The 275,285-nt window shown below is 40.8% G+C and overlaps 6 protein-coding genes and 2 long non-coding RNA genes across 12 annotated transcripts; 4 read left to right on the top strand and 4 right to left on the bottom strand.

The window, feature by feature from the left end:
• Positions 1–14,948: 14,948 nt before the first annotated feature.
• On the top strand, positions 14,949–21,968 carry ARMC5 (armadillo repeat containing 5). Its single transcript, XM_058569532.1, has 6 exons — positions 14,949–15,497; positions 16,946–17,053; positions 17,153–17,939; positions 19,472–19,986; positions 20,649–20,781; positions 20,884–21,968. Exons 1-6 carry the CDS (start codon positions 15,020–15,022, stop codon positions 21,692–21,694), a joined length of 2,832 nt encoding a protein of 943 aa, XP_058425515.1. The 5' UTR covers positions 14,949–15,019; the 3' UTR covers positions 21,695–21,968.
• A 1,762-nt stretch (positions 21,969–23,730) lies between these two features.
• On the top strand, positions 23,731–29,128 carry TGFB1I1 (transforming growth factor beta 1 induced transcript 1). Its single transcript, XM_058569528.1, has 11 exons — positions 23,731–23,799; positions 25,041–25,156; positions 25,281–25,333; positions 25,432–25,574; positions 25,743–25,830; positions 25,949–26,054; positions 26,148–26,342; positions 27,232–27,405; positions 27,674–27,755; positions 28,061–28,209; positions 28,454–29,128. Exons 1-11 carry the CDS (start codon positions 23,787–23,789, stop codon positions 28,718–28,720), a joined length of 1,386 nt encoding a protein of 461 aa, XP_058425511.1. The 5' UTR covers positions 23,731–23,786; the 3' UTR covers positions 28,721–29,128.
• Positions 25,977–28,133, bottom strand: LOC131422366 (uncharacterized). The gene is made up of 3 exons (XR_009224077.1): positions 27,955–28,133; positions 27,600–27,741; positions 25,977–27,383 (listed from the first exon to the last, which is right to left on the bottom strand). It is a non-coding gene; the product is annotated as an uncharacterized LOC131422366 (long non-coding RNA).
• Positions 29,129–32,885: 3,757 nt separating the features above from the next.
• SLC5A2 (solute carrier family 5 member 2) lies at positions 32,886–39,428 on the top strand. The gene is made up of 14 exons (XM_058569526.1): positions 32,886–33,050; positions 33,611–33,682; positions 33,759–33,863; positions 34,756–34,920; positions 35,231–35,336; positions 36,046–36,126; positions 36,278–36,507; positions 36,820–36,955; positions 37,201–37,308; positions 37,453–37,603; positions 37,727–37,895; positions 37,971–38,186; positions 38,982–39,111; positions 39,197–39,428. Exons 1-14 carry the CDS (start codon positions 32,925–32,927, stop codon positions 39,421–39,423), a joined length of 2,022 nt encoding a protein of 673 aa, XP_058425509.1. The 5' UTR covers positions 32,886–32,924; the 3' UTR covers positions 39,424–39,428.
• Positions 39,429–39,726: 298 nt separating this feature from the next.
• On the bottom strand, positions 39,727–54,107 carry RUSF1 (RUS family member 1). Its single transcript, XM_058569527.1, has 13 exons — positions 53,640–54,107; positions 53,314–53,428; positions 48,783–48,828; positions 47,102–47,134; positions 46,907–47,012; positions 44,581–44,682; positions 42,502–42,572; positions 42,238–42,422; positions 42,099–42,156; positions 41,600–41,670; positions 40,535–40,678; positions 40,348–40,425; positions 39,727–39,839 (listed from the first exon to the last, which is right to left on the bottom strand). Exons 1-13 carry the CDS (start codon positions 54,105–54,107, stop codon positions 39,742–39,744), a joined length of 1,575 nt encoding a protein of 524 aa, XP_058425510.1. The 3' UTR covers positions 39,727–39,741.
• Positions 53,194–58,005, top strand: AHSP (alpha hemoglobin stabilizing protein). Of its 3 annotated transcripts, none has more exons than XM_058569531.1 (3): positions 53,194–53,288; positions 57,330–57,408; positions 57,636–58,005. In XM_058569531.1, exons 2-3 carry the CDS (start codon positions 57,334–57,336, stop codon positions 57,837–57,839), a joined length of 279 nt encoding a protein of 92 aa, XP_058425514.1. In that variant the 5' UTR covers positions 53,194–53,288; positions 57,330–57,333; the 3' UTR covers positions 57,840–58,005. The 3 variants fall into 3 exon arrangements, with proteins under 3 accessions (XP_058425514.1, XP_058425512.1, XP_058425513.1); XM_058569529.1 differs by lacking the exon at positions 53,194–53,288 and adding an exon at positions 54,110–54,198; XM_058569530.1 differs by lacking the exon at positions 53,194–53,288 and adding an exon at positions 57,019–57,157.
• Positions 58,006–116,408: 58,403 nt separating this feature from the next.
• Positions 116,409–121,933, bottom strand: LOC131422361 (uncharacterized). Of its 2 annotated transcripts, XR_009224076.1 has the most exons (4): positions 121,894–121,933; positions 121,418–121,495; positions 120,310–120,382; positions 116,409–116,478 (listed from the first exon to the last, which is right to left on the bottom strand). It is a non-coding gene; the product is annotated as an uncharacterized LOC131422361 (long non-coding RNA). The 2 variants fall into 2 exon arrangements; XR_009224075.1 differs by having other exon boundaries at positions 121,418–121,923.
• A 15,254-nt stretch (positions 121,934–137,187) lies between these two features.
• On the bottom strand, positions 137,188–234,132 carry LOC131422358 (septin-14-like). 2 transcript variants are annotated; one of them, XM_058569521.1, is made up of 9 exons: positions 234,069–234,132; positions 209,891–210,011; positions 209,331–209,526; positions 188,033–188,219; positions 185,424–185,585; positions 146,241–146,337; positions 144,702–144,870; positions 143,688–143,820; positions 137,188–137,367 (listed from the first exon to the last, which is right to left on the bottom strand). In XM_058569521.1, exons 1-9 carry the CDS (start codon positions 234,120–234,122, stop codon positions 137,188–137,190), a joined length of 1,299 nt encoding a protein of 432 aa, XP_058425504.1. In that variant the 5' UTR covers positions 234,123–234,132. The 2 variants fall into 2 exon arrangements, with proteins under 2 accessions (XP_058425504.1, XP_058425505.1); XM_058569522.1 differs by lacking the exons at positions 209,331–209,526; positions 209,891–210,011.
• Positions 234,133–275,285: the final 41,153 nt, after the last annotated feature.

The raw sequence follows: 275,285 nt of genomic DNA, 5'->3' as shown, positions 1-275,285 counted from the left end.
CGAAATAAGTCAGAGGGAGAAGGTCAAATACCTTATGATCTCACTCTTAAGTAGAAGATAAAAACAACGACAAACATAGAGACAGAGATCAGATTGGTGGTTACCAGAGAGGAAGAGTGGAGGGAGGAGGGCAAAAGGGATGATTAGGCACATGTGTGTGGTGATGGATTGTAATTAGTCTTTGGGTGGTGAACATGATGTAATCTATGCAGAAATAGAAGTATAATGATGTACACCTGAAATTTATACAATGTTATAAACCAATGTTACCGCAATAAAATAATAATAATAAAAAAAAGAAACAACAGAAGCAATAAAAAAAAAAAAGAAAGCTGAGGCAGCTATATTTATTTTAGACAAAGCTGACTTCAGAGCAAGGACAACTACCAGGGGAAAAAAAGGTGCTTTGCATAATGATTAAGGGGTCAATTCTCCAAGAAGACTATGGTCATTAATGTGTGCGCGCCTAATAACAGAGCATCAAAATACATGAGGCAAAACTCATAAAACTGCAAGAAGAAATAGATGAATCCATTATTACAATTGGAAACTTCAACACTCCTCTCTCAGTAACTGACAAATCTAGCAGGCAGAAAATCAGTAAGGACATAGTTGAACTGAGCAGTACCATCAATCAACTGGATCTAATTGACGTTTATAGAATATTTCATCTAACAACTACATTCTTCTCAAGCTCACAGAACATTCACCAAGATTGACCACATTCAGGGGCCGGCCCAGTGGCGTAGCGGTTAAGTGCACGGGCTCCTGTTCAGTGGCCCGGGGTTCGCAGGTTCGGTTCCTGAGCGCGTACTGACGCACCACTTGTCAAGCCATGCTGTGGCGCGTCCCATGTAAAGTAGGGGGAGATGGGCACAGATGTTAGCCCAGGGCCAATCTTCCTTAGCAAAAAGAGGAAGATTGGCAACAGATGTTAGCTCAGGGCTACTCTTCCTCAAAAAAGAAAAAAAATAAATGAAATAAAATCCTGTGATACTGAGACATCTGCTTCTCCAGGGAGGGGGAGACTCGGCCAGTTGAGCAAGTGCCTGGCAAAGTTTCTTTGCTTTTGGCAGGAGTTACATCAAGTCAGTGGGGTGACAGTGGTTACCTCAGGTTAAATCACACTTATTGGGTTTGTGCAGGGGAAAGTATGGCTTCTATTTGGCTTTTTGAAATGTCCCTCATCACTACCTACACAATCTCCCCCTTCCTGAAAAGAATGGATGTCAGACTTGCTGGAAGGTGGTGCTTGTATCTCATTCCTTCTTCTGCCTCTTCACCCTCCAGGAAGGGGATCCAGTGTATGGCTGAGGGGCGTGATAGTGAAGTCAGGAGAACCAAGGAGTTCCTAGCTTAGCAGGAATTTCAGCGCTCTGGGAGGTATATTAGTTTCCTAGGGCTGCATATATTACCATGTATTGGGTAATTACCATATAATGGGTGACTAAAACAACTGAAATTTGTTCTCGCACAGTTCTGGAGGCCAGAAGTCTGAAATGAAGGTGTCGGCAGGGCTGCACTCCCTCTGGAGGCTCTAGGTGAGTATCCTTCCTTGCCTCTTCCAGGTTCTGGTGGCTGTGACAGTCCTTGGCTTCCTTGTCTTGTGGCCACATCACTCCCATCTCTGCCTCCGTCTTCACATCTCCTCCTCCTCTGTGTGTGTGTCTTCTTCCTTTTATAAGGACAATTACCATTAGATTTAGGACCCACTGGGAAATCCAGGATGATTTCATCTCAAGATTCTTAATTTAGTTATATCTACAAAGACTCTTGTTCTAAATAAAGCAACATTCACACGTTCCAGGAATTAGGACATGGATATATCTTTTGGGGGGGCCACCGTTCAATCCACTACTAGAGGCAAATGGGCCTGGTTCAAATTCCAGCTCTAACATTTTCTTTTTATTTATTTATTTTTTTGTGAGGAAGATCAGCCCTGAGCTAACATCCACGCTAATCCTCCTCTTTTTGCTGAGGAAGACCGGCTCTGAGCTAACATCTATTGCCAATCCTCCTTTTTTTCCCCAAAGCACCAGTAGATAGTTGTATGTCATAGTTGCACATCTTTCTAGTTGCTGTATGTGGGACGCAGCCTCAGCATGGCTGGAGAAGCGGTGCGTCCGTGCGCGCCCGGGATCCGAACCGGGACTGCCAATAGCAGAGCGCACGCACTTAACCGCTAAGCCACGGGGCCGGCCCTCTAACATTTTCTAGGTGGGTAACCCTGAGCAAGTCATTCTCTTCCTCACCTGTAAAAGGGGGACAACTGTACCTAATGTGTGGGGAGGTTGTAAGGAATGCCTTAAACATAGAAAGGACTCAACAAGGGTGGCCATTGGGATAGTTCCCTCTTCTAAATTCCTCTAGAACCCTGGCATTCTGTCCCACTTATTTGTCCCTCATCATTCATTGCCCTGCTTATCGCTTCATGCCAAAGTCTTATCTTTCCAATGAGTTTTCACTTCTAGAGGGCAGGGCCAGTTTGTATTTCATGTTTTACCTCTTTATAGTCGCTAGCATTATATTAATGGTGAGAGATGTCATCACTGAGGCCCTGTATGTACTGGGTACTTTATATACATTATCTCATTATTCACAGTGGGCATTATCTTACCTATTGTGTGGGCTAGTTCACTGAAGTTTTATTTGTTTTTTGTTTTTTTGTTTTGGTGAGGAAGATCAGCCCTGAGCTAACATCCGTGCCAATCCTCCCCTTTTTGCTGAGGAAGACTGGCCCTGAGCTAACATCCGTGCCTATCTTCCTCCACTTTATGTGGGATGCCGCCACAGCATGGCCTGACAAGTGATGCATCAGTGTGTGCCCAGGATCCAAACTGGGGCCGCCAGCAGCAGAGTGTGCACACTTAACCGCTACGCCATGGGGCCAGCCTTTCACTGAAGTTTAAATAAGTTAGCATACCCCATGAGTGACAGTGTCAGGGCAGGAAACCAAAACTACTTTATGTATTTTAAGCTGCGAATTAGTTGATTACAAAACTATTGGCTAGGCTAGACCTATAAGGATGGCTCTGTTAACACTACCAAATTGACTCACTAGAGGAGCCTCTGCTGCAATCATGCAAGTGAGGAATCAAGAGGCTGCCCTTGGAACTACTAAGTTGAAAAACCACACAACTGTAACCAAGGCCACTTGTGTATAGTTGTGCAGGTTGTACACCACACAAAGGTTCCTTGATGAAGAATAAATGGAGGTTGAAGTCAAGCCCACGCTCTACTCACCAAGCCATATACCCTGATGTGGGACTGCCTCCTGGTGGTGCTACCTTTGCTTTGCACAAATGCATTTTTGACTCCCAAAGTGACACACTGACAGGGCTATGTCTTCCCAGAAGGGGCATCTTTTTCTTCATGTGGTATTATATAAGCTGGAGGAGACTTGGATCATAGCTGCAAACTAGGGATTAGTTCATTGCCTCTAACCTGCCTCTTGACACCCACAGCGCTGGAAATGAGACACTGGAACACTGCGACAGAAAACCCCCATGTCTTCTCTACCTTACTGGGATCATCAGAATACAGCAAATAGCAGCAAGAAAATGGCCCCTGTTTCATTTCCACCTTCTAAATCTCATGCAAAGGCATCTAAATGGAAGAACCTAGGGGCCGGCCCCATGGCGTAGTGGTTAAGTGCGCACACTCCACTGCTGGCGGCTTGGGTTCAGGTCCCGGGCATGCACCAACGCACCACTTGTCAAGCCACGCTGTGGCGGCGTCCCATATAAAGTGGAGGAAGATGGGCACAGATGTTAGCTCAGGGCCAGTCTTCCTCAGCAAAAAGAGGAGGATTGGCATGGATGTTAGCTCAGGGCTGATCTTCCCCACAAAAGAAAAAAGAAAGAAAGAAAGAAAAAAAAATAAACAGAAGAACCTAATATGCAAGGGAATCTAGGAAATGTAGTATTTAATTTTCCAACATCTATAGTTCAGAGATGCTTATTAGAAGAAGGTAAGAATAGATTCTGGGTGTCAAATGACATCCCAAACTGTGGGAAAACCAAGTTTTAATGCAGGTATAAACCTGTGCTTGCAATCATGCACCCTACACATATTAGAATCATAAACTCATTGAGGGGTAGCTCTGGAAGGGGCCTTGAAGACAATCTCATCCAATCTGCTCATTTTACAGATGAAGAAACTGAGGCCCAGAGAGAGGAAATGTTTAGGGGGTGGGTAAAGAGTGGCATAAAGAGGCTGTGATGGATGGGCTGGAAAAAAATCTGCAGGAAACATCCAAAGTGTTTCTGACTTTACAAAGATTGAATGTGTTGAACCCAATTCAGCTTCAAGAGGATGCTGGCCCTTAAGAGATGCGAGCATTTTGATCTGGGAGAGTGTAAGAAGAGAAACAGCCAGGTGATCTAATTCTAAGCTTCAGGATTTTTTTGCTCTTTTAATTTTGAGGGGAAAACGTTGAAGCAATAGAAAAATTACCTGTAGGAAAATAAATACAGTGATGTTCTTACTTTAAAAAAAAACCTGTCCAGGGTGCTGACAAAGCTCAAACTCTCCAGGTTGCAAACAGTTTCACATCTGCTTATGTGTGAGAATTTAGTGACTTGTACCCAACTGCTTGGAAAACATGAGCAACTGCTGACACAGAGCAGCCAATAGGTGTGTGCCAATAGGTGTGAGGATGAAACTTCTGGAAGCAGGCCTCTGTGCTCTGCCCTTGTCTCTCTCTGACTTCTTCCACACCCCCACCTCCTCACTCTTGCCAAGGCTTTCCTTGCAACTCATTTTGATACCGGCTCAAGAGAAGGCTGACATAAGAGAAGCCATATTGTAGAAAAGAAACCCTATTTTAACTTTGAATGACCTCTGACTAACTAACCCAGCTGGATATGCACCCTGCAGGAGATCTAACTGCTCTGCAGATTTTACAACCCCTGTTTGTGCATGTACCTCCCAGCTGCAATAAGATGACAACTTTGTTTTTTTGAGTTCCTTAGGAATGTGATGACCCCTAAATAGAGAGTCTATACTGATAGCCATCATCAATGAAAACTGAAAGATCTGGTGTGGTGACTCCCAGTCCGTAACACCTGAGGGTCAACATTCCTAACCCCTGGCCTATATAACTGCTGTGAGACTTTATGCCCCCTTAAGATGGTTCTTTGAGACTTTAGTTGGCCATCTTCCCCCTTGCTAGCAAGCTGCAATAAACTGGCTTTTCTTTTCCACCATCTTTCCTCTTGACGATTGGCTTTTGTCTCGCAGCGAGCCGATCGTGGCGTTGGTGTGGTAACAATTTGGGGTTTTTAGCCCCCAGAAAAATGCTACCACTACCCTAAGCTAAACATTCCTGAACTACCATACTCTGAGTGTTTAGATTTATTTTTCTAAACTTCCTTTTGAAACAGAAAACTTACAAATCCAGTACAAGGAACTTTTCCCCCCTGAACTATTTGAGAATAAATTGATGTCTTGATGCATAATCACCTCTGAATACTTTAGTGTGTATTTCTATCTACAAGGCCATTCTCCTATATAACCACAAAACAACCATCGAAAGCAGGAAATTGCCATTGTGAGGGATAAGAATTGGCCACCCCAAGATGTGTCTATTTGGCATGAGGATTATTTTTGGCTGGTTATGAAGCCAGGTACCTGAGGGTTACTGTAGATATTAAACCAATTTTCTATTTCCTGTGTGACTTGAAGAGTGACTCAGGACTCTCAAGGAGTTGTGAGAGGGCCGGCCCGGTAGCTTAGCGGTTAAGTGCGCGCGCTCCGCTACCGACGGCCTGGGTTGGATGCCGGGCACGCACCAATATACCACTTCTCCGGCCATGCTGAGGCCGCGTCCCACATACAGCAACTAGAAGGATGTGCAGCTATGACATACAACTATCTACTGGGGCTTTGGGGAAAAAAAATGAGGAAGATTGGCAATAGATGTTAACTCAGAGCTGGTCTTCCTCAGCAAAAAGAGGAGGATTAGCATGGATGTTAGCTCAGGACTAATCTTCCTCACAAAAAAACAAAAAAATGGAGTTGTGAGCTTGTTTTGTCTTCCAGAGGGTTTATGAGCTTCTTTTGCAGAAGAAAGAGTATGGCTTTGGGGAGGCTGCGATCACTGCATGGCAGCCCTCAGCAGCTGTTGAAGCCCAGATGTCAGATTGCCTTATTGGGAGTGACCCCTTTGTTTCCCTGAAGCTCCTCCTGCCAAGCTCCTTAGCTCCATAAAAACCCCCCTACTTTCTGCTCTTGGGAAGGTGGATTTGAGTGAACCCAGGCTCCCACCTACTCATTTTGGCCAGTTTGACCAATGTCTCAGTGTTTGGCTTGCTGGGCATCGGGCACACGAACTTGAGATTAAGAGGTTCAGTATCAGATATATATTTTTTTTTCTGAGGAAGATCAGCCCTGAGCTAACATCCATGCCAATCCTCCTCTTTTTTTGCTGAGGAAGACTGGCCCTGGGCTAACATCTGTGCCCATCTTCCTCCACTTTATATGGGACGCCGCCACAGCATGGCCTGACAAGTGGTGCATCGGTGCACGCCTGGGACTGGAACCCTGGCCGCCAGCAGCGGAGCGCCCGCACTTAACCCCTACGCCACGGGGCGGCCCCTCAGATATTTTTTTAAAAACTGCAGACATAGGAAAAGCTCTGAAAACCAAGTAGAAGTTACTCTTGTAAAAGATATTTATATTTGTAAGGGAAATCTCCATTTGTAAAGATATCTCCCTCTCTGTACCAGGAAGAGGGGGATGACCTTATCTCTAGAAACTCTTATCAATGAGGAAGACAAGGACTTAAATCTGCACAATAACCTTACTCTTGTTTACTGTGCTTTTCTGCTAATCTCCCGTAACTGACTCCCCCCACTCCCAACCTCCTCCTTTGTCTTTAGCTGAAGATGCTATTTAAGGTGGCAACCTCAGCCATTCTGGCGAGTTGCTCAGTTTCCCTGGGTTTCTCCTATGTATACATGTTATGAAGCTTTGCTTGATTTTCTCCTGTTATTCTGTCTCCTGTCAATTTAATTCATAGCCCAGCCAGAAGGACCTAGAGGGTAGAGGAATTCTCTTCCTCCCCTACACCATCAAAACCTCAGACACTGCTCAAGTTTTGTCTATTAACCCAAAATGTCCTTTACAGCAGAAGGATCCATTTCAGAAGCACACATTGCACTCAGTTGTCATGTCTCTTTAGTCTTCATTATTCTAGAACAGGACCTCAGCCTTTTCTTGATGTTATTGTAAAACTTTTTGTTACTGGGATGGCACTGCTCCAAGGCCCTTCATAGCTAGGGAATATATGGACATATACACACATATACATTTACATCTATATTTATTTCTGTATCTATCTATACATTTATTGAAAATCATAAATCCACTCTGATACCTCCAATTCCAACCCAGCACCATAGGGGCTGCCTGAGTTTTCTCCCTTTCCCTATTGGTGTCTTCCTTCTCTGACACTGAGAAACCTGAGTCTCATTATCCTTTTTTTTTTTTTTTAACTTTATTTATTTATTTTTCCCCCCAAAGCCCCAGTAGATAGTTGTATGTTCTAGTTGCACGTCCTTCCAGTTGCTGTACGTGGGACTCGGCCTCAGCATGGCCAGAGAAGCGGTGCGTTGGTGCGCGCCTAGGATTTGAACCCCGGGCCGCCAGCAGCAGAGCACACACATTCAACCGCTAAGCCACGGGGCCGGCCCTGTCATTATCCTTAAATATGTAATTAGTTGATCAATACTTGGTGTAACCAGTCTCCTATCTCTCCTGCTATCTCCTTCCCTTCCACAACGCCCTCCTAACCCTGTCAGGCTCTGACACCTGTGCTAGACCACAATCTCTGGGCACCTCCTCACCCCACCAGGGCTCTGCTACCCAAACTGGCCCACTGTCTTGCCCCCACCCCCAGCAGAAGCCTATCTTGCTCTGTCCACCCCTAAAGGCTTTAGAATCTAATTGCTCAGGAAGGGGAGGGGGTGTCGAAGGGGAAAGAGCAGATCTCCTTTGAAGAATTTTTCTTTTTCTTTTCTCTTTTCTTTCTTGCTTGACCCTTTAGTCTGCCTAATTCTAATACTCTTTCCTTCTTCTAATTTGCTATTTTTAAAGCCATTGGCTTAGAAACCAGATTGCCTAACTCATTCATTTACTCTTTCATGATACAAAGTCTTTTATTACTGAGTAAACTGAGAGGCCCTGGGTTCTGAGTGAGGCCTTTCCTAGGAGTTGAGTGCATGAGCTTGGGTGCGTGGACTTGGAGACATCTATTTTGAACTTTCAGAGGTCCCCTTTACTTCACTCCTGGAGCTCACCTGGATTCTGGATGGGGGTGGGCGGGGGGGGAGGGTGGTCGGCAAGCCTGGGAGAGCTTGCATGGCAAGCAGGATGCTAGTCCCTCTCTTTATCACTGAGGGAACCCCTAGGATCTGTCTCAGAGGGTATGGTTAGCTCAGAGAGCTGACACTGATGGAGAGAAGTAGATGAGTTGTGTGGGTGGGACTCCTGGGGTCCAGGAGAGGAGGAGACTGGGATTTTCTGGTGTTGGGTGTTCTGAGCTATGGATGCTGGAATTCCAATCCTGGCTTCTTCCAGCCAATCCTAGGGAGAAACAGTGAGCCTCTGGGTCAGAACTTTTGCTCAGAGATGATGACTGGACTGGGGGTTACTTCTCCTTCATGATTAATGAAACTTCTCCATCCCCAAGTTCTTCACAGTCATGGCCCCAGATGAAGCCTCTGTCTCTCCATCCTCCTTTCCAACTCTGAACAGCTGCAGCACAAGGGCTGAAGCAGTTCTGGGGTCAAGGGAAGTGAGAAGCAGCATGTCCATGACGTGGAACAGCCATGAGCCTCTAAGCCAGGACCTATCTCAGACATTCCCAGAGATCTTCATGCCACTGGGATCAAAATCAGCCAGGAGGTAAGGTGGAGAGGGGAGTGTCCTACTATGCTAGAGGCGGTTGTCGTGTTCCTGGACTTCTTGCCCCTTCTCCCCGTCCCACCCTCCATGGGTAGCTGGGGTCAGGGAATCCCCGAGCCTTGCTTTTGCAGGTCTTGGATTTTGCCAGCCATTCCTCCCCTCCCTCCCCCACGCCCACCAACCTGCTCCCAAATGGTCCCTTAGTCTCTGCTGCTGCCCAGGGGTTTACCCATCCCCACACCCTGAAGTTAATAGCCCTATAGCTAAACTGGGGTAGGAAGTGGGCAGTTCTGCCCTGAGCTGGCTCACCCTCCTCAGCCCTTCCTGGAGTAGTCTCCCCTCTTTTCTTCCACAGCCTTGGAAAGTGGACCGGGATCCCAGGGAAGAGAAGCTGCGACTCACCCAGGCAGTGATCAGATCTTCCTCAAGGCTCTCTGTGCCTGCCCTATGTGGGATGCTGGGGACTTACCAGGGACAATGCAGGTTCCCTGTCCTCCTGGAGTATGTCTAGGGAAGGGAGGAAGGGAGTTTGGCTTGGGGGGTGCTGTTCCAGCATCCCCAGTGCCCCTCCCAAAGCACCTGCCACACCATGATTGAGCTTGGAGGTGAGCAGGACTCCAGCTGCCAGATCATGGCCACATTCCACAGCACCAGCCTCTGTGTGGCCCACCAGGCTGAGGGGGAACCTGGGTCCCAGGACTGGGTGAGACCAGAGACAGAACTGGATTGCACAGGAATCAATCTCATGTCCAGAACTAGGCAGAAGCACAGGCAGCTCAGGGGAGAAATGTTACTGACTCCCACCCTCTCCACAGTCCACCCAGGCTTTAGTATTTACAGAGAGCTTCCACACTTGTTTGCTTGTCTGCTTCCCACAATAGCCCTTTAGGAAAGTCTGCCAGGGACTATCTCCTCAAGGCTCATAGGGCCAGGGCCCAATACGCTGAGCTCTGACCAAGGCCCACAGGGTGTGTCTTGCCTAGCTGGTCTGTATGCTCTTCCCCTGCTCTCTTTCAGAAAGGGAAAGGAGCTTCAAAATTAGAGGGTGGGATCTGGGGTGGGAGGAAGACAGAAAGCTCAGGCAAGGAGGGCAGGTCTGTCACTAGTAGGGGGGAGGGGATGACAAGGTGGGGACCAAGAAGGGGTGAGGGAAAAGAGAAACTGGCTCCACTGCATGGAAGGGTCTTTCTCACCCATACTGTAGGATGGGGATTGTAACCCCCAAACACTGTTCTGTAGAGGTTAAGCAAGGAGCACAAATGAAACATGCTGAGTCAGGGATACGAGTGCTGGGGGCTGTCCATGTCTAGGGCAGCCGCTACTCAGCCCTGGTCAACACGCTGTTGCTGTAAAGATCCAGCATTGCTGACTTTTCTGATCCTCTCTCTCCCCTCTCCTCCAAAAAACACCAAACTAGAAATCTAGATTGTGATGTGAAATCTCCTGATTTAAATGTCTATCATTTACACACACACACACACTGTGAAGGCCAAAACAGATATGTCTCCCATCTCTGGCCTAAGCACTAGTCGTGTGCTTGGGCAATGAGGCTGCTTCTCCTCCCAGCTCAGGGCACAGTGAATGCCGGATAAACACCTGTTGGATTAAGCCCATCCCTCCTGCTTCCAAGGTCTGGCCTGCCTCTCTGCTCTGGGCAGGACATGTTTCTGCAATTTGAGAGGAGATGGGGCCCAGGGAATACCATTCTTAATGTGAGAAATTAGTTTCCAGTTCTCTGAAAGGGATTTTGCAAACAAATCCTTCTCCCATGCCCACCTCCACCATGTACTTGACATCCGTATGCAGTCACAGACTTTGCAGAGTACACAACACAGCTCTGAGCAAGCTGAGGCCCAACACTGGCAGGCAGTATAAACAGGACCTGATCAAGCAATGATTTATTGAGTGCCTACTATAATATGCTGGGCTCACGCCTCTAACAGAGACTCTGGCTTGTGCTCTCTGAAGTGCTGTTGATGGGGAACCTGGCAAGAACCCTGCCCAGGGGCATTTTTTGTTCCCAGCTTGAGGAATCAAGTGCTGTTCATTAGATGTCACCTCAGTGAAGCCTCTGAGGCTTGCTCCAGGCGAGGCCCTCTCTCCACTGTTAGCATTGTGCATTCTATGTTGTTACCTGCCCCGAGTCCATCTCCTTCACAACGCCAGGCTACCCCAGGACTGGGGCTGTCTCCCTCACCTCCGGAACCTTAGGGAGGAGCTAGCACGTGAGCTGGCATGGTGCTTGTTGACTGACACCACCAGTGAAAGGGCTCTAGACTTGAGGAAGAGAGGGGAACTGAAGTTGACAGCGTCACTCCCTTGGCCCAGGTGTGGCATGTAAGGGATCCCATGGGTACCTCATCACACTCTTGTGAGTGAGCCATCGCCATCCCTGTTTTACAGATGAGGAAACTGAAGTTTGGAAGCGGTAGACCTGTCCAAGATGACACAGCGGGGAAGAGACAAGCCTGGACACTCTGTGACAGAGGCTGAGAGAAGGGTTACTTCACATTCCTTCCCTTTAGGCCCTATTCTATGTGGATACGGTTCTAGATGCAGCAAGCCTGATAAAAGGCAAAATTCGGGGGCAGGGTGCCAGATCCATGGGGCTTATGGTGGAAGGACAGTCCCACAGGGGTGGCCACTAGGCCTCCCCAACCTCAAAAAGGCTACAGTTTGTGCCTCACCCCAGAACACAGACAGCTATGGGGAGGAAAATGATGGGCCTCACAGCTTGGACTCTGCTCTGAGCACAGATTACGTAGTGCTCCAGGAAGCCTCCCTCTGGCTCCTATACACTCTAAGTTTTCCCAGTAGGAATACATTTGTTTGGGCAGCCTTCCCCAATGCTCAGGCAAAAGGGCCATGTTCAGTCCCCAATGTCTGGGAACAAGTGAATCTTCATCGTTTTTTCCTCTGTTGGGGGATCAGAGAATGCGCCTGGGGAACCTCTGAGGGAAGGGGCTAAAGAAGGAAGGAGCAAATGACAAACCTTGGGCCTTTTGCCCCTGCCTAGGAATGCCACAAAGCACCCTCTGAACTCAACAGACAGATCTCCTGGTCCTTTGCTTTGGCACTGGGCCCCACTAGCCCTAGCTTCACCCTGTAAAGACATTCTCTTTCAAAGGGGTCATACATCCTGGAGCTCACATAACGGTCCCAAGTCCAAACTCTCTGGTCCTTCTACCAGAACACAGCCTTCCTTATGGTCTCCTCTGGAGGCTAGGACCCCACCCACCCACTCACCCCACTGCGTTCAACAAAGGGGCGTGCCTCGTGTGTAGTCCCACTCCTCTTGGGCGAGGTAGTTGTTGTTCTTAGTGTGATTAACCCCATCACTCCCTAGGCCTGTGAAAGGATCTGGTCAGCAGCTGCCAAAGGTGTCCTACATCTGGAAGCAGCTGGACCAGTGCTAGACAGCTCCTGCCATCCAAAAACTCTTTCTCCAGCCCGAGTTCTGTCTCTACAGCCTCACAGAACAGGCCTAAGCCCTCTTTTATGGGAGGGCTCTTTGAAGGCAGTGATCCCAGCTCTACTGTTCTGACTCCTCCAGCCTGGTGTTCCCTGATTCAGCCCAGAAATCAGCAGCCCTAGGGGAGCAGAAAAAAGGTTTGCTTAGAGATGCTGGGCCCCTCAGGATCCTTGAGGACTGGACCGAAGTTAGAGCTGAAAGCCAGGGATACCAGCAGGGGCTGCCACCCTGGTGTGTCCGCTGGTGCTGGCCCAGGTTGGAGTTGTGGGCAAAGGCCTTGCCACACTGCAAGCAGACATAGGGCTTCTCACCGCTGTGAGCCACCTGGTGGATGAGCAGGTGGGAGCTCTGGCTGAAGTTCTTGCCACACTCGCTGCAAGCATAAGGCTTCTGGCCCGTGTGAGTGCGTTGGTGCCACAACAGATCTGAACCGTCTACAAAACTCTTGCTGCAGCTGGGGCATTTAAAGGGCTTCTCACCCGTGTGCAAGCGTTGTTGTTCAAGGAGCTTGGAGCTGTGGTAGGAGATTTTGCCACATTCTGGACAGGCATAGGGTCGTTCACCAAAGTGGATGTGCTGGTGCTCAGTGAACTGGGTGCGCTTGCTAATGTCATGGCCACATTCAGGACGCTTGAAGGGCCGCTCTCCATTGTGGGTGCGCTGGTGCTGTAGGCAGTCCGAGCTGTTGGTAAAGTTCTTGCCACACTCACAGCAATTGTAGGGCTTCTTCCTGGTGTGTGAACGCTGGTGCTTGAGCAGATAAGAGCTGCGCCCAAAACTGTCACCGCACCAGGCACAATGGTAGGGCTTCTCACCCGTGTGCAAACGCTGGTACTGGATCAGGTTGGAGCTAACGCTAAAAGTCTTACCACATTCAGCACAAGTGGAGGGTTTCTCACCCATGTGCACCCGTTGGTGTTTAATCAGGTCCGAGCTGCGGCCAAAAGCCTCCCCGCACTCCAGGCACTTGTGGTGCTGGAGGCTCGAGTGGGAACAAAGGTGTTGGATGAGGTTGGAGCTGAGGCTGAAGCAACAGTTACACTCAGGGCAGGGGTATGGTTTCTCACCAGTGTGTTCCTGGTGATGCTTAACCAGATCTGAGCCACGTCGGAAGCTTTTGCCACACTCCAGACAGTGATATTGAACCTGCAGTGAGTTCACTCACCTGTTGCGCAGCAAGCCAATCTCTGACACTGGGTGTAGTGAACAAAGTAGGAATTTTATTGCAAAACGCTGAACAAGAACGGGCAGCTAATCCCGAACTCCTCAAAAAGCTACAAGCAAGGGTTTTTATTTGGGGTTTTAGGTAGGGGAGGGGGAGCATGTGGCTAAAGTTTACAATTGGTCATTCCAGCTTCTCTGTGCTCCTGGAGATGCTTAGTCAGGCTGGGGCTATCAGCGAGCTCCTTTCTAATCAGAGGTCCTCCTGCTGTTCTGCGAGGCATGCTCAGAAACTTTGGTTACTTTGTTTCCAAGTAAACCTTGTGGGTACAAGATACGGTTTCATCCTAACCCAGGGAAATTTTAACTCCTTCACCCTCAATTTCAGCAGCAGTAGGGCTTGTCACCCGCGTGGCTACTTTGCTGGTGAATGAGGTCACGGAGGTAGGCTGCGGTCAGTGCACACTGCCGGCACTCGAAGGCTTTGGGGACTGCAGGACACTTGGTTCTGGCAGGGGATTCTTCCTCTCTAGGGCCAGAGCCTGAGCTACATAGGTATTGCAGGCCCAGCAACATTCCCCGGTCGCCCAGCTGCTCGGCCACACCAGGAAGGGCCGCTCAGGTGGAACAACTCCACAATGGAGGGCGGACCTCCGGGATCCTGACGTCTGGTTCCCCCACCGCTCTGCCCGGTCTGAGTTCTCTCTCGCCACTTCTGGCGCCGCCGACTCGACTCCATCCCGTGAAGAGCAGCTGTTTTCCTAAATATCAGCCACTCAGCTCACAAGCACAGCCAGAGCGGGAGACCCTCGGGACCCAGGGTCCAGCACCGGAAACGCAATGTCCATTAGCCCGAGTCGCTCTAGGAAGTGGCAGCGAACAGTCTCGGTAGGTTTAACCCTCTCATTCACCTGGCCGAACAAGAGCTCCCGATCTGCGGCCGCTGTCGGGAACTTGACACTTTCGGTCTGGCTCGCGGTTCTGAGTCCGTCAGTGCGGACTTCGGTGACCTGGCCACGGCTAGGGGACGGCGAAGCGAGCCTGAAGGAAAAGGCGGTCGCTGCCGAAGACACGCTGAGGGCAGAGTAGCCAAGCCACCTGGAGCAGCACGATACTGAGACTTCATGGGCGGATGTCTAGGTTCTCCAGAGGCACCGGCCCATTCCGAATCCCCTGGGAGTTTCCCATCTGTCCTAAACTAGGCGTGTTAAGCTTGGCACGGACTACATATCCCAGCATGCTTCGCATGCGCCTTTTGGGCTCGCACAGCGATTAGATTACTACTCTCGACGTGCTTTCTGCAATTGTGCAGGACAGAGTAGCGAGACCGAGAACTACAACTTCCGACTTGCCTAATAACTGCGGCGGCGCTATTTAAAATGCGTCAGAGAGGCGGTGCCTGGCCACGCCCCTCTCTTCCAGTTCCGCTCCCTTGGATGAGCGGCGAGGAGGGGGGCGGAGCCTTAGGCCTGAGCCAAGATGGCGGCTGCGAAACCAACCCCTACGGACTCGCTCTCGTTCTGCCTCGCGCAGCTCACGGCGGCCGCCGGGGAGGGCCTAGGTGGGGGAAAGGACACAGCTACCAACGAGACACCCTTGGGCCGTGCGCTCTTAGCCCTCCGCACGCGCCACGTCAAGGCAGCAGGGGGAATCGAGCGCTTCCGGGCACGCGGCGGGCTCCGCCCCCTTCTCGCGCTGCTACGGCGAGCGGCTGCAGCGGGTCCCGCCCCGTCCCAGGCTGGCCCCGGCTCCGCCCCCTCGTCGGTCGAGTCAGCGGCTTCTGCTGGCCCCGCCCCCTCGTCGGGCCCCGCCCCGTCCGCTGTGTCGCCGTCGACGCCCTCGCCACCAGCGCGCCTGCGCAAGACCCTGGACTTGGCGCTCAGCATCCTAGCCAACTGCTGCACAGAGGGGGCGTGCCGCGCCGAAGTGCGCAGACTCGGAGGCATTGTCCCTTTGGGTAAGTGCTCCGCCCTCATTTCCTAGAAGGATTTGAGGCGCAACTAGCTTCTTGTCTGGGCCTGGGCGGAGTCTTGAGTTCTTTGTGTCTTAGACTGAAAGAACGTGTGCTTTATGACGGCGCAGCGCCCCCACCTCTCGAGCCGTCACGACCTGTGACGTTACTGTTCTCTTTATAGAGAACTGTTCTCTTTATATTCCAGTATAGAGATACTGTTCTCTTTATATTCCCGGGCTTCCCAGATCAGATAATTACAGTCATTTCTTGGGTATTGTTTGTAGGGCACCTCCCTCACATCTGGGCTGGTGGAGGCCAAAGGGTTATTTGGTGACTTTTAGATGATCCTTACCATTCATTTATGATGTTCGTTGGAGACACTCAATGCATACTGAGTGTCCGGTCCTGTGCAGGGCTCCCATTTGATGAGCTGGAGGTCAGAAGGTGTAGTGATTCATAAAGTGGGCTAGGATCCTCCGAGGCTAGGATTCTTTGTAAAATGGGATAATAATAGCTACCTCGCAAAATTGGAGTAGGGAGAAAATGAAATACAAATATAGGACGCAGAAAATCTAAGCATGGACTGGGTACTTCGAATTATTAAAAACTAGCACAGTAAGAACAAATCACAACAAAAGATAGCAAGCTTTTCTGTTTACCAGCTAAATTGGCGCCTCCTAGTGGTGATGTTGTTAACACAGTTTATACATCACTGCCTGCCAGATATGAAGTTATGCCAGTTTTGAGGAAATCTTAATTTTTTGGATAAAATGAAACATTAATATATTTTAAATTTGCATAAAATGCATCTGGACCATAATGTGTTTGATGAAAGGCCTGGCACATTAATAAGTCCTCGGTCAATTATAGGTTTTCTTATTAGTGTATAAACCCCATGGTTCAGTCACTATTCATTTTAAATAACTCCTGAATCCATCCGCTTCTATCCCTTCTTCCATCATGTGCCCAGAGACTGGTGCCCAGGTGCTGGGCTGTGCTGGTAGCTCACTTGGTTCAAGCCCTTGTCCTTTCTCACCTGGACTATTGCAAGAGCCTCCTTGCTGCTTCCCCTGCCTTATTCTTTTCCCCTATAATCTCCCCATAGCTCCAGATTGTATCATGTCACTCCCATTCTTAAAACCCTGTGTGGCTCCCAGTATTTTCACATTCAAGTCCTGACCCCTTGGCCTGGCATTCGAGGCCCTTCATGAGGTCATAGCACAGACACTGGGTCTCACCTCTGGGCCTTCGCAAAGGCTGCTTCCAAACCTGAAATGCCCTGTAATACCCCCATCCACCATCCTTCTAGCAAATACCCACCTATTTAACCTTCCAGACGCAGCAAGCCTCTTCTGGAGGTCTTGCCTGACCCTCTCAGGCCACATTCTTGGGGTGATTAATGAGAGGGACAAGAAGGGGTAGAACCCTCCAGAGGCCAAACTCTCTTGCAGTGACTATTCTTCAGTGCGTGAAGACAGACAGCATCCAGAACCGAACAGCTCGTGCTCTGGGGAACTTAGCCATGGAACCTGAGAGCTGTGGGGACATCCATTCCGCTGGTGAGAAGGCTGTGAGGGTGGAGTTAGCTAGGGCTTGGGGTGGGAGAAGGGCTGGGTGTCTGTCCTTGCTCACCCTCTGTCCTCCCCTTCCCTCTCCAGGCGCTGTTCCCCTGCTCGTTGAGAGCCTGACAGCCTGTCAGGACTCACAGTGCCTGCAGAGTGTGGTTCGCGCCCTCCGTAACCTGGCAGACTCACCCCAGCACCGCCTGGCCCTGGCACAGCAGGGAGCAGTGCGCCCGCTGGCTGAGCTTCTGGCTGCTGCCCCAGACCCTGCGCTGACCTTGGCCCTAGTCCGTGCCCTCCTGGAGCTGAGTCGAGGCTGCTCCCGGGCCTGTGCTGAGCAGCTAAGTCTGGGTGGGGGACTAGGCCCACTGGTCAGCCTGGCCTCCCACCCCAAAAGGGCGGTACGCGAGGCAACTATCCTGATCCTTGCCAACCTGTGTGCCCAGGGCCTGGTACGGCCTGCACTGGGCAATGCTGGTGGTGTGGAGGTGCTACTGGGTGAGCTCCGGCGGCGCCGGGGCTCCAGTGGGGCTAGCCCAGCATCTCAGCAGCCCTTGGTGCGGGCTGTGTGCCTGCTGTGCCGGGAGGCCATCAACCGGGCCCGGCTGCGGGATGCTGGTGGTTTGGAGCTGCTGATGGGCCTGCTGCGGGACCCCCGTGCCAATGCCTGGCACCCTCGTGTCGTGGCTGCCCTCGTGGGCTTCCTCTATGATACTGGCGCCCTGGGTCGGCTACAGGCTCTGGGACTTGTACCCCTCTTGGCTGGGCAGCTCTGTGGTGAGGCTGGTGATGAGGAAGAAGAGGGAAGAGAAGCTGCTTCCTGGGACTTTCCTGAGGAGCGGACCCCTGAGCGGGCAGAGGCTGGAAGCTTCCGAAGCCTCAGGTGAGTCCCCACCTGATGCTGTGGGTTGGGGGTTTGTGTCTCCTCCAGCCCTCTTCACTACCTCATCCTCATTCTGTCTCAGTAAGACTTTTATTGACTCTGACTCCTGATTCCTTGTTCTCCCCAGACCTGACCCCTTTCCAGTCCCCGTTAAACACATCTCCTGTCCTCTGGGTCCACCTTTGGCCTTCGCTGCACCCCAACACCTCTGAACTTTGGGGCCCAGACAGGGGCACTGGAAAGTAGTATGTGTACTAGTTGGTATGCTCTGGTATGTTCTTATTCTGATACCACCACTTACAAGCTGAGTCATCATGGGAAAGTTAATTAACTTCTCTGAGCCTCGGATTCCTTGTGTATAAAATGGAGGATAATAATACGTACCTACCCCATAGAGTTGTAAAGATTAAATGAGGGCACTTTACGCCTTACCTGGCACTAAGCAGCGCTCAATAAATGTCAGCCTTCCTGTGAACTCTCTGACTTCATCTCCTACCACTCTCCCTGGTGCCCACTACACTCTTGCAGACGGGCCTCCTAGCTTGTTTTTGAACGTGACAGGTAAGTACCGTCTCAGGGCTTCTTGGGTTGCTGTTCCCTCTGCCTGGAGCATTCTTCCTCCTGTGTGCCTTGATTAGATCTTACCTTCTTGGTGGGGGCCACCGTCATCACCCTATTTAAAATGTCAAATCTGGGGTCGGCCCGGTAGCGTATCGGTTAAGTCTGCGTGCTCTGCTGTGGTGGCTGGGAGTTTGGATCCCGGGCGCGCACTGACGCACTACTTGTTAAGCCATACGGAGGCGGCGTCCTATATAAAGTGGAGGAAAATGGGCACGGATGTTAGCCCAGGGCCAATCTTCCTCAGCAAAAAGAGGAGGATTGGCAACAGATGTTAGCTCAGGACTGATCTTCCTCACAAAAGAAAAAAGAAAAGGTCAAATCTTCCCTCCCCCAGCTCTTTTCTATTCCCTTTTACTTTTCTCATATGCATCACTTCACACCTCACTGACTCCACACTGGCATACCTTATGATTTCCTTATTTTTATTTTTTGGTGGGGAAGATTGGCTCTGAGCTAGCATCTGTGCCCATCTTTCTCCATTTTGTACGTGGAAGGCTGCCACAGCATGGCTTGCTGAGCACTGTGATGATCTGCGCCTGGGATTCAAACCTGCAAACCCTGGGCCACCCACAGCATAGTGCACGAACTTAACCACTACGCCACCGGGCCAGCCCTGGTTTCATTATTGACTTTGTCTGTTTCCCCTCACTAGAATATAAACCATAGGAGGACAGGAATTTTCCTTTTCTGCTTTGCTTCTCCCCAGCTCCTCAAAGGGGGTTTGGCACATAGCAAGTTCAGTACTTGCTGAATGAGTTGGGTTTTTACCCCACCTCTCTTTCCCCCCCTATCTCCCCTGGGACCCACCTCCTCTCTCTGCCTTCAGTCACTTCCTTCTGCATGACCACTCTTTTTGCCCTGCTCCCTCGACTTGGCTCTGGGTTCAGTCTCCTCTTTCTCCCCTCCCACAGGTCATGGCTGATCTCCGAGGGCTACGCCGCAGGCCCAGGAGACATCTCTCCTGACTGGTCCCCTGAGCGATGTCCGCAGCCACCGCCACCGCCGGAACCGGCTGAGCCAGCCAGCCCGGCCCCAGGCCCGACCTTGCTGCGGACACCTCGCACAGTGCGCACGGTGCGCACGCCGGGCCGCAGCCCTGGCGCTGCTGAGGAACCTTGGGGCCACGAGGGGCCAGCGCTGCTACTGCTGTCGCGCTTCTCCCAGGCTCCCGACCCCAGCGGGGCGCTGGTGACTGGCCCGGCCCTGTGCGGCTTGCTGGCCTACGTGACGGGTGCGCCGGGCCCACCGAGCCCGCGTGCACTGCGCATCCTGGCGCGCCTCACATGCAACCCTGCCTGTCTTGAGGCCTTTGTGCGCAGCTATGGCGCAGCGCTCCTGCGGGCCTGGCTCGTCCTCGGCGTCGCCCCGGACGACTGGCCCTCGCTGAGTACCCGGCCTGATCGCAGCAGCCAGCACCGCGAGCTGGGTGTGTCCCCGTGCCTCTCCGCCTGCATGCGAGGCCCCATCCCCCTCTGATGCCTCCCGTGGGCCCAGAATGTGGGCACACAGCTTACTGCCACCTGCTCTCTCACTGCCCTCCCCCGCCCACCATCCAGGCAACCTCAGCCACCAGGTGGGAGGAGAGGAGGGACTCCCTTCTGCTCCACCATCCGAGCGTGCAGAGTTCTCCTCCATCCCTTGCCCGAGCCTTGGGGCCCAGATACCCCCGACACCAGGCCCCAACAACTTAGAATTGTGCCTGTCTGCATTTCCTTACCCAATCGATTCTTGGTTCTGCATTGTCCTACTTCCCCGCTGGGCACACTGACTTGTGAACCCACGCTCAGGTACCATGTCCTCCAGGGCCTTACCACCACTTCCAACACTGCTGGGGGCTACCCTGTTTTCTGTGCCCCGTTTCAGTCCTTGAAGGCCCAGATTCACTCACCATCCCACTTCCTGTTCTTGCCCTTGCCCTCCAGTTCCTAGCATCTGGACCCCATCTCTCCAGGGCCCGCAGTCAGCCCCCTCTTCCATGCCCTGAGGTTTTACCCTCCTTCCTTTCAGGGTCCCAGAGGCCTGTCTTGCCCGTCTCACCCCAGTCTTGGATACTAGCTCCCAACCTGACCTGTCTGCCCATCCCTGCAGGTGAGATGCTGCTGCAGAACCTGACCGTGCAGGCCGAATCGCCCTTTGGAGTGGGTGCCCTCACTCACTTGTTGCTCTCTGGGAGCCCTGAGGACCGTGTGGCCTGTGCACTGACCCTGCCCTTCATCTGTCGGTGAGCGGGATGTGGGTGTCTTGCAGGGGTCAAGGGAGCAAGGTTGCTGGTTCCCAGTCCCACCCTTTTCCACCTTCTGAAAGATTCTCTTTCTCCCCAAAGGAAGCCCTCTCTGTGGCGCCGGCTGCTTCTGGACCAGGGTGGTCTCCGTCTCCTCCTCTCAGCACTAACTCGGCCAGCTCCGCATCCACTCTTCCTCTTCTTTGCCGCAGACTCCCTTTCCTGCCTCCAAGGCCTGGTGTCTCCCACTGTGAGCCCAGCCCTCCCGCCTGCAGGCCCCTTGGACCTAGACCCACCCTCCCCTTGCCTCTATGAACCTTTGCTGGGCCCAGCCCCCATCCCAGCTCCTGACCTGCACTTCCTACTGGACTCAGGCCTACGGCTCCCTGCCCAGCGAGCAGCCTCGGCTACTGCCTCCCCTTTCTTCCGGGCCCTGCTGGCTGGCAGCTTTGCCGAGGCCCAGATGGACCTCGTCCCACTTCGAGGCCTGTCACCCAGCGCAGCCTGGCCTATCCTGCATCACTTGCATGGCTGCCGGGGCTGTGGAGCTGCCCTGGGGCCCGTTCCCCCGCCAGGCCAGCCCCTGCTGGGCTCAGAGGCTGAGGAGGCACTGGAGGCTGCTGGCCGTTTCCTATTGCCTGGGCTGGAGGAGGAGCTGGAAGAGGCTGTGGGCAGTATCCACCTAGGACCCCAGGGTGGCCCAGAGTCAGTGGGTGAGGTGTTTCGCCTGGGCCGGCCCCGGCTGGCTGCCCACTGTGCCCGCTGGACACTGGGGCCAGGACAGTGCCCTCGGAAGAGGGCCCTGGCCCTAGTGGGGCTTGTGGAGGCAGCAGGTGAGGAGGCAGGGCCCCTGACTGAGGCTTTACTGGCTGTGGTGATGGGGGTTGAACTGGGGGCAAGGGTCCCAGCCTAGGCTGTTGATGTTCACTGGGAGGGAACCCAAGGATGAGCTGGCTATGAAGGAGGCCTCCCTCAGAACAGCATGGGAGAAGGCTGAACAGAAGGAGTCACCATCGAGGACTGATGAGAGGATGGAATTAGACTCCAGGATGATGGTCTGAAGACTCAGGATGATGTGAGAAGCCAAAGCCAGAGTCTGGGCCCACGAGATGGAGAATAGCCCAGGGCTCCAGGCACCTGGCCTGGCCCAGCCTTCTGGAGTTGGAATTAAAAACTTTGGAGTTGGATATCCCTATTGTGTGGTGTCTGCTTACTCTCCTGTGGAAGTCCCCCCACCCCTTCACACATCAAGCAGGTCTTGTCCAGGTCTATGTGTCTCAATACAGGCCACTCTTGGCATGTAGGAGTTTAATAAGTAATTATGTAGTGGTTCCTGGAGCCCTAGGATAGAGTGGAGTTCTCAGGCTTCTCCCTAGGATGTGGTTTTGGGCCCCAGGGGAAGCCTGCTTCCTGCTCGCACGACTTCATTGCTCACCCAGCCACCCAGCTGGACACATAAACGTTGGTCAGGGCTGAGTGAGTGTCCTGAGGGAATGCCGTGAGTGTGGAGATGTATGTCCAGGGCCTTGGCATTACTGTTTTATGAGTGCCCTTCACCCATCTTGGGCCTTCAGTCTCTGGGTCTGTTTTCATCTCTTGGGCCAAGTGTCCTCCTGCTGTTTTCCTGAGGGAAGACCTGCTGTGTTCCTGGAGTCCCTGAGGCCCGTCTTAGTCATGCCCAGAGAGAGCCAAAGCCCTGGGCTGGCATTCAGGTGAGGGGAGGGTTCATGTTGCTTTGGTCTCCAAGGCAGGGTCTCCATCACCTGGCTCCCGGATCACTGACCACTCAGGTGGCAGGCTGAGGAGAGTGTCTGGACTGGGCCTGCCAGTTAGCTTCTGGGGAGCTAAGTTTGACACTTGTCTCTGTGCCTTTGTGAGTGTTTGTCCAGCTCTCTGTTCTTAGGTTGTGCATTAGAACCACCCAGAGAGCTTTTAAGAACAAAACTGTTTCCTGGGCCCTTTCTGATTGAATTGGACTGAGGGGGGGTGGTGCCCTGCATCAGTATTTTTAAAAAGCTCTCCAGATTGTTCTGATTTGCTGCTGGGTTGAGACCCCCATTCCAGTACTCAGGTCTGGGTTGAGACCCACAGTCCAGGGGCTGCAGCATTATTGTGTCTGTCCATACCCATCTCTAGAGTGTCTCAGTCCAGGGAAGGCCTCTTGTTCCTGTGTGTCTGGAGTCTGTGTCTTGCTTCTTTGTGTTCATCAGTATCTTGAGAAAGGGCTCTTTTGGAATGGGTCTGGGTTGCCTTAGTGTTGGGGGAAGGGCTTTGTCTTGAAGGCTGGTTGGGATCTGGCTGCCTGGGAGTGTTTTCCCTGAGTCTGCATAGGGTTTCAGTTTACCTGTGTCTGTTTCCAAGTCTTGGAGAGAAGCTCCTGGCTTAGAGTTTGTGAGAGGGTTCATTGTGTCTATCTCAGTCTCAGAGATTTCTTTATGTCTAGTATGTGTGTTTTTTGTGATCCCTGTTCATGTCTGTCAGGGTCTCTAAGGGAAGGTCTCTGAACCTGGGATCTGACCCTTAGAACATCACTCCTGCCTCCAACCCAAAAATTCCGCCTGCAGCAAGTCTCTCAGGACCGGCCTGGGTGGGAGGAGGGCTCTGTTTAGGACTCAGGGTGCTAGATTTGGGAGGTGTCTGCTTGGGGGCCTGAGAGGTGTCTAAGAGTCTCACTGGACAGAGGATCCCGGGCTTGGTCTGGAAGAGCCACTTCTCTGACTCTGGCTCTGGCTGCCTGGGGCTCCTTACAGCTGAGGCCAAGGCTGGGGTGTGGCCGCCTCCGCGGCAGGCAGGCAGGCTGGGCCGTGGCCTTCCCTCCTTACACGCCCCCACCCCGGGTTCTCCCGTTCATTCCCCCCTGGCCCCCCCAGCCCCATCCCAGCGGGTCCCGGCTTCCTTACATGGTCACGGCCGGGCCTCCAGCTCCCGGACGTCCCCCCGCCCCCCGCCCCCACCGGACACGGCCCCCGCCCTGCTCGCCCCGCGCGGTCCGCCCGCGCCCTGCCATGGAGGACCTGGGTGAGTGGGTCCCGGGTCCCCTAGTCCCCAGACCCCCACTACCGCCTGGACCCGCTTCCCCATCCTGGAGCCCGCTCGCACTCTCCGCATCTCCCCATCCCTGCCTCCTGTCTCCTCGCTTCTGGTCTCTGCCCGTGCCTCCTTTCCGACTCCACGTCCCCCTTCCTGCCTCTCCCTTCCTGCCTTTCCCGGGCCGGCCGCTCCCTCCCTTCTTCCCTCACTCCGCTCCTCCATCACTGGCTGCAGACGGATGGGCAGGGAGGTGCAGCGCCTGTGGGCCCCTGGGCTCACGGGCTCTGGGAAGGGAGGGGTTAAAGAGGCCTTGGGTCCGAGCCTGGGAAAGTAGACGGGACGGGGAGAATGTGACACCAAGTTCTGGAGGAGAAAACGAGCCTGCCCCAGGGTTTTGGGAAGGAGTTCAAGGCCCCTAAGTATGGTAGGGGTCAGGTCTTTGGGGCAGAAAGGGAATAATAGGTGAGGAGTGTCAAGATGCCGGGGAGAGGTTAAGGGTTCCACTGTGGTGCTGAGAGATGAAGAGTAAAGCGGCAGGGACTTCCAGGTTCTGGAAGGCACAGGGTTCAAAGGATCCAGATCTGGGGATGGGGCGGCTGTCTTTGGGCCGGAAGGAGGACCCAGGCATCACATCCTCCCTGTGCATTGCAATTGGGGCCGGAAGGCTGTGCCCTCCATGGGACAGAAGGGGTTCCAGCACCCTGCAGTAGGGGGTGCTGCTCAGTAGGGGTAATCGGCACTGGTGCTGTGAAGAATAAGCCAATCAAAAAGCAGGTCCCAGCAGACTCACCAACGGGGTGCAGAGGGTGGAACCCAGTGTGGCCTGGAGGTGGGCCAGGACTGGGCAGGGCCTATTTAGGTTGGGTGCCAGGCATACAGCCAACTGAGCAGTTTGGGGTGCAGCCAAAATTGGCTCTAGTAAAGAGCCAATTTTGACTGCATTAGGGAAGATTCGGATAATAAAAGAAACATGAGGCTGAGTTTGTGCGTGACTCCCAGGATGAGCCATGTGGGATGTTCTGTTCATAAATATTGGTTGCTGCCCTTCCACTTCTCTGTCTTGGTCTGGCCTTGTGTTTCCTTCTGATTCTTGACCTCTGCTTTTAATTCTGGCTTTGGTCCTCCTCAAATACACCCACTTGGAACCCTTATCCTGCGATCTCTTAAGGCCCTGTCTCTGCCCTAACCTTGACCTCTCAGCCTTTCACCCTGACGGCCTCTCCCTGCAGATGCCCTGCTCTCTGACCTGGAGACCACCACCTCACACATGCCAAGGTCAGGGGCTACAAAAGAGAGGCCCTCAGAGCCCCTCACATCTTCCCTGCCCTATGGCCACCAGCCACAGGTGAGATCAGATGCTGAGGGTGGGGGCAACCATGAGGGCCAGGCTTGGCCAGGGCTAGGGGGATGTGGGCCTGAGTGGGGCAAAGTACAGGCCTATCATCCCACACGTGTCCTTCTCTCTGTAGACGGGGTCTGGAGAGTCTTCAGGAGCCTCTGGGGACAAGGACCATCTGTACAGGTGAGGGGCCTGGGAATTGGGAATGGGGAAGCCAACTGAAACTCAGAGGAGACTTGGATTCCCCACCCCTGAACCCAGGCTCCCACCCTGTTTCCCAGTACGGTATGCAAGCCTCGGTCCCCGAAGCCTGCAGCCCCTGCGGCCCCTCCATTCTCCTCTTCCAGCGGTGTCTTGGGCACAGGGCTCTGTGAGCTAGACCGGTTGCTTCAGGAACTTAATGCTACTCAGTTCAACATCACAGGTACCAGGGTTACTGAGACATGCCTTGATGGGGTGGGGGCAGGGCAAGGCAGGGTGGAGACTAAGGGGTATAGACTTCCCAGAGTAGCAGCTAAAGGGACACAAAACTTAACTGGGAAGGTGGGTAGAGCATGGACCCGCGTCCAGTGCCCTTCTCTCCTCTCTGCAGATGAAATAATGTCTCAGTTCCCATCTAGCAAGGAGACTGCAGAGGAGCAGAAGGAGGACCAATCTGATGACAAGAAAAGGCCCAGCCTGTGAGTTTGGTATAGTTGGCAGGGCTGGGAGAGAGGGGATCCATCTTGGATGCCAGAGTTACTGGAGGGAGCATTACTCTAGGAGGCTCTGAGCTGACACAAGTTGTCTTCTTCACAGCCCTCCCAGCCCATCCCCAGTTCTCCCAAAGCCTTCGGCCACCTCGGCCACCCTGGAGCTGGATAGACTGATGGCCTCACTCTCTGACTTCCGCGTCCAGAACCACGTGAGTCAGGCAGCAGGGTGGGCCTGTGTGGATTTTAGACCCTTCCACATCTGCTGCCTTGCTGATTCAACTCTCATGTCCTCCCTGCTGCAGCTTCCAGCCTCTGGGCCAGCCCAGCCAACAGTGCCGAGCTCCATGAATGAGGGCTCCCCGTCCCCACCAGGGCCAACTAGCAAGGGCAGCCTAGACACCATGCTGGGGCTGCTGCAGTCCGACCTCAGCCGCCGTGGTGTTCCCACCCAGGCCAAGGGCCTGTGTGGCTCCTGCAATAAACCCATTGCTGGGCAAGTAAGTGGAGCCCTGCGAGTAGAGAGGTAGAGACTCATGGACCCATCTTTACTGAGAGGTAGTCTTTGTGCTGTTCCCTTTTAAAAATAACTCTGGGAAGAAGTTATTACTGTTATTTATATTTTATGGATGAGGAAACTGAAGCTCTGAGTTACACAGCAGGTAAGTGGCAGCGTGAGAATTCCAACCCAGTTCCCATTTATTGTGGTCCTACTGTGTGCAGGCAGTGTGCCAGCTCCTTTACAAACCCCCATCTCATTTAATCTTCACAGAAGCCTCACTGGCACACCTACCATCTCTCAGGCACCCCCAAAGACCGTTTCTCCCCCACCAGGGTCTGATCTGGGAGCTCTGGTTCTTGGCTTATTGACTGAGCAGATGTTATTGACAACTGTGCCCAGTGGTTGACCTAGATCCTCCTGCTAGATCCAGTGCCCTGCTCCCATCCCAGAATTTCCAACCTCATCAGAGCAGGGTGGCATTATGACTTTTGTAGGCTCTAGGCACTTTTGCCTTCGTGGATCCCTTTCTCCATTAGAAAAAAAATACTAAAAATTGTGTATTATGACTGGGTGGGTGTAAGGATGAATATATTATTATGTATTAAGTCATTTTCTTCTAGCTCATTTTTTTCTTCTGATTTTAAAAGAAATTACATTTTCTTGGGCTCCTAAAAGTATTGTGGGCCCTGGGCACTTACAGACTGACTTAAATATTAGATTCTTCATCCTGATGTCTCAGAGATAAGACTTGGGTAGGGAGGTGGGAGAAATGGATGAAAGGAGTCAAAAGGTAAAAAGAACAACAACAACAAAAGACTTGAAATGCACCACCTAAACATGGCAGCTCGAGGGCCACTCTGACCTGGGGCCTCAACCCCAACTCGCAGGTAGTGACAGCGCTGGGCCGTGCTTGGCACCCTGAGCACTTCGTTTGCGGTGGCTGTTCCATGGCCCTGGGAGGCAGCAGCTTCTTCGAGAAGGATGGAGGCCCCTTCTGCCCCGAGTGCTACTTTGAGCGCTTCTCCCCACGATGTGGTCTCTGCAATCAACCCATCCGACATGTGAGCCCCGGCCGGCCCACAAGCCCCACCTCTGTCTCACTGCGGGATGGCCCTCATCTACTCACAGCCCCCCATCGCTCCCCAGCCCTGCCCCTTGGCCTCTCCGTGGCCTTTTGGACTCCGCCCTCTCTCTTTGACTCCCAAGTTCCTTGTTAGGTCTCCGGCGCCTTAAACTCATACTTCAACCCACTCACCTAGGTTCAGGGCGGGAGAGGGAGGGAAGAAGCGATGGAGGGCCACCCTGAGTGTCCCCTTTCATTCCCCGCAGAAGATGGTTACTGCCTTGGGCACCCACTGGCACCCGGAGCATTTCTGCTGCGTCAGTTGCGGGGAGCCCTTCGGAGACGAGGGTGAGAGCTTGAAAGCCGCCAGTCCACTCCACATCCCGCCCCGCCCACTTTGGCCCAGCCCGCTACGACCTCCAAGTCCTCGGGGCCGGGAATTTTCTCCTGCTTTTTCTGGCCCCACCCTCTCCCACCCGTGGGTTCCCATCCCATCCTATCCCCTCCCGCTCTGCCCCTGCTCCAGACCCTGTCCCCCACTACCTACTGCTCGCTCTGACTGCCGCTCCTCTGGCCCCACAGACTCAGATCTTGTAGGTCCCCGGTAGGGCCTCGCACCCTTTTCTTTCTGCCCACTCGGTTCCCGCCCCTAGGTTTTCACGAGCGTGAGGGCCGCCCCTACTGCCGCCGGGACTTCCTGCAGCTGTTCGCCCCGCGCTGCCAGGGCTGCCAAGGCCCCATTCTGGATAACTACATCTCGGCGCTCAGCGCGCTCTGGCACCCAGACTGTTTCGTCTGCAGGGTGCGCTGCGGTGGGGGCGGAGCCTGGGAGGGATGCGTCAACGGGGGGCGGGACTAGGAGCCTGGGGCGGGGCGATTATTCTGGGCGGGGCGATTATTCAGGGCAGGGTGCTCCTGGAGGCGAGGCTTCGCGTCTGGGTGGGGCTGCGGGGGTCGCAGTGGGTTATTCAGCTCGTACAGCGAGTTATCTGGTCCGGTCCGGGCTTTGGCCACTGACCCGTCCTTTCGCGGCCGACCTTCCCCAGGAATGCTTTGCGCCCTTCTCGGGAGGCAGCTTTTTCGAACACGAAGGCCGCCCGCTGTGCGAGAACCATTTCCACGCGCGGCGCGGTTCGCTGTGCGCCACGTGTGGCCTCCCGGTGACCGGCCGTTGCGTGTCGGCCCTGGGCCGCCGCTTCCACCCGGACCACTTCACCTGCACCTTTTGCCTGCGCCCGCTCACCAAGGGCTCCTTCCAGGAGCGCGCCGGCAAGCCCTACTGCCAGCCCTGCTTCCTCAAGCTCTTCGGCTGACCACGCTCCTCCGGGAGACCACGGCCCTAAAGACCCCGCCCTTCCCGAAAAGACCCTGTTCTCCAGACCCCTAGGCCTTGCTCTTTGAGCTTGGGGCTCTCCCCAGCCCCGCTGTGTGAGGCCCCACCCACTGGAGAGACCCGCCCCTAAGGTACTGTACGTTCTCCGTGGGCAAGTTCAGAAAAGGCCTGGCCAATCCCAAGGCCACGTGCCCCCAAAGTGGGTCGTACACTGACGAGCGACCCCGTGGGAGCTCTTCACTTTATTCCCACTCTTGAGGGAGCCCCCTGACTGGAGGTGGACCCTTGCAATTCCGACCAGTCAGAGGCCAGGCCAGGACGTCCCTCTCCCCACTCCCTCACTGTTCTGTGCACTTTTTTCTACCTACATAAACGACATTCCACGTCACACTGGTGCCGTGTCTCTGACTGCGCGGGAGAGCCTTGAGTCGGGACGCCGTGCCCCTTGTGCTGCCTCTGGCCTCAGTGGGATCTGGGCCACCTCTGTGTGGTCAGAGCCAGACCTGCAGCCTCAGCCCTTGCGGGATGTCCTTCATATCAGATGAGCCTGAGGCTGGAAAGGGTGGCGACCAGCGCCAGACTGTACAGATAGTGGCGAGCCAGGAGCTCAAGCTGGGCACCATCGAAGCTTCTTGCCTCGTCCCCCACCCTTTGGATCTGGGCACTAAGGCACAGCTTCCTTCTTACTAGTATTGACTCATAACATCTCCCCTAGGCAGAGGATGACACTTCAGGTGGTTAGGGCAGTGAGTGAGGGAAACACTGGTGCTGTAGGAGCCAGAAGGAGGCTTCTAACTCAGACTGGGAGGCTTTCTGGAGGAGGTGACACCTGAGCTAAGCCCTAGCAGAGAAGGGTGGGGCCAGGGGTTTTTAGGGTGTGGAGAAGTTCAGGCTCCATCTGAGTCCCCAAGCCCCAGGGGCCTTTCTGAGCCCCAGAACCTTCACCTCAGACCATGCAGTTCCCTAGGGAGGGGACCTGGATTCCTGGGTCCAAAATATATGAGCCTTTGAGGCTGGAAATGATGGAACCTCAGAGGACCTTCCAGCTCATGGAGGAGCTAGCAGCCAAGGAGAGCATACGTGGGTAAGAGACAAAGGTGAGGTGTTCTCTGGGGGCCAGCACCGTGGCTTAGCAGTTAAGTGCGCGTGCTCCACTACCGGCGGCCCAGGTTCGGATCCCGGGCGCGCACCAACGTACCGCTTCTCCGGCCATGCTGAGGCGGCGTCCCACATACAGCAACTAGAAGGATGTGCAACTATGACAAACAACTATCTACTGGGGCTTTGGGGAAAAAAAGGAGGAGGATTGGCAATAGATGTTAGCTCAGAGCCAGTCTTCCTCAGCAAAAAGAGGAGGATTGGCATGGATGTTAGCTCAGAGCTGATCTTCCTCACACACACACAAAAAAGGTGAGGTGTTCTCTGCCCTTGCCTCAGGCTGACTCCCAGAGCCTTTCCTCTCTGAGGCTCCTCCCCCTGGGTCTTCCCAGGCCTCCTGCTCTTCCCCTTCCTCGTATTCTCCCTGGGCAATGCTGTCCATCCCCTTGCTTGTAACCACCTCCCTGTCTTGAGGATGCCCAAATTGGCCATCTCCAATCTTGATTCATTCATTCACCAAGTGTTTCTTGAGCACATACTGTGCCAGGCTCCATGCCGGGTGCTGGGGAGACCATAGGGAACCAAGCAGACATGCTCCTTGCCCTCATGGAGCTGAAGTCTAGTAGGGGGGACAGATGACAAACAAGTACACAAGTGACAAGTGTGATGAAGTAATGGGGACTTCCCTGACGGCCCAGGGAAAGTTGTTCTTCCCCCTTGTTTCCACTCACAGTACCTCCCCTGTGTCTTTATAGCACTTGTCAGTATTGCAAACAGGGGTTTATTTGTTGCTTGTTTATGTCTGTTTCTGAACATGTTTGTTTTGCTGACCGATGTCTCTCCAGTGTCTAGAATGGTGTCTAGCAGGTGGCAGGTGCTTAATAACTGTTTGTTAATGAAGGAAGGAATGAGGAAGAAAGGAAAGGAGGGAAGGCGAGAAGGAAAAAAATAGAGTTAATAAGTTAGAGAAGGTGGGGAAGGAGTTACTTTAACGAGATAGTCAGAGAAGGCCTCTGGGAGAATGTAATATCTAAGCTGAGACTTGAAGGTAGAGAAAGAGCCAGCCAGGCAAAGAACCTGAGGAGAGCATTCCAGGCAGAGGGAACAGCAAATGCAAAGGCTAGGAAGTAGGAAAGAGCTTGGCATATTGGAAGAAAGGAAAGAAGGCCAGTGTGGCTGGATTAGAGCAAGCAAGAGGGAGAGTAGCAGGAGATGAGGTTGAAGAGGAAACAGATGCCACATCTTGAAGGGCTTTGCAGGCCACAGTGGGGGCCTATAGATTTTATTATAAGTGCCTATAACCCTAATGTGTCCTCTGGTCCTTGCCCCTGGATTTCTCTCAGGCACTTCAAGTTATCGCCCCCTGAAGCAGATGCTGTGTATGCCCTGCCCATATCTGCTTAGGCCACCTGGGAAATCATATGTAGACAGTTCCCAGACACCTAGTCTCCCCAGCTGCTTCCTGAGTTTCTGAGGGGAAGGAGGTCTCTGGAGGAAGGAGTATGCTCCTGTACCCAGCAGGCCTGAAGTGGGTGGGAGAGGTTCTGTAACCTCCAACCAGTTAGAGACAGCAATTGGTGAATAAATACCCCAGCTTCCTCGCCCCTTGGAGGTCAATTCTTCTTTTTTTTTTTTTTGTGAGGAAGATTAGCCCTGAGCTAACATCCAATGCCAATCCTCCTCTTTTTGCTGAGGAAGATTGGCCCTGGGCTAATATCCATGCCCATCCTCCTCTACTTTATATGGGACGCCACCACAGCATGGCTTGACAAGTGATGTGTTGGTCTGCGGCTGGGATCTGAACCCGTGAACTCCGGGCCACTGAAGCAGAGCGCATGTACTTAACCACTACGCCACTGGGCTTGCCCCTGGAGGTCAATTCTGAGGTATGTTCTCCACAGTGTTTCAGAGGGTCCTCATTGGGATTGGGTTCCAATTGTTCACGGTGGTAACCTGTTAATCAACACACCATTTATTGGCTTTTCTCCTTTCTTTATCTCACTTCCCCACTCCTTTATGGCCATTACTGGGATCACTTCCCCCAGTAAAGCCCTTGCACCCCAATTCTCATCTTAGGGTCTGCTTTTGAAGGAACCCAAACTAAGGCATTCCTTAAACATAACTCATCATATTCCTCTAAAATATTGTTCTCTGTCCCCCATCTCAGGCATGAACCCAACTTCCATAACCAGAGATCCAAGTCTGGTCAATTCTTTTGGAAAAGCAGAGGTACAGATCCTCATCAACCTCCTCCCTTCTTATATCCAGCCCTGTGCTGAGCAATGCAACTCCAGGGATGAATCAGATCATTCCCTGCTCTTGAGGAGTCTTTAGGTAGTTGGGGAGATGACCTGTATGCAGGCAAGGACCACACAATGTGCTCAGAACTGTATCAGAAAAGTCAGAGAAGTCTTCCTGAAGAGATGACATGGGCTGGGTATTGAAGGCCGAGTAGCAGTTGGCCATTTGGGAGGCAGGGAGGCACTCTAAGCAGAAGGCACAGCCTATGCAAAAGTTTGGAGGTATGAAAATATATGGGCTGGGCAGGCCAAGGGCATGGGAAGGAAATGTGACGCCACTCTAGATTTGGTACGGAGCAGCAAGGGGAAGAGCGGGTAGGAGTCGGGGCGAGGCGGGCTTGAACATCAGACTGAGGATCTTCTACTTCCTCCTGAGTGTGATGGGGAGCTATGGAGGGTTTCTGAGCAGGGGAGTGACACTGTCAGATTTGGGGTTGAAAATGATCCCTCTGGATTAGTCAGAACCAGGGGGCTGGCTCAGCCAGGCTCCCTAGGTCAAAGCTGAAGGTTAGGCATTTTAACGGGGTGAAAGAAGTGATTTTTGAGCCTGGGGGACTGGGGAAGGGATGGGGGCTAAGGCCAAAAAAGGAGTGCTCCTTAACTCGAAAGGGTCTAGTTGCCCAGGACCAGCCTTCGGCCTTGATGAGAACTGATTCAGCGAAACAAAGCCGGGGAGGGGCAACAAGACCTGGGGGACTTGTCGGCTCACTGCCCCTGAGGTAACCATTAATCCTTCCCCTGGGGAAATCCAGGGGCTCATCCCTTGAGGGGCAGATCCTGGGCAGAATGGAGGAACACACAGAGGCAGGCTCAGCACCAGGGCTAGGGGACCAGAGGGTCCTAATCGACAATCCTGCTGATATTCTGGTCATTGCTGTTTATTTCCTGCTGGTCATTGGTGTCGGCTTATGGGTAAGAAGTCGAGGGGGTACTACTAGGGACCAGGCTTCTGGAGCCTGGGGGAAATGTCTCAGGGAGACTCAGGTAGTGGTAGGGGCAGGATGTCTGCATCTTTGAGCGAGAAACCCGGGGCAGGGGGACAAGAAAGTCTTTTGATAGCCTCAGGGAGGCCGAGCCAACACTCATTCCTTGTCTTCCCAACTTTGGATCAGGCTAGTTGACGGGGTCAGAGGATTTTCATCAGAGACAACATTCTAAATGAGGTCTCTGTTCCTCTTTCTACATTATGGCTGACCAGAAGAAGCCCATAGGCCTGATCCAAGGCCCCCACAAAAGTCAAGCTGAATCCAGCCACACTCTGGCTTGGGTAGTTGGACACTAGGTTAGGGACTGGGTCGCTATGGGTGCTTGGGAAGAGGTTGGGGGTGGGGTGGGGTGGGGTGTGAACCATTAGAGGAGCCGAGCACTGGTTAATCTTCAGCCTGAAACAAGGCTGAGGAATGTGTTGAGGAGGCTAATGAGGTCCAAAGATGTGCCCCAAACCCAGGTCTCCCTCCATTCCTGTCCCCCAGTCCATGTGGAGAACCAACAGAGGCACTGTCGGAGGCTACTTCCTGGCGGGACGAAGCATGGTGTGGTGGCCGGTGAGACACGCTGGGCTATGGAGTGGGAGGAGGCCTAGAGAAGCAGCCTGGCTCACCCCCATCTCTGGCCACCCAGGTTGGGGCCTCTCTCTTTGCCAGCAACATCGGCAGCGGCCACTTCGTGGGCCTGGCAGGGAGTGGTGCAGCAGGCGGCTTGGCTGTGGCTGGATTTGAGTGGAATGTGAGGCCCACTTTTGCCAACAACCTCCACCCCCACTGGGAACCCCTGGAAGAGTCAGACCTGGGGAGGCTCCAGGCAGGGGGAATATGAACCTGGAGGTGGGACTTCCTAATTGGGTGGGGCTGGGCTTCGAGTGACGGTCACACCCCCAGCTTGGGGGCAAGGGGATGTAGCAGATGACCACTTTCAGGGCAGGGGTAGGGCCTGCTCCTGACTTGCTGTGTGAGCCTGGACCAGCTACTACCCTCTGTGGCCTTGATTTTCTCCTCTGAAGTGGGGTGAACAGCCTCAAAGATAGTAAAGTGTGTGTTCTGATGGTCTCTGAAGTTGTGGCCTGTGAAGATCTCTGGGCCAAATTAAAGGACCTTGCAGAAGTGGGAAGGAGACAAAGCTCTGGGACTGAGGCTTGCTTTGGAGGGTTGGAGAGACCAGGGCTTTGAGCTCAGAGCTTCCTGGAGGAGGAGGCCTCTGAGCTGAGCCTTGAGGGACAGAAGGTTTGGGTGGATGGAGAGGAGAGGGGAGGCAGCCCTACTTGGAAGAGGCTGGGCTCAGGCTGAGGGCTCCGTGCTTCGGTTCATGTGCTACAGGGGGCAGGGGGCATGGAGGAGAAGAGGCAGATAGGGAACATCTTGGGAGGTACAGGCCAGGGCTCACGGTCTGGGAGGGCAAGGTGGACTCCAGTTTAAAGGCCCAAGAAGGTGTCAAGACCCCATCCCTTAATGCCCAGGGACATCGTCTCCAGTTGTGTCCTCTGGGCCCCAGGTGCGACCTTTTCTAGGAGTAGCACATTCAAGAAGAGAAGCAAATTTCTCAGACTCTTCAGGGGCGAAGGCCCGCTTATGGCAGGATCTCAGACGGGGATTCACCCAGAGCTGTCGCGCTGGGCCCGCAGGCGCTGTTCGTGGTGCTGCTGCTCGGCTGGCTCTTCGCGCCGGTGTACCTGACCGCGGGCGTCATTACGATGCCTCAGTACCTGCGCAAACGCTTCGGGGGCCATCGTATCCGCCTCTACCTGTCGGTGCTCTCGCTTTTTCTGTACATCTTTACCAAGATTTCGGTGCGCATGCGCGGCGGGCGGGGCGGGACCCTGGAAGGGCGGGACCGCGGAGTAGAGGTCTCCAGAAAGCCTTGGAGGGGGCGGGATCAAAGAGAAATCGCTGTAAGAATCGTGACAGAGACAGGCCCTGGAAGGAGTAGGTTTCTGGGGCCACGGCCACAGTGGGTGGGAGTTGGGAAGGGCGGGCCATTGAAAAAGGAGGGAACCTTTGAGGCGTGGCCATGTAGGACTGTGGTCTGAGCAGGAGGTGGACCTGGGTCTCTGCCCTGACCCCTGGGTCCTGACCTGCGTGCTCGCTCCTTACCCCAAGGTGGACATGTTCTCCGGGGCGGTATTCATTCAGCAGGCTCTGGGCTGGAACATCTATGCCTCTGTCATCGCGCTCCTGGGCATCACCATGATCTACACTGTGACAGGTGGCCGTGGCAGGGGCTTAGGGAACGGAGCCGGCTCGGGAGCCGCGCTAGGAGTGTGGATGTGAGGGCGGGTTGAGGGGAGTCACCATAGCAAAGCGGGGTGGGGAGGTTCTGAAGTGTGATGTGGTCCCAGAAGGAGAAGGACCTAAATCTTTGGAAAGCGAAGTCCTTCTCTTTCCCCACTGTTCCTTGGATTTGGACTGGAAGTTCAGAGCGCTGGGCCTGTGCTGGGCCCGGGAAAAAGGAAGATTTTATTTAGCAGCTCTTACTCTTCTTGAACGCCTGGGAGGGGAGAGGGGACTTGGCCAGTCTCCAGGATTGCTCACCAAACCCCGTGCAGTTCAGAGGGTCCCGGGGTGGGGCCCGAGGCCCGACACTGGACCAGAGTGGATGGGGCCTGGTCTCCGGGATGGGATGGAACTGAGAATCGGACTTTAGAGAATCACCCCTTCCTATTACACAGACGAGCAAACTGAGGCCTAGAAGGGGAACTTTAGTGAGGGTCTTGCACGTGGGCGCCTGGCCAAGGGGACATCAGTGGAGCCTAAAACCCAGCCACCCTCCTGACGCCTGAGCGCAGGAGGCTGGGGAATGGGCCATCGTTTTGAAATTTGTTCTCCAGGAAGGGGCACCTTTTTCAAATTCGCACGGACACCGCATGTAGGGGCAGCCTGTCTGGGTTGTCCCCACTGACCCAGGCCTGTTGCAGGAGGGCTGGCAGCGCTGATGTATACGGATACCGTGCAGACCTTCGTCATTCTCATGGGGGCCTTCATCCTCATGGGTTACGGTACGGGGATCACCCAGCGGGGAGGGGCGCGGAGGTCGCGGGTCGCAGAGCTCTCAACCTGGGGACACGGACTTTGCGCATTTTCGGCTTGTGGGTCCTAGGGAGGGCCTTGGCGCGGACGCCAGGTCCCCTGACGGCCTTGCTCTTACAGCTTTCCACGAGGTGGGCGGGTATTCAGGGCTTTTTGACAAATACTTGGGGGCAATGACGTCGCTGACGGTTTCCGAGGATCCGGCCGTGGGCAACATCTCCAGCTCCTGCTATCGACCCCGCCCCGACTCCTACCATCTGCTCCGGGACCCTGTGGCGGGGGACCTGCCGTGGCCCGCGCTGCTCGTGGGGCTTACCATCGTCTCAGGCTGGTACTGGTGCAGCGACCAGGTGCGGATAGCGCTTGGGCGGGGAGCAAGGCTGGTGCGGAACCAGAACCGCTGTGGGCGGAGCTGAGATGGGCGGAGCCTGAACCCATCAGGGGAGCTAGGTCGAAGGCCTGGCCTGAGGGGGCGGGAACCGGACCAGGGTGGAGCTAAACCAAACGGAGCCGGATCCAAGAGGCAGGGTCTGCATGTGGAACGAATTGCTGGCACCTCTGAGCCAGAGGCGAGGCCTGAATTAAAGCGGCGAGCTGAGGCAAGGCCCGAGGGAGGGGGTATCCAGGACTGGATGCAGGTAGTTGAATGCCCCTCGTCGCAGGTCATAGTGCAGCGCTGCCTGGCCGGGAAAAACCTGACCCACATCAAGGGGGGCTGCATCCTGTGCGGCTACTTGAAGCTGATGCCCATGTTCCTCATGGTCATGCCCGGCATGATCAGCCGTATTCTTTACCCGGGTAACGTCTTCATCCCCGCCCCGACCAAGAGTCCTGTGTCCCATCCAGCCCCTTTGTTGTGCAAGGATCCAGGTGCCTGTCTCCCATTTCCGTTACCATGTTAAGATTTGGGAATCTGGTCACCCAGTCCCATCTCCCACCGGTGGTCCCATCTCTCCTCCACTAGGATTCTCCGTCCCTGCTTTAGGGATCTGAGTTCCCAGACTAGGTCCCGTCCTAGCCGTGTTGTGCCCTGTTTCCCGCAGACGAGGTGGCGTGCGTGGTGCCCGAGGTGTGTAAGCGCGTGTGCGGCACTGAAGTGGGCTGCTCCAACATCGCCTACCCGCGGCTCGTCGTGAAGCTCATGCCCAGTGGTGAGGGCGAACACCCGGGTATTCCCCTGCTCACACGGACAGTCACGCTGCAGACTGCCGCTGGGACGAGTTACCCCTCGCCAAGCCCACACCCTCCCAGGACACCCTGGTGGCCCTAGACTCATGGCTCCCATTGGCCCGCAGGTCTGCGCGGACTCATGCTGGCGGTCATGCTGGCCGCGCTCATGTCCTCGCTGGCCTCCATCTTTAACAGCAGCAGCACGCTTTTCACCATGGACATCTACACGCGGCTACGACCCGGCGCAGGCGACCGCGAGCTGCTGCTAGTAGGACGGTGCGGCCTGGGTTTACCTCCATCTCCTGATCTACTAACCAGCCTGGCGTCGGGGCAGGGAGCACCGGTAGAGTTGAGGGGAGACGGGGGTCCTGGGTGACATCTCATGGCCACCCACCACAGGCTCTGGGTGGTGTTCATCGTGGCCGTGTCGGTGGCCTGGCTACCTGTGGTGCAGGCAGCGCAGGGCGGGCAGCTGTTTGATTATATCCAGGCAGTCTCCAGCTACCTAGCGCCACCTGTGTCCGCTGTCTTCGTGCTGGCGCTCTTTGTGCCCCGCGTCAACGAGAAGGTGAGTGTGTGTATGTTGTGAGCCTGGGGCAGGACTAGGACATCCCCAGGAGGCTGATGCTCTCTCCCCCCACAGGGTGCCTTCTGGGGACTGATTGGGGGCCTGCTGATGGGTCTGGCGCGCCTTATTCCGGAGGTCTCCTTTGGCTCTGGCAGCTGCACGCGACCCTCGGCATGCCCAGCTCTCCTCTGCGGCGTGCACTACCTCTACTTTGCCATCGTGCTCTTCATCTGCTCTGGCCTCCTCACCCTTGTAGTCTCACTGTGCACAGCACCCATCCCGCACAAGCATGTAAGTGCCGGCCACTGGAGGGGCACCAAACATGCACCACGTGGGCTAGTGCAGCCCTCTCCACCCGCAGTCTGCCAGTCCCCTTCCAGGAATGCCCGCTGGGGAGGACCAATTTCTACAGAGGGCTGGTGAGGGCAGGCTACGAGTGCATTCTGAAGTTGCATTTGCAAATCAGGCACACTGTTTTATTTAAATGACATTTATTTGAGGTGGTTTGGGAGGACATGACTTGAATATTGTGGGGGAAGTGATTAAAGCCCCCGAAAACCCTTGGCATGGCCTTTGGCACTCAAAACACAGAACCTGACGGGTGGCTGAGCAGGACAGAGTACTATAGTGAAAACCCACAAAAGGGTTTGGTCTTGTGCTGCTGCAGGGCAGGTGCTCCAGGGCGGGACTGACTGGAGGGCAGGACAAGAGAGCTGGGCCAGGAAGGATGGGCAGGATTCATCAGTGGAGAAGGGGGGAAGGCAGCAGGAGGAAACTATGTGAGCAAATACCCACAGGAAGGACCACTGTAAGGACTGTAAGACTAGAGTCTAAAGTACGGTACTGCAATTTTGAGTGTAGACAGGGGACTTGGGGTGATGAAGCAGGGGGGTGAGCAGGACCAAGAGGAGCTCGGGTTTAGTTGGAGGCAGCCATGGAAGGTTGGCTTTGAGTGAGCTGAGCCTGGGCTGGGTGTGCAGGCTGGACAGAGAGGAGGTTAGGGAGTACCAGTGTGGACAAGAGGCCTCAAGATCTGGGGTGAGGGAACAGAACTGCCACTTGGTCCCTGTTCCCACCCTTCCCCAGCTCCACCGCCTGGTTTTCAGTCTCCGGCACAGCAAGGAGAAGCGGGAGGACCTGGACGCTGATGAGCTGGAAGGTCCAACCTCACCCCCTGTACAGAATGGGTGCCCCGAGCATGCAGTGGAAATGGAGGGTAAGGCACTGCCCCAGGAGGTGGGGTAGGGAGCTGGGGGAGCCAAGTTCCTTCACACTAAGTGTAGGGCCTCAATTCTTCCCAGAGCTCCAGTCCCCAGCACCAGGCCCATTCCGCCGGTGCCTGCTCTGGTTCTGTGGAATGAGCAAGGGTGGGGCAGGCAGTCCGCCAGCTCCTACCCAGGAGGAGGTGGCTGCAGCAGCCAGGCGGCTGGAAGACATCAGTGAGGATCCAAGCTGGGCCCGTGTGGTGAACATCAATGCCCTGCTCATGATGGCTGTGGCCATGTTCCTCTGGGGCTTTTATGCCTGAGGCCAACTGTGTTGGACACCATAAGCCACAGCCAGGGCACGGCTCAGCCTCACAATGAGTGGGGGTGAGGAGCCTGCAGTGGTGAGAAGGGAGTGGGGCAGGAGGGGGAGGGGGAAGGCCCTGGTTCCCCTTCTCTCCACCTTGTCTCTGCCTGGGGTGCAGTCCATCTGACTGGCAGTCACTTCCTCTGAGGCCCTGGCCAACCTGCCACGCAGTTCCCCTAAGCAAAAATAAAGCTGCCTTTCCCATGTTCTGCTGTGGCCAAAGTGTCCTTGCTCCAGGCTCCTGTCCTGGGACCTGGACCTCTGTCTGGGCTGCTCATGAGAACTTCTTTTCTGGAGACAGGAGCCATGTGGCCCTCCACTCATCCACCTCTAGCTGGTGCTTCTCAGTCTTCCAGCCCGCATCCTGCAATCCTGGGGAGAGGTCATGGGGGTGCTGCTGGGACTGCTGGGGAGGAGACTCTGGGCTGCCCCTGGGGAGGGGGGTGAGGAGCGGCACAGGCCGGGCGCAGCTTTGTGCACTGCTTAGGCTCCCCTTGCTTCTCCTGGGTAATCTCTGGTGTAAAATAAGGTTAAAACCTCATTTGGTTGCAGCAAGAATTCATTGAGCTAGCACACGGAAAAGGGGTACAATAGAGTAGGTGCCAAATAAAAGACCATCATCAGTAATCTGGGAGCCTCCCCTTGCCACCAGTTCTTCAATGCCAACTGGGATTACACAAACCGTCAACACTGACACAGCCCTCAGGGACCATCCTAACCTCCCTATCCTGCAGACAGGGAAACTGAGGCCCAGACTTAAGCTCACAGAGAGAACCGTAGTCCTCCACCTCCCAGGTGGAGGGGTGGGGATGGGGAGGCAGGGTTCCTGGGCAGAAGGCCTCAGAGGCCAAGAAGCCATAGGGCTGAAGGATGTTGTTACCTTTCAAGAACTTTGGGAATAGCTTGTCCAACACTCGGTGCATCTCCCTGACGATGACCCAGCTCTCTTTCTCAGGACCTGGTGGGGGGAGGTGACCCAGAAGCTCTCAGATCTCCAAGCTGAACAGGGAGTCCTTCCTTTTTCCACCCCACTTCTAGTCATCTGGTTTAGATTGGGAGGTGCTTACCTGCCTGTACTCGGTTCCTCAGTTCCTCCAGCTCTCCCGGGAGGGGCCCATCTCCCCGCAGAGCTCCAAGCACCAGCCCGTGTGTGGCGGCCCTCAGGACGGTCTCAGGGCCTGCCATCTGGCTCAGAACTACCTGTACATGGTCTGGAGAGACCCAGGGACAGACTGGTACCAGGGAAGGGCCACCTCCCTAAACACTCTCAACCCTGCCACCCTGCTTCATCCCTGTCTGCCCCCAGAGGCCTTGGCCTGGCATGGAAGGCCATCTCTCACCCTTTCCTTTCCAACTTCATCTCATGTTGCTCCCCAATGCTCTGGACACAATGAAATGCCCAACTTCCAAATACAACATCACAGCAGCTCACTGAGGTTGGTTCATTTTGCATGTCTTTAATGGCTAGTGAGAATAAGCACCTTTTTTTTTTTTCTTTTGGTGAGGAAGATCAGCCCTGAGCTAACATCCGCAAATCCTCCTCTTTTTGCTGAGGAAGACTGGCCCTGGGCTAACATCCGCACCCATCTTCCTCCACTTTACATGGGACGCCGCCACAGCATGGCCTGACAAACGATGCGTCGGTGTGTGCCTGGGATCTGAACCCCGGGCCACTGCAGCAGAGCGCGTGCACTTACCCGCTATGCCACCAGGCCAGCCCAAGAATAAGCACCTTTTAACAGACAACTAGCAGACCAGGAAACTCGAGTACTTGTTTCCTCAAGTGGTGACCCCAGATGGAGAGAAAAGTGGCTCCTCAGGGATAACCCAAGGTCATACTCTATGAGTAAGTGTGTTGCAATGTACAAAGTGCTTGTACATACCTTTTTTGATTCTCATAAAAACACTGCAGGTATTAAGGCAGGTATTGTTAGTTCCATTTTACAGAGAGATAAAGTGAATTTCATTGGGGCATGCAGCTATGATTTGAATGTGTCAAGTCTTGTCCAGAGCTCACTCCAGGACACCAGGCAGCCTCCAAACTGTCCAGGGCTTGGGGCCCTGAAGCTGGAGGAATGAGAAGCTGAACCCAGGAGGGCGAGTCTAAGGCTGGGAGAATGTGGCACACTTACTTTTTGACTGGTCCCAGTGAAGGAGGTAGGGTTCTTGGTGCCCCTCAACCAGCTGTTGCAGCTCAAAGACACTGAAGGAAAGAGAGTGCAGTGGAGGAGGAGAAAGCAAAAGTAGGAGCAACCACCCAGTCAACTGAACAGCTACCTGTTAACCATAACTGACCATCCTTCATCTGTCCTTCACCCACTTCCCAGCTCTCCCTCAGTCATGACCCAGGCACCCCACATCCATCCTTCCTTTCTTCCTGCATCCAGTCCTCCATTTTCCTTATCCACCCTTTCCTCCTTCATCCAACAAATACATCCATTATATCTACTCTGTGTCATACAATCTGCTGCCCTCAAGCACCCATACTGACCCCCAAGTCTGTTCAGTAGAGATAAAGAACCTAGAGCAGAGAGGTGGGGCCTGGTTAGGAGAGGCCAGTGTGTAACTGGAATAATGAGCATGTGTGGGGAGTGGGAGTAGTGAGTAGGTGGGAGACACTGGGCCACTCACCTGGAGATCAAGCAGTGTAGGGGGACCCCCAAAGATAGAGACACAGATGGCCAGAAACCTGTGGGAAGCTGGAGTCAGGATGTCCAGGCAGGGGGAGACACTGGGAGACACAGAACTTGAGACCAAGGGATTGGGTCACCTGTCCACAGTGGTTCCATCTGATTGGCTGAAGTGGGGCCAAGAACCTCTCCCCTCTGAAGGAAGTGCTTCAGGACCAGCCAGAGCCGGCCCTCGTTCAAGGTCTCTATGACAAGGGCTCGGACTGCCCGGTAGTTGGCGTAGATGTGGAGGGCAGTGAGGAGGAAGAAACAACCAAGGCTGAAGCTGGGGTGACAGAGTGAGGTGGTCAGTGGGGGCAGAGGCCTAGCTGGGCACCTCCTCCCCGCCCTTAATCCCAGCTTACCCAGGGGAATCTGACACCAGAGGAAGCATCAAGAGGCTGACCAGGAGTCCTGCCAGGTTTACCAGCGTCTCCTGGAAAATGGCAGAGGGGTTGGGAATTGGAAGGCTCCCCTCCAGGCTAGACTAAATATCCTTGAGTGCCTTTCACCACAATCCTCCCTCCTCTGGAACCTCCCCAGGCTCCCTACACTGATGAGGGTGCCTAATAAATTTTTAATATTTTTGTTGAGTGAGCTGTCATTTAAGATACCAGCTGCTTTTCTGCCCAGGTAGATGCAATGCTGTTGGAATGTCTTCATTTTGCAAGTCACCTGAGTAGCCCTACACTCAGGCAAGTGAATGTCCATAGAGCGTGGAACTACTTTTATTTGGTGGTTTAAAAAGGCTGATCACCACCAGCCCATTGGTATGCAATAACTGGCAGGCACTTTTGCAAAGGGGTCAAGGAACCACCCAGGAAGAAAGGTATAAGATCTAAACCTCTTCCCTTGAGAATCAGTGTTATTAGATCCCTCTGATGGCCCAAGATGGCCTGACTGAGCTCACCCTAGGGGAAAAGACCCCAGGCCACCTGCTCCCGACTCATCATGAGGGAGGAGTCTGGATCGGTGCCCCTGACTATGGGGTCCTCAGGAGAGTTGGTCCTGGCAGAGTGGGCCTGAGAATGGAGGGCTCTTCTTACTCAGCCATCCTGGCAAGGGGGTGGGCCATGGAAATAAAGGCTGTGGGTGTGACAGTAAACTGGGGATCAGGGGCCTCGGGAGCTCAGGAGCAGAGGAACCTCCTCTCCCCTAGGTGGGAACAGTCATTTCTGGCAGCCACATTAAGTGGCAACAAAGCAACATCAGCAGAAAGCAGGGGCCTGCTGCAGGACTGAGCACACGTCCTGGGTTGCTCCTGTGATATGTTACCGTCTCTGTGGACTGAGGAAGCCCTGGGGCCTTGGAAAATACAGCTTGAGGGTGGGGGGATGGCTGGGAGTTAGAGCAGGTGAGAGACAACAGGCATGAAGCTGGGAGATCCTACAGACTATGGCCTGGATTGTACTTATTTCTCCCTCCCTAACCACCTATGGAGGAGATAACGGGGAAGAATTAGTCCAACCACTTCCTGAGAGAAGGGACGTGCCCAAAAGTACCCAGGGAGACCAAAGCTCTCTATGCCTTATTTCCTCATCTGTAGAATAGCAACAATGAATACCTCCTGCACAAGACCATTGTAAGGATTTAATGAGTTCACAGAAATGAAATACTTGGCACATGGTTAATACTTAATAAATATTAGCTTGTGTTAATATTATTGAAAGGAGTGAATCTTAATTTTTTTTCAAATGAAGTTCTATTTAGAAACTGAACAAAACAATATAAGAGAAGGCCAGAAAGTAGGACTGGACAGAACAGAGATTTCTAAATTGCTTCAGTGTCAAAGAAAACCATGTCACACTTCTGACCTCCCTGGGCCTCACTTCCCCCATCTGTAAAACAGGGATAACAACAGTATCTACCTCATAGGGTTGGTGTGAGAGTTAAATGATGCAGTGCACATAAACACTTAGCATGGGGGCTTAGGAGGGGATCTAATACCTGTAAGATTCAGCCTTAGGGGTGTCCCCACCCCTACTGCAGGCTCCCTTGGTCAGCTGAGGGGCTGCCAGAGAGCCTGCTAAACTGCTGAGTGGAGGCCTTTGCCCAGTGACCCCAGCAACCTCACATGCTGAGCACTTTTTGACTTGCCAAGTGCTTTAACATGTGCGCCTCATGTGATCAGAACACCCACCTCCCAGGGTGTGGCTCTAGCCTACAGTGGGCGAGGGCCAGGGCAAGGGCTCACTCTCAGGCACATGGGCAGCAGGCAGGCGCTAAGATGATCAGCTTAGACTTGCCACCAAAGCCCGTGTCCTCACATCGGACTACCTATCCTGAGAGTCAGAGCTTGGGGCAGCACCGACGTTTCTTCCTGCGTGTCTCCTACTCCTACCCCCAGAAGCACTCAGGTGCTTCTCTCCATAATCCCAAATTGTGGCCTGGCCTGATGTCCCCCCATTCTCCCCCACACTATCCTTCTAATACCGGCTGCTCACCTGACTGCTATCCTTGGCTGACACATCGGCCATGTTGTTTCTCCGGGCCTGGTGCATGGTCAGTGCAGCCCGGGTGGCCCCGCCAGCCACGCTTACAATGCACTGGTGGGGAAAGGGAAGAGTGAGGGTCAGAGCAGCCATGAGCTGTGGCAACACAGTTGCCAAGCAAATGGCTCACACTAGCTTGAGAAAACCAAGCATTAGGCCACCACAGAGCAAAACCCTGAATGCCGTCCTTGGTGTCGTGTTCTCACCCTGCACGTCCACTAGGCCCACCTCCTGTCTTGTTCCAGGAGAAAACTAAACTAAAGTTTTGCCTGCCATACCACCCTGTGGACCAGGCCCCAAGGAAACTCAATTTCTTTCCCCAAGGTGGAGGCCCAAAGACCATTCTGAGCCCACAACTTCCCCAGCCTCCAATTTCTACTTTGGCTGTACCCTCCCTGTTGCTGAGCTCCCAGGCCCAATCTGGTTTCTAACTTTATGCTTAACTTTTGCCTGCCTGTGACTAACTCCACTCTCTTCCTGCCCTAGTTGAGGCCTGTCCAAGCCTTCCAGGCCAGTTCAAAACCCACACCATTGGCCCCGACCTCCCAGGCACCTGGATCTCCCCCTCTGAGATCTAGGATGGTAAAGCTCATTGATGAGGATTACTGATCACCTTCACTCATCTCATATTTACCACATCTCTTAGATGCCAGCCACAGATTTAGGTGCTGTGATATAATTCAGACACAACCCCTGCCCTCATGAAGCTTAAAAATCAACAGATGATAAACTAGTTATTATATAGGCAGAGTTTGTTCAAAGGTAAGAGGAATGTGGTGCAAAACGAGGCTGGAGTGACTGGCTCGGACCTGATCACATGGAATCTTGCAAGCCGTGTTAAAGTCTTGATACTAAGAGCAATGAGGGCAGGAAAGTGACCTGATTTGATTTCCACTCTTAAAAGGATTATTAGGCTGCCCTGAGGACTGAGCAGGGGTGAGACTGGAAATAGGGGGACTACCTAGGAAGTAACTGTGCTTTTGCAGCAGTCAGGAGTGACCAGGTGACATGGAGGTGAAGAAGTGAACAGATTGGAGAGATTTAGGAGGGAAATAACAGAACTGAATGGAGGTTTATTTAAGGGTGATAGGTGAGGGGGGAGGAGAAGGCATGGATGACAGCCAGGCTTCTGGTTGGTGTACCTGTGGGACAGAGGTGCTCGTCATGGAGACTAGAACTCCAGAGAGGGTTGGGGGTGAAGGGGAGAAGGAAGATTATAGCCCTGTTCTCTTTCCTTATTTGACAGATGAAGAGACTGAGGCCTCAAAGGTGGAGTTTAGTGCAGAATTTAGGCAGAGGTCACAATCCCTGGTCCACAGCTATAGTAGTGGTTTTCTCTGGGGTTTCCTGCCCCGGGGGGGTAGGGTTGCTCATGGCATTTAGTGCCTGAGCCAGGGAAGCTAAATGTCCTCCACCACAAAGAACTGTTGCATCTAAAACGTCAGTAGTGCCCTGTCGAGAAACACCGCTCTAAAGTGATTCTGAACAGGCAGACGGGCCTTTGAGATGGATCTTACCTGTCTTCTGAAGAGTTTTTACTCTATGCCAGGTACTTAACCCTGTGGTGAAGACAGGCTAAGCTCTTTACTGAACCTTGCTAGACCTCAGCATCCCCACTGGATGAGGCCAACCTGAAGAAACTATGAGGGTGAGGGCCTGGCAGAGAAGAGCTCGCATTTACCCCACTTGCCCCGCCAGCCTCACTGTCCAGTCTGTGCTCTGTCTGGCCACCGGACCTTGACCTACGCTGTTCTTTTTGCTCAGAACACCCACCCTGCACCTTATTCTTCAAGACCCAGCCCCAGGAGAGGCCTTCCCGCCTCCTGTGACTAGCCAGATTCGCTGCTGAACCTTCTTGCAGCCCCCTCCACTTCTCATCTGGAATACCTGTAGCTGTAATTCTATAAATATTTGTTTATGTGTGGCCTTCTTTCAAAGACAAGAGGGCCCATACTCTGTGCCAAACTTGCAGTAGGCACCCAATAAATATTTTAGGGAAAGGATGAAAGATAGCTAGAGGATTGGTCTCAAGATGTTGACACTGGGCCACCACTTCTCTCTCAGCTCAGATCTCCCTCACCAGAACTGCGGCTCCAGACACTGCCCTCGCCTGACTACCTGAGGCAGTGGAGGCTCTTGGGCTGGAGGAAGATCATATAATTGGGTCCAAGTAGACACACCTGAACTTTTTTACTCTTCTAGAAGCGCCTTGAACACAAGGTCCAGGCAGGGCTCAAGGCAGATATCTAGGGTATAGGGGTGCCCCAGAGGTAGGTACCTTGGCCAGGTTGCTGGTGCAGACGATCATGGTGAAACAGATGGGGTATACGGGAGCCATAATCTCAAGAAACATGGCTACATCATTGAGGATGTCAGCAAAAAGCCTGGCGGAGGGGATCAGAGGTTAGAGGTCAGAGGTAAGAGACCCTTATAATAGAAGACTCTCCTCCCCTCTGTCCCAGCCCCTCCTCACCTCCACTGCTTGGCATTACAGTCCAGTTTGCTCCTGTTGGGGAGGAGACGTTGGTTTACAATTTGGATTTAAGGAGAAAACACATCCTGTGGGCAGTGCAGGCCATCCTTAAGCTGAGGTAAGGTCCAAAGGTCTCAGGAAAACCCATACCCAAGCCAGATCTGTCCCAACACTGTCACTGCTGCCTGAAATGCCGTCATTAGCTGGGAGGACTTTCAGTGGTCACTTAGTGTTTCCCCCTTACTAACCCATAATGCACCAAGGAAAAAAACTGATTGTCTTGTGGCTGCTCCCCACCTTTGCCCCTTTTCTGAGAGAGGGTCTCCCTGGGTTCCTCTGCCATCTCCCCTCTACTTCCTCCTGCTCATGAAGGGTACCCAGCAAGAAGTGCATGTATTTTGGACTGGTAACCAATACATTTAGTGTAAGCCCTGCATCTTACAGATAACTAGCCCAGAGAGGGCATATGACTTCCCTCAGATTACATGGAGAGTGGGGGGAAAAGGCCAAGAGAAGGAGCCAGGCTCTGACATCCAAGCCTAGGATATTTCTATTACACAAGACGACGGCTGCCTCTTCTGCCAGGCAGAGTGACTCCCTGGCCCATGCACAAATACCAGGGACCACTTCTCCACGACTCCAGTGGCAGATGTTGCCGCCCCCAGCCCAGCTGAGAATTTGCAGCATTAGCCCTAACTCTTAATTTGCAATCTCCCGGAGGGAAACAGAGCATTCCTTGGTGAGGTCTGGGACACACATGGGGAGCTCTGGAGGAAATATATGGCAAGGGCAGGACTAGAACACATGGGTCTGGTCTAGGGCTCTACCCAATAAAGCAGCCTGATACTACAGAAAAAGTACAGGCTTTAAGCTTAAATCCCATCTCACTAGTTACAAGCTATGTGATTTGGGTGAGTAACTTCTCTCTTTTAGGTTTGCTTCCCATCTGTAAAATGTACACATTTAATCCTACTCTACAAAGTTGTTCTAAGGCTGATACATACAGACAGCTTGTGAGGCATAGAGCTGTTACTAGCACCTAGTGTTTACTTATTATGTGCCATGTAATGTGCTAAGCACTTTGCATAAACTATGTCACTGAACTTCACAATGACAATGGCAGATACTAAGTCACTCTTGAGGTTGCCCAGTACTGACTCGAGGAAGCAGGCAGCACAAGATCCTTAATCCCTTCTAGATAAATAATGACAGTGATTCCATGTGGAACAAGGATCCTGATGACCTGCCCAAGCCCACTCCCTACTCAGCTCAGCAAAGTCCAACCAAGCGTCTGAGCCACCAAAGTAGCCTCTGGAGTAAAGTTATCCCTTTTGGATTAAGCACTGTCCCTTTCAGGCTTCTTTTTCAACATGCAAACTTAGAGCCTTGTGGCTCTCTGTGTTTTTCCGTGATGGGCATCAGAGTGGCAAATCGGTGCTCTTGAAGGCAGATCTGATCACAGCAAAGGCTCTGGCTCCACGGGTAGGTGACTCTGGGCAAGCCACCGGGATTGGGCACTCACTAAAGACTCCTTAGCTCTGAAAATATTAATTGCTAAATCTCCCCTCCCCTGGAGACTTGTAGGAGAGAGGGGGAGCTGAAAATACAGCCAGGACTGAAACAGACATGACCTGTCTGGGGAGAGTAGCTGGAAGTCTGCTGACTGGGAAGACAAACTCACCCCTTCCACCAGGCAAAGACGATGCGGCCCAGCATGCCAGTTGAATCTGGGGGAGAGAGGCACTGGTGAGAACAAGGAAGAGCTTTGGGGGCTGTGGGGCCTAGCAGACCCTGGCATTGAAATGGCTGATTCACCTTGGGTCACTGCTCTTGGGAGCTCAGTCTAGTAAGGTAAGTTCTGGATAGACACAGCTGTACAATGGGGTCAGAAGTACCTAGACTTAGCAGTTCCTCAGTATGTACCCAAGAGAACTATGTACCCATGCACACCAAGAGACATGAACCAGAAACATTCTTTGCAGCATTGTTCATAATAGCAAAAAACTGGGAATAATGCAAATGCTCATCAACAGGAGAATGCATAAATAAATTCTGGTACATTCACTCAGCAGCATATTAGACAGCAGCGAAAATCCAGTGGACTATAACTACTCACATCAAAATGGGTGAATCCTAGTGTTATAATCTTGCATGAAAAAGTAAGCCATGACAACTCACACAGCACAATGTACTTTTCATAAAGCTCTAAAACAACTAAAACTAAACAATACGGTGTTTAGGTAAATATATATCTAAATGGTAAAACTATTAAAAAAAGCAGGAAATCTTGTGTGGAAAGTTCAGAGGTTACTGTTGATATTCTAGCTCTTAGGTTGGGTAGTGAGTTCACAGGTGGTCATCAGACTATAAATAAAAGATTTGAACTGCAGGTTGGAGACAGAGAGCTGGGGATGCAAGGCAGAGGGAGAGGCCTCCTTAGGCTAGGGAGAGTCAGTGAAGTCTCCAGAATCAGCTAGACCTTCATTTGTACAACAAATGCTTACTGGCTACCTACTCTGTGCCAGGCACTACAGGAGGCATGGGGGATACAACAGTGACCCAGAAAGTCATGGTTCTAGGCTCAAAATCCAGTGCAAAAGCAGACAGCAATCAGTATGAAAAACACTGATTTAGACTAAGGATCAGTTAACTGTGGTCTGTGGGCTTGCACTCTCTGTTTCTATAGATAAAGTTTTATTGGAATCCAGCTGTGCCCATTCATTTACAGACTGTCTATGGCTGTTTTCATGACACAATGGCAGAATCAAGTTGCTGTGACTGAAACCATACATCCTGCAAAGTGTAAAATATTTACCATCTGGTCCTTTACAGAAAGTTTCCCAACTCTTGATTTAGACTATACCTCATACTGAGAGCAGCACGCGTTAAGTTCAACGGGGATCACAAAGAACTGTTTTAGAACCAAACAACTGGGAAGGCCTCATACAGGAAAGGACAGATACAGTGGGCAAAGGACTCCCAATGTGTTTGAGCCTGAGGGCATGGACTTGTAAGTGGGGGATACAAAGAGATGGGAAACTAGCTTGTAGGAAGGAGGGCTGGGAGCTTCCCACAACATATGCAGGTGGACACAGGCCAGCCTTCCCCATTCTCCACTGCAAACAGATGTACTCATCCCTTGCCACAACCTCCATCCTTGGGCATTGAGGCCTTCTAAGTAGACATCTTTACCCAACCCTGGACTTGAGGGAGACCACTAAGCACTCTGATGGACACCTGAAATACCTATGCCTTTCAATCTTCGCAACAATCCTATGAGCTTGAGAGGGTTCATTCCTTTTCACAGACGAAGCAACTGAAGTTCAGAGAAGACAGGTGAACAAAAATGGGACTTTTTACAAGAAAATCTGGATTTGCAGCTTTTCTGGAAGAACCTGAAGACATGGCAACACCGGGCCTGCCTTCCCTTACCGCCACAATTGGCTGAGGCTGAGCAGCAGCTCCTTTGTTCAGAGGCGGCATGTGTACGACACATCTCCCCTCTGGCCTGCTCTGCTCCTCCATTTCTGTCCCTCCTATATCCCTGGAAGCAATACCCACTGAGGTGGCTTTACAGGCCTCCTCCCTCTATCACTCACCTTATATACTCTTCTCTTCAAGTACATTTTATTCTATACAAAATTTTTTTTGTTCCGTTTAAGATTTTTGTATTGGATCAACTTAGTGACCGAACATGGCAAGATGACTTTTACTGATTGAGAGAGAGCTCACTGGGCCAGACTCTATTTTTCTTCCCTTTGACTGCACTCATATCCAATCAGGTGTACGTCCTACACACAAGGGCCACTTGGCAGAAAGCGGGCCTGTTGTTTTATGAGAGGCAGGCTGCAGGGCCCTTGTCAGAATACGGAGGTTGGCCCTAGGATGCAGTAATGACACAGACCCTCCCTATTATCTGGCAGTCAGCACTGTCCACTAGACTAGTAAACTTAATTCCCACCTGCTCTTCTCTGCCTCACTTACAATTAGCTGAGCTGTAAGATCTAGAAGCTTCTGAGTCCTACCAAGGATCCATGTATCTACAAATTGTACTTGGCTCCACTCTAAAACCCCACCTGGCAGAAGAGTGTGGTGGTTGCGAGTGGCACCCAGGAGTCAGTCAGCTTGGGTCCAAATCCCGGCCCTGTGCTGCCTTAGGCAAGTTACTAAATCTCTTTGTGCTTCAGCTTTCCCCCCTGAAAAACGTACTAATAATGGCATCTACCTAATACGGCTGCTGCAGAGATTAACTTACATTTTACTTATAAGTGTGCAAAATGCCTGGCATACAGGAGGCTGTCAAAATATTAGCTGCTGGTAGTATTACTATTTTTTTTTTTTAATTTTTTTTGTGAGGAAGACTGGCTCTGAGCTAACATCTATTGCCAGTCCTCCTCCCCCTTTTTTTCCCCCAAAGCCCCAGCAGATAGCTGTATGTCATAGTTGCACATCCTTCTAGTTGCTGTATGTGGGACGCGGTCTCAGCATGGCCGGAGCAGCAGTGCGTCGGTGCACACCCAGGATCTGAACCCGGGCCGCCAGTAGCGGAGTGCGCGCACTTAACCGCTAAGCCACAGGGGCCGGCCCCACTATTGTTAATTATGAGAACTGACATCATGTTCCACTAAGAGATCTGCAGATGAAAACGACCATATCAAAAAATTCTAAGGGAGTTTCTTGTATAAAGCTCTGCATACAAATTTCCCATGTTTGATGGAAATGAGTTTGTAAAATCCTTTCTAATTAAGAGGGCTTCTTTTAATATCAACAACAGGCTCTAAAGTAAGTGGATATTTTCAAATGTTAGAGTGCTCTTATTTTTTTGTTAATAACCTGAGTTGGACATATATAGGCAACATCTTGGTGGTAAGGCTTAGAAATGACATGATAACATCAGCTACTGACCCTAACTCCTACTGCATTCCAAACACTTAGCCAATAGGAGAGCAACAGAAAAGATCCAAATAAAGCACAGTGTGGTGGTATGAAAATGTGTACTCTGGAACTAAACGTTCTGGGTTCAAATCCATTCCCTACCACTTACTGGCTGTGACCCTGGGCAAGTTACTTTTCTGTGCCTCAGTTTCCTTGTCTATAAAATGGGGATAATGACAATACTACCCATCTCAGAGCTATTGTGAAGACTGAACAAGTACATTTAAAGACTGGCATATAATAAGCACTGCTTGCGTGAACTATTATTATTAAGAGACAACTAGGACAACAAGCCACAGATCACTACCACTTCTCCACTGACATGTACCATCAGAGAAAGAGCTTCTTTCCAGAGGTGACTCATATTTGGTCAGTCTCCTCAGTCTTAACGGTAAAGGTGTGAGCAGGAACCTCTCGATTCTCTGAGAGATCCAGGGAGGCTCAACAGAGGTGTGGCCAGGCTGATGCTAGGAGCAGAATGAGCCTTACCTTGGGTCTGATTTAAATCCGCACTGGGAACAGTAATGAAAAACAAAGAACAGCGGAGAGAGCCATGTGCTCTTCCGATGTGGAAGTTTCCCTTTTCTTCTCTACTTCACTCTCTAGATGGCACAGTACCAAATTCTAATTTTTTTTTTAGTGGTTTTTCAGAAAGCTGTACATTCAACAGACGATTACTATAATTACTATTTATAGCATCAGAGGATCTAAAATGCCTTTCATCCTTCCCAGAACCTCCTCTCTCCTACTCAGGACCAACTACAAGATTGTGTTTTCTAGAACTAATCAATTTCCTGCACCCCAGGCAGCTGGCAGTTTTATCCAATAACACTCTTAGGCAGTCCTCCACAAAGAGACTAGGAGTAAAGGGGAGGGAACAGTTAACTTAGGGATCTGGGCTCCAGATGATTTAGGGCCTCTGAACAGTATGTATAGGGAACAGAGTGCCGCTACAAGGCTGGCTCTCAGGATGAGGGTATTCCAGCGGTGGGTGCCTAATTAATAGCTGAATAAAGCCGATAAGATCTTTAAAATTTACTCAGTAGAATTCTGTTTTTTAACAGGGTACCAGGCACTGTTCTAGGCACTGGGGAGACTTGGCTCCTAGATACAATCAGGCACAAGTCCACAAAGATACACATCGCAGCCTAAAGCTAGAGGCCAGCACGCTAGCAGGGGCAAAGGAGGGGCTGGGCTCTGCAGTCGGAGGAAGAAGGGGCCAGGGAGATGGCAGAGCTGACATCAGCAACAGGTGAGGCTCCAGGACCCAAGCTCACCTTTCACGAGCCAGGTGGCCGTGGCAGCTGAAACAGAAGCTTTTGCGTTCCCTACCCCTATGCCTAGCAAGACTGCGTGGGTGGCCAGGGAGCCGGAGAGGCTGGAAGCAAAAGCCTGCAGAAGAAAAGAAGTGGGGTGAGGAGTGGGCGCAGGAGTATGGGGGCCTAAATTCTATTATCAGCTCTTCTTGGTGTGTGACGTGGAACACGTTACAGCTCCGCTCTGGGCCTCCTTCTCCAGTCTATAAATAGAAAGGGAGAGGTGGCCCGCAGTTTCCCTTACCCCCGGCTAGATGCCGCCCCCTACCCGAGTCGGCCGGGCTGACCTGCACAGAATCCCATAGCTGGTAGGGCAGATAGTCCGGGCTGACGCTATCGGGGAAGCCCTGTGGCAGGAACACGGCCAGGAGCCGGGAGAGAAGCGGTGAGGCGGTCCCGGGAGCCCCCTCTCCACCCCCATCTCGTCCTTCGGGTTTTACTGTGACAGGCCCAGAGAACCCCCACCAGCGCCACCCCCAGGCCTCCCACTGCAGGCCCCCGTCGGCGGCGGCGCAGCAGCTCCGGGCCGCCCCGGAGCCGAACTGCTCGGAGCACAGCGGCGCCTCAAGACTCGCGTCGTCAGCCATGCCGGATCTCTTCCTTCGGCCCCACTTGAGAAACGTGGCAAGACTACGTTTCCGCTCGGCTACGGCGGCTGCAGAGGGGCAATCTTCCTTCGCGAAAGGAAAGCCGCTCACGAGTCTTCGTTTGTCCAGCCCAGGAGCTAGACTCTTCCTCTCTGACCTCTCGGACATCTCAGGGCTGATCCTGGCCTTTGTTCTTTGTAGCATTTTGTAGCTGGGCCGCGGGAGTAATGGGGGCCCTTTGACCCGCCTAGTCCTGGAGGTACCTGCATTCCTGTGACCTACAACTTCCAGCTATGGGGAGAAGGAAAAAGGGCGTACCTAGGGAACCATTGTGTTGTGTGCCCCGGGGCGGCCACAGAATTTTTAACTGGGTGACTTTGGGCAAGTCAATGTCCTTCTCTGGGCCTTAGGTACCTTCTTTGTTGTGAGACCAGGGACTATATTTTACTCCTTATTTTATCCTCGGTACATAACACATAGTAGGTGCTTAAAAGATATTTATGAATGAATGAATGAATGCGTGATGAGAAGAAGTTGGACCAGATGATCCCTGAGGCTCTGTTAAGCTTCCCTTTTTTTTGTTTTTCCTCCCGGCCTCTCTGGCCTTCTGATAGGGATTCTCTGCCCTTCAGCCTTCTCCAAGACTGAAAGAGGATTATTTCTGAAAGGATCCTAAGGACATCTGAGGAATGAGAAAATTAAGGGATTGCAGTTAATAGTGTCAGAAAACAAGAGAAATAGGCAAGAAGTTCCTGTGTGTTTATTGGGGAAGAGGGTCCATGAAGTTGGAGGGAGAGTCTAAAGACAGTGTTTCTCTCCCTCCCAACTCACCTCTTTTCTTTTCCCTCTCTCCCTTTCTCCTTCTTATCTAGTGCAATGTACTGACTCCAAAGTAGAAATTTGCGAAAAGTGCCCTCTCTTTATCAGAAAATAAAACACCCTGGTTCCTCAGCCTGGAACACCCTTCTACTCCACATTATCTTATCTGAGACCTATAGAGTCTCTCTGAGGCTGAGATAGACCCTGAGCACTTTTTTTTTTCCTTCTTTGTTTTACGTTTTGAGTTTCCTGTTAGAGTGAAAAATTGAAGGGTAACAAACATGTAATATTTTAAATGTTAGCTTCTGTGAGTGTATTGAGCTTGGAGGCCGACCTCTGAATGAATTCCATCAGAGGGCCTTAGTTCTGTCACTTAGTATCTGTGAGATCTTGGGCAAGTTTCTTGTCTCTCTGTCCTTCAGTTTCTTCATCTGTAAAATGGGAATAATACTAATTCCTACCACATAGGGTTGGGATGAGGATTAAATGAGTCGTATGTGTAAAGCTCTTAAACTATGTTTGGCACATAGTACATGCTATTTAAGTGTTGACCATTATTTCGAATTAATGTCAGGTATTCAAATGTGAGGCCCTTTGCTCCATATGAGGCAGGTCAAATGGCCCTCATGACTAGCATCACCATATAATTTATTGTCCAAATCAAGATTTTTGAGAGTGTCATTAAAGGAAGCGCTATTAATAATTACACTGGGATAACAGGTGGAGCTGTCCTGGGTGGATTGAGAGAGATGGTCATACTATTTATTTCTCATAGTGGTAACAAATATTTTATACTCTAGATAAAGGAAAACATGTTCACACAAAAATCTGTACACAGGGGCGTAGTGGTTAAGTGTGCGCGCTCCGCTTTGGCGGCCCGAGGCTTCGCAGGTTCAGATCCTGGGCACACACTGATGTACCGCTTGTCAAGCCACGCTGTGGCAGCGTCCCACATAAAGTAGAGGAAGACGGGCACAGATGTTAGCCCACGGCCAATCTTCCTTGGCAAAAAGAGGAGGATTGGCATCAGATGTTAGCTCAGGGCTGATCTTCCTCACCAAAAAAAAAAAAAAAAAATTTGTACACAAATATTTATAGCAGCTCTATTCATGCTTGTCAAAAGCTGCAAAAAATCCAGATGCCCTTCAGTGGGTGAACGAATAAACAAGCTGTAGTGCATCCCTGTGATGCACACTCAACAAATAGAAGGAACAACTTACTGTTACTTGCCACAACTTGGATGAACCCTAAGGGCATTATTCTGAGTGAAAGAAGCTAGTCTCAAAGGAATATACGATTTCATTAGAGGACACCTTCAGAAACACTGAACTGTAGTGATGGAGAACAGATAAATGGTTGGTAGGGTTTAGGCATGGGAGTGGGGGTGACTATAAAGGGATAGCACGAAGGAGTTTTTTGGGGTGATGGAAATGTTCTGTATCCTGATTGTGGTGGTAGTTATGTGAATCTATGTATTACAATTCATAGATTGTACACCAAAAGGAAGTCAATTTTGCTGTATGTTAATTAAGAAAATGCTGTAAACAAAAAAGCAAATCAGCAAACCTCTATGAGTGTATAGGTAGGTGCCTATGAATATTGGTTTTTGAATGGAGAAAGATGTGACAGGAAATTCACACATCTTTAATGCTTGTTACTTTGTGAGGAGAGGAAGCAAAAAGGATCAACTTTTTCAGTGTACATTTTTCTCGTTTCATTTATTTTAGCTAGTATACAGTGATTTTGAAATTTGAAAAACATCCACCAAAAAGAGAAAACATTAGGAAAATATTTAAAAAGAAGAAAAAGAGTATTTCTGCTTTGTTGAGTACCTGACGATATGGTAGAGAACAAGACAGATGTGTCTCTGTTCTTGTGGAGAGCAGCCTGGTAGGGTCCAGTCCCCACATCTTACAGATGGCTCATCTGCAAAATGTGGCTATCATCAGCACCTGTCTAATAGGATTTTTTAATAAGGATAAATACCTATTAAGGTATTTGATGCTTGAAACAGTGCCTGGCACAAATGATAAATGTAATGTAAGCTGCTATTAATATATCATCTATGATGATGTGATATATCATATATCATCATATAGTTAATGTCAGTTTTGTTAGCATCTGGAGCCTGGATACTGGGATGTGGGGCAGAAGGCAGGGTTTTCTGGGTCTCCCCACTTATCTGTTTTTCTTGGCCTTGCTATCTTTCTAACTTCAGGGAAGCCTCTCCCTCCTTCCCCTCCCCTGGTTGACCTATCACCCTCCCTCAGGTCCTAGACGCAGGGCGTTTCCCTCTTAGGACTATACTTGACACTTTGTCTACATCTAGCTTGGCACAGAGGGGCAGACATATCCTGAAAAGTGTGGGTGAGACGTACATAGCACTCTTGGACCTGAAGGTGAGCCAACCTGGGAGAAACACGATCTCTCAGCATGGCAGGATTTGAAAGGTGTTGGAGGGGAGGTGGCCCCGCAGGGCACCAGGGATCTTTAAGGGGAGTGAGGGAATTGGGGGAAATACCCAGGGATGAGGGAAAAGGATACTTAAATTCTATTTCTTTCTCTAACCAGGCAGATGGCCCTTCTTCAGGCTAATAAGGATCTCATTGCCACAGGAATTAAGGAATTTAATGTTCTGCTGAATCAGCAGGTAAGCCCAGGTCCTCTGTTTCAAAGGACAGGCCTGGAGTGTTGGTGATGGGTGAGAGCAGAGAAGAGAGAAGAATTTGGAGCTGGGAGAGTAATGGTGGAGTTGATGGAAACAATTAGAAACAGGGAAAACAAATCAGAGAAAAGAGGATTTCAGAGTTTGTGGATTATTCCCGAATCGCATTGCTGACCACATTCACCCCGCGCAAATCTCCCCCCACCCCCCAGGTCTTCTCTGATCCTCCTATCTCTGAAGAAGCCATGGTGACTGTGCTGGATGACTGGGTGAACTTCTACATCAACTATTACAAGGAGCAGATGGTGGGGGAGCAGCAGGAGCAGGACAGGGCTCTGCAGGAACTTCGGCAAGAGCTGAATACTCTGTCTGCCCCTTTCCTGGCCAAATATAAGGCATTCCTGAAGTCCTTGTGAGCACCCTAACCACCCACTGCCTTTCTCCTAGCCCAGAGACAGGCCTGCATCTCCAGGAAACCCTTAAATCCTGCCTCTGTATTCCTCAAGTCCTCATGCTCTTCCTCTTTCATAGTGTTATTCTACCTTGAAACCTCAATAAAGACGGATACTGGTTTTTCCGGTCTTCTCTGCTCTTGGGCTCTGTTTTGGTTGTTGGTCCCTGACTTGTGGAGGCAGTTGGTCCCTTTTCTTTCAGCCCTGCTTCCTAGACGTGATCTTGGATATTTAATTCCTTACAGCAGAGGTTAGCAGCCTTAAGTAACCAATGGGCAGTACTGAAATAGGCTTAAGGAGGGGCCAAGCAGGCAGAGACTACAGAGAAAGTGCTGGGGGGAGGGATGGTAGAAAAAAAGAGGGAGATAGAGGCTCTCTAGAAACTGTGGTCCTGTGACATACTTGTCTATAGAGAGTTGATGGAAGTCTCCCGGTCTTCATCCTACACTAGGTGAAATCAAGAGTCCAACCGCCTCAATTTTCCAATCCCCTGCCCTTAATCCCAGCTTGAAGAAAGTAGTAGGATCTTCTGACTCTAAAGACTACCACAGAATACCTCCCCGGAGTATCGCTGTGATTTAGAGTTGGAAGGGATCTTTGGAACCACTCAGCACATCCCTTATTTTTCAGACGGGAAAACCTTTGGCTCCCTTATCCCTCATCCCCAGATCCCAAGATTGGGAAGCAGCGATTCCTGCCCACCTTCCCTGCTGCCCTAACCTACTCCAGTCACTCTCCGGAGGAGACCTCCTTTCCCTTCGACCCCCACATCCTAAGCCTTCTTATTTTAGGGCTCTAGGGTGGAACCAGGGCCAGGCCAGGCTCACGAAGTTTTAAAAAACGAAAGGACGATTAGGGAGAACGAGGAGAGGCCCTCCAACTGTGCTATCTCCACGGAACGCCTCGGCGCAGAGGCAGAGCGCGCGCGGGGCAGAAGGGGCGGGTCTAGGAGGCGGGGCGCGCCAATCAGACGCTGTGCGTGGCGCGCGCCCCGGGAGGTGGCGGGGTGCTCTCCTGGTCGTTGTCTGTGATATGTCTTCAGCCGGAAAGGTTTGGGGCTGAGAGGGATTGTTTTCTCATTCCAGCCTCCAGCAAGCCTTCATTTTGGATCTGTGCACTCCCATCTCCGACGTTTGGTTTTTGGGCCTCTGTAGTCTGGTTCAAGGTCCAAAGGGAACGAACTCAGTGCCCCTAACCGTCCTTCCAAACCTGGGGAGGCCCCAGACCAGCAAGAGCGGCAGCCTCCCAGGGAACCAGCCAGCGAGGTCCTCTGAGGTGTGGTTGGTGGTCCAGGCGGAAGCCAGGGCCTCCTCGGGAAGTCTTAGCTCGTTAATGGGGACACAGGGCTTGCTTAGGTGGGACAGTAGTAAATAGCCTTACATTTGCAAAAAGACCCAGACTACTGTGCACGGGTGGAGGAGAGAGACCACCGAGGAATCATATGAAAACAGTATGAGATTTACTCTGTTGCTGTGTGAAATATAGCTGAAAAGACTGGTCAGAAGCCACTTTGGCTCAAATAGCAAAGATAAGCTTTTCATAAATTGGGAACTATCCAGCCTTGGAGCTTCGAGCTAACCATTTCTCAAATGCTCAAAGGAAGATGACCAATTATCAGGTATGTTGTAGTGGAATGAGAACCTCAACATCTAAATTCTGTTCTACTCCTTCCATAAGCTGTATGAAATTGAGAAGTTGCAAAACTTTTTTTTAGGACAGAAACCTGTTACACTGCACTGCATGTTCCTATGACCCAAGCATCTGGTCGTAAATCTACAAAGAAGTAAACTTTGGAATATTTTGATTTTTCAGAGATGGTGGTATGAACCATCAGGATCTGATGGTCCAAATAATAAAATTAAAATTACTGGGACAGTGAGTACTCCAAATCCATTACTGTTCCTGCAGAAAAATTAACCAGAATTAGCAGGAAGGGTAATGCTTCTTTTGCTTTGACAACAGTATCTGAATTAATACTAGAAATAAGATTGTAAAAAAAAGGTGAGGGCCGGCCCCGTGGCTTAGCAGTTAAGTGCGTGCGCTCTGCTGCTGGTGCCCCGGGTTCGGATCCTGGGCGCACACCGACACACCGCTTCTCTGGCCATGCTGAGGCCGCGTCCCACATACAGCAACTAGAAGAATGTGCAGCTATGACATACAACTATCTACTGGGGCTTCGGGGGGAAAAATAAATAAATAAAATCTTTAAAAAAAAAAAGAGGTGAAATATTACAGCCATAACCCTGCCCTTATCCTTGCCCTGACAATGACCCTGACCCTAGGGCTGACTCTGAACTTGAACCTCACTTTTAACCTCATTCTGACCCTGACACCTACCCAGTCCCACTTGACCTTGATCCTGTCCATGATAGACACTCTTACCGTCCCAAGAACCCTGACTTTCACACTGACATTGTCTCTTATTCTCACCCTCACACTGATCTGGATGCTGAACCAAACCCTGAACCTTACGTGACCCTAACATTCACCCTGACACTGACCCTGACCCTCAACCTGAATCTTGTTTTGACCCTTACCCTGAAATTGACCCTCACTATGACCCTACCCTGACCATGACATTGACTCTCAGCATGTCCCTGACCCTGACTGTGACCATGACATTTACCCTCACCTTCATACTGACCCTGACCAAGACCCTCACTAAGGCCCTGGCATTCACACCGACTCTGATCCTGAATCCAACACTTAACCTGACCCTCACCTTGACCTGGATTATCAATCTGACACTGACCAACACCCTGACTTTGACCCTGAAGCTGATCCTGACACTACTACCACTGGGACCCTGATCCTGACCTTAACTCTCAAGCTTTCCTGACGATGACCCTCACCCTGACATTGACCCTGTCCTTCAACCTGATCCTTACCATTACCCTGGACCTGCTTCTCACCAAGACACTGACTGTGAAATTGAAACAGACTCTGAACCCCACTCTATCCCCCATTCCAACTCTAATCCTGACCGTGACACTCATTCTCAACCTGACCCTGACTCTTACCAAGAATCTGACATTTATAAACTGACCCTTACCCATACCCTGACCTCAACCCTGAAGCTTACCTGTCTCAGACCCTCACCTTCAACTTCACTGTACACCCGACCCATACCCTGACCCTTATATGACCTTCAACCTGAGTCTAACCCAATACTGATATTTGATTTTACTCTGACCGAGACCTTCACACTCACGCTAATCCTGACCCTCACCCTCATCCTAAATTTGACTTAGTTACCCTCATGCTGAACCTTACCCTAGGATGACTTTTGACCCTGACCCTCACCCTGACACCAAACATGATACAGACCTAATTTTGTCCCTGACACTGAGCATGACTCTTACCCTGAAGCTCACCTTAACTCTGACACTGATGCAACCTAGTCACCAATTTTGATTGTCACCATCACCCTAACTTAGAAGCTGTCCCTCACACTGACCTTGATCATTACCCTGATGCTGACACTCAACCTGACCCTGATATCAATCATGACCTCACCTTGACCTACAACCTTGCTGATGGAAATCCTCACTCTGACCCTTGCCCTCACCATGATGCTAACCTTCACACTGATATTTAACCTGACTCTTACCTCACCCAAACCCTGACCCTGGCCATGATCTCACCCCAACATTCCCCTGAACCATGACCCTGACCCTGAACCTCACTTTCATACTTATCTTGACCCTAACTCTCACCTTGACCCTGACCCTGATACTGTGACTGTTGCTGAATCTCATCCTCATTTTGACCTTTACTTGATGCTCATTGTGACCCTGATCCTCACATTCAATTTACCATGATCCTGACCCTGATCTTCCACCTTAATCTAACTCTGATCATCACCCGGACTCTGACCTTACCTCACCCTGTCCCTGTGAGTCTCACCTTAACTCCCATCCTGACTCTGACCTTCAAGGTGACCTTGACTCTTACACAGAATATGACCTTGAACCTTACCCTAACACTGAACGTGACTGTGATTCTGATGTTCAGCTTGCCCCTGACCCTGATGCTCACATAAACACTGACTCTGATTCTCACCCTCAACATGACCCTGAACTGGTCCCACACACTGTCCTTTACCCTGGCTGTGACCATCACACTGACCATGACCCTTAATATGATGCTGACAACAACCACCCTGACTATGATCCTCACTCTACAGTGAATCTCATCTTTATCTTGACCTTTACTTAATACTTACTCTGACCCTGACACTCACATTCACGCTAACTTTGACTATGACCCTTACTCTGATCTCTATCTTAACACTACCCAGACCCTGATCCTCATCAAGACCCTGACACTTGCCCCAGCCATCCCCTGAACCTGACTTGAACCTCATGTTCGCACTCCTCTTGAACCCGATCATCACCACAATCCTGAAAGAGCCACTGAAACTCATTCTCACCCTGACCCTTACTTGATACTAACTCTGACTCTGACCCTGACCCTCACACTCACTATGATACTGACTGTGACCCTTAACTTGACTATGATTCTGATCCTCACTGTGACACTTACTTTTACCCAAATGATTTACTGAACATTGAACCCATACAAATCCTGAACCTGATCTGCAACCTTGACCAGACTTTCATGTAAACTTGAACCTGACACGGAGCCTCATCCTCACCCTGACCCTTAATTGATGCTCAATCTAAATCTGACCCTCATTCTCACTTTTACCATGACCCCGACCTTAACCCTCAACCTGACTCTCACACTTGTCATCTACTTGACTTTATTTTATTTATTTATTTATTTATTTATTATTTGTGAGGAGGATCAGCCCTGAGCTAACATCCATGCTAATCCTCCTCTTTTTGTTGAGGAAGACCAGCTCTGAGCTAACATCTATTGCCAATCCTCCTCCTTTTTTTTTTTTTTTTCCCCAAAGCCCCACTAGATAGTTGTATGCCACAGTTGCACATCCTTCTAGTTGCTGTATGTGGAACTCAGCCTCAGCATGGCCGGAGAAGCGGTGCGTCGGTGAGCGCCCGGGGTCCGAACCCAGGCCGCCAGTAGCGGAGCTGGCGCACTTAACCGCTAAGCCACGGGGCCGGCCCTACTTGACTTTGACCCTGAAATGTATACTCCCCCTCACCTTGACTCTGATTTTCACCCTTTCACTGACACTGACCCCTAACCTGTCTCTGACCCTCACCGTGACTCTCAGCCTGACTCTGACCATGATGCTCATTCTGACATTGACCCTGATCCTCACTTAGACACACTAATTCTCATGTTCGCTCTGACCTTGACTATCACGTGGAACCTGTGCTTGACCATGACCTTCACTCTCATACTTATCTTCAACGTCACTATCGCCCTCATCTAGATTCTAATGTTGAAGCTGACCCTGGCAGTGACATCAAATTGACCCCTCACACTGACCCTGAATCTCAACTATAATGTGATCCTCACCTGACCTTGATCCTGACCCTCACTCTCATATTTACTGACTTGACCATTACCCTAAACCTTACCTTCCCCTGACCCTCACCTTATGATGACCCTTGCAACCCTTGCAAGAGAGAATTTGTGGAAGTCTAGCCTGCCTGAGAGGCGATTCTAGCCCATCATCGGAGCAGGATAAGGATGAATTTGGATGCAGATGCAGATGCTAAGGAGGCCTCTCTCCCCAGCGAGACACTGCAAGAGGCTGAGCTTTTGACAGCAGTAGCAGCAGCGACCTCTCTGGCAGAGGAGGTGAAGCAGTGACCTCTCCCATGGAGTGGGTGGAAAGCGAAAGTGGTAACTGCCCAGCTATCCCAGTTGTGCAAGTTACGGCTGGAGAAACCCATTTCTCTCCAGCAGCACCTGGATTTCTGAGGAGGGACTTCCATGACTGAGGGAAGGGAGGAAAAAGGGAAAGAAGCAGATGAGACTATTAAAGGGCATTAAAGGAGCATTTCCTGCTGTCTGCTTCACGACTTCAGCAAGAAGTCTGCCCACAAACCTCTTGACGTACCCCACTTGAGGATCCTCCCACTGGCTGTGGGCATCCCAAATGCCCCAAGCGCTAAATCTAACCTCCCTCCACTCTGCTGCCAGCTCCTTGTGTGCTCCCAAGAGCATCTTCCAGAGCGCGCCCTAGTAGACACAGTGGGTGCTAGGATAATAGGCCAAGGTTGGTGGGCAAGGAAGAAACCACAAACTTGAGCTATAGCGCCACCTTTTGGAATACAAAAGAAAGTTTTCTAATAGCCAGCCTGTTGAATTGTAAGAACCAAAGAAGACATAAAAGCTTAGTTAGGGAATTGTCTGCTACTTCAAATGTGAAAGCAAAAGAGCATATCTACAAACACTATGAAAAATAAAGGAAATATACTATCACACACACAAAAATATAATTCTCTAGCAGCCGAACCCCAAAGCATGGAATATTGCAATCCAACATAAAGAATTCAAAATAGCTGTTATGAAGAAATTCAATGAGTTACGAGAAAACTCAGAAAGACAACTCAATGAACATAGAAATAAAATTAATGAACAAAAGGAGTTCTTTACCAAAGGGATTGAAATTATAAAAAGAATCAAATAAAAATTCTGGAGCTGAAGAATTCAATGAATGAAATGAAGAATGCAATAGAGAACATTGGTAACAGGACGGACCAGATGGAAAAAAATAAATGATTTAAAGGATAGGGATATAGCAGTAATTCAGTCAGCAGAGGAGAGAGAACTAAGATTTTAAAAAGTAAAGAAACTCTATGAGAGCTGATTCAATCAGAAAGTCAAATATAAGAATAATTGGTGTACCAGAAGGAGAAGAGAGGGAGAAGGAGGCAGAGAATTTACTTATAAAAATAAAGCTGAGGGGCTGGCCCGGTGGCTTGGCGGTTAAGTGCATGCAATCCGCTACTGGCGGCTCGGGTTCGGATCCCGGGCGCGCACCGACGCACCACTTCTCCGGCCATGCTGAGACCACGTCCCACATACAGCAACTAGAAGGATGTGCAACTATGACATACAACTATCTACTGGGGCTTTGGGGGAAAAAAAAAAGGAGGAGGATTGGCAATAGATGTTAGCTCAGAGCTGGTCTTCCTCAGCAAAAAGAGGAGGATTAGCACAGATGTTAGCTCAGGGCTGATCTTCCTCACAAAAATAAAATAAAATAAAATAAAGCTGAGAACTTCCCAAACCTGGGGAAGGACTTGGACATACAGAAGCCAATAGAACAATTTATTATCTCAGTGCAAAAAGACCTTCTCCAAGACACACTAAAATGAAACTGTCAAAAATCAACGATAAAGAAAGAACCTTAAAAGCAGCCAGGTTAAAAAAGAAAGTAACCTACAAAAAATACCCTCCCCCTCCTCCAATTAGGCTATCAGCAGATTTCACAGCAGAAACTCTACAGGCCAGGAGAGAGAGGAATGACATATTCAAAACATTGAAAGATAAATATTGCCAGCTAAGAATACATTATCTAGCAAAGTTATCCTTCATCTATAAGGAGAAACAAAGGTGTTCCCATAAAAACAAAAGCTGAGGGAGTTCACAACCACTAGATATGCCTTGAGAGATGCTAAAAAGACTTCTTCAAGCTGAAATGAAAAGGTGCTAATCAGAGACATAAAAACATATGAAAGTACACAACACTCTGGTAAGTGTGAAAAATAGACAGCCAGAAATAGAAAGCTGTAACTCTATGTTAGAAGGGTGTGTTAACTTCTTAACTATAGTAAAAAGGTTAAAGGAAAAACGTATCAAAAATAAGTATATCCCTGGGGCCGGCCCAGTGGTGCGAGCGGTTAAGTGTGCGCGCTCTGCTGCGGCGGCCCAGGGTTCGTCTGTTCGCATCTCGGGCGTGCACCGACGCACTGCTTGGCAAGCCATGCTGTGGCGGCGTCCCATATAAAGTGGAGGAAGATGGGCAAGGATGATAGCCCAGGGCCAGTCTTCCTCAGCAAAAAGAGAAGTATTGGCAGATGTTAGCTCAGGGCTGATCTTACACACACACACACACACACACACACACACACACACACACACACAAAGCATGTCCCAGAAATAAACCCACACATATATGGTCAATTAATTTACCACAAAGGAGCCAAGAATATACAATGGGAAAGGACAGTCTCTCTAATAAATGGTATTGAAAAAACTGGACAGCAACATGCAAAAGAATGAAACTGGACCACTATCTTACACCATACACAAAAATCAACCCAAAATGGATTAAAGACTTGAACATAAGACCCAAAACCATAAAACTCCTGGACATCAGTCTTGGCAATGATTTTTTGGATTTGACACCAAAAGCAAAGGCAGCAAAAGCAAAAATAAACAAGTGGGACTACGTCAAACTAAAAAGCTTCTGGATAGCAAATGAAACTATCAACATAATGAAAAGGCAATCTACTAAGTGGAGAAAATATTTGCAAATCACATCTAAGAGATTAATATTCAAAATATATAAAGAACTCATACAACTCAATAGCAAAAAAACAAACAATCCAACTAAAAAATAGGCAGAAGATCTGAATAGACATTTTTCCAAAGAACATATACAGATGGCCAACAAGTACGTGAAAAGAAGCTCGGCGTCACTAATCATTAGGGAAATGCAAATCAAAACCACAATGAGATATCACCTCACACCTGTTAGAAGAGCTATTATCAAAAAGACAAGAAATAACAAGTGTTGGAGAGGATGTGGAGAAAAGGGAACACTTGTGCACCACTCGTGGGAATGTAAATTGGTGCAGCCACTATGGAAAATAGTATGGAGATTCTTCAAAAAATTAAAAATAGAACTACCATATGATCTAGCAATTCCACTTTTGGGTATTTATCTGAAGAAAACAAAAACACTATATTGAAAAGATACATGCACCCCATGTTCACTGCAGCATTATTTACAATAGCCGAGATATGGAAACAACCTAAGTATCCAATACTGTCATCAATGGGTAGATTAGTCAGACAGAAAATTAACAAGAAAATGTTGAAATTGAACCATACTTTAGACCAAATGGACTTAAACACATATAGAACTTTCCATCAAAGGCAGCAGAATACACATTCTTCTCAAGTGCACATGGAACATTCTCCAGGATAAGTCTTATGATAGAACACAAAACAAGTCTTAGCAAATTTAAAAAGATTGAAACCATAGTGGTTTCATAGTGGTCTTTTCTGACCATAGTGGTATGAAACCAGAAATCCACAAGAGGCAAGCTGAAAAACCTACAAATATGTGGAAACTAAACAACAATTCTGAAAAACCAATGAGTCAAAGAAGAAATCAAAAGGGAAATAAAAAATTATCTCAAAACAAATGAAAATGGAAACACAACATATCAAATTATATGAGATACTGCAAAAGCAGTCCTGAGAAGAAAGTTTATAGTGATAAATGCATACACTAAGAAATTCGAAAGATCTCAAATAAGCAACCTAATTTCACACCTCAAGGAACTAGAACAAGAAGAACAAATTAAGCCCAAAGTTAGCAGAAGGAAGGAAATAATAAAGATTAGAGCAGAAATAAATGAAATAGAGGCCAGAAAAAAACAATAGAAAGGATCAACCAAACTAAGAGGTGGTTTTTCAAAAAAACAAACAAAATTGACAAACCATTAACTAGACTAACCAAGAAAAAAGAAGAAAATAATCAAATAAAGTTAGACATTAAAAAGGAGACATTGTAACTCATACTACAGCAATACATAGGCTCCTCAGAGACTACTATGACCAATGGTGCCAACAAATTAGGTAACCTATAAAAAATAGATAAATTCCTAGAAATACATAAGCTATGAAGACTGAATCAGAAGAAATAGAAAATTAGAACAGACGAATAATGAGTAAAAAGATTGAATCAGTAATCAAAAACCTCCCAACACAGAAAACCCCAGGACCAGGTGGCTTCACTGGTGAATTCTACCAAACATTTTTTTTCTTTATTGTGAAATTTTTGTTGCACATTATTGTTTGTCAGTCACCATATAAATGCATCCCTTCAATCCTCGTGCTCACCCCCCCACCTCTCTTCCCCCTGGTAACCACCAAATAGTTCTCTCTGTCCATGTGCTGGTTTATATTCCACATATGAGTGAAATCATGCAGTGTTTGTCTTTTTCTTTCTGGCTTATTTCGCTTAACATAATACCCTCCAAGTCCATCCATGTTGTTGCAAATGGGACGATTTTGTCTTTTTTATGGCTGAGTAGTATTCCATTGTATATATACACCACATCTTCTTTATCTGCTCATCAGTCGTGGGACGCCTGGGTTGCTTCCGTGTCTTGGCTACAGTGAATAATGCTGCGATGAATATATGGGTGCATAAGCCTCTTTGGATTGTTGATCTCAGGTTCGTTGGGTAGATAGCAGTAGTGGGATAGCTGGATCATAAGGTATTTCTACTTTTAATTTTTTGAGGAATCTCCATACTGTTTTCCATAGAGGCTGGTGGGTTGCCTATTCATTTTGATCCTGGTTTCATTTGCCTTGTAGAAGCTCTTTAATCTGACGGAGTCCCACTTGTTTATTTTTTCTTTTGTTTCCCATGTCTGATTAGACATGGAATTTGAAAAGATCCCTTTGTGGCTGTTGACGAATAGTGTACTGCCTATATTTTCTCCAGGAGTTTTATATTTTCAGGTCTCACCTTTGGGTCTTTGATCCATTTTGAGTTAATTTTTGTGTATGGTGAAAGAAGATGGTCTACTTTCATTCTTTTGCATGTGGCTGTCCAGTTTTCCCAACACCGTTTATTGAAGAGAATTTCCTTTCTCCATTGTATGTTCTTCGCTCCTTTGTCAAAGATTAGCTGCCCATAGATGTGAGGTTTTATTTCTGGGTTTTCAATTCTGTCCCATCGATCTGTCTGTTTTTGTACCAGTACCATGCTGTCTTGATTACTATCGCTTTGTAGTATGTTTTGAAGTCAGGGATTGTGATGCCTCTAGCTTTGTTCCTTTTTCTCAAGATTGCTTTAGCTATTGGGGGTCTTTTGTTGCCCTATATGAGTTTTAGTATTCTTAGCTCTATTTCCGTGAAGAATGTCATTGGGATTCTGATTGGGATTGTATTGAATCTGTAGATTGCTTTAGGTAGTATGGACATTTTAGCTATGTTTATTCTTCCAATCCAAGTGCATGGAATTTTTTTCCATTTCTTTATGTCATTGTTGATTTCACTCAATAATGTCTTATATTTTTCATTGTATAATTCTTCCATTTCCTTGATTAAATTTATTCCTAGATATTTTATTCTTTTTGTTGTAACTGTAAATGGGATTGTCTTCTTGAGCTCTCTTTCTGTTATTTCATTGTTGGTATATAGAAATGCAACTGATTTCTGTAAGTCGATTTTTTACCCTGAAACTTTGCTGTAGTTGTTGATTATTTCTAATAGTTCTCCAATGGATTCTTTAGGGTTTTCTATACATAAGATCATGTCATCTGAAAACAGTGAGAGTTGCACTTCTTCGTTGCCTATTTAGATTCCTTTTTCTTGCCTAATTGCTGTGGCCAGAACCTCCAGTACTGTGTTGAATAAGAGTGGTGAGAGTGGGCACCCTTGTCTTGTTCCTGTTTTCAGAGGGATGGCTTTCAGTTTTTCCCCGTTGAGTATGATGTTGGCTGTGGGTTTGTCATGTATGGCCTTTATTATGTTAAGGTACTTTCCTTCTATACCCATTTTTTTTAAGAGTTTGTAACATAAATGGATGTTGGATCTTGTGAAATGCCTTCTCTGCATCTATTGCGATGATCATATGGTTTTTCTTCCTCGTTTTGTTAATGTGGTGTATCACATTGATTGATTTGCAGATGTTGAACCATCCCTGTGTCCCTGGTATAAATCCAACTTGATCATGGTGTATGATCTTTTTAATGTATTGCTGTATTTGGTTTGCCAATATTTTGTTGAGGATTTTTGCATCTATGTTCATCAGGGATATTGGTCTGTAGTTTTCCTTCTTAGTGTTGTCTTTGTCTGGCTTTGGCATCAGGGTGATGTTGGCCTCATAGAATGTGTTGGGAAGTGTTCCATCTTCCTCTATTTTTTGGAATAGTTTGAGAAGGACAGATTTTAAATATTCTTTGAATATTTGGTAAAATTCTCCAGAGAAGCCATCTAATTCTGGACTTTTATTTTTTGGGAGGTTTTTGATTACTGTTTCTATCTTTTTACTTGTGATTGGTCTATTCAGAGTCTCTATTTCTTCTTGATTCAGTTTTGGGAGGTTGTATGAGTCGAAGAATTTATCCACTTCTTCTAGGTTGTCCAATTAGTTGGTATATAGTTTTTCATAGTATTCTCTTATAATGTTTTGTATTTCTGTGGTATCTGTTGTAATTTCTCCTTTTTAATTTCTAATTTTGTTTATTTGAGGCTTTCGTCTTTTTTTCTTGGTGAGTCTGGCTAAGAGTTTGTCAATTTTGTTTATCTTCTCAAAGAACCAGCTTTGTTTCATTGATCCTTTCTATTGTTTTTTTGATTTCAATTTCATTTATTTCTGTTCTGATTTTATTTCCCTCCTTCTGCTGACTTTAGGCTATGTTTCTTTTTCTTTTTCTAACTCTGTTAGGCATAGTTTGAGGTTGCTTATTTGGGCTTTTTCTTGTTTGTTAAGTTGGGCCTGTATTGCTATGAGTTTCCCTCTCAGGACCACTTTTGCTGCATCCCATATGAGTTGGTATGGTGTATTTTCATTTTCATTTGTCTCCAGGTATGATTTGATTTCTCCTTTAATTTCATCAATGATCCACTGGTTGTTTAGTAGCATGTTGTTGACTCTCCACAGCTTTGTCACTTTCCTGGTTTTTTCTTGTAGTTGATTTCTAGCTTCATGGCATGTTATGATTTGAATCTTCTTAAATTTATAGAAGCATGTCTTGTTTCCCAACATATGGTCTATTCTTGAGAATGTTCCATGCACACTTGAGAAGAATGTGTAATCTGCTGTGTTTGGATGGAGTGCTCTCTATTTATCTATTAAGTCCATCTCATCAAGTTTTGGTTTAAGGCCATTATTTCCTTATTGACTTTCTGTCTGGATGATCTATCCATTGATGAAAGTGGGGTGCTTAGGTCCCCTACTATTATTGCAAAACCTTTTAGGTTTGTTAACAGTTGCTTTATGTATTTTGGTGCTCCTGTGTTGGGTGCATATATATTTATAAGTGATATGTCTTCTTGGTGGAATGTCCCTTTTATCATTATATATTGCCCCTCTTTGTTTCTCATTATCTTTTTTATCTCGAAGTCTACTTTGTCTGATATAAGTATAGCAATGCCTGCTTTCTTTTGCTTGCCATTAGCTTGGAGTATCATCTTCCATCGTTTCACTCTAAGCCTGTGTTTGTCTTTAGAGCTGAGATGTGTTTCCTGGAGGCAGCAAATTGTTGGGTCTTGTTTTTTTAATCCATACAACCACTCCATGTCTTTTGATTGGAGAATTCAATCCATTTACATTTAGAGTGATTATTGACATATGGGGGCTCAATGCTGCCATTTTATCGCTTGTTTTTCAGTTGTTATGTATTTCTCTTGTTTCTTGTTCCATGTGTTTTGGACTGCTAATTCAGTTTGTGCCTCTCTATGATGGTTTTCTCTTTATTTATCGTTTGTGTCTTTGTTCTGATTTTTTGTTTAGTGGTTACCATGTAGTTTGTATAAAAGATCTCATAGATGAGATAGTCCATTCCCTGATAGTCTCTTGTTCCCTTAGTCTAAGCAGATTTTATCCCTTTGCTCTTCCCCTTCTAAGGTGTTATCACAACTTATTCCATTATGTGTTGTGAATTTGTGGTTAAAATGAAATGATAGTATTTATTTTTGGTGTTTTCCTTCCCTTTACCTTTAGAGTTAAAATTAAGTGTTTCCTAATCTGTTCTGATAGAGAGTTGCAATTTTCTGATTTTGTCTAACTATTTATCCCCTTGCTCAAGGCTTTGTAAACTCTTTCTTTCTCTTTTTTTTGGGTGTGAGGGCCTTCTTGATCAAATATTGTAGGGGGGGTTCTTGTGGCAATGAACTCCCTCAGCTTTTGTTTATCTGGGAAAGTTTTTTTTTTTTTTTAAACATATCTTGTATCCTATTTATTTCCTAGTATTTTTTTTTTAAGATTTTATTTATTTATTTATTTTCCCCCCAAAGCCCCAGTAGACAGGTGTATGTCATAGCCGCACATCCTTCCAGTCGCTGCATGCGGGACGCGGCCTCAGCACGGCCGGAGAAGCGGTGCGTCGGCGCGCTCCCGGGATCCGAACCCCAGGCCGCCAGCAGTGGAGCGCACGCACCCAACCGCTAAGCCACGGGGCCGGCCCTATCTGGGAAAGTTTTTATTTCTCCATCACATTTGAAGGATATCTTCACTGGATATAGTATTCTTGGCTGAAAGTTTTTGTCTTTCAAGATTTTATCATTCCACTGTCTCCTAGCCTGTAAGGTTTCTGCTGAAAAATCTGCTGAAAGCCTGATAGGGCTTCCTTTGTAAGTTATTCTCTTCTGCCTTGCTGCCCTTAATATGTTTTCTTTGTCATTGACTTTTGCCAGCTTTACTAATATATGCCTTGGAGAAGGTCTTTTTACATCGATGTAATTAGGAGTTCTGTTGGCTTCTGTTACATGTAATTCCAGATCCTTCTCCAGGTGTGGGAAGTTCTCAGTTATTATTTCTTTGAACAAGCTCTCTGCTCCTTTTTCCTCTCTTCTTCCTCTAGAATACCTATAATCCTTATTTTGCATTCCCTAATTGAGTCGGATATTTCTTGGAGAATTTCTTCATTTCTTTTTAGTCTAAGCTCTCTCCTCCTCCATCTGAAGCATTTCTGTCTTCCTATCCTCCAGATTGCTAATTCTATCCTCCATATTGTCAGCTCTGTTGTTTAAGGATTCTAGATTTTTCTTTATCTCATCCATTGTGTTTTTCATCTCCAACAATTCTGTTTGGTTTTTCTTTATAGTTTCAATCTCCTTTGTGAAGAATTCCCTCTGTTCAGTAATTTGGTTCCTGATTTCATTGAACTATCTTTCAGAATTCTCTTGTAGATCATTGAGTTTTCTTATGATGGCTGTCTTGAATTCTTTGTCATTTAGACTGTAGATTTGTGTGCCTTCAGGATTGATATCTGGGTGTTTGTCTTTTTCCTTCTGGTCTGGTGTATTAATATATTTCTTTATACCATTTGATGGAGTGGATTTGTGCTGGTACATAGTGATAGTTTCTGGACGCAGGTTCCACCTGTCTCCACTTGGGGAGGGGCAGGAGCTGTGTAATCTGAGCCCACTGCCGTGATCTCTGTCAGCTGTGTCTGTCTGAGACTGGGTCGCTCCTTGGGATTGCAGTGGCCCTGTGGGGGTCTCCCACTGAATGGGAAAGTAGTCCTGTGAGGGGCTCAAGGCTGCTGTCATCTGCTTCCACAGTGCCTTTTGAGTTGTGCTTCCCTCTTTGGGGCTCCAGTGGTACTATGGGCTTTCAGAGCAGCTGGGGGCTTGTTTGGTTTCTGCTTCCCTCTGCTCCTAGATCGCACCAGCTGTTGTGCTTGGTGGGTGGGACCTCTCCTCTGGTACTGAACCAAAACCATTCCCTAAGACCCTGGTGTGATTGTGAATCCTCTCACTGGATGAGAGAGTGATCACATGGGAGCTCAGGTCTACTGCTGCCTGCTCCCACAGACCCACAGAGTTGTGCTCCCTGCTTCAGGGCCACAGCAGTACTATGGGCGTTCATGGCAGCTGGGAGATGTCAACACGGACTGGGATCTCAGCTGCCCTCTGCTCCTAGGTCGCACCAGTGTTTGTCCTTGGTAGGCTGGACTTCCCCTCTGGGACCGAGCCAAAGCCACTCCCTAGGACTGGGTGGGATTGTGGATTCTCCCACCAGATGAGATAGTGATCACAGGGGTCTCAGGGCTACTGCTGCCTGCTCCCAAAGTCCTGCCAAGACACACTTCCTCTCTTTGGGGCTGCAGCAGTACTATGGGCATTCGTGGCAGCTGGGAGCTTGTTTGACCAGGCAGTAGCTCAGCCACCCACTGCTCCTAGGTTGCACCAGCCTTTGTGCTTGGTGGGTGGACTTCCCCACTGGGTCCAAGCCTGCACTGCTCTCTGTGGGCAGCATGGCCCTGAGGGCTCTCCCACTAGATGGGGAAGCAATCACACAGGGGGCTCAGGGCTGCTGTCACCTGTTTCCACAGTCATGCTGAGGCGTGCTCCCACCCTGGGGCTGCAGCGGTGCTATGGTTGCTTCAGCCGGGAAAGTAGCCACACACGTGATCTAGGCTGTCTTGGGTCCAGAGGGTGCTCACCCACCTCCCCCACCTCCTCGGGAGGTAGTCCATCCACCTTCAGATGTATCGCTGCTCGGGTCTCTCAGGCATCCTGATGTGCTGTGTGGGTATCCTCTGATCATCAGTGAACGTCCTTTTAGTTGTAGTTTGAAGGGGGACAGACACAGGGAACAGCTCACTCTGCCATGTTGCTGACGTCACTCGCAGACCACAAGCTCCAGAGGCTGCCTGGAGATTTAGCAAATTTCTTTCTCCACCTCCCCAGCAGCCCCACGAGGCCTATTATTTCTAGTGTTCTTAAACGCTTCACCATGAGTATTACAGAATGAGGATCACTTCCATTCACTGATGTAACACTGTACTGAACACAACATGCAAGCAGTGTTCTAAGAAAATGTTTATTAGAAGTGATTTTCATCACTTCACTACATTCATTACAGATTGGGTGTCACTTTCAGTCTCTGATATAACACTGGTTTGCACATAGCTTGGAAGTAGAAGTCCTAGAAACAACTTTATTACAAGTGTTCTAAACACTTCAATACATACAATACAGGTGGAGGATCATTGCCATTCACTCATATAACATGGGAAATCCAACTTGCAAGTAGCAGTCTTTTTTTGTGTGTGTGAGGAAGATCGGCCCTGAGCTAACATCTGCCAGTCCTCCTCTTTTTATTTTTTGCTGAGGAAGACTGGCCCTGGGCTAACATCTATGCCCATCTTCCCCTACTTTATATGGGACCCGCCACAGCATGGCTTGACAAGTGGTGCCTCGGTGCGTGCCCGGGATCCGAACCAGCGAACCCCGGGCTGCTGCAGCGGAGCGCGCACACACCTAACTGCCTGTGCCACTGGGCCGGCTCCAGCAGTCTTATTAACATCTTTATTACAAGTGTTCTTTAACATTCATTAAGTGCATTAAAGAATGTGGATCAGTTACATTTAGTGATATAACACTGGTCTTAACTGAGATTGCATATAGTGTTATGAGAAATATATTTATTAAAAATGTTCTTCATCAGCTCACTACATTCATTACAGAATCCACGTCACTTCATTCACTGATATAACATTTGTTTGAATGCCACTTACAAGTAATGTTCTTAGAAACAATTTCACTACAAGTGATCTAAACACTTCAATATATATTTTTCAGAATAAGAGGCACTCCTATTTAATGAAATAACACAGTTTTCAAAGCAGTTTGTAAGTAGCCTTCTTAGAAGCATCTTTATTATAATGTTCTTAAACACTTCACTATCTGTGTTAAGTGTTGCAGATCACATCCATTCACCGATATAACACTGGTCTCAACACAACTTACAGCTGCATTCTTAGCAACATCTATTACAGGCCATCTTAACACCTCACTACCTTCATTACAGAGTGGATGTCGCTATAAGTCAATTATATAACACTGATTTGAACGCAGCTTGATAGTTGGATTCTTATTAAAAAACTTTATTACAAGTGTTCTAAACACATCCATCCATACATTATAGAACGAGTATCACTTACATTCACTGATATAGATAGCACTGCAGCTTGCAAGTAGCATTTTTTATAAACATTTTTATTACAGCTGTTCTTAAAAACTTCACTACAGGTATTAAAGAATGGGTATCAATTCCGTTCACTGAAATAACACTGGTCTGAACGAAGCTTGCAAGTAGGGTTCTCCAGAAAGAACATTACTGCAAGTGTTCTTAAAGACTTCACTACATGGATAAAGAAGCTGTGGTCTATATACACAATGGAATACTACTCAGCCATAAGAAACGATGCAATCCAGCCATTTGTGACAACATGGATGGACATTGAGGATATTATGCAAAGTGAAATAAGTCAGAGGGAGAAGGTCAAATACCGTATGATTTCCTTCATTAAGTAGTAGATAATAACAACAATAAACAAACACATAGAGACAGAGATTGGATTTGTGGTTACCAGAGGGGAAGAGGGGAGGGAGGAGGGCGAAAGGGATAATTCAGCGCATGTGTGTGGTGATGGGTTGTAATTAGTATTTGGGTGGTGAACATGATGTAATCTGTGCAGAAATAGAAGTATAATGATGTACACCTGAAATTTATACAATGTTATAAACCAATGTTACTGCAATAAACAAACAAACAAACAAAAAGACTTCACTACATGCATTATAGATTTGGGATCTCTTCCATTCACAATTATATCACTGGTCTAAATGAAACTTGCAAATAGTGTTCTTAGAAACATCTTTATTACAAATGTTCTTAAACACTTCACTACATGTATTACACGATTAGTATCAATTCCATTCACTAATATAACACTGGTCTTGTAGGCAGCTTGCAAGTAGCATTTTTAGAAACATCTTTATTAAAAGTTTTCTTAAAGACTATACTACATGCATTACAGAATTTGGATCACTTATTTTCACTGTTATAACACTGGTCTGATTGCAACTCGCGAGGAGTGTTCTATGAAACATCGTTATTACAACTGTTAGTAAACAATTCACTACATGCATTACAGACTGGGGATCACTTGAATTCACTGATAAAATATGAAAACAATGCAGCTTGCATGTAGCATTCTTAGATGTATTTTTATTACAAGTGTTCTTAAACACTTCACTACGTGCATTACTGAATGAGTAAGACTTTTATTCTCTCTTATAAAGAGGGAACAATGCAGCTTACAAGTAGCATTTAGAAACAGCTGGATCGGGCCGGCCCCGTGGCTTAGCGGTTGGGTGCTCGAGCTCCGCTGCTGGCGGCCTGGGTTCGGATACCAGGTGCGCACCCACGCACCGCTTCTCCGGCCATGCTGAGGCCGTGTCCCACATACAGCAACTAGAAGGATGTGCAGCTATGACATACAACTATCTACTGGGGCTTTGGGGGAAAAAATAAATAAATAAAATTATAAGAAAAAAAGAAACAGCTGGATTATAAGTGTTTTTAACACTTTACTACATACATTAGAGAATGTGTGTCACTTCCATTCAATTATATAATACTATTCTCAATGCACATTGCAGTAGCATATTGGAAACATCTTTATTACAGGTGTTCTTAAACACTTCATACATGCATTAGAGAATGAGGATCACTTTTATTCACTGACATAACAATGGTCTAAACAAAGCTTGCAAATAATGTTTTTAGAAACATCTTTATTAAAAGTGATCTTGACTTCACTACATGAATTACACTATTAAGAACACTTCCATTCACTGTTATAACACTGGTCTATATGTATCTGGAAGGTAGAGCTCTTGGAAACATCTTTATTGCAAGCGTCCTTATACACTTCTTACATGCATTACAGAAAGGATGTAACTTTATTTCTCCCATACAACAGTTGTCTGAAGTTAGCTTGTAAGTGGCGTTCTCAGAAATACCTTATTGAAAGTGGTCTTAAACATTTCAATACTTGCTTAACAGAATGGGACCACTTCTATTGATTTATATAACACTGGTCTGAATGCAGCTTGCAAGTAGCTTTCTTGGAAAAAACTAACACAATTGTTGAGGGGAGTGATGTCATCATCATGGCAGAGTGAGTTGTTCCCTTTGTCTCTCTTCTCTAAGTTACAACTAAATGGACATCCATTAACCAACAGAAGATACCCTACATGGCATAACAGGATACCTGAAAGATCTATGCAGCTATACATCTAAAGGTGGGTGGACCGACCCCCCAGGAAGCAGTGCAAATAGGGGAGTGGCCCCCTCCCCCTCCATGGTGGCAGCAATCCAGGATGTGGCTCCTCACACAGCAGCCAGCACGACTGTGAGTGGAGGTGGGGACAGCCTGGCCTGTGCACGAATGCTTGTGGAGTGGCAGTAGCCTGACACATGGGAGTGCCCACCAAGCTGCAGCAGTCCCACCCATGTGAACACTCCCTGCCGAGTGGCTGCGGTCAAGCCCACATGAACACAGAGCAGCTGATCAGCACAACTATCAGCAGATGGGGTGGGAACATAAAATCAGCACCTGCCCCTCCCAATGGTGACAGGGGGAATCTGTGAACTGAAGCAACAGGAACCACAGCAGAACTGGTGACCCCAGCTCCCAGTGGCTGGCACCCTTGATACCAGCTACACCAGCAGGAGGAGCTCTATACAAGTCCCTGGGTCACCAGGCCTCTGCCTTTGACAGTGACACCCATGAACCCAGCACTCCTGGCAGTGGTGCAACTAGCACCCCAAGACAACCCAGGAGCAGCAGCACAGGTGGTTTATGGGACAGCGGCATCCAAGCCCATGGAGAGCCAGTGGAGGAACATGAGACCCAGGTTACCAGAAAGAAAGTAACCAAAGTGGTACCCAAATAAGAAAAGGTGGTTACTACCACAAATGCACCAGCAGAGGCTCAATTCAGCAAACACAATGAAGAACTACAGCAACACAGCAGAACATGAGGAAAATGACAGCTATCCAGAAACTAAACCTGAAGTCACAGAGAACTACAGTCTAACTGAAGAGAACTCAAAATAGCTACCATAAAGAAACTCAATGAGTTACAAGAAAACTCCAAAAGACAGTTCAATGCACTCAGGAATAAAATTAATAAACAGAAGGAATATTTCACCAAAGAGATTGAAGCTCTAAAAACAAAATCAAACAAATTCTGGATATGGTGAACACCATTAATGAGATAAAAAAATGTAGACAGCATAAAAAATAGAGTAAACCTTATGGAGCACAGAATTAGTGACCTCAAAGATAGAAACCTAGAAATGCCTCAGGTGGTGGAGGTGAGAGAACTAAGATTTAAAAAAAATGAAGAAATTCTTTGAGAAATATCAAACTCAATTAGGAAAAGTACATAAGGATTATACGTATCCCAGAGGGAGAAAAGAGGAGGAGAGGAGCAGAGAGCTTGTTCAAAGAAATAATAGCTGAGGAGTCCCCAAACCTGGGGAGGGAAATGGACACACAAATACATGAAGCTTCTAATTACATGAATGCAAAAAGACCTTCTCCAAAGCATATAATACTAAAACTGCCAATAGTTAATGACAGAGCCAGCCCTGAGGGCCTAGTGGTTAAAGTTTGGTGCTCACCACTTCAGTGGCCCAGAATCACTTCCTGGTTGCAGAACTACACCCCTCATTTGTTGGTTGCCAAGTGGTGGTGGAGGCTCACATAGAAGAACTAGAATGACTTACAACTAAGATATACAACCACGTACGGGGGCTTTGGGGAGTGAAAAAAAGAGGAAGTTTGGCAACAGATGTTAGCTCAGGGCGAATCTTTCCCCCCAACAACAACAACAAGAAAAAGTCAATGACAAAGAAAAAATATTCAGGAGAGCAAGAAAGAAGAAAATAACCTACAACAGAACCCCCACTAGGCTTTCAGTGGATTTCTCAGCAGAAACATTATAGGCTAGGAGAGAATGGAACAAAATATTCAAAATACTGAAAGACGAAAACTACCAGCCCAGAATGTCCAGCTAAATTATCCTTCAGATATCACAGAGAAATAAAAACTTTACCAGATAAACAAAAGCTGAAGGAGTTCATTGTCACTAGACCTACCTTACAAGAAATGATGAAGGGAGCCCTCTTACCTGAAACAAAAAGGCAAAAGTTTACAAAGCTATGAAGAAGGAGATAAATAGACAGACAAAATCAGAAAATTGCAGCTCCCTATCAGAATAGAAACAACTATAACATAAAAAAAGGGAAATCATAAAAAATAACTATAAACACTTCAATTTAATCACAAGCTCACAACACAAAAAAGAATAATTTGTGACAACAAAAACATACGAGGGGAAGAGGATAGGGATGGAATTCGCTTAGGCTAATGGGTATAACAGGGTATCAGAAAATGGACTATCTCATCTGTGAGATCTTTTATACAAACCTCATGGTAACCACAAAACAAAAAATCAGAGCAAAGTCACAAATCATAAATAAAGAGAAAACTGAGAAAAATATCATATAAAACCACCAAACTGAAATGGCGTTCAGAAATATAAGGAAAAAGAAACAAAGTAAATATAGAGCAACTGGAAAACAAGAGATAAAATGCCAGTATTAAGCCCTCATATATCAATATTCACTCTAAATGTAAATGGACTGAATTCACCAAACTAAAGACACAGAGTGGTTGAATGGATCAAAAAACAAGACCCAACAATGTGCTGCCTCCAGGAAACACATCTCAGCTCTAAATTCAAACATAGGCTCAGAGTGATAGGATGGAATATGATCTTCCAAGCAAATGGCAAGCAAAAGAAAATGAGTATAGTCATACTTATATCAGACAAAGCAGACTTCAAGATAAAAAAGATAACAAGAGACAAAGATGGCCATTATATAATGATAAAAGGAACATCCCACCAAGAAGACATAACACTTATTAATATATATGTGCCTAACATTGGACCACCAAAGTATATAAAGCAACTTTTAACAGACCTAAAGGGAGAAACTGGCAGCAATACTATAATAGTAGGGACCTCAACACCCCACTTACGTCAATGGATAGACCACCCAGAAGGAAAGTCAACAAGGAAACAGTGGCCTTAAATGAAACACCAGGCCAGATGGACTTAATAGATATATATAGAACATTGCATCCCAAAACAGCAGAATATGCATTCTTCTCAAGCACACATGGAACATTCTCAAAGATAGATCATACGTTGGGAAACAATGCAAGCCTTAATAAATTTAATAAGATTGAAATCATATCAAGCATCTTTTCTGACCACAATGCTATGAAACTAGAAACCAACTACAAGAAAAAAGCTGAGAGAGTCACAAATATGTGGAGACTAAGCAACATGCTACTGAACAACCATTGGATCAATGAGGAAATCAAAGGATAAGTCAAAAAACACCTGGAGACAAATGAAAATGAAAACACAACAAACTCTTATGGGAGGCAGCAAAAGCAGTACTAAGAGGGAAATTTCTAGCAATACAGGCCAACTCCAAGAAACAAGAAAAATCTCAAATAAGTAATCTTAAACGATACCTAAAAGAACTAGAAAAAGAAGAATAGACAAAGCCCAAAGTCAGCAGAAGGAGGGAAATAATAAAAATTAAAACAGAAAGAAATGAAATAGAGACTAAAAAAAAGTAGAGAGGATCAGTGAAACTAAGAGCTGGTTCTTTGAGAAGATGAACAAAATTGACAAAGCCTTAGCCAGAATCACTAAGGAAAAAAAAAAAAAGCAGGATCAAATAAAGAAAATTAGATATGAAAAAGGAGAAATTACAATGGATACCACAGAAATGCAAAGGATTATAAGTGAATACTATGTGAAGCTATATGCCAACAAACTGGATAATATAGAAGAAAAGGATAAATTCTTAGACACGTACAACTTTCCAAAACTGAAACAGGAAGAAACACAGAATCTGAATGGGCCAATCATAAGCAAAGAGATTGAAACAGTAATCAAAAACCTCCCGGAAAACAAAAGTCCAGGACCAGATGTCTTCTCTGGTGAATTCTACCAAACATTCAAAGAAGATTTAATACCTATCTTTCTCAAGCTATTCTAAAATATTGAAGAAGGTGGGACACTACCTAACTCATTCTATGCGGCCAACATTACTCTGATATCAAAATCAGAGAAAGATAACACAAAAAAGGAAAATTACAGGCTAAATATTGACGATGAACATAGATGCAAAAATACTCAACAAAATATTAGCAAATTGAATACAACAATACTTTAAAAAGATCATACACCATGAGCAAGTGGGATTTATTCCAGGGATGCATGGATGGTTCAAAGTCCACAAATCAATCAATGCGGTACACCACATTAACAAAATGAAGACTAAAAATCACATGATCATCTCAATAGACGCAGAGAAAGCATTTGGCAAGATCCAACATTCATTTATGATAAAAACTCTCAATAAAATGGGTATGGAAGGAAAGCACTTCAACATAACAAAGGCCATGTATGACAAACCCACAGCCAACATCATACTTAGTGGTGAAAAACTGCAAGTCACTCCTCTGAGAACAGGAACAACACAAAGGTGCCCACTTTTGCCACTTATTCAACAGAGTACTGGAAGTTCTGACCAGAGCAATAACCCAAGAAAAAGAAATAAAAATGATCCAAATCGGAAAGGAAGAAGTAAAACTCTCACTATTTGTGGGTGACATGATTCTATATAGAGAAAATCCTAAAGAATCCACCAGAAAACTATTAGAAATAATCAACAACTACAGCAAAGTTGCAGGGTACAAAATCAATATACAAAAATCAGTTGCATTTCTATACACTAATAATGCGCTAGCAGAAAGAGAAGTCAAGAATATAATCCCATTTACAATCACAACAAAAAGAATAAAATACCTAGGAATAAATTTAATCAAGGAAGTGAAAGATCTATACAGTGAAAACTATAAGACATTATTGAAAGAAATTGAAGAATATGTAAAGAAAGGGAAAGACATTCCTTGCTCATGGATTGGAAGAATAAAAATAGTTAAAATGTCCATATTATCTAAAGCAATCTACAGAGTGCGTGCAATCGCAATCAGAATCCCAATGACATTCTTCATGGAAATAGAACAAAGAATTCTAAAATTTATATGGAACAACAGAAGATCTCAAATAGCCAAAGCAATCCTGAGAAAAAAGAACAAAGCTGAAGGTATCACAATCCCTGACTTCAAAATACACTACAAAATTATAGTAATCAAAACGGCATGGTCCTGGTACAAAAACAGACACACAGATCAATGGAACAAAATTGAAAGCCCAGAAATAAAACCACACATCTATGGGCATCTAATCTTTGACAAAGGAGCCAAGAATGGAGAAAGGAAATTCTCTTCAATAGATGCTATTGGGAAAACTGGACAGCCACATGCAAAAGAATGAAAGTAGAGGGGCCAGCCTGGTGGAATAGCAGTTAAGTGCATCCCTCTGCTGTGGCGGCCCGGGGTTCAGATAATGGGCACGCACCAACACACTGCTTGTCAAGCTATGCTGTGGTGGCGTCCCATGTAAAGTGGAGGAAGATGGGCACAGATGTTAGCCCAGGGGCAGTCTTCCTCAGCAAAAAGAGGAGGATTGGTGACAGATGTTAGCTCAGGGCTGATCTTCCTCACACACACACAAAAAGAATGAAAGGAGACCGTTATCTTACACCATACACAAAAATTATCTCAAAATGGATTAAAGACTTGAATGAAAGACCTGAAACTATAAAACTGCTAGAAGAAAATATAGATAGTATACTCACATCCATCTTACCAGCATCTTTTCAAATACCACATCTACTCAGGCAAGAGAAACAAAAGAAAAATAGACAAAGGGGACTACCTCAGACTAAAAGCTTCTGCACAGCAAAGGAAACCATCAATAAAATGAAAGGACAACCCACCAACTGGGAGAAAATATTTGCAAATCATATATCTGACAAGGGGTTAATTTCCAAAATATATAAAGAACTCATACAACTGAACAACCAAAAGACGGACAACTTGATCAAAAAATGGGCAGAAGATAGGAACAGACATTTTTCCAAAGAAGATATACAGATGGCCAACAGGCATATGAAAAGATATTCAACATCACTAATTATTAGGGAGATGCAAATCAAAACTACAATTAGATTTCACCTTATACCCATTAGAATGGTTATAATTAACAAGGCAAGAAATAACAAATGTTGGAGAGGATGTGGTGAAAAGGGAACCCTCATATACTGCTGGTGGGAATGCAAACTGGTGCAGCCACTATGGAAAACAGTGTGGAGATTTCTCAAAAAATTAAAAATAGAAATACCATATGATCCGTGTATTCTACTACTGGGTATTGTAGGGGAAGAGGGAGAATTCCCCTCTGCCCTTTCCCTTAAGGTTCTTATGGATGGCCAAATAATTAACAAGACAGGTTAGCAGGAGAAAATAATACCAAGTTTAATAACATGTATACGTGAGAGAAAGCAGGGACACTGCGTTTCTCTCAACACAATAGCAGAAATTCTTGTCTTAAATACCATCTTCGGCTAAAGACAAAGGAGGATGTTGGGGGTGGGGGGAATCAGTTACAGGAGATTACCACTAAAGCACAGTAAAACAAGAGTAAGGTTATTATGCAGATTTAAGGCCTCACCTTCCACATTGATAAGTTTCTAGAAATGAGGTCATCCCCCCTCTTCCCAATACAGAGAGGGAGATACCTTTACAAATGGAGATTTCTCTTATAAATGTAAATGTTTGTCTGGCAACTCATTGCAGGGCTATCTAGAGAATGTGGCCAGAGAGACAGAATTTTTGATAAGATGGGCTTGTTAGTGCCTTTCCTATTGTAACATCTGTTTTACATTATATTACAGCCATCAGATAGAAGATCTGTTCCAGGTAGGAGTTACTATGTCAAATTCTTTAGGCAGTTAGTGGGGCAGGTCAAATGTCCATCAGAGAAAACAATCAAGGTAAACAGATATATTTCAGGGTGGCCAAATCTTGATCTCCCACAGTATTTATCCAAAGAACATGAAATGAAAAATTCATAGAGGTTTATGCACCATTATTCACAATAGCCAAGATGTGGAAGCAACCCAAGTGCCCATCAATGGATGAATGGATAAAGAAGATATGGTATATATACACAATGGAATACTACTCAGCCATAAAAAAGACAAAATCGCCCCATTTGCAACAAAATGTAGCTTTGTAGTGTATTTTGAAGGATGCACCTTGAGGGTATTATGCTAAGCAAAATAAGCCAGACAGAGAAAGACAAACACCGTATTTCACTCATATGTGGAAGACAAACAATCACACGGATAAAGAGAACAGATTAGTGGTTACCAGAGGGGAAAGGGTTAGGGTGAGGGCGAAAGGGGTAAAGGGGCACATATATATGCTGATTGATAAAAGCTAGACTACTGGTGGTGAACACAATGCAGTCTATACAGAAAATGATATATAATAACATAAACCTGAAACCTACACAATGTTCTAAGCCAATATGACCTCAATAAAGTAATTTAAAAAAACTAATACAATAGTTTTTAAACATACACTACATGAATTACAAAATGAGGATCACTCAAATTCACAGATATGACACTGGTCTAAACTTAGCTTGCAAGTATTGTTCTTAAAATATCTTTAAAAATAGTGTTCTTAAACACTTCAGTACATGATTTACAGAATTGGTTTGACTTCCATTCCCTGATATAACACTGTTCACAATGCAGCTTGCTATCATCATGATACAAGATCTTTTTTACATGTGTTGTTATATAATTCACTACATGCATTAAAAAATGTGGAACACTTCCATTCATTGACATAACACTGGTTTTAAAACAATTAGCGTTCTTAGAAACATCTTTATTACAAGTGTTTGTATATACTTCACTACATGCCCTACAGAATGGGGATCAATCCATTCACTGACACAATCCTGGAACAACACATCTTGTAAGTAGCATTCTTAGGAACAACTTTATTACAATTGTTCTAACACTGAAATACAAACATTGAATCAAATATAACATCAATTCACTGATATAACGTCGGTAACAATATAGCTTGCTTGAGGCATTCTTAGAAACTTCTTATTTAAAAGTGTTCTTAAACACTTCACTACGAGTATTACAGAATGGGGATAAATTTTATTCACCGATATAACAGTAGTCTGAATGCAGCTTGCAGGTAGTGTTCTATAAAAACATCTTTATTACAAGTGCTCTTAACCACGTTATACATGCATTACAAAATTAAGATAACTTGCATTCACTGTTACAACACCGGTTTAAGTGCACCTCGCAAGTAGATTTCTTAGAATCACCTTTATTACAATTGTTCTTAAACACTTCACTGTATATATTACAGAATGGGTATCATTTCCATTCACTGATAAACACAGGAACAACGTAGCTTGCAAGTAGTGCTTCTTGAAATATCTTTATTACAAGTCTTCTTAAACACATCGATACATGCATTAGCACATGAGGATCACCTCCATTCACTGATATAACACTGGTCTGAACTCATTTTGCAAGTAGCATTCTAAGAAACATCTTTACTTCCAGTGTCCTTAAACTCTTTGATGCATGCATTACAGAATGGGATCACTTCCAATCACTGACAAAACACTGGTCACAACGCAGCTGCAAGCAGCATTCTTAGAAACATCTTTATTGCAAGTGTTCTTAAACACTTTACCACATGAGGTAAATAATGTAGATCACTTCAATTCGTGATATAACACTGGACTGACCACAGCTTTCAACTACCATTTTTAGACACTTCTTTGTTACAATTGATTTCAAACGCTTTACTACATTCCTTATAGAGTGGATGTCACATACATGCACTGTGATATAACGTTATTCTCAACAGAACTTCTAAGTTGTGTACTAAGAAACTTTTTCATGACAAGTGTTCTTAAACACCTTACTACATGCATTACAGATTTGGGATCATTTTCATTCACTGATACAACACTGGTCTAAATGCAGGTTGTAAGTAGCATTCTTAGAGTTATCTTTATTTCAAGAGATCTTAATCACATCACTACATTAATTACAGAAGGGGTGTCACTGATATTACACTGTTTTCAATGCAATTTGCAAGTGGCATTCTTTTAAATACCATTATTATATGTTTTATAAAACATTTCATTACCTGTATTACAGAATGGGTTTCACTTACATTCTGTGTATAACACAGGTCTGAAAAAAACTTGCAAGTAGCTTTCTTAGAAACATTTTTATTGGAAGCAATGTTAATCATTTTACTACATTCATTACAGTTGGGGTGTTACTTCCTTTTACTAGTGTAACAGTGGTATGAACTCAGCTTCCAAATACCAGTCTCAGAAATGTCTTTATTACAAGTATTTTAATATTCTTCGTTACATTCATTACATTATGGATGTTACTTCCATTCACTATTATAACACCGGTCTGAATGAAGCTTGCAAGTAGCAGTCTCAAAACATCTTTATTAGAAGTGATGTTGAGATTTCAGGGAAGATGGTGGTGTAAAAGGACTCTGAACTCACCTTCCAGGGACGCAACACATTTACAACTACCTGTGGAAAAATTACCTCTGAGAGAGAACTGGAAACTGGATTTAAAAAAACTCCACAATAAGGGACAACACTGACAGGGGTGGAAGAGGCAGAAATATCTTTCTGCTGAGGAAAAAACACATTCTAGCTGTGGCACTTCACAGCTGGGACCAATCTTATGGAATGAGGCTTTTCCTGGAGGAGCAGGGGATCTGAGTGGGATATCTATGCCACAATAAGCATCCCAGCCTTTGAATTCAGCACAACCAAGATGAGTTTCATAATACCTGGCTTTGCTGGCTATTAAAACCAATGGGGAATACCCCCAGAAAAACTACTGAACATAAGAGAAAGAAAAGCCTGCTCTTAAAGGCCCCATACACAGATTCATCCATTCCAGAAACCAACAAAAAATCACCAGAAAGAAAGGTGCATAGTCTTTTGGTGAAAAGAGACTCACTTGCTAAGCTGTGAGCACATCACAGAGAGGCAGGAGGTGGCTGGGCTCACCTCCCCAGGGACTGAGACACTGGCAGCAGCCATTATTTTGATGTAGTGCAGGCAGGCTGACACAGATGCTGGCAGATGCCATTGGATTTCTTCCTCTGGCCTGTTGGTGCAGCGGTTTGACTCATCCACTAGAACACTGATTTAATCCAGCTCAGTCAGGGCAAGCAGCCCGCCCTAGGACTGGCCCCACCCACCAGCAAACCTGCAGGGAACTTATGGGCTTGCATATGCAGGGTGTGTGGGACCTCTGGAGTGGGGCTAGTGGGTCCACCTTGGTGACGCAGGGCATGCACATGGAGCAGGACTGTGTTGGCAGGGTGTGTGGGCCCAGGGGCAGTGGGACTTGTCAGCTGCAGCAGACTTGTCACTAGCCTTCCCGAACAGCCATATAGGGGGTCTGTCCCACCTTCCAACACATGAAACGATTGTGTGTTGCCATGCCTGGGGCCAGCCCCAACCAGCTGTACTCCTGAGAAAGTGGACAACAGCCTCACAGGCCAGAGGCCTACAGCAATTGTGAACCCCTAAGCCTAGCAACCAGTCATGCTGAGGACCTTAATCACGTAACAGCAAAACATCAACAGGTGTGTGCTATTAGACCTTGCATCCAGCTGCACTGGTGCTTCCCCTACCCAATAAAGTGTCTAAAGTGATTGTAGCAGTTGTGAACCTTACGACTAGTCATCCCAGGGGCCAGCCTAGCCTACTGTGCACCTGCAGCAAGAGCAACCCTGCCACAACAGAAGGGCACATGTAGCTCACACAGGGGACACTCCTGGAACATTTGGAACTAGTGACAAAAGGGAAGCACACTGCTGGGCCCCATAATATATCTCTTACCTAAGGTCACATCTCCAAGATTGGGAGACATAGCTGATCTACTTAATACATAGATATAAGCACAGAGAAGTAGGCAAAATGAGGAGACAAAGGAATATGTTCCAAATAAGAGAACAGGACAAATCCTCAGAAAAAGAACTAAGTGAAACAGAGATAAACAGTCTACCTGATAAAGAGTAAAAACTAATAGTCACAATGATTCTCACTGATCTTGGGAGAAGGATAGATGAACACAGTGAGAACTTCAACAAAGAATTGGAAAATATAAAAAAGAACCAATCAGAGATGAAGGATACAATAATGGAAATAAAAAATTCACTAGAAGGAATCCACAGCAGAAGAGATGATACAGAACGGATCAGTGAGCTGGATGAAAGAGTAGAGGAAATCACCCAGGATGAACAGAAAAAAGAAAAAAGAATGCAGAAAGTCTAAGGCATCTCTGGGACAACATCAAGCATCCTAACATCCATTTAATATGTGTCCGAGAAGGAGAAGAGAGAGACAGGGTCAAGGAACCTATTTGAAGAAATAATAACTGAAAATTTTCCTAACCTAAGGAAGGAAACAGACATCTAGGTACAGGAAGAACAGAGAGTACTAAACAAGATAAACTCAAAGAGGCCCACACCAAGACATATTATAATTAAAATGTCGAGAATTAAAGATAAAGAGAGAATCCTAAAAGCTCCAAGAGAAAGGCAACAAGTTACATACAAAAGAAACCTCATAAGTCTATCAGCTGACTTCTCTAACCTCACAAGCCAGAAGGGAGTGGCATGACATATTCAAAGTGCTGAAAGGGAAAAAACTACAGCCAAGAACACTCTACTCGGCAAGGTTATCATTCAGAGTGGAAGGAGAGAAAAAGAGTTTTCCAGACAAGTAGACAAGTAAAAACTAGAGAAGCTTATCACCAATAAATTGGCCTTTCAAGAAATGTTAAAGGGTCTTATTTAAGTACAAAAGAAAAGAGCACAAATAGGAATAATAAACTTATCAAAGAAAAAAATCACTGGTAAATGCAAATATACAGTAAAAGTAGCACATCAACCACCTATAAAGCTAATATGAAGGTCAAAAGACAAAAGTACTAAAAATATCTATTTCCATGATAAGAGGTTAAGGGACACACACACACACAAACACACACACACGAAAGAGCTTAAATATGATATCAAAAACAAAAAATGTGGGCTGAGGACAGTAAAAGTGTAGGGCATTTAGTAAGAGGTCAAATTTAAGAGACCATTAACTTAACATAGATTGCTATTTACATAGATTATTATACATGAACCTAATGCTAATCATAAACCAGAAATTTACAATAAATACACAAAAAATTAAGAGAAAGGAACCCAAACATAATACTAAAGAAAGCCATCAAATCACAAGGGAAGAGAGCAAGAGAAGAAGAAGGGAACAGAGAAGAACTACTAAAACATCCCGAAGAAAAGTAACAAAATGGCAATAAGTATATACTTATTGCCAAGTATATACTTATCAATAGTATATTGTTATACTTATCAATAGTTACTTTAAATGTCAATGGATTAAATGCTCCAATCAAAAGACATAGGGTGGTTGAATGGATGAAAAAACAAGACCCATATATATTCTGCATACAAGAGACACACTTCAGACCTAAAGACACTCACAAACTGAAAGTGAAAGGATGGAAAAAGATACTCCAAGCAAATGGAAATGAAAAGAAAGCTGGGGTAGCAATACCTATATCAGACGAAATAGACTTTAAGACAAAAACTGTAACAAGAGAAAAGGAGGGCACTACATAATGATAAAGGGAACAATCCAACAATATGATATAACACTTGTAAATATCTATGCACCCAACATAGGATCACCTAATATATAAAACAATTACTAACAGACATAAAAGGAGAAATAGTAACAGAATAATAGTGAGGGACTTTAACACTCCACTTACATCAATGGATAGATCATCCAGACAGAAAATCAGTAAAGAAACATTGGCCTTAAATGACACATTAGACACATTAGAAGATACATACAGAACATTCTGTCCAAAAGCTGCAGAATACATATTCTTTTTGAATGCACATGGAACATTCTCCAGGATAGATTACATATTAGGCCACAAAACAAGTTTCAATAAATTTAAGAATATTGAAATAATACAAATTATCTTTTCTGACCACAACAGTATGAAACTAGAAATCAGCTACAAGAAGAAAATTTGAAAAGCCACAAATACGTTGAGATTAAACAAAATTCTACTGAACAATTGTTGGGTCAATGAAGAAATCAAAGGAGAAATCAAAAAATACCTGGAGACAAATGAAAATGAAAATATGACATGCCAAAATTTATGGGATACAGCAAAAGCAGTACTGAGGGGAAGTTTGTAGCAATACAAGCCTACTGGAACAAACAAGAAAAGTCTCAAATAAACAATCTAACAGTGTACCTAAAAGAACTAGAAAAAGAAGAACAAACAAAGTCCATAATCAGTACAAGGAAAGAAATAACAAAAATCAGGGCAGAAACAAATGAAATAGAGACCCCCACCCCACCCAAAAAACAACAGTAGAAAGGATCAATGAAACTAGGAACTAGTTCTTTGAAAAGATAAACAAAATTGACCAACTTTTAGCTAGACTCACCAAGAACAAAAGAGACAAGGCTCAAATAAATAAAATCAGACACAAAAGAGGAGACATTACAATGAACACCTCAGAAATACAAAGAATTATAAGAGAATACTATGAAAAGCTATATGCCAACAAACTGGATAATCTAGAAGAAATGAATAAATTCTTAGGATCATACTGCCTTACAAAACTGAATCAAGAAGAAATAGAGAACTCGAATAGGCCAATCACTAGTAAGGAGATCAAATGAGTAATCAAAACCCTCCCAAAACACAAAAGTCCAGGACCACATGGCTTCCCTGGTGAATTCTACGAAACAATCAAAGAATACTTAATACCTATCCTTCTCAAAGGTTTCTAAAAAATTGAAGAGGAAGGGAAGCTTTCTAACTCATTCTATGAGGCCAACATTACCCTGATACCAAAACCAGACAAAGACAACACAAAAAAAGAGAATTACAGGCCAATATCACTGATGAACATAGATGCAAAATCCTCAACAAAATACTAGCAAATTGAATACAACAATTCCTTAAAAAGATCATACACCCAACTTGAGCCCCAGATCAGGTACAGCTCCCAGGCCAGTACCACAGCCAGAGTTGGTGGGTTCTGCAGCATCAGCCACAGCAATGGCTTCAGCGCTAGAGCAGCTCCAGCACCACCCTCGTCACCAGCAACTAAGGCCCAGCTGGCTCCAGCTCTGCCCCAGAGCTGTCCTTCACCTTGCCTGTGAGGGCACTATTTTTTTCTCTTTTATATGTTTTATGATTTTTTATATTTAATGTGTTAAAACTTAGATTCAATAAAATTTAATGTTTTCATCACTTTCAGGGCCATTAACTACCTTCTGTATGCTGTGCACCATCACCACTATCTAGTTCCAGATCATTTTCATCATCCCAACAGAACCCCTCCACCCATCAAGCAGCCACGCCCCAATTCCTACTCCCTTACCCCCTGACAACCACCAATCTGCTTCCTGTCTCTGTGCATTTCCCTCTCCCTGGTGTGGCTGTCCTGAGCACAGCTGACCATCCCTCGGCTCCTCCTCCACCAAGCTGAAGACCCCTGACGATGCCAATGTGTTCAGTGCTGTGAACTCTGTACCTAGTATGACTTTGTCCTGAAGAAGCCCACCTTCACCAAGGGAATGAGATCAGGCATGGAGCCAGCTCAACCCTCCTTCACTTGAAGAGAAGGGACTTGATATTGCCAAGGGCATCTTCTCATCAGTCCCTAGTGCTGCTCAGCCACAAGGTCACCCTCCTGAGGGTCTGGATAGCTGGGTAGCTAAGCACTTACTGACTAGAATGACAAAAACCAGGTGAGTATCTTCTCCCCAACCTGCTGGCCCAGGCCACCCAGTAGCAGTTTCACCCTGAACCTCTCCTGCTGCAGGCATGATGCCTGCCAGTCACCAGGCTGTCCTGGCCTCCCATGGAGCACACGTGCCTTCTGCTCTCCGGGATCCAAAGGACTAGCTGATTTTTGCCAAGGAGTCCTGCCCACGGGCATAAAGCCCTGCCCATGGTGGGGAGGGGGAGACACGAAACCAGCCATGTCAGGAGCCTCTTGTGTTATAAGTGCATCCTAGGGGGCTGGGTCACCCACATGTGCTATCCACAGGCCCCTCTGTGCACCTGGCCATGGACAGCAGGCCTGGCTGCCCGGTGGCAGAGAGGCCTGTGAATCCAAGTGCATCCCTGCCATACCCACGTGGGCAGAGAGCCTGTGCTGTGTCCATGCTGAGCTGGGCTGATGCAGTTCCATGTCCAGCCCTCATGGGAGAGTTGGGAAACTGGTCAGGAGAAGCAGGGATTAGGCTGGGGCCCATGAGGTAGGCAGAGTCGAAAGGAGAATAGAGAGTTCTGGGCTCCTAGGCCAGCTCAACCCACCCATGGGGTTTGCTTTCGGAATGAGAGCCCCTAAGATCTTAGGGGACCTCCATCCAACCCCTGCCATGTGGATCCCTTTCCTCCAGGCATTCCCCCCTCCACACACATACTCTAACTGTCCAGCTGGGGTCAGAAGGGGAGTGCACACTGGCGAGGTGAAGGGGGAAAGAAGAAAGAGGTTGGAGGCAGCTCTGCCATGGGGAAGAGACATCTAGTCCCCCAGCAACATGCCCAGGCCCATACCATGGGGAGGGGGAGAGATGCCAGACTGATGGGCAGGGCATCCCCAAGGTGCCAGGGGGATTCCTGGGTCAGGGCCATACCTAGAGCAGCCTGCAGAGACATGGTCTGGGGTCCTCGTCTACCACTCTGGGCACCTGGAAGTAGGATACGACTCCCTAGTGTGGAGGGACTATAGGAGAGAAGGCCTCAGCTTACTCATCTGTAAATTGGGGTCCATAGATGTGGTGACTCCAAGGGTCCCACAAGCTTGTAGAAGAGTATATTGACCTTAGCTCTCCATCCATGACCCACTGTCCTCCCAGTCTTTGGAAAATGCATTTCACTCCCTCGAGGTCTTTCTGAGCAGAGAGCAGCCTGAGGGTTTGGAGGACTGGGGACTTGGGTAGTGCTGAACATGGCAGAGCACCAGACTACTGTTCTAGGGGCCAGAGACAAGACCTTCATTGTTGGAGCCTCAGGGTCCTTATTTGGAAGTGGGGTGGAGTCATTGCCCTGGCTGGGGTGAGGATGCCTTGTGAATGAACTGGACACACCAGGGCCAGTGGAGGGAAAGAGGGGAGCAAGAGAGGCTTCTGAGGTCCCTCACGTCACTCCTGGAGCCTGCAGGTCCTGCTCCTTTGTCCCCTTGGCCCTGGCAGAACCACTGCCTTGAGGACCACAAAGGTGGTTTTGTTTTCTGGTTTCCTGCCTGGGGCTGCAGTGCCAGGGCTGACCACCAGGGGTGAGTTGTGCCCCCTTGTGCTCAGTGAAGCAACTGGAGGAGGGAAGGAACACCCAAGGGTCATTCTGGGCAGCCCCCTGGCTCTGATCCAACAGATACCATTTACTGTTGGCATCCAAGTCCACAATGTGAGCTGCTCAGAGGTGGGAGGGGGCTCTGAGATCCTCTCATTATTCTTTCAGGTACTGTAGCCCTAGCACTCACCCTGAACAGAGGCTGCTTTAGGCCTGGGGCCAGTGCTGAAAGCACCCACATGGTCCCTGCCCTTCAGGAGCTCACAGCCTGGAGCCGGAAGGGACAAAAGCACAAAAACAAATCCATTTGAAAGAGAAGAGCAAGTGCTACAGGGAAATGAAGCAGGGTGCTGGGGGAGGTCCAGGAGCCCCTCAGTGGCATCTAAAAGGCATCCATGGTGAATCTTTTGCTGTGACCAGGACAAGAGGAGCTACCCCTGCACACGTCTGCAAGCAGTGTGACAGAGGGGAACTCACAAGTGCAGAGACTCAGAGGCAGAAGAGAATTTGGCCAGAGAGGAGGTGTGAAAGGAGCCAGTGTGGCTGGAGACAGCTGGGGAGGAGAGGAGGGAGAGAGGGGGAGGGTAGGGCCACACCCCAGTATGGAAGGATTACTAGTTGTCTATGCTGTGTGACAGCACTACCCTAACTTAGAGCTTACAAGAACAAACATTGAGCATCTCACAGTTTCTGTACCAGGATCCAAGCTCAGCTCAGCTGGGAACCTCTACCTCAAGGTCTCTCAGAAGGCTGGGGCTGTGGTCTAAACAGAGGCTTGACTGGGCGGGATCTGTCTGTGAGATTATTCACGGAGTGTTGGCAGGATTCAGTTTGGATGGGGGGGGCTCTCATTTCTTTTCTGTCTGTGGGCTGGTACCCTCTGTCAGTCCTTTGCATTGGGGCATCATAGAGCAGCAGATCTTGCTTCTCCAAAACAATGGTTTGGAGATACAGAGGGAGAGGTGGAGAGACAGACAGAAACAGAGAGACAGAGAGTAGAGACAGAGAGATAGAGAAAGAAACAGAGAGATACAGAGAGACAGAGAATGAACATAGAAGAGAGTGAACCAGGCAGAAGTCACAGACTTTTCATTAATTACGGAAGTGACATTCCATCACTTTGCCCTATTCTATGGTTAGAACCTAGTCACAAATTCCATTCCTTTTGAGGAGAGAGAATTACATAAGATGTGTGACCAGGAGGTGGGTATGCTGGGAACCACTGTGGGTGCTGCCCACCAAATAGGCAAAGACAAGGCCCTTGGACCTGAGCCCAAACATAATAGGAGGACCTGGAATGTTGCATGCCAGAGGGAGATGATGTCTGAATATAATTTTCATTTCAACCCTCCCTGGGAGGGACTGGGAAAAGGCAGCAGGCGAAGTGACTTTCCCCAGATCCCAGAGCAGACCCATGTCTGTTTGGGTCTGCTATGCTCAGCCCTTTCTGTAATCTATCCATTGCTGAGTCTGTGCATGAGCTACATGTGATAGCAACCCATGGGTTTTACAGGAACTATTTATAGGTCCATACTCCTGTTGATGCAAATAATCAATAATAATTCTATAAGAATTTTATTAGAGCCAAACTGAGGACTATAGCTCAGGAGACCAGGCTTCGTAAGGAAAGAAAGGGCTCCAAAAAACAGTGGTTTTCAGCACAGTTATATATTATTTCCAAACATAGAGACATATATCAAGCATGACAGGGTTATATTCTTTCAAGGATTCAAGGAGATATTTTGTTACACATCAGCATGTACACAGTGAGTCAACACGGCCTTGGCACTGTGGGAAAGGAGGCACTCAGTCTTTAAAGAGTGCTGGCATCAAAGGAAGGGAGGCATGAATATTTTTTATCTTCAAAGAGTACATTCTTTACTTTAGGGTAAGGATTAAAGCAGATGTACAATGTATGTTTGACAGGCCATAAGTCAGTCTTCTTTAGTTTAAATAAAATTCAGGCCAAATCAGGTTCAAACCAGAATGGTTTCCCCATATACTTGAAAATATAAAATTTCTTATATCATTTTCCCTTTTTGATCAATAAATTTTGATAGAAAGCATTGAAGATCAAAATATTGTCCCTCCATGCCAGGGTGGTTGCTCCCTGCCCTGGGTCCATCATGTCCCTCAGAGCTGGGCTTTATTTTAATTTGCCCAGTTATCCACGTTGGAGGGAAATAACCAAAAATAACTGACAATCATAGAAGTACACACTGGCACGGGATGCATTTTTATAGGTTACACATATTTTCAATTAAATCAAATTGTTGCACAAATATTGTATGTGTGATTTTGTGTGACCATTTGTGATCACACTGTTTATAACACTTGTAGAACAGGTACAGTAACAATAATAAGAAATCAATCAATAATATTTGAAGTGGCCATATTTGAGCAATGAGAAGGTAGTCAGGAAATGAGTTCCATTAAGCATAGTCCTTGTCTGGAAAAAAAGTTTATTTGGAGTTGTAAGATTGGTCAATCATCTCAAGTTGTTGAGCAATCATCACTCTAGCCTGAATACTGGTTTTACAACATTGAGTAAAGAAAACAGTGATTAGTTTAAATATGGTCAATACAAGGGTTCCAAGGAGTAACAGAATTAGGAACTATAATCAGAACGACAGAAACGTGTTAATACCTGTAGGAAGCCAACTAAATAAATCTTTCAAGCCACATGTAGGATTGCTTTTACTTGCTTTTTCATGTGATTTAGCAAAGATGACACATTGGAAGATTCATCAGGTATAAAAACACAACATTTAGTTTGAAAAATTGCACACATACCACCTTGTGATGCAATTATAATATCTAGGGCCATTCTATTCTGAAGGACAGCCTTTCTCATTAAAGACATTTCAGTATGTAATAATATTTCAGTTTGACTATCATTAAGGCCTTGTTGAGTAAACCTATCAGGGCTTCTATATGCGATATGACATCTTCTAATCCTATGGAAGGGACAATATAGCAGACAGGCAGTCCTACCAGTGAAAAACTGCACGAGTCCACCTGGGATATTGGCAATGGTTGTTAACTTGGGGCAAGCCATTACTTGCATCCAAGGAAATCCCAGGGCACAACACCCTAACCACCCAGGAGGAAGCCAGGGCCAAAGGTTTGTTCCACACAACCATTGAGTTCCATTAAGAGCCACTCAGTAAATGCCTGGGCATTGAGACCAGTCCATCCCAAACTAGTCACTTTCTTTAAGTATAATGATATTTTGGCATGACTCAGGGGATATCCACATGTTTTGAGAGTAGTTAGGTTGATCTTATCTGGAATGATTTTTGTTCTAAGCATAAAAGGTGCTGGTATGTGTAAAGGTCCATAGCTTGGAGTGAGCCAAATAAACCTATTGCAGATTTGTGTGAAATCTCCCATGATTCTCATTGTAGTATCCACTTTTGTTGCTTTAATTGCAAATTGTTGAGAAAATTGAGCAACAGAAAAAGAGTATTAATGCCCTGTATCATTAATAGTATGGGCGATTGGCCAGGTATAAGGGTCAAAATTAGTAATGTCAGATGTGCTGTGAACACTTGAAACAGATCTTTCCATCATAATAAATTGTCTTAAAGCTTTCCAGTCTGTGCCTTGAAGGGGAGAATATAGACTGGTTATTGTGTGCAGCAAAGGAATGGGCCCATTGTAAAAATAACGTTATCAGTTGCCCATTCAAACGTGGATTGGATAAACACACACACAGTATCAGAAAAATCTTAAATGACATTTGAACAATATGACAATAGTAATATCAAAGTGGTTGTAGAAGTGGATATACAGTCTTGGTTCAGGCTCTTGGGATTTGCTGTCTACATAGATGGCATCTTTTCTCCTCCTGGTTTGTTTTAGTCAGTCAGAGCTTGGTATCAGAAACAGGAGTTAAGGTCCACTCAGGTGCAGAGGCCTTTTTAAAATGAGAAATGTGAATCCATGAGCTTACTTCTTTTAGTTTTGTGGTGCATGGATTAATCATTAATACCCGATAAGGTCCTTTCCAACAGGGTTGCAGAGAATCCTTTATTTGATATCATCCAATAAACAAAGTCCCCAGGTCATAGTTCGTGATTCTTGAGATCTTCATGTCCTGGGAGTTCACTGTGAAAGGAACTAGTTACTAACTTTTCATTTTCTTTAAGTGCCTAAATAAGACCCTGACAATAGTGTAATATATCCCCCTTGAGTAAAGTTGGTTCATACATTCCTTCATCTAATTGCATAGGTCATCCTGTTATTATTTCAAAAGGAGACAGCCAATGTTTACCCAAAGGTGTAGACCTAAGAATGAGAAGTACTAGTAGAAGAGCTTTAGGCCATGAGAGATTAAAACTGTCTAGAAATTTTGCCAATTCAATTTTGAATTTGCTATTAATTCTCTCCACCAATCCTGAGGACTGGGGATGATAAGCACAGTGAAAATGTTGCATTATTGGTCAAATGTTACAAATAAATTTAATTATTTTTCTGGTAAAATGAGTCTCCCAGTAACTATGTAATTTGGAAGGGACACCCGAGACAGGAATTATCCTCTCCAATATCAATTTACCTACTGTCAGAGCCATTGCTCTTCTGTAAGGAAAGGCTTCAACTCAATGTAAAAACATATAAACCATTACCAAGGTATATTTATATCTTTGAGATGGTGGCATTTGAACAAAGACCAATTGCCATACCTCAAAGGGCCCCTTAGGAAGAGGAAAGTGGCTTATTACCCATGGAGTGGTTTCCTGGGATTATCATCTTGGTTCACAAAGGTATATTTTAACAAACTGTTGATATGATAAGAGAAAAGATTTCTTTAAATCCAGTTCAGTTTTATGATCTGAAAGTTCATCAGAAACCTGTTTCTACAGTAAGTGTCAGAGGCCTTGCCATGAATCTCTCTGAAGATGAAACATTTGTAAAAGCATTAGAGTAAAATAATAACTATCTATAGATGACAAAAGACTTGACAGGATAACGCAATTGACAAGGAAATTTGGCTATTCTTATAACACACATTTTAAGATAATCACTAGAATTAGACCAAGACATATCAGATTTTTAGGAATTTTATATAATTTTTAGAATACTTATGTTAATAACATATACCCACACAAAATAACCTAAGAAGGTTTATCATCACTTATTTGACAATGCTTCCCATGCAATTTAACACACCAAATAAACCTACTTAGTTTAGTATCTCCCTCTTTATAAGAAGAGGGAACAAATTCTTTGAGAAGTCCCAGGGGCCTGCAGGACATTCCAAAAGTTACATCTAAGTCAAAAGAAAGACTTTATTTAGGATTTAAATTTGGGGGAAGTTTGTCAAAAATATCAAAAGGTTTTAAAACACTTGCTCAAAAGGATCATAGGTCATTGTGAAACAGTGTTTAGTTATCCATTTAACCAAAGCGACAACAGATGATGTTAAAGACAAACACAGAGAGTTAAACAGTTAAAAAACCTTACCTCTTTTAATAGAGATCTCAGCTTTTTGAAAATAGGAAATTATTTTCACAAAACATAAAATCGTTGCCTTTTTGGTAGACTTACTCAAAGGTGAAGAAAAACCTTTTACAATCTCTTTATCAAGATCAGACTAAAAGTCCAAGAAAATTATCCTTTTAATAGAAAGAAAAGCATATACTAACTTTTGCTCCAGCTTACTTTTGATATTGAAACTCATTTACTTAATTAAATCTATTTCAATCTTAGCCAACTTGACCACGCACAAAAATCTTTCCTCAGGGTTTTTCTTCCACAAACCTTCTATAAGTTTTTTGTTTTACATTCAGAATTTTTCCCATGTCTTTCCTCCTTCCTAGCATTTTATGACAAATTTAACTTTCTTAACAAAAACACAAAATATCTCCATTCCTTACACCTCCTTATGCCTTTCAGCATGGCACAAAACATGTTGTTAATAAACCCAAGTATGTTCCTAGTTTCTCTGAAATAAGAAGCCAGAAGTAGATAAATCTGTTTAGTAATTAATTCTAATATTTTATCTTATGTGGAAATGACCTAGACACTCAATAAATTTCTATTATTTAAATTAATTTAGCAAAATTCTAAGGTTTTAAGTTATCCAAAGGGTTTTGAAATTATTTTTAAGTACATATACCATAACACATAATTATTGTTAAAAAGTTCACCCCCAAACTTTTATCTTTTACATCTATTTAGTTTACTTGTTTCCAATAATTATGTTTAGATTGCCTAGAAAAATTTCATGAGACATTAGACAAAATCAGTTATCATTCTAAGTTATTATTTTTGCTGACAAGTTTTGTAACAGAGATAACATATATACATCATATACAATGCTGATAACTCTGAAAACTTGCTTATTTTAATCAAGCCAACGAACTTAAATAAGCTTTCATTTACCAAAGATTATTTTATATTATGTTAACTTGAAAAACATTTGGGTTCATTTCTATTACACTTGGAAATAATTTATATAGGTGCTTACTTTAAGCCAATTAAATAGAGCTCTTTTAGAAGTTATACCATCCAGAGGTAGAAAAATATCACATATATATAATATATATATATAGACATACATAGATACATAGACATGAGCAGAGATCTTAAATAGTTTTTGTTAAATTTTTGCTATGAATCAGGTACATCACAAAACCCACTAATTTATAAAAGAATAGTTGGATCCAAACTGTGTTTCTAGCACTATTAAACAACTCCTTCAATTTTTTTTCCTCTTGACTGTTTAAGAGAAAAATAGCCATCTCCCAGAAAATCTCTCAGAGTCTCATTGACACTGGGAGGGGCTCATTCTGTACCCTCCTTTAAAGGTAGATTATGGGGGTGTCTGTAAAGCCATAACCTCATAGACTTTTCTTTGAGGTACTCTTATAACTTAATTTTTCATTAGTGTTTTGCAACAAAACTTTCAGTAATGCTATTTTGGAATTTTTGAGCCTTTGCTTTTAAGTGCACTTCTTCCACGATCTTATCTAACTGGAACATTCCATCTGATGACCAAAGTAACACTCCTGAGGCTGGTGGCATTTTGGTAGGACCTAGATGCAAATGAAGTTCAATCCACATTTCTGTCCGACCATACCTGATCACAAACAGGATGCAACCCACATTTCTCTCTGATCATATTTTAGGGCACCCAACCTGATGGTTACCAAGCCAAACTCTCAGGACACAAAACAAAATTAGAAAGATTTTCCTGTTCTTTGTAAATATTTACAGCTTCTGGAACCTTTAGTTTTTGAGCAGGTGTGCTGGAAGGTGACCTGCTTCACTCTTTAGAGATTAAAGGTTGCATTTAATCTGTCTGTTCCCCAGTTCTCAAATCTAGTGTACAAAAAGACAAGTTTTGGAAACTCAAAGAAGCCCCAAAGTGGCCACTGTAATTTTAAATTAACCCAGGTTATCTTGATCCAAAGATCCAGCCATTTACAGCTATCTCCATTTTGTTAAGTACTTGCAAGTAAAGGCTTCATACGTATTGTACATAAAGCCAGCCAGAGTTTCAGTCGGTGGCTGCCTGTCTGGGAGCTTGTTAGCTTTAGAAGCATGGTTTCCCATTTTCTTTTAGTTTCATTTTAATATAAAGTCTGAACAATTCCTAAGGACAGTGTAGTGGGTCAAGAGTGTGCTGCTTGTGACTGTCACTTCCTAAAAGGCTGTGAACACTCTCTTATGTGTCTTAGTTTCTTCCACAGGAGGTCTAAAACTACCCTGGGGGCACAGAGCACTGGATGACCAATCCTTGTGTGTGCGTCTCCAGATGAGCCATTAATTATTTAAAATGAATGACCACGACTGAGTTTTCTCTTGAACCACTGCACCTCACGGAGATTTTCCTCAGACACTTCCACTAGGTTCTCGGTCACCTGAGAACACCTTGTATCTGGAAGGAGCAAGTGTCCCTTTTCTTCAGAGCTGAACAAATTCAGTCTCTCATTTTCCTGTCAAAAAGTTTGTCAGACTTTATAAACATGTATATTTTTCAGTTGAAAGCCAAATTAAAGAGGTCAGCCAAACCAGTTCACAACAAATTTCCCCCTAGCTTCCCCTTACCTAGGAATTTTTCCCTCCAGGTTCCTCTTACCTAGGAAATATTCCCCAAAGGTTCCTTTTACCTAGGAAAAGTACTGGTATACTCTTAAAAAATTGAAGCCTTAAGACCTGAAACAGTTCAAATAAGTCATGACTGTCAGCTTAAATAAGGAGGTCCAGACTTCAGGAGAACTCACCAAAGCACCTGAAGAGTGCCAGGAAATTGGGGGCAGGAGGGGGTGGGGAGCACAATAGGCCTGTGCTGGTACCAAGTGCTGGTTCAAAGTAGGCTCCAGGTAGTCTCAGGCGGGTTTCTCCGAAGTACCTTTGTTGTCGCCAAGAAATGTCAATGCAAATAATCAACAATCATTCTACAGTATAGAGTTTTATTTGAGCCACATTGAAGACTATAGCCCAGGAGTGCAGCCTTCACAAGGGAAGAAAGCACCCTGAAGAATAGTGGTTTTCAGCACAGTTATATACCATTTCCAAACAAAGAGACATACATCAAGCATGACAGGTGCACATTCTTTCAAGGATTAAGGATTCAAGGACATATTTTGTTACAGATCAGTACGTACACAGCAAGTCAACATGGCCTTGGTACTGTGGGAAAGGAGGCATTAACTCTTATCTTTAAAGAGTGCTGGCATCAAAGAAAGGGAAGCAAGATTTTTTTTTTATCTTCAAAGAGTACATCCTTTGCTTTACAATAACGATTAAAGTATATGTACAATGTCTGTTCGACAAGCTGTTAACTCAGGCTTCTTTGGTTTAAATAAAATTCAGGCCAAATCAGGTTCAAACCAGAATGATTTCCCTATACACTTGAAAATATAAAATTTATTATATCACACCTGATGGTATCCCGAGGAATTAGATGCTAGAATGACCCCCTGTGCAGACAGGTAGACTGGGGAGGTTCTGAGAGGCACATGGCTTGTCCAGGGTGACATCACTTGTAAGAAGGAGGAGCCACATATGAACCCTATACTATGTCCTCAAAGCTGGGGCCCTGGCTGCACCCAGACCTCCCCTGTGGCTGTGGGGTGGCCTGTGATGACATAACTGTATATAGACATGGTGTATGGGTGGAGTATGAGCAGTCAGCAGCCCAGGGGGCTCTTGAGGAGGTCTTGTGTTAGGAAAAAGCATAGGTAGGGGGACCCCAGGCAGTGACCTTGCAGAGCCCAAGAGAACTTGGAACTCTGGTAACTAGGCACCCACATCCTAGAGACGGCCCCCAACACAGCTCACTTGGCTAGAGAAGCTCAAATGAGCAGCATGTTTTCTTGTTGCAACCCCAGGTATCAAGGCTGAAGGCTTCAGGAAAACCCAAGTGAAAGCTTTTTCCCACACTGTAGATGGTGGTTCAGATCTCACCCAAGACGCCTCTGGCCACTTGCCCAGAGGGATAGAAAGGTAACACAGGGAGGTACAGGGCAGGCCAATATAGGCCAGGCCACCACTCTGATAACACCTAGGAAGCCCTACATCCCCTCCCCATGTATGCGTGCGTGGAAGCGAGGGTCATGAGGGTGGGGCCACCCCAAGAAGGAGCAGGCTGATGAGGGGAAACAAGCCTGGTGGGCCAGTCAGGTTCACAGCAAAGGTCAAGGCTGGTTGCATGGGACGTGGAGTGCTTGGGCAGTGCCCTTCTGCCGAAGTTTACCCCAAGCACTTGAGGTATATCTTTTTCATCTAGGGTAGAATTCTGTGCAGACACAGGTCTGTGCCTGATCTGGGAGAATTAGGTCGAGTGGACAGAAGAAGCAGAGATGACAGCCAGGCAGGGATCTGAAACTGCTGGGCTGGCTGCTGGTCACTGTCTTTGCAGAGATCCACACAAGAGATCAGCGAGGAACTGGTGAATGGAGACATCCACTTCATCTTCCAAAGTGAGGGGCAGGTGCACCACACCACTGCATCAGAACATCTTGTGAGAGGACCAACATGAGAAGCAACTCCAAAATAAGTCCTGGAGTAAACTCAGGACCTGCCACTACTGGAGGAAGAATCATCACCTGCACCTGAAGCTGCTCCTGCAGGAGACCTGGAGCCAGCTCAGAACCGGCCATCTATGGAGGGAGATTCATGACCTGCAGCTGCACCTGATTCTGGAGGGGACCTGGAGACAGCTCAGTACCTGACAACCCTGCCAGGAGAGATATTACCTGCACCTGCACCTGTTTCTGCAGGAAAACTTGAGCCAGCTCAGGAAACACCAACCCTACAGGGAGAACCATCACCTGCACCAGCTCCTGCAGGAGATCCAGAACCATCTCCTCCAACTGCACCTGCCTCTGCTGGAAACTTGGAGCCAGCTCAGGACCCAAAATTGCTGCAAGGAGAACCATTACATGCACGAGACCCTGACAGACACAGAGCCAGTTCAGGACTTCAGACCCCTGGGGGGAGAATCATCACATGCACCTCTACCTGCATTTGTAGGGGACCTGGAGCCAGATCAGAACCGGCCACCACAGGAGGGAGATTCATGACCTGCACCTGCACAGGCTGCTGAAGGAGACATGGAGCCAGGTCAGGACCTGCCATCCCTGGAGGAAGAATCATCATGGGCACTAGCATCTGCTCCTGCTGGAGACCTGGAGACAGCTCAAGACCTGCCACACTTACAGGGAGATCCATCACCTGCACCTGCACCTGCTCCTGCAGGAGACCTGGAGCCAACTCAAGACCCACAAGAGCTGCAAGGAGAACCATCACCTGCATGAATCACAGAAGGAGACACAGCCAGTTCAGGGCCTGAAAACCCTGTGGAGGGAGCCATTACCTGCACCTGCACCTGTTCCTGCAGGAAACCTCGAGCCACCTCAGGAACCACCACCCATGCAGGGAGAACCATCACCTGCACCAACTCCTGCAGGAGATCCAGAACCATCACCTCGACATGTACCTGCTTCTGCAGGAAACTTGGAGACAGCTTAGGACCCACAATTCCTGCAAGGAGAACCACTACATGTATGAGTCTCTGAAGGAGATACAGAGCCAACTCAGCACCTGCCATCCCTGGAGGAAGAATCATCACTTCTACCTGCACCTGCTTCTGCAGGAGACCTGGAGCCAGCTCAGCACCTGCCACCCCAGGAAGGAGATTCATCACCTGCACTTGCACTTGCTCCTTCAGAGGACCTGGAGCCAGCTCAGGACCTATAATAGTTGCAAGGAGAACCATCACTTGCATGAGTCCCTGAAGGAGAGACAGCCAGTTAAGGACCTGGCACTGCTGTGGGGAGAGCCATTACCTGCACTGGCACCTGTTCCTGCAGGAAACCTCGAGCCAGCTCATAATTGACCATCTCTGCAGGGAGAACCATCACTTGCACCAGCTCCTGCAGGAGATCCAGAATCATCACCTCCACCTGCACCAGCACTGCAGGAAACCTGGAGCCAGCTCAGGACCCACTATCCCTGCGAGGGGATCTATGACCTTCATGAGTCCCAGAAGAGACAGAAAGCCAACGCAGGACCTGTCACCCCTGGAAAAAATCATCACTTGCATCTTCACTTGCTCCTGCAGGGGAACTGGATCCAGCTCATAACCTCCCACCCATGGAGGGAGATTCATCACCTGCACGTGCAGCTGCACGTGCTCCTGCAGGAGACCTGGACCCAGCTCATCACGTGCCATATCTTGAGGGAGATTCATCCCCTGTGCCCTCACCTGCTCCTGCAAGAGAGCTGAAGCCAGCTCAGTACCCACAATCCTTGCAACAGGAACCATCACCTGCACAAGTCTGTGAAGGAGACACAGAGCCAGTTTAGAATCTGCCACCTCTGGAGAGAGATTCATCACTGGCGCCTGCACCTGCTTCTGCAGGAGACCTGGACCCAACCCTGGACCTACAATCCCTGCAAGAACCATCACCTACACAAGTTACTGAAGGAGACATAGAGCCAGCTCAGGACCTCACACCCCTGGAGGAAGAATCATCACTTCCACTTGCATCTGCTTCTGCAGGACACCTGGAGCAAGCCTAGCACCTGCCACCCCTGGAGGGAGATTCATCACCTGCACCTGAACCTGCTCCTGCAAGGGACCTGGCAGCAGCTCAGAACCTGCCACGATGGAGGGAGATTCATCACCCTCAGGAGCACCTGCACCTACTCCTGCAGGATCCCTGGACCCAGCTCATCACCTGAAACATCTGGAGGGAGATTCACCACCTGTGCCTTCACCTGCTCCTGCAGGAGACCTGGAGCCAGCTCAGTACCCACAATCCTTGTAATGGGAACCATCACCTGCACAAGTCCCTGAAGGAGACACAGAGCCAGTTCAGAACCTGCCACCCCTGGAGAGAGATTCCCCACTGGCGCCTGCACCTGATCCTGCAGGAGGCCTGGAGACAATCCTGGACCCACATCTATGCAAGAACCATCACCTGCACAAGGTACTGAAGGAGACACACAGCCAGTTCAGAACCTCACAATCCTAGAGGAAGAATCATCACTTGTCCTTGCACCTGCTCCTGCTGGGGACCTGGAGGCCAGCGCAGAACCTGCCACCACAGAAGGGAGATTCATGACCTGCACCTGCACTGCCTACTGAATGAGACCTGGAGCCAGCACAAGACTTGTCAACTCGGGAGGAAAAATTATCATCTGCACTAGCACCTGCTCCTGCCAGAGAACTGGAGCCAGCTCCAGACCTGCCACCCCTACAGGGAGATTCATCACCTACACCTGTACCTGCTCCTGCAGGAGACCTGCAGCCACCTCAGGAACCACCATCCCTGCAGGGAGAACCATCACCTGCACAAGCTCCTCCAGGAGATCCCAAACCATCTTCTCCACCTGCACCTGCTTCTGCAGGAAACTTGGAGCCAGCCCAGGATCCAAAATCTCTGCAAGGAGAACCATTACCTGCACGAGACCCTGACAGAGACACAGAGCCACTTCAGGACTTCAGACCCCTGGAGGAAGAATCATCACCTGCACCTGTACCAGCTCCTGCAGGGGACCTGGAACCAGGTCAGAACTGGCCACAGTTCTGGCCACAGGAGGGAGACTCATGACTTGTACCTGCGCTGGCTCCTGCAGGAGACATGGAGCCAGCTAGGACCTGTCACATCTGGAGAGAGATTCATCACCTGTGCTTTTACCTGCTCCTGCAGGAGACCTGGAGCCAGCTCAGAACCCACAGTCCTTTCAACGGGAACCATCAGCTGCACAAGTCCCTGAAGGAGACACAGAGCCAGTTCATAACCTGCCACCCTGGGAGAGAGTGTCATCACTTGAGCCTGCACCTGCTCCTACAGGAGACCTGGACCCAGCTCAGGACTCACAATAGCTGCAAGGAGAACCATCACCTGCATGAGTCACAGAAGGAGACACAGCCAGTTCAGGGCCTGGCATCCCTATGGGGAGAGCCATCACCTGCATCTGCAACAGTGGCTGCAGGAAACCTCGAGCCAGCTCAGGACCCACCATCTCTGCAGGGAGAACTATCAGCTGCACCAACTCCTGCAGGAGATACAGAACCATCACCCCCACCTGTACCTGCTTCTGCAGGAAATGTGGAGGCAGTTTAGGACCCACAAACCCTGCAAGAAGAACCATTACCTGCACGAGTGTCTGAAGGAGACAGAGCTAACTCAGGACCTGCCACCCCGGGAGAAAGAACCGTCACTTCCACCTGCACCGCCTTCTGCAGGAGACCTGGAGCCAGCTCAGGACCTGTCACTTCTGGAGGGAGATTCTTCACCTATACCTGCTCCTGCAGGGGACCTGGAGCTAGCTCAGGACCCACAATCCACGCAAGGAGAACCATCACCTGCATGAGTCCCTGGAGGAGAGACCATGACAGTTCAGGATTTTCCACCGCTGCAAGAAGAATCATGAGATGCACCTGCAACTGCTCCTGCAGGAGACCTGGAGCCAGCTCAGAACCTGCCAGCCCAGGAGGAAGATTCATGACCAGGGGCATTTGCACTTGCTCCTGCAGGAGTCCTAGAGCCAACTCAGGACCTGACACCCCTGTCGAGACAGCCATTACCTGCACCGAACCAGTTCTTGCAGGAAACCTTGAGCCAGCTCAGGACCCACCATCTCTGCAGGGAGAACGATCACCTGCACCAGCTCCTGCAGGAGATCCAGAATCATCACCTCCACCTGTACCTGCTTCTGCAGGAAACTTGGAGACAGCTTAGGACCCACAATCCCTGCAAGCAGAACCATTACCTGCACGAGTCTCTGAAGGAGACACACAGCTAACTCAGGACTTGCCACTCTTGTAGGAACAATCATCATCTGCACCAGCACCTGCTCCTGCTGGAGACCTGGAGCCAGCTCAGCACCTGCCACCCCTAAGGGAGATTTATCACCTGCACCTGCCCCTGCTCCTGCAGGAGACCTGGAGGCAGCCCAGGACCAAGAATGGCTGCAGGAGAAACCATCACTTGCATGAGTCCCTGAAGGGGACACAGCCAGTTCTGGACCTGACACTGCTGTTGGTAGAGCCATTACTTGCACTGGCACTTTTTCCTGCAGGAAACCTCAAGGCAGCTCATAATTGACCATCCCTGCAGGTAGAACCATCAACTGCACCAGTTCCTGCAGGAGATCCAGAATCATCACCTCCACCTGCATCTGCTGCTGCAGGAATCCTGGAGCCAGCTCAGGACCCATAATCCCAGCAAGGAGATCTATCACCTACAAGAGTCTCAGAAGAGATAGAGAGCCAACTAGGACCTGCCACCCCTGGAGGATAAATCCTCACTTGCATCTGCACTCACTCCTGCAGGAGACCTGGAGCCAGCTCAGAACCTGCCACATCTGGAAGGAGCTTCAGTACCTGTGCTTTCACCTGCTACTGGAGGAGATCTGGAGCCAGCTCATCACCTCCCACATCTGGAGGGAGATTCATCACCAGTGCCTTCACCTGCTCCTGCAGAAGACCTGGAGCCAGCTCAGTAACCAAAGTCCTTGCAATGGGAACCATCACCTGCAAAAGTCCCTGAAGGAGACACAGAGCCAGTTCAGAATCTGCCACCTCTGGAGAGAGATTAATTACCTTCACCTGCACCTGCTCCTACAGGAGACCTGGGGCCAACCCTGGAGCCACAATCCCTGAAAGAACCATCACCTGCAAGAGTTACTGAAGGAGACAGAGAGCCAGTTCAGGACCTCACACCCCTGGAGGAAGAATCATCTCTTGTCCCTGCACCTGCTCCTGCTGGGGACTTGGAGCCAGCTCATAATCTGCCACCACAGGAGGGAGGTTCATGAACTGCACCTGCACTGGCTACTGAAGGAGACCTGGAGCCAGCTCAGGACCTGCCAACCCTGGAGGAAGAATCATCGTCTGCACCTTCACCTGCTCCTGCAGGAGACTTAGAGCCAGCTCAGAACCCACAATCCTTGCAATGGGAACCATCACCTGCACAAGTCCCTGAAGCAGACACAGAGCCAGTTCAGAATCTGCCACCCCTGGAGAGAGATTCCCCACTGGCGCCTGTACCTGGTCCTGCAGGGACCTGGAGCCAGCTCAGGACCCATGATAGCTGCAAGGAGAACCATCACATACATGAGTCGCAGAAGGAGACACAGCTAGTTCAGGGTCTGATACCCTGTGGGGAGAGCCATTACAGCAGGAAACCTCGAGCCACCTCAGGACCCATCATCTCTGCAGGGAGAAGCATCACCTGCACCAACTCCTGCAGGAGATCCAGAACCATCATCTCCATCTATACCTGCTTCTGCAGGAATCTTGGAGACAGTTTAGGACCCACAATCCCTGCAAGAAGAACCATTACCTGCACGAGTCTCTGAAGGAGACAGAGTCAACTCAGCACCTGCCACCCATGGAGGAAGAACCATCACTTCCACCTGCACTCGCTCCTGCAGGGGACCTGGAGCCAGCTCAGGACCTGTTACCCCTGGAGGGAGATTCTTCACCTGTACCTGTACCTGCTCCTGCAGGGAATCTGGAGCCAGCTCAGCACCTGCCACCCTTGGAGGGAGATTCATCACCTGTACCTGCACCTGCTCCTTCAGGGGACCTGGATCCAGCACAGGACCCACAATCCCTGCAAGGAGAACCATCAAACAGTCCCTGCATGAGTCCCTGGAGGAGACACAGTGCCAGTTCAGGACTTGCCACCCATGAAGGAAGAATCACCACCTGCACCTGCACCTGCTCCTGCAGGAAACCTGGAGCCAGCTCAGAACCTGCCACACCTGCAGGGAGACTCATTAACTGCACCTGCACCTCCTCCTGCAGTGGAACTGGAGCCAGCGCAGGACCCACAGTCCCTACAATGAGAATCAGCATGTGCATGACTCCCTGGAGGACACACAGGGTCAATTCTGGACATGGCACCCTTGGAGGAAGAATCATCATCCGCACCTCCATCTGATCCTGCAGGGGAATGAGGCCAGATCAGCACCTGCCTCCCCTTGAGGGACATTCATCACCTGCATCAGCACCTGCTCCTGCAGAAGACCTGGATTCAGCTCAGTACCCAAAACCACTGCAATGAGAACCCTCACCTGCACAAGTCCCTGAATGTGACAGAGCCAGTTCAGGACCTCACACTCCAGGAGGAAGAATCTTTTCCTGCACCTGCATCTGCTCCTGCAGTGGACCTGGAGCCAGCGCAGAACCTGCCACCTCTGGAGGGAGATACATCCTCTGCACCTGCACCTGCTCATGCAGAAGTCCTGCAGCCAGCTCAGGACCCAACATCTCTGCAAGGAGAACTATCATCTGCACCAACTCCTGCAGGAGATCCAGAACCATCACCTCCACCTGTACCTGCTTCTGCAGGAAACTTGGAGCCAGTTTAGGACCCACAATCCGTGCAAGCAGAACCATTACCTGCATGAGTCTCTGAAGGAGACACAGAGCCAACTCAGGACCTGCCATCCCTGGAGGAAGAACCATCACTTCCACTTGCTCCTGCTTCTGCAGGAGACCTGAATCCAGCTCAGCACCTGCCACCCATGGAGGGAGACGCATGACCTGCACCTGCACCTGCTCCTGCAAGAGACCTCGAGCCAACTCAGGACCCACTATCTCTGCAGGGAGAACCATCACCTGCACCAACTCCTGCAGCAGATCCAGAACCACCAGGTCCAGCTTCACCCACTTCTGCATGAAACATGCAGCCAGTTTAGGACCCACATTTCCTGCAAGCAGAACTGTCAACTGCACAAGTCCCTGCAGGAGACAGAGAGCCATCTCAGGACCTGCCGCCCCTGGAGGAAGAATCATCACCTGTACCTGCACCTGCTCCTACAGGCGACCTGGAACCAGCTCAGGACCCACCATCTCTGCAGTGAGAACCATCATCTGCCCAGCTCCTGTAGAAGACCCAGAACCATCACATTCACCTGCACCTGATTTTGCAGGAAACTTGTAGCCAGCTCAGGATGCACCATCCCTGCAGGGAGAGCCTGCTTTGGAACCTCCCTTATCACCAGCTTCCTAACCACACCTTCAACCCGCTCCCCCACCACTGTTTTTGTTTACTTTATCGATATTGTTTTTTGTATTGTATTTAAGTTTAATACCTTTAACGTAAATTAAAAAAAAATTATCTTAGCATTTTAAATTGATTTATGAGCGTTAAGTAAATTCATAACACTGTGCAATCGTCACTACTGCCTGGTTGCAGAATATTTCATTCTCTGAGAGGAAACCTTGTTCCAAAAGCACTCACTCCCCATTCCTCCCTCCCTCAGACTCTGGCAATCTTTAATCTGTTTTCTGTCTCTGTTTTTTTTTTTTTTACCTATTCTGTATGTTTCCTATTAATGGAATCCTGCAATAGGTGCTTTTTGTGTCTGCCCGTACATTTTCAGAGGGACTGATAGATTTTTCTTTTTTGTTTTTATATGAAATAGCATTTTTGTTATTTGATAGGAAAATCTCAGATGGATTAAGGACATATAAAATGACTCCCTTTCAGTAAATGTGTGCAAAATCTTGGGGTACAGACCGCTGTTCTAAGTGTGACACCAGAACCAGAAGCCAGACATTAAATGCATGGCTCTCCCTGTGGCCAAAACAAGAAAAATGTCGAAATCTGGAAAGACAAACCACAAACTGAAAAGCATTCCTCCTAATGCAAGGCCAGGGAAAGGTTTAACATCCTTGTGGTCCAAAAATCTCTCAAAAGTCAATGTTTTAAAAAGAGACAAAGACCAAACACTTTCAATTCCAATGAGAGGCGAAACACAGGGGCAGTAGGTGTCAGAGATGCTCGACCTCCCCGATGAGGACATGCACAAATGTCAACACTGTGGAGAGAGCACTGGTCCCCATCAGACTGACAGGTTTCCAGTCTGGTGACAACCAGCCCTGGTGACAATGTAAGGAGAGGCCCCAGCAGACCCTTAGAGAAAAGTGTGAAAAGACACTCCTCTCTAGAGAACAGCGTGCAGGACCCATCACAGTTCCCCAGGTGCACACCTGTGCTGGCAGCGCTGATCCCAGGAGTTTATCCCACAGAAATACTTATACAGTGTGTGCACATGTGTGTCTCCAGCTGTGGGTGTCGGGCAGGGAGGACTCTGGGGTGTGTGCTCTTCCAGAGCCTGATTTGTCCAGGGGTGGACACTGCCACTGCCAGTCCTCTTCCTTCTTTGTATTTTCTGTGTCCCAGCATCAGAAATTATGAAGACCCGTGCTTGGAACATGGGCCATTTCCAGTTTTTAGCTCTCTGAATCATGCTGAAGGGAACATCTGCATCCACAAGTCTCTATTTATTTAGGACATAATCCATGAAGTTGATTTTATGGGTCAAAATATATACAGTTTTTAAGGTCTTGGCCATAGTTTTCAACATCAGATGTCTCTTTGTCAACTTTGACCCTTGTTGGGGAAAGCGCGTGTGTGGAGACCCTGGGGCTTAGACCTCAGTGATGGAAGGAGGAGGAGGAGCTTGGAGTGGAGGTGCTCAAGGTACCTGGGAATTTCCTGCCTGGCACAAAATGTCCTCCCCCTCGGCCCCAAACCTGGCCCCATCCATAATGGTGATGTCATGGGCTAGTTCTCTAGCTGGTGCTAGACCTGGTGCTAGAGCTGACTTTAGTTCAAAAGATGGCTCTGATCCTAGAACTGGCACTGGAGCTGAAGCTGGAGCTGGGTTAATTTATGGAGCTGATGCAAGAGCCAGTGGTGGAGTTGGCTCTAGCTCTATAGCTGGCACTAGCTCTAGCTCTGGGGAAGGTGCTACAGCTGGATCTACCGCCAGAGATAGTCTAGACCTTATTCTGCAGTTTGATATAGCTCTTGAGCCTGCTCTAACTCTGGCAATGATAGAGCTATTGCTGTAGGTGGCTTTGGTTCTGGAGCTGGCACTGGCTCTAGTTCTGAAGCTGACACTGAAGCTGGCTCTGACTCCTGAGTGGGTGCCGGAGTGGCTTTACCTTGTGCTAGAGTTAGTGATGCATCTAGCTGTGGAACTGGTGCAGGAGCTGTCCCTGGTGTGAGATCTGGTGCTGGAGCTGGCTCTGGCTTTAGAGTTCACTCTAACTCTGGTTATGGTGCTAGACATGGTTCTTGTGACCCTAGCTGTATAGCCAGTCCTAGCTCTAGCTCTGTAACTGGTACCAAAGCTGGTGGTGGAGACATCTGCAGCTCCTGCGCTGGCTCCACCTCTGGAATTGGTGTCAGGGAAGATTCCAGCACTAGAGCAGGCACAGTGTCTGGCAGAGGCATTGGTGACAGAGCTGTCTCTATCTTGGAAATTGGTGGTAGAGCTGGTAACTCAGCATGATCTAGCTCTGATGTTGGTGCTAGAGCCATTGCTGGAGCTGGTTCTTTCTCTTCAGCCAGCTTTGGCTCTAAGTCTGCTACTGGTACCCAAGCAAGCTCTTGCTCTGGAGCTGGTGCAGGAGCTGGCACTTGTGGAGGCTCTAGCTCTGAAGCTGGTACTAGAGCTGTCGCTGGAACAGGCTCTAGCTCTGAACTTGGTGCTGACTCTAGCTCAGGACCTGGTGCCAGAAATGGCTCTAACTCTGGAACCAATGCTAGAGCTGGTGCTGGAGCTGGCTCTTCCTCGGAACCTGGCACTGGCTTTAAACTGGCTTCAAGCTGGTTCTCACTCTAGAAGTATCACTGGGGCTTGTTCAGGAGTTGGTGATAGATGTGCCCATGTCTCTGGAATTGGTGCTACAGATAGTGTTCAAGCCAGCTCTAGCTGATGGAAGAACACAAACCCTGACCCTGGAACTAGCACTGGAGCTGAAGCTGGAGCTGGCTATATCTCAGGAGTTGACGTGGGTGTTGGAGCTGGGGTCGGCTCTAGCTGTGGAGTTGGCTTGAACTCTGGTGCTAGAGTTGTTGGTAGAGCTGATGTTGGAGCTGGCTCTGGTTATAGAGCCAATGCTGGCTCTAGTTCTGTAGCTGATAATAGAACTGGCTCCAGCAGTGGATCGGGTGCTGAAGCTGGTGCTGAAATTGGCTCTGACTCTGGAGCTGGCTTCAGAGATCATTCAAGCTCTTGAGGTGGTGCTGAAGCTGATGATGGAGATAGCCTTAGCATTTGACCTTTGCTGGAGTTGGCTTTAGATCTTGAGCTGGCACTGGAGATTTCTCTAGCTTTGGAGCTGGTGCTCCAGGTAGTTCTGGCACTGACACTATCTCCACAGATGGCTCTAACTGTAGAGTTGCATGTAGGTTTATTGTGTTGCCAGAGCTGGTGCTGGAGCAGGCTTTAGTTCAGTTCCTATCATTATCTGTTACTCTGGAATTTGTGTTGTGTCTGATTCAAACTCTAGAGCTGGTGCTAGAGCTGGTGCTGGAGCTGCCAAATAAGTTGATGACAGAGCTGCCTCTGTCTCTGCAGTTGGCGATAGAGCTGGTGTTGAAGCTGGTTCTAGCCCTGAAGCTGGTGCTAGAGCTAGTTCTGGAGCTGGTGTAGTTCTAGGGCTGATGTCGGAACTAGTTCTAGCTCTAGAGTTGATACTAGATCTAGTGATAGAGCTGGCTCTAATTCTGCAACTGGCACTGGCTCTAAATCTGGAAGTGGCACTGGAGCTGCCAGCTCTGGAACTGTTGCAAGATCTGGAACTGAAGTTAGCCCTAGCTCTTGGCTGGTACTACATCTAGCTGTTGGGCTTGTGTCAGATATGCATCTCATTCCAGATTTGGTATAGACTGGTGCGAGGTCTGGCACTGCAGGTGGTGTTAGCTTGGAGTTGGAGGTCGACCTGGCACTGGAGCTGGCACTAGCTCTGGAGCTGGCACTGGTGCTGCAAGAGGCAAAAGTTCACCAACATGACTGCCTTTCCATGTGCCTTTCCAAAGATAGAAAACACTCCACTCCCTTGCAGAGAAGCCTCAACCCAAGAACCCCACTGCAGGAAGTCTTCCAAGACTGCAGACTGTGTATGTATATCGAACAAATTTCTTTTCTTCTCTTTCTTATCTTCTTGTCATATAACATAACATATAAAATAAGATGTGTCAATAATAGTTAACTTCACATTGTACTATTTAAATTACAGTATGTATATCAAGGAAAAGAGTGAACATCACCCAAGAACTTTGCATCCTCCTTGGGAGAGTATTCGTATGTTCTGAGTTGTACACAGGATAGCTGTACCATGTTAGGAAGAATAATGACTTTCTTCTGTCTTTATTTGGAGATTAAATACAGCTAAAGGAGATGTGAGTGGGCACCAAGTTGAGGGAGCATGGGCTGTGATGGTTAGTCTTACATGTGAACCTGACCAGGCCATAGTATGCAGTTATTTAATCAAACTGGATATTTAATCACATGTTGCTGTGAAGGTATTTTGTAAATGTGGTTAACACAATTAGTTGACTTTAAGTAAAGGAGATTACTGTCAACCATGTAGGTGGGCCTCATGAGTTGAAGGCCTTAAGAGCAAAAACTGAGGTTTCCCAAAGAAGAAAATCCGCCTCAAGACTACAGCATCTAGACACCTGCCTGAGTTTCTAGTCTGCAAGCCTGGCCTACAGATTTGGAACTTGCCAGCCCACAAGATCATACGAGCAATATATTAAAATCAACCTTTCTCTGCACATACAAATACACACAACTGTGTGTGTGTATGTGCATGCGCACGCACGCGCAGGCGTATGTATCCTATTGGTTGTTTTCTGGAGAATCCCGATGAACACAATGCTAATACCTTTGTTCTTTCCATTTTCACTTTAGAATCACTGTTATTTAAGGGCCTTAGGAACTCAGTGCCATAGATAGTTTGCAGACGAAGTGTCCGTCCAATCTAGACCTCATACTGCATGTTGGGCTCTGCTGGCACTGCCCAGGAATTCTGAGAAAAGCCTAGCTGACACTTTCCTGGCTGCAGACACACAAATGACCCCAAAGGCCTCTTACCTGTAACAGCCCGAGATGTGGAACAGAATGCTCACCCTCGTGAGGCCGGCTGACAACATGGTCAGCACCCAGACTCCTGGAAGAGAAAAGCGATACACGAGGCCTCAGAAAATTAACCAGAAACAGTATTTCCAGAATGTGGACTTCCACACCAGGAAGGTCTGTACAGAATATGTCATATTTCCTTTAACACTTTTCTTGGGTAAGTCAAATTTTTGCCTATTTATTGTTACCTTTTAGCACACACACTTGATATATGCTCTTTCCTGCACAATCCTCTCCCTTAATGCTAAATGTTTTCACTCTACAGTCAGTAAAGGGAAGGGAATATGATGGCATGTGCATGTCAGAGGGAGCCACCACCCTTGGAAATCATCATTAATATGTGAATTTCTGTTATTACTTGTTTGGAGTGGGGCCCACCCCCAGTTACACAGCAGCCAGGGCAAGGGTAACTGGGATCAAGAGGTCTAGACTATTCATTCAACGATCTTTCAGCAAGTATTTAATATCTGGATTCTATTTGCTTGCAGAGAGGTCCTGTGTGTTTGTGTGAGGGAGAAAGACAGAGGAAGAGGGAAAGGAAGATGATTCTACGGTTTAAAAGCAGCTGTAAAAGCTGATTCCCACTAAGTGCAGAAAAATCATTTGGCAAAATCTAACACCATTTCATGAAACTCAAGAAACTAGAACCAGAAGAGAACTCCCTGAGCCTGGTAAAGGGCATTTGTGAACAATCCACAGCTCACATATGTCATACTTAACGGAGAAATACTGGAAGCTCTGCAATGGCCACTCTTGCCAATTCTATTCTACATTTTACTGGAGATTTTAGCCATGTCACTTAGGCAAGAAAATGAAATAAAAGGCATCTAGATTAGAGGATATGAAGTAAAACTATCTCTATTTGCAAATGACACGACCATGTATACAGGAAATCACAGAGAATACATGGAAAAGCTATTGGAATTAAGAAACAAGATTAGCAAGGTTGCAGGATACAAGATAAATAAAACAAAAATCAGTTGCATGGGAATATAAATTGGTGCAGCCACTATGGAAAGAAGTATGGAGGTTCCTCAAAAAATTAAAAATAGAACCAGCATATGATCCACCAACTCGACTTCTGAGTATTTACCCAAATGGAAACAAAAACACTAACACAAAAAGATACCTGCACCTCCCTGTTCATTGCAGCATTATTGACAACAGCAAAGACGTGGAAGCAACCTAAGTGTCCATTGATGGATGGATGGGTAAAGAAGATTTGGTATACATATATAAAATGGAATATTATTCAGCCATAAAAAGAAGGAAATCCTGCCATTTGCAACAACATAGATGGACCTTGAGGACACTATGCTAAGTGAAATAAGTCAGACAGAAAAAGACAAAGATCATATGATCTCATTTAAATATGGAATCTAAAATTTAAAAAAATCTGAGCTCACAGATATAGAGAACAAATTGATGGTTGGGGAGGTGGAGGTTGGGCAAATGAATGAAGGGGGTCAAAAGGTACAAACTTCCAGTTATAAAATAAATAAGTCCCAAGAATGTAATGTACAGCATGCTGACTACAGTTAGCAATACCATATTGTATATTTGAGAGTTGCTAAGAGAGTAGATTTTAAAGGTTCTTACGCAAGAAAAAAATTTTGTAACTATGTGAGGTGATGGATGTTAACTAGACTTATTGTGGTGATCTTTGGCAAGATATACATATATAGAATCATTATGTTATACACCTTAAACTAATATAATATTATACACCAATTTAAAAATCAATTTTATTTCTATATACTAGCAATGAAAAATCTGACAATGAAAAATAAGTTAATTCACAATAGCATCCAAAACAATAAAATAATTAGGAATAAAGTTAGCATAAGAAGTACAAGATTTGTACATGAAAGCTACAAAACATTATTGAAAGCAATTAATGAAGATCAAAATAAATGGAAAGACATCCCATATTCAGGGATCAGAAGACATTATACTATTAAGATGGCAATACTCCACAAATAGAACTACAGATTCAATGCAATCCCAAGCAAAATCCCAGCTGCCTTTTTTTGCAGAAACTGACAAGCCAATGCTAAAATTCATATGGAAATGCAAGGGAGCCAGAAGAGCCAAAACAATCTGAATTCAAAACTAAATTTCAAAACTTATTACTGATTATTACTTACTACCTGATTTCAAAACTTATTACAAAGCTACAATAATGAAGACAGTGTGGTACTGTTACAAAAAATAGACATACAGATCAATGGAATAGAATTGAGAGTCCAGAAACAAACCTACACATTTACAGTCAATTGATTTTTGATGAGCGACAAGACAATTCAATGGGGAAAGAATAGTGTTGTCAACAAATGGTATTGAGATGACTGGATATTCACATGCAAAGAAAGAAGTTGGACTCCTTCCTCACAGCACTTACAAAAATGAACTCAAAATAGATCCAACAGCTAAATATGAGATAAAACTATTAAACTCTTAAAATAAAATATATAGGAATGAAACTTTTGACTTTGAGTTGGGCAATGGTTTCTTAGATAGGACACCAAAAGCACAAGTATAAAAACAAATAAATTGGACTTCATCTTCATCAACATTAAAAATATGTGCGTATCAAAAAACAGTACCAAGAAAGTGAGAAGAACATCTGCTGAACGGGACAAAATACCAGCTCTTCATATATATAATAAGAGACTTGCACGTAGAATGAATATTGAATGTTTACAACTCACTAATAAGGAAACTAATAACCCACTTCAAAAAATTGGACATTTTTTAATGAGCAGACATTTCTCCAAATAAGATATACAAGTGGCCAATAAACACATGAAAAATGCTCAACATCATTATTTAGGAAGAAAATGCAATCAAAACCACAATCAATGAGATATCACTTCCCATCCACTAGGATAATTGTAATTAAAAGGATAGATATTAAGATGTGTTGGCAAGGATACGTAGAAATTAGCATCCTCATACATTGCTGGCAGAAATAAAAAACGGAAAATAGTCGGGCAATTCTTCAAAACTTAGACATAGAGTTTTCATAGGATCTAGCAATTCCACTCCAGGTGTGTACCCAATAGACATGAAAACATGAAAGCTTGTACATGAATGATCATAGCATCATTATTCATAATACCCAAAGGTGGAAACAACTCAAATATCCTTCAACTGATGAATGGATAAATAAAATATGGTATTTCTATACAATAGAAAATTATTTGGCATAAAACGGAATGAATTACTGATACACTACAAACAAGGATGAACCTTGAAAACATGATATATTAAAGGAGTTGTCACAAAAGAACACATATTGTATTATTCTGTGTATATGAAAGGTCCAAAATAGGCAAATAGAGAGAGATAAAAAGTAGATGAGTGGTTGTTTAGGGCTGTGGAGATAGGGCGAGTGGCGAGTGACTGCTAATGGGTCCACGGTTTCATTCTGAGGCGATGAAAATGTTCTACTATTGTGGTGATGGTTGCACAACTCTGTGAATATACTACAAACCATTGAACTGTATACTTTAAATGGGTGGATTACATGGCATGAGAGCCATATCACAATAAATCTGTTTTAAAAAATAAAAAGGACGGCAATTTGTTTCCTTTCAACTTTGAGATGTGTCTTTGTCCCAGGAGAAGCAGGACTAGGCACTTGCTATAGCCCCAAGCCCCAACCAACCCGAAGGATATAGGTCACAACCCCACAAATCGCACCCCAACAAAACCCACCCCCAGCGAAATGGGGGAAGACGACCTCGGAAGGAAAGGATGGGGGATGCCAGCCACAGGAAGAGGGGGTGCAGAGTTGCTCCAGCCAGCAGCATGGGCGTGAGCAACCCTAACCTTAATCTTCACACTGATGAAATTTTACCTTGAATTTACGCCTTGATCTTCCCAAGGTGAAGCACGTGCAGCTTAGAGTGTCTCTCTTGGCAGGAGGGTAGCTGGCAGAGGACAGAGTGGAAGGTTTATCTTTTGATTTTCAAAGCAGCTATTCCATGTGGGAAATACATCAAAGGGGAGAAAACATGAGTGTACACGGGGATATCTTCACCACAATTCAATCGGACCAAGACACTGGGATTTGCTTAGAAAACTTGCCCAGAACAGGGCAGGATTTTAAAAAACAGGACTTGGAATTAGTGAGCATTATTGAGAGTGACTCATTGGGTACGATATTCAGGGACTCATCAGGTTGAACACAAATCCTCCTGAAAGACCAATGAAAAGTGTTCAAGGTCAACGATGAACTCTGGTGATACAGAAGGAGCAGGACCCGCGCAGGGAGCACGGAAAGGGGAACTTTTCATGACACACAGGTGTGAAAGAGTTTCACTCAAATCATTCATCTTAGAGTTGGGTCCCTCTAGTTTTTATATTTACTAGCTTATGACTCTTCAGGGAAAAAACTATTTGCATCACCTGTTTCATGGCTTCAGGAACATTTTTAAGTTAAAGCCATCAGCTGTCAGAACTGCAAGAATTTCTGGAGACCATTTAGGTCCACCATCCTAGCCCCATTTTACAGATGAAGTAACTGAGGCCCAGACAGGGAGCCTGACTGGTCCAAGCACACACTGGAAGTTTCTCTGACATCTGGTCCAGGGCTCTTTCTCATCGGGGAACCGTGAAAAACTCTCCTCCCTATACCAAAAATGGGCTGATCATTAGAATAAGACACTTTCAAAGAAAGCTGCCTTTTATACTATGCAGTGACCCTCAAACAAAATTTGAAGGATATCAATAACTTTTTATATCACTTTAAAGAAAAGCCAAGGTTTGCTGTTTTCTTTTTCCCAAAGGGTAAAATATAGGATAATTTTAGTTCTTTCCCCATCACAGAAACAAAATAGGCTACCAGACATGAGAAAACTCTAGGGCAAGTTGCCATTTTCAGGTCATTCCCACATAGATTTGAACAAAATGATTTAAGTCCTGACCCCTTCATCCTTATAGTCAGAATAAATGCATCAACTCACCCTACATGAGGCATAAATGAGCCAAAACACTTCTGTCTCCTTGGCCAGGCAGCATCAACCTTCACTACAGCTGTGCTCCTGTGAAGACAGTGGGCGGGCACAGTGGTGCTGAGATGGTGCTGCCTTTGGAGACAGGGATGGGCTCCCTCACCTGCAGGCTGACTGGGGTCAGGGTTCCGCCTCTTTCACGGAAGGAGCTCGTCCCTCCATACAAGAACAAGAACAAGCAGACCTCCGCAACAAAGGACTGGGACGCAGAGCAAAGGGTTCTCCTTCCCCTGAGTCCAGCCCAGAGGGAGAACGAAAGGCGCGTCTCTCTCGGGCTCATAGGCCAGTCTCTCCTGGCTCTGGAACCTCTTCTGAAACTGCCTCTGGGCACTGGCTGCACCGAGATGCAGGGGCTGGGAGTTCCGGGGAGACGGGAATCTCTCACACTCTGTTTTCCACCCCACAGCGCCCACCACCAGGCCGCACACCTCAGGATACAGGGATTCTTCCAACGCCTAGCCAACGTCGGGGTCACGGAGCAGTTGGCGAGGACAGGACCCTTGCGACCAGCCCAGCCGTAGCTGTTGGGGTTGCGCATGCGCGCGGCGGGGCGGATCACGTGCACGCGCTGTCCGCGGTCCTGGTGTGCGTAACCGGCCGCGGACCCAAGGCCCGGCCGCCCCGCGCCTCCACCTGCGTACGCCGGTTGGAGGGAGACTCGTGCACCCCCGAGAGCGTCCTTGCCAGACTCACGTGTGGGGGAGAGCCCAGGCCTCATCCTGGCTGAGCTAGGATCATGCAGTTCCAGACCAGCCTCTCAGGGGACAGGTGGCAAACTGAAGCCGGGAGAGACAGGAACCTGCCCCGGGGCCCACAACGTGGGCAGAGTCCAGAGAAGAAATAAAGGCTCTTCCTGTTTGGATCCCGGCTTAAGTGTTTTCATTCACTCATTCATTCACCCACTCATTCATTCATTCCTCCATTCACTCATTCCTTCACTCATTCAATTTTTCACTCACTCATTAATTCACTCATTTGCTCATACCTTCACTCACTCACCTATTCAATCACTTACTCATTCCTTCACTCACTCATTCACTGATTCACTCATTCCTTCCCTCATTCCTTCCCTCATTCACTCACTCATTAATTCATCACTCTTTCATTCACTTACTAGTTTATTCAACGTTCAGACAATATCCTCTGGTCCCTGCTCTGTGCCCAACGCTGTGACTTCACTAGTGAGCACTGCAGGACATGGTCGCTGCCCACGTGGGGCTCACGTCCATTGTGTGGTGTGAAAGAGGGTGGTCCCTGGGGTTAGCAGGGGCAACGAGCACCAGGAATCCACTTTTGAAAATAGAGACCAGTCATGCAAAGAAAATAATGGAGAAAACCCATGCTTGGTACTTCATCTGGAAAAATAAAATAATTAAAAGGTATGAAAAATAAATATATCCTATATTTAACAAAATGTGGGTTATAATTATAAGTAAGGGCTGATTCCTAGAACCAACAAGGTATAAATCCAGAGTGGACTGGGTATTTGTGACACAATTTTTCTGACCAATAATAGCACTTCAGCAAACACCTTGCAGGGCCTCACAATTTTCCTAAGGCCTCTTTGATCCTCCAACACTTGAATCTTTCTCCTTGCAAGCCTCTCTCCTGTCCCCCTTATTGTCTAATTTCTCTTCTTTGACTGTTCAGGGACGACCTGCGCCAGGGCCACACTCGTCAGTGACTTTCCATGTTGTTTGGACAGGCTGCCTGCATTCCTCCCTCAGCCCTGTGAGCTCCTGTTTCTTTGGCAAGGTTGGCATTTTCACTTGGCAATCGATTGGCATCTTTCTCTGCAGTGGTTTGCATCTTCACATACTGTGTCTCCTCTGATGACTCCATGAGGCCAAACTTTTGTCCCCATCTTACCGGTGAGTAAGCTCAAGTCCAGAAGATTGGATGACCTGCTTAAAGTCACAGCCAGTATGGAGCCTCAGCAGAGTTTGCGTCCCCAGAGCAGACGAGGACTTTGGGACAAGTCTAACAGTAAGAGTCTGCGGTGTTTTTGCCCAGGGCAGCTCAGTGAGATGCCTGTATGAAGGGGGAGCAAGTCTAAAGGGGGTGGCTTCACTGTCAGAGGCTTCCCACTTGACTTCTGCACAAGTGGGAAAACTCCAGCCCCCAAGCATTTCTGAAAACAGTAGCCATCTTGGTGGCAAGCTGACGTGGAAGGTCAACTACGCAGCTGCCTGAGATGGATCAAGCAACAGAGCAGCGAACTAGCCAGAAACATGAGAGGAAGCCCCATGTAAGGAGACAAACATAGCGCTCTTGATGGGCTCCCACAAATCTCTGGGAGACTAGAAGGTTGTGTGCATGTGCAGGCCTGTGCCCACTCAGGAAAGACTAGGCAGGGTGGGGATTGCAGGGAGGCTTAGAGACCTGCCACCAGCCCACGCCCTGTCCCCAGGGGTTGCTGCCTCCCAGGAGGTCCCAGCTGAATGAGGGGGCAATGCCCAGCGCTGTGTGAGGTCTATGTCCACTCTCGGGCTCCCAAAGAGTGAGGCCTTCCCACCTGGAAACTTCTCTTCAGGTCTTCTACAGAGGGTTAACTGGGGTGCTCTCAGAGCAGAGAAGACGGTGAGCAGTGAGGAGAGGCTCCTGAGGACTTGGCCCTCCTGGGGAAGGAAGAGAATGAACTGGAAGAGTAGAGTGGGACCCTGCTTGCTCTGGACTCAGTCCATTTCGGTGTACTTCTCTCCCCTGGATAAGAAAGGAACCCAAGAAACCCGAAAGGGCACACCTGGGCCCCGATGAGCAACACTCCCAGGGAGGAGGATCTGAGCTCAACCCAGGTAGGAAGTGAGCCTTTCACGCCCAGGACACTCGAGTCAAGGTCAGCGTGCCCCTGCAGGGATGATCTCACTGCCTGTTCTACACGTCCCTGTGGACCACTAAGTGCTTAGGGACTGGCTTCTGACCAGCAGACCCAGCACAAGTGCCAGGACATCCCTTCCCAGATTCCATCACTGAGGCTGTCGGTCCCTCTTACCCGCTCTCTTGTGTTCCCTCCCCTTCTCTCTCCCCTTGTTTCTCTCTCTCTCAGTCTATCTTACCCCTGGACCTGTGGACCACGCATGGATATCCTGAGCTCCCCCACGTAGAGGCCCACACAAGACAGAACCGAGGGAGTGCCCTGATCAACAGATAGAAAGGAGCTCTGCTCTCAGGCAAGCTGATCCTGACCACACCCACTGGAGTGACCTTGACAGCACATCTCACCCGGGTGCAGCCTCAGTCGAGACCATAGCCCCAACCCGGAAGATGCCATGAGCAGAGGCTCCAGCTCAGTCGTGCAGGATTCCTGGTCCACAGAGACGGTGAGATATCAAATATTTGTAGTTTAAAGGTGCAGGGCCGGGAGAAATGCTGTCAGAGAGGAGCAGATACCTCACACTATCTCCAGGCCCTGTGTCTAGCCTTCCCCCTCCCTCCTCTCTCCTCCAGGCTCTCTGCAGCCACAGTGCCCACCTTTCTAACCTCCTCTGGCCCAACTCACTTCTGCCTGCGTGTCTCCGCACCAGCAGTGCCCTCTCCCTGGTGCGCTGACTACAGAGCTGGCTCCTCCTGTCATTCTCATCACAGCAAATATCACCTCAGTGAGGCCTTTCAGACCCTCCTGCCCAGTGAGACCCCAGCCCCCCCTGCAGGACACTCTTTATTTTCATTCCAGTTCATGCTCTTCTCTTTCACGTCTCTGATTTTGTGCTTTTGTCCATTTCCCTCCAGACTGAGCTTCTGGTGGGCAGGGGCCATTGGGTAGATATCAGCACCACCCTTGGGCCCCTAGGGCTCCTGGCCCTGGGTGAGGGCTTGGCACACAGCTGCTGAATGAATAAATAGGGGGATCTTTGATCCCTCTTTCTCGATTTTGACCTGCTCAGATGGTGGAGATCAACACTAGTAATAGGAGGTGCAAGTGGATTCTGAGGCAGTGGGATGGTCAGCATGACTTCCACACGACTCCTCCTTTCTCCAGTTGCTCCAGCAAAGCTCAGCGGGCACCACTGACACAGGAGGCTGCCACCTGATGGCCAGCACAGGAACTGCTGGCCATACCAGCCGCAACACCAGACAGGCATATATTGTCTCTGGAGAAATGCCTATCCAAATGCATTGCCCATTTTTAATTGGGCTATTGGTATTTTTATTGTTGAGAGGTAAGAGTATATGATATATTCTCAATAGTAGACCCTTATCAGATATGTAAAGATTTGCAAATATATTCTCCCCTTTTGTGAGTTGTCTTTTCACTTTCTTGATAGCGTCTTTCGATGCAGTCAAGTTTTACTTTTGATGAAGTTTAATTGATCTATTTTCTCTTTGGTTTCTTATACTTTGGGTGCCATATGTAAGAAACCATTGCCTAATCCAAGGCCGTGTTTTCTTCTAAGAGTTTTATAGTTTTAGGTCTTACATTTACATCTTTGATTGAAAGAAGACATAACATTTTTGCATATGGTGTGAGGTAGGGGTTCACCTTTACTCCTTCACATGTGGATATCCAGTTGTCCCAGAACTGTTTCTTGAAAAGATTATTCTCTCCTCATTGTCTTGGCATCATAACTAATTCTAGAATCTGTGGTTGCTGGGGGTGGTTTGACTTACAATTCCTTGGAATTTTTATTTATATGCAAGCTGTGTTTTCTGGCCTTGTGGACTTTCACCCACTGTATATGTAGACTGGTCATTAGTGAAACAATCATTTCACATATTTTAACTAGTTTTTTCTTTGTTTGTGGTGGGTATATAAGTCCACACCCTGTTACACCCTCGTGGCTGGGTAGACCACATTGCACCATTGTTCTGGCCTGGGTTATTGCAATATCCTTCTTTTTTTTTTCCTCTGCCTCTATATTTGTCCCCCTCCCCCCCCCCACCGCAATGTGTCCTCAATGCAACAATTGGAGTGACCCTTTAAAACCAGAAGTCATACCCTGACATTGTAAAATCTCTCCAGGGGCTCTCCATTTCTCTCAGGGTGAAAGTGGAAGTCCTTATGATGGACTATAAGCCCAACACAGCTGGTCCCAGCCTCTCTCTGACATCATCTTTGCCGAGTCTTCCCCTGTATCATTTGCTCCAGTCCCTCTGGCCTCCATTATCCTCCTGGGACATGCCAGGCACTCAGCCATCTGAAGACTTGTGCTGTATGTTCCTTCCACTTGGAATCCTCTTCCACCTGATGATTTCATGCCTCATTTTCTTCACTATCTTTAATTCTGTGTTCAAATGTCATCTTGGTGATGCTGTATCGACCACGTCATTTAAAATACAAATTGTCCCCTTGTCCTGACACTCCCTATCCAACTTGTTCCACTTTGATTTTTCCCCTTAGCACTTACCACCTTATAAAATAATATATAATCATGTGAATCGGTGTTCAATCAGGACACAGAAATGAATCAATAGATTGAGTAGGGATAGTTTATATAATGAACAATTAACTATAAATGTTTAAAGAGAACTATAGAGAATAGCCTAGAATTACAGTAGAGTAGCTAGGAAAGAAATAAATTTGGGAGAGGACCCCCTTGCCAAGGCTGCCTTCAGGCCTTGTTGGAGAAGGAATGATTGCAGCTCAGGGATGATGGAGAAGACTGTCATGTTTCCCAGGGCCAGTACAGGTCCCTGGTCAGGGCAGAGGTCAGCAGGTAGGGAACGGCACGCTGAGACTGGCAAACAAGAAAGCCCTGTCTTCTCCCAGAGGCTGGTGGGTTGAGGCTGGGATGCCTACTGGATTCACTGGGATTCCACATGTAGGGGTGACACTGAATGTCCCTACTAAGCCATCCAAGGGGACCCACTGAATCCACTGTGGATTACCCACTGTGGGTGAGTCCCTATGGACATCCTTGAATTGTGCCACTACTGCTTGTACTGCAGGAAATAGAAAAAGAAAAAACTGGAAGCACCCTGAAGTTAGGAAGGAAGGCCCTTTGTCCTAAACTTTCTCTAAGTAAGCTTAACCCCTGCCAGGTGCAAAAGAGAAATGCCTACTGAGTCCAGCTCCATTATTGCAGAACAGAAAATGAAAAGCTACACACTGATGCTGTTATACAGAGGCAATCCATTGATAACTGGCACCATAATTCACTTATTATTTTGTTTACTTTATGTTTTCCATGCTTTTACTTCCAACTTGCCTCTATTGTTGTATTTGAAGTAAGATTTTGAAGGTAGCATATGGTTGTATCAAGGTTTCTAATCTACTCTGCCAATTCCTGTCTTCTACGTTGTATAGTCAATTTGTATTTGATATAATTATTAATATGTTAGGGCTTGTGTGCATTCCTAGGGCTGCTGTAACAAAGTGCCACAAACAAGGTGACTAAAACACAGACATTCATTCTCCCACAGTTCTAGAAGCAGAAGACTGAGATCAAGTGAGATGGGGAAGGCAGAATACCCAATAAAGCATATGTTAATGAGAAGGTCACCATCAGGGCAACTGAGACTCAGTCTTCCTGAAGACCATCCATTAAATAGAGTGGAACCATCTCAGAGTGTCCCGTGGAGAACAAAGAGCCTAGGACATTTATCCCATCAGTTACCATCTCTACTAACTTGATATGTAAATTCATCTGCACATCTGGTTTCACCACGTATGTCAGGGGAAGCAGAGAAGAACAGAGGCTGCAGGCACTGAGGTAGGATGCTGTGAACCTGTCAGTGTGCAGGAACTGCAGCTGCAGTTTGGCTGAGGGGGTGGGTCATCAGCTCTGTCAACCACAGCCCACCCCTTGCATTGCATTGATGCATTCATATTCCAAATCAAAGTCGTTCTGGCAAATTCTGGAACTGAGGCTTCAGGGTGGTAGCTGACCACAATCTCTAGCATAATGAAAATAAACAGTTAGTGGAACAAGCTACAGCCCCCACTTTCCAGCCGGGCTTGGGGCCTTAATTGATATTCATCTTGCCTCCTCTCCTACGCCTTCTACATGCCCCTCAGTCCCAGCCAGCATGCCTTCTGGTCCTGGTGTTTGTTTGGTGGTGCCATCAAGACCATCTTGTCCCCAAATGCCAAGGAAAGCCCAGACTTTGTCCCCTTTAGTGAGGCACTTGGGAAGTAGCAGCATTGAAAGCCAAATACTGTATGATTTCACACATATGTGGAAGATAAATAACACCACCAAACAAAGCTGTAGATATAGAGAATAGATGGGTGGTTACCAGAGAAGTGGGGTGTGGGAGGAGGATAAAAGGGGTAAAAGGGCACATTTGTACAGTGACGGGGGTGAATCTTTGGATGGTGAACATGATGTAGTTTATAAAGTAGTCAAAATATAATGATGTACACCGGAAATTTATATAATGAATAAAGAAAAAAAAAGATTCTCCACATCATATGTCATCAGGATAATGCAAATCAAAACATCAATGAGATACCACTACACACTTATTACAATAGCCAAAATCTGGAACACAGAACGTCAAATGCTGGCGAGGATGTGAATCGACAGGAGCTCTCATGCATTGCAGGTGGGAATGCAAAATGGTACAGCCATTTTGGAAGACACCTTGGTGGTTTCTTACAAAAGTGAAAACTCATATGTATGATCCAGCAATTGTGTTCCTTGGTATTTATCCAAAGGAGTTGACAACTTACGTTAACACAAAAACCTGCACACGGATGTTTATAGAAGCTTTATTCATAATTGCCAACACTCAGAAGCAACCAAGATGTCATTCAGGAGGTCAATGGATTAAAAAAACTATGGAATATACAGACAATGGGAATATTTTGCAGCACTAAACTGTGGTATATACAGACAATAGAGTATTTTTCAGCACTAAAAAGAAATGAGCCATAAAGCATGGAGGAATCTCAAATGCATATTACTAAGTGAAAGAAGCTTATCTGAAAAGGCTGCATACCACATGTTTCCAATTCTATGACATTCTGGAAAAGGCAAAACTATGGAGACAGTAAAAAGATTAGTGGTTGCCAAGGCCTTAGAGGGGCAGGAAGAGGGATGAATATGTGTAGTACAAGATTTTTAGGGCATTAAAAATACTGTGTATGATACCTCAATGATGGTTACATCTCATACCTTTGTGGAAACTCTTGGAAAGAATAACCCGAAGAGAGAACTCTAAGGTAAACTATGGACTTGGGGTGATTATGATGTGTTAATATAGGTTTATCAATAATGACAAATTTACCACTCTGGTGGGAAATGTTGAAAATGGGAAGAGGGGCTATGCACATGTCGGGGAGGGAACATATGAGTAATTTTTATACTTTCCTCTCAATTTTGCTATGAACTTCAAACCGCTCTAAACAAAGTCTTAATTTTTTAAAAGTGTACAATTCAGTAGTTTTTAATATGTTCACAAGGTTGTGCAATCATCAACACTATCTTATTTCAGAATTGTTTCACTATCCTGAACAGGTTCCTCACACTCGTTAGCAGTCATTCCTCATAACTCCCTCCCCCAGTCCCTGGCATTCATTAATCTCCTTTCTGTTTCTGTGGATTTGCCTATAATGGACATTTTCTATAAATAGAATCATACAATATGTGGTATTTTGTGTCTGGCTTCTTTCACTTTGCATAATGTTTTCAACGTTCATCCATGTTGTAGCATGTATTAATACTTCATACCATTTTATGGCTGAACAATATTCCATTGTATGGATATACCACTTTTGTGGACTCATTCATCAATAAACTGCCAAACTATTTTCCTGAGCAACTGCACCCTTTCACATTCCCAACAGCAAGCAGTGAATAAGTGAGGGTTCCAATTTCTCTATACCCTTACCAAAACTTGGTACTGTCTGACTTTTTCATTATAGTCATGCTGGTGTGTGTGAAGCGATATCTCATTGGGTTTTGATTTGCCTTACCCTAATGACTGATGATCTGAAGCATATTTTCATGTACTTATAGGACATTTGTGTATCTCCTTTGGATAAATGCCTATCCAAATGTATTGCCCAATTTAATTGGGCTATTTGTATTTTTATAGTTGAGTTGTAAGAGTATTTTATACATTCTCAATAGTAGACCCTTATCAGATATGTAAAGATTTGCAAATATGTTCTCCCCTTCTGTGGGTTGTATTTTCACTTCCTTGATCATGAACAAAAGTTTTACTTTTGATGAAGTTTAATTGATCTATTTCCTCTTTGGTTGCTTGTACTTTGGGTGTCATATGTAAGAAACTATTGCCTAATCCAAAGTCATGTAGATCTAGTCCTGTTTTCTCCTAAGAGGTTGATAGTTTCAGGCCTTACATTTACTTCTTTGATCCATTTGACTTAATTTTTGTATATGGTGTGAGGTGGAGATTTAACTTCATTCTTCCACAGGTAGATATCCAGTTGTCCCAGTACTACTTGTTGAAAAGACTATTCCTTCACCATTGCCTTGGCATCTCAACTAATTCTAGAATCTGTGTTTGTTGGGTGTGGTTTGACTTAGAGTTCCTTGGAATTGTTCTTCATCCCAAGAGTGTTTTTTTCTGGGCTTGTGGACTTTCATCCACTGCATATGTAGACTGATCATTAGTGAAACAATCATTTCACAAATTTTGAACAGTTTTCTCTTTGTTTGCTCTGAGTATGTAAGTCTGTACCTTGTTACTCTCCAATGGCTAGATAAATGTCATTGCACTATCATTCTGCCTGGATTATTGCAGTATTTTTCTAACTTGTTTCTCTGCCTCTATATTTGCCCCCCAAAATCTATCCTCAACACTGGATATGACCCTTTAAAACCATAAGTCACACCCTGACTTTGTAAAATCTCTCCAGGGGATCTCCATTTCTCTCAGAGTAAAAGTTAAAGTCCTCATGATGGCCTATAAGCTGAAAACAATCGATCCCACCCTCTATCTGACCTCCTCTTTGGCCAGTCTTCCCCTGTATCATTTGCTCCAGTCCCTCTGCCCTCCATTATGTTCCTGGTACATGCCAGACATTCTCCCACCTGAAGACTTTCAATGTATGTTCCTTCCACCTGGAATCCTTTTCTGCCTGATGATTTCATGGCTAATTTCTTTATTATCTTTAATTCTGTTCCCAAAGTCATCTTGGTGAGGCTGTCTTAACCATGCCATTTATAATAGAAACTATTCCATTATCCCAACACTCCCTATCCAACTTGTTTCAATTTGATTTTTCTCCTTAGCACTTATCATCTTTTAAAAAATATATGATTATTTGAATCAGTGTTCAACGAGGACACAGAAACCATACAATAGATTGAGCAGGAATAGTTTATATAATGAACAATTAACTATAAAAGTGTAAAGGGAACTATAAAGAATAGCCAAAAATTAGATTAGAATAGCTAAGGAAGAAACAAATTTGGGAGGGGACCCCTTCACAAGGGTAGGTTCAGACCTTGTTGGAGTAGGTGTGGTTGCAGCCCAGGGATGGTGGAGAAGTTTCCCAGGTTGCTCAGGGCCAGAGCTGGTCCCCGATCAGGGCAGAAGTCAGCAAGTAGGGAAAAGCAGGCTGAGACTGGCAAGTAGGAAAGCTCTGTTCCCTCTCAGTGGCAGGTGGGCTGAGGCTGGGACAACTACAGGATTCACTGGGATTCTACTTGTGGAGGTGCCACTGAGTCTCCCTAGGAAGCCACCCAGGAGGATCCACTGAGTCTACTGTGGGTCATTGCCTATAGACATTCCCAACATATGCCACTGCTAGTTGTACAGCAGGAGACAGAAAAAGAAAAAAATGGAAGCACCCTGGAACCAGGAAGGAAGCCCCTTTGTCCTAAACCTTCTCTAACAAAGCTTAACTCATGCCAGGTGCAAAAGAGAAATGCCTACTGGGTGCAGTTCCATTATTGCAGAACGATGAAGGGCAATACGTTGATGTTGTGTTACAGAAGCAATCCATTGATAACTGGCACCATAATTCACTTATTTATTTTGTTTATTTTATGTTTTCCATGGTTTTACTTCCAGCTTGCCTCTATTGTTGTATTTGAAGTAAGATTTTGAAGACAGCATATTGTTGTATCATGGTTTCTAATCCACTCTGCCAATCTGTTTCTAATTTGTATATTTAATCCATTTAAGTCTGATATAATTATTAGAAAACCCTAAAGAATCCACCAAAAAACTTTTAGAGATAATAAATGAATACAGCAGAGTTGCAGGATACAAAATCAACATACAAAAATCAGTTGTGTTTCTATACACTAACAAGGAAGTAGCAGAAAGAGAAATTAAGAATACAATCCCATTTACAATTGCAACAAAAAGAATAAAATACCTGGGAATAAACCTAACCAAAGAGGTGAAAGATCTTTACACTGAAAACTATAAAACATTGTTGAAAGAAGTTGAAGAAGACAAAAAGAAATGGAAAGATATTCCATACACTTGGATTGGAAGAATTAACATAGTTAAAATGTCCATAATTCCTAAAGCAGTCTATAGATTCATTGCAATCCCTATCAAAGTCCCAAGAACATTTTTCACAGAAATAGAACAAATAATCCTAAAATTCATATGGAATAACAAAAGACCCGGAATAGCCAAAGGAATCTTGAGAAAAAAGAATGAAGTTGGAGGTATCACACTCCCTGATTTCAAAATATACTACAAAGCTATAGTAACCAAAACAGCATGGTCCAGGCACAAAAACAGACACACAGATCAACGCAACAGAATCGATAGCCCAGAAATAAACCCACACATCTAAGGACAGCTAATTTTTGACAAGGAAGCCAAGAACATACAATGGAGGAAGGAAAGTCTCTTCAACAAATGGTGTTGGGAAAACTGGACAGCTACTTGCAAAAGAATGAAAGTAGACCATTATCTTACCCCATACACAAAAATTAACTCAAAATGGATTAAAGACTTGAAGGTAAGACCTGAAACCATGAAACTTCTAGAAGAAAACATAGGCAGTGCGCTCTTCGACATCAGTCTCAGCAATATATTTTCAGCACCACATCTGACCAGGCAAGGGAAACAATAGAAAAAATAAGCAAATGGGACTACATCAAACTAAAAAGCTTCTGCACAGCAAAGGAAGCCATCAACAAAATGAAAAGATAACCTAACTATTGGGAGAAGATATTTGCAAACCATATATCTGATAAGGAGTTAATCTCCAAAATATATAAAGAACTCATACATCTCAACCTCAAAAAAACTAATAACCCAGTTAAAAAATGGGCAAAAGATCTGAACAGGCATTTCTCCAAGGAAGATATACAGATGGCCAACAGGCACATGAAAAGATGTTCAATATCATTAACTGTCAGGGAAATGCAAATCAAAACTACAATGAGATATCACCTCTTGCCCATCAGAATGGCTATAATTAACAAGACAGGAAACAACAATTGTTGGAGAGGATGCGGAGATAAGGGAACTCTCATACACTGCTGGTGGGAGTGCAAACTGGTGCAGCCACTATGGAAAACAGTATGAAGATTCCTCAAAAAATTAAGGATAGAACTACCATACGATCCAGCTATTCCACTGCTGGGTATTTATCCAAAGAACGTGAAAACACCAATGTGTAAAGATACATGCACCCCTGTGTTCATTGCAGCGTTATTCACAATAGCCAAGACTTGGAAGCAACTTAAGTGCCCATCAAGGGATGAATGGATAAAGAAGATGTGGTATATATACGCAATGGAATACTACTCAGCCATAAGAAACAATGAAATCCATCCATTTGTGACAACGTGGATGGACATTGAGGGTATTATACAAAGTGAAATAAGTCAGCGGAAGAAGGTCAAATACCGTATGATCTCACTCATTAAGTAGTAGATAATAACAACAACAAACAAACACATAGAGACAGAGATTGGATTGGTGGTCACCAGAGGGGAAGGGGGGAGGGATGAGGGCGAAAGGGATAATTCAGCACATGTGTGTGGTGATGGATTGTAATTAGTATTTGGGTGGTGAACATGATGCAATCCATGCAGAGATAGAAGTATAATGATGTACACCTGAAATTTATACAATGTTATAAATCAATGTTACCGCAATAAACAAAAAATAAAAAAATAAAAAATAAAAAAAAACCCTAAATAAACGATGTAATGGAAAAACAAAAAAAAAAAGGAAATGGTAATTATGTGACAGGAAGAAAGTTTGGTAGCTAATGCTATGTTGATAATCATTTTGCAGTATATATATGTATCATATCAACACAGTGTACACTTTCAACTTACATAATTATGTCAATTATATCTCAATAAATCTGGAAAAAAAGATAGAATAAATTGTATCTGTTTCCTCCTAAAATTGAGAACAAAGTTGTGATGCCCCTTTCATCACTTCTACTCAACATTGTACTAGAAATCCTAGTCAATTAAAGAATGCAGTGAAATAAAATAAAATACGTAAAATTTGGAAAAGAAGTAAACTGTTTTGATCCAGAGATTATATGATCACATACCTAGGAAATCCAAATAAATCTACAAAAAAGCTATTACAACTTATTAGTGAATTTAACAAGTTTTGGAAAGGTTACACAATACAAGATCAATGTACAAAAATTATTGTGATGTGTATTACTAGCAATGATCAAGTGGAAACTGAAATTTTTAAAAATATAATTTACATTATATCAAATAAATAAATAATACAGCAAATAAAAAGACCAAGGAAAACCAAAGTATACTTATAAGTCCTTAGTAGCTCTGACTTATTAAAACTTTCTGTGCTACATAAATCTGGAAACTCTGTTTTACATAAAAATGGATCTGAAAGAGAAAGAACAATTTTATTTTTATAGTTAAAAGCTACATGGGAAACAAACACTATTTTATAAAACAATTATGTAAAGAGCAAATGTATATCTTGTACTACTATATCATAACTTGTTCTTTACCTTTGCAAAAGGAATTTAAAAAAACCACCCATTTAGGGTGAATTCTTCTGATCTCTAAAAGAAACTATGGACTGTCACATTATTACCTAAAAATTCTGTTCTCAAATGCCACAGAGTGATAATTTTTACAATATTAATGTTATTGTTTTTTATATATATAACAACATTGGTGACTCCAACTTTAATAACATAGGATTATGGTGTAAGAATGAGAAGATCAATTTTCTTAGCAGTAAAATTCACCAGCATATTTAAAATAAGTAATAAGTTACATTGTTTATCTTCTGAAGTCAATGATCTAGATTAAACTATCCATGCATGTAATATAGCTAATATACTATTATTGTGTTCATTTATTCAATGAACAATTGTCACTATGGGGTAGGCACTGTTCTAGGCCTAGGAATGGATACACAAGTGAACAAATCAAAGATCCTGGTCCTTTTAGAGTTTTCATCAAAAGTTCATATTGTAAACGTCTTTCTTCCCCCAAATAATAAAATCTGTAAGGTGATTTAATAATATATATAAAAATTATTGTGAATGTACCTCCCTTTCCCCATATTTTTCAAATAAACGTTTTCAAAAAGTAAAGGTATTATGAGCAGAGATTGTATTTTCACCAATATTTTGACGCTAAATTATAATATCCTGGTATCCTGAAAAAATGCTGCCTTTGAAATGAATGCAGTGATAAAATTACAACAGAAGAAAACATTTTTTTAAGGAGCATGAGAAAAACTCGATGCACTATGCCACATGTAGTTGGACTAAACATATAAAGATCCTCAAATGTAGCATTTGTGTGTGTGTGTGTGAGGCAGATTAGCCCTGAGCTAACATCTGTTGCCAATCCTCCTCTTTTTTGCTGAGGAAGATTGGCCCTGGGATAACATCAGTGCCCATCTTCCTCTACTTTATATGTGGGACACCTGCCACAGCATGGCTTGATAAGCAGTGCGTAGGTCTAGGCCCGGGATCCTAACCTGTGAACTCTGGGCCGCCGAAGCAGAGTGCGTGAACTTAACCACTAGGCCACCAGGCCGGCCCCCAAATGTAGCATTTTAATAGAGTGAGTCATGGTGAAGGTCAGCCACACAAATAGGTGAACTGACATTAGAAACACAGAAAATTCAGGATATATAGTCAGAAGGAAATTTTTGAAATGACAAAAAAATCCACCTTATTTTCTAAGACTTTCATAACTTTAGTTTTAACATATACCCAAAATAGGCATAATATTATCATCCAAATGTTCCTCATGGTTTCCCACTGTTCTCTGGTTCTCTCTAACTTCTGAAGGTTTTATTCTAATATTAGTTTTACAAAGTCTAACATCAAAGCACAGGAGTTCTAATTAAAAAATCAGTCTTTTATTGTAATAAAAACTATCAAGGATCATTATCAGTAGAATTTGGAAAGGAAAACGAGCCTAAGAATTAGGTTTTTATAACATAACATTTTACTCCTACGAGTCCCCCAAAAATCTACTTCTATTTAGACACGAAAAAAAATCGTACTTGTGCACTGGAGCCATAGGCAGGGCTATGATAGAAGAATTCCCACAGATAACCAACACTTTTTACACTGTGCTACATATTTTTTTACTTTTTTTCATTTTAGTAAATATTTATTGATTGCCAAATCTGTGCTAGTCTTTGTTCTAAATACTGAAGATACAGCACCCAACAACATGGTCAAGGTACCTACTCTCAAGGAGCTCACACTATAGTTGGGGAAAAAATACAATAAGCAAACAAATTTTAAAAATTAGTAAAACTTCAATCAGAGTTAAGTTCTGTGAAGACAACCTCACAGGAAGATAGGATCGAGAGTGATAGGGCACTACAACATAGTAAGTTGTATATTACCATATAATGGTAAGAGAGGACTATTTCTTACGATCTTTGTCTTTCTTTATATTGGTGCACGCCTGAGTCTGCAATGTTTCAGAGGCAGCTTTCATTTTATAAAAATCTATTATTTCCTCTTCCAATTGTCTTCTCTCCTCCTCAAGTTTCATTGTCTCCTCTTGTTGGACTCTTTTAAGATGCTCAAACTTGTCCTGTAGCTGTGAAACAAATGTGAAGTTGTGACTCAAAGCACACTATGGTGGCACATCCCCAGGATCACGCTTGTCTTTTTTTCTGATTATCAAACATATCCTAATTATCAGAGTAGAGCTTGACCTTAATAACAGTCTCAAAAAATTGTTTTTAAATTAAAAATTCAGATATGAAACTTCTTTCTTGATTTTAATTTTAAATATGTCCTCACTGAAATAAATATAATAAAACCTACAGCTATGAATAACACTTAATTTTTACTTTTTTTAATGAGGTGTATTTTCTCACTCTACATTTCCCCACACAAATCTCTTCAAATAAAATTTGATAGATCCATGCTCACTGAAAATGCATACATTAAAATATAGCAGGGATTATGAAACATTTGTTGAGATTTTAATTGATAAAGACTTTTTGAAAGAAAGGCTGATAATTTCCTTGTTAAGTGAAATTAGCATAATGATAGAAAGAAATGAAAAACTTTAAGGACCTCATTCAGTTACATTTTATTTACTTGTGGGGTTTTATTTAATCTGCTTGACTTAAACCAGGTTAGCCATATGAAGGAATGATATGACCTTGGATTCCATTAGAGATAGGCCTGAATCTTTGATGTGAATTTATTCAACAACATAAAGATTGCTTGTATGCATCAGAGGAGGTATGATTTTTAAAGCTATGGCTTGTATGGCATAAAACTATGAAGGACAGGCTTATTTGCAGTTTAACTTTTTGAAGGGGCTTCTACTGCCACCATATTAATCATCTGGCTTATATGCCTGTGAAGAACACAAGCACAGTGTTAATACCAGTGGTTCTCAACCCTAGATGTCCATTAGAATTATTCAGTGAGCTTGTAAATCTCCAAGTGCTCAGGCTGCACACAGATCAATTACATCACACTAACACTGAAACCCAGGCATCAGTGCTTTTAAAAATTCCCCAGGTGATTTCAGTGTGCAGCAAATGTTGAGATCCATGATTGTAAATAAAGATGACTTTTCCCTCTGCTGGAGTCAGATATCTCTTGGAATTACATTTTCTGCCCTGAGAAGCAAATGAGCATCTAGATACAACGGCAAGAAGAATGATTGTAAAGGCTGGGGTTGTGAGAGTGTGGTGTCTATAAATGACAGCAAAAATCAATGAGAAAATGTTTTACTTAAAGATGGGAGGGTGACGGTAGAAATCAGAGAAAGATAAACTTCATCTTAACATGTAAACATTTCAAAAATTAACCATTTTGGTGAGAAACGAATTTTTTCCCACAACAGGTACAAGGCAAGGATGTCCCCTCTTACCACTCCTTTTCAACATTGTACTAGAAGTCTGCTAATTTAATAAGGCAAGAGAAGGAAATAAAAGGTATACAGATTGGGAAGGAAGACATAAAACTATGTTTATTCACAGATAACATGATCATCTATATAGAAAACCCAAAAGAATTGACAAAAAACTACTAGAATTAACTAGAGATTATAACAAGTTTGCAGGATACAAGTTTAATATACAAAAGCTAATTGCTTTCCTATATACCAGAAATGAACAAGTGGAACCTGAGAAGAATAACACAATGCCAACTACATTAGCACCCCCAGAAACGAAATACTTAGGTATAAATCTAACAAAATATATACAAGATCCATACGAGAAAAACTACAAAACCCTAATGAAAAAAATTGGAGAAGAACTAAACAAAATGAGAGATATTACATGATCATGGATAGAAAGACTCAACATTGTCAAGATGTCAATTCTTCCTGACCTTATCTAGAGATTCAGTGCCATCCCAATCAAAATGCCAGCAAGTTATTTTATAGATATCAAAAAATTTATTCTAAAGTTTATATGGCAAAACAGAAGACTCAGAAGAGTGAACACAATATTGAAGGAGAAAAACAAAGTTGGAGGACTGATGCTATCCAACTTTAAGATTGACTATAGTAATCTGACTAAAGCTACAGTAATCAAAACAGTGTGATATTGGTGAAAGAATAGAAAAATATATGAATGCAACAAAATAGAGAGCCTAGAAATAGATGAACATATAGTCCATTGATCTTTGGCAAAGGATCAAAGGCAACATAATGGAGGGAAGATAGTCTTTTCAAAAAGTGGTGCTGGAACAACTGCACATCCATGTGCAAAAAAATGAATCTAGACATAGACCTTACACTCTTCACAAAAATTAGCTAAATTGGATCATAGACTGAAAAGTAAAATAAAAAACTATAAAACTCCTAGAAGATAATGTAGGAGAAAACCTAGATGACCTTGGGTATGGTGACATCTTTTTTATGGTGATGTCTTTAGATATAACACTGAAGACATAATTCATGGAGGAAATAATTGATAAGCTGGGCTTTATTAAAATTAAAAACTTTTGCTCTGCTAAAGAAAAAGTCAAGAAAATTAGAAGACGAGTCACAACTGGGAGAAAATATTTACAGATCTGACATTGGAATGTTATCCAAAATATGCAAAGAACTCTTAAAATTTGGTAATAAGAAAAAAAAAAACCAACCTGAGTAAAAAATGGACCAAATACCTTAACAGACACCTCACCAAAGAAGATATACAGATGGCAAATAAGTATATAAAACTCTGCTCCATGTCATATGTCATCAGGGAAATGCAAATTAAAACAACAATGAGATGCCACTACACATCTTTTGGAATGGCCAAAATCCAGAACACTGACAATACCAAATGCTGGTGAGGATGCAGAGCAACAGGAAGTCACATACATTGCTGGTAGGAATGCAATATAGTACAGACACTTTGGTGTTTTCTTACAAAACTAAAAATGCTCCTGCCATGTGATCTAGCAATTGTGCTCCTTGGTAATTACCCAGAGGAGTTGGAACTTATGTCCACACAAAAATCTGCACATGGATGTCACTTTCATTGCCGAAACTTGGAAGCAGCCAAGCATCCTTCAGTAGATGAATGGATAAATAAATTGTAGTACATTCAGAGAATGGAATAATATTCAGTGTTAAAAAGAAATGAACTATCAAGCCATGAAAAGACATGGAGGGATCTTAAATACATGTTACTAAGTGAAAGAAGTCAATCTGAAAAGGCTACATACTGTATGGCTGTAACTATGACATTCCAGAAAAGGCAAAACTTTGGAAATAATAAAAAGATCTGTGGTTGCCAGGAATTGGGAAGAAGGGGTAAATAGGCAGAGTACAGAGAATTATTAGGCCAGCGAAACGTTCAATATGATATACTAATGGATATATGTCACTACACATTTGTTCAAACCTATAGAATGTACACCAAGAGTGTACACCAAGGTAAACTATGGACTTTGGGTGATTATGATGTGTCAATATAGGTTCATTCTTGGTAAAAAAAAATGTGCCATTCTGGTGAGTCTTATAGATAATGACATAAGCTATGCATGCATAAGAGCAGGAAGTATACGGGAAATCTCGGTACCTTCCTCTCAATTTTGTTAGGAAGACAAAATTGTTCTAACTATATAATTTTTAAATTTGTTAAATTGTATATTTTAAATATGTGCAGTTATTTCAATTAGCTTTCAATAATGCTGTTTTTAAAAAAGATTAAATTGAGACTTTCTCATAAGTAAGAGGATTCAGCAGTATGTTATTAATGTGATTTATGATATTTACACATTAAAAGAGAAAATCATCATCTTAGTAGATATAAAATGTCGGTTTATACTGAGAATAGGATAAAAAATATCTTAATATGGGAAAAACATCCACCAGACTACATCATACTTTATGGTGAAATATTAAAAATATTTCTAATAAGTCAGCAAAAAACCCCAGCCTGGGGTCTATTCTCCTTGAAGTCACAACCTATGCAATAGAATAAGAAAAATAAATAAGCAATATAAATGTTGGTTACAAAAACATAGAAGTGTCACTAACTTGTAAATACTATGATTATGTAAATAAATAACAAAATAATTGAAAACTGTTAGGACTAATAAAAATAAAAACTTTCCTGCTCTCTTGAAATAATCAATTTCAATATAAAAAAGAAAAGGCTGTTCCGTTTGTAATAGCAAGGATAACTTTAAAGATGCTAAGAATAACCTTAACAAAATATGAGAAAGACCTATATACATTCTAAATAATTTTTCTGAGGAACATGAAAGTGTATCCTAAATAAATAGAGATGAATATAGTATCCCTGTGGTAAGTCACAATATTGGTAAAGATGTTATTCTATGGAAATTAGCCTATCAAGTCAGTGCAATCTCAATCAAAATCCAACAGGATCTTTTAAGGAACTTGATAATAGATCTAAAATCTGAAAAACATAATATGCAAGGATAGCCAAGAAAATTTGGCAACACTGGAAGATGAGAGGAGAGACTTGCCTTAATAGGTAGCAAAACAAACTTGTAAAGCTGTGATAATTAAAATTCAGTTGCACTAAAACAGAATAAAAAATATATATCCATGAAACAGAAAAGAGGGTCCAGAAATAAACCACCTATAGAAATTTAATGCTATACTATGATATGTAGCATTTCAAATCCACTAGAGAGGATGGACTACTCAAACGATACTTGTATGATTGGCTACCAATCTGTAAGAAAAAATACAAAACTAAATCCCAAATGTAAAAAACAAATCTATAAAAATATTAGAAGAAAACATAAGAATATACATTTTTACCCTTCAAGTAAGTAAAGCCTTCTTAGGCAATAGAAAAAATACAAAGGTTATAAATGACAAGACTAGTACATTTTGACCATATCGAGGTATAAAATTTCTATTGAACAAAGGACATTGTAAATAAAGCTGAAAGACAGGAGACATTAAGAGAAATATTGCAAATATTTATAAAACGAGCACTCTCTACAATATATAAAGAATTATAGATTAATAGGAGAAAGGCTAATGGAAACACTATAAACAGACTGGCGATTCTCTGAAAAAATACAAGCAATAGATTAAAATATAAAAAGATACCAAACTCTCTAACAGTGTGGGATACGTACAAACTTAACAGTTTTTAAGTATTTGAAAATTTTAAAGATGTAAGTTTGAATTTTGGCTAATCCATCTGCTAGGTGTGATTAGAAAGTTTACTTTAACCTCTGTGATCCTCCACTTTCCTTGTCAGTTAATCAGAATTGTTGTTTACTTATCACATTTTAAATAATTAAGTTGTTCCTTTTCAGAACACGCCAGATGGCCTGTTTCCCTGTCACTTTGTTCTGTATCGATGCCTTTAGAATCTTGGTTGTTTTATTTCTACCAGAAATCCATTCACTTCTTTTCACAGGCATTATTAAACCCTGTTAAGAAACTCTGCTACTCCTAACTTTGCACAAGCAATTTTAGGCTGTGGTTGGTTCTCCCTGAGAGGACATATGATTGAGGAATGGGAGAAAAACTGATCTCCAGAGAGCAAAATTAAAGCAGACGTACAGAAATAAGTATCATAACTAAGGGGAATGAGGTAGGGGAGAAATGGAAAATTTAAATGGTTGATTTGGTTTCTGGTTACTTCCTACTCTGGGTTGAAGTCCTCAAGAGATCCAGCTATGTTTCCTAATCTTGGATGCCATGAGATACCCTTGAATACTTCCAAAATACCTTCCTTTATACCTAAGCTAAAGAAATTTCTATTACTTATTGTTCAATTGTCCCTGACTGAGACATCTGGTTCACAGCACCTAGTCATTATATTTTTTCTATGGAAAAGGATGTTTATGTTCCAATTTACCTGCTAAAACTAAATGTTCTTAAGTTGAAACCAGATGCACTTGAGAGAAAGATATTTATGATTGCAAATATATTCCTTTGTCAAAAATGTATTGTGGCAAATAATCAAAACTATATTGGTAGCCTCTTTTTCCATTTCTTTGGAAACAGATTGGAATGAAATAAAAAAGGCATCCACATAAGTCACCAACTAAAAGTTCTCTAATTACTCAAGGCTTGCACTAGTCAATATTTACCTGCTTATTTATAAAAGTGAAGAAAATTTTCTAATGCAGTGGTAGCGTTAGAAATTCCACGACTCTTTACAGAAGTCAATAGCTTAAACTTGTTATAAATTAAACTTTATGCATAAAAACTCAAATTATAAATAAAATAAAGGTTAAAAAGTTAAAAAAATTATTTTAAGGGTTATTTAAAAAAAATTCTCCAAATTCTCTATAAAAAATAAAATTACAGATTTTTTTAAAGGTTGTATTCAAAGCCTATATGGTAAATAGCTATTTTTTGAAGAATACCATCAACTAAACCCTTGAGATTAAAATCCTCAGATCAATAGGACATCTAAAAATGAATACAGATTATATTAAACTAGCAGTACTTGCCTCTTTTTCAGCTTCTTTGAATGTTGTTTCTTTCTCCTTTACTCGCTGCATAAACTTCTGTTTCAACTCTTCTTCTTCCCTCTGACATTGATCAGAGAACTCCTGTCTTTTGGCTTCATAGATTTCTTGAAAACTAAAAAGTAATTTTTATTACTGTCATATTAAAATTTTAATATAAATAAACATGTAAAAATGTATATTGTACGTTACGTCCCATATAAAGACATTTTCCAATATTCTTTCTATGTCATTAGATGTAAAAAAGTGAGGTACAATATTAAGTACAAGTATACAGAAAATATATAACAAGAATACTAGAATTTTGAAACACTTACATTAGTGGTTTCTCATTGCCACCACTTATCACGTCTTCACATCTTTTGACAATAAAATTTGGGGAAACTTCTAAATTGTAAAGTTCTCAAAATACTTAAAATAAAGCCAGGCATCTTTCAAAACATGATTTATTTAAGACAGCCAGTTCCATCTTGGTTGTCTTCCAAGTACCATAACTGATATAACTGGATTATACTACACTGTCATACTTTTGCAGCACAAATCCTATTCCTTTCCAATATAGCTAAATACACCCACCCTAAAACTATTTTTAGCTGACTTCCATGTCTTCTCTTTCCTCAATCCAATCCTCCATCCAGTCCTTACTATCTTTTGCCATCCTTCTCAATATCCTTTGCCGTCATTTGTCAATCTTTGCTAATATTTGCAAACCTCCTTCCTGAGCTTCTGTTTCATATAAAATACAAAAATAGAAACAATGTTTTTCTTTTGGATACACATTTCAGCATATACACACATTTCAGCATATAAATGAGCCCTTGCATTATGTTGCTCCTACTAACTCTCTCCATCTAAGTCTGAAGATGATTAAAAAACATAAAATTCAGGATGGCCCAGGATGTGAAAAGTAGTTATTCTCATTCCCAAATTATTGTATCTCATTGTAGGGGATTTCTAAATCACACATTACCGTTTTCTAGCAAGATCTCCACTCACCTAACTGGCTGGTTGTCTGGGCCCACATCGGTAAAGCCCATTTTCTGCAGTTTGCAGCACCTATAATGTTCATAGTGCCAAGTGTGGGTTTGTTCTTTCAGGTCTTCCATATTTGTATTAAGAAGAATATCCCGGAGCTTAACAAAGTCGGAGTGATTTTCATTTTCCACTAGGCAAAAAAATAATAAAGCCACAACACTCATTATCAATCCCTGGCGCTCAATAAGTATTCTTGAATGAATGCATGCATAAAAAACACATTTAAAATAACAGCTAAGAGATCATTCTGGTTAATAGTTATAATTTTTTTTAATCATGGGACTATGGTTGTACATACCAATTATAGGCACAGTGTATTTATAGACCAGGAAATTTGCTTTAAATTTATTAGCCAAAGAATAAATATGAAACAATGAAATAACATTATATTATATTAATATGTGGTGTAGGTTTTCATTAATAATTATTTTAAAATAATTATTATTATTTCATTTTATATTTAATACTATGTTAAATACATTTAATAATATATTATTTCATTAACAAATAATTTTAAAATTAGCATTTTACAAACTACTCTCAAGGTATTTCACAGAGTGTTAGTAGAGAATGTAATAGTTTTACTAAAGTAAATAATTTCATTAAACTAAATCCTGCTAACATGAAGGCCTTAACAATTGTGCATGCTTTTATTATCAAATTTTATTTATACATCATGAGACTTAAATAGTCAATATTCAAAATCAATCAATAAATTCACATGGCTTTCTCCTATGTTTGTCATATCCAGAAAACTGAGCACAATATATTGTTTATTGTGTAAGATACTGTAACCAAATTTTAATATTCATTAAAATATGTTTTTAATTTGGTTCATAAATTTAAGAATTTCTAATATATCAGTTAAAAAACTAGTATGGGTAGAGATAATCCAATTCCCAATAATTAGTATCACAAGTATATGAACCAGACGATAAATGACTGCCTACTACAATATTCCAACTGATTAGGATACTAGATAATTAATTTAAGTGTCTAGGTATAATTTATCCAAAGGTAAATTATATTTCTTTATTTAAAAAATAGTTTACCATCCCTTTTCCTAGGGACTATTTAAAAATGCTTTATAAATTAGGTAGTAGTTAATTTATGTAACATATTTTAAACACTAGTATATATGCTTCAGTGTTGTTCAAAGTTCTTTTGTTCAAAGCACTTTCCAACATTTTGAATGTGATGGTGTATGTATACAGAAATAATATGCATACGGTAGATTAGGGTAAATGAAGAAGTTCTGCTCAGCCTCTGTGGATTTTTGCCTAAAGCACCATCCAGCAAATTCCTATGAGAATGAATCATAGTCAAAGTAAGCATTAACTTAAGTGAAACAGAATATGTGCTTCTTATTAGTAACTGTTAATTTAATGTTTGGCGAGAGTTACCAATATTGGCTCAAGTTAAAATGATATTTTGAGACTACGAGACTATATATATATAAAATTATTCCAGAGCAAGGCTGCTCACTTTCATCATATTTACCTTGTAAAACTCCCCAAGGGTACTGACGGCCTCTGACCATCCTTTTTCCAACTTTCACTTCATCCGTACTCCCTACTACAGCAAAAGGTAAGTGTCCCTAGAAAGTAAGAATAATTTTAATCATGTTCCCTTAAACGAATATGGCTTACTTTGTTGCTCTTCTGTTATGAAAATAACAGAGACAAAAATATCATAATAAATTTATTCAAGCAAAGGATATACCCTGCCTCAGATTTTATGACTTGGCAATAAATGGATTTATGCAACCATCTGTGTCAGGCCATGCACACAATTAAAAATTATCTACTGAGTAGAGCCAAAGCAAAGCATTCTGCTGTAGGGAATACAAAGAAAAAAGATTTTTAGTAGACATGTTTTTCTCATGTTATCTTTACCCTAAAACACAAAGATAATGTCAAAGAAATGATATGCAAGTAACTTTTAACTCCAATATAAAAGTTAAAAGACAAAAGTATTGAGAATAATTATAACTATAGTAACTATAGTTACTATAGTACTAATAAATAGTACTACAAATGTCAATAAATTCTAAATATAATTAAAATTTCACTCTGGGTGGTGAGAGTCAGGGGCAGTCTGAAAAATGGGGTGCAACCCAAGAAAGACTTGGGAAGATGATAAGCAAAGTAGGAAGGGCAATCATAGGTAAGGACAAGGTTTTGAACAGGATACAGAAGCAGAAATATGCAAGATAGATTCATTATTTGTCAGAAGTTATATAGATTTTCTATCTGAATAGAAGCATTAATATACACGAAATATCTGGGGTAAATATTATGTTAAATATTTAATAATTAACAGTAGTTAGTCTATTAACTGGTTTTTATAAAAAATTATTCTATACGAGTTCCTAAAAGTACAGTTAGATAGGAGGGGCCAAAATCTTTAAGACAATATCTAAAGAAAATATAACACAGAAGAATAAATAAAAATTTTACATTAGTCAGCTTTTCAATTCAGACGTCTATTTAGTTTTTGATATCATAAATGGGATATGAAAAATAAGAAAAGAGAAATGAAAGAAATGGAATTAATATTTATCTATTGTCTGTTACATTCTAGACCATATGTGTCAGGCACTTCACAAAGATTCTGGCATTTATACCTCAAAAGAGGTATCAGTGATCCCATAGTGTAGATAAGTTAACAGTCTCAGAGAGGATAGGAATTGTACAGGATCTTATGGTTTTAAGTAGAGAAGCTAGGATTGAAATCTAAGTCTATCTAACTACAAAGTTTATCTTTCAAAGCATAATATGATATTTTAGATATTTATTAGCATGAAGGAATTTATTAGCAGAAAAGAAATTTATAAAGAATTTAGTCATCCAGTGTTGCCTCATACCACAATAAGAGAAAGACAGTAAAGCATTTCTCGTTCGGTTCCCATCTATTTGTCCCTGAGACTAAGTTTCTGGCAGGTGCAGTTGAGAGAAAAGTCTCCCTTTTACCTCTCAAGCCCCATTTGTGTAATAGAGTCTCCACCTTGGGTACAGCACATGGAGAAGACTGGGGCCTTGATCATCCTTGCCCCCACATGTGAGGCAGTGGCTCCATTCCTGGTGGTGGAAGAACCTCAAGCTGCTGCCTCTCCCCACTGAGCACTCAGTTATTAGAGTGGGCTGACACTCAGAAAAAAACCTTTCCAATGTCCCCAGCTCCAATTCCAAAGCCCTACCTCAGAGATGTTTCCTGGAGGGAGGAGCAGGCCATAAGACAGAGAGCATCTAATATCTTCCTAGAAGAGCTAACTTAATTTGCAACAGAGGGTAGAGAAAAAGAAGACTAAGGGCACTGTGAAAAACAGTGGAGCAGACCTCTGGTTTCTTTCTGGCATGCAAAGAGCTTGGAAGTTATCATTCCTGTCCAAACACTAAGAAAAAGGCTGAACAAAATGAAATCAACTAGAAATCAATAGCAGAAGGAAAAATAGAAAAACTACAAATATGTGGAAACTAAATAACATAGTCTTTTTTTTGTGTGTGAGGAAGATCAGCCCTGAGCTAACATCCATGCTAATCCTCCTCTTTTTGCTGAGGAAGACCGGCTCTGAGCTAACATCTATTGCCAATCCTCCTCCTTTTTTTTCCCCAAAGCCCCAGTAGATAGTTGTATGTCATAGCTGCACAACCTTCTAGTTGCTGTATGTGGGACGCAGCCTCAGCATGGCCAGAGAAGTGGTGCGTTGGTGCGCACCAGGGATATGAACCCAGGCCGCCAGTAGTGGAGCACACACACTTAACCACTAAGCCATGGGGCCAGCCCCAATAATGTAGTCTTAAACAACCAATGGGTGAAAGAAAAAAACACAAAATAAATTAGAAAATATACTCAGACAAACAAAAAGGAAAACACAACATACCAAAACTTATGAGATACAGTCAAAGCACTATTAAGAGAGAAGTGTATAGCTTTAAATGCATTAAAAAGAAAAAAGATCTCAAATCAACAACCTAAGTTTACGACTCAAGAAACTAGAAAAACAACAAACAAAACCTAAAACTAGCACAAGGAATGAAGTAATAAACATTAGAACAGAGATATAGAAAATAGAAAAAATCAACAAAAGTTCGTTTTTGAAAAGATCAATGAAATTGACTAGTCCTTAGCAAGATTAAGAAAAAAAGAAAAAGAATGAAGACTCAAACAAAATCTGTAATGAAAAGAGGGACATTACAACTGATGTCACAGGAAAAAAATGATTATAATACAAAGTGGATAATCTACAAGACATGGACAAATTCCTAGAAACACATAACCTACCAAGACGAGATCATGAAGAAATACAAAAAGTGAACAGACCTAAAATAAGTAGGAAGATTGAATCAGTAATCAAAACCTATCAGAAAAGAAAAGCTCAGGACCAGATGGCTTTACTAAAGAATTCTATCACACATTTACAGAAGAATTAACTCCACTGTCTACAATTCTCCTGAAACTCTTGCTAAAATACTGGAGAGGAAGAAACACTTCCAAACTTCCAAATGCTTGCCTGAGGCAAGCATTGACTTAATTCCAAAGCCAGACAAAGTCACTGAAAGGAAAGAAAGCTACAGACTAAAATCTCTGATGGATATTGATGCAAAAATCATAAACAAAATACTGGCACTCTGAATTCAATGGTATATTAAGGTATTATACACAATTATATCAAACACAATTGTGTATGCCATAATTGTGTATAATACAATAGGATTAATTCCTGGAATGCAAGAATGGTTCATCATATGAAAATCAATTAATGTAATACACCACATTGACAAAATGAAGGACAGAAACCACATGCATAAAAACATTTGACAAAATTCAACACTCTTATAACAAGAAAACTCAACAAACCAGGAATAGATGGAAATTACTTCAATATAACAAAGTTCATTTATGAAAAACCCACAACATCAAACTCAACAGTGCAAAGCTGAAAGTTTTCTCTCTAATATCCAGAACAAGACAGGGATGCCCACTCTCACCTCTCCTATTCAACCTAGTACTGGAAGTGCTAGCCAGAGAAATTAGGTAAAAAAATGAAAAAATAAAAATACAAGGCATACAAATCATAAATAAACAAGTAAAGCTATCTCTGTTCTCAGATGACATGATCTTTTTAAATATATTTTTAATTGAGATATAATTGACACATAACATTATGTTAGTTTCAGGTGTACAACATGATATTTGAATATATTGTGAAATAATCACCATTATTCTTCACATTAGTCTTCACAATATGGTGAAATAAGTCGAGTTAACATCCATCACCACACATAGTTACAATTTTTTTCTTGTGATGAGATCTTTTAAGATCTTCTCTCTTAGCAACTTTCAAATACAGAATACAGTATTATTAACTATAGTCACCATGCTGTACATCACATCCCTAGGACTTACTTATTTTATAACTGGAAGTTTGTACTGTTTGACCACTTTCACCTATTTTACCCACTCCCACGTCACCTCTGGCAACCACCAATCTATTCTCTGTACCTAAGAGTTCAGGGTTTTTTTGTTTGTTTGTCTTTTGGGTCCCACATATAAGTGAGATCATATGTCGTTTGTCTTTCTCTGGTCTGACTTATTACATTTAGTATAATGCCCTCAAGGCCCATCAGTGTTGTCACAAATGGCAAGATTTTATTCTTTTTATGGATGAATAATATTCCATTATGTGTATATGTATATATATGCCACATTTTCTTTATCCATTTATCCATCGTTGGACACTTAGATTGCTTCCATGTCTTGGCTACTGTAAAAAAAAAAAGCTTCAGTGAAAGGTAGGTGCAGATATCTTTAAGAATTAGTGTTTTCATTTTCTTCTGGTAAATACCCAGATGTGGAATTGCTAGATTATATGGTAATTCTAGTTTTAATTTTTTGAGAAAACTTCATAATGTTTTCCATAGTGGCAAAAAGAATTTCCATTTCCACCAACAGTGCACAAGGTTCCCTTTTCACCACATTCTCACCGACACTTGTTATTTCTTGTCTTTTTGATAATAGCCATTCTAACAGGTGTGAGGTGATATCTCATTGTGGTTTGATGTGTATTTCCATGATGATTGGTGATGTTGAGCACCTTTTCATGTACCTGTTGTCTTCTTTGGAAAAATGTCTATTCAGGTACTTTTCCCATTATTTAATTGGATTATTTTCTTTCTATTGAGTTGTATGAGTTCTTTATATATTTTGGGTATTAACTCTTGATCAGATATATCATTTGCAAATATTTTCTCTCATTCAGTAGGTTGCCTTATCATTTTGTTGATGGTTTGCTTTACTGTGCAGAACCTCTTCAGTTTGATGTAGTCCCACTTGTTTATCTGTGTTTTTGATGTCAAATCCAAAAAATCATCATGAAGATGAATGTCAAAGAACTTACTACTTATGTTTTCTTCCAGGAGTTTTATGGTTTCAGGTCTTATGTTCAAATCTTTAATCCATTTTGTGTTAATTTTTGTGTATGGTGTAAGATAGTGGTCCAATTTTAGTCTTCTGCATGTGGCTGTCCAGTTTGTCCAACACCATTTATTGAAGAGACTGTCCTTGCCCCATTGTATATTCTTGGCTCCTTTGTGTTAAGTTAATTGAGCATATATGCATGGATTTATTTCTGGGCTCTATATGCTGTTCCATTTATCCCCATGTCTTTTTTTATGCCAATACTATATTGTTTTGATTACTATAACTTTGTAATGAGTTTGAACTCAGGAAGCATGATGCCTTCAACTTTGTTCTTCTTTCTCAAGATTGCTTTGGCTATTCAAATTCTTTGTGGTTCCATATAAATTTTAGGATTGTTTGTTCTGTTACTGTTAAAACTGCCATAGGAATTTTTGTAGGGTTAGCATTGAATCTGTAGATTGCTTTGGGTAGTATGGACATTTTAATACTATTAAGTCTTCCAATCCACGAGCACAGAATATCTTCCCATTTATTTGTGGGTTCTTCACTTTCTTTTATCAATGTCTTACAGTTTTTGGTATGCAAGTCTTTCAACTACTTGGTTAAATTTATTCCTAAGTATTTTGTTATCTTAGATACAATTGCACATGGGATTGTTTTATTAATTTCTCTTTCTGATAGTTCATTATTAGTGTATAAGAACACAACTGATTTTTATATATTTATTTTTGTCCTGCAACTTTACTGAATTTGTTTATTGGTTCTAACATCATTTTGGTGGAGTCTTTAGGGTTTTCTATATATAAGATCATGTAACCTACAAATATTGACAGTTATACTTCTTCCTTTCTGAGTTGGATGTCTTTTATTTCCTTTTCTCGCATACTCGCTCTGGCTAGAACTTCTCTATACTATGTTGAATAAAAGGGGTAAGAGTGGGCATCCTTTTCTTCATCCTTATATGGAGGAAAAGCTTTCAGTTTTTCAACATTGAGTATGATGTTAGCTGTGGGCTTGTAATACATCGCCTTTATTATGTTGAGGTACATTCCCTTCATACCCATTTTGTTTTGTGAGGAAGATCAGCCCTGAGCTAACATCCATGCTAATCCTCCTCTTTTTGCCAAGGAAGACCGGCTCTGAGCTAACATCTTTTGCCAATCCTACTCCTTTTTTTTTCCCCCAAAGCCCCAGTAGATAGTTGTATGTCATAGTTTCACATCCTTCTAGTTGCTGTATGTGGGACCCAGCCTCAGCATGGCCAGAGAAGCTGTGCGTTGGTGTGCACCCGGGATCCAAACCTGGGCCGCCAGTAGTGGAGGGCACGCACTTAACTGCTAAGCCATGGGGCTGGCCCCCTCCATATCCATTTTATTGAGAACCTTTATCATGAATAAATGTTGAACTTTTTCAAGTGCTTTTTCTGCATCTATTGAGATGATCATATGATTTTTATCCTTCATTTTGTTAATGTGGTGTGACATGGTCTTACATGTAGACAACCTTAAATATTCCACAAAAAACTAATAAAACTAATAAATTAATTCAATAAAGTTGCAGAATACAAAATCAAAACTTAAAAATCAGTTGCATTTCTATACACTAATATGAACAATACAGAAAGGAAATTAAGAAAACAGTTCCATTTACAAGAGCATCAAAAAGAACAAAATACTTAGAAATGAACTTAACCAAAGAGGTGAAAGACTTGTACACTGAAAACAACAAAATGTTGCTAAAAGAGATTAAAGGATAAACACATGGAAAGGCATCCCATGTTCATGGATTGGAAGACTTAATATTGTTAAGATGTCCATACTGTCCAAAGTGATCTACAGATTCAATACAATCCCTATATAAATCCCAAATGGCATGTTTTGTCTTAACATAAAAAGTCAATCAAAAATTCATATGGAATCTTAACTGACTGAATAGCCAAAAAAATCTTGAAAAGGAAAAACAAGGTTGAAGTTTCATGCTTCCTGAATTCAAAACATATTACAAAGCAACAGTAATCAAAACAGATTGCTACTGGCATAAGGACAGACATATAGACCAATGGAATCATATAGAGAGCCGAGAATTAATCCTCATGTATTTGATCAAAAGAGCTTTGATAAAAGTGACAAAACAAATGCATTGGAAAAGGACAATCTCTTCAACATATGGTGCTGGGAAACTGATTTTCAACAGGCAAAAGAATAGAGTTGGCCTTATCTTACAACATATAAAAGTTAACACAAAGTCAATTAAAGACCTAAATATAAGATCAAAAACTATAAAACTACTAGAAGAAAACATAGGAGATGGATTTGGCATCAACTTCTTGGATAAGGTGTGAAAAGCACAGGCAACAAAAGCAAAAAAGACAAATGGGACTACATCAAAGTTGAAAACTCTGTGCATCAAAGTACGTAATCAACAGAGTAAAAAAGTCAATCTATGTAATGGGAGATAATATTTTCAAACCAAATCAAACAAGGGGTTAATATGTATAATATATAAATAATTCCTACAACTCAACAAAAATTAGTAAACATATTCTTAAATGGACAAAGAACTTAGACATTTCTCCAAAAATGAATACAAACGGTCAGTGAGTATATGAAAATTTTTTCAACATCACTAACAATTATAGAAATGCAAATCAAAACCCCAATGAGATATCCCTTCACATCCATTTAGATGGCTTCTATTAAAAAAAAAGACTATAACAAGGGTTGACAAAAATGTAGAAAAATTGAAGTCATTATGCATTGTTGGTGAGACTGTAAAATGATGCAACCATTATAAAAATCAGCATGGTTGTTCCTCCAAAAATTAAAAATAGAATTATCATATGATCCAATAATCCTCATTCTGGGAATATATCTGAAAGAATTGAAAGCAGGGTCTCAGAGAGATATTTGCTAGTCATGTTAATTGCAGCATTATTCACAATAGCCAACAGGTGGCTATTTGTAAATAGCCAAATGTCCATCAATGAATGGATAAACAAAATGTGGTATATACATACAATGGAATATTTTTTAGTCTTAAAAAGGAAAGAAATTCTGTCAAATGCTGCAACATGGGTGGACCTTGCGAACATTATGCTAAGTAAAATAAGCCAGTCACAGAAGACAAATAATATATGATTCCACTTATATGAGATGTCTAAAATAGTCAAATTCAGAAAACAGAAAGCAGGATGGTGGTTGCCAGGGCCTGAGGCAAGAGGTAAATGAAGAATTGTTGGTAACGGATATGCAATATTAAAATGTCATGGAAATCTCATTGAACAACAATGAGATTGCACTTAACAGTAAAAAAAGTTAAAAGAATAGAAATCATATGAAATATGCTCTCAGACCATAGTAGAATTAAAGTAGAAATCAATAACAAAGAAATAGCTGCAAAACTTGAAGATAAAGAAGATACTTTTATTTTATTTATGTTACTATTTATTTATTTATTTATTTTTATTTTATTGCGGTCACATTGGTTTATAACATTGTATAAATTTCAGGTGTACATAATTATACTTCTATTTCTGCACAGATTACATCATGTTCACCACTCAAATGCTAATTACAATCCATCACCACACACATGTGCCTAATCATCCCTTTTGCCCTCCTTCCACCCCCCTTCCCCTGTGGTAAACACCAATCCAATCTCTGTCTCTCTGTGTTAAGTAGATATTTTTAAATAACCCATGGATCAAGAGAAATTTTAAAGTATTTTGAACCAAATGAAAATAAAAATAAAAGTTAAGAAAATTTGTGTAGTGCAGTGAAACCAGCATTTACAGAGAAATTTATAATATTCAATGAATACATTAGAAAAGAAGAAAGACATAAATTAATAATCTAAACTTCTACTAGAAAAGAAGAAAAATGGAGAAATTACATCAAAAGCAAGCTGAAGAAAATAAATAAAAATTAGAGCAGAAGTCAATGAGGTTGAAACAGGAAATCAATAGAGAAAATCAGCAAAACCAAAAGCTAGTTCTTTGAAAATATCAAAAAAATATATATAAACCTTTACCTAGGTTAACCAAGAAAAAAAGAAAAGACACAAATTACTAATATCAGAAACAAAAATGGGGCCATCACTACTAATCCCATGTACATTAAAATGAAAATAATAGAATACATTGAACAATTTTATACCCACATATTTGATAACCTAGGTGAAACGAATCAATTCTTACTAATGTACACAAAGAGAAATAATCTGAATATGCCTTTATCTCTCAAAGAATTTGATTCAATGATTAATAAATTTCCAAAATTAGAAGCACCAGACAAAGACATGTTCACTAGTGAATTTTGCTGTTCATTTAAAGAATAAATTATACTATTTTCTAAAATCTTTTCCAGTAAATAGAAGCAAAGAGAATACTTCCTCATTCTATGTGGCCAGCATTATCTTAATACCAAAACAAAACAAAGACATTAAAAGAAAGGGAAACTACAGACCAATAACCCTGATGAAAATAAATGCAAAAATCTTCAACAAAATATCAGTAGATTGAATCCAACAGTGTATAAAATGAATTATACTCCATGACCAGCTGGGATTTGTTCCACTTGGATTGGATCAACATTTAAAAATCAATTAATATATCCATTATATCAACAGATTAATATAGCCTTTTTTTTTTTTTTTTTGTGAGAAGGACTAGACCTGAGCTAACATCCGATGCCAATCCTCCCCTTTTTTCCTTGAGGAAGATTGGCCCTGGGCTAACATCCGTGCCCATCCTCCTCTACTTTATATGGGACGCCGCCACAGCATGGCTTAGCAAGCAGTGCATCAGTGTGCACCCGGGATCCGAACCTGCGAACCCGGGCCGCCACAGCAGAGTGCGCGCACTTAACCACTGCGCCACCGGGCCAGCCCCAACAGGTTAATATAGAAAAACATATAATCATATCAATAAATGCATTTGACAAAAAGCATTTGAAAAAATCCAAGAGCCATGCATGATAAAATCTTTCAGCCAACTAGGAATAGCAGGGAAATTTCTTAACTTGATAAAGAACATCTGAAAAAAGCTACAGCCATTATCACACTTAATGGTGAAAAACTAGATGCGTTTCCACTTAAATTTCTGGAACTAATAAGCAATAACGACAAGTTTGCAGGCTACAAGGTTAATATACAAAAGTCAATTGCTTTCTCATATACTAGCAGTAAACAATTGGAATTTGAAATTAAAAATACAATATCACTATATTCCAAAATTTATTTCAAAAGGCAAAGGACCCAGAACCATCAACACAATATTGAAGAAGCACAAAGTTGGAGGACTGATACTACTTGACCTCAGGACTTGCTACAAAGATACAGTAATCGAGACAGTGTGGTAACAGCAAAAGAATAAACAAGTAGATAATGGAACAGAATAAAGAGCCCAGAAATATTCCCACACAAATGTAGTGAACTGATTTTTAATAAAGAAGCAAAGGCAATTCAATAGAGAAAAGATAGTCTTTTCAACAAATGCGCTGGAAGAACTGGACATCCACATGCAAAAAAAGAATCTATAAACAGACATTACATATCTCACAAAAATTAATTCAAATTGGATCATAGATCTATGGAATGTAGAACAAAAAAATGAAAACTAATGTATGCTAGGTACTTTAGTTAATAATGTATAAATATTGACACATCAATTGTAACAAATGTACCACACTAATGCATGATGTTAATAATAGGGAAAATCTCGGGGGGATGTGTCTTAAGAAGGTATATGGGAATGCTCTGTACTTTCTGCTCAATTTTTCTGTAAACCTTAAACTACTCAAAAAATAAAGTCTTTTAAATAATTTTTTAAAGGACAGAAAAGTTTGCACTGAAAGGCACTTGTGAGGTGAGATTTTAATAAAGGTTAAACTGTTTGACAGCTACTTTGCAGAGAAGAACTAAGTAATAAGACAGCTGGGAGGGACTCTCCTGGGCTTAGAACAAATATCAAATACTCATCTCAGAAACTATCCCTTAAAGGAACCACAATTTGGAGTGACATGAACAAGATGGTGAAATAGGAGTTCTGTGCCATAATCTCCCCACAGAAGCATAAATTTTGACAACCACTCATGGACAAGAGTGCTTTTGTAGGAATCCAGTTGTCCAATGGAGAAGTTCCAACACAGCATTGGAGCTGTGAATACATACTGAATAAATACTTAGAAGAAGGTAAGAACAATTTCACTTTACTCACATTGCCTCTTGCCTATGGTGGCCCAGGGCAGGGCCAAGTGACCCATGGGGCCCATGGTTTCTCTCATGGGGAAAGCAAGAGTGTAACGAGTGAGTGCCCAGCTTCCTAAGCCATGTGGGTACTATCCAAAAGGACCACTTCTGTCTGGCCCCTCTCAGAACACTGAGGTGAGTATCATGGATGAGTGATTGGGGGAAGCTGAGAGTGAGAAGAAAAGAATAGGAATGACTGTGTAAAGGGCATGGAACTCAATATAAGGCCATGGATCCTCCTAGCCACTTTGTGGAATTCCATCAGGAGGCTGGCTCATGAGTCATTTGGGATACCTTGCCTGTGTACCCCATCAACTGGCCCATGGGCATGCCAGCACTCAAGGTACCTCAGTCACAAGGCCAGTTACCAGGAGTGCCCCTGCAGAGAGCAAGTGCAAGACTTTGCAGACAGCTCATGAGCATGCACAGAAAGCTGATTCAACTCAGCAGGATTGGGAGAAGGCACAGAAATGTGAGATTTCAGGGCACCACCCTAGGGAAACAAACAGGAGGCTCTCAGAACATTACTGGCTTGGTGGGAATAAAAGAAGGTATACAATCTTAAGAACTCCCCCCAGAGGGAACAAGAGATGTGGAGCAGGAACATCCATAAAAAAAATATATGAGAAAGCCTCAGAAATCCTAGCTTAGATGACTGGCAAAGGTGTTTATATCCAGAAGGCAGTTAGTAAAGACTAGAGGAGGTGACTCCTTAAAATGAAAAGAAAAAAAAAAAAACAGGACTTTAAGTAACAAGAAAAATCAAAGACATATGACACCACCAAAGGAACAGAATAATTTTTGAGTAACCAATCTCAAAGAAATGAAGATCTATAAAGTGCAGGACAAAGAATTCAAAGTAATTGTCTTAATGGAGTTCAGCAAGCTGCAAATGGACAAAGATATACAACTCTATGAAATCTGGAAACAATACATGAACAAAAAGAGAATTCCAACAAAGAGATGGAAATCATAAAAATAATCAAACAGAAAATTGGAACTGATGAATAAAATAAATAAAATAAAATAATGCAATAAGAGCATTAATATCAGAGTTGATGAAGCAGAAGAATCAGTGAACTTGAAGACAAGTCATTTGAAATTATCCCATTGGAGAAGAAAAAGAAAAAAAGAACAAAAAGAAATGAAGGAAGAATATGGGATATATGGCACATCATAAGAAAATCCATATATGCATTATGGAAGTCACAGAAGAAGAGGAGAAAGAAAAACGAACAGAAATATTATTAAAGAAATAATGGCTGAAAATTTCCCAAATCTAAGGAAAGATTTGGACATCGAGGCACATAAAACTTAACAACTCCAAACAGACTGAACCCAAAAAGAGACGACACCAAGGCAGCTCTTTATAATAACATCCTTCAAAAATCAAAGAAAAAAAATTTTGAAAGCAGCAAGAGAAATCAAATTGTCACATACAAGGACACCCCAATAAGGGTATCAGAAAATTTCTCAGCAGAAACTTTGTAGGCCAGAACAGAGTGGATGATATATTCAAAGTGCTGAAGGAAAAAAAAAGCCAACTAAGAATACTTTAACCATGTTCACCACCCAAATACTAATTACAACCCATCACCACACACATGTGCCGAATTATCCCTTTCGCCATCCTCCCTCCCCACTTCCCCACTGTAATCTATGCAGAAATAGAAGTATAATGATGTACACCTGAAATTTATACAACGTTATAAACCAATGTTACTGCAATAAACAAAAAATTAAAAAAAAACAAAGAGTACTTTAACCAGAAAAGCTATCCTTCAGAAATGAAGGAGAGATAAAGACTTCTCCAGACAAACAAGAGCAGAGGATTTTATCGCTACTAGACCTGTCTTACGTAAAATGATAAAGGGAGTTCTTCAAGCTGAGACAAAAGGATGTTAATTAATAAAATGAAAACATATAAAGGATAAATTTCACTGGAAAATGTAAGTATCAAATTCAGATAGGAAACATAAGTCAAATTCAGATAATCTAATAATGTAAATAGTCAAATGTAAATCCCTTTAAACTCTAGTATACAAGTTAAAAGAACACAAGTAAAAAAACTTATAACTACAATAATTTGTTAATGGATACACAATATAAAATGATGTAAACTGTGACATCAAAAACAAAATGTTTGTGGGCAGTAAAAATGTAGAGTTTTGCATGATATAAGAGTTAACTTGTTATCAGCTTAAAACAGACTGTTATAACAATAAGATGTTTTATGTAACCCTTATGACAACTACAAAAAAACTATAGGATATACAAAAAAGATAAAGAAAAAGGAATCAAAGCATATTTCTATAGAAAATCATCAAATCAAAACAGAAACAAAAAGAGAGGAAGAAAGAAACAAAAGATCCACAAAACCCAAAAAGCAATTAACAAAATGGCAATAGAAGCCCTTACCTAGCGAAAAATACTTTAAATGTAAATTATTAGATTCTCTAACCAAAAGATATATAGTGGTTGAATGGATTAAAAAAAAAAAAAAGACCCATTGAAATGCTGCCTGCAAGTACCCACTTCTGCCTGAAGGACACACATAAGCTCAAAGTGAGGAAAATTGTTCCATGTAAATGGAAACCAAAAGACAGCAGAGGTGGAATACTTATATCAGACAAACTATACTTTAATTCAAAATATACAATAAGGACTAAGAAGGTCATTATACAATTACAAAAGGGGTCAATTCATCAAAAGGGTATTACAATTGTAAATCATCACAGCACCTAAATATATAAAGCAAATATTAATAGATCTAAAGGGAGAAATAGACAGCAGCACAATAATAGTAGGGGACTTCAATACTACACTTTCAACAAGGAATAAATCATCTACACAGAGAATCAATGAGAAACAGTGGACGTGAACTACAATTTAGACAAAATGGACCTAACAAATATATACAGAACATTCCATCCAACAGCAGTGAAATAGGCAGGAAGTTAGATATGAGCCGGGAGCAAGGTCACTCCACCAGGTGCAGCTTCCTCATTACTGGGCAGCAGCTCTTCGGATGTGCAACACTCCCCCTGACCACAAGGTCACTCCACCAGGTGCAGCGTCCTCATTACCAGGCAGTGGCTCTTCAGACGTGCAATGCTCCCCCCAACCCTGACCGAGAGTAGCCCCAAGCCTCATTTGCATTGTAGTTTTGACCCCCTCCTGCAGGGATCACCACCATGACAGTTCCAGAGATGCCTATGTAAGGAAAAATTCTCCCCCTCCCGACATGGAGGTGGAGACAATGCCCCAGTGTACCAAGGTTTTTTTGGATTTAACACCAAAAACAAAGGGACAAAAGAAGAAAAAAGCAACAAATGGGACTACATCAAACTAAAAAGCTTCTGTACAGCAAAGGAGACTATCAACAACATGAAAAGAAAACCTACAGAATGGAATAAAATATTCACAAATCATATTTCTGATTTGACACACGTTCCAATACGCTCACCTGCCCCTGAGACCCGAAATTCCAAAGCCACTGACCACCACAACTTCAGTGCAGTTGCTCCCCTCCAGCCTTCCCGCCCCTCCATTTGGGGGTATACTTTCACTTTGCTAATAAATCCTTCTCTGTTAAAACTTCTGCTGTGTCCACTCTCAAATTCTTTTGAGTCTGTGGATCGAGAACCTGGGACCTCACCACACCCATCTGACTGGTGCTGGTGACAGCAGTAGCTTAGAAATTCTTCTCAAGCACCAAGCAGCATTCTCCAGGAAGCTGATACGTTAGGTCACAAACAAGTTTTAAAATTTTTAAGAAGATTGAAATCATATCAAATATCTTTTCTAACCACATTGGTATAAAACTAAAAATTAATAATAGGAAGAAAACTGAAATCTTCACAAATGTGTGGAAATTAAAGAACACACTGTTGACCAATGGTCAAAGAATAAATAAGAAGGGAAATCAAAAAACATCTGGAAACATCAAAACATATGTGATACAGGAAAAGTAGTTCTAAGAGGGAAGTATATTGGTCAACTTGATGTTGTTTCATAAATTTCTTAAGCTATCTTCACTCTTTTTCATTCTTTTTTCTTTTTTCTTCTGTGATTGGGTGAATTCCACTACCCATGGATATAATGATGGTTTAACATTCACAAATCAATGTGATATGCCACATTAACAAAATGAAGGAAAAAAATCATATGATCATCTCAATAGATGCAGAAAAACATTTGACAAAATTCAACATCCATTTATGATAACTCTCAACAAAGTGGGTATAGATGAAATGTACTGCAACATAATAAAGGTCATATGTGACAATCCCACAGTTAACGTCATACCCAATGATGAAAAGTTGAAACCTTTTCATCTAAGATCAGGAACAAGGATGCCCACTCTCACCACTTGCATCAACATAGTATTGGAAGTCCCAGACAGAGAAATTAGGCAATAAAAGGCATACAAATGGGAAAGGAAGAAGTAAAACTGTCTCTCTTTGCAGATGACATGATTTTATATACAGAAAACCCTAAACTCCACCAAAACACTATTAGAACTAATAAATGAATTCAGTGAAGTTGCAGGATAAAAAGAAAATATAAAAAATTTAGTTGTATTTCTATACATTAATAACAAGCTATCAGAAAGAGAAATTAAGAAGATAAACCCATTTAAAATTGCAATGAAAAGGATAAAATTTTAGGAATAAATTTAATCAAGGAGGTGAAAGATAAGTACCTTGAAAATTATAAGACATTGCTAAAAGGAAACTGAAGAACACACAAACAAATGGAAAGATGTTCCATGTTCATGAATTGGAAGTCTTAAGGCTAAAATGTCCATACTAACCAAGGCAATCTACAGATTCAATGCAATCCCCTTCAAGTTTCCAATAACATTTTTTACAGAAATAGAGCAAAAAATTTTAAAATTTGTATGGCTCCTCAAAGGACCCCCAAAGCCCAAACAATTTTGAGAAAGAACAAAGCTGGAGGTATGACATTTCTGATTTCAAACTATATTACAAATCTGTACTAACCAAAACAGTATGAAATTGGCATAAAAAGAGACACATAGATCAATGGAATAGATTATAGAGCCCAGACATATACCCATTCATATATGTTCAATTAATTTAACACAAAGGAGCCAAGGATATACAATGCAGAAAGGATAGTCTCTTCAATAAATGGTGTTGGGAAAAATAGCTACATGCGAAGAATTAAACTGGATCACTATTTTACATCATCCACAAAAATCAACTCAAAATGGATTAAATATTTGAGCATAAGACCTAAAACCGTAAGACTCCTCAAAAAAACAGGGATTAAGCTCCTTGACATCAGTGTACCAAGGTTTTTTTTGGATTTAACACCAAAAACAAAGGGACAAAAGAAGAAAAAAGCAACAAATGGGACTACATCAAACTAAAAAGTTTCTGTACAGCAAAGGAGACTATCAACAAAATGAAAAGAAAACCTACAGAATGGAATAAAATATTCACAAATCATATTTCTGATAAGAAGTTAATATCCAAAATGCATAAAAAACTCAATAGCAAAAAACTAAATAATCTCATTTTAAAATGGGCAGAGGAACTGAACATTTTTCCAATGAAAACATACAAATGGACAACAGGTACACAAAAACGTGCTCAACATCACTAATAATAAGGGAAATTCAAATGAAAACTATGATGAGATTTCACCACAGACCTGGTAGAATGGGAATTATCAAAGAGATAACAAGTGCTGGTGTATTGCAGAATAAAGGGACTCTTTGTGCGTTGTTGGGGAAATGTAAATTGGTACAGCCACCTGGAAAACACTATGGATGTTACTCAAAAAATTAAAAATAGAACTACCATATGATACAGCAATTCCTCTTCTAGGTATTTATCTGAAGAAAATGAAATCACTATATTGCAGCATCCCACGTTTATTGCAGTATTATTTACAATATTTATAATATTGTAAATTTACATTATTTACAATAGCCAAGCCATGGAAACAACTTAAGTGTTCATCAACAGAGGAATGGATAGAGAAAATGTGGTATTTATAAACAATTGAATAATATTCAGACATATAAAAGACAGAAATCCCATTATTTGCAATGACATGGATGGATCCTGGGGGCATTATGCTAAATGAAATAGGTAAGACAAAGAAAGACAATTACTGTATGATCTCACTTATATGTAGAATCTAAAAAAAAAAAATCAAACTCATAGAAAGAGATCAGATTGGTGGTAGCTGGAGGCTGAGGGTGAGGGATGAACAAGATGGGTGAAGGTGGTCAAAATGTACAAACTTCCAGTTATAAGATAAATAAGTCGTGGAGATGTAATGTACAGTATGGTGACTATACTTAACAGTACTAAATTGTATATTGGTATTTTCTAAGAAAGTAGATCTCATCACCAGAAATAAAATATGTGACTATGTGTGGTGATGGATGTTAAATAAAGTTACTATGGCAATCGTTTTGCAATATATACATATATCAAATCATTATGTGATACACGTAAAACTAATACAATGTTATATGTCAATTATATACCAATTAAAGAAGAAAAGAAAAATCTCAATAAACAACTTAACTTTACACATCTAGAAACTAGAAACACATTAAGAACTAGAAATAGAATAATCAACTGAACCAAAAGGTAGCAGAAAGAAGGAAATAACAAAGATCGTAGCAGAAATAAGTGATGTGGAGACTGTAAAAAAATAGAAAAGATCAAGGAAACTAAGCTGTAGTTTTTGAAATGGTAAAGAAAATTAACAAACTTTTGCCTAGAAAAAAAAAAAAAGAAGACTCAAATAAATAAAACTATAAATGAAAGAGGAGACATTACAATTGATACCCCAGAAATAGTAATGCTCCATAAGAGATTACTATCACCATTTATACACCAATTGAATAACCTAAATGAAATGGATAAAAACCTAAAAACATACAATCTATCAAGACTGAATCACGAAGAAAGGGAAAATCTGAAAGCACCAAAAATGGGTAAGGAGATTGGATCAGTAGTCAATAACCTCCCAACAAAGAAATGCTTAAGACAAGATTACCTCACTGGTGAATTCTATCAAACATTTAAAGGTTTAATACCAATCCTTCTAAAACTCTTCAAAAAATTGTAGAGGAAGGAGCACTTCCAAATTCATTATACATTTCCCTGACACAAAAGCCAGAAAAGGACACTATGGGAAAAAATTACAGGTCAAGATCCCAGATGAACATAGATGCAAAAATCCTTAAGAATACCAACAAATTGAATTCAACAGTTCATTAAAAGGTTTATACAATATGATCAATTAGGATTTATCCCAAAGATGCAAGAATGGTTCACTATTTGCAAATCAATCATTGTGATATACAACATTAACAAAATGAAGGATAAAATTATATGATTAATATAATTATCATTGTAATTATACATGATTACATATATAATTGATTATCATATATCATATAATCAAATATATGATTATAATTATATATCTTACTACAATTAATCTGATTATAGTTAGTAAGGTACTGTGTACCTGAAATTTGCCTAGAGAGTAGATATCAAGTGTTCTCAACAAAAAAAAGGCAACTCTGTGAGGTGATAAATATATTAATTAGCTTGATTGTGGTAATCATTTCACTATACATACTGATATGAAAACATCATGTAGTACACCTAAAATATTTACAATTTTTATTTGTCAATCAAATATTAATAAAGCTGCTTACAAAAGAAACAACTGCTAAGGACAGAGCTTTCACTGAGAAGGGATGGCAGTCTTGCCTGGGAAGCTTTGTCTTGTCAGCAGGGTTAGTGTCTGAACAGAAAGCTCACTAAAAGACAGAAATTAAGCAAATAGTTAAAGAAGCCTATGTAGGCAGAACAAAGAGAAGATTAACACAGCCAGTGAATCTGAAGCCCAGCCCTTGATATGGGCTGAATAATTTCCCCCTCAAAATTCACATGTTGAAGCCCTAAACCACAATATCTCAGAATATAACTATATTTGGAAATAGGATCTCTACAGAGGTGATTAAGTTAAAAATGAGGACATTAGTCTGGGCCCTAACACAATGTGACTGGTGTCCTTATAAGAAGAGGAAATTTGGACACATAGAGATGCCAGTGGTACTTGTGCACAGAGGAAATACCATGTGAGGACACAGCAAGAGAGGGGCCAGATGAAAGGAAAGAGGCCTCAGAAGAAACCAAATCTGCCAAGTCCAAGAGTTTGAGAAAATAAATTTCTCTTGATTAAGCAAAAAAAAAAAAAAAAAAAGAGCCATAATTTGATTTGATCAATTTTAGAGCAATTTATATCATAGAGCAATGTTGAAAACAATTTAGCAATCAGTTGGCAATTAGTTGAGTTTACCATCTGAGTACAATCAAGAGAAGAGATGAAAAGAGCCATACCAAAACCAATGTCATTCCAGAGTGACTGTTGCCATACCAAAAGCTGTGCCTCTCTAAAGAGCAACATCAGAGGCTTAACATTGTAGGAGAAAAAGTAGATTTCACTAAAATAATTTGGCTATACAAATAACAATAACAAGCCCTATGCCAAAAGGGAGGACTACTACTCAGCATTGATACAATATATACATAAAATGTTTCACTTCCAACAAAATATTATGAAGAATGCAAAGAAACAGGAAAATACGACTTGTATATCAGAAAAAAAGCAGGTAACGGAAACTGTCTGTGAGATTGACCAGAAGTCAGATTTATCAGAAATAATGATTTCAAAATAACCATCATAACCATGTTCTTAGAACTAAAGAAAATCTAGATTAAAGAAGTAAAGAAGAGAGTGATGTCAACATCACGACAGAGTGAGTTGTTCCCTTTGTCTCTCCACTCTAAGTTACAAAGGATATTCATTAACCAACAGAGGATTCCCTAGACAGCACAAGTGGACACCTGAGAGATCCACGTAGTCATACATCTGAAGATGGTTGGACTGCATCCTCAGGAAGCAGTGGCACCCTCCCCCTTCCTGGTGACAGCAATTCAGGTCATGCATCCTCACATAGCAGCTGGCATAACTGTAAGTTGAGGCAGGGGCAGTCCGGCCCATATATGAGTGCTTTAGGAGTGGTATCCTGGCCTGCACAGGAGCACCCACCTTGCTGCAGTGACCCCACCCATGGGAATGCTCCCCACTGAGTGGCAGTGGCTCAGCCCCCACAATAGTGCCCCTCTCACCTAATGCAGCAGCTCAGCCAGTCTCCTGCTGAGCACAGAGGCTTTGCCTGCATGTGCATGACCCACCCAAACACAGAATCCCAGCCTGCACGTGTGTGACCTGCCCACGGAGCAGAGACCCTGCCTGCATGTGCACAACCAGCCCACTGAGTACAGAGATCCCATCCACATGAATGCAACCAGCCAAGCAGCTGCAGCCAGCCTTTCCAAATGCAGAGTGGCCCTACCAGAACAACTACCAGCAGTCGGGGCAGGATTAGAAAACACGGCTCCTTGTGGCAGTGTCCCACATACAAAATAGAGGAAGATTGGCACAGATGTTAGCTCAGGGACAATCTTTCCCAAACAAAAAGAGGAAGATTGGCAACAGATGTTAGCTCAGGGCCAATCTTCCTCACAATAAAAAAAGGAAAGAAAGAAAATACATCTTCTTCCTCCCCCAGCAGTGGAAGGTGGAATCTATGACCTGATACTACCACAAATGTGCTGGCAGAGGATCATTTCATCAAACAACATGAAGAGCTACAGTAACACTTCAGAGTAGAAGGAAAATGAGAAGTCTCCAGAAAACAATCCTGAAGTCACAGAAGTTTACAATCTAAATGATGGAGAATTAAAACTAATTGTCATAGAGAAACTCAATGAATTACAAGAAAACTCAGAGATAGTTCAATGAGCTCAGAAATAAAATTAATGACCAGAAAGAATACTTCACCGAAGAGATTAAAGCCCTTAAAAAAAAAAAAGTACAGAAATTCTGGATATGAAGATCACAATTAATGAGATAAAAAATAATCTAGAAAACATAAAAAATAGAGCTGACCTGATGGAAGACAGAATTAGTGACTTAGAAGATAGAAATATAGAAATGCTTCCAGTGGAGGAGGAGAAAGAACTAAGATTTTAAAAAATGAAGAAATTCTTTCCAACTCAAATAGGAAAATTAACATAAGGATTATAGGTATTCCAGAGGGATAAAGGAGCAGAGAGTTTATTCAAAGAAATAATAGCCGAGAACTTCCCAAACCTGGGGAAGGAACTGGACTTACAAGTACATAAAGCAAATAGAATTCCTAATTACATAAATGCAAAAAGACCTTCTCCAAAAGCCATCTAATAATAAAACTGGAAAAGTCAATGGCAAAGAAAAAATATTAAGGGCTGCAAGGCAGAAGAAAATAACATACAAAAGAACTGCCATCAGGCTTTCAGCAGATTTCTCAGCAGAAACCTCATAGGCTAGGAAAGAATGGAATGATATATTCAAAACACTGAAAGACAAAAACTTTCGGCCAAAACTACTTTATCCAGCAAAGCTATCCTTCACATATGATGGAGAAATAAAAGCTTTCCCAGATAAACAAAAGATGAGGGAGTTCATCTCCACTAGACTTGCCTTACAAGACATGATGAAGGAAGCCCTCACACCAGAAAAAAAAAAGGCAAAGGTTTACAATGCTTTGAGCAAGGAGTCTGTCTATTTAAGACAGACAAAATCAGAAAATTGGAGTTCTCTATCAGAAGAGGTTAGCAAACACTTAAGCATACCATATAAGATAAAAGGAAGGAAAGCATAAAAAACAACTATAAACACTTGAACTGTCATAAACTCATGACACAAAAAAGAATAATTTGTGACAACTATAAATCAGAAGGGGAAGAGGAAAAAGATGGAACCTGCTTAGGCTAATGGAGACAAGAGGTTATCAGAAATTGGACTATCTCATCCATGAGATCTTTTCTACAAATCTCATGGTAACCACTAAAAAAATCAGAGCAGAGCCATAATTCATATGTATAGAGAAAACTGAGAAAATCATCATAGGAAACCATCAAACAGAAATGGCAGACAGAAATAAAAGGCAAAAAAAACCATGGAAATATAGAACAACTGGAAAACAAGAGATAAAATGGAGTATTAAGCACTTATATGTCAATAATCTGTCTAAATGTAAATGGATCAAATTCTTCAATCAAAAAACACAGAGTGGCTGGATGGCTTAAAGAACAAGACCCAGCAATATGCTGCCTCCAGGAAACACATCTCAGCTCTAAAGACAAACATAGGCTCAGTGTGCAGGGATGGAGGGTGATACTCCAAGCAAATGGCAAGCAAAACAAAGCAGGTGTTCCCATACTTGTATCAGACAAAGCAGACTCCAAGATAAAAGAGACAATGAGACACAAAGTGGGGCAGTATATAATGATGAAAAGGACATTCCACAAAGAGGACATTACAGTTGTGAATATATATGCACCTAACACAGGAGCACCAAAGTATATAAAACAACTATTAACAGACCTAAAGGGAGAAATTGACAGCAACACAATAATAGTAGGGGACCTCAATAACCCACTTCCATCAATGGATACAAGATCAGACAGAAAATCAACAAGGAAACAGTGAACTTAAATGAAACACTGGTCCAGATGGACTTAATAGATATATATAGAACATTCCATCCAAAAATAGCAGAATACACATTCTTCCCAAGTGCACATGGAACATTCTCAAAGATAGACCTTATGCTGGGAAACAAGGCAACCTCAGTAAATTTAAGAAAATTGAAATCATTTTGAGAATCTTTTCCAACCACAATGCTATGAAACTAGAAATCACCTATAAGAAAAAGCTGGGAAAGTCACAAATATGGGGAGACTGCACAACATGCTACTGAACAACCATTGGATCAATGAAGAAATCAAAGGAGAAATTAAAAAATACCTGGAGACAAGTGAAAATGAAAACACAACATACCAACTCATGGGATGTAGCAAAACCAGTGCTAAGAGGGATGTAGCAAAACCATAGCAATGCAGGCCTACCTCAACAAACAAGAAAAATCTCAAATAAGTAATCTTAAACTACACCTAACAGAATTAGAAAAAGAAGAACAAAGTGTCAAATCAACAGAAGGAGGGAAATAATAAAAATAAGACCAGAAATAAATGAGATAGAGACTAAAAAAAAAAAAAAAAAAAAAGGATCAATGAAACAAAGAGCTTGTTCTTTGAAAAGATAAAGAAAATTGACAACCCTTAGCCCAACTCACTAAGAAAAAAAGAGAGAAGGCTCAAGTAAATAAAATTAGAAATGAAAGATGAGAAATTACAATGAATACTGCAGAAATACACAGGATTATAGGAGAATACTATGAAAAACTATATGCACACAAATTGGATAACCTAGAAAAAATAGATAAATTCTTAGACTTATACAACTTCCCAAAACTGAATCAAGAAGAAATAGAGAATATGAATAGACCAATCACAAGTAAAAAGATTTAAACAGTAATAAAAGAATTTCTAAAAAACAAAATTCCAGGACCAGATGGCTTTTCTGGAGAATTCTATCAAACATTCTACCAAAGAAGATTTAATACTTATCCTTCTCAAACTATTCCAAAAAATTGAAGAAGACAGAACACTTCCTAACTCATTCTGGGAGACCAACATTACCCTGATAACAAAACCAGACAAGGACAACACAAAGAAGGAAAATTACAAGTGAATATTGCTGATAAACATAGATGCAATTATCCTCAACAAAATATTGGTAAATCAAATACAACAATACATCAAAAGGACCATACACCATGATCAAATGGGATTTATACCATGGATGCAGGGGTGGTTCAACATCTGCAAATCGATCAATGGGATATACCACACTAACAAAATGAGGAGTAAAAATCACATGATGATCTCAATAGATGCAGGGAAAGGATTCAACAAGATACCAAAACCATTTATGATAAAAACTCTCAATAAAATGAGTATAGGAGGAAAATACCTCAACAAATAAAGGCCACATATGACAAATCCCCAGCCAACGTTGCATTCCATGGTGAAAAACTGAAAGCTATTCTTCTGAGAACAGTAACAAGACAAGGCTGCCCACTCTCACCACTCCTATTCAACATAGTACTGGAGGTTTGGCCAGAGGAATTAGGCAAGAAAAAATATAAAAGGAATCCAAATTGAAAAAGAAGTGAAACTCTCATTGTTTCTGGGTGACATGATTCTACATATAGAAACCCTAAAGCATCCATCGGAAAGGTATTAGAAATAATCAACAACTACAGCACAGTTTCAGGGTAAAAAATCAACTTATAAAAATCAGATACATTTCTATACACTAATAACGAACTAGAAGAAAGAGAAGTCAAGAATACAATCTTATTTACAATTGCAAAAGAAAAATAAAATATCTAGGAATAAATTTAACCAAGGAGGTAAAAAACCTATAAACTGAAAACCATAAGACATTATTGAAAGAAATCGAAGAAGACATAAAGAAATGGAAAGATACTCCATGCTCATGGGTTGAAAGAATAAACATAATTAATATGTCCATATTACCTAAAGAAGTCTACAGATTCAATGCAATCCCAATCAGAATCCCAATGGCATTCTTCACAGAAATAGAACAAAGAATCTTAAAATTTATATGGAACAACAAAAGACCCCGAATAGCCAAAGCAATCCTGAGAAAAAAGAACAAAGCTGGAGACATCACAATCCTTGACTTCAAAATATACTACAAAGCTATAGTAGTCAAAACAGCATGATACTGGCACAAAAATAGACACACAGATCAATGGAACAGAATTGAAACCCAGAAATAAAACCACACATCCATGGACAGCTATTTTTCGACAAATGAGCCAAGAACATACAATGGGGAAAGGAAAGTCTCTTCAATAGATGGTGTTGGGAAAACTGGACAGCCACATGCAAAAGATTGAAAGTAGACCATTATCTTACCCCATACACAAAAACTAACTCAAAATGGATTAAAGGCTTGAGTGTAAGACCTGAAACCATAAAACTCCTAGAAGAAAATATAGGCAATACACTCTTTCACATTGGTCTTAGCAGCATATTTCAAATATCATGTCTACTCAGGTAAGGGAAACAAAAGAAAAAGTTAACAAATGGGATGACATCAAAGTAACAAGCTTCTGCAAGGCAAAGGAAACCATGAACAAACCAAAAAGACAACCCACCAACTGGGAGAAAATATTTGCAAATCATATATCCAAAAAGGGTTAATTTCCAAAATATATAAAGAATTCATACAACTTAACACCAAAAAACAAACAACCTGATCAAAAAATGGGTAGAATATATGAACAGACACTTTTCCAAAGAAGATACACAGATGGCCAACAGGCACATGAAAAGATGTTCAACTTCACTAATTATTAAGGAAAATGCAAATCAAAACTACAATGAGATATCACCTTACACCCATCAGAATGACTGTAATTAACAAGACAAAAGATAATAACAAATGTTGGAGAGGATGTGGAAAAAAGGTGACCCTCATATACTGCTGGTGGGAATGCAAACTGGTGCAACCACTTTGGAAGACAGTATGGAGATTTCTTAAAAAGTTAAAAATAGAAATACCATACAATCCAGCTATCCCAATATTGAGTATTTATCCAAAGAACATGAAATCAGCAAGATAAAGAGATTTATGCACCCCTATGTTCATTGCAGCACTATTCACAATAGCCAGACCTGGAAGCAATCTCAGTGCCCATCAACTGACAAATGGATAAAGAAGATGTGGTATAGATATATATATATACAAGGAATACTACTCAGCCATAAAAAAAGACAAATTGTCCCATTTGCACCAACATGGATGGACCTTGAGGGTATTATGTTAAGCAAAATAAACCAGACAGAGAAAGACAAACACTGTATGACTTCATTCATATGTGGAAGATAAACACATGGATAAGGAGAACAGATTAGTGGTCATCAGAGAGGAAGTGTTGTTGGGTGTGCAAAATGGGTAGGGGGCACATATATAGAGTAATGGATAAAAATTAGACTATTGGTGATGAGCATGATGGCATCTATACAGAAACTGATATATAATAATGTACACCTGAAATTACATAATGTTGTAAACCAATATGACCTCAATAAAATTTAAAAAAAAAGTAAAGGAGAGTGACTTCAGCAAGATTGTGGAAGAGAAATACACATTCCCCCACAGAAACATTGATTTGGCAACGACCCACAGAAAAAATTTGCTTTGTGGGAACCCCAGGATGCAGGTGGTGTTTGCAACATCCTGGTGGAGGCCAAGAATGAAGAAAGATACTTTGAGGAAACTGGCCTGGCTCCCAGTAGCAGGTCTGCTTACTGTAAACCTGGCTGCAGACTTGGAAGCAACCACATCTCTCTGTGAAATTAGCTCCAGCCCTGTTCATCTGCAGTGTTGCCACAGGCAGTAAACATGCCAACCTGTGACCTTGGTAACAGGCCGACCAACTGAAGATCCAACTGAACCAAGAAACAACCCATGACCCAGCTCCAACCCCTCTCAACCATGGTCCTAAAGGCAATCCCATCTGTCCAGGGACCTGGGAGGAGCCATGTCCACTCATGTCTATGGGAGTAGCCCTGCGGACAACTGACTGTGGACCTGGAAGCAATCTCATCACCTGGCTCCCATCTCACTCAACTATGGTTCCATAGGCAGTACTATCTGCTGGAGGACTTAGAAGAAGTCATGCCCACTACACCCCCAGTAACTGGCCCACTGACTACAACCCAACAGTGGACAAGGAAGGGGCCTCATAACTCAGCTCCATCCCTGTTCATCTGTGGTACCAGAAGCAGTCATGTCAATTAGGGGACCCAGCAGGAGAAGGACTCTCTCTGCCAAAACCAGTCTGTGAAGACTGAAAGTAGTGATTGTTCTTTCAAATCCAGAGACACCAATGCAAGGCTACAAGGATCTCAAAGAATAAGGCAAATGTGACACCAACCATGGAAAGTAATAAAGCTCCAGTAACCAACCCTATCAAAATAGAGATCCTTTTCCTTGGCAAAGAATTTAAAATAACTTTCTTAAAGAAGCTGAATGAGGCACAAGAAAACACAGATACACAGTTAAACAAAATCAGGAAAACAATATGTGAACAAAATGAGAAGCTCAATAAAGAATAGAAACCATATAAAACATACAAACAGAAATCCTGGACAGGAGAAATATGACTGAACTGAAAATTAAAATAGAGCTTTTTAACAGCAGATTTAATCAAGCAGAAGAATCAGTAAACTCAAAGACATTTTGAAATCATTCATTTAGAAGAACAAAAGCAAAAAGGGTAAAAAGTGAAGAAAGTCTTCAGGATTATTTGACACCATCATGCAATCAATATACACATTATGGGAGTCCCAGAAGGAGGAGAGAGAGAGAAAGAGGCAGAAAACTTATTTAAAGAAATAGTGGCAGAAAGCTTCCCAAATCTAGGGCAAAAAATGGACATTTAGATTCATGAAGCCTGAAATCATGAAAATAGAACCTAAGGGGGCTGGCCCTGTGGCTTAGCAGTTAAGTATGTGTGCTCCGATCCCCGGTTCGGATCCCAGGCATGCACTGACGCACCGCTTCTTTGGCCATCCTGAGGCCGCGTCCCACATACAGCAACTAGAAGGATGTGCAATTATGACATACAACTATCTACTGGGGCTTTGGGGGAAAAAAGGAGGAGGATTGGCAATAGATGTTAGCTCAGAGCCGGTCTTCCTCTGCAAAAAGAGGAGGATTGGCATGGATGTTAGCTCAGGACTGATCTTCCTCTCACACACACACACACAAAAATAGAACCTAAGGAGTTCTGTAAGAAGATACATTTTAATTAAATTGTCAAAGAAAAAAATTTTGTGGGAGTTTTGGGAGGTATGATTTTGTCTTTTTTTACTCTGTATTTTTTAATTTTTAAAATTTTTCTATCTTTTTGAAGTACAATTAACAATGACAAATTGTATCTATTTAAAATGTACAGTATGATATTTGGATATGTGTATGCATTGTGAAATAATTGTCATAATCAAGCTAATTAACATATCCAACACATCATATAGTTATCATTTCTCTTTTTTTGTGATAAGAACACTTAAGGTCAACCCTCCTAACAAATTTTAAGTGTAAAATACAGTACTATTAACTATATTCAAATTGCTGTACAATACATCTCCAGAGTTTTTTCATCTGGCATAATTAAAACTTTGTACTCCCTGATCAACATCAGAAAGAATTTTGAAAGCAGCAAGAGAAAAACAACTTGTCACATAAAGAGGATCCCTCTTAAGACTCAGTAGATTTCTCAGCAGAAACTTGCTGGCCAGAACACTGGGATGATGTATTCAAGTGTTGGAAAAAAAAAAACCTCCAACCAAGATTACTTTTCCTGGAAAAACTGTACTTTAAGAATGAAGGTGAGATAAAGACTTTTTCAGACAAAGAGAAACTGAGAGTTTGTTATCACTACATTTACCTTGCTAAAAGTGCTATTGGAGTTCTTCAAGTTGAAACAAAAAGATGATAAATAACTTTGGAAGCACATGAAAGTAGAAATCTCACCACTACGGGTAAATATAAAAACAAACAAAATTTTACAATGGTGGCACATAAATCACTTTTAACATTTGTATATAAATTAAGAGACAAAAGTAGTAAGAATAACTTTAACCACAGAAATTTGTTAATGCAAATACAATAAAGAAGTAAAATCTGACATCAATTACATAAAATGGAGGGATGCACATTGCAGATTTACTGTATGTGATTGAGGTTAGGTTGTTATCAGCATAAAACAGACTACTATAAATATAAAATGTTCAATGTAATCCCCCATTGTAATGATAACCTTTAAAAAGTACAGTAGATAAATAAAAGATAAACAGAAAATAATCAAAGTACACCATCATAAAAATCAAGCCACAAATAAAGACAAGAGAAGAGAAAGGAACAAGAGAACTACAAAATAGACTGAAAAATTTTAAAAATTGCAAGAGTAAGAAGAATAAGTTATTACCTATGAATAAATTAAGTGTAAAATAACTAAACTCTCAAATCAAAAGACATAGAGAGGCTGAGTAGATAAAAAATAAGACCCAACTAATGGTTGACTACCAGAAACTAAATTTAGATTTAAGGACACACACAGGCTGAAAGTGTAAGGTGGAGGAAGATATTCAATGCAAATAGTAACCAAAGAAAGCAGAAGGGGCTATACATTTATCAGACAAAATACATGTTAAGTCAAAACTGTCATGAGAAAAAGAAGGTCGTTATATAATAATAAAAGCGTCAAATCAACACAAATATATGTTATAAATATATTTATCACCAACATCAAAGCACCCAAATATAAAAAGCAATCACTGATAGGCCTGAAGGGAGAAATAGACAAAAATGGAATCATCAATACCCAGCTTTCAAAAATGGCTAGAACACTCAGACATAAAATCAATAAGAAAACAGCAGAACAGAACAGATAATGCTATAGACCAAATGGACATAAAAGATATATACAGTACATTCCCCCCAACAGCATCATATTACCCATTCTTCTCAAGTGTACATGGAACATTCTCTAGTATAAATTATATATTAGGTCACAAAATAGATCATAACAAATTTAAGAAGATTGAAATCATTACAAGTATCTTTTCTGATCTAAATGGAATGAAACTAGAAATCAATAATAGAAATAGGAAAATTTACAAATACACAGAAATAAAACAACACACTCTTAAAGAATTATTTGGTCAAAGAAGAAATCAAAGAGAAAATTAAAATATATCTTGAGACAAGGAACACAAAAACATAACATATCAAAACTTATGGATGCAACAAAAACAGTACTTAACAGAGAAGTTTATAACAATAAATTCCTAAATTAAAAAAGAAGAAAAATCTCAAACAAGCTAACTTTACAATTCAAGGAACTAGGGGGGAAAATCCCAAACCAAAATTAGCAGATGAAGTAAAAATGATGATAGCAGAAATAAATTGTAGAGAATAGAAAAACAACTTTATAAACCTAGAGGTTTTTTTTGGAAAAGATAATCAAATTCAACAAAGCCTCAGATAAAGTTATGAGGAAAAAACAGAGAAGACTCAAGTAAATAAAATCAGAAATTTAAGAGAATACACTACAATGGGTCACACAGACATTAAAAGCATCATAATGGACAATTATGAACAATTATACTCCAACAAATTGGATAACCTAGAATAAAAGGAGAAATTCCTAGAAACATACAACCTACCAAAATTGAATCAAGAAGAAATAGAAAGCCTGAGAAGACTAATAATAAAAAAGGAGATTGAAGAAGTAATTTTTAAAAATTTCCAACACAAAATAGCCCAGGACCAGATGGCTTCACAAGTAAATTCTACCAAACATTTAAAGAAGAACTAATACCAATCTTTCCTAAACTTTTCCAAAAAAATAGAAGGAACCCTTCCAAACTCAGCCTATGAAGCCAGCATCACCCTGATACCAAAGCCAGACAAGAACATACAAGAAAAGAAAATTACAAGCCAATAACCCTGATGAACATAGATGCAAAAGTCTTCAACAAAATATTAACCAACCAAATACAACAGCACATTAAAAGAATCATATGCCATGACCAATTAGTATTTATCCCTGGGATGCAATGATATTTCAATGTACAGAAATCAATCAAAGTGATATACCACATTAAGAATAAAAGATAAAAGCCATGTGATCATCTTAATAGACGCAGAAAAAGCATTTGACAAAATTCAATACTCTTTCATATAAAACTCTTAACAAATTAGATATAGAAGAAAATTACCAAGAGTAATAATAGTCATTTATGAAAAGCCTACAACTAACATCACATTCGATGATTAAAAGCTAAAAGATTCCCCTCTAAGATCCAGAACAAGGTAAACATGTCCACTTTCATCTGTCCTATTCAGCAAAATACTGGAAGTCCTAGCCAGAATTTGGCAAGAGAAAGAGAAGAAAGTCATGAAAATAAGAAAGGAAGAAATAAAACTATCTCTATTTACAGGTGACATGACATTATATGTAGAAAAGCTTAAAGACTCCACAGAAAGCTAAATAAGGAAATAGAGTAGAGTCACAGGATACAAAATTGACATACAAAAACTAGTTGCATTTCTATACACTCACAATGACCGAGCTGAAAAGGTAATTAAGGAAGCAATCCCATCTACAATTGCATCAAAAAAAATAAAATACTTAGGAATCAACATAACCAAGAAAATGAAAGACATAGAAGGAAACTACAAAACATTGAGGAGAAAAAATTTTAAAGACACAAACAAATAGAAGCACACCCCATGTTCATAGATTAGAATAATTAATATTACTAAAATGTCTATACCTCCCAAAGTTTTCTATGGATTTGATGCAATCCCTATCAAAATTCCAAAGGCATTTTTCACATAGATATAAAAAGTCCTAAAATTTATTAGGAATCACAAAAGACACTGAGTACCCAAAGCAATATTGAGAAAGAAAAAAATCAGAGGTATCACATTTCCTGAATTAAAAATCTATTACAAAGTTAAAGTAATCAAAACAGTATGGTATTGGCATAAAAACAGAAATAGACTAATGATACAGAGTAGAGAACCCAGAAATAAGACTGTACATGTACAGTCAGCTAATCTTCAGCAGAGTGTCAAGAATACACAATGGGAAAAAGGTAGACACTTCAATAAATGGTGTTGGGTAAGTTGGATATCCACATATGAAACAATGAATTTGGACTCTTATATCACACCATATACAAAAAGCAACTCAAAATGCATTAAAGACAAATGTAAAAACTTAAATAAAATTCTTAGAAGAAAACAGAAAAAGATGCTAGGTGTTGGACTGGGGAATTATTTCTTGGATATGACACCAAAGACATAGGCAACCAAAGCAAAAATAGACAACTGGGATTACACCAAACTAAAAAGCTTTTGTATAGCAAAGGAAACAATCAACAAACTGTAAAGGCAGCCTACATATTGGGAATAAATATTTGTAGACTACATATTTGATAGAGGGTTAATATCCAAAATATGTAAGGAATTCCCACAACTCAATAACAAGAAAACAAATAACCTGAAATTAAAATGGGCTAAGGATCTGAATAGACATTTCTCCAAAGATGACATACAAATGGCCAACAGGTACATGAATATGTGCTCAACATTACTAACCACCAGGGAAATGCAAATCAAAACCATAATGAGATATCACCTTACATGTGTTAAGATGGCTATTATCAAAAAAACAAAGAACAGTGATTGGCAGCAAGTCTGTGGAGAAAAGGAAGCTTTTGTGTACTGTTGATTGGAATGTAAATTGGTGCAGCCACTATGGAAAACAGTCTGAAGTTTCCTCAAAAAATCAAAAATAGAATTACCATTTGATCCAGCAATCCCACTTCTGGGTATTCAAAGGAATTGATTTCTAGAACTCAAAGACATATCTGCACTCCTGTGTTCATTGCAGCATTATTCACAATAGCCAAGGTATGGAAACAACCTAAATGTCCATCTATGGATGAATGGATAAAGAGAATATGGTATACACATACAATGTAATACTATTAAGTCTTTAAAAAAGAGTAAAATCCTGCCATTAGTGACATCATAGGTGGACCCAGAGGACATTATGCTAAGTGAAATAAGCCAGACACAGAAAGACAAATACTACATGATCACACTTATATGTGGAATCTAAAATCATCATATACATAGCAGCAGAGAGTTGAATGGTGGTTATCATAGGCTGGAGGGAGGGTGAAATGGGGGGATGTGGATCAAAAGAACTATAACATAGTTTCAGTTTTGCAAAATAAATAGTTCTGGATATCTACTATACAACATAGTTCTTATGATTAATAATATTTTATTGTATAGTTAAAAATTTAATTAGCAGCTAGATCGTATATTAAGTGCTCTTACCACATAGGAAAAAAACAAGGAGAGTAGGAAAAAAACTTTTGGAGATGTTGGATAAGTTTATGTTATTCATAATTGTGATGGTTTCACAGATATACATGTATCTCCAAACACCTCAAGTTGTAAACACTAAATATCTACAGCTTATTATATGTCGAAAAAAGAAAGGAAAAGTTGAATGAATAATATAATGAATACATGTATACCATACACCTAGAGATAAAAAAGTAAAGTATGATTACAATGTTGTATATAACAGAAAATATTAATAAAGACATAAAAAAGAACCAAATTGGAGATTTGAATTTGAAAAGTACAATAACTGAAAACAAAAAGTTTGGTAGAGTGTCTCCAAAGTTGATTTGAGCTGGCAGAGGAAAGAAAAAGTGAGCACAATGATAGATAAATAGAGATTATGCAAGTTAAAGGCAAGAAAAAAGAATGAAGAAAATTGAAGAGAGACTTAGAGAAATATAAGGCACCGTTAAGTGCACCAACATGTGTGTAATGGGAATACCAGAAGGACAAGAGAGAAAAAAAAAAGCAGAAAAAGTACTCTAAGAAATAAATGCTGAAAACTTCCAAAATTTTTGAGAAACAATAAACTATATATCCAAGAATCTCAACAGAGACTGAGTAAGATTAACGCGAAGAGATTCACAAGCAGGCACATCATAGTGAAAAGGCAAACTCTCAACAAGAGAAAAAAACTCATTTCTTACTAGGGAACCCCAATAAGATTAACATCTGACGTTTCAGCAGAAAGATGGAGGCCAGAAAGCAGTGGGATAACATATTCAAAGTGCTCAGGAAAAAAAAAGTCAGCCAAAAATTCTCTCCAGAAAAGCAATCTTTCAAATTGAAGGTAAAATAAAGATTTTCCCAGATTTAAAAAAAACCCTGAAATTATTACTAGCAGATCTGCCTTACAAGAAATACTAAAGGGTTCTTCAGGCTGAAAATATGTAACTTCTTTAGGTAACTTGAATCCACATAAAAAAACAAAGAACAATGGTAAATGTAATTATGTAATTATTATAAGACAGTTCAAATGTATGTATTTCTCTTTTCTTAACTGATTAAAAAAACTAATCATATAAAATAATGTGCATATAAAATATTTTTGTGCCTGTAACATATAGAAATGTAATGTATGTAATATATTTTCTAAAATGACACAAAGGAGGTGGGCAGGAGAGTTAAGAAAATGAATACAGATGGTTAAGTAATAATTATAACGACGTATTTTGGGGTTTTAGCATTAATATAATATGTATAACAACAATACCATGAAAAGGAAGAAAAAGGAATAGAGCTATATACGAATAAATTTTTAAGAGGAGGATTGGCAGATGTTAGCTCAGGGCCGATCTTCCTCACACACACCAAAAAAAAAGAATAAATTTTTATATATCACTGGAATTAAGGTACTAGAAATCCAAAGTTGATTCTGATAAGTTAGAATGTATGTGATAAACTCTGAGAAATCACTAAAAATAAACTCACAAAATATAATTAAAAAATCATTAATTAAAAAACTAATTCATAAAACACTCATTTAGTGGGAAAAAAGCAGTAAAAGGAGAATAAATGAAAAAAATACACGAGACATACGGAAAACTAAAAGTAAAATGGCAAACATAAATCTAAATAAATAATAACATTATGTGTGAATGGATTAAAGAATCTAATCAAAAGACAGAGATTGTTAAATGATCCAGCTGTATACTATCCATAGGAGACACACTTTAGATTCAAAGATATATATAGTTTGAAATTAAAAGGATGGAAAAAGATACATTATGCAAAGACACAGCAACTACAAAAAAGCTAGAGTGATTATACTAACATCAGACAAAAAAGACTTTAAAACAAAAGTGTTGTTAGAGATAATGAGGAACATTTTATAATAACATGGGTCAATCAATCAGAAAGCTATAAAAATTATAAACATGATATGAACCTAATAACTGAGCACCAATATACATAAAGCAAAAACAGCAATGAAGAGAGACACTATTTAAAATAGCCAAGACATGGAAACAACCTAAATTTCCATCAATGGGTGAATGGATAAAGAAGCTGTGGTGTATATATACACATATATACATATATATACACACACACACACACACACACACACACAACGGAATATTATTCAGCCATAAAAAAAACTAGGAAAACCTGCCATTTATGACAAGATGCATGGACCTTGAAGGCATAATGCTATGTGAAATAAATCGGACAGAGAAAGACAAATACTATATGATCTCACTTACATGCAAAATCTAATTTTTTAATAAAACCCATCAAACGCAAAGAAAAAGAGATCATATTTGTGGTTATCAGAAGTGAGGGATGAGGGGAGACGGAATTGGAGGAAGGCGGTCAAAGGGTCAAACTTCCAGTTATAAGACAAATAAGTACAAGGAATGTAATGTACAACATGATGACTATAGCTAACACTGTTGTATAATACATAGGAAGATTGTTAAGAGAGTAGATCCTAAGAGTTCTCATCACAAGGAGAATGTTTTTCTTTTCTTTTTCTTGTATTTATATGAGATAACAGATGTTAACTAAACCTATTGTGGTAATCATCTCACTATATATTTAAATCAAACCATCATTCTGTACACCTTAAATTTAAACAGTGATGTATGTCACATTTCTCAATAAAACTGGAAAAAAAGAAATGAAGGGAGAAATAGATAATTCTGCAATAATATTTACAGGCTTCAATACCCCACTATAAAAAAATTGATAGAATAAAGAGAAGATCAACAAGAAAAGAGACTTGGACAACACCATAAACTAACTAGACAACAAGTGCTTATAACACTCTACCCAAAAATAGAATACACATTCTTCTTCTTGCTTGGGTTTAAGACTCTGAGGTGAAAGAACATTGCCATACACAGGATATTTTTCTAAATATTCAGTTGTGGGACAAGACATGCCAGAATTTTTATAAATCCTTGTGGTTCTTTGTGGACAAGGATGTAGCCTTTGCAAACATAAATAAACTGAAAGATCATTTTCACCTTCAGAAAAAGAAAAAAGAATATACTTTTCAAGTGCATATGAAACATCCTCTGGGGTGCGGGGAAATGGTAAGCCATAAAACTAAATTCAATAAATATAAAAGAATACAAAATATACAAAGTATGGCCTTCAATCGTAGTGAAATGAAAATGTAAATCAATAGCAGTGGAAAATTTGGGAAACTCAAAAATATGCAGAAAATAAACCACCACAGTCTTAAATAACCAGAGTCGAAATTGAAATCAAAAGGCAAATCAGAAGATATTCTGAGACAAACGAAAATGAAGACACAACATATCAAAATTTAAGTGATGCAGTCAAAACAATGCTTAGAATGAAATTTATAGAAATAAATACCTATAAAGAAAAAAGAAAGTTCTCAAATCAATAACCTAACCATCCATCTTAAGACACTGAAAAAAGAAGAGCAAACTAAACCTAAAGCAAACAGAAGGATGGAAATAATAAAGATTAGAGAATATTAATGAAATAGAGAACAAAAAAATTGAAGAAACCAAAATCTGGTTCTTCAAAAAAACAAACAAAATTGAGAAACCTTTAGCTAGATCAACTAAGGTAAAAAAAGGAGATTCAAATTACTAGAATGAGAAATGAAAGGAACATTACTACCAACCTTACAGAAATAAAAATTATTATAAAGGAATACTGTAAACCACTGTACACCAACAAATCTGACAAAGATGAAATGGACATATAGACATTTCTCCAACGAGGATATACAAATGGCCAATATGTATATGAAAGGATGCTCAACATCACTAATCATTGAGGAAATACAAATCAAAACCAGAATGAGATACCACCTCACATCTATTAAGAGAAGCTAATATAAAAAAAAAACAGAAAATATGTATTGATGAGGATGTGGAGAAAATGGAATCTTTGCACACTGTTAGTGGGAATGTAAAATAGTGCAGCCACTAAGGAAAACAGTTATGGCAATTCCTCAAAAAATCAAACATAGAATTACCATACAATCCAGTAATTCCACTTCTTGGCATATACCCAGAGGAACTGAAAAAAGAAACTCAAAGAAATATTTGTACAGACATAAAAGAATAAGTATTGTATGATTCCATTTATAGGAAGTAACTTGAGTAGTCAAATTTATAAGACAGAAAGTACAACGGTGGTTGCCAGGGGCTGAGGGGAGGGGTAATGAGGAGTTATTGTTTATTAGATACAGAGTTTCAGTTTTGCAAGATGAAAAGTGTTCTGTGGAAGGATGGTGGTGATGGTAGCTGTTTTGAGAGGTTCGGTGGATTCGATCGTAAACATAAAAAGAAACTTTCCAACTCAGACAAATGGACTGAATGTATATTTTATTATATAGAGGAGAGTAAAGGTGCTAGTCCACAAACAAATCCAAATAGGTCAAATAACAAGAGGGAAATGACACAAATCAATTGGAAAAGGAAACACCAGATCGACCGAGATAGAAGCAGATCCGAATAGGTCAAATAATAAGAGGGAATACCATCAGGTCGATCGGAAAGGGAAACACCAGATCGACTGAAGGGAAATGATACAAATCCACCGGAAAGAGAGACACCAGGTCGACCGAGAGAGAAACATCATATCGGTTACTCACAACATCCATGCCCTTGCGCCCGGGAGAGTCCCTTCAATTGACACAGCTAGGTGGGAGTCCGATTGTCAGAGGTCCTGGGCAAGGCGTCCCCTCCACAGGTGAGACTCTCACCAGCCCTCAGTTTCCAGCAGTTTATACAGCATCACTAATCTCCAGAGTAAGGATTTGCAGAGCTTGCAGAGTAAGTATTTGGTGTTCTCATGCACAAATGGTTATCAGTTGTGTATGTGCATTGAGCCCCTTGGCTATTGTCCCAGCCCGGCACAGATGGCCAGTCCGTCCCTGGCTACAATGCCCAAAGAGTCTTGTAATCTTACAAATTGCAACCGTCTCTGTGGGAGAAAGGCCAGTTCCCACCACATAGAAAGCTGCTTTATATTTCTTTGTGTGCTGGTGGCTGTAGGTTCATGGAATGGCCAAACATGGCTGTACTCATGTCAAGACAGTAGCATAACCATGTAAATGTATAATGCCAATCAACTGTGCACTTTAAAATGTTTAAGATGGTAAATTTCATGTTATGTGTATTTTATTACCGGTAAAAAAAAAAATTCAAAAGAAAACATATAAGTGAATCTTTATTACTTTAGATTTGGCAAAATATTCTTAGATACGACACCAAAAGCACAAGCAACAACAACAAAAATAGATAAATTGGACCTCATCAAAATTTAAAAATTTGTGTTTCAAAGGACACCAAAAAGGAAGTGAAAAGATGACCAGCAGATTGGGAGAAAATACTTGCAAATCATATATCTCATAAGGAACCTGTATCCAAAATATAGAAAGAACTCTTACAACTCAATAATAAAAAGATAAAGCTTAATTTAAAAATGGGCAAAGGATATGAATAAATGTTTCTTCTGAAAAGATACACTAATATCCACAAGCACATGAAAAGAATAAATATTATATAATTCCATTCATATGATATGTTCAGAACAGAGAAACCCACAGAGAAATTTGATTAGCGGTTGTCTAGGATTGGTGGAGAGGAGGGCTGACAGGTAGTGGGGGAGAAGAGCTAAAGGGTATCGGTTTTCTTTTTGAGATTATAAAAATGTTCTAAACTTGATTGTAGTGATGGGCACACACATCTGTAAATAGACCAAAAATTATTGAATTGTATACTTTAATGGGTGAATCATATGGTATGCGAACTATATCTTAATAAAGCCGTTGAAAAAAAGAATTGATTCTCAGCAAACATTTTTCAAAATCAAGAAAACAAAACATTTTTCCACACTGGGTTTTGGAAAAAATACCTTATTATACTCTTTTCATCAGATATAAGTGACAATGTATTACTAATATTGTTACTTATAAACTATATTTTAACTCACACATAAAATAGAATTGATATTCAATAGTTCAAAGCTTACATTCATTGAGGAGTTCACTTGAGCAGTAGTTTCATCATCTGTTGGAAACTGGTATATCTGGATGCCATTACTAACCAACTCACTCATTATCTTACACTTAAATTTCTGTAAGTCATTTTTTGAAATCGTATCTGCTTTGGCAATCAGTGGTATAATGTTCACCTATTAAGAATGAAGCAAAGAAAATCTCATCAATGACTTTTTTATTAATCCTGGAATTTTTACAGTCAAAACCTCACAATCTCTGACAACAAATGTTTGTAGCTAGATAATCACTGGCTATCATGCCTTGCTTGTAAAATTTGTTCCCAAAATTATCAGTATTTTTGAAGATTAATCTTTTATTAGAATTTAAGTTCTGAAGTCTTAATTTTCTTCCTGTTAGTAAACTTTCTTATACTTCCAACAAATCTGGAATTAGTAAAATGTAAGTAGTAGGATGAAGTAGTCTATTTACTTCATTATCAATTTGATTTCTTATTAAATTGAGTGCTAAAAATTCAGTAGAATTCATCAAAATTGTAGAACAGATTAACTTTGTCCTTCTACCTATAATTTATTTGCATCACCTTCTCCATAAATCCATCTTAATCAATGTCCCATTTTCACAAATCCTTGTTCTACCTCGATGCCTTTGAAGATAGATTTGCTTGTGTTTTCCAAAGATCACCTAAAAATAATATATTTTTCTTACCATACTTAAAGGTTGAATGTGTGTATGTGTGCATAGCATTTTGCTAACAAATATGTTCATTCGTAATTTGTAAAAAGGAATTATTGTATATTTGAGGTTGAAATTTTATTCATAAAATTTTCTTCCTAGTTCTACAATATGATCTTTCCTGTCTCCATGCACTTACATCTCAATAATTAAACTTTGTATAAAATAACAATATGCAAAATTCTAAAACATGTTTTATTACTGTTAAAATAAGATATCTTATTAAATCATTGCTACATGATATCAAGTTCTGTGATATAGTAGGGATGCATAAAAAAGCAATTTAGGTACATTGCTTTTGCTTTAGATTCCCCAAAGAATATTTTCAAAAAATCCTTGTGCAAAACTAGGGCCTCCGTATTATAACACAGATGTTCAAAATTTTGTCTAATTTTGAAATCTTAAATAATAGCTTCCACAGTAAAAATCAGACACTGCTAAGGTAGATTCAAGACTAACATAAATGTCTTGGGTTTTATTGGTGGGAAAGCTAGGAAAAGATATCCTCCAGTAAATCATTAACACATAAGAAATGGAAACTTTCCATGTCAGTAATTCCTCAGGTGATCAGATTTAAGGAACAAAAGTCACTTATTGCAAGGAGAGCTCAGCAAACTGGAAGAGAAGACAACAGACACGTGCACTACCTTGCCCACTCCTTTATTGTAATGGCCTTTGGAAAAAAACCCAATTTCTTGTATCTGGAAATGGCTTGATGATTATGGATGCCCATAGTTAAAAATAAAACTGTGTGTCCCTGACTACTGAATATACTACTAATCAAGAAATTGAGGCAGCTCAATTTTAACTACAAATCTACTTTCAACTTCTTGGTAATATGTGAGATTAAGTACAAAGCTACTTTTCAGTTTGAACAATACATAACAAATTCAGGCCTTCTTTGATAAACAGGACCTAATTTTAGAAATTTTCCTCTCTTCTGCTGAATAAAGTTGAAGGCAGCATGTTTTATAAGGGCTGAGTGCAGGAAAGAATCTCACGACATAACAGTTTCTTTCATGTGTACATTAATCCTCTGTTGAAAATATGTATATTGCATTCTGAAACCTCTCTGATAGAACCAGTAGCCAGGATCATGAAAGCTTCATATTTCACACCATCCCTGGTATCAGGTAAATGTTAATGGGATTATTTTACAGTACTATAGAGTAAATTTAGTTTCAAAAATATGGGCAAATGACCATGATCTAAAGTATCATTTAATCACCAAAAAAACCCCTAAATTTTTATTTTAATGTTTTTTTACCTGCATCTCATTTTCCTAACTGATGTATTTTCTAATTAAATTTCTCTGGAAAGCAAGCTAAGTTTGAAATTTATCAAATGCTCTTATGGGCTAAATGTGTCTCCATGTCCCATGCATATGTTGAAGCCCTAACGCCCAGTATCTCAGACTGTGACTACATTGGGGGATAGACCCTTTAAAGATGTGATTAAATTAAAATAAGACCATTAGGAATCCAATCTGACTGGTGTCCTTATAAGAAGGGAAAACTTGGACACAAAAAACTATCAGATGTGTGCATAGTGGAAACATCATGTGAGGACACACTGAGAAGGTGGCCATTTGCCACCCAAGGAGAGAGGTTTCAGAGGAAACAAAACTTGGTGACACCTTGATCTTGGACTTCTAGCCTCAAGAACTGTGAGAAAATAAACTTCTGTTGTTTAAACCACTAAGTTTGTAGTACTTTGTAATGGTATCCCTAGAAAGCTAATACAAATGTTTTAAAGATTAACAGAAAAAAATTATGATCACTACACATAATACAAAATAACAAGTTCTTGTATGCAAAAGCTTTTGAGATGCATACTATCTCAAAATAAATATCAAATCTTGATAGGCTGATGGATTTACCAAACACACCTTACTGTCAATGTTCTTCATGGTTAATAGATCAAGGGACTTCAGAGAATGTCCTGTAGGTGAAATGAAGTAAAGGCACACATGTATACGAGAATCATGGTAGTCATTGAAGGAACGTTTAATTTTCAATTCTTCTTGAAGATAGGCCTCAAATTGAGCATCTATGTAGTCAACTATTGGTTGGTAGCTGAAAAAAGAAATTATTTAAACATTTAGCATAACAGATTAATAACATCTGAAGTCTGCATTTTCATCATTTAATAAATAGTTAATATGTGTACTTAATATATGAGTACACATATTAATAAATTAATATGTGCCTATATATATTGCCAAAATGATAAAAAAAATGCATTGCATGTCCTTACAAAGATAACAATTACAAACCAATAAAAACGCCCATGCTTTACACTGTTTATAGAAATGGCAGAATGATCTATCAATTCGATGCAATCCCAATCAGAAACCAAATTTTTTAGTTGTATATATATTTAGAAGTGCAAAGGACCAAGAATGCTCAAGACATACTGAAGAAAAACAAGAAGATATATTCTTCAGGTATCAGATCTTATTATAAAACTAAAATAATTAATAAGGTGTAGTATCAGCACAAGGATAGATAGATTAAAGCACAAGACAATATTTGGATGTGGTAGAACTGTCCTATAGCACAACTGAGATGGATATACAACTCTATGCATTCTTAAAAACCCATAGAAATATACACTATAAAAAATGAGTCTTATTGTATGTAAAATTTAAAAAGAGTGGCATTAGCATCATGGCAGTGAATACATCCCTCCTTTTTGTCTCTCTTATTAAAACTAAAAATTATATCCATCCACAAATAAAAGTACCTCTGTGGGAGTTGTGGAACTGAGCACAATATGTCAGGGGACCACGAATAGTCTTGCCCAACTGTGCCTCTACTAACAGGCAGACAGATCTTTGCACAGGCTGTGGAACCAGCAGGAGCCAGCAAACCTGCCCCAACCCCTCTTGCATGCAGTTGGGGAAAAACTTGAGAGTGCTGACTTGGGCATACACCCACAGAGGAGAGAAACTTGTAGAAGTTCAGCAATCCAGACAGGACATTCCAGCACTCCACTGGAGCAAAAATAAAACCAAATTTGGATGCATTGGAAAGAGTAAGAGAAACTTTGCCAATGTCTAACCTACACCAAGGAAACACAGCATGGGGCTGAAATAACAAGTGGTGACCTCTCCCACAGGGGAAAGGGAGAGCTATGAATGAGTACCTAGCTACCCCAGTTGTGCAGGATGCTGCTAGAAAAATAGGTTATTCTCCAGAAGCACCCAGAATACTGATGCAGGAATTCCCTGACAAGGGGGAGGGAGAAGGTTGTGAAAGAGGCAGATAAGAATATCAAAAGACATTAAAGGGACATGGTCCCTGCTTCAGCAGGAAGCCTGCCCATGAGCCTCTGGGAGAACCTCACCTGATGATCCCCCCACTGGGCCCACAGCACTCTCAATGCCCTGAGTGCTAAACTGTCACCTCCTCCAACTCTGCAGCTGGTTCTGTGTGCACAGTACTCAGTGTGGTGGCAAGAGCAAGATCTGGTAAATATAATGGGCTCAGAAAAATAAGACTAAGCTCTATGAGCAAGGAAGAAACCACTTTCTGTAAAATTTGAGCTGTATCACCACTTTCTGAAAAAAAAAGAGAATTTTCCAGCAGTCAGCCAGGTGAGTTTAAGATGAGTTTAAAATTCTTAAAAGCTTAAGAATTTTGCCACAAGAGGGAGCAAGAAGTATGGAGCTGGGGTATCCATACAAGGTCAGAGAAATTCCCAGAGATAACTGGACCAATGAACAGTTTATCTCACCTAAATACAACTAGTAAAGATTTGAGGAGGGGTCTGCTACTTCAAATGTGAAAGCAGCAAAGCAAAACTCCTAGGAACATGAAGAATCAAGAAAACATTTCATCACTGAAAGATAACAATAATCTTCCAATAACTGAATCGAAGACACAGAATTTTGTAGTCTATATGATAAAGACTTCAAAATAGTTGTTTTAATGAAACTCAGTGATATATAAGAAAATACAGAAAGACAATTCAACAAAATCAGGAAAACAATACACGAGCAAAATGAGAACTCTAACAAGGAAATAGAAATCATAAAAAAGATCCAAACGGAAATTCTGGAGCTGAAGAATTCAATTAATGAAATGGAAAAATGCAATAGCGAGCATCTACAGCAGAGTAGACCAAATGGAGAATAGAATCAGTGAGCTAGAGAATAGAAAATTTGAAATAACCTAAACAGAACAAAGAAAAAAGAATAAAAGAGAGTGAAGAAAGTCTATGTGATCTATGAGACTCCACAAAAAATACAAATATTGGCATAATTGGAGTTCCAGAAGGAGAAGAGAGGTTGAAGTGGGCAGAGAGTTTATTTAAAGAAATAATAGTTGAGAACTTCCCAAATCTGCAGGAAGACTTGGACATCCAAATTCACAAACCTAATAGATCATCATATATCTCAATGAAAAAAGATCGTCTTGAAGACACACTCTAATGAGACTGTGAAAAATGAAAGACAAAGAGAGAATGCTAAAAGCAGAAAGAGAGGAAAAAAAAAAAAAGACTGTGACCTGGAACCCCCATTAGGCTATCAGCAGATTTCTCATCTGAGACCCTACAAGCCAGGAGAGAGTGGAATGACATATTCAAAGTGTTCAAAGATAAAAACTGCCAGCCAAGAATTCTCTGTTTGGCAAAATTATTCTTCAGAGATGAAAGAGAAATAAAGACTTTCCCAAACAAACAAACAAACAAACAAACAAAAAAGCTGAGGAAGTTCATCAGCACTAGACCTTCTTTGCAAGAAAAGCTAAAAGAAGTTCGGGCAGAAATGAAAAGACACTAATTAGAACATAAAAATGTAGAAAAATATACAACACACTGGTAAAGGTAAATATACAGTAAAATGTAGAAAAATCTAATTCTGTGACATTGTGTTAACTACTTAACTATAGTATAAAAGTTAAGGACAAAAATATTAAAAATAACTATAGGTAGTATAATTTGTTAACAAATACACAATATAAAGAGAGGTAAATTGTGACATCAAAGATATAAAAGGGAGGAGTAAAAGATGGGAGCTTTTTTATGCCATGGAAGTGAAGTACCTATCAGATATAATGGACTCTTTTATCTATAAGATGTTTTATGTAAGCCTTATGATAACCACAAAGCAAAAACCTGAACTAGTTTTACAAAAGATAAAGAAAGGGGAATCAGAATATACCAGCCTGGAAAGATACACAGAAACAGAGAAAAAAATAAATAACAGAACTACAAAACAGTCAGAACACAATTAATAAGATGGCATTAGTAAGTCCTTACATATTAATAATTACTTTAAATATAAATGGATTGAACTAATCAATCAAAAGACACAGAGAGGCTGGATGCACCAAAAAAAAGAGAGACCCAACTATATGCTGCCTACAAAAGACTCATTCAGCATTAAGGACACACATAGGCTTAAAGTAAAGGAATGAAAAAAAGATATACCATGCCAGTAGAAATGAAAATAAAGCAGAGATGGCTATGTTTATGCCAGACAAAATAGACTTTAAGCCAGATGAGTAACAAGAGACAAAGAAGGTCATTATATAATGATAAATGGGCCAATTCATCAAGAGGATATAATAATCATAAATATAAGCACACTCACCATTGAAGTACCTAAATATGTTAACCAAATGGTAACACGTCTGGAGGAGAAACAGACAACAATACCACAATAGTAAGAGACTTCAATACCCCACTTCAGCAATGGATAGATTATCCAGAGAGAAAATCAACAAGGAAATATTGAACTTTAACCATACTTTAGATTAAATGGACCTAACAGACAGCCAACAGCAGCAGAATACACATTCTTCTCAAGTGCACACAAAACATTGTCCAGGATAGATCATGTGATAGGCCACAAAACAAATCTTAGCAAATTTTTAAAAATTGAAATCATACCTAGTATCTCTTCTGACACAATAGTGTGAAACTAGAAATCAACAACAAGAGTAAAGCTAGAAAATTTACAAACACCTGGTAAATAAACAACACATTCCTGAACAATCATTGGGTCAAAGAAGAAATCAAAATGGAAAACAACAAAATATATCAAATTAATGAAAATGGGAACACAAAAAGCCAAAACCTACCAGATGCCACAAAAATTTCTTAGAGGAAATTTTATAGTAAAAAGTCATCTATTGGAGATTTGCATCCAGGCAAGAAGTGCAAGAGTGGATGCTGCCGCTGGGCATCAGAGAACTGCAAATTGCACTGTGCCCTGAAGGGTTTGGAGGTAAGTGCATGTCACACACAGAAAGAACTGAGGAGAGTGATGTCAGCATCATGGCAGAGTGAGCTCTTCCCTTAGTCTCTCCCCTCTGAGATACAACAAAAAGTACATTCATAAGCCAACAGAAGACATTCACACAACACAATAGACATGTGAGAGATCCATGCAGCCATACGTTTGAAGGCGGAGGTGCTGGACCCCCCGGGAGGCAGTGGAAGGAGCTAAGGGTAACTCCTCTCCCTCTCCAAACAGCAGCGATCTAGGGTGTGGGACAATGCACAGTGGCTGGCACGTGACTCTGAGAGGAGAGGGGGGAAAGGGCAGCCCTCTACAGGAATGCCTTCGCTCCTGGAGTTGCCTCCAAGCCCATGCAAATGCTCCACACTGAGGAGGCTAAGCAATCACAGGGGCATCTTCACCAACTTGAGCAGCCCAGGAGGGCAGACAGTGAGTGCAGAGTGGGAGCACCGCCGGGATCACATCTGTGAAAGAAAGTGCCTCTCCCCCTCCCACCTGATGCACCAGCTCCACTGGGAGACCAGAGCAGGGGACCCCCACCAGAGCACCTGCCTACATGTGTAAAGCAATGATGCCCATCAGGCAAACATAGATTGGCCCTGATAGGCACAGCTTCCAAAGGACAGGCACAGCTGCCAGAGATTGCGATGGGCTCAGAATACACAGCTCCTGCCTCCCCCCCAGTGGCAGCATTGGAAACTGCAACCAAATACTACCACTATGTGATGGCACAAGTTCAACCCATCAAATAGCATGAAGAGGTATACTAACACTCCAGACCAGAAGGAAAATGAGAATCACCCAGGAATCAATCCTGAAGTCGCAGAAATTTACAATCTAAATGACAGAGAATTCAAAATAGCTATAATAAAGAAACTCGAAAAGTTACAAGAAAACTCATAAAGACAGTTCAATGAAATCAGACAAGAGAGAATTCTTCACAAAGGAGATGGAAACTATTAAAAAATCATATATTAAAAAATATCTTTATGCTTAACTTTACACCTCAAAGAACTAGAAATAAAAGAACAAACTAAGTCCAAATTTAGTAAAAGGAAAGCGATAACAATGATCAGAAAGAAAATAAATAAAACAGAGACTAGAAAAACATAGCAAGTATCAACAGAACTAAGTGCTGGTTTCTTGGAGAAGATAAAAAATTTGACAAAATTTTAGCAAGACTAAGAAAAAAGAGAGAATACTCAAACAAATAAAACCAGAAATGAAAGAGGATACATTGCAACTGATACTACAGAAATATATAGGATCATAAGAAACTATGAACAATAATATGCCAACGAATTGGATAACATGGAAGAAATGGATAAATTCCTGTAAACATACAACCTAACAAGACTGAATGATGAGGAAATAGGAAATCTGAACAGAACAATAACAGGTATGGAGATTTAATCAGTAATCAAAAACTGCCATCAATCAAAAAAAAGCCCAGGACCAGGTGGCTTCACTGGCGAATTCTACCAAACATTTAAAAAAGAATTAATGCCAATCTTTACAAACTCTGAAAAAATCAAAGAGAAGGGAACACTCCCAAACTCATTTTATGAGACCAACATTACCCTAATACCAAAGCCATTGAAAGACAGTACAAATAAAGTAAACAACAGAACAATATCCCTGATGAATATAGATGCAAAATTTCTCTACAAAATACTAACACATCTTCTCAATGATTAATTAAAAGGATCATACACCATGACCAAGTGGGTTTATCATTGGGATTCAAGGATGGTTCAACACACACAAATCAATAAATGTGATACACCACAATGAAACATAGAAATTATATTATTATCTCAATAGATGCAGAAAAAAGCATTTGGCAAAATACAAAATCCTTCCATGATAAAACCCTCAACAAATTGGGTATAGAGGTAACACATCTCAACATAAGGAAAGTCACATATGAGAAACTCACAGCTAACATTATACTCAATGGTGAAAGGTTGAAAGCTTTTCCTCTAAGATCAGGAGCAAGATAAGGGTGCCCACTGTCAACACTCATTCAACGTAGTACTGGAAGTCCTAGCTTGAGCAATCAGGCAAAACAAAGAATTAAAAGCCATCAAAATTGTAAGGGAAAAATTAAAATGTTATTTTTTGTGGATGATATGATATTATATGTAAAAATCTTAAAGACTCAAACAAAAGACTGTTGGAACTAATCAATGAATTCAGCAAAATCACAGGATATAAATCAATATACAAAAATCAGTGGCATTTCTATATACTAACAACAAAAATCTGAAAATGAAGTCGAGAAAACCATCCCATTCACAATAGCATCAAAAAGAATAAAACACTTCGAGTAAATTTAACCGAGAAAGTGAAAGATCTGTACAATGAAACCTACAGACTTTGATGAAAAAAATTTGTCACAAAAAAATGGAAAGATATCTTATGTCATGGATCATTAGAACTAATACTGTTAAAATGGTGGGCAGGCCCAGTGGCATAGTGATTAAGTTTGGCACACTCCACTTTGGCAGCCCAGGTTCAGAGATTCAGATCCCGGGCATAGACCCGCACCTCTCATCAAGGCATGCTGTGGCGGTGACCCACATGCAAAATAGAGGAAAGATTGGCACAGATGTTAGCTCAGGGCCAACCTTCCTCACCAAAAAAAAAAAAAAAAAGTATGTACTACCCAAAGCCATCTAGAGATTCAATGTGATTGCTATCAAAATTTTTATGACATTTTCTTCATAGAAATATAAAAACTAATTCTAAAATTTGTATGGAGGGGCCAGCCCCATGGCTTAGCGGTTAAGTGCGTGTGCTCCGCTACTGGCGGCCCGGGTTCAGATCCCGGGCACACACCGACACACCGCTTCTCCGGCATGCTGAGGTGGCGTCCCACATACAGCAACTAGAAGGATGTGCAACTATGACATACAACTATCTACTGGGGCTTTGGGGAAAAATGGAGGAGGATTGGCAATAGATGTTAGCTCAGGGCTGGTCTTCCTCAGCAAAAAGAGGAGGATTGGCGTGGATGTTAGCTCAGGGCTGATCTTCCTCACAAACAAGCAAAAAAAAGAAGTTAATATCTCAAATATATAAAGAACTTATACAATTCAATAAGAAAAATCAAACGATCCAAATAATGGGCAGTGGAACTGAATAGACGTTTTTCCAAAGAGACATTCCAATGGACAATAGGTACCTGAAGAGACACTCAACATCATTAATCATCAGGGAAATGCAAATCAAAACTACAATAAGATATCACCTTACACCTGTTAGAATGGCTACCATCAAGAAGACGAGATATGTGTTGGCGAGGCTGTGGAGAAAAGGGAACTCTTGTGCACTCTTGGTGGGAATGTAAAGTGGTTCAGCCACTGTGGAAAACAGTGTGGAGTTTTCCTCAAAAAATTAAAAACAGAACTACCATATGATCTAGCAATACCTCTTCTAGGTATGTATCCAAAAGTAATGAAAACAAGATATCAAAATGTTATCTTCACTCCCATGTTCATTGCAGCATTATTCACAATACCCAAGATATGGAAACAACCCAAGTGTTCATCAATGGATGAATGAATAAAGAAGATGTAGTGTATATATATACAATAAAATATTATTCAACCCTGAGAAAGAAGGAAGTCCTGCCCTTTCCAACAACATGTATGGACCTTGAGGGCATTATGCTTAGTGAGACAAGCCAGGCAGTGAAAGACAGATACTATATAATCTCACTTATATGTGGAAAAAAATAAAGCCAAACTTGTAAAAATAGAGAGTAAAATGATTGTTACTATGAGCTAGGGGGTGGGGAATTTGAGGAGATGTTAAAGGGTAAAAACCTGCAGTTAAAAGATGAATAAGTTCTGCAGATATAATGCACAGCATAGTCATTATAGTCAATAATAGTGCATTATATACCTCAAAATTGCTAAGAAACTATATCTTAATAATCCCATCACAAAAAAGAAATAATAATTATGTGACCTAACAGAGATGTTAGCTAAAGTTACAGTGGTAATCATACTGCAATATATAAATAATCAAATCAATATGTTGTACACTTTAACCTTATACACTGTTCTGTGTCTCAATAAAAAAGTAAAATAAAATTTAAGAATAACATAAATAAATAGATAAATAAACAAATAAAAAAATAAGACTTAAGGGGGCTGCCTGGTGGTGCAAGCAGTTAAGTGCGCGTGCTCTGCTGCGGTGGCCCAGGGTTTGCCGGTTTGGATCCCAGGTGCGCACCGACGCACCGCTTGGCAAGCCATGCTGTGGCGTCATCCCATATAAAGTGGAGGAAGATGGGCATGGATGTTAGCCCAGGGCCAGTCTTCCTCAGCAAAAAAAAAGAGGAGGATTGGCAGACGTTAGCACAGGGCTGATCTCCTCACAAAAAAATAAAAATTAAAAAATAAGACTTAAGGAAGAAAGCCAAGGGAAGGTCTTTCTTAAGGACCTATAAATTAACGGTATTTAGTTATCACTTAGGAAATAAAATAGATATCAGCAAGATTTGTGTTTTATTTTAAAACTAAACTAAATTCCTCCAAATAAAGTTCTTGATGGGAATGTCAGAAAATCTGACAATCATAACTAAAGAGGATTCAGAAAAATTATCTTCTATCCCCAGTTTGAAGCCAGAATAAGTGCCAGGTGTGGGGATTTGCGTGTGTGTGTGTGTGTGTGTGTGTGTGTGTGTGTGAGCCTCTGCTTAAATGTGCTGTTTTCAAATTTAGAAAAAGGAAATACCTAAAATTATTTAACCCTGATGAAAGTAATAGAAAATAAAATCTGTATAATTTTTAAAAATATCAACAAGATTGTGGGAGAAATGTAAAATGAAATATAAACTATAATATATGGATGTAACTCTATTTCAAATAAATTACGTTACCATAATGACAACGGTGAGGAAGAAAAGAACTTACCAAAGTAAATAGGAAAATAGCATTTTAACTGAATACAATAAGGCTAAGAACAAAGGGAACTGTATGTAAATACTGTATTCTAATTAGTAATTTATTTCTCACAGGGAATAGACTAGCAAGTCTAACACTACTTAATGTGCATACTAGGGTTAAATAAATAAATATATTGTAGATATGTAAACCTAGGATTCTCACTGTTGGAGGAAAACATTACAATCAAGGAAAGGGAGAGGCTAGTATAAAATGGTGTTGGATTGAAATTAGGAGTATTAGTATGAACCATGGAGATACATATATATGGTTATGTGATATGTAAACATATAGGGAAGCTGAGTGAAGTGTGTACAAAAACTATCTGTACAATTTTGGCAACACTTCTGTAAATATAAAATTATCTGAAAATTAAAAGTTCTGAAAAAAGGTTGGGAGGCATATCAAAAGAGCCTAGGAACTCACTGAAAGCTAAGTGATAGAGCTCCCAATGGCCATGACTGGAAAAACTTGAGCATCAAAATGAATTTCTACAATATTGTATTATAACTCATAAAATAAAATAAATATCCATGAGTCCATAATTAAAAAAATAAATGAGGGAGAAAAAGACTCTTTCTTAGAGAAGAATTCCAATTAATAAATGTAGAAGAAATAAGAGAAATAGAAATTCAACATTAAAGCACCACCAAGTTTTTACAAAAACAATAATTGTTACAGGCAAAATCCAGAATGGCTGCTTACAAGAGTGGGTGAAAATTTTAGGAGAAATAGGATATTTGTATAATCTCAAAGTATCATTCCTCAAGATGTTTATTCATTACAAAATAAAAATCATAACTTTACAGTGGAGAAGTGCCGGTGGATACTATCTAAATCTTAATCAAGGTTAACATCACTAGCAATAAGACATGTCTGCATCATGTATTTGCTCTTATGATAGACTGAGAAAGGCAAATCAACTCGTAGCATTCTTACCAAATTGTACAAACTCAGTCCAATTATGAGAAAATATCAGAAAAACCCCAATTGAAAGGCATTCTACATAATAACTGGCCAGTACTCTTAAAACATTTAAAGGTCATGAAAGGTTAAAAAAAGAACTGCTGTAAATTGAAGGACACGTGACAAATAAATGAAAAGTGAGATCCTGTATTGGATCCTAAAACAGAAAAAAAAAGTCATTAGTGGAAAAACTGGGGAAACTAAATAGTCTGTAGTATAGTAACTCTCATTGCAGCAATGTTTATTTCTTACTTTTGATAATTGTATTATAGTTATGCAGGATGTTAACACAGACAGAAAATGGGCAAAAGTATGAGGAAACTCTTTTTACTAATTTGAATCACAAAAGTCTAAAATTTCCTGTAGGTCTAAAGTTATTTCAGAATAAAATGTTTAAAAAAATAGAAAAATAAGCAAAGACTTGAACAAGCATTCCACAAATCAGGTTTACAAAATTAAATGTTAAAAAATATGAAAATATAAATCTGATTAGTAATTAGGAAATTGCAATATGGTACAATTATAAACCTACTAGATAGCAAAACTTTAAAAGTCTGTCAAAATCTGGTGAGGGTAAAGATGTGACACAACAAAGATGTGGTGTGTACATTTCTGTTGGCAGTGTAAATTTTTTACAAAAACATTGGGTAAGAGTTTGGCATTCTCTAGTAAACTTGAAGGTATGACTATCTTCTGACCCAGTAGTTTTACTCCAAGTTACATATTTAGGATAAATTTACAACAATGTCCATAGCAATGTTGTTTTAAATAGCCCATGTGGTAGCCAGCGTCTAAGTAACAACCAGTGATCCTCAAAATCTGGTTTTCATGCTCTGTGTAGTTCTCCCCCAACAGTTAATAAGGCTTTCTAAGTAACCAACATAACATAGTAAATGTGACTATGTGTGATTACCAAGGCTAGGTTATAAAAGCATTTCTTTTTTTACCCTAGTCTCTTGGATAATTTGTTCTGGAGGATGTCATCTGACATGTTATGGAGATACTGAAGCAAATATGAGGAGAATCTGAGGTATCCTGCCAACATCGAGGACCAACTTATTAGTCATATGATTAAGCCATTATGGAAGTGGACCTCTAGCTTCAGTCAAGCCTTTAGATAACTGTGATCCTAGCTGATGTCTGACGGAACCTCATGAGAAACATGCTAAAATTTTTTCAAGTGGCTGTTCATGAATACATGACCCACAGAAAATGTAAGAGATAGAAAATTATTAAACATTTCTGGGTTTTACATATTTTTGGAAATGTAGAAACCTGAAAAGAACGTTGGTCCCACCCTAACAACAAGAAAAAGCTGGGCAAAGTACAAATCACTGACTTTCCTTGAATCCATCAGAGAAATGAGGTCACAGGACAAGAAACTTACCCAAAATCTAGAAATAAAGAGAGGCCTGAAAGGAGAAACAGGAATTGATCATTTGCTTACCTGAGACAGACGTTGGTGAACAACATATATCCTAGTAAAATTATTAAGCTAAAAATTGTTAACTAACTGCTAAAATCTAAGAGTAGGATATCCTGAGAGTATAAAACCCCTTCAGAAACCATATGAGATAATCACAGAAAAGATCAGGGAAAATATTGAGAAATTTCCCATATGATGCTGGATGGGAGAAGGCCACAGCACCCAATGCTACATACAGATCTATCTTCCATAAGGAATAAAAGCCTTCACCCTCAGGGGGAAAGGCATCAAAATTGTGGCCATAGGGCTGGCCCTGTGGTGTAGTGGTTAAGTTTGTGTGCTCTGCTTTGGTGGCCCGGGGTTTGCAGGTTTGGATCCCGGACGTGTGCCTACACACCACTCATCAAGCCATGCTGTGGTGGCATCCCACATACAAAAAATAGAGGAAGATTGGCACAGGTGTTAGCTCAGTGACAATATTCCTTAAGCAAAAAGAAGAAGATTGGCAATGGATGTCAGCTCAGGGCCAATCTTTCTCGTCAAAACAAAACAAAACTGTGGCCTGAGGGTACTAGTAGGAAGCCACTGAAGCTTGGGGAGGGGAACACAGGCAATAAAGAAGCCCTACTCCTGAAAGAGGCACAGAAATATGTGCTAAGCCAAACATTATATATGGAGGAGGAGAAATAACACTTGTAAAGGCTACACTCATGAAAAACAGATACATAACAACTAGCTAACATTAAGATTTACTCAGAACAACAATGACTGATGAAGTCCTGAGGATATGAGGTAGATATTATTCTGTGAGTTATACAGACAAGTAAAATTGGACTAAAATAGTTACGTAGATCTTGAACAAAATTGTGGACAGGGAAGCTCCAAGCACTCATTCCTCCACAGAAACATCAAAAAAAAAAAAACCCACAAGCTGTCTGAATCAACTTTAAAAGAGCTCTGGAAAACAGTCAGTGGTTTATAGCTATCAAGCAAATGCCTAATCAAAAAACCATCTTCAAATGGTAAGAAAGTTTTTCTGGCATTTTTATTTGCCTTTGCCCCACCACCTCCCTGGCACGGAGGTAGTCTTGGTGTTAAATGGTCAACAGCACAGTTTACACTTTCCTCTCTCAAACTTGGGGGAGCAGAGTAGACCTTATTTGCAGATTATTGAGCACCTATGTTCTAACCAGTGTGGGGACTATCTGAAAGACTAATCAGAAAAGAAAGTAGAGATATTACTACTGATGACACAGAAAGAAAAAGGATTATTAGAGAATACAATGAACAATAGTATACCAACAAATTGGATAACCTATATAAAATGGATAGATTTCTAGAAACATATAACTGATCAAAACTGATTCGTGAAGAAATAGAAAATCTGAATATACCTATAACTAGTATGGAGATTAAATATGTAATCAAAAACCTCCAAACAAAAAAATTCCAGGACTAGATGGTCTCACTGGTGAATTCTACCAAACATTTAAAGAATAATTTAAAACAAATTTCCAAAAATTGAAGAAAAAGGAATAAGACCTGACTCATACTATGAAGCCAGCATTAATTTGACACCAGAGCCAGACTAAAACGCTACAAGAAAAGAAAAATACACATCAGTATCTATCATGAATATTGATGCAAAAATTACCTACAAAATATTAACAAAGCAAATTCAGCAGTACAGTAAGAGGATCATCACCAAAACCGAGTGGGATTTATTCCCAAAATGCAAGGATGGTTCAACATACAAATATCGATCAATGTAATATATCACATTAATAGAATAAGGGGTAAAAACAGATGATGATCTCAATTGACACAGAAAACCATTCAACATAATTCAATATCCTTTCATGATAAAAGAAAACACTCAATAAACTAGGAATAAAAGTAAACTCCCTCAATATAATAAGGACCACATATGAAAAACCCACAGCTAACAACATACTCAATGGCAAAGACTGAAAGCCTTTCCCTTAAGATGAGGAGCAAGTCAAGGATGCCTACTTGTGCCACTTCTATTCAACATAGTATCGGAAGACCTAGTGAAAGCAATTAGGAAGAAAAAGAAACAAAAGAAATTCAAATTTTTAAGGAAAAAGTGAAATTATTTCTGTTCGAGATGACATAAAAACAATCTCATTTACAATAGCATCAAAAAGAATAAAATACTTAGGAATAAACTTAACCAAGGAGGTGAAAGACTTGTACATTAAAAACTACAAAACAATGATGAAAGAAACTAAAGAAGACACAAATAAATGGAAAGACATATGTTCATGGATTGGAAGATTTAATATTGCTATAATGTCCATACTACCCAAAGCAATCCACAGATTCAATGCTCTCCCTATCAAACTCCCAGTGACTTTTTTATAGAAGTAGAAAAAACAATCCTAAAACTCATGTGGAAACACAAAATACCTGAATAGCCAAAGCACTCTTCAGAAAGAATAAAGCTGGAGGCATCACACTTCCTGATTTCAAAATATATTACAAAGCTTTAGTAATTAAAACCGTGTGGTACTAGAATAAAGACAAATACATAGACCAATGAAACAGAATAGATTTCCCAGAAATAAATCCATGCATATGCAGTCAACTGATGTTTGAAAAGGGTGCCAAAAATACACAATAGGGGGAATGATGGCAGCAAGATGGCAGAATAGGATGTTCAAACCTTCGTTCCCCCACAGAAACACAGATTTAACAAAAATATAACAAAATACACTCATGAGAAGTCCAGAATCCAGTTAAGAAGTTGCAGTACTCCAGACAAACACAAGATAAAGATCAATCACACAGAACAAGAAGTAAGAGCACTTTTACTTTACCTGTGTCAGCCCCTCCCCCAAGCCATCAGAGCTCAGGGGTGAGAGACACCATAACTTCTTCCTGGGGGTGAGAGAAAATGGGGGAATTGTCCAACATCTCCAGTATTTCAGCGAACTCCTCAAGGGGCTGGCTTCTCTCTCATCTCACATAGATAGATAGAATTGGCATTGTCCAGATGTCTGGAGTAGCTAAGGGGACAGGCACCTTCCTCTGGCCAACAATGCTCTGTGAGGCTTGAAGAAGGTGCAGAACTGAGGCCTCTCCCTCAGGAGAGAGGAGGAAATCGAGTATGCCTCCAACATCCCTGGCCTCTCAACGCATTCACCAAAAGGCTGGTTTCTGCCCCACATCACAGCACTGAAAAAACTGGCATAGTCCAGATGGCTGGGGAAGTTGCAGGCAGCACAACTCTGCAAGGTTGGGAAAAGGCACATAACTGAGCCTTCTCCCCAAGATGGGAGAGGAAAGAGTGGAGCATGCTGTCAATATCTTGTCTTTAAGCACATTGTCCAAGAGGCCCATTTCGCTCTCAGCTCACAGGAATCACTGATGGAACAAACATGGTCATATACCAGAGAAAGCAAGAGATTAAGGACTTCTCCCAGCACCCCCCAAAAAAGACTCCTGGGGCAGCTAGAAATAAAGATCTAGAATCTCTGGCCAGGCTGACTGGAAAATGTCTTTCACGGTCAAACCAGTCCATGAAGACTAGGTGAGGGGACTGTTTCTTCAAATGTGTAGACACCAATGCAGAGCTAAAAGGAACATGGAATATCGGGAAAACATGACACGACTAAAAGAACAAAATAAATCTCCATTAACTGACCCCAAAGAAATGGAGATTTATGAATTGCTTAACAAAGAATTCAAAATAATCATCTTAAAGAAACACAGCGAATTACAAGAGAACACAGATAACTAAACAAAATCAGGAAAATGATATGTGAACGAAATGAGAATTTGAACAAAAGAGGTAGAAATGATAAAGAAGGAAATTGAAATCATGGAGGTGAAAAACGTAATAACTGAACTAAAAAATCACTAGAGGAATTCAACAGTTACTTGAGGAAGCAGAAGAAAAATTAGCAAACTCAGAGACAGGTCATTTGAAATTATCCAGTTAGAGGAGCAAAAAGAAAAAAGAATAAAAAACAGTGAAGAAAGCATTGGGAGATTATGGGACTCTACCAAGCAAAACAATATACATATCAAGAGAGTCCTAGAAGAAGAAGAGAGAGGGAAATGGGCAGTAAGTTTATTTAAAAAAATAATGGCTGAAAACTTCCCCTATCCGGGGAGGAAAGTGGCTAGCAGATTCATAAAACTTGAAAGACCTCAAAATAAGATGAAGCCTAAGAAGTCTACACCAAGACACAATATATTCAAATTGTCCAAAATCAATGACAAAGAGTAAAATTTGAAAGCAGCAACAGAAAAGCAACTCATCATACATAACGAAGCTCCTGCCAGACTATCAACTAATTTCTCAGCATAAAAATTGCAGGCCAGAAGGGAGTGGGAAGATATATTCAAAGCAATGAAAGGAAAAACCTGCCAACAAACAATACTATATGCAACAACACTACCCTTCAGAAACGAAGGAAAAATAAAGACTTTCCCAGACAAATAAAGACTAAGGAAGTTCATAACCACTAGATCTGCCTTAAAAGAAATGCTAAAAGGAATTCTTCAAGTTGAAAGCAAAGGACACTAAATAGTAACACAAAAGCACAGGAGAGTATAAAGCTCACAGGGAAAGATAAATATATAGACAAATAGAGACTACTGTAATACTGTAATAGAGGTATGTAAATCAACTTTACCTCTAGCATAAAAGTTAAAAGAAAAAGGTATTACAAATATGTATAAATACAAAAATCTGTTAATGGAAACAATATAAAAATATGTAAAATTTGACATCAAAAACATAAAATGGAGAGAGAGGTAAAAGTGTAAAGTTTTTGCATGTGATTGAAGTTAAATTTTTATAGGCTTAAAATAGAGTGTTATAACTATAAGATGTTTTATGTAAGCCTCATGGTAGCCACAAAGAAAATACCTATAGAAGATACACAAAAGAAAGAGAGAAAGGAATCAAAATATATCACTACAAAAAGTCAACAAAATACAAAGAAATTAAAAAACAGAGAGGAAAAGAGGAACAAAAGAACTACAAGATAGAAAACATTTAACAAAATAACAATAGTAAGTCATTCCCTATCAATAATTATTTATATGTATTACATATTACATAGTATATACTATATATAATAATTACTTAAAGAGATTAAACTCTCCAATCAAAAGACATAAAGTGGCTGAATGGATAAAAAAGCAAAATCCAACTACATGCTGTCTACAATAGATGCACTTTAGAATCAAGACACTAATAGGCTGGAAAGGAAAGGATGAAAAAAGATATTCCTTGAAAACAGTAACAACAAGGAAGTAAGGGTGGCTGTACTTCTATTTGTCAAAATAGAAATTAAGTCAAAAATTGTCAGAAGAGACAAAAACAGTATTTTATAAGGATGAAAGGATCAAATCATTAGGAAAATATAACAATTATAAATATATATGCACCCAACATTAGAGTACCTAAATATAAAAAGCAAACATTCACAGAACTAAAGAGAATAATACATAGTGACACACTAACTGTAAGAGACTTCAATATGCCATTTTCAACAGTTGATAGAACACCCAGACAGAAAATCAATAAGGAAACAGCAAAATTGAGCAACACAATAGAAGAAATGCACCTAATAGATATATGCAGAACATTGTACTCAACAGCAACAGAATACACATTCTTCTCAACAGCACACGTAACATTCTCCAGGATAGATCATATGTGAGCCCACAAACAAGTCTCAACAAATTTAAGAAGACCGAAATTATACCAAGTATCATTTGTGACTGCAATAAAATGAAACTAGAAATCAATAACAGAAGGAAAATTAGAAAAGTCACAAATGTAGAGAAATTTAAAAACACACTCATGAACAAACATTGGGTCAAAGAAACAGTCAAAACAGAAATTAGAAAATATCTTGACACAAACAAAAATATTATGACATACCAAAACTTCTGGGAACAGCAAAAGTTGTAATTAGAGGTAATTTTATAGTGATAAATGCCTACATTTAAAAACAAGAAATATCTCAATTTAATATCCTAACTTTAAACCTCAAGGAACTAGAAAAAGAAGAGCAAACTAAACCAAAATTTAGAGAAGCAAAGAAATAATTAAGATTAGAGCAGACATAAATGAAATAGAGAATAAAAACCAGGAGAAAATATCAATAAAACTAAGTTTTTTTTAAAGATAAACAAAATTGGCAAACCCTTAGCTAGATGAAGAAAAAAAGAGAGATTACTCAAATATGTAAAATTATAAATGAAGGAGGGAAAATGAAAACTGATGGCACAAAAATAAAAAGGACCATGAAAGACTATTATATGCCAACAAATTAGATAATCTATAAGAAAGAAAGAAATCCCTACAAACATACAACCTACCAAGACTGACTCATGAAAAACTAGAAAACCTGAGTACACAAATAATAAATAAGGAGATTGAATTAGTAATAAAAAATTTACCAACAAAGAAAAGCCCAGGACCAGACGTCTTCAGTATTCAATTCTAACAAACATTTAGAAAGGAATTAACACCAATACTTCTCAAACTTACAAAAAATTTAAGAAAAGGGAACTTTTCCAAAATCATTTTGAGTGGCTAGAATTACTCTGAAAACAAAGTGATACAAAGACACCACACACACACACACACACACACACACACAAAACTACAGGCCAGTATCCGTGAGGAACACAGATGCAAAAATCTTCAAGAAAATAGTGGCAAATTGGATTCCAGTACATCAAAAGGATCATACACCATACTAGGTGAGATTTATCCCCCAGTATGCAAGGATGATTCAACATAAGCAAATCAGTTAATGTGTACATCACATTAACAGATCAAAGGATAAAATCATATGACCATCTCAATAGATGCAGAAAAAGTGTTTCACAAAATTCAACAGCCTTTCATGATAAAAACTCTCAAAACTAGGTATAGAAGGAATTTATATCAACACAATTTAGTTCATATATGAAAAGTCCATAGCTAATATCTAAATTGCTGGATTTATGGGCATTGAATTGTTTGTAGTACTCTTCTTATTTTAATATTTGTAAGAGTAGTAATGATGTCTCCTCTTTTATTCTTGATATTGGTGATGTTTGCCTTCTCATTTCTTTCGCTTGTTCCATGTGGATAGAGGTTTTCAATTTTAATGGTTTTTTTCAAAGAACAAGATTTGGGTTTTATTGATTTTCTGACCTTTTTTCAATTTTCATAAATTTCTGCTCTACTATAATCTTTCTTTTCTTTTTCTTTATTTAGGGTTAGTTTGTTCTTATTTGTCTAGTTTCTTAACATGAAAACTTACATTACTGATTTAGATTGGTTTTTTTTCCCCTAATATGACGATATCATGCTATAAGTTTCCCTCTAAACAACACTTTTTCAGCATCTATAGATTTTTTAATTGTGGTAAGAACACTTTTCATGAGATCTACCCTCATAACAAATTTTTAAATGTGCAATAAAGTACTGTTAAATATAGGCACTACGTTGTACAGAAGACATCTAGCGTTTATTCATCTTGCATAACTGAAACTTTATAACCATTGAACAGCAACTCCTCATTTCTCCTTCCTGCAACTACTGGCAACTGACATTTTACTGTCTGCTTCCATGAGATTGACTAGAGGTTGTGATCAAAAAATGAAAATGCCCTTAAAAAATAAATAAATAAAAACTTTTAAGAAATGAAAATGCCCAAGGCCTATGAGGAGCATGTCATAACTTGAATAGAAAAGTGTTTACATAGGATGCTTGTTTCAGAATTATTTATCAACTTGTCTATAAATGTTTCATGCATTTTTCTATTATACATCATATATGTTAAAGAAACTTACTCTGTATTATTTTAAAAGTATTTCAATTACTACAAAAATTCAATAAATGCATAGGACAAGGTCTGAGAGGACACTTACTAAACTCATAATAGTGGTTATTTTGCAAAAAGAAATGGCGCAAAGTGCTTAAGTTTGGCTAAATGGGTTTTTATTTCATCTGGATTATTTAAATTTTTTACAGAAATATATTCATTTATGACTTGGATAATTGATAGAAAAAAAGCAATATAAGTAAATAAATGAGAAAAATCAATTTAAAAAATATTTAAGAAACAACCCTATTATATAAAAGAGGTGTGGGTTGAATGGTGATCCCCAAAAGTATATGTCTGCATTCTAATCCCTGGAACCAGCAAATTTGATCTTATTTGAAAAAAAACTTTGTAGATATAATTAAGTTAAGAAACTCAATATGAGTTCATCCTGGATTATTTGGGTACACCTTAAATCCAACCGTAAATATTCTTACAGGAGACCCATGGAGAGCAGAGGAGAAGGCCATATAAAGATGGACGCAGAGATTGGCGTGATATAGCCAGAGGGAATGCCAACAACCAATAGAAGTTGGAAAAAGCAAAGGATTCTTCCCTAGAGCCTCCTGATGGAGCATGGCCCTGCCAACACCTTGGTTTTGGATTTCTGGCCTCCAGAATTGTAAAAGAATAAGTTTCTGTTGCTTTAAGCCACTCAGTTTATGGTAATTTGTTATGGCAGACTCAGGAAATTAATATAAGAGGCACCATCTATTGTGAATCTTATTCCACAATACAATGAAAGGCATACAATATATTAAGTATATTGACCCTAAGCTTAATCTTATATTTAAAAATATACTTTCAGAAGTATTGACTATTAGTAGTACGGTAATATTTATTTTCTAAATATTAAGAACTATTTAAAGCAATGTATCTTAAGCCTTTGCTTCAGCCCCTTTTCTACTGTCTATTCTTTTCATAAGTTTCACACAGATCATTTTCATATTTAAGTTAGAACTTGAGTATTTGTTTAAAAGACTTCTTTAACCAGTGGTGTGCTGGTAAATGTTTAAAATATGGCTCTCTGGAAGGAAAAAAAGACTGATTTGTAGAATATGCTGATTTCTGTGGTGTGAATACTCCCACCTCGGCTGATTTCGATTTCCCCAAACGATGTCCTTGAACATAGAATTGAGAAGTTATGAGTACAATCTGTTCTCACAAGCTTGTATGAATAAGCTTTAGCACACCACTGCATCTAACTAACATAAATCACACAAAAAAGTCAACATATGAAAAATATTTTCACTCTAAAGCTAACTTTAACATATAATAATGTTAACATTATTTTTAACATATAATAAGAGTAACATATAATAATGAATATGCATCCATTTCAAAAAGGAGTAAGAATCTAAAGCTATTGCTATGTCACAATTTATTTCCCTCTTATACAGGAAGTTTAAATCTGATACAGGAACTTAAAAAATCCTCATAATATCAGAGACGAAATAAGAAAAAAACTAAAACTAATAGAAACTACATCAACAAATTTTTGCTATAATTGGTTAATTCAAAAATCTTGTAAGGAAGCCAGACAACTGAATATAAAAATATCAATTTCATAATAAGAAGAAAACATTACTTAATTAGGAAAGTTTAAAATCTGGGAGGAAAGATTTCAATTTCCTTAGAAGAATATTACAATTTAGTCCATGGAGAAAGAAGGTAAATTCCTTGAAATAAAAAAAAAATCTTTTAAATTAAAATAAGAAAACACTAACCTGGCTTCTTTGTTTATTTGATCACCATATCCCACTGTTTTCACAACAGTTAATTTCAATTGAACATTGCTTTCCTGAAGTTCAAGTGTCTGAATTTTAAGTCCAACATTTGAGTAAAAGTGTGAGGATTTTTTGTCTTTCAAATTAGTATTAAACAATGTATCAATCAGAGTTGATTTTCCAATTCCAGTTTCCCCTGTAATAAACATAGATACATCATTTAGGGACATGAGACGGCTGAGAATCCCTAGAGTGGTTTAAAGGGTCCCAAAAACTTCAAAGACGGGGATGTCCTTGGAGGTATACTTGCTACTCCTGAATCCCTCAGTCATTAACATAATATAGAAAGAAAATATACACAAAGGTATATCAGATTTTGAAGAGCACTGAAACATTTAAAGAAAAAAAGTATAAGTAATATAGCTAAGAAGATGAAAACTAATACAAATATAAATACCTGGTCTTGAATTAACAGCACCAGTGTTATGCTGCTTAAGATAAGTTGACATGATCGTTTGGGAAAACTAAGAAATAATTCAGATGAGGCATTTGGCACTTACCCACACAGAGAATATTAAAAGAGAATCCTTGTTGAATAGATCTATTCACCAACTGATGAGGCAAACATTCAAAACCAAAATGACCAAGCATAGTTAAGCAACGAATATTATCTTCTCTTTGCTTAAAGAAAAAACAAATAAAAAGATTTTAATTAGAATAGGAAATTATATCATTTTAAAATATAATAATATGTCAAAGAAATTAGAATTGATTATCATTTGATTACCATATCTCAGACAAGATGCAAATAAAGTAAATTTGTAAGAAAATAAGTCTTTGTCCAGACACATAGATTTTGCTATCATTTTTATAAATAATCAATCTATCTCTGATCACACTCGGAGACTATTTCTAAATTTAAAAATAGGAAATTAAAAAAAATGCTACAGGAAAGTCTAGTGTATTACTCTAAAATAATAAATTATTTTTCCAGGGGCCAGCCCCGTGGCGTAGCAGTTAAGTGCACACTCTCTGCTGCTGGCGGCCCGGCTTCAGATCCTAGGCGCGCACTGATGCACCATTTGTCAGGGCATACTGTGGCGGCGTCCCACACAAAGTGGAGGAAGATAGGCACAGATGTTATCCCAGGACCAGTCTTCCTCAGCAAAAAGAGGAGGATTGGCATGGATGTTAGCGCAGGGCTGATCTTCTTCACCAAAAAAAAAACAAAATTATTTTTCCATAAGAAAAAGGAAAAAATTAACATGCTTTCCTTCTGTTTCAATGTGTTAATATATTTAGGAAGCCCAATATATGTTAATATATATAAGGAAACCAAAGTTAATTTGAAATTTTTAAGAAAGTAACTAAAAACTTTGACTTCGAATTTGTCATATACACTTTGAGAACTTGTGCTATATCAAATTGTTAAAGGAATCCACTGCTAACAACACCAACCCAGAAATCCATCAATATTGTACATAAAGTGACCAATTAATTGTTTTTAAAAGGTGGAAAAAATAATTCAAAGAAAGCTTAACAATCTATATTAATCTCACTCCTGGAAATCTCTCCCAAACAACTAGAAAATTTTACAAATGCTTTATGCAGAAGTGTTCACAACAGCTCTCTATTTAACATCCAAATGTTTGACTCCCTGAGACAGGAGAATATCCAAATAAATTACAATATATTCATTCATACACGGGCATTCTTAAGTTATTAAAGATATTTATGGAGAATGTTTCAATAAATTGAAAATATTAAGTAAAAAAAATAAGAGACGAAATTGTATGTATATTTCTAGCTTATGGTGATATCAGATTTACTTATAGCATTTTATTTCTTCCCACCTAAACAATTAGAAACAACTGTATTGAAGGCACTGGAAGGGAAAGGAAAGCAGGCAGATACAGGAAGAAATCAAATTCTGGAAATAAGCGTAGCATAATAGGTGAAACCACATTTGTTCACATATTCTCTTGAAGCTACTCGCCAGTAAATAAGGTGCTTGGGAAGTAGAGCACCAAGAAAGAATAATAATCTTGGGCTGGGAAGTCTAAGGTCAGAGATTGGGGCTGCCATCATGACAGAAGATTGGGAAAGAAATCCTGGAAAAACAAGACACAGAGGGGAAAGATTCAAATCTGCAAACTTCAGAATACTTGGCTGAGCCTAACTCTGCATGTGCAGGCATGATTACAAAGAGTTCAATAGCAATTGAGAGAACAGTTGGTGTTCTGAAAGTGCTGAGCTGGTATTTCAGCAGTGGTCCTGGGAAGTCCTAAGAAGACAAAGTTTAGAGTTCAAGTTTATCTCAAGTTAGACAAGTTTCATAAACACTTTAGACTTTTTATTTAAACTCTTAAAAGACCTTGCTATAAGATTAAGGACTATGTTCTAAGTCAAAGGTTAGTCCCAGGTCAAAGAGAGTAACTAAAATAAACCCACTTTTACAAAGCATAGTACCATGACTCGACAGAGTCCAAATGATTTGTTAGTAATATAACTGTCTGCTAAAAAAAATTCAATACTCCTTAGAGAAATATAATAAAGAATCCAGATTTTATACACTATACCATCCACAATGCTCAATGCATAATCAAAATTACAAGATATGAAGAAGCAGAAAAAAATGTGCCCCACAGCTGAGGAAGAACATAATCAATAGAAAGACCCACACAATGAGGACATTGGAATTGGCAGACAAATAGTATAAAATAACTATCATGAATATGTTTAAGAATCTAATGAGAATGATGTATATAATAAATGAAGTGATGGATAATTTCAGAATAGATATGAAAATTCTAGAAACAAATGGAACTCATAGAATGGAAAAAATACAACATCTGAATTAAAATAATTCTTTGAATGAAGCAATTCCACTTCCAGCATCACAAATTAAGCATCTAGTGGACCCAAACTTTTCATTTTCAATAACTGGAAACTGCACAAAATAAATACACAATGATCTGAGAAATTTGAGAGCGACAAAGGTGGGCAGATAGGGAAGCCAAGACTTGGAAGAAGAAATGGCATTATGAACTTTCGTCTTGACAACTTTTAGCCTGAGTAAAGGCTAAAGTCAGTGCCACACATGACATCAAACATTCTAATAAAAATGCTCTAGCCTTTTTTGCATAAAGAACCAAAGGACAGAGTTCAAGAGAACCACAGCTACTGGATAATGAGGGTAGAATCCCAGAAAGGAGCTAAGCAAAGAGAAGGGTCTCAAATTCTGTGTATGTACTCTGTGCAAGCTTCTCACTGAATCCTGAAGCAAAATTTATGAGAACAATTACAAACAGCTCAGTTATATGTAAAAGAACTTAACTGAGATTTGAGCTACCATGTAAGAGATATATTTTCAGTTTGAGGCCATACAAGTTCATTGCCTGCTAAAACAGAAGCATCAACACCCTGCGAGAACATTACAGAATCCTAAAACCACAGTGTAATATTCATATATCCAGGATACATTCTAAAATGTCCTGAATCTCAGGACCTTCAATGGAAAATAACACCAAAATGACCTGGGTGTGAGATTTGCTGAGAGGTGTTTCAAAGCAACTATTATAAGTGTGCTTAAGGACTTAAAGTATGCATGCGATGAATAAAGAGACAAAAATCTCAACAGAGAAATAAAAACTATAAATTAAGATAAAAGCAGAAATCAAAGAATTAGAAAGTAATCACATATTTGATAAAATTAAATAAGCCAAAATTAGCTGCTTTGAAAGATTGACAAAATTGATAAACACTTAGCTAGACTAATGAAAAAACATAAAACACAAATTGCCCCTATCAGAAATGAAAGAAGGAATAGCACTACAGACCACACAGATATTAAAATAATAGTCAAACTCATAGAAACAGAGAGGAGAATTTCGATTGACAGGGGCTAGATGATGGGGGGAAATGCAGAGATGTTGGTCAAAGGGTACAAAGTCTCATTTAAGCAAACTAAATAAGTTCTGAAGATCTAATGGTGAATATAGTTAACAGCACTGCATTGTAGACTTTAAATTTTCTGAGAGTGTCTTAAGTGTTCTTACCACATACACACAAAATGGTAACTAAGTGAGGTGATAGATATGTGAATTAGCTTGATTGTGCTAATTATTCCACAATGCTTACATATATCAAAACATAGTTGAACAACAGGTATACATAACTTTTATTTGTCAATTATACCTCAATAAAGCTAAATAAATAATAAATAATAATAATAATAGAATACCGTAAACACCTTTTGCCAACAAATTTGAAAATAGATAAATTCTTTAGAAAAAACATATTATAAAAATGACACAATGGGAAATAGAAAATCTGTATTGCCACATATCTATTAAAGAAAAATTGTAATCAAAAACCTTCCCACAAAGATATCTCCAGGCTTAGCTGATTTCACTGTTGAATTCTGTCAAGGATTTAATGAAAAATTCACATAAACTTCACAAAATAGAAGAGGAAGAAATTTTTTCCAACTCGTGTCATGAGTAGAAATAATATCAATATAAACACCTGAAAAAGACATTGCAAAAAAAGAAAATTTTACATCAATATCTTCCATGAGCATAATTGAAAATCTTTTAAAAATATTACCAAATAGAATCTACTAGTATATAAAAATCATAATAGATCCTGAGCAATTGGCATTTATTCTAGAAAGCAAGGTTAGTTCAACACCCAAAAATCAATAAATGAATTTCACCATATTAATACCATAAAAAAAGCACCATCTGACTGATGCAAGAGATGAACAAAAAGTACGTTTGAGAAATTCAATACCTGTTTATGACTTTTAAAAAAGTCATAAACCTATCAGTAAAGTAAGAATTAAAGAGAACTTCCTCAACCTAATAAATAAAATACTACCAAAAGAACTTAAATCTGACTTTATAATTAATGGTAAATATCTGAATATTCCCCCCAAGACTGAAAACAAGGTAGAGATGCCAGCTTTGCCACTTCCACACAACATTGTACCAGAGGTCCTTACCAGTCAATAAGGGGGAAAAAGGGCATAAATATTAAAAAGAAATCTTTATTCTATATTGTAAAAAGGTAGAAACTATGCAAGAATCTACTGAGCATCTACCAGAACTATTAAGAGAATGTATCAAGATTACAAGATACAAAGTCAGTATATAAAAATCAATTATATCCTCCAATTTCTGCTCAGAAATGTAGAGAGCCGGAAAAAAGCATACATAAAATAATGGACTAACAGCAAGATCACAACTTTTCTTCAACTCATTCTGGGGCTGAAGTGACAGATCAACCAACTGTCCCAGAATCTAGGGAGAGACACAAGCCTACAGAGAAAGACAAGATGTAAATATTGACTAGCCTAGGCAAGACATAGACGTCAATAAGAGTTCGTCTAAGGCAAGTGTCCAATTGCTACAGTGTGATTTGTCAAACAGTAAAAACTTCTAGGGGCCACAAATATGCACTAAATCTGCACCTTGCATGCTTTTTCTTCTCAAACACAAGTGGACATTCAGTGAAAGATTGGTAGAGCTCTGAAAAATCTCTCTCAAGGCACAGAACTGGGAAAAGGCAGAGCAGATATGCAGGAGGGGCAAGAAACTTCATTCAGACCATTTTCTCCTTTCTCCTCTATAGAAAAGCTTGAATCTTTGGGGGAATGGACAATAAACTCTTGCCCTTAGGACACTAACACAAAAACAGCCCTAGAGGGCTGTTTGTACCTCCGCTAGAGGAGGTACAGAAATCCATGATGAATTCAGAACTGTACCAGAAGAGGGCAATAGAAGGCCACACCTCTGGACCCAGAGACAGAGTGCTTGCCTAAAACTGACACTTAATCAGATTAAAAAAGGATTCTCACCCACCCCACACCCCGCATCACCAAGCTAACTACTGTAAAGTAACAATAATTCGCAAGAGGCATACTCTTTCTGAGGTACAGCAAAAAAGGAAGACTTAAGATTGAGGGTGGAGCACTCACCAGGAAAACATTCTCTGGCAAGCCAATCCCCACTGTAAACACAAGGTACTAGGACAGGCATTTGAAGCATGTGATATGCTTAGAATAACCATAGCAATTTCAAAGCTCAACCCAGCCCAACTCTTAACTAAATATAAATCTCTGTACTAAAGTCCTAACAAGAGGAAAAATGTGTTAATTTCCAAGTGTAAAATCTATTTATCTCAGTATCTATGGTCTTATACAAGACGTCTAGTTTTCAACACCCATATTACAAGACTTAAAGACTTAAAAGGGAAAAAAAAGAAATTTTGAGAGACAAAGCAATTGTCATACCAGACTTAAATATGACATGGATGTTGCAATTATCTGACAGGGAATTTAAAATAACTATGATTAACATGTTAAAAACTCTAATAGAAAATGTGTGCAATGTGCAAGATCAGATGAGCAATTTCAGCAGAGATGAAAACTATAAGAAAATCAAATGAAAATATTAGAAATGAAATATAGTGACAGCAATAAAGCATGCTTTTGATGGGCTCATCAGTATATTCAACTATGTCAAGAAAGCTTCAGTAAACTCTAAGTCTACAGAAATTAGAAAAATTGAAACACCAGAGAGAAAAAGAGTGAGAAGAAAAGATATGAAAAAAGATATGGCAATCAAAAACGCTTAGATAGGGGCCGGCCCGGTGGTGTAGTGGTTAAGTTCACATGCTCTGCATTGGCGGTCCAGGGTTCGCAGGTTCAGATCCTGGGAGCGGACCTATGCACTGCTTATCAAGCCATGCTGTGGCGGTGTCACAGATAAAGTAGAGGAAGATGGGCATGGATGTTAGCCCAGGGCCTATCTTCCTCAGCAAAACGAGGAGGATTGGCAGATATTAGCTCAGGGATAATCTTCCACACACACACACACACACACACACACACACACACACACAAATGCTTAGATAAGCATTATTGGATTCCCAGAGAAAGAAGAGAGAACAAAGAAGAAGAAATATTTCAAGAAATAATGGTCAAGAATGTTGAGATGGTTGGGGCACCGATGCAGGAGGGCACGCAGGGCCATGGGGCACGCACAGGAAAGGGCTTGTGGGAAAGTGGAGAATGCAGAGGCCAAGTGGGACTCACTGTGGGAGCCTCATGTGAGCACAATGGGGTTGCCTGCCATGGGTCCCCCTGCACTTCAATCTCAGGTGATACTGGGGCTTTCTCTACAATTCTGCTTCTTCCCCTCAGGCTCAGCTCCCTCTAGCAATGTGGTGGGCAGGAGCTCAGCACCCAGCCCTTCCATCTTGTCCCATCCAGTTTCAGAAGTGATGTCATCAAGATGGTGACATAGGTTATTCCTGACTTCAGTCCCCCTCATAAGAAGACCAAGCCAGCTATCCTAGCTAGGAGCTATCCAGAGAAAAGAAACCATTGTGAAAATTCCAGAACATGGGGGTTAGAAACAAGCATACTTCTGGACCACAGAGATTGAGAAGAACCACATTAGAAGGGTAAGAGAAACAGCTACACTCTGACTGCATCACCCCTCAGCACATAGCCACACTTAGAGGGCCCCACTGGGCCTATGGTTTCTCTAGTGGGGAAAAAAGGAGCACAAAGTGAGCATTCAGCTCCCTCAGCATTGTGGAATGCTTCCCAGTAATCCTACTTTAGTCTCAGCTCACAGGACTGAGCTGAGAACTACTTCAAACAAATGGAACTACTTCAAACTAAAAATCTTATGTATGGCAAAGAAAAGCATCAACAAAATGAAAAGGAAGCCTACTGAATGGGAAAAAATACTTGCAAATTATATATCTGATAAGGTTTTGATATCCGAAATATGTAAAGAACACATAAAACTCAAGAGCAAAAAAACTAATCTGATTAAAAAATGGACAGAGGATGTGAATAGATAGTTTTTCCAGAGAAGATACACATATGGCCAACAGGCACATGAAAAGATGCTCAAAATCACTAATTATTAGGGAAATGCAAATTGAAACCACTATGAGATATTATCTTACACCTGTCAGAATGGCTATTATTAAAAAGACAAGAAGGGGCCAGCCCAGTTGCACAAGTGGTTAAGTGCGCACGCTCCACTGCAGCAGCCTGGGGTTCGCCAGTTTGGATCCCAGGCGTGCACCAATGCACCACGTGTCAAGCCATGCTGTGGCAGCGTCCCATATAAAGTGGAGGAAGATGGGCACGGATGTTAGCCCAGGGCCAGTCTTCCTCAGCAAAAAGAGGAGGATTGGCAGATGTTAGCTCAGGGCCAATCTCCCTCACAAGAAAAAAGAAAGACAAGAAATAACAAGTGTTGGAAAGGATGTAAAGAAAAGAGAACCATCATACACTGCTGGTGGGAATATAAATTGGTACAGCCACTATTAAAAAGCAGTATGGAGATTCCTCAAAAATTTAGGAATAGAACTACCATATGATCCAGCCATTCCACTTCTGGGTATTTATCTAAAGGACATGAAAACACTAATTCAAAAAGATATTTGCACTCCTATGTTTATTGCAGCATTATTCACAATAACCAAGACTTGGAAACAGCCTAACTGCCCATCAACGGGTGAATGGATAAAGAAGATGTGGTATGTATACACAATGGAATACTACTCAACCATAAAGAAGACGAAATCTTGCCATCTGTGACAACATGGATAGACTTTGAGGGTATAATGCTAAGTGAAATAAGTCAGATGGAGGAAGACAAGTACCGTATGATTTCACTCACATGTGGAAGATAAACAAACACATAGATACACAGAACAAATTGGTGATTACCAGAGGGGAAAGGGGTGAGAGGAAGGTGAAAGTAGTAAAGGGGTACTTTTGTACAATGACAGGCGGCAGTTAGACTCTTCGTGGGGAACAGGATGTAGTTTACACAGAAGGTGAAATACAATGATGCACACCTGAAATTTATACAATGTTATAAATTAATGTTACCTCAATAAAAAAAAAGAAATGGGGATCTATAAACTGTCTGACAAAAAACTTAGAATAATCCTCTTAAAGGAGTTAAAAGAACTACAAGAACATACGATAGACTATTTAAAAAATTAGGAAAACAATGCATGAACAAAATGAGAAGTTCAACAAAGAAATAAAAATTATAAAAAAATAGAAATCCTGGAGCTGATGAATACAACAACTGTATTGCAAAATTCAATAGTGAGCTATAACAAAAGACTTGACCAATCAGAAGAAAAACTCTGTAAACTAGAAATAAATCATTTGAAATTATTCAGTCAGAGAAATAAAAAGAAAAAAGTATGAAAAAGATGGAAGAAAGCCTATGAGACTTATGGGATACTACCCAGATAACAGTACATGCATTATGAGAATCCCAGAAGAAGAAGAAAAAGAGAAATGGACAAGAAGTCTATTTAAAGCAGTAATGGGAAAATTCAAATCTGGGAAACAATGGACATCCAGATTTATCCAGATTTATGAAGTCCAAAGTAACCCAAATATGTTGATCTGAAAAAAGTCTGCACCAAGACACATTATATTTAAATTGTCAGAAGTCAAAGACAAAGAAATAAGTTTGAAAGCAGCAAGAGCAAACTGACTTGTCACATATAAGGGAACCCCCATAAGACTATAGGTGGATTTCTCAACAGAAATTTTACAAGCTAGGAGAGAGTAAGATGATATATTCAAAATACTGAAAGAAAAAAACTGTCAACCAAGAATCCTATATCCAGCAAAGTTGTCTTTCAGAAACGAAAGAGAAATAAAGACTTAATCATACAAACAAAATCTGAGGGAGTTCATTACCATTTGACATGTCTTATAAGAAATACTAAAGGGCTTCTTCAAGCAAAAATAAAAAGATGCTAATTAACATTGTTAAAAATATATGAATGCTCATATAATAAATAATAATATTTATTAACTCAATAATAAATACATAGTCAAAGTCAGATTCTAATATTGTAATGGTGGTGCATAATTCACTTGCAGCTCTAGTTCAAAAGTTTAAAAATAACCATAACTACAGTAATATTTTATCAGATGCACAATAAAATAATACATAAATTTTAACATCAACCTAAAACTTACAGGGGGAGAAATAAATGCATAAACTTTCTGTATGCTATAAAAGTTAAATTGTAAGTATTAATAAGATGTTGTAAATATAAGATATGTAAGCCTCATGGTAACCACAAAGAAAAAACCTATAGTAGATACACAAAGTATTATAATAAAAGAGAGAAAGCATACTACCACAAAAGTCATCAAATCACAAAGGAATAGAGAAAGATAAGGAGCAAAGAACAAAGGATCTACAAGCAGTCAGAAACAATTTACAAAATGGCAATAGTAAGTACTTATCTATTATTCTACTTAAAGGTGCTTTAAAGCACCTTTAAATAATTCTTCAATAAAAAGACATAGAAGGCTGAATGAATTTTTAAAAAGTTCAAATGATATACTGTCTACAAGAGACTAACTTTAGCTTTAAGGACACAGTAGACTGAGAGTGAAGGGATGAAAAGATACATTTCAAGCAAATGGTTCCCAAAAGAAAGCAGGGGTAGCTATACTTAGATAAGACAAAATGGACTATAAGCTATAATGATAAAGGGGCCAATCCATCAAGATGATGTATCAATTATAAATATGTACTCAACATTAGAGCAACTAAATATATAAACAAAATACCAGCAGAACTGAAAGGAGAAAGAAATAGCAATATAATAGTAGTTGGGGACTTGAATACCCACTCTCAACAACGGATAGATCATACAGATGGAGAATCAATAAGAAAATAGCAGATTTGAACAACACAACTGACCAAATGGACCTAACAGTCATATACAGAGCATTCCATCCAACAGCTGCAGAACACATTCTTCTCAGGTGCACATAGGACATTTTCTAGGATAGATCAGATATTAGGCCACAAAACAAGCCTCAATAAATTCAAAATCATAGAAATAATATCAAGTATCTTTTCTAATCATAATGGTATGAAATTAAAAATCAAGAACTGAAGGAAAGCTAATTTTCAAATACATGAAAATTAAGCAACACACTCCTCATCAACAAATGGATAAAGGAAGAAATCAAAGGAAAATTAAAAAAATGTATATTGAGACAAATGAAAATGGAAATATACCAAAACTTATGAAATGCAGCAAAAGCAATTCTAAGAAGAAAGTTTATAGCAGTAAATGCATACATCAAGAAAACAAGAAGCTCTCAAATAAACATTGTAATTTCACTCCTCAAGGAACTAGAAAAATATGAACAAACTAAGCCCAAACTTAGCAGAGGGAAGGAAATAATGAAGATAGAACAGAAATAAATAAAATAGAGAACTAGAACACAAAAGAAAATATTAACAAAACTAAGAGATTATTCTTTGAAAAAATTAACAAGCTTGTAGTTTTGTTAACCAAGAAAAAAGGAAAGAACTCAAATAAATAAAAATATACGTGAAAAAGAAGACATTACTATTGATACCAAAGAAATACAAAGGATCATAAGAGACTACTATGAACAGCTATATGCCAACAATTAGACAACCTAGAAGAATTGGACAAAATCATAGAAACATGAAACCTACCAAGACTGAATCATGAAGAAAGAGAAAATCTGAATAGATCAATAATGAGTGAGAGATTTAATCAGTAATCAAAAACCTCTCAACAAAAAAAGCCCAGAACCACGTGGCTTCACTGGTGAATTTTACCAAGCATTTGAAGAAGAATTAGTGCCAATCCTTCTCACTCTTCCTAAAAATAGAAAAGGAAAGAACAGTTCCAAAAAACGTTAAGGAAGCCAGCAATACCCTAGCCCAGAGCCATAAAAGGAAACCAAAAGAAAAGAAAACTACAGGCCAATATCCCTGATGAATCTAAATGCAAAAATTCTCGATAAAGTACTAGCAAAATAAATTCAGTAGTACACTAAAGGATCATGCACCATGATCAAATGGGTTTATCCCTGGGACACAAGATGGTTCAATATGTGTAAATCAATAAACACGATATATCAAATTAATAGAATGAAGGATAACTATCATAAGATCATATCAACAAATGCTGAAAAACCATCATCATCCATTCATGATAAAAATTCTCAACATATTGGATATAGAAGGAATGTACCTCAACATAATAAAGGCCATATATGACAAGCCCACAGCTAACATCATACTCAATAGTGAAAAGTTGAAAGTTTTTCTTCTAAGAAAAAGAACAAGACAAGTGTCCCCACTCTCACTTCTCCTATTCAACATGGTACTGGACATTCTAGCCAGAGCAATCAGGTAAGGAAAAGAAATAAAAGACGTCTGAATCATAAAGGAAGAAGTAAAATTGTTTCTGTTTGCAGATGACTTGATTTTATATACAGAAAATCCTAAAGACTCCACCAAAAATCTATTAGAATTGTTAAACCAATTCAGTAAATTTGAAGAATACAACATAGAAAAATCATTTGAATTTTTATACATTAACAACAAACTATCTGAAAAAGAAATGAAGAGAACCATCCCATTTACAATAACATCAAAACTAATAAACTACTTAGGAATAAATTTAACCAAGAAGGTGATAAATCTGTACACTGAAAACTATAAGACATTGACCAAATATATTGAAGAAGACACAAATATAAAGATATCCCATGTTCATTGATTAGAAGTATTAATATTGTTAAAATGTCCATACTACCCAAAGCCATCTACAGATTCATTTTAATCCCTTTTAAGTTTCCAATGGTATTTTTTACAGAAATAGAAAAAAAAAATCCTGAAATTTGTATGGAACCACAAATAACCAAAGCAATCTTGAGAAAGAAGAACAAAGCTGAAGGTCTCAAACTTCCTGATTTCAAACTATATTACAAAGCTATTTTAGTCAAAACTGTATGTCACTGGCATAAAAATAGACACTTGGACCAATGAAAAAGAATTGAGAACCTAGAAATAAATCCATGCATATATAATCAGCTAATATTTGACAGGAGAGACAAGAATTCTCAATGGAGAAAGGATATTACCATTAATAAATGGTGCTGGGAAAACTGGAGATTAATACGCAAATGAATAAAATTAGATCTCTATTTTACATTTCTCACAAAAATTAACTCAAAATGAGGCTTCAATATAAGACTGAACCTGTAAAATTCCTAGAAGAAAACATAGAGAAAAGCTCCTTAACATTGGTCTTGGCAATAACTTTTTGGATGTGACACCTAAACCAAAACCAATAAAAGCAAAAATAAACAAGTGGGACTACACCAAGCTAAACAGCTTCTGCAGAGCAGAAGAAACAATCAACAAAATGAAAAGATAACCTACAGAATGGGAGAAAATATTTGTAAATCATTTATCTGATGAGGGGTTAATATCCAAAACACATACGAAACACTTACAACTCAGCAATAATCCAATTAAACCATGCAAAGGACCTGAACAGACATTTTACCAAAGACAGTCAATTGGCCAATAGGTGTACATGAAAAGTTGCTTAACATTACTAATCATCAGGGAAATGCAAATCAAAACCAAAATGAGATATCACCTCACATCTGTTAGAATGTTAGAATTACCAAAAACAAAAAAACAAAAAACAAAAAACACAAGAGATAACAATTGCTGGTGAAGACGTAGAGAAAAGGGAACACTTGCACATTGTTGGTGAGAATGCAAATTTGTACAGTCAATATGAAAAACAGTATTGGGGTTTCTCAAAAAAATAAAAACTGAACTGTAACATGATTCAGCAATTCAACTTCTGTGTATATATCCAAAGGAAATGAAATCACTGTCTTAAAGAGATCTCTATACTACCATGTTCATTGCATCACTGTTTATAATACTCAAGACATGGAAACAATCTAAGCATCCATCAGTAGATGAATGTTAGAGGAAATTGTATATATATTTATATATACAATGAAATATTATGCAACCATAAAAAGGAGGAAAGCCTGCCATCTGCAACAACATGGACGAAACTTGAAATCATTATGCTAAGTGAAATAAGTCAGGTGGAGAAAGACAAATACTGTAAATCTCACTTCTATGTGTAGTCTAAAGTCTAAACTCATAGAAACAGAGAACTTATTGATGGTTGCCTGATCCAGGGAGTGGAAATGGGGTAATGCAAGATGGTGGTCAAAAGGTACAAACTTCCAGGTGTAAAATAAATAAATTTTGGTGATGTACAGCATAGTGACTACAATTAACAATACTGTAAAATATATTCGAAAGTTGTTAAGAGAGTAGATCTCAAAAGTTCTCATTATAAAAAAATATTGTAACTATGAGGTGATGGATGTGTTAACTAAACCAAATGTGGTAATTATTTCACAATATATACATATATCAAATTATTATGATTTGACATATGTATATACACATACATTGTTAAACTTATACACTGCTATATGTCAATGATATCTCAGTAAATCTGGGGAAAATAAGAATTTTGAAAAATTAATAATAAATACATAGCCATAGATACAAGAAGTTCAGAGAACACCACTCAGGATAATTAACAACATCGACAAAGTGACCTCGACATATTATATTCAAACTGCTAAAAGAAAAAGTCAAAGAGAACATTTTAAAACCAACCAGAGAAAAGATACATTACATAGAGAGGAATAAAAATAATAATGACAGTGACCTTCTATTTAGAAACCATTCAAACTAGAAGAGAATTGAGTGACATATTTAAATTGCTGAAAAAAAATTACCGTGCCTTACCAGAATTATACACCCAATGAAAATATCAGGGCACACACACAGGGCAAGACTACGTTGACAGTGTGAATGGCCCTGTGGGTGCTGCTGCTTGTCAGCTGCAGAAGACTTGTGCTTCTCAAACAGGCACTAAGAGGATCAGCCTCACCTTCTAAAGCCTGAAACAACTGGCTGCTCCTGTGCCTGGAGCCAGCCCCACTCAGCTGCAATCCTGAGAGAGCTAACAATAGTCTTGTAGGCTGAAACTCTACAGCAATTGTAAGCCCTTGTAAGCCCTTGAGCCCAGCAACCAGCAATACTGGAGGCCTACTCAACAGATAAACTGCAACAGAAATGTGCTGTTAGACCTTGCAGCCAACTGTGCTGGTGCTCCCCAATCCTGAGTCCATAGCAGCCACATGAAGCTGAGCATTACAACCAACTGGCCAGAAGGACAACCCAGCCTCCTGGGGCACCTGCAGCAAGAGCAACCCTGCCACAACAGAAGGACACATGTCGCCCACACAAGGATCACTCCTGGAATACTTGGAACTGGTGACAAGAGGGAAGCACACTGCTGGGCCTCATAAGTAATCTCTTACATCAGGTCACCTCTCCAAGATCAGGAGATGTATCTGACCTACCTAATACATAGATATAAGCACAGAGAAAGAGGCAAAACGAGGAGACAAAGGAATACATTCCAAATAAGGGAGGAGGACAAAACTCCAGAAAAAGAACTAAACAAAACAGAAATGAGCAATCTACCTGACAAATAGTTCAAACAAAAAGTCATAAGGATGCTCACAGATCTTGGGAGAAGAATGGATGAACTCAGTGAGAACATCAACAAAGAATTGGAAAAATATACGAAAGAACCAATCAGAAATGAAGAATACAATAGTGGAAATGAAAAATTCACTAGAGGGACTCAAAAGCAGAGTAGATGAAACAGAAGAACGGATAAGTGAACTGAATGAAAGACTAGAGGAAAGCACCCAAGCTGAACAGATAAAAGAGAAAATAATTAAGAAGAATGAGGTTAGTCTAAGGGACCTGTGGGACAACATCAAGCACACTAGCATCCATGTTATAGATGTCCCAGAAGGAGAAGAGAGAGACAAAGGGACAGAGAATCTATTTGAAGAAATAATAGCTGGAAATTTTCCTAACCTAAGGAAGGAAACAGACATCCAGGTACAGGAAGCACAGAGAGCACCAAACAAGATAAACCCAAAAAGGCCCACACCAAGACACATTATAATTAAAATGTCTAGTATTAAAGATAAAGAGAGAATCCTAAAAGCCGCAAGAGAAAGGCAACAAGTTACATACGAAGGAAACCCGTAAGGCTATCAGCTGACTTCCCAGCAGAAACCTTACAGGCTAGAAGGGAGTGTCATGATATATTTAAAGTCTTGAAAGGAAAAAACCTACAGCCAAGAATACTCTACCTGGCAAGGTTATCATTCAGATTGGAAGGAGAGATGAAGAGTTTCCCAGACAAGAAAAATTAAAGGAGTTTATCGCCAAGAAACCAGTCTTACAAGAAGTGCCAAAGGGACTTATTTAATGGTGAAAGAGAAGACCACAAATAAGAATAAGAAAATTATCAAAAAAAAAAAAAGGAATAAAATCACTGGCAAAGGCAAAAATACAGTAAAGGTAGCAGATCAACCACCTATGAAGATAATATGAAGGACAAAAGTACTAAAATTACCTATTTCCATGATAAGAGGGTAGTGGATACACACACACAATAAAAGAGGTTAGATATGAGACCAAAAACGCAAAATGTGGGAGGAGGGAGCTATTAGGGAGAGCTTTTAGAAAGAGGTCAAACTAAAGAGACCATCAACTTAATATAGATTGCTATTTACATAGCTGGTTATATACGAACTTCTTAGTAATCACAAACCAGAACCCTGTAATAAATACACAAAAAATTAAGAGAAAGGAATGCAAACATAACAGTAAAGAAAGCCATCAAACCACAACGGAAGAAAGAAAGAGAAGAAAAAAGGAATAGAGAAGGACTATTAAAACACCCCCAAAAAATTTAAAATGTCAGTACGTGCATACTTATCAATAGCTACTCTAAATGTCAATGTACTAAATGCTCCAATCAAAAAGCATAGGGTGGCTGATTGGACAAAAAAACAAGACCCATATATATGCTGTATACAAGAGACACACTTCAGACCTAACGACACCCACAAACTGAAATTGAAGGGATGGAAAAAGATACTCCACGTAAATGGCAATGAAAAGAAAGCTGGGGTAGCAATACTTATATCAGACAAAATAGACTTTAAAACAAAAACTGTAACAAGAGACAAAGAAGGACACTACATAATGATCAATGGAACAATCCAACAAGAGGATATAGCTCTTGTAAATATCCATTCACCCAACATAGGAGCACCTAAATACATAAAGCAATTATTAACAGACATATAAGGAGAAATAGACAATGGCACAGTGGTGGGGGACTTTAACACTCCAGTTACACCAATGGATAGATCATCCAAAGAGAAGATCAATAAGGAAATATTGGCCTTAAATGATACATTACAATCAGAACATTGAATCCAAAAACTGAAGAATATACATTCTTTTCAAATGCACATGGAACATTCTCCAGGACCTATCTCATAAGAGGCCACAAAACAAGTCTCAATAAGTTTAAGAAGATTGAAATAATACCAAGCATCTTTTCTGATCACAACAGTATAAAACTGGAAATCAACTACAGGAAAAAAATCAGAAAAGCCACAAATATGTGGAGATTAAACAAAATGCTACTGAACAATTATTGGGTCAATAAAGAAATCAAAGGAGGAATCAAAAAATACCTGGAAACAAGTGAAAATCAAAATACGACATGCCAAAATTTATGGGATACAGCAAAAGCAGTTCTAAGAGGGAAATTTATAGCCGTACAAGCCTACCTCAACAAACAAGAAAAATCTCAAATAAACAATCTAACAGTGCACCTAAGGAACTGGAAAAGGAGGACAAAGCCCAAACTCAGTAGAAGGAAGGAAATAATAAATATCAGAGCAGAAATAAGTGAAATAGAGACTAAAAACACAACAGAAAAAAATCAATGAAACTAAGAGCTGGTTCTTTGAAAAGATACACAAAATTGATAAACCTTTAGATAGATTCACCAAGAAAAAAAGAGAGAAGATTCAAATAAACAAAATCAGTAATGAAAGAGGAGAAATTACAATGGACACCTCAGAAATACAAAAGATTACAAGAGAATACTACAAAAAGTGATATGCCAACAAATTGGATAATCTAGAAGAAATAGGTAAATTCTTAGACTCACACAACCTTACAAAACTGAATCAAGAAGAAATAGAGAATTTGAATAGAACAATCCCCAGTAAGGAGATTGAAACTGTAAAGAAAAACCTCCCTAAAAATAGAAGTCCAGGACAGAGAGCTTCGCTGGTGAATTCTACCAAACATTCAAAGAAGACTTAATACCTATCCTTCTCAACTCTTTGAAAAATTGAAGAGGAGGGGCAGCTTCCTAACTCATCCTACAAGGCCAAGATTACTTTGATACCAAAACCAGACAAGGACAACACAAAAAAAGAAAATTACAGGCCAATATCAGTGATGAACACTGACGCAAAAATCTTCAACAAAGTACTAGCAAATAGAATACAACAATACATTAGAAAGATCATACACTATGATGAAGTGAGATTTATTCCAGGGATACAGGGATGGTACAACATACACAAGTCATTCAACATGATACACCACATTAACAAAATGAAGAATAAAAATCACATGATCATCTCAATAGATGCAGAGAAAGCATTTGACAAGATACAGCATCCATTTACGATAAAAAAAAAAAACTCTGGATAAAATAGGTATAGAAGGAAAGCACCTTAATGTAATACAGCTCATATATGACAAACCCACAGCTAATATCATTCTCAATGGAGAAAAACTGAAAGCTATCCCTCTAAGAACAGGAACCACACAAGGATGCCCACTTTTACCACTCTTATTTAACATAGTATTTGAAGTCCTAGCCAGAGCGATCAGGCAAGAAAAAGAAATAAAAGGTATCCAAATTGGAAAGGACGAAGTGAAACTGTCGCTATTTGCAGATGATGTGATTTTATATATAGGAAACCCTAAAGAATCCCCCAAAATCTTTTAGAAATAATAAATGAATATACTAAATGTTCAGGATACAAAATGAACGTACAAACATCAGTTGTGTTTCTATACACTAATGACGAAGTAGCAGAAAGAGAAATTAAGAACACAATTCCATTTACAATGGCAACAAAAAAATAAAATACCTAGGAATAAACTTAACCAAAGAAGTAAAAGATCTATACACTGAAAACTATAAAACATTGTTGAAAGAAATTGAAGAAGACGCAAAGAAATGGAAAGATATTCTGTGCTCTTGGATTGGAAGAATTAACATAGTTTAAAAGTCTATACTTCCTAAAGCAATCTGTAGATTCAATGCAATCCCTATCAAAGTCCCAACAACATTTTTCACAGAAATAGAACAAATAATCCTAAAATTTATATGGAACCACAAAAGACCCTGAATAGCCAAAGGAATCCTGAGAAAAAAGAACAAAGCTGGAGGTATCACACTCCCTAATTTCAAAATAGACTAGAAAGCTATAGCAATCTAAACATCCTGGTACTGTCACAAAAACAGACACACAGATCAATGGAACAAAACTGAGAGCCAGAAATAAACTCACACATCTATGGAGAGCTAATTTTTGACAAGAGAGCCAAGAACATACAATGGAGAAAGGAAAGTCTCTGCAATTAAAGGTGTTATGAAAACTGTACAGCCACGTGCAAAAGAATGAAAGTAGACCATTATCTTACACCATACACAAAAATTAACTCAAAATAGATTAAAGACTTGAAGGTAAGACATGAAACCATGAAACTTCTAGAAGAAAACATAGGCAGTACTCTCTTAGACATTGATCTTAGCAGCAAATTTTCAAGTACCATGTCTTACCAGGCAAGGGAAACAATAGAAAAAAAATAAACAAATAGGACTACATCAAACTAAAAGGCTTCTGCACAGCAAAGGAAACCATCAACAAAACTAAAAGAGAACCTAACAATTGGGAGAAGATATTTGCAAACCATATATCTGATAAGGAGTTAATCTCCAAAATATATAAAGAGCTCATACATCTCAACAACAAAAAAACTAACAACCCAAATAAAAAATGGGCAAAACTAACAACCCAACTAAAGAACTCATACATCTCAACAACAAAAAAAACTAACAACCCAACTGAAAAATGGTCAAAAAATGAACAGACATTTCTCCAAAGATGATATACAGATGGCCAACAGGCACATGAAAAGATGTTCAACATCATTAACTATCAGGGAAATGCAAATCAAAACTACAACAGATATCACCTCACTCCCATCAGAATGGCTATAATTAACAAGACAGGAAACAACAAGGGTTGGAGAGGATGTGGAGAGAAGGCAACTCTCATACACTGCTGGTGGGAACGCAAACTGGTGCAACCACTATGGAAAAGAGTATGGAGATTCCTCAAAAAGTTAAGAATAGAACTACCATATGATCCAGCTATTCCACTGCTGGGTATTTATCCAAAGAAGATGAAAACATGAATGAGTCAAGACACATGCACCCCTATGTTTATTGCAGCATTATTCACAATAGCCAAGACTTGGAAGCAACCTAGGTACCCATCCAGGGATGAATGGATAAAGAAGATGTAGTATATATACACGATGTAATACTACTCAGCCATAAGAAATGATCACATCCGGCCATTTGTGACAACATGGATGGAACTTGAGCGCATTGTACTAAGCAAAATAAATAAGAGGTAGAAAGTCAAATACCGTATGATCTCACTCATAAGTAGAAGATAAAAACAGCAATCACATGGAGACAGAGATTGGATTGGTGGTTTCCAGAGGGGAATGGGGGAGGGAGGAGGGCGAAAGAGATGGTTAGGCACATGTGTGTGGTGATAGATTGTAATTAGTCTTTGGGTGGTGAACATGATGTAATCTATACAGAAGTCAAAATACAATGATGTACACTTGAAATTTATATAATGTTATAAACCAATGTTACCACAATAAAAAATAAAATTAAATAAATAAACATAAAAAAATAAAGACAGTATATTTAGCAATACTAAACTTAAAATACAATCAAATAAGAAATAAGAAAAAAATACTCAATTCCTCACTATTTCTGCTCTTAGAAGACAGGATTTAATATATATGGAAAATTCTGAGTTCTTATCTACTTATGAAGAGAACATTCTGATTCATATAATCTGAAGATAAGTTTAATGTAACAATAATAGATTTGGACACTCCACTGTCCTCTCTGCCCTAGACTCTCTTGTGACAGGCTTCTCTCACTTTTAAAACTGTAGCCCAGGGAGGTACCAGATCAAAGTGACTTTTGTGTCCATGGAACAAAATATAGCCCATTGTCTTATCAGGAAAGGACCAGAAACATTTGTCTCATTAGCATCAAGGTCTCAACCACAAAGCAAATGGAGCAAGCAGGAGTTTCCATAGTATCATTACTATTTCTTTCTTTTTTCTTTTTTTTGGTGAGGACGACTCGCCCTGAGCTAACATCTGTTACCAGTCTTCCCCTTTTTGTCCTTTTATGTGGGCCACCACCACAGCATGGCTACTAACAGATGAGTGATGTAGGTCCACACTGGTGAACCGAACCCAGGCTGCCAAAGTGGAGCATGATAAACTTAACCACTAGGCCACTGGGGGTGGCTGTCATCACTATTTCTTGACAAATGTCTTCTAATGAGGCAAAAGTCCTTTCTTATAGTATTTGTTTTTATAAAATGCCCATACCTATGTAGAAAACTTAAATGTTTCAGATTCTACTAATTTGAAATTTCTGATCATTTAAATCTTTTTCTTGAATTCACCTTTGCACCATCCATAAATAAAACAAATTAAGAAGTAAACAAAATAAGTATATAAAAATATAAGATTTAACCTACTATTTAAAGCATTATTTTATATACATTTACATGACATGGAAGTGCTAATCATAGATTATTTTAATTCCTCATGATAGTAAGTACATATGGACTACATCTAGCAAATGGGAAAATGTACTATAAATTATAAAAGACTCTACAAGCTCTGACAAGCCCTGATGTTTAACCTGTACTCACTGAACTCTGTTTTCCAGTGGCACTGGTGACAGTTAACTGAATAAGAAAAGTTGATACCAGCTCAAGACAAGGTTGACATAAGGGAAGCCATATTGTAGAAAAGAAACCCTGTTGTAACTTTGAATGACCTCTGACTAACTAACCCAGCTGGATATGCACCCTCCAGGAGATCTACCTGCTCTGTAGATTTTACAACCCCTGCTTGTGCATGTACCTCCCAGCTGCAATAAGATGATAACTTTGTTCTTTTGAGTTCCCTAGGAATGTGATGACCCCTAAACAGAGAGTCTATGCTGATAGCCATCATCAATGAAAACTGAAAGATCTGGTGTGGCGACTCCCAATCTGTAACCCCAGAAGGTCAACGTTCCTAACCCCTCCCCTATAACCCACCAGCCTGTACAACTGCTGTAAGATTTTTTATCCCTTTCAGATGGTTCTTTTGGACATTAGTCGGCCATCTTCCCTCTTACTAGCAAGCTGTAATAAAAAGTCCTTTCTCTCCTATCACCTTGCCTCTTGACTATTGGAATGTCTTGCGGCAGGCAGATGAACTCCCTTTTTGGGTGGTAACATTATCTCTACTGGTCAAATCTTTGTTGGAAATTTATCTTCAACTTTAGGAAGGACACTAGAACACTGTACATCATTCCACATTTTGTGTAGTTCCTGGTACAGTGTAAGTGCTCCTTCAATAGCCTGGGAAAAAAGGGGCAAGAGAGAGAGGAAAAAAAGAGGAAAGGAGAATGACAGGAGGAGAGGGAGAGAGAGAAAGAGAGAGGGAGAAATTAAGGAAAGAACCCAAAGGAGAGTGACTAGGCTAATAACAGAGCTTAAGTTAAAACATTATGTGAGAAGAGTGTAGATCTTCCAAGTTCTCATCACAAAATACAAAATTCTAACTCCGTGTGGTGATGGATGTTAACTTATTTTGGTAATCATTTTGCAATATACACATTTATCAAATTATTATGTTGTACACCTAAAACTGATGCAATGTTATATGTCAGTTATATCTCAATTTAAAAAAAAATGTGAGAAAACTGGATATTTGAAGTGTGATCAAAAGAGGCATTTTAGAGGAATAGATCTGAAAACACGTCAAGACTGTCATATGGAAAAGGGATTACATTTATTCTGTGGCACTCAAGAGAATGGTGAAAGGAGGGTAAGTTCCAAGGAGCTGATGTCATACAATATACGAGAAGGATTTTCTCATAATTAAAGTTATCCAAAAATTAAATGGGTCTACTTAAGCCTTGAATTCCAATATAGGAGAAAGATGAAAAACAAAGCATTCTCACATATTGATGAATTATACATTGGGATAATATCTTTATAGAGTGATTTGGTAATTACTATCAAATTTTAAATTGCATATACTTTCTGATTCAACAATTCTATTTCTAGAAAAATATTCGAACATGTCCATGAAAAGGTATGTAGGAGGATATTCAGTGCAGCATTGTATAAAATAGCAAAAAATAAAAACAAAAAATCCCAGAAATTACCTTATAGCTACCAAGAGGGGACTGGTTATTGAAGAAAAGTACATTCATAACAGCGAAAGTACAGAGCTATTAAGAATAAGGTTGATCTGTATGTGCTGATATGAAAAGTGGTCTGAAAATTAGTTATTGCTGATTAAAAAAAAATCTAGGTTCAGAGGAGTGTTTTCTCTTTTCCACTGTTTGAAATTATCTTTTAATAATGCAAGAACATTGTTTTTAATATTTAACAGAGAAAACAAACTAAGTTGCCAGTTATAGAAGGGTTCAAAAACGGGTTGGAAGATTATGTGCTAAATTGTTTATAGGAAGCATTTATATATCAGGTTAAAGTTTGATTAATTGGCTTTTGGGATTCCTTCTAATTCTAAAATTTTATGATTTTAATGTTACATAAACAAAGGAGCATTCATCATGACTTAACTGCAGAAAAGGGGTCAAAGATAATATAGAATGGGCAAAACCCAGTGATTTAGTCACTGAGACATGACTTGGACAGTACTTTCACAAAAGCAATGAAGATGAAAGATGGATCAAGTGTGATTTTAAAAGTGTGGCTGATAGAAAAGTAAAGGTGGAATAAGCCATTCGCTCCAGAGGAGTAACAGGGAGAAGGAGAAGAGAAAAAATGTGATAGTTCGTTGGTTCAAACTGAGACATAGAAAAACATGCATGTTTGACGGAAGAGGAAAACACCAAGAAGAGAGCCGTTAGTTATTAAGACATAAACAAACGCTATTTAACATAGCTCAATACTCATGTATATATTTGACATTTTGGTCAAAAAGAATTCTAAAACCCAGTTTTCACCCATTCATACATTCTACTCTCTCTTTTAGCGTAATTTTTTAAGTGAATTATTATATGTTTTCCCTAGCACAGAGGCTCATCTTAAAATGGAGCTTAATTCAATCTCCCATTCAGAAAAGTAATAAAGCAGCAGCTACCCAACCACTTCCTAAAATACCTTCATTTAAAAGTTATTTATAAACAGTACATAAAGTTCCACAAACATATGGATCAAAATAGTGCTATTCTTCTCATCTAATTGGAGGTTCTGACGTTTTAATTCGTTATTCCTTGGTGTTAAATAGAAATAGTCTTTTGCACTACTAAAAAGGCCTTTCAGACTCAAGATATATGCAACAAATATCTAAACTATCATTGACATTTAACTTCAATGAATATAAAAGTTAATTCATGTCCAAACATAAGCCTTTATCATCTAGGTCTATACCAGTTTTCTGAGTCAATATTTTGAAACTACACCATCTTGAAGTACAGAATGGAGAGTTCTATTTGAAAGATATACTCAACTATATCTTCATCATCAGGTATTTGTGTGGGCATACTCATTGGTTTTTCTGCCATGCCGGACTGAAAGAGCTGAAAATGAAGAAACAAAACTTTTTACAAATTACTTTAAAAGGCTATATTTCGACAATATAATTTAAATCAATAAGAAAGTCTAATATAGACACTATCTCAGGTTTTGGCTTTTAGTACACGCTATTGACCTGTTTTAAATTGTGGCTGTTTTGCTAGACAGGCTTTTATACAATAAATAATATATAATATTCAATGTATAAGCTACAGTAATGCATTTAACCATAAACACACAAAAAGCATCCAAAGAAAGATAAACTCCATTTTGAAAGCAAGAGGACAAAGAGTATTCTTCTTTAAAGGACTCCCTGAGTATGAGAAAGGGAAATATGGTATTTTCCTTTAAAAAGTGCCAAAAGAACCAGGAAGACACTTATAATTACTTACCTTTCCAGAGTAGCTTACCAGGGAAGGCTGGACTGTTACAGTGTACTTATAGAAAGAGAATTGGAAAAGCAGAGCTTATAAAATCTAAATAAGTCCCTTAGACCCTGAGCTAAATTAATGATAGTTGTCATTTATGAAGCACTTATTACACACCTAGCGTTGTGCTGAGTGCTTATGTGCTTTACTTCCTTTAGTAAGAGATATATATATTTTCAACGCCACATGCCAAATGAGAGAATTCGGATTCAGAAAAGTTAAGGAACTTACTTGCCCAAGATTTCAGCTATGCAGCAGACACAAGTCTGAACTAACTCCAAAGCTGATGTTGTTTCCACTGTCCTCAGTTATGGATCAAATATTCACTGTGTTTGCAACAGTTTGGAACAAGGGAGGAGAGGTACAAGAGAGCATGTTGTGCTGATTTCTAAGCAGAACTGCCTGATAAGGACATGCTACCCTACTTTTGAATACAGCACAAAGATACTGATAATATGAGCATGTTTTAAAAGGAAATATATATTGGTATAGCAAGGAGAAAAAGCAAACAGAATCAAAGAATGGCTCTGTACCATGGTCTCTTCATTTGATATATCTGGAGGATTATTCCACTTTAGTATATAGATTTACCTCATTTTTTCCCTAATGGCAAATAGTGTTCTCTAACACAGATAGTGTTCTGTTCCATGGTATGGTTTACTCTAGTCTAGTACATATGAAAGTTCTATATTATTTAGCAGAACATTAATAGTGGGTATTGCACCATATGATCCAGCTATTCCACTGCTGGGTATTTATCCAAAGAACTTGAAAACACCAATGCGTAAAGATACATGCACCCCTGTGTTCACTGCAGTGTTATTCACAATAGCCAAGACTTGGAAGCAACCTAAGTGCCCATTAAGGGACGAATGGATGAAGAAGTTGTGGTATATATGCACAATGGAATACTACTCAGCCATAAGAAATGATGACATCCAGCCATTTGTGACATCATGGATGGACATTGAGGGTATTATGCAAAGTGAAATAAGTCAGAGGGAGAAGGTCAAATATCGTATGATTTCCGTCATTAAGTAGTAGATAATAACAACAATAAACACATAGGGACAGAGATTGGATTGGGGGTTACCAGAGGGGAAGGGGGGAGGGAGGAGGGTGAAAGGGATAATTCGGCACTTGTGTGTGGTGATGGGTTGTAATTAGTCTTTGGGTGGTGAACATGATGTAATCTATGCAGAAATAGAAGTATAATGATGTACACCTGAAATTTATACAATGTTATAAACCAATGTTACTGCAATAAACAAAAAATTAAAAAAAAATAGTGGGTATTGCAGTGATTTCAAGCCTTTAATTACAATAAAAAATAAGCATTTAAACCATGGAAAAAGGGTTGCTTCTTAACTTCTTATACCTATCCTCTCTCAAAATTTGAAGTGAGTTACTACAAATTCGAGTCTCAACTTTCAGTTATGCAGATAAAAGAGTTCTGGAGAGCTAATGTAAGCATGATGGCTATAGTTCATAATACTGTGTTGAATACTTGAAATCTGCTAAAAGAGTGCTCTTACCCCCCACATACACGAAAATGGTAATTATGTAAGGTGATGGATATGTTACTTAGCTTGATTTTGGTAATCATTTCACAATATATATGTGTTTCAAAACATCACATTATATCCCTTAAATACATACAATTTTTATTTGTCAATTTATTTCAATAAAGCTGGAAAAAGAGAAAAGTATATATATATTTTAAAAGTATCCCTGTATAACTGCTGACTTTTTGGCAAGTCTGCAGAAGATGGTTTGAAAACTATAGATGCAAATTGTCCTATATTTAAAAACCTAATTAATGGTGACTTAACCAAATAGGGGCTTATCTCAACTAAATCTAGAGCAGAAGTTCTGAAAGTACGATCCTTGGGCCCCTGGAGATCCCTGAGACTCTTTCAGGGAGTCTATAAGGTCAAAATTTTTTTCTAATAATAATAAGATAATTTACATTTTCCACTGTGTTGACATTTTCACCGATGGTTCAAAAGCAATGGTGGGTAAATCTGCTGCAACTTTAATCAAGGCAGTGACACCAAATTGTATTATTAGTCATTGTTAGTCATTTCACATATTCATGGCAAAAAGAAAAAGAAGGTGGGTACCCATAAAGCTTTTATGCTGTATACAAATGTGATGGCTGCCTTGAGTAAAACAAGTTACATTATTGGGAGAAATAGTAACTCTTTTTTTCATGGAACACCAATTTCAATTGCAAAAACACCTGACAAACACTAGTTTTTCAGGCTTGGTTATTTCTAAGATAGTTTCTTGAAAATGAATGAAGTGTGCTTCGTAACATGAAGAAAAATAACTGAAATGTCAACAAATAAGAGGCATAAACTGCAAGAGAAGCAAAAAGTTCAATTGGGGTCTCAAGAATTGCAATTCAGGGAGCACAGATTCAGGAAGAAACACAAATAGTGTCCCCCTAGGAAGTAAAATTCAGGGGCTTTTAAAGGAATTATTATTACAGTATTAATGAGAATATTTATTAGAAAGAATTTTAATTGGAGTTGGAGGCAGAGAGCTAATCTTGGCTAAACATTGATTGACCATTGATTCTATTTCCAGAAAGTCCTCAGTCTTTGTGATCAGGTTGTCCATTCTCCTGCTGACTTAAAACAATTGCTTGTAAAACAATTGCCATTTTGGCCAGTTCAAAGGTTTGACCCAGCCCAAGGTTCAAGAAAGTAACGCAGTTTCTCTGGAAAGGCAGCTCTGACTCCATTTAAAATGGCTCCACTATAGTCAATTTTGACAGAAAATATATGTTGTAAATGATAAAATTTGAGCTTATAGTTTTTGGAAAAGTTGAATTCACCATCATGATCTTCACAGCTTCCTAATACTTACAAACTTTCCCAAAAAGATTGGTAAGGATATTAACAAATATAAATTTTTGATTTTGTATAATGAAATATGTCAGCATAAAATAAACTAGGGTTTCCCAACCTAGCACTATTGACATTTGGGGCTGCAAAATTCTTTGCTGTGGAGGGCTTTTCTGTGCATTGTAAGGTGTTTAGCAGCTTCTCTGGCCTCTACTCAGTCAGTAGCAACCCCCAAGTGTGACAACCAAACCTGTTCCCAGACATTGCAAAATATTTCTTGGAGAGTTAAATCACCCTCAGCTAAGAACCACTGGGCTAGATAAGTCAGTAAACAGGTATTTTCCAAATGACCAATGCATGACATTACAAAGTCATACATGAGTCAAGATCCATTTCAAGAGTGAGATAGACCAACAGATTTTATTTTAATAAAACAAAAAATGTATGAATATGATTTCAATTTCTACAGTGCAACTAATCTTGTCAAGTTTTGGTGGAGTATCAAAGGATATTCACAACTATGTGAGAAGACTATTAAAGGATTCCCTTTTCAAACTACATATCTATACGAAGCCAGATTCTCTTCAGAAACATCAACCAAAAGAACATATATCAAGAGGTTGGATGTAGAAGCAGATATGAGAATTCAGTTGTCTTTTTTCTTTTTACTTTTTTTATTGTATTAAAAGATACATAACACAAAATTTACTATTTTAAGTTTGGCAGCATTCAACACAGTCACGTTGTTGTGTGACCATCACCACCATCCATCTCCAGAACTCTTTTCATTTTCTCAAACTGACACACTATATTCATTAAACAGTAACTGGCTATCCTCCCCACCACCCACAGCCCCTGGCAACCATCGTACTTTCTATTAACGTCAGAATTTGACTACTCCAGGTATCTTATGTAAGCGGAATCATACAATATTTGTCCTTTTGTGACTGAATTATTTTACTTAGCATAATGTGTTCAAGCTTCATCCATGTTGCAGCACGTGTCAGAAATTCCTTCCTTTTGAAGGTTGAATGATAGTCCATAGTATGTATATACTACATTTTGCTTATCATCCGTCTGTTAATGGACACTGGGTGTCTTCCACTTTTTTTGCTATTGTGAATAATGCTGCAATAAACATGAAAATACAAATTTCTCTTCAAGCCCTGCTTTCAATTCTTTTGGGTATATAACTAGAAATGGAATCACTGAAACATATTGTAATTTTATGTTTAATTTTTTGAGAAACTGCTGAACTGTTTTCCACAGCAGCTGTACCATTTTACGTTCCCACCAGTGATGCATGAGGGTTCCAATTTCTCCACATCATTGTCAACACTTGTACTTTCTTTTTTTTTGAATAGTAGCCATCCTAGTGGAAGTGAAGTGGTATCTCATTGTGGTTTTGATTTGCATTTCCCTAATTATTAGTGATGTTAAACATCTTTTCATGTGTTTATTGGCCATTTATATACCTTGTTTGAAGAAATGTTTATTCAAGTCCTTTGCCCATTTTTAATCTGATTGTCTGTTTATTTGTTGTTGACTTGTAGAAGTTTTTATATATTCTGAATATTAACCCCTTACCAGATACATGATTTGAAAATATTTTCTCCCATTTTTTGGATTATCTCTTCACTCTATTACTAGTGTTTTTTGATGTACAAAAATGTTAAATATTGATGAAGTCCAATTTATCTATTTTTTCTTTTGTTGCCTGTGGTTTTGATGTTGTATACAAGAAATTATTTTCCAGAATAATGTCATGAAGTTTTACTCCTGTTTTCTTCTAAGAGTTTTATAATTTTACCTCTCACTTTTAAGTCTTTAATCCATTTTGACTTAATTTTTGTTTATGGTGTAATTTTGTATATGGTGTAAATAATAATCTTCATTCTTTTGTACGTGAATATCCTGTTTTACCAATATTGTTTGTTGAAAAATCTGTTCTTTCCCCATTGAATCTTGGCACCTTAGTTGAAAATCATTTGATTATATATATGAGGGTTTATTTCTGAGCTTCATATTCTATTTCATTGGTCTATATGTCTATCTTTATGCCAGTGCCACACTGTTTTGATGACTCTAGCTTTGTAGTAAGTTTTGATACCAGGATATGTGAGACCTCCAACATTTTTCTTTTTTTTTTCCAAGACTGTTTTGGTTCTTCAGGATCCCTTGAGATTCCATATGAATTTTAGGACTGATTTTTCTATTTCTGAAAAAATGTTGTTGGGATTTTGATAGGGATGATATTAAATCTGTAGATCACTTTGCATAGTATTTACATCTTAACAATATTGTCTTCCAATTCATGAACACAGAGTGTCTATTTAGTTGTGTCTTCATTAATTTCTTTCTCCAGCTTTCTTTTTTAAGCCAAACATTTAAAAGATTTTTAAAAATATAATTCTTCTAACCAAATTTCCTTTAAGAAAATATAGTTATTGTTCATAAAACTAGATTATATTCACATTGATAAGTAATGAGTTTATTATTATTATGTTAAAATGACATATTTTTAAAATTTGTATTCTAATATCTAACAATGAAAATGTTCATAGATATAACACATATAAAGAATCTCTTTGTGGTACTGCCTGGAGTTGGGTGAGACAGGTTAAAGACACAGTTCAGTTTAGACCAGCCTGTCAACAAATGGTCTTGATACAACTGAACATACATAAGTATAAAAGTAAACCTCAACCTAAATCTCACACCTTATATGAAAATTACTCAGAATGGATCGCTGCAATGTGTTGGGCCATACTTCATAGGTTAAGGGTATAGTCCTCCTCAAGACTGCTCTCACATCAGACACCAGCTATAAGTTCAAGAGTCCTCAGGCCACTCTCACTTCTGACCACCTGGCTGCAAACTCAGGGGTTCCCATGGCACTCTCAGGTTTAATAATTCACTAGGATGATTCACATAACTCACTGAATCCTATTATACTCACAGTGATGTTCATTATGGGCAAATAATACATATTAGAAGAGACACATAAGGTGACATCTGAGCGGGTTCCAAATGCATATGCATCTTCAGGGATGCATTACTCTCCTCATGACTGCGATGTGTGACGATACTTAAAGAGTATGGCCAACCAGTATAGGTCACCTGACCTTTTTGTGTCCAGAGTTTTTACTAGGGCTCAATTACATACTGCTTGCATGTCTGACCTTTAGTCTCCAGCCCCTCATGTAGGGACAGGCTAATACCTTTAGTCTCTAGTTCTTCCATAGGTTGGAATTGTTAGGGCATGTTCCAAAAACCCTGCCTTAAATTACATTGTTAGACTGTCCAATGCCCAAAGCCCCAGACAAAGATACTCCTATCAGGGAAGACATCCTAGGGGCTTAGAGATCACTACCCAGTAGCTGAGGGCAAAGGCCAGACCTCTAATTGGTTGAAATTAATTCTTCACTATATAAGTACTCAATCATTTCTAATTGTGTAAAGGTTCTCAAACCTAAAAATTTGACCCACTTGTCTAGAGCTAAACAGTTGATAATGTTGGTTCAATTACATAACAGTGTCATCAAAGACATATTCTTTAACTTTTCATTTCTTTTTTTTTTTCCCCATGCTGTACATGGCTGTAATATGGCTGACAGCCACCTAGTAGCAGACTGATTAAATTAGCCCCTTTCCATCATGGAGGGAAAGATTTATCCTCAATGAAATAGATACATATCTGGATATGGATTTGTCTTCATTGCTTATAGTGCCTCTGCCAGCACCACCATCATGGACTCACAGAATGCCTTGTCCATTGTCACGCCAGTCAGGACACCTAACCTGAGCTGCAGTGCCCACAGTTTTTATTAGAGTTTCTTTATACAGTCGTGTGCCACATAATGATGTTTTGGTCAATGACAGGCCACATATATGATAGTAGTTTCATAAGATTAGTACCATGTAGCCTAGGTGTGTAGTAGGCTATACCATCTAGGTTTATGTAAGTACACTCTCTAATGTTTGCACAATGATGAAATTGCCTAATGATGCATTTCTCAGAATGCATCCCTATCATTAAGCAATGTATGACTGTATAAGCATGATCGATCGAATCATCAACCATGTGGTTGAACTTCATCTCCAGTTCCCTTTTCTCTCCAGAGGCTGATATCATGTGGCTCAAAGCCCCAATCCTCCAAACACATGATTGGTCTTTTTGGTGTGGCCAGTATCCATCTTGAGTTATCCCATGAACATAAACTATCTAGAGGTACACCCTGAGGCACCTTGTTAGCATAAACTAGCAAGTGTGGTCCACACGCCAAAGAAAAAGGGACCAAAGACACTCCAGTCACTCAGGAAATTCCAAAGGTCTAGAGGTTATCTCCCATGAACCGGGGACAAAGGCCAGCCAAATTATTTATTACACAATCATAAACAAATATAGAATGTAAAACTATAAAACTTCTAGGAAAAATAGAAGAAACTTTTCAAGACCTAAGGTTAGTGAAAAATCCTTAGACTTGACAATAAAAGTACAATACATAAAGGGAAAAATTGACAAATTGAACATTATCAAAATTGAAAATGTTTTCTCTGTAAAAAACTCTGTGTAGAGAATGAAAAGACAAGCTACAGACTGGGGAAAAAGATTTGCGAAGCACATATTTGACAATGAACTTTAATCTAGAATACATAAAGAACTTTTCAAACCGAACACCAAAAAATAAACAATCCAGTCAGAAATTGGGCAAAAGACATGAACAGACATTTCACAGAAGAGGATATACAGATGGCAAACAAACACATAAAAATGTGTTCAATATCGTTAGCCATCAGGGAAATGCAAATTAAAATCGCAATGAGATATCACTGTATACCTATCAGAATGGCTTTAAAAAATAGTGATAGTATCAAATGCTGGGGAGAATGTGGGGAAACTGGTTCACTGATACATTGTTGGTAGGGGTGTAGCAGCCACTCTGGAAAAGAGTATGGCAACTTCTTATAACAGTAAACATGTGCTTACCATATGACCCAGCAATTACACTTTTGGCATTTATCTCAGAGAAATTAAAACTTATATTCAAATCTGTACATGAATATTCCTAGGAGGTGTATTTGTAAGAGCCAAAACCTGGAAATAACCCAAATACCTTTTAGCAAGTGAATTGTTAAACAAATTGTGATACATCCATACCATGGTATTACAGTAGTTTCCTCTTATCCATGGGGAATACATTCCTAGACTCCCAGTGGATGTCTGAAACCTTGGATAGTACCAAATCCTATACCGAACCCAAAACTGTCAGAGTTGATCTGATGACCAAGAAGGCTGCTAGGTTACTAATGAGCAGGTAGTATATACAGCATGGATATGTTGGACAAAGGGACAACTCACGTCTTGGGTGGGATGAAGTGGGAGAGCACAAGATTTTATCATGCTACTCAGGATGGGCAGGTAATTTAAAACTTATGAATTGCTTATTTTTGGAATTTTCCATTTAATATTTTCGGACCATGGTTGATCTGATCTCAGGTAACTGAAACTGCAGAAAACAAAACCTTAGATAAGGGGGGCCTACCATAGTACTACTTCATGATAAAAAGGAAGGGACTATCTGCAACGGCTTGAATGGATGATGAGGCAAGTATAGTGAGTGAAAAAAGCCAATCTCAAAAGGTTTTACCTACTGTATATTTCCATTTGTATAATGTTCTTGAAATGAAAATTTTATAGAGATGGAGACCAGATCAGTGGTTGCTAGACTTTTCAGGTGGGGAAGGAGGGAAATGACTGTGGCTATAAAAGGACAGCACAAGAGATTCTTGCAATGGAACTTTTCTGTATCTTCGCTGTGGTAGTAATCACGCAATCTACACATCATAAAATTGCATAAAACTAATTATACACGCAGACATACACACACACTGGTGTGTAAAACTGGTGAAATCTGAATAAAGTCAGTGGATTCTATTAATTTCAATTTCCTACTTGTGTTATTTTACTGTAGTCATGCAAGATATTATCATTGGGGAAATCTACAGGAAGGGTACATGGACTCTTTCTGTATTATTTGTTTCTCTCTGTTTTTGGTGAGAAAGATTGGCCCTGAGCAAACATCTGTTGCCAATCCTCCTACTTTTGTCGAGGAAGATTGTCACTAAGCTAACATCTGTGCCAATCTTCCTCTATTTTGTATGTGGGACACAGCCACAGCATGGCTTGATGAGTGGTGTGTAGGTTCACACCCAGGATCCAAACCAACAAACCCAGGCTTCCGAAGCCAAGCGAGCAAAATTAACCACTATGGCCACAGGCCAGCCTCTCTTTCTGTATTATTTCCTACAACTGCATGCGAATCTTCAATTATCTCAAAAAGTTTTTTAAAAATACAGGACACCCAATTTTTCAGATATGTCCTACTTATACTACAAAATTATTCACTTCATTATTTATCTAAAAGTCAAATTTAAATAGGCATGCTGTATTCTATCTACTCCCAGGAAAGGACTATTTTTAATTTTTTGAGAAACTTGGACGCTGTTTTCCATAGTGGCTGCACAAATTTCTATTCCTACCAACAGTGCACAAGGGTTCCTGTTTCTCAATATCATCACCAACAATTGATAATAGCCATTCCAACAGGTGTGAGATGATGTCTAACTGTGGTTTGCATTTGCATTTCTCTGAATATTAGTGATGTAGAGCATCTTTTACATACTTGGCCATTTGTCCATCATCTTTGGAAAAATGTCTATTTAACTTCTTTGCCCATTTTTTAGCCCCGTTATTTGATTTTTGGTCATTAAGTTGTAGTTCTCTATATACTCTGGTTATTAAGACCTTATCAATAAATGATTTGCAAGTATTTTCTCCCATTCCATAGGTAGTCTTTTCACTCTGTTAATTGTTTCCTTTGCTGTGCAGAAGGTTTTTAGTTCAATGTAGTCTCATTTGTTTATTTTGCCTATTGCCTATGCTTTTTTTTTTGGTCATAGCCAAGAAATAATTGCCAAATCCAATGTCATACAGATTTTCCTAAATATTTTATTCTATGAGTTTTATAGTTTAGGGTCTTATGGTTCTGTCTTTAATCCATTTTTAGTAAATTTTTGTATATGGTGTAAGATAAGAGTCCAACCTCATTCTTTTGCGTGTCCTCATCCAGTTTTCCAACATTATTTCTTGAACAGACTATCCTTTCTCTAATAAGTGGTCTTGGCATCCTTGTTAAAGATCATTTGACCATATATGCAAGGGTGTGTTTCCAGACTGTCTATTCTCTTTTATTCTTCTATATGTTTGTCTTTATGTCAATATTACATTGTTTTAATTATTGCAGCTTTGTAATATGTTTTGAAATTAGAACATGTGAATTCTCCAATTTTGTTTTTTCAGAATTGTTTTATCTTTCTGGAGTCACTTAGATTCCATATGAATTTTAGGATGATTTTTTCCATTTCTACAAAAAATGCCATTGTGATTTTCATAGATATTGCATTGAATCTATAGATTGTCAACAATATTAAATTCTCAATCCATGAGATTAAACGTCTTTGCATTTATTTATGTCTTCTTTAATATCTTTCAGCAATGTTTTGTAGTTTTCAGTGTGCGTCTTGGTCATGTATATTCTTAAATATTTTATTTTTGATGCTATTGCACATAGGATGGTTTTTGACTCTTTTTTGAGTAGTTTTTGTTAATGTACAGAAACACAACTAATTTTTGCTTGTAGTTTTTTATCCTGCAACTTTGCTAAAAATGTTTATTAATTCTAACAGGCTTTTTGGTGAAATCTTCAGAGTTTTCTACATCTAATATCATGTCATCGGTGAACAGAGATAATTTTTCTTCTTCCTTTCCAATACTTATGCTTCTTATTTCTTTTTCTTGCCTAATTTCTCTAGCTAGGGCTTCCAATACTATGTTGAACATAAGTGGTAAGAACAGGCATCCTTGTCTTGTTCATGATCTTAAAGGAAAAACTTTCAGTCTTTCACCGTTGGGTATGATGTTAGTTGTAGGTTTTCATATATGGTCTTTATTATGTTGAAGTAGTTTCCTTCTATTTCAAATTTGAGTATTTTGTCATGAAAAGATTTTGAACCTTGTCAAATGCTTTTTCGGCATCTATTGTGTAATCATATGTTTTGGGTTCTTTATTAGTTAATGTGGTATATTAGTTTGATTTTTTTATATATTTAATCATCCTTGCATTCCAGGAATACAAGTGACTTGATCATAGTGTATAATCTTTTGTGTGTGTGTGTGTGAGGAAGATCGGCCCTGAGCTAACATCTGCCAATCCTCCTCTTTTTGCTGAGGAAGACTGGCCCTGGGCTAACATTCGTGCCCATCTTCCTCCACTTTATGTGGGACGCCACCACAGCATGGCTTGCCAAGTGGGACGTTGGTGCGAGCCCGGGATCCGAACCCGCGAACCCCAGGCTGCCGCAGCGGAGCATGCGCACTTAACCGCTTGCGCCACCGGGCCGGCCCCTATAATCTTTTTAATGTGCTGTTGAAGTCAGTTTGCTATTTTGTTGAGGATTTTTAAGTCTATGTTCATCAGGGATATTAGCCTGTGGTTTTCTTTTCTTGTGATGTCTTTGTCTGCCTTTGCTACCAAAGGTAATGCTTGCCTCATAGAATGAGTTTGGAAGTGTTCCCTCCTCAATTTTTTGGAAGAGTTTGAGGAGAATTGGTGTTAATTTTTTTTAAATGTTTGGTAGAATTCTCCATTAAAATCTTCTGGTCCTGGTTTTTCTTTGTTGGGAGGTGTTTGATTACCGATTCAATCTTCTTCTTCGTTATTGGTCTTACCAGATTTTTTATTTCTGCATGATTCAGTCTTGGTAGATTTTGTGTTTATAGGAATTTATCTGTTTCTTCCATGTTATCCAACTTATTGGTTTGCAGTTGTTCATATATTCTCTTATAATCCTTTTTATTTCTGTGGTATCAGTACTAACATTTCTACTTTCATTTCTCATTTTAGTTACTTGAAACTTCTCTATTTCTTAGTTAATCTGGCTAATGGCTTGTCAGTTTTCTTGATCCTTTCACAAAACCAAAATAGTTTCATTCATTTTTTTCTATTGGTTTTGTAGTCTCTATCATTAATCTCTGCCCTAATCTTTATTTTTTCCTTCCTTCTACTAATTTTAGATTTAATTTTTTCATTTTCTTTTACTTACTTGTGGTATAAAGTTACATTGTTAATCTGAGAGTTGTCCTTTTTTAAATTACGCATTTATAGCTATAAACTTCCTTCGTAGCACTATTTTCTCTTTATCTCATAAGTTTTTGTATGTTGTGTTGTCATTTTCATCTGCCTCAAGGTATTTTCTAATTTACCTTGTGACATCTTTGATCCATTGCTTATTTAAGAGTGTGTTGTTAATTTCCACATCGTTATGGATTTTCCTTCGCTATTTATTTCTAGTTTCATTCTTTTGTGATTCACTAAGATAAGTTCCAGAATTGCAATCCTTTTAAATTGGTGGAGATTTGTTTTGTGGACTAATGTATATTCTATCTTCGATAATATTTCAGGTGCACTTGAGAATAATATATATTCTGCTGTTGCTGTATGGGGTTTTTTGTATTTGTCTCTTAGGTCCACTTGGTCTATAGTGTTGTTCAAGTCCCCTATGTTTTTGTTTGTCTTTTATCTGGTTGTTCTATCCAGTATTAAAAAGTGAGATATTGCAATTGCCTACTGTTATAGTGTTTTTGTTATTTCTCCTTCAATTCTGTCAAAATTTGCTTCATATACTTAGGAGCTCTGCTATTTGGTGTATAAATATTTATAATTGTTATATACTATTGATGAATTGACCCTTTTATTCTTACATATCATTCTTTGTCTCTTGTGACAGTTTTTTTTTTTTAAGGAGGAAGATCGGCCCTGAGCTAACATCTGCCAATCCTCCTCTTTTTGCTGAGGAAGACTGGCCCTGGACTAACATCCATGCCCATCTTCCTCCACTTTATATGGGACGCCACACAACAGCATGGCTTGCCAAGTGGTGCATCGGTGTGGGCCCGGGATCCGAACCAGTGAACCCCGGGCTGATGCAGTGGAGCACGCGCACTTAACCACTTGCGCCACTGGGCCGGCCCCAGTTTTTGTTTTAAAGTCTGCTTTTTCTGGGCCGGCCCCGTAGCTTGGCAGTTAAGTGCGCACACTCCGCTGCTGGCGGCCAGGGTTCGGATCCTGGGCGCGCACCGACGCACCGCTTCTCTGGCTATGCGGAGGCCGCGTCCCACATACAGCAACTAGAGGCATGTGCAGCTATGACATACAACTATCTACTGGGGCTTTAAGGGGAAAAAAATAAATAAATAAAATCTTTAAAAAAAAAAAGTCTGCTTTTTCTGAGAGTTGTGTAGCCACCTCTGTTCTCTTTTGGTTACTGTTAGCATGGAATTTTTTTTTCATCCTGCTTTTTCTGCCTATATGTGTCCCTACACCTAAAATGTGTTTTTGTATACAGCGTATAGTTGGATTTTGGTTTTTTAAATCCATTTAAACAATCTTTGCTTTTCGTTGGTCTGTTTAGTCCATTTACATTTAAATTAATTACTGAAATGAAGGAATTACTGTTGCTATGTTGTTTTCTGTATGCCTCATAACTTTTTGTCTCTCCTTTCTTTTTTTTTTAATATTTTGTTTATTGCAGTAACATTGGTTCATAACATTGTATAAATTTCAGGTGTACATCATTATACTTCTATTTCTGCATATATTACTTCATGTTCACCACCCAAATACTAATTACAACCCATCATCACACACATGTGCCGAATTATCCCTTTCACCCTCCTCCCTCCCCCTTCCCCTCTGGTAACCACCAGTCCAATCTCTGTCCCTATGTGTTTGTTTATTGTTGTTATTATCTACTACTTAATGACGGAAATCATACGGTATTTGACCTTCTCCCTCTGACTTATTTCACTTTGCATTATACCCTCAATGTCCATCCATGTTGTCACAAATGGCTGGATTTCATTGTTTCTTATGGCTGAGTAGTATTCCATTGTGTATATATACCACATCTTCTTTATCCATTCGTCCCTTGATGGGCACTTAGGTTGCTTCCAAGTCTTGGCTATTGTGAATAACGCGGCAACGAACACAGGGGTGCATGTATCTTTATGCATTGATGTTTTCAAGTTCTTTGGATAAATACCCAGCAGTGGAATAGCTGGATCATATGCTAGTTCTATCCTTGATTTTTTGGAATCTCCGTACTGTTTTCCATAGTGGCTGCACCAGTTTGCACTCCCACCAGCAGTGTATGAGTGTTCACTTCTCTCCACATCCTCTCCAACACATGTTGTTTCCTGTCTTGTTAATTATAGCCATTCTGACGGGCGTGAGGTGATATCTCATTGTAGTTTTGATTTGCATTTCCCTGATAGTTAATGATTTTGACATCTTTACATGTGTCTGTTGGCCATCTGTATATCTTCTTCGGAGAAATGTCTGTTCAGGTCTTTTGCCCATTTTTTGATTGGGTTGTTAGTTTTTTTCTTGTTGAGATGCATGAGTTCTTCGTATATTTTGGAGATTAAGCCCTTATCAGATGTATGGTTTGCAAATATCTTCTCCCAATTGTTAGGTTGTCTTTTCGTTTTGTTGATGGTTTCCTTTGCTGTGCAGAAGCTTTTTAGTTTGATGTAGTCCCATTTGTTTATTTTTTCTATTGTTTCTCTTGCCCGGTCAGACATGGTGCTTCAAAATATGTTGCTAAGACCGATGTCGAGGAGTGTACTGCCTATGTTTGCTTCTAGAAGTTTCATAGTTTCAGGTCTTACATTCAAGTCTTTAATCCATTTGGAATTAATTTTTGTGTATGTTGTAAGGTAAGGGTCTACTTTCATTTTTTTGCATGTGGCTGTCCAGTTTTCCCAACACCATTTGTTGAAGAGACTTTCTTTTCCCCATTGTATGTTCTTGGCTCCTTTGTCAAAGATTAGCTGTCCATAGATGTGTGGGTTTACTTCTGGGCTTTCGATTCTGTTCCATTGATCTGTGTGTCTGTTTTTGTGCCAGTACCATGCTGTTTTGGTTACCATAGCTTTGTGGTATATTTTGAAGTCAGGAAGTGTGATATCTCCAGCTTTGTTCCTTTTTCTCAGGATTCCTTTACTTATTTGGGGTCTTTTGTTGTTTCAAATAAATTTTAGGATTCTTTGTTCTATTTCTGTGAAAAATGTTGTTGAAACTTTGATAGGGATTGCATTGAATCTATAGATGGCTTTAGGAAGTATAGACATCTTAACTATGTTAATTCTTCCAATCCAAGAGCATGGAATATCTTTCCATTTCTTTGTGTCTTCTTCAATTTCTTTCAGCAATGTTTTATAGTTTTCCGTGTACAGCTCTTTCACCTCTTTGGTTAAGTTTATTCCTAGGTATTTTATTCTTTTTGTTGCAATTGTAAATGGGATGGTATTCTTAATTTCTCTTTCTGCTACTTCGTTGTTAATGTATAGAAATGCAACCGATTTTTGTATGTTGATTTTGTATCCTGCAACTTGACCATATTCGTTTATTACTTCTAAAAGTTTTCTGGTGGATTCTTTAGGGTTTTCTATATATAAAATCATGTCATCTGCAAATAGTGACAGTTTCACTTCTTCCTTTCCAATTTGGATCCCTTTTATTTCTTTCTCTTGCCTGATTGCTCTGGCTAGGACTTCCAGTACTATGTTAAATAGGAGTGGTGACAAAGGGCAAAGGGCATCTTTGTCTGGTTCCTGTTCTTAGAGCAATAGCTTTCAGTTTTTCACCATTGAGGATGATATTAGCTGCGGGTTTCTCATATATGGTCTTTATTATGTTGAGGTACTTCCCTTTTATATGCATTTTATTCAGAGTTTTTTTCATAAATGGATGCTGTATCTTGTCAAATGCTTTCTCTGCATCTATTGAGATGATCATGTGATTTTTATTTTCATTTTATTAATGTGGTGTATCACGTTGATTGATTTGCGAATGTTAAACCATCCCTGCGTACGTGGAATAAATCCCTCTTGATCATGGTGAATAATCTTTTTAACGTATTGTTGTATGCGATTTGCTAGTATTTTGTTGAGGATTTTTGCATCAATGTTCATCAGTGGTATTGGCCTGTACTTTTCTTTTTTTGTGCTGTTCTTGTCTGGTTTTGGTATTAGGGTAATGTCGGCTTCATAGAATGAGTTAGGGAGCTTCCCCCCTTCCTCAATTTTTGGAAGAGTTTGAGAAGGATAGGTATTAAGTCTTCTTTGAATGTTTGGTAGAATTCACCAGGGAAGCCGTCTGGTCCTGGACTTTTATTTTTGGGGAGGTTTTTGATTACAGTTTCGATCCTCTTACTGGTGATTTGTCTATTCAAATTCTCTACTTCTTCTTGATCCAGTTTTGGAAGGTTGTGTGATTCTAAGAATTTATCCATTTCTTCCAGATTGTCGAAGTGGTTGGCATATAGCTTTTCATAGTATTCTCTTATAATCTTTTGTATTTCTGAGGTGTCTGTTGTAATTTCTCCTCTTTCATTTCTGATTTTACTTGTTTGTGCCTTCTCTCTTTTTTTCTTGGTGAGTCTAGCTAAAAGTTTGTCAATTTTGTTTATCTTTTCAAAGAAACAGCTCTTGGTTTTATTAATTTTTCTCTTGTTTTTTTTGGTGTCTATTTCATTTATTTCTGCTCTGACTTTTATTATTTCCCTTCTTCTACTGATTTTGGGCTTGGTTTGTTCTGCTTTTTCCAGTTCTTTTAGGTGCATTGTTAGATTGTTTATTTGAGATTTTTCTGGTTTGTTGAGATAGGCCTGTATTGCTATAAACTTCCCTCTTAGAACCGCTTTTGCTGTGTCCCATAAATTCTGGCATGTCATATATTCATTTGCATTTGTCTCCAGGCATTTTTTGATTTCCTCTTTGATTTCTTCATTGACCCACTCGTTGTTCAGTAGCATTTTGTTTAATCTCCACATATTTGTGGCTTTTCTGATTTTCTTCCTATAGTTGATTTCTGGTTTCATACCGTTGTGGTCAGAAAAGATGCTTGGTATTATTTCAATCTTCTTAAATTTATGGAGACTTGTTTTGTGGCCTAATATGTGATCAATCCTGGAAAATGTTCCATGTGCATTTGAAAAGAACGTGTATTCTTCGGTTTTTGGATGGAATGCTCTGTATATATCTACTAGGTCCATCTGTTGTAGTGTATCATTTAAGGCCAATGTTTCCTTATTAATCTTCTGTTTGGATGATCTATCCGTTGGTGTAAGTGGAGTGTTAAAGTCCCCTACTATTATTGTGTTACTGTCTATTTCTGTTTTTATATCTGTTAATAGTTGCTTTATATATTTAGGTGCACCTACATTGGGTGCGTAGATATTTACAAGTGTTATATCCTCTTGCTGGATTGTTCCCTTGATCATTATGTAATGCCCCTCTTTGTCTCTTTTGTTTTAAAGTCTATTTTGTCTGATATGAGTACTGCTACCCCAGCTTTCTTTTCATTGCCATTTGCATGGAGTATTTTTTCCATCCCTTCACTTTCAGTTTGTGAGTGTCTTTAGGTCTGAAGTTTGTCTCTTGTATGCAGCATATATATGGGTCTTGTTTTTTTATCCAATCCATCACCCTATGCCTTTTAATTGGATCATTTAGTCCATTGACGTTTAAAGTAGCTATTGATAAGTATGTAATTACTGCCATTTTTTAACTTTTGTTTTTCTCAGTGTTTTAGTAGTCCTTCTCTGTTCCTTTCTTCTTCTATACAGAATTGATGGTCTCTTTAGTTTGACCCCTGTCTGAAAGATCTACTCTTTAACTCCCCTCCTCCCTCATTTTATGCTTTTGATATCATATCTAACCTCTTTTTTGTGCATTTGTATCCATTACCCTCTTATCATGGAAATAGATAATTTTTCCTATTTGTGGTCTTCTCTTTTCCCCTTAAATCAGTCCCTTTAACATTTCTTGTAGCACTGGTTTCTTGGTGACAAACTCCTTTAATTTGTGCTTGTCTGGAAATTTTTGATCTCTCCTTCCATTTTGAATGGTAACCTTGCTGGGTAGAGTATTCTCGGCTGTAAGTTTTTTCCTTTTAGCACTTTAAATATATCGTGCCATTCTCTTCTAGCCTGTAAGGTTTCTGCTGAGAAGTCAGCTGATAGCCTTATGGGGTTTCCTTTGTATGTAACTGGACTTTCTCTTGCGGCTTTTAGGATTCTCTCTTTATCTTTAATTCTGGACATTTTGATTATGACGTGTCGTGGTGTGGGCCTCTTTGGGTTTATCTTGTTTGGGGCTCTCTGTGCCTCCTGTACCTGGATGTCTGTTTCCTTCCTTAGGTTAGGGAAGTTTTCATCTATTATTTCTTGAAATAGATTCTCTGCCCCTTTGTCTCGCTCTTCTCCTTCCGGGACACCTATAACACGGATGTTAGTGCACTTGATGTTGACCCAGAGGTCCCTTAGACTGTCATCACCCTTTTTAATTCTTTTCTCTTTTACCTGTTCAGCTTGGGTAATTTCTTCTAGTCTTTCGTCCAGCTCGCAGATCTGTTCTTCTGTAACCTCTACCCTGCTTTTGAGTCCCTCTAGTGAATTTTTCATTTCCAGTATTGTAGTCTTCATTTCTGATTGGTTCTTTTTTATATCTTCCATTCCTTTGTTGACATTCTCACTGAGTTCATCTATTCTTTTCCTCACATCAGTGAGCATCCTTAACACTCTTAGTTTCAACTTTGTCGGGTAGGTTGCTCATTTCTGTTTCACTTAGTTCCTTTTCTGGGGTTTTGTCCTGTTCCCTTACTTGGAATGTATTCCTTTGCCTCTTTATTTTGCCTCTTTCCCTGTGCTTGTGACTACATAGTAGGTAGGTCAGCTACGTCTCCTGGTCTTGGATAGGTGCCCTTATACAAGTGATGGCTTAGGAGGCCTGCAGTGTGCTTTCCTCAGTTCTCAATGTTCCAGGGGTGACCCCTATGTGGGCTACATGTGTCCTTCTGTTGTGGCTTGTTTGCTCTCCCTGTAGGTGCCCAGGTTGGTCGAGTTATGCTCCTGGCCAGCTGTTGTAATGCTCAGCTGCTTGTAGTTGTTGTGGGCCCTTCAGTCTCTTTATCAGGTGTGGGGAGCCCCAGCACAGTTGGCTGCAAGTTCTAATACCACATTTGTGTTGCAGTATTTCTTTTAAGTGAGTAGGCCCCCAGCGTGGCAGGTTGTTAGGCTCAGGGGCTTACAATTGCTATAAGCCTCCAGCCTTTAGGTCTCTTGTCAGCTCTCTGAGGATTGCAGCTGCGTGGGGCTGGCCTCAGGCACAGGAGCACCCAATTGTTTCAGGCTTTGGAAGGTGGGGCAAATCCCCTATGTGAGTCTCTGAGAAGCACAAGTCTTCTGCAGCTGAGAAGCCTGCTGCCCACAGGTCCACACACACAGTCAACACAGTCCTGCCCCGTGTGTGCGCCCCGACCTCCCAAAGCGGACCCAGTCTCTTGATGGCGGGAGCCCCACACACTCCACCACCGCCCCACACTCTCCACCCGCTCCTTGTGCACACCCTGTCCCACTGAAGTTGGCTCAGTTGCCAGGCTGCAGAGAATCCAGTCACCAATCTATGCAGGCCCACAAGTTGCCCGAGGGCTTGTTGTTGGGTGGGGCCAGTCTCTAGGGTGGGCTGCCTGCCCTTGCTGAGCTGAATTAAATCGGTGCTCTAGCGGGTGTGGCAGACCCTGGGCTAGCAGGCCCCAGGGAGAACTCCAATAGCGTCTGTGTCAGCACGACCACACCGGGCCACAACAATGGCCGCCGCCACTGTCCCAGTCCCTGGAGAGGTCTCACCTCTCACCGAGTTGCACACAGGGCCTATTAGGTGAGTCTCTTTTCACCAAAGCACTGTGCACCTTTCTTTCTGGTGATTTTAGGTTGCTTTCTGAAATGGGTGAGCCTGCGCATGGGCCCTTCAAGAACTGGTTTTAATTTCTTTGTGAACCAGCTTTTCTGAGGGTATTACCCAATGTTTTAGTAGCAGGCAAAGTCAGATATTCTGCCACTTGTCTCGATTGTGCTGGGTCCACAAAATGCCCATAGCGCGGGCGTTCCCCGGCTCAGGGCCCCGCTCCTCCAGGGAGGCTGCATACCTGTGAGCTGCTCCCGGGCGGCCGTGAGGCTCTGCAGCCTGTGAAGGTGGCGTTTCTCCTCTCCAGAAGGGAGTTTCTGCCTCTTCCACCTCAGTTAGGATTGTCCGTTGTTGCAGGAGCTCCTCGCATCCAGTTTTCAGTTCTGTCTCAGGGGCAATCCTCCCACGAGTAGTTGCAAACTGGCTGCCTCTGTGGGAGGAGGTGAGCCCAGAGTCTGCCTACGCCGCCATCTTGACTTCCTCCTGTCTCTCCTTTCTTATTACTTCCTTCCTTTCTGTTTCACTCATTTTTTTTGTAATGACATGCTTTGATTCCTTTTTCATTTCCTCATGTACATTCTATAGACTTTTTTGTGTAGTTACCATTGCAATTACATAAAATGTCTTAAAGTTATAACATTTTATTTTAAACTGATAAAAACTTAATTTCTATAGCATATTAAAACTACTCCTATACAGACTTACCCCCCACTTTATGTTATTGATGTGACAAATTACATCTTTATATATTGTATACCCATTAACATAGATTTAGTTGTTTTATATTGTTGCCACTTAATTTTTAGGCAAAAATTAAAAGTGAATTTATGCACCAAAATTAGATTAATGCAGGCTATTATATTTGCATGTGTATTTACCTTAGACAAATAACTTTATATTTTTTATGTGGCTTTGTCTTACTGTCTAGCATCCTTTTCTTTCACCTTTAAGAACTCTCTTTAGCTTTTATTGCAGGGCAGGTCTAGTGGTACTGAACTCCTTCAGCTTTTATCTGGGAGTGTTAATTCCTCCTTTGTTTTTGAGGGGCATTTTTGCCAGATATAGTATTCTTGGTTAACAGATCTTTTTTTCAGCAATTTGAACATATCATCCCATGATGAGTCACTTTTCTCCTGCTGCCTTCAAGATTCTCTTTGCTTCTGACAGTTGATTATAATGTATCTCAATGTGGGTCTCTTTGGATTATCCTGGTTGAAGTTCTTTGAGCTTTTTAAATTATTTTTATTTCTTTTCTCATATTTGATGAGGTTTTGGACATTATTTCTATAAATAAGCTCTCTCTTCTCCTTCTGGGACTTCCATATGCATATATTGGTCCTTGTTAGTCTCATAATTCCCTTAGACTATCTACTTTTCTTCATTCATGTTTATATTCCTCCTGATTTGGTGATTTCAAATGACCTGTCTTCCTTTCACTGACTCTTTCTTCTTCCTGACCAGATTGCTGTTAACCCCCTCTAATAATTTTTTTTCAGTCTAGTTTCTGTATTTTCAGTTGTTGAATTTCTGGGGTTTTTTAATAGTTTCCATCTCTAACATTCTTTTGTTCATGCATCATTTTCCTGATTTTGTTTAGTTGTCTATCTGTGCTCTCTTTGTTTCATTAAACATCTTTATGACAGTTATTTTAAACTTTTCAAGCAGTTCATGGATTTGTGTTTCTTTAGGGTTGGTTTCTGGAGCTTTATTTTGTTCTTTCAATTGGGCTATGTTTTTCTGTTTTTTGTATACCTTGTGATTTTTTTGTTGAGACTTGGGCATTTGAAAAAATAGTCACCTCTCCTAACGTTCTGGACTGGCTTTGTGTGGAGGAAGACCTTACCAATCAGCCCAGCTAGAGATTCTAGGACCTCTCAAACCGTTTTTGAGAAGGTGTCTTATCTGAGCTTGTGGATGTGCTTTTAATCTCCTCAAATATTCTAAGCAACTTGTCCCTGCTTCTTCTCAGAGTCTCATAGTGTCTTACCTGCCCTGGCATCTGCTGTGGAACTGCAGCTCTAATGAACCATGATAATCATGTTTGTTTTCACTGGCTTTCAAACAAGGCCACCAGTCCCATCAGATCTCTAAGTCAGTCAAGAAAGATATCAGTCTCTCAGGCAGCCCTCAGACTAAGCAAAATATTGGATGCACAATCTACTCTTTTGTTTCTGTCCCAAGTGAGAATCACCAGTGTGGGAGGTTTCCTCCAAGTTGTGCTGCACTAGGTCGAATGGAGGAGGGACATAGCCAGGCACACAATATGCTGCTCACTGGAATTTCTTCTTGGTTTTATGTTGATCTGTGCACTTTAGCCTCTCAAGTGGTATCTAGAATTCTCTCAAAGGCGTCTGGTGCATTGTTGTTGTTAAGTTGGTCTCTCTGTGGGAGAACAAGGGCAGAAATCTTCCTAGTCCACCATCTTGCTGACATCTTGCTGAATTTCATTTTTGGAAACTAGTTTTGTTGTGTATAGAATTTTTGGTTGACTATTTTTTCCTTTAGCTCTTTGGATATGTTATACCACTGCCTTTGGCCTGCATTTTTTCTAATTAGCAGTTAGCTGTTGACTTTATAGTGGTTCTGTTTATGTGATGAGTTATTTTCTTGTTGCCTTCAAGATTTTCTCTTTCCCTTTGTCTTTAAATAGTTTGATTTCCATATATCTAAATGTTTATCTCTATGTTTATCTTACATGGAATTTATTCAGCTTTCTAGATGTGTACTTTAATTTTTTTCCTCAAAATTGGAACATATTCAGCCACTATTTCTTTGGATTTTTTTCTGCCTTCTTCTGGTATAAGCATATGTTGCTATGCTAGATGGTTCTCCACGTCTGAGATTTTGTTCACTTTTGTTTATTCTTTTCCTCTCTCTTCAGATTAGATCATCTGTACTGATCTGTATTCAAGTTTACTGATCCTTTCTTCTGTCAACTTACATCTACTGTTGAGCCTTTCTAGTAAATTTTTCATTTTAGTTATTGTACTTCTCAACTTCAGAATTTTCATTTGGTCCTTTTTAAAAGCTCTGTCTCTAATGATAGTCTCTTTTTGATGAGTCATTGTCTTCATATTCTTTAAATATGCTTTTCTTTAGTTCTTTGCACATATGTATAACACCTTCTTTGAAGTCTTTATCTATTAAGCCCAATATCTGGGCCCCTCAAAGGCAGTTTCTATTAATGTTTTTTACTTGTGTATAGGTTACACTTTCCTGTTTCTTTGCATGTCTCATAATTTTTGTTGAAAACTGGACATTTTAAATGACACATCATAGTAACTCTGGATTCTGATCTCCTCAGGTCTTGCTGATTTTATCTATTTATTTATTGACTTTTCTGAAATTTTCTTCACAATTTGGAATTCTAAATTGGAAACTATTTTCTCTCGGAATTTTCATGGTATTGTTCCATTATATTCTAGTTTCCAATATTGCTCTGGATGAGCCTAAAGCCTTCTGATTTCTTATCCTTTGCATTTGACTTTTTCATTCTCTCTAGAGCAAACAGAAAATTCAGTGTTGTACTATGGTATAGAGCCTTTTATCATACATTGTGCTGGGCATTGTATCAATCAGAATTTTATGTTTTTCATTGGTGGGAAATATTGTTAAATTGTTATTGTTATATTGTTATTGAATATTGTTAATTTTATAATTTGTAATTTTCTTCTCTCCATTGTCTCTCTTTTCTCTTTCTGGAACTCTTGTTTTTCAGACATTGCTCTTTATGGATCTCTAAATGTTTCTATTTTTTAATTCTGTTTTCTAACATTTTTGGGGCTGTGTGTTCCACTTTCTGCCAGATTTCCTAAATTTTACCTTTTCCATTCTCCTATTATTTGTTTCTTTTTTTCATTTATACAATTGCATTTTATTTTACAAGAATTCTTCTCTCTATTCTGTTACGTTTTTATTTCTAGTTTACCACACATTCTTTCATTTTGCTCAGGATAATAATTTTTTTGTGTGTGAGGAAGATCAGCCCTGAGCTAACATCCATGCTAATCCTCCTCTTTTTGCTGAAGAAGACCAGCTCTGAGTTAACATCTATTGCCAATCCTCCTCCTTTTTTTCCCCCAAAGCCCCAGTAGATAGTTGTATGTCATAGTTGCACATCCTTCTAGTTGCTGTATGTGGGATGCAGCCTCAGTATGGCCAGACAAGTGGTGCATCGGTGCGCGCCTGGGATCCGAACTCGGGCCGCCAGTAGCAGAGTGCACGCACTTAACTGCTAAGCCATGGATATATATATATATCTGGCCCTCAGGATAATAATTTTATACATGGTTCTTAAGCTTTCTTGTCCCTGCGTTTGTTTTTTTCTTACACATTTTTTTTACATTTGTGGTTTTGATCTCTATCTTTCATGTTAAGAGTCTTCTTCAAATAGACTCATATTAGGAGAAATACAAAGCCAAAAGGTCGCTATGATTGAGTAGTCAGGGTTTGTACATTGGTGGAATTCACAATAGGATTAAAATAATATTATTTTATTTATTTCCATTATTTCCTCTTAAGCTGGTCAGTTCTCACCAGAGAGGTTTCTTCCAGTTTTCTCATGTGAGAGAGTCTCTAAACTGGCCAAATTCTCACAGTCAAGTTGAGAAGGGGGCTACAGATTTTGTAGATCAATGTATAGACTTTTCTTAAATTTTCCTGTTTTTACTGTCATGCCTCCATTCTCAACTCTGTCTCATGTTCCTGGGCCCAGATTCTCTTTGGTTTAACTCATCAGAGAGTAAACGTGATTTTATTCTTTGAAGAGAGACTCTGTCTTCTGTGTGGTTGACGGAGGTGCATCACCTAAGATTGGCATAAGATCTGTGGGTCTTTTCCTTTATACTTTCAGCTGATTACTTTATCTTAGTCTCCATTCAATATTCTGGGTATATAGCAGTAATAAAACAATAACAATAAAAGAAAGATCCTATTGACATGGATCTTATATTCTAGTAGATGAGAAAAGATATTAAACAAATATATAACATATCAGGTAATACTAGGCATCAGGAAGAAAATAAAGCAGGACAAGGAGAACACAAAGGGACTGGGAAGATATTTCATACAGAGTAGTAAAGGAATGATTTGGTCTATTGGTTTCCTATATGGACTTGCAACCAATCTTCTTCTTCTTCTTCTTTTTGTTTTTTTTTTTTTTGTCCAAGGAAGAGTTGCCCTGAGCTAACATCTGTTGCCAATCTTCCTATTTTTGCTGAAGAAGAGTCACCCTGAGCTAACATCTGTTGCCAATCTTCCTCTATTTTGCATGTGAGCCACCATCATAGCATGGCCACTGGTAGATGACTGGTGTAGGTCCACACCCAGAAACCGAACCCAGGCCACCAAAGTGGAGCACACCGAACTTAACCACTAGGCCACTGGGATTGACCCAAGCTTCTCATTTTTTTTAGCCCTGCTTTTATCCACATCTTACAGATCTCTGTAAGATCCCTGTTCCTGAGAACTTATGGTTTTCTGTAGTTTAAACAGCTTGTTTCTCTACTTCTACTCCCAACTTGAATATCAGCCTTTTTTCTCAATTTCTAGACTTGCTACCATTTGTGTCCCTTCTTTTCCATTTTCAAAAAGTTTGTTAATGCAATTATCACTCCTGTTATACAAACTTATCTTTGTGAGTTTAGACCCATTTTAACTTTTTCCCCTCCTTTAAGTTGATTTCTGGAGGTTACCATTGTGAATGCTTAGATTTGTTTGGTCCTTCACATTAACTCAAGTTTTTAAGTATTTCTTTTATGTGCTATCTCTGAAACATGCTTTTAAGAATTATATAAAGGAGATTCAGATTCAGCAAATCTGTGATTGGGTTATGGCATGTATAATATAGAAAAAGCTTTTAAAGAGACTTTGACAGTTCTGAGTTTAGTATAAAATAAGGCATAAAAACTCCATGCGCAAAGGGTAGAGTAGATAATGACTACTTGGTTTATAGGCTCCAACTAATTCTATAGCCTAATGGGAGCCAAAGTTATTTATTATTGATGTATGAAAGGCAAGCAAGGCTTTACTGTGAATCTGATTATGTGAATTTTTTTTTCAATTATTGTATTGAGATCATAATGTTTTATAACATTGTGTAATTTCAAGTGTACATTATTATTTCTCAATTTCTCTATAGACTGCTTCATGCTCACCACCAGTAGCCTAACATTTATCTCTCATGATACATATGTGCCCCTTTACCCCTTTTGCCCACCCCCTATCCCCTTGCCCTCTGGTAACCACTAATCTGTTCTCTTTATCAATATGTTAATTTTCCAAATATGAGTGAAATCATACAGTATTTGTCTTTCTCTGTCTTGCTTATTTTTCTTAACATTATACCCTCAAGGTCCTTCACATTATTGCAAATGGGATGATTTTGTCTTTTTTATGGCTGAGTAGTATTCCATTGAATATATATACCAAATCTTCTTTATTCATTCATCTGTAGAATGGCACCTGGGTTGCTATTCATGTCTTGGCTATTGTGAATAATGCTGCAATGAATACAGAGGTGCATAAATCTCTTTGGATTGTTCATTTCAAGTTCTTGGGATAAATACCCAGCAGTGGGATAGCTGGATCATACAGTATTTCTATTTTTAATTTTTTGAGAAATCTCCATACTGTTTTCCATAGGGGCTGCACCAGTTTGCATTCCCTCCAGCAGTGTATGAGGTTCTCCACATCCTCTCCAACCTTTGCTATTTTTTAAATTTATTTATTTATTTATTTTATTGGTGTCTTAACAGTTTATAACATTGTGAAATTTCAGTTGTACATTATTATTTGTCATTCACCATATATATGTGCCCTTTTACTCTTTATGCCCATTCCCCAACCCCCTTCACCTCTGGTAACCACTAATCTGTTTTCTTTGTGCATATATTTGTTTATCTTCCACATATGAGTGAAATAATACAGGGTTTGTCTTTGTCTGGCTTATCTCACTTAACATAATACCCTCAAGTTCCATCCATGTTGTTGCAAATGGGACAATTTTGTTTTTTTTAATGACTGAGTAGTATTCCATTGTATATATATACCACATCTTCTTTATCTATTCATCAGTTGATGGGAACTTGGGTTGCTTCCACATCTTGGCTATTGTGAATAATGCTGCAATGAACCTAGGGGTGCATAAATCTCTTTGGATTGTTGATTTCAAGTTCTTTGGATAAATACACAGTAGTGATATAGCTGGGTCATATGGTATTTCAACTTTTAGTTTTTTAAGAAATCTCCATACTGTTTTCCATAGTTACTGTACAAGTTTGCATTCCCATCAACAGTGTATGAGGGTTCCTTTTGCTCCACATCCTCTCCAACATTTGTTGGTTTTTGTCCTGGTAATTATAGCCATTATAATAGGTGTAAGGTGATATCTCATTGTAGTTTTGATTTGCATTTCCTTGATGATTAGTGATGTTCAACATCTTTTCATGTTCCTGTTGGTCTTCCATATATCTTTCTTTGGAGAAGTGTCTGTTCATATCCTCTTCCCATTTTTTGATCAGGTTGTTTGTTTTCTTGTTGTTGAATTGTATGAGTTCTTTATATATTTTGGAGATTAACCCCTTGTCAGATATATGATTTGAAAATATTTTCTCCCAGTTGGTGGGTTGTTTTTTCGTTTTGTTCATAGTTTCCTTTGACTTGCAGAAGCTCTTTAGTCTGTTGAAGTCCCATTTGTGTATTTTTTCTTTTGTTTCCCTTGCCTGAGTAGATATAGCATTTGAAAAGATCCTTCTAAGACCGATGTCAAAGAGTTTACTGCCTATATTTTCTTCTAGGAGTTTTATGGTTTCACATCTTACCTTCAAATCTTTAATCCATTTTGAGTTAATTTTTATGTATGATGAAAGATAATGGCGTACCTTGATTCTTTTGCATGAGGCTGTCCAGTTTCCCCAGCACCACTTGTTGAAGAGACTTTCCTTTCTCCATTGTATGTTCTTAGCAACTTTGTTGAAGATTAGCTGTCCATATATGTGTGGTTTTGTTTCTGGGTTTTCGATTCTGTCCCGTTGATCTATGTATCTGTTTTTGTACCAGTACTATACTGTTTTGATTACTATAACTTTGTAGTATATTTTGAGGTCAGGGATTGTGATACCTCCAGCTTTGTTCTTTTTCTCAGGATTGCTTTAGTTCTTCGGAGTCTTTTGTTGCCCCATACGAATTTTAGGATTCTTTGTTCTATGTCTGTGAAAAACATCATTGGGATTCTGTTTGAGATTGCATTGAATCTGTAGATTGCTTTAGGTAATATGCACATTTTAATTATGTTTATTCTTCCAATCCATGTTCACGGAATGTCTTTCCATTACTTTATGTCATCACTGATTTCTTTCAATAATGTCTTTATACTTTTCATTGTATATGTATTTCACCTCCTTGGATAACTTATTCCTAGATATTTTATTCTTTTTGTTGTGATTGTAACTGGGATTGTATTCTTGATTTTTCTTTCTGTTAGTCGTTATTCGAGTATAGAAATGCAACTGATTTTTGTAAGTTGATTTTGTACCCTGCAACTTTGCTGCAACTGTTGATTATTTCTAATAGTTTTCTGATGGATTCTTTAGGGTTGTCTATGTATAAAATCATATCATCTGCAAACAGGGAGAGTTTCACTTCCTCCTTGCCTATTTGGATACATTTCATTTATTTTTCTTCAGTAATTGCTCTGGCCAAAACCTCCAGTACTATGTTGAATAAGAGTAGTGAGAGTGAGCTTCTTTGTCTTGTTCCTGAATGAAGAGGGATGGCTTTCAGTTTTTCCCTGTTGAGTATGACGTTTGCTGTGAGTTTGACATATATGGCCTTTATTACGTTGAGGTACTTTCCTTCTATACTCATGTTATTGATAGGTTTTGTTGTAAATGAATGTTGGATCTTGTCAAATTCTTTTTCAGCATCTCTTGAGATGATCATGTGGTTTTTATTCCTCATTTTGTTAATGTGGGGTATCACATTGCTTGATTTGTGGATGTCGAACCATCCCTATGCCCCTAGTATCAATCTCACTTAATCGTGGTGTATTATCCTTTTGATGTATTGCTGTATTCGATTTGCCAATATTTTGTTGAGGATTTTTGCATCTATGTTCATCGTGACATTGGCCTGTAGTTTTCCTTCTTTGAGTTGTCTTTGTCTGGCTTTGGGATCAGGGTAATGTTGGCCTCATAAAACGTGTTAGAAAGTGGTCTGTCTTCTTCAATTTTTCGGAATAGTTTGAGGAGGATAGGTACTAAATCTTCTTTGAATGTTTGGTAGAATTCTCCAGAGAAGCCATCTGGTCCTGGACTTTCATTTTTGGGGAGGTTTTTCATTACTGTTTCAATCCTTTTACTTGTGTTTGGTCTAATCAGATTCTCTATTTCTTCTTGGTTCAGTTTTTGGAGGTTTTATGAATATTTGTTATCTTTTTGTCTTGTTATTTATTACTGTTATTTATCCTGACAAGTGTAAGGTTATATCTCATTGTAGTTTTGATTTACATTTCCCTAATAATTAGTGATGTTGAATATCTTTTCGTGTGTCTGTTGATCATCAGTATTTCTTCTTTGGAAAACAGTCTGTTCGTATCCTCTGCCCATTTTTTGATTGAGTTATTTGTTCTTTTGATGTTGAGTTGCATGAGTTCTTTATATATTTTGGAAATTAACCCCTTGTCAGATACATGATTTGCAAATATTTTCTCCCAGTTAGTGGGGTGTCTTTTCATTTTGTTCATGGTTTCCTTTGTCTTACAGAAGCTTTTTAGTCTGATGTATTACCATTTGTTAATTTTTTCTTTTGTTTCCCATGCCTGAGTAGACGTGGTATTTGAAAATATGCTGCTAAGACTGATGTCAAAAGATTATACCGCCTATATTTTCTTCTAGGAGTTTTATGGTTTCAGGTATTACATTAAAGTCTTTAATCAACTTTGAGTTAATTTTTGTGTATGGTGCAAGACAATGGTCTACTTTCATTCTTTTGCAAGTGGCTGTCCAGTTTTCCCAACACCATTTATTGAAGAGATTTTCCTTTCTCCATTGTATGTTCTTGGATGCTCTGTCAAAGATTAACTGTCCATAGATGCGTGGCTTTATTTCTGGGCTTTTAATTCTGTTCCATTGATCTGTGTGTCTGTTTTTGTGCCAGTACCATGCTGTTTTGATTACTATAGCTTTGCAGTATTTTTTGAAGTCAGAGATTGTGCTGCTTCCAGCTTTGTTCTTTTTTCTCAAGATTGCTTTGGCTATTCGAGGTCTTTTTTGTTCAGTATAAATTTTAGGATTCTTTGTTCTATATCTGTGAAGAATGTCAATGGGATTCTGATTAGGATCGCATTGAATCTGTAGATTGCTTTAGGTAGTATGGACATTTTAATTATGTTTATTTTTCTTCTGTTTACTCAGATCAAGTAAGAATTTAGTAGGCTTCCTATTTTATTACTGTCTATCTATTTCATGATCATCCTGCCATTCTGATTGCTGCTTTGACTCTACTGTCCATTTCTGAAAGCATGCCCACCTTGCCTTTGGAAGTTGAGTGCCATCACTTGGCCCTTGCCACCTGAGGATCCAATTACTCCCATTGCATTTAGGTTTCCCAATTCAGTCACTGAAGTTCCTATTGTGAAGTGTGGCCTACAGAAAGAGTGATCACAGAGCTCTTCAAGGATGTTGAGGCTCCTTTTACAAATATATTTCTGACAGTATTGATAAAGGATATGCCTTATGGACCCTCCCAGTGTGGATGAGTTAGTCTTAAAAAACAAATCCACTCTAACATTCCAATCTCTCTAAGCCTTTGAATTCATTCCTCTACATTGTACCAAGGTAGGTCCCATATTTCCAATGCTCTTAATATGTCTGGTATTTCCAGTTCTCTCACTGTGAGTTTCCTTGGTGCATGTTTCAGCCAGACAACCAAACAAACTCTTAGATCCCTTTCTATCTCCCCAAGCTGTAACATTAAAAGCAGAATCTCCTTAGAGAGCGCGTATCAATAAATTTGGCCTTGTACAACTTTATATCCATTCCACCATTATCCTCCACCCTTGGGATCCATTCCCACACATCTTCCCCAGATTTCTGTCAGTATAAATTAGAAAACTCAAGTAGTTCTTTTGGAATGTAGCGCACCTCCTCATGGGTCAAATTTTGTACCTCACCTTTAGGGGCTTGCTGGTTCGTGAGTCTAATTAAAGGACTAGAAGGAAAGAGGGATGGTAGGAGGGGTACTGAAGTGAATCAGCATTGTCTTGCATGGCAACTGCCTTAAGCGAGGTCATTAAATTTTCCTCAGGCAATGTAGGTTTAGTACTCTCAGACTGGGGTCAAGGGACCAATATCAATGCAAATATGGAGGCCACTCTCACTGGAGTTGGGTGGCTGCTTCTGCCGGGTCTAGGGAGGCTTCTTCCACTGGCAAAGAAGACTAATCAGAATTTATGGGCTCAATATCTCCAGCCTCATCAGGGTCTTCTCACATGACCTCACATCAACTTACAGGATTGCATTCTTTCCCAACCAATGCCCCCACTTTTGCAATAAACACCCTGAGAGGATGCGAGTTCAAGTTGCATGGTGATTCAGCCAGTTGCAGCATGAGTTTCTGTGTTTGGTTTTTAGCAAACTTGGCCTTGCTGCTACAAGATATTTGAATCTTTTTCAGGGTACACAAAGAAGCCATTAAGTCATTTATGCAGTGCTTGAGATGGGGTTACAAATCTCTGTGCTCATCTTTTTCTTGTAACACTTTGTCCATCGATATTAAGAGCAACAAGCCAACCTCATTATATTTGTTAGTTTTCCAAATATATTTGAAAGTATAATGTACATCATCTAGTTCCTTTCTTTTTATACATGGTTGATTAGGAGTATCCAATGCACATATTTTGAGTATCTCTGTTGCCAAATCACATCGTGGACTATCAGTGCTCTCTTTACTACTGAATATAGTTATTACCTTCTTAAACCAAATCATATTAGAGGGTCAATTCCAGAAACCCTGGAAGCAATTCAAAAACTCATCCTTAAAATTCTGTATTAGCCAGGGTTCTCCAGAAAAACAGAATGTGTGTGTGTATATGTAGATGTAAATAAAAATATATAAATTAAATAAATAAAAAATATGAAGATATTTATCATGAGGAATTGTCTTATGTGATTATGGAGGCTGAGAATTTCCATGACCTGCCATCTGCAAGCTGGAAATCCATGAATGCCGTAGTGTAGTTCAGTATGAGACTGAAGAATCAGGGAAGCTGATGACCTAAGTCTCAGTCTAATTGGAGGAGAAGACCTATATCCCAGCTCATGCAATCAAACAGAGAGAACAAATTTATTCTTCTTCTGCTTTTTCCTTTTATTCAGGCCCTCAGTAGATTGGATGATGCTCATCCACCTTGTTTGTGGAGGGCAAACTGCTTTCCTAAGTTTACTGTATCAAATGTGAATCTCATTCAGAAACACTCTCTCAAACAGCCCCAGAAATAATATTTAGCCAAAAATCTGGGAACCCCATGATCCAGTCAAGTTTATACATAAAATTAACCATCACAAAATCTCTAGTAAATTTTTCGTTTTAGTTATTGTACTTTTTAGCTCCAGAAATTTTGTTTGCTGCCTTTCAATATTTTTTCTCTTTGTTGATATTCTTGTTCATACATTGTTTTTCTAATTTCCTTTAGTTCTTTGTGTTTTTCTAGAACAATTTTTTAAGTGGCACAACTTCGCTGGATTGGGAGAAGGTGCATCATCTTCAAGACTTCAGAGCATTGTCCCAGGGAAAATAAATAGGAGGCTCTCAACAACCAGCCTTTCTTTCTGGGATCAAGAGAAAGCATAAAATCCTAAGACTTCCTTTCCAAGAGAGAAAGGAGGAGGGGAGTGTGTGCATCTGTAGCAAAGGTCTGACAGACACCCAGAATCTCTAGATAGACTGACTAGTGAAGGTCTTTCCGTTCTGAAGTCATCTGGCCCTGAGCTTTATGTTGTTGGGAGATTTTGATTACTAATTTAATCTGCTTACTAGTTATTGGTTTATTCAGATTTTCTATTTCTTTATGATTCTGTCTTGCTGGGCTGTACGCTTCTAGGAATTTATCCATTTCTTCCTTCTTATCCTATTTTTTTGCCCTGATATTGTTAGTAATATTCTCTTATGATCCTTTGCATTTCTGTGCTATCTGTTGTAATCTCTCTTTTTTTCTTTTTTGAGAACAAATAATGTAAATTTAATATAAATATGTGTTTATTGGCTTAGGGAGCCAAAGTTTTTTTCTTGTCTGTATGATTTATTTTTTTTTAATTTTTTGTTTATTGCAGTAACATTGGTTTATAACATTGTAAAAATTTCAGGTGTACATCATTGTACTTCTATTTCTGCATAGATTACATCATGTTCACCACCAAAATACTAATTACAACCCATCACCACACACATGTACCGAATTATCCCTTTCACCCTCCTCCCTTACCCCTTCCCCCCGGTAACCACCAATCCAATCTCTGTCCCTATGTGTTTGTTTATTGTTCCTATTATCTGCAACTTAATGAAGGAAATCATATGGTGTTTGACCTTCTCCCTCTGACTTATTTCACTTTGCATTATACCCTCAATGTCCATCCATATTGTCACAAATGGCTGGATATCATCATTTCTTATGGCTGAGTAGTATTCCATTGTGCATATATACCACATCTTCTTTATCCATTCGTCCCTTGATGGGCACTTATGTTGCTTCCAAGTCTTGGCTATTGTGAATAACGCTGCAATGAACACAGGGGTGCATGTACCTTTACAAATTGGTGGTTTCAAGTTCTTTGGATAAATACCCAACAGTGGAATAGCTGGATCATATGGTAGCTCTATCCTTGATTTTTTGAGGAATCTCCATACTGTTTTCCATAGTGGCTGTACCAGTTTGCACTCCCACCAGCAGTGTGTGAGAGTTCCCTTCTCTCCACATCCTCTCCAACACATGTTGTTTCCTGTCTTGTTAATTATAGCCATTCAGACGGGCATGAGGTGATATCTCACTGTAGTTTTGGTTTGCATTTCCCTGATAGTTAGTGATTTTGAACATCTTTTCATGTGTCTGTTGGCCATCTGTATATCTTCTTTGGAGAAATGTCTGTTCAGGTCTTTTGCCCATTTCTTAATTGGGTTGTTAGTTTTTTTGTTGTTGAGATGCATGAGTTCTTTATATATTTTGGAGATTAAGCCCTTATCAGATGTATGGTTTGCAAATATCTTCTCCCAATTGTTAGGTTGTCTTTTCGTTTTGTTGATGGTTTCCTTTGCTGTGCAGAAGCTTTTGAGTTTGATGTAGTCCCATTTGTTTATTTTTTCTATTGTTTCGCTTGCCCGGTCAGACATGGTGTTTGAAAAGATGTTGCTAAGACCAATGTCGAAGAGCGTACTGCTTATGTTTTCTTCTAGAAGTTTCACAGTTTCAGGTCTTACATTCAAGTCTTTAACCCATTTTGAGTTAATTTTTGTGTATGGTGTAAGGTAAGGATCTACTTTCATTTTTTTGCATACGGCTGTCCAGTTTTCCCAACACCATTTGTTGAAGAGACTTTCTTTTCCCCATTGTATGTTCTTGGCTCCTTTGTCAAAGATTAGCTGTCCATAGATGTGTGGGTTTATTTCTGGGCTTTCAATTCTGTTCCATTGATCTGTGTGTCTGTTTTTGTGCCAGTACCATGCTGTTTTGGTTACTATAGCTTTGTAGTATATTTTGAAATCAGGGAGTGTGATACCTCCAGCTTTGTTCTTTTTTCTCAGGATTCCTTTAGCTATTCGGGGTCTTTTGTTGTTCCATATAAATTTTAGGATTCTTTGTTCTATTTCTGTGAAAAATGTTGCTGGAACTTTGATAGGGATTGCATTGAATCTATAGATGGCTTTAGGAAGTATGGACATCTTAACTATGTTAATTCTTCCAATCCAAGAGCATGGAATATCTTTCCATTTCTTTGTGTCTTCTTCAATTTCTTTCAGAAATGTTTTATAGTTTTCCGTGTACAGCTCTTTCACCTCTTTGGTTAAGTTTATTCCTAGGTATTTTATTCTTTTTGTTGCAATTGTAAATGGGATGGTATTCTTAATTTCTCTTTCTGCTACTTCGTTGTTAGTGTACAGAAATGCAACTGATTTTTGTATGTTGATTTTGTATCCTGCAACTTTACCATATTTGTTTATTACTTCTAAAAGTTTTCTGGTGGATTCTTTAGGGTTTTCTATATATAAAATCATGTCATCTGCAAATAGTGACAGTTTCACTTCTTCCTTTCCAATTTGGATCCCTTTTATTTCTTTCTCTTGCCTGATTGCCCTTTTATTCTTAAGTAATATTTTTCTTTGTCTCTTGTCACAATTTTTGACATAAACTCTATTTTGTCTTGTATAAGTATATCCACCTCTGCTCTCTTTTGGTTACCATTTGCATAGAATATCTTTTTCCTTTACTTCACTTTCAACCTATGTGTGTCCTTAAATCTAAAATGAATTTCTTGTAGACAGCATATATTTGGGTCTCTTTTTTTAATTTGTTCATCCACTCTATGTCTTTTGATTGGGGGGTTTAATCCATTTACCTTTAAGTAATTGTTGATCCAGAAGGATTTATTATTGTCATTTTGTTAATTGTTTGCTATTATTCTTTTACTTGTTTTGTTACTCATTCTTCTCTTCCTGTCTCCTTTGTGCTTTTTAAATTTTTTGTATTGACATAATTTGATGTCTTTCTCTCGTTCTTTTGTGGAATTTCTCCAAGTATCTTTTTGTAATTACCATGGGGCTTACATTAAATATTTTGTAGTTATAACAAATCTTTATTTCCAGTTTTATTGAGAAATAATTAACATACATCATTGTATAAGTTTAAGTCATACAGCATGATGGTTTAATTTATGTATATTGTGAAACAGTTACCACAATAGGTTCAGTTAACATCCATCCTCTCATTTAGATACAATAAAAAGAAAAAAAAGAAAAGAGTAAAGGAATAAATTTTCTTTTTGTGATGAGAACTCTTAGGCTTTACTCTCTTAACAATTTTCGTATATATCATAGAGCAGTGTTAGCTATAGCCATTATGTTGTACATTACATCCCTAGTACTCATGTATCTTATAACTGGAAGTTCATACCTTTTGACCACCTTCTTCCAATTCCCCTTCCCCTCAAACCTCTGCCTCTGGTAACCACAAGTCTGATCTCTTTTTTTATGACTTTCGGTTTTTTAATTTTAATTATTTTTAGATTTCACGTATAAGTGAGATTGAACAGTATTTCTATTTCTCTGTCTGACTTATTTCACTTGGCATAATGCTTTCAAGGTCCGTTCATATTTTCACAAGCGGTAGGATTACCTCACTTTTTATGCCTGAAAAATATTCCATTGTATATATATACCACAACTTCTTTATCCCTTCATCACTGATGGACACTTAGGTTGTTTCCATGTCTTAGCTATTGTAAATAATGCTACTATGAATATGGGGGTGAAGGTATCTTTTTGAGTTAGTGTTTTTGTTACCTTTGGATATATTCGTAGAAGTGGACTTGTTGGCTCATATGTTAGTTCTGTTTTTAATTTTTTGAGAATCCTCCATACTGTTTCCCCTAGTGGCTCTACCAATTTACAATCCCACCAACAGTGCACAAGGGATCCCTTTTCTTCACAGCCACACCAGTACTTATCATTTTCTTTTTGATGATGGCCATTCCTACAGGCATAGGGAGATGACTCATCATGGTTTTAATTTGATTTTCCCTAAAGACTAGTGACGTTGAGCATCTTATACCTGTTGGCCTTTCATATATCTTCTTGGAAAAATGTCCCTTCAGGTCCTTTGCCTATTTTTTAAGTGGGTTATTTGGTGTTTTTGCTATTGAGTCGTATGAATTCTCTATGTGTTTTGGATATTAACTCATTATCAGATATATGGTTTGCAAATATATTTTTCCATTCTGTAGGTTGTCTTCTTCACTTTGTTGATGGTTTCTTTTGCTGTGCAGAGGTTTTTAGTTTGATGTAGCCCCACTTGTTTATTTTTGGTTTGTTGCTTGTGCTTTAGGTGTCATATCCAAAAAATTATTACCAAGACTCATGTCAAGGAGCTTTGTTCCTATGTTTTCTTCTATAGTTTCATGGTTTCAGGTCTTACATTCAAGGCTTTAATCCATTTCAAGTTAATTTTTGTGAATGGAGTAAAATATGGGTCCAGTTTTATTTTTTTACATATGAACACCCAGTTATTCCAGCACCATTTATTGAAGAGGCTGTCTTTTTTCCATTGAGTTTCTTGGATCCCTTGTCAAACGTTAGTAGCAGTTATATGCTTGGGTTTATTTCTGGGCTCTTGAATGTATTCCATTGGTCTACTTGTCTCTTTTTAGGCCAGTACCATACTGTTTTGATGGCTATAGTTTTATAGTATAGCTTGAAACCCAGATGTGTGATACCTCCTGCTTTGTTCTTCTTTCTCAAGATTTCTTTACCTATTCAGGGTCTTTTGTGGCTCCATATGAATTTTACGAGTATTTCTTCTACTTCTGTAAAAAATGCCCTTGGAATATTGATAGATATTGCACTGAATCTATAGGCAGCTTTCGGTAGTATTGACATTTTAACAATATTAATTCTTCTAATCCATAAGCACAGAATATCTTTCCATTCATTTGTGTATTCCTTGATTTCTTTCATCAATGTCTTGTAATTTTTAGTGTAGAGATCTTTCACCTCTTTGGTTAAATTTATTCCAAAGTATTTTATTGTTTTTATTGTTTTTGATGCTACTGTAAATAGGATCAATTTCTTTATTTCTTTTTCAGAAACTTTGTTGTTAGTGTATAACTATGGATTTTTGTATGCTAATTTTGTATTTTGCAACTTCTCTAAATTCATTGATTAGATTAAACAGTTTTTGGTTGAGTCTTTAGCATTTTCTGTATATAAAATGATGTCAGCTGCAAATAGAGACAATTTTACTTCCTCCTTTTCAATTCTGATACCTTTTATTTATTTTTCATGTCTGATGGCTCTAGCTAGGATTTCCAGTACTATGTTGAATAGGAACGGTGGGAGTGGGCACCCTTGTCTTGCTCCTGACTTAGAGGAAAAGCTTTCAGCCTTTCACTATTGAGTATGATGTTACCTGTGGGCTTGTCATACATGACCTTTATTATGTTGAGGTATGTTCCTTCTATGTCTAATTTGTTAAGAGTTTTTATCATGAATGGATGTTTAATTTTGACAAATGCTTTTCTGCATCTATTGAGATGAATATATGATTCTTTTCTTTCATTTTATTAATGTGATGTATCACATTGATTTACATATGTTGAACCCTCCTTGCATCCCAGGGATAAATCCCATTTGATCATGATGAATAATCTTTTTAATTTGCTACTGAATTTGGTTCGTTAGTATTTTATTGAGAATTTCTGCATCTATATTCATCAGAGATATTGGCTTTTAGGTTTCTTTTCTAGTGTGCCCTTTTCTGGATTTGATATCAGGGTAATACTGGCCTCATAAAACGAGTTTGAGAGTGTTTCCTCCTCTTCATTTTTGGGAAAGGTTTGAGAGGGATTGTTGTTAATCTTTCCTTAAATGTTTTATAAAATTCACCACTGAAGCCATTTAGTCCTGGGCTTTTCTTTGTTGGGAGATTTTTTATTACTGACTAAATTAATTTTATTACTAACTAACTTAACTAATTATCTCCTAACTATTAATTGGTCTGTTCAGATTTTCTGTTTCTTCCAGATTCAATCTTAGTAAGTTGTGTATTTCTAAGAATTTTTCCATTTCTTATAGGTTGTCCAGTTTGTTGGTGCATAGGTGCTTATGGTAACCTCTTATGATCCTTTGAATTTCTGTGGTATCAGTTTTAATGTCTCCCTTTTCATTTATAATTTTATGGATTTGGATCCTTTCTCTTTTTACCTTGGTTAGTCTAGCTAAGTGTTTGTCAATTCTGTTTATCTTTTCAAAGAACTGACTCTTAGTTTAGTTAATCTTTTCTATTGTTTTTCTGTTCTCTATATCATTTATTTCTTCTCTGGTCTTTATTATTTCCCTTCTTCTGTGAACTGTGGGCTCAGTTTGTGCTTCTTTTTGTAGTTCCTTAAGGCATAGATTTAGATTGTTTATTTGGGATCTTTTTCCTTCTTAATGTAGATGAGTATTCCTATGAACTTCCCTCTTAGAACTGCCTTAGCTCCATCCCATAAATTCTGATATGTTGTGTTTCTACTTTCTTTTGTCTCAAGAAACTTCTTTATTTCCCCTTTAATTTCTTCTTTGATCCATTGGTTGTTCAGGAGAGTGTTGTTTAATTTCCACGTGTTTGTGAATTTTTTAGTTTTTCTCTTGTTACTGGTTTCTAACTTCATGCCATTGTGGTCAAAGAAGACACTTGGTGTGATTTCAATCTTCTTGAATTTGCTAAGACTTGTTTTGTGGTCTAAGATATGGTCTATTCATGTTCATGTGCACTTGAGAAGAATGTGTATACTGCTGTTGTTGAATAGAATGTTCTTTATATGGCTGTTAGGTCCATTTGGTCTAGAGTGTTGATTTCAACAACTGCTTCCTTATTGATTCTCTTTCTGGATGATCTATCCATTGTTGAGAGTGGTGTATTAAAATCCCCAACTATTACTGTATTACTGTTTATTTCCCCTTTTTGCTTTGTTATTTTTTGCTTTGTATGTTTAGGTGCTCCAATGTTGGGTGCATAAATATTTACAAATGTTATATCTTCTTGATGTATTGACCGCTTTATCATTATATAGTGCCATTCTTTGTCTCTTTTTCTGATTTTTACTTAAAGTCAATTTTCTCTGATAAAAGTATAGCTACTCCTGCCTTTTTTTTTTTTTTTTTTTTTGGTTACCATTTGCTTGAAATGTCGTTTTCCATCCCTTCACACTGTCTATGTGTGTCTTGAAGGCTAAAGTGAGTTTCTTGTAGGCAGATATTGTTTTTTTAACCCATATAGCCATTCTATGTCTTTTGATAGGAGAATTTAATACATTTACATTTAAAGTAATTATTGATAGGTAAGCACTTACTATTGCCATTTTGTTCATTGTTTTCTGGTTCTTTTTTAAATCCATTGTTTCTTGTTTCTTATCCTGCTGTCTTTTGGGGGGTTTTGCTGTCTTTTGGTACCAGTATGCTTTGACTTCTTTATTGTGTTCTTTCGCATAATTGCTCCAAGATTTCCCCTTGTAGTTACCATAAGGCTTACATAAAATATGTTAAACTGTAACACCTCATTTTCATCTTATAACAACTTAACTTCAAAGAATTGAGGTACTTTACACTTTTCTTTGTTCTCCTCCTCACATTTTAGGTTTGGCTGTTACAATTTACATGTTTTCTATATTGTGTAACTAATAACAGATTATTGCTTTTGTGGTTATTTTGCTGTTTTTGTTTTAACTTTTAAACTAGAGTTGTATGTGAGTTATGCACCACTATTACCATATTGCAGAATCTATGACTATATATTTTCCATTGTCAATGAGATTTATGCCTCCTTTTTGTGCTTTCATGATGTTAATTAGTGTTTTTTTACTTATACTCAAAGAATTCCGTCTAGTATTTCTTGTAAGACAGGTCTGGTGGTAATGAACTCCCTCAACTTTTGTTTCTTTAGGAAAGTCTTTATCCTTCCTTTGTCTCTGAAGGACAACTTCACCAGGTATAAAATTCTTGGTTGACAGTTATTTTCTTTCAATATTTTGAATACATCATTCCATTCTTTCCTGGCCTGAAAACTTTCTGTTGAAAAATCTGCTGATAGTCTTGTGGGAGTTCCCTTGTATGTAACTCCTCTCTTTTCTCTTGCTATTCTTGAATTTTCTTCTTTGTCTTTGAGTTTGACAATTTAATTATAATGTGTCTCAGTATAGCCCTGTTTTGATTCTACCTATTTGGGGTTCCTTTGGGTCTCATGGATCCAGATGTCCATTTTTC

Source organism: Diceros bicornis, chromosome 26 (assembly GCF_020826845.1).
Source record: "Diceros bicornis minor isolate mBicDic1 chromosome 26, mDicBic1.mat.cur, whole genome shotgun sequence".
In the NCBI taxonomy this organism is placed as follows: Eukaryota; Metazoa; Chordata; class Mammalia; order Perissodactyla; family Rhinocerotidae; genus Diceros; species Diceros bicornis.
This window is presented reverse-complemented; position numbering and strand designations above follow the sequence as displayed.

What these genes read in the sequence shown, in the direction of transcription:
- ARMC5 (XM_058569532.1), top strand. Translation starts at nt 15,020, where the DNA reads ATGGCGGCTGCGAAACCAACCCCTACGGACTCGCTCTCGTTCTGCCTC. An exon ending in TGGGGACATCCATTCCGCTG is followed by an intron (nt 17,054 to 17,152) that starts GTGAGAAGGCTG and finishes TTCCCTCTCCAG; the next exon opens with GCGCTGTTCCCCTGCTCGTT. An exon ending in GGAAGCTTCCGAAGCCTCAG is followed by an intron (nt 17,940 to 19,471) that starts GTGAGTCCCCAC and finishes CCCCTCCCACAG; the next exon opens with GTCATGGCTGATCTCCGAGG.
- TGFB1I1 (XM_058569528.1), top strand. An exon ending in ATAAACCCATTGCTGGGCAA is followed by an intron (nt 26,343 to 27,231) that starts GTAAGTGGAGCC and finishes CCCAACTCGCAG; the next exon opens with GTAGTGACAGCGCTGGGCCG. An exon ending in CAGACTGTTTCGTCTGCAGG is followed by an intron (nt 28,210 to 28,453) that starts GTGCGCTGCGGT and finishes GACCTTCCCCAG; the next exon opens with GAATGCTTTGCGCCCTTCTC.
- SLC5A2 (XM_058569526.1), top strand. Translation starts at nt 32,925, where the DNA reads ATGGAGGAACACACAGAGGCAGGCTCAGCACCAGGGCTAGGGGACCAG. An exon ending in TGGCTGGATTTGAGTGGAAT is followed by an intron (nt 33,864 to 34,755) that starts GTGAGGCCCACT and finishes CTGGGCCCGCAG; the next exon opens with GCGCTGTTCGTGGTGCTGCT. An exon ending in GCATGCAGTGGAAATGGAGG is followed by an intron (nt 39,112 to 39,196) that starts GTAAGGCACTGC and finishes AATTCTTCCCAG; the next exon opens with AGCTCCAGTCCCCAGCACCA.
- RUSF1 (XM_058569527.1), bottom strand. Translation starts at nt 54,107, where the DNA reads ATGTCCGAGAGGTCAGAGAGGAAGAGTCTAGCTCCTGGGCTGGACAAA. An exon ending in AGCTATGGGATTCTGTGCAG is followed by an intron (nt 53,429 to 53,639) that starts GTCAGCCCGGCC and finishes TTTCTTCTGCAG; the next exon opens with GCTTTTGCTTCCAGCCTCTC. An exon ending in GCACCAGCAACCTGGCCAAG is followed by an intron (nt 44,683 to 46,906) that starts GTACCTACCTCT and finishes TTTCCCCACCAG; the next exon opens with TGCATTGTAAGCGTGGCTGG.
- AHSP (XM_058569531.1), top strand. Translation starts at nt 57,334, where the DNA reads ATGGCCCTTCTTCAGGCTAATAAGGATCTCATTGCCACAGGAATTAAG. An exon ending in ATGTTCTGCTGAATCAGCAG is followed by an intron (nt 57,409 to 57,635) that starts GTAAGCCCAGGT and finishes CCCACCCCCCAG; the next exon opens with GTCTTCTCTGATCCTCCTAT.
- LOC131422358 (XM_058569521.1), bottom strand. Translation starts at nt 234,122, where the DNA reads ATGGCAGAAAAACCAATGAGTATGCCCACACAAATACCTGATGATGAA. An exon ending in TGAAGAACATTGACAGTAAG is followed by an intron (nt 185,586 to 188,032) that starts GTGTGTTTGGTA and finishes CATTCTTAATAG; the next exon opens with GTGAACATTATACCACTGAT. An exon ending in CCCTTGGGGAGTTTTACAAG is followed by an intron (nt 144,871 to 146,240) that starts GTAAATATGATG and finishes TTTTTTGCCTAG; the next exon opens with TGGAAAATGAAAATCACTCC.